At 41.8% G+C, this 245,544-nt stretch overlaps 10 protein-coding genes across 13 annotated transcripts; 5 read left to right on the forward strand and 5 right to left on the reverse strand.

Annotated features, from left to right (window-relative positions):
• Nucleotides 1-21,193: 21,193 nt before the first annotated feature.
• On the reverse strand, nucleotides 21,194-26,009 carry FUT4 (fucosyltransferase 4). The gene has a single exon (XM_062577816.1). It carries the CDS (start codon nucleotides 26,007-26,009, stop codon nucleotides 24,924-24,926), a length of 1,086 nt encoding a protein of 361 aa, XP_062433800.1. The 3' UTR covers nucleotides 21,194-24,923.
• A 10,556-nt stretch (nucleotides 26,010-36,565) lies between these two features.
• On the reverse strand, nucleotides 36,566-41,243 carry C1H11orf97 (chromosome 1 C11orf97 homolog). Its single transcript, XM_062577828.1, has 3 exons — nucleotides 41,147-41,243; nucleotides 40,451-40,555; nucleotides 36,566-37,690 (listed from the first exon to the last, which is right to left on the reverse strand). Exons 1-3 carry the CDS (start codon nucleotides 41,241-41,243, stop codon nucleotides 37,551-37,553), a joined length of 342 nt encoding a protein of 113 aa, XP_062433812.1. The 3' UTR covers nucleotides 36,566-37,550.
• Nucleotides 41,244-44,711: 3,468 nt separating this feature from the next.
• Nucleotides 44,712-47,508, reverse strand: ANKRD49 (ankyrin repeat domain 49). Of its 2 annotated transcripts, none has more exons than XM_062577841.1 (3): nucleotides 47,461-47,508; nucleotides 46,971-47,238; nucleotides 44,712-46,126 (listed from the first exon to the last, which is right to left on the reverse strand). In XM_062577841.1, exons 2-3 carry the CDS (start codon nucleotides 47,223-47,225, stop codon nucleotides 45,665-45,667), a joined length of 717 nt encoding a protein of 238 aa, XP_062433825.1. In that variant the 5' UTR covers nucleotides 47,226-47,238; nucleotides 47,461-47,508; the 3' UTR covers nucleotides 44,712-45,664. The 2 variants fall into 2 exon arrangements, with proteins under 2 accessions (XP_062433825.1, XP_062433831.1); XM_062577847.1 differs by lacking the exon at nucleotides 47,461-47,508 and adding an exon at nucleotides 47,421-47,460.
• Nucleotides 47,509-47,629: 121 nt separating this feature from the next.
• Nucleotides 47,630-76,113, forward strand: MRE11 (MRE11 homolog, double strand break repair nuclease). Of its 2 annotated transcripts, XM_062567327.1 has the most exons (20): nucleotides 47,630-47,677; nucleotides 48,089-48,192; nucleotides 53,256-53,388; nucleotides 54,221-54,381; nucleotides 55,020-55,107; nucleotides 56,107-56,248; nucleotides 57,861-57,975; nucleotides 59,215-59,400; nucleotides 59,890-60,061; nucleotides 60,909-60,989; nucleotides 61,546-61,672; nucleotides 63,083-63,186; nucleotides 65,627-65,800; nucleotides 67,635-67,697; nucleotides 68,304-68,520; nucleotides 69,445-69,522; nucleotides 72,279-72,334; nucleotides 72,810-72,877; nucleotides 73,282-73,360; nucleotides 74,448-76,113. In XM_062567327.1, the coding sequence occupies exons 2-20, from the start codon at nucleotides 48,173-48,175 to the stop codon at nucleotides 74,496-74,498; spliced, it is 2,115 nt and encodes a 704-aa protein (XP_062423311.1). In that variant the 5' UTR covers nucleotides 47,630-47,677; nucleotides 48,089-48,172; the 3' UTR covers nucleotides 74,499-76,113. The 2 variants fall into 2 exon arrangements, with proteins under 2 accessions (XP_062423311.1, XP_062423312.1); XM_062567328.1 differs by lacking the exons at nucleotides 47,630-47,677; nucleotides 48,089-48,192; nucleotides 54,221-54,381 and having other exon boundaries at nucleotides 53,313-53,388; nucleotides 74,448-76,112.
• Nucleotides 76,114-84,444: 8,331 nt separating this feature from the next.
• GPR83 (G protein-coupled receptor 83) lies at nucleotides 84,445-88,858 on the forward strand. Its single transcript, XM_062577859.1, has 4 exons — nucleotides 84,445-84,831; nucleotides 85,734-85,859; nucleotides 87,299-87,432; nucleotides 88,234-88,858. The coding sequence occupies exons 1-4, from the start codon at nucleotides 84,445-84,447 to the stop codon at nucleotides 88,856-88,858; spliced, it is 1,272 nt and encodes a 423-aa protein (XP_062433843.1).
• A 22,411-nt stretch (nucleotides 88,859-111,269) lies between these two features.
• PANX1 (pannexin 1) lies at nucleotides 111,270-139,811 on the reverse strand. 2 transcript variants are annotated; one of them, XM_062567330.1, is made up of 5 exons: nucleotides 139,631-139,811; nucleotides 129,061-129,200; nucleotides 118,277-118,500; nucleotides 116,587-117,248; nucleotides 111,270-114,323 (listed from the first exon to the last, which is right to left on the reverse strand). In XM_062567330.1, the coding sequence occupies exons 1-5, from the start codon at nucleotides 139,809-139,811 to the stop codon at nucleotides 114,238-114,240; spliced, it is 1,293 nt and encodes a 430-aa protein (XP_062423314.1). In that variant the 3' UTR covers nucleotides 111,270-114,237. The 2 variants fall into 2 exon arrangements, with proteins under 2 accessions (XP_062423314.1, XP_062423313.1); XM_062567329.1 differs by lacking the exon at nucleotides 111,270-114,323 and having other exon boundaries at nucleotides 116,246-117,248.
• A 4,083-nt stretch (nucleotides 139,812-143,894) lies between these two features.
• HEPHL1 (hephaestin like 1) lies at nucleotides 143,895-177,472 on the reverse strand. The gene is made up of 20 exons (XM_062584585.1): nucleotides 177,303-177,472; nucleotides 167,098-167,342; nucleotides 166,096-166,308; nucleotides 164,137-164,316; nucleotides 163,227-163,481; nucleotides 161,997-162,165; nucleotides 161,190-161,329; nucleotides 160,876-161,007; nucleotides 158,468-158,679; nucleotides 157,555-157,705; nucleotides 156,092-156,304; nucleotides 153,648-153,861; nucleotides 152,463-152,602; nucleotides 151,182-151,322; nucleotides 147,844-147,950; nucleotides 146,935-147,157; nucleotides 146,096-146,235; nucleotides 145,308-145,467; nucleotides 144,177-144,257; nucleotides 143,895-144,097 (listed from the first exon to the last, which is right to left on the reverse strand). The coding sequence occupies exons 1-20, from the start codon at nucleotides 177,470-177,472 to the stop codon at nucleotides 143,895-143,897; spliced, it is 3,489 nt and encodes a 1,162-aa protein (XP_062440569.1).
• Nucleotides 177,473-196,427: 18,955 nt separating this feature from the next.
• Nucleotides 196,428-207,464, forward strand: LOC134145296 (transmembrane 4 L6 family member 1-like). The gene is made up of 4 exons (XM_062584703.1): nucleotides 196,428-196,598; nucleotides 200,813-200,878; nucleotides 206,115-206,260; nucleotides 207,053-207,464. The coding sequence occupies exons 1-4, from the start codon at nucleotides 196,428-196,430 to the stop codon at nucleotides 207,462-207,464; spliced, it is 795 nt and encodes a 264-aa protein (XP_062440687.1).
• Nucleotides 207,465-214,040: 6,576 nt separating this feature from the next.
• LOC134145369 (high affinity choline transporter 1-like) lies at nucleotides 214,041-223,189 on the forward strand. The gene is made up of 8 exons (XM_062584829.1): nucleotides 214,041-214,218; nucleotides 215,169-215,282; nucleotides 217,048-217,203; nucleotides 217,995-218,143; nucleotides 218,639-218,782; nucleotides 219,705-219,858; nucleotides 221,513-221,730; nucleotides 222,668-223,189. Exons 1-8 carry the CDS (start codon nucleotides 214,041-214,043, stop codon nucleotides 223,187-223,189), a joined length of 1,635 nt encoding a protein of 544 aa, XP_062440813.1.
• Nucleotides 223,190-236,894: 13,705 nt separating this feature from the next.
• On the forward strand, nucleotides 236,895-243,105 carry VSTM5 (V-set and transmembrane domain containing 5). Its single transcript, XM_062577872.1, has 5 exons — nucleotides 236,895-236,983; nucleotides 238,490-238,491; nucleotides 240,874-241,194; nucleotides 241,290-241,427; nucleotides 243,062-243,105. Exons 1-5 carry the CDS (start codon nucleotides 236,895-236,897, stop codon nucleotides 243,103-243,105), a joined length of 594 nt encoding a protein of 197 aa, XP_062433856.1.
• The last annotated feature ends 2,439 nt before the right edge of the window (nucleotides 243,106-245,544 follow it).

Consider the following 245,544-nt stretch of genomic DNA (forward strand, 5'->3'; position numbering starts at 1 on the left):
AGGGAATCCAAGCTGACAGGGCTACACAGTCAGGTGCCTATTAGGTGCCTAAAATGAGGTGGGATAAATCCATTGATTCAGCCTTGATTTGACAACCACAACAGTGGGAAAATACATTTCCTTGGTATTTCAGCCAGAGAGAAGTCACTTTCATCATTAAATACATTATTTTAAATATATATTTTTTTTAAAATAGTATTAATAAAATTATAAAATATAATTTGCGATTTAATCCTTCTGGGTTCATTTCGAAACTTCAGTTTTTTTAATCTCTTAATAGAAGAAAAAATCTTTCCAGTCAATGCACTCACTGTTGTGAGGTAGACACATCTAATGTGGGAGTGACACATTAGATAAGCCACTCTATATTTGCTGTTACTCATCAAGAGGGGGAAGATGGTTGAGTTGTGCTTGATTGCGCCAAGTGATCTAACAGAATACTAAATACTCATCATATTCATACACACAGCATTTTCGTCTTCAAAATGTTTTTCAAACACTAGTTCTAAAATTTGACACATTATTAACTGTTGTTAAAAGCAATTTCAAATATAATATTTGTCTGGTATACAGAAGATATATGGCAATGATCATTAAATGTGTAAAAGCAGAAGCAGAGCAGAAGAATGCTTCTTTTCCACATCTACAGAGGAAAGGCAAAATAGGAAACAGGCTTGACTGGAAGCAGGAGAAATTCGAGGCTTATTTCAGGCACTTGATGCCATCTGAGGTACCTTGGAGTGTCCAAAGCTCAAGACAGTAGGTCAGACCCAAGGTCTGTGAGATACCATCACCCACCCACAGCTTGTTGCAGATCCGGTGGGATGCCCCAGTCGGGATGCAGGCTGCTACTCATGCGGTGACTGGTTTGAGTCTTTTTCTGGCTGTCTGGGACAGGGCTCAGCTGCACTTGAGATGCTCTAGGACATAACACCAGGTTCCTCTCTGCTGCTTCAGGAGGCTCCACATCTCCCATAGGGTCCTGAGCTGAGTGATGTCCACACACAGATGCCAGGGATGCTCCAGGTCATTGCAGCTGGCTCCCACTGCTCTCTGTGGTGGAGGCACCCAACCCGCACCCCCAAGGGAACTGAGCTGCCCTCATGGCACTGCGAGATAATCACCCACAGGCAGGCTTCTACTTGAAGATGTCACATCAAACAAATATACGTCAAAAATAACAAGATCCTTCCAACGCTGCTTTTTATGCACTTCTCAGCAATAAAAACGAAGAACAGTTCTGCTCTGCTGAATGTGTTTCCATGTGCATCAATCCTAACATTAGAAATCTCCGTCGCACTCACAATATATGGAGCATTATTACACCCAGAAACCAGCACATAAGCAAAATTCGGATTTCCCATTTCTTACCCACAAATGAGATACACTACTGGCATGCTTACTTCCCATTTCTTTGCCTACCATTAGTGGTACTGCTAATGGGAACAAGAACTTCTACTAACAATTTGGAATACTCAAAGCACTATAATAATGGCAAATGTTTTTTGGTGTAGAGGTAGGGATTCTGTTTACCAACAAAACTCAGAAATAAAGCTAGTGTGTAGCAAGAAATAAATGAGAAAATTCTTTCCAAAATTTAAAGTTTCATTAAAAATATCAAATTCCAGAATAACAAGAGCAAGAAGGAGAAAAAAAAAGAAACACAGAAAGGTACTTGTGCTAGAGAATTTTCACTGGCTCTGAGGGACTCTGGAATTTCTGTCCAATCTGGTATTCGGAGAGTTTTTTTTCAAAACCCTAGGTACTGAGGAACATAGCCCACATGTCATTTAAGGTAAGAAGAATTATCAAAACATACTGGAGTCTGAAAAAAAGCACTTATCAGAATGAGGGCAACACATCGAACATCAAAAAGCTAGTTCAAATTTAAGGTAGCATAAATCTTAACGTAAGCTGGTAACATGACATGGAACATTTAAATGAAGTTATCCTGTAGAGAAATTCATCAGATGTCAAGAGATTAACTTGGGGCTAAATATGAAAATGCATCTTTTAAGTCCCACAGTCTATTGTAGAGTCAAAAAATCACAAATCAAGGTCATTCACAAGTAGTCAAAATAAAATATTTTGCAAAACTAACATAACATCAGCTTTGTTGTTTAGTATTCACTGGAAATGCTGCAAAGGCTTAAAGCAAGAACTAATGCTAATTATCATGCCATTTTCCGTTAATTTCTGATGATCACTTGACAGAAATGAAACACAAAAATAATCTCCATGTTTCTAAGGCTCCCTGAGTAGGGGAGTGGTGATGGCATGCAGCTGCTTAAATAAGTTTAGATGTGAGACAACTGTTGTTCATTCCAATGCACTTAAAAAACAGACTATCTGTGCTCTAAAACAAGCATGTAGCACAAATTCATACACAGAGAAAGAAATGGCTTTCTTTAATTCCATTTACTGAGTTATTCTGGTCATGCCCTGAGGATCTGTGAGGAGGTGTAGTATCTCAGAAACCTCAGTAAATCCAAGCACAAGCAGAAACACCAGCTGACTGCCAAGAACTAAGCATGGCCAATGCCCCAATATCAACCATTTAAAGGTATTAGGTAGATCTCCGATTTAGCACACTTCTTCAATTTTTTATTTTTAAAAATATCCTGAGATGTGTTTAAATTTATAAAAGTAGAAGGCTGAAAATTATGATAATTAAAGCCTGCTTACATTATAGTTGTAATTCAAACAGGAAAACAGGTCAATTCAATTAAGCATTGTCAAAACATGCCCATTGATTATGAAACACAACTAAATCTGGATAAATGAAAAAAAAAAGCTGAGAAAAACTACCAAGTTATAAAATTAAGCAAACAGGAGATGGTACATGGTGGGATTCTGGGCAGTAACGTCATGACAAACCCAAATTCAGAAAGTGTAATTTGTAACATTTTTACAAAACATACAAGCCTCCATTTAAAAAAAAAATTTTCATGCAGATCGGGTGTACAAGATTACATGTCAATTTATCTATCTTGGTAGGGTGAAAAAAAATCACCTAGTTTTCTAGCTTTTGTACCAGAAAAGGGTAGCTCCATCAAATGCTTTAGCTTTCCCATGAAATTCCTCAAGGCTGTGAAGTGAAAAAAGTCACTGACACTTTGACTCCAGCTTTGAGTTAAACATTACGTGGTATACAACTGCTAGTTTCCAGGCAAATCTTAATTTGAGAGGCTTGTGTCCATTTTCCCTGCAGTTCCACCTGTAGTAGTCTGTTTTAAATTAATATTTTTGATTAAAAACACTTCTGATACTAACACTTTAATTCTTATTTTCCTCAGTGCTGCTAGTACCTTCTCTGATGAAGCGTAAGAAGATACAAACAGCCTGGAGTGAAAAAAGAAAAGAAAAAGTCAATTTTCCTCTATCAACTTCTGCACTACTTTATGGTAATATATATTACCAATCAATTTTGAAGATGATCAACAAAACATAACCAAAGAAATGTAAAATGTTAACTCTAAAACTCCAAGCAAATGTTGGAAAATTGATATAAACTAACCTTCATGGGTCTTCCAAAGGACTACGGAGACCAGATTCAGGACCGAAAACTTGGAAAGGTCATCACAGATTGAGCATGTCTAAAGAGCCCTGCGAATCTCTGCCAAAGGAGGCAGGGATCTGTAATACACTTCTTGTCATATTGTCAAAATACAGAAGAGAAATAGAGCCGCACTTGTTTTGCAATACAAAACTCAAATTCTGGCTGAGGCTCATCACCTCTGGTTATATGGTGCAGCATATTACTGCAATGCACTGATATTTCAAATATCCTCAAAGCGTCTTTCGAGTAAGAACATTTCTTTGCATTTCTGCATCATCGTACAGCAAATCTCTTTGGTACTGCCGGATTACATCAGCTGATTGCTCTCGCGAGGCACGACGGCATGATCCCCAGAGCAGGGATTATGAGACAGGCCCAGAAGGGCCATCTAAGGAGCTTATGTTGAAGAGCCAGCAATAGCCACACACTCTAACGTGCTTCCTCACAAGATCCTATTTCACCCTTTGGCAATTTTAGAGTTATCTTCCTGCAAAGATATAAAACAGAATGTTCTTCAACCAACTGCTGATGACAGCAACGAGACCCACCATCTTCATCTTGCACAATACTGACACCACAAAAGAAAAAAATATCACAGTATTACTATGAATTACACAATAATTGCCCAGGTATGATACTTATTACAAAAGGCAGAAAGAAACCAACATTCACAGTGCTGTAAGGAGGACTGGGATGAAGGAAAGGAGGGAGAGAAGCGGTGAGAGAGGAAGTGCAGTGCTGCATACACAGCCACAGCAGAAAGTAACCTTATTCCTTAAACTACCTTCAAACTCTCTCTAAAGAGCTGTGTCCATTCCCCACTTCTCTGCACCGGCGTAGAAGCCAGGAGATGAATGGCAACAGGCATCTACCTTTAGGGAGCACGGAGGTTGCCGGTCACGTCACCCAACAGTGTTGGAGGTTGCCAGTTAAATTTGGGAGCTGCTCGGCGCTTGACGAGGCGAGCTGGGTGGCCCAGGGTGCCGTCCTTGTACTGCACTTCCAAAGAATCCTGATACAGGCACTTAATTCTGAGCAACACCAGGAGACAGGCGAGAAGCCATGCAGCTGTAGTTTCAAAGGTTTAATACCTCATTTAACGAACACAAAGACCTCTTGCTCCAAAAAACAAGAAGTTTTCTCTACCACTCATCATTTTCCAAGGACAAAGACTCCTCCTCAGTTAAGTTTATTAATCCCTTGAATCAAAAGCATTGAAAATACTTGACAGAAATGTCTTGTCAGAACGCAAAGCAAAGGAGTCAAAGCAGAAAACTGGGATGTCAAAAACCAGACATCTCAAAATACGCTCTTGGGGAAGAGAAACTCCCACACATGTTCTGAGCACCCTCTCGGAGCTAATGACTGCCTCAAACCCAAGACAAGCACTTTGCACAAGTGTATCTTTATATTTCCAAGTACTGACCAAACATTTCAGTCTTACCAACGGCTCACAGCAAAATCAGTGAGGTCCCCTCCTTCCAGTGTTCAGCAACCGTCCAAACCAGATCTCCCAAAAGCAGGATAATATATTAAAAAGCAGTTTTCCTGTCTATTTTACAGTCTCTGATGTGCACATCTTTCTGATATTTATCTCCAAATCTTGAAATTCATAGCAAACCTCCCTCCCTCTTCTTCAGCATTGTGAATCTAGCCTCACTATCAGTATGGAAAAAGTATATGGAGGAAACCATGATATAGAGAAGAAGGTAAAATTATTCATTCTCAGTTAGTCTAGTGGAATTAATGAGGTTTAGATACAGCTAGTATGACTATTCTGGTTTTCTAGTCTTGCAAAAATAGCAAATCTAAAGGTTCATTAGAGTTAATTACTTTTTTTATTGGGCCAGCAGTACCTAACACAGGATTGAAATGCAAAATTAATCTGACTAAACTTATTCTAAACAGCTTCATAACTGGTATGGCATTATGATCTAGTAATTCTTTCTTCGAGAATATAATATATATTCTTTCATAAAAAGACAATAAACCTCCCAGCATTATATTCATACATGCTGAAACTAATTTATTTATCGCCTTCTGTGCCTAACACAAATAAATATTAATACATTCAGGCATAAAGTGATACATTACACTAATCTTGTAATACAGTTTAATAATAGCATTGTTATTGCTACCGTGACAAAGCCAGAAAAAAGTGGAGAACAAGGGAGAGAACAAAGCAGATGGTCCCTGCATAATGAGTTTGTAGTGTATTTTACCAGTAATTTGTTTGAGCAAAAGCAAGGTGGTTGCACATTCATGTTTTGGAGTTAGTTTTGGTGCTCCCCTGTGGTCAGTGCTGGTGGTAACTTCTTTCTGAGGATGCAAAATCCTGTCAGATTCGTCTGCACTGATCTCGGGAGATGCACTTAATGTATTACAAGTTGACCATGAGCCAGCAATGTGCCCTTGTGGCAAAGAAGGCCAATGGTCTCCTGGGGTGCATTGGGAAGAGTGTTGCCAGCAGGTGGAGGGAGGTGATCCTGCCCCTCTACGCAGCCCTGCTGAGGCCTCATCTCGAGTCCTGTGTCCAGTTCTGGGCTCCCCAGGACAAGACACACATGAAGCTACTGGAGAGAGTCCAGTGTAGGGCTACAAAGATGATCAGAGGGCTGGAGCACCTGCCCTCTGAGGAACGGCTGCGAGAGCTGGGCCTCTTCAGCCTGGGGAAGAGAAGACTGAGGGGGGATCTTATCAATGTGTACAAGTACCTGAAGGGAGGGTGTCAAGGGGATGGGGACAAACTCTTTTCAGTTGTCCCATGTGACAGGACAAGAGGCAGTGGGCAGAGATTGAAGCACAGAAAGTTCCACCTGAGCGTGAGGGGGAATTTCTTCTCTGTGAGAGTGACGGAGCCCTGGACCAGGTTGCCCAGAGAGGTTGTGGAGTCTCCTTCTCTGGAGATCTTCAAGGCCTGCATGTATGCAACCCTGTCTACCATGCTCTAGGTGACCCTGCTTGAGCAAGGAGGTTGGACTAGATGATCTCCAGAGGTCCCTTCCAACCTTACTGATTCTATGATTCTTTCACTGCTATTACAAAGAGCAACTCTTTTATCTAGCTTATTGCCTTGACAGGATCTGGATACATGTTGTCAAAAAAAAAAGAGAAATGCCACTGCAGAAAGCCACCACTTGTAGCCCACCAGAAGTGGCAAAACAAAAATCAAATTCTGCACTGGGAGAATAGAGAAGAGTAGTGGGTTACACTGTGGTTCAATGGAGCACTTAAATCCATCCTTATTTTATACCGCCGCATGATTTTTCTTCCCACAGTACATGTGTAGATGCACAGGATTAAGCACATATTCAAATGCTTTCCTGAAGAAGACAGTTCCCCGGGGAGCAGGAGCAACTGCTGCTCAGCCTCCTGCAACAGCTGATGCAGGGACCCTGCTCCCGCGGCAGCTCTGACCGGTGTGAGCACTGCATATTTCACGTTCTGACTTTGGGAATCGGTTCCTTATCTCCCTCAACCAAAAAATGACTCAAATCCAATAACGTCCAAAGTGTGTTGCAATGCCCATCTTTTCCACTGAGCCTTTAAGGAAGGCTGCACAAGCTGAGCTCGGTACTGAAAGGCTGCTGTCAGTATGTAATTTTCTTTCTTATTTTAGGTTTCAGGAAGTGTGAATGGTTTCTGATCCATGCAATCATTATGTTGCAACAGAGGAGAGACACAGGCAACCTGAGAAAAGTACTTTATTCTTTTTTTAATTCTTTATTCTTATATTTAAGAACATGACGCACTGCAAAGTACAAGCTGTCAATTATCACCATTAGAGAACTGATCAGCAAATAAAGTGCATCTATCAATATCAACAGAGAAAATAAACCATGTTCTTTGGCTTTTGACAGCAACCATTCAGTTACCAAGAGTATGCACATTCCAGCTATAATTACTCACACAGCAGCGAGAGAAAAGACAATTCTTCTTGTAGTTCACAAGCGAAATAAAGTGTTTTCCAAATGGAGGAAGTCAATATTTCTGTGCATCCATTGACATAAACTCTGTTTAGAGTAAAACACTAATGCAATTAACTACATTTACAGTTGTCTCCATTTAGAAGCTTAGCACTTTAATTGCCTTAAAAATATTGGAGGAAAGACTGGCAAAAAGCAATTGTGAAACCTTTTGAGCTCAGTCTGTTTAGCCATGTTCTCTAATACCTGCTAGGGAAAATAGATTGTCAGTGAACAGGGATCTGATTATTTACTTCTTGTCTGACCTGAGAAAGTGCAGTGGAACAAATAAATCAGTATTTAAGTGAGTTCTGGTCTTGGCTAAGAGTCATCTACCAGTGCTTCAGAGCAGAAAGAGACTGTGATGATGTACCTGATTTTTGGAAAGTACCCAGAGGCACAAGTGACAATTATATCTGTATACCTGACTGATGAAGCCCAGCTGCCACTTGTAATATAAGTACGTAACAATAAAGAATTATTACTAGGTCCTGCTGCTATTATTACTTGCTTTTGGAAAAATAGGAGTGTTTTTTCCAACTGGATCTTTTTCTATGTAGACTTTGTTTCAGTTCCTGTGCTTATCTTATATTTATGATCAGATCACAGTACAAGAAAGTAATATCTAGCCAAGCGAGAAAAGCACTGCCAGAAAAGGCCAACTGCAAGAAAACCAGGTTCTCCTGAGACCATATACAATCAGCAATCTAGGGGAGGTTACATAGATTTCCTGGAGATGATCTCAGGAGCATTAATGTCACTTCTCTAATTGAACTTCTGTTGTGTCTTTGCCACTACTCTGTCCTAGGAGGGGATGTACTGGCTGTTGCAGGTTATGAGTAGAACCCAAGATGCTGATATTAACCCATACTGTCCATAATGCTCTTCAGGGCCTAGTAGGGGCAATCAAAGAGCTTGTGTCTCTTCTTCTTCGGTACTGTCTTATCTAAAATTGGTAGTAACTTCTGAGCCAACCTTCCCATGCAGGGAAAACATTGCTGACAGTGTTTCATTAGCTATCACGTCTTATGCTTAGGGCATTTTCTCCCTGAGGCATTCGAAAACTGGGCTGAAGCTTCGGGAGAGCTATTCTTTACTATGCAGGTCAGGTTTTATTCTGTTCACTTGTAGTACATTATTTTGAGGTTTTACTCTGCAGAATTGCTCTTCTTTACATTGTCTCATTAAATTGCTAAGAGAACAGGGAATGTAACTGTCTTCACAGAGACTAGGGGAAAAAATCATTTAATTTGTCGCAAAGTATATGTAACTGTCTGGCCAAGGATGGGTCACTGTGACTGCCACTAGCACTGAGCAGCTTGCACCATTTTCTTGTCCTGTCTCATAGCACCACTGAAGAGGGTCCAGCCTCATCCCCTTGACACCCTCCCTTACCGTATTTGTATACATTGATAAGATAAATAAGACAAATAAGATAGATATTCATAAGATATGAACCTTTCCTGTGTTATGATCTGTAAAGTGAAAATGTGACTGACTTTCATCACATGAAATTGATTTTTACAATATTTGCACAATTTCAGTTTCTGTAAAATGACCTTTTTCTCACCAAAAATTCTTCAAAATCACTATTTCTTCAAATAAATTATCTAGCTCAGTGACAATTTTATGACTGGCATTCATACCGATAAAAGATAAAGAACGAATTTCAAATTAATATTAATATAAATTATAGTTCATAAATATAACATAATATTCTAAATTGATACTTGATAACCTTATAAAATGTGACATGAGCAGAGGATAAAAGATTTGTAAGCTATTCTCACTTTAAGAATGGTTCAGCTGGCAATCTCAGCAGACTGCTGCAGAACATGTCAAAACTGTAAGGAAAGCTTTATTTCCTTGTCCAATTGCATTAATGAACATAATTCTTCCTTATTCTTGAAACAAACAAAAATATATTTCTTTAATATCTAGAACTAGTCATTAAAGTTTTTGTGTTTCTTATGTGCTAGAAATCAGGGGATGTGCAAGTATATGCACATATAGCTAGAACATACAATATGCAAGCACTCTTACTTTTCTTGTATTTTCTCAGAAAGTGTAACGGAAATTTTAGGCTCCATATTTTATCAGTCTTTCTTCAGTTCACCTCTTTCTCTATTGTCTGGGCTCCCCAGTACAAGGGAGACATGCAGCTACTGGAGAGAGTCCAGCGCAGGGCTACAAAGATGATCAGAGGGCTGGAGCACCTGCCCTATGAGGAACGGCTGCGAGAGCTGGGCCTCTTCCGCCTGGGGAAGAGAAGACTGAGGGGGGATCTTATCAATGTGTACAAGTACCTGAAGGGAGGGTGTCAAGGGGACGGGGACAAACTCATTTCAGATGTCCCATGTGACAGGATAAGAGGCAAGGGGCAGAAATTGAAGCACAGGAAGTTCCGCCTGACCGTGAGGGGGAATTTCTTCCCTGTGGGAGTGATGGAGCACTGGACCAGGTTGCCCAGAGAGGTTGTAGAGTCTCCTTCTCTGGAGATATTCAAAGCCTGCCTGGCTGCAACCCTGTCTAACATGCTCTAGGTGACCCTGCTGAGCAGGGGGGTTGGACTAGATGATCTCCAGAGGTCCCTTCCAACCTTACTGATCCTGTGATTCTATGATTCTATGATCTCTGTTTGTTTCAGGAGGCGATGGCCCCCTGCTCTGATCTTGTATGACCCCTGCTCCTCTTCCTCATGGCCCTGGAGATCATATGTATTTTGTGGTGCACAGACACAAACTCATCCTTCACTGGTAGACCGCGTCCCCAAGGTGACAGATGAGGGGTAGAGTATGATGGGCAGAGCATCAGATCACTGAAAATCTCAGAGTCCCCTAAAACAGAAACACAATGAAACAAGACAAGTTGACACTTCTGATTTACAGAGGCTATATCTAAGTTAAAAAGAAATAGAGAGTTGTTTTCTGTTCTATGAAGAGCAAAGTTTGAACTCATTTGCTTGATAGTTTGAAGGAAAATCCCTGGAATTTCATTAAAAACAAACAACCAAAACAAAAAAAACATGCTAATACATATAGTTCCTGTTAGAGTCATCTGTAGGTATTGAAGAAAACCTACATTTTAAAAGTAGGAAAAAGCTCATTTTAAAGCCTGGAATTCCACAATATGATGTCCATGATGTTAATACATGCTGAATGTTGAATACATTTTTCATCTGATTCTGTTTATTAAAAGTACTTTGTCATATGAACTTTATAGGAGACGCAGCTTGAAAACAGGGCAGGAGCAGAGCAAGTGGTTTCACTATTTTTTAATCCACAGTATCGGTTTCTTGACACAGCCAAGGCTTTTGTATTGGAGACCTCTCAAAAATGAAATCCATGAGGTTGAGGTCAGGCTCACTGCAAATGAAGGAATGTAACATGAAGGAACATAACGCACCATTATTTCCTGTAGTTCCGGTTCTTTTTGTGCTGTAACTTGTGCGGTTGCAAAGATCAAAGAGCTGTAAAGCGCAGGGACTGTGTAAACCTATTACTAAAGCAATACAATGTAAACACCATGCCTGGAAAGAACAGTTTGACCTTAATTTACTTTCTCCTGCTCTCAGAATGAACAGCACACCAATACGGTCAGTAATGCAGCTGTCCCATGACTGTGCCCCCATGATAACCTCTGCGGAGGCAAATATAGCACTTACAGGTACAACTCTCTGGAGACATTTTCCCTGTGCTTTGGTGAGCCTTGGGTGAATAGATGCCTTTAAATAAAGCAGATAAAGCCTGATTTGGGGTGCTGGCACAAAGGAGGAATTGACACCTCCATAAAAGAGGCTTAGATAAGCATGGCAGTGCTGGAAATTTGCATTGCTGCATGCAGCAGCTGTGCTGGCAGGGCCTGTCAGGAGGAGAAATGGGAAGTCCAGCAGCAGCATTGGCTCCACAGAGGTCCTGCGGCTTGTCCAGGCAGAGCCGCAGGTTTGGGGCACCTCGAGAGTGCATGCCATGCCTGGCCTTTCGCTGCTGTGGGCTCTTATTGTCTCTGGCATTAGCTTCTTTGTACTGTCAAGGTGTCTCTGCAGTTCTCAGAGCACTTTATTCATCAGGGAAATACTACTTCACAAAACCCCCAGGGAATAAGGTTAATATTAGGACTGTCTATAAATGGAGGGCTTCTTTGCAGCTTTCCATGGCCAAAGTGAGGGGGAATGAGCACAAGGAGTCAGACAGAAAGGTCCTATCTCACTCCATTAGAGCCTTCTGGGAGAAGAGGTCAGTGGTGCCCAGCACCTCAGCACCATTAATTTCTATTATATCTGACCTCGGTTAAGAACCAACCCTGACCTACATGTATCCGTCCATGTACTTTCCCCAGCACTTTCTCCAGCATGTCAAAAGGAGGAAAAGGATGCCTTACATAAATTGTACAGACCAGTTTGAAAGCTCTTATCACAAGCCGAGAGTAGAAAAAGTACATTCCAGTGGCTGGCTTTTAGAGCAGCTTGTGTCTAAAGCCTATGAGTTCCTGGGGAGTTTGTCACCCCTGAGAGGCAGCGTGCAGATCTGCCCTTGTCAGGGTCAGGACAGATGTACATCAGCCTGGCTGCATGGGGAAAAACAGACGATGCAGGGGAAGCTCCTTCCACCCCTTGGGACAGCTGGAATAAATGCAAGTAGCAAGTGAAATAGTTTGAGGAAGATTGTATCTCCTTCTGCACTCGCTGTGGGTGGATGGCATGCCCCTATACTCTCCTGTACACTGGGCCGTGACTTTGCCTGAAGAAAATGAATTCCTGTCATTATCAATAATAAGCACACAGCACAAGTTGCCTTTTGAGGGGACAATGACATCTCTAGAATATGGTCCTAAGATTGAAGAGCAGCGATTTTCTTGTCCAGGAAATATGCCCTATCTGGACATAGGACTTTGAAACTCCTCAGATAGTGACTTCATGTTTTATGCTAAACTTTGTGGAGGCCAGAGCAGAGAGAAGCTTTTATGACATTTTCACTAAAGCCATGAACTTTTTAGCTTAATGCTAATGCTGAGTTTTCATCATATAAACCAAATAACCTGCAGTATAACTAATCTTATTTTCTTTTAGACGAATGGAGAAGTACCTGTGAAATTATGTGATTGACAGCCCTGGAAATTAAAACACACACAGCAGAGCAGAATGCTTTGTTGACATTTCTTAACCTGCATTAGTAAAACCAGCTGGATGAGATGCCACCAAAACAAATGCACGCTTTTCCTCTGACCTAGTGGCAGCATTGTAGAATGATCAATACAGAAGGCTTTAGTATCCTGGGAACCCCATGGGAAATAAGATGAATCCAAGAGGGACATTGCTGTCAGATGCCTCAGTGAGAACAAAGTCATTACTCCTCAGCATTACCTTTGTGGTAAGGTCAGGTTCAGGCTCCTCACAACCAACCAGATGCTTCTTATTCTTGTTACTGACTTCTCAGTCATCCAGTTTGTGGTATTTCTGTAGCGTTCCCATGTCTCTAGATGTATCTAGACCACAGCCCCCTGTGGAGGTCTTTGTAAAGTCCTCTTGCTGAACGCAGTAGTGCTGCATGGAGCCAGCACTGATTAGGACATCAGCCCAGTGCCACTGGTTCCTCCTCAGCCTCTTCTGAGATCTGCCAAATCATCCTGGGTCTCCCAGGACTTTGTACTCAGCAGAGCTGAAAGTCCTTGCCCAGAGCCATCATACTGCTCATCAACAAGCCTGAGAACAAGGGACTTCTAGGTCCTGTTTATATCTGCCTCCTTCACTCCCCACCCCTCGCCATTCTCCACCATTTGTTGCCACTCTTGCTTGCCCTCACTACAGGCCTGACTACCAGAATATGCTTCAGCACTCACCATGAGGAAGTGGTTTTTTGTGTTTAAATGGAAATTTCCTGCTGCCTCCCATCCTCTTTACATCCTCCCTTCTTACACACTTTGATAAGATCCCCCCTCAGTCTTCTCTGCAGGCTAAACATGCCCAGTTCTCTCAGTCTTTCCCTCATATGAGAGATGCTCCAGTGCCTTCATCATCTTAGTAACCCTCTGCTAAACTCACTTCAGTAGCAGATCCATGTCTCTCAAACTATGAAGCCCAGATCTTCAGGTGTGGCCTCAGCAGGGCTATACAGCCCCCAGCCTGTACAGGTGCATGGGATTATTCCTCCCCAGGTGCTGAACTTCATAAGGTTCCTCCTTGACCATCTCTCTAGCCTGTCAAGGTCCTTCTGAATGGAAGCACAACCACCCAGTTTATCAGCCACTCCTTCCAGTTTTGTACTATCTGTAAACTTGCTGGGGGTGCGTTCTGTCCCAGTGTCCAGGCCATTAACGAGAACGTTAAACACTATTGGGCTTTGTATTGACACTGGGGGACACCACTAGTGACTGGTCTCTAGCTGGATTTCATGTCTTTGATCACAATCTTGTGAGTATTAACAGTTCAGTCAGTTTCCAGTCCACCTCAATGTCCACTTATCTAGCCCATATTTCATCAGTTTGTCTAGGAAGAAGGTACAGGAGACAGCATCAAAAGCCTTACTAAAGACACATAACTATGCTAAAAGGACTATATCAGTTTATATAAGTGGTCTTTGTAAAATAAATGAGGTTATTCATGAACAAGCAGAGAGGAGATGACCTACAATGACAGAGGTTTTCTGAGGTATCTGAGGCCTCACTAAGGGTTTGCCTAGAGATACCTGTGCTAACATATGAGTTTGGCTTGTGGGCTTGATTAACGAAGGATGTGGTCTGGCATTCTACCTGCTGTCTTTCTGTGCAGAGGTGTGGCAGTCACAAATAACAGTGCTCAAATATTTACAAAAGCAGCAAACTGCGAGAGCACAGGGGCTCCCCAGTACAAGAGAGACATGCAGCTACTGGAGAGAGTCCAGCGCAGGGCTACAAAGATGATCAGAGGGCTGGAGCACCTGCCCTATGAGGAACGGCTGTGAGAGCTGGGCCTCTTCAGCCTGGGGAAGAGAAGACTGAGGGGGGGATCTGATCAATGTGTACAAGTACCTGAAGGGAGGGTGTCAAGGGGATGGGGACAAACCCTTTTCAGTTGTCCCGTGTGACAGGACAAGAGGCAATGGGCAGAAATTGAAGCACAGGAAGTTCCGCCTGACCGTGAGGGGGAATTCTTCCCTGTGGGAGTGATGGAGCACTGGACCAGGTTGCCGAGAGTCTGTGGCTGTGGAGTCTCCTTCTCTGGAGATCTTCAAGGCCTGCCTGGATGCAACCCTGTCTAACATGCTCTAGGTGACCCTGCTGAGCAGGGAGGTTGAACTAGATGATCTCCAGAGGTCCCTTCCAACCTTACTGATTCTATGATTCTATGCCTGGGAGCTATCTTGCAGACATGAACCATGACCAGCTATCTTGCAGACATGAACCGTAAGGCCAGATCTGTCCTACATCCACCAGGCAGAGCTGAGCACCAGCACAGAGCTCACTGCTTCCTCCTGGCCCTAAGCATCAGCTAGAGGAGACTATCAACAGAAAGTGGATGATCTCAAAGTCAGGTTATAATCAGTCCAGATGTCCCTGCAATTAAGCAGGTTCAAACAGGTTATTTGAAGAGGCAGAGGATGAGGGAATGCTCTGAGGCAATGTCTGGGAGTGAACCATAACAAGTCATGGGGAAGTGGGTGTTCAGAAAAAAAGAAATGGAGATTCCCTCTGTCCCCATTTGTGCCATGGCCATGGGGAACATAACAGTACAAACAAGGAGAGTTTCTTTAATTTGTCACTTTTTGTCTTTTGAATTTGTCGGTCAAAGGCTCTTTTCTTTGGCTGTAGTTGCATTTGGTTAAGGGAAGGAGATACATATTCAGTACTTCATCTCATTTCCTTCTCTTCCCAGTCACCTGTTACCTCCCCAGCCTGGCTATGTACATTCCAAAAAGGGAAAATCATGTGCATAACCAGTTGTCTGGTGATATTACTTTTCCACATTATTAAGTGATCATATAAGTTATTGTTAAGTGTCCCAGTAAGCTGGACTAACCTGCCCAAGCAGCTGAGCAGTCCATTAAGAGGAAAATGAGAGCACAATGTTGCAGACAGGCTGCAGCAGAAATGTAACAGGTAAGTGAAGTGCACAGGGAGATACATCAGTCACCAGAGCAGTAGGAATGTAGACATGATTTAAAGGTACAAAAGTCTATCAAACTTCCAAGTAAAGAACGTATCTAGTGGTTCCAACAATTTATGGATACTGTTTAAAGAATCCATACTTTAGCCAGCTGGAAGGATCAGACCACTGTTAAGAGCTTGCAGAGTTGTAAGAGCATTGGCTAAAGAAAAAGGCGGATCTAAAATCACTTCTGACCTTGCAACTATGGAGGATTGAGAATTTTTCCCACAGTAAATCACCACTGCTAGGAAACTGGCATATGCCTTATGCATCCACAAATGGAGGAGTGAAATTCATCTTTCTTCTGAAATACTGGATATTACTGTAGCTTGATGCTGGAATCAGTGCCCTGATGGTCCTACCGATACTCACCCAGTGGCACAATGCACATCATAGATCTTACCTGTGTGCTCAGGATAAAAGTGCTCCCCAGAGCAAGATCAAAAAGGACTTCCCCAACACCCTGTCCTGTCCTACTTAGTGAGGGATGCTAGTCAGCTCCCCATGCTCCTGTAAGGTTTCCATCTAACACATTTCTTTTCTGAATTGGTGGTGTCCTTGATTTGTTCTGCCTTCTTCATGTTGCTGCACATGAGAGAAAGCTTTGAGGAGCTTTTCTGGCTTGTTACTGTAGGTTTTACTATAGGTTTTAAGCATGGGAACATTCTGAGGCCTGTATAAAAACCTATAACAAAGTCTGTGCCTGTGACCAGAAGAGTCCCTTCTTGTTTTTTACTACTAAGTTCTTTGCATTCCTCAAGTTCTTTAGACGACAGGTTTCAAAATACTTTAGCAATATAGCAAAATTATTTGATGACATTTGCTTATCATCTCCATCTCACATATGGAGTCAAGACCAGGTCTAGCAGGCATTTGCACTACCTGCAGGGACAGCACCTTTAGGGGGCTATGCTTGAATGACCTAAGCCAGTGATCCAGAAAGAAAGGGAAGATGCCTCAAGCTTCAACATCCTGCTACGTACTGTGTGGGCAGAAACAGGAACCAGAATCCCCTCATCTATCCGACCTGACCCTTCAGTGCTGCTGTGTGGTAGAGAGCAGGCAGGTGAGCATTTCCCTAAAGGACATGAAGGACATCACTTGCTGCAAGGGCTGGATGAGATTTACAGGCAACCGGAATGGTTGATGAGGTTTTGGGGTTTACTGGACCTCAGACTACTCTTCACAGATCAATTGTCGATGATATCTCACTATTGCTCCTCAGTGATTTGTTAACTATGATGAAGCAGAGCCATGATTAGAACATAGGTTTTCCTCACACCTTTGAGCACAAGGTCAGATTTTATCTCCTTAGCATGGATATGAGCAGAAAAAAAAAGAAAAAGAAAAAAAAAAAAAAAAAAAAAGAAAGAAGAAAGAAAAGCTTGCTAAGAGCTCAGCAGCTCCTGTGGATTCTTCTTCATGTCCTGCCTTACACAGCCTTCTAACCAGCTGAGATGGAAATCACTAAGTGTCATAACAAACTATTAAATCAACTTCAGTCAAAGAGTCTGAAGGAGAAACTATATACCAGACCAAAATTATAACATGTTTTATAAAACTAAAGTCATTTCTTTAATGTGGCTTTCTGAAGACAGAAGTAATTGGCACATAATATTCCAAGAATGAAATGAAGCACCTCGGGAGGTAAAGGTAGGTGTGTTGGTTTCCATCAGTTGAGAGCTTCACCTGGTATTTCAGGTTGTTTGGAAACTCCCAGGCAGATATATCCTGAAGCAGAGGTTGTTACACAAAACTCTCAAAGAGACTGCTTGAATCAATGAAGTTTCAGGAAACATCATTCTCCCTAGGGTTAATATGAAAAAAATCAAACAAAATAAACTAAATAGATTCTTTTCCGTATTAATTGAGACTCAATAAATAAATGTTTCAGTTGCCATCTTTGCCTCAGCTAATCTTGCTTTTTCTAGTTTTATTGATGTAAATTATCTCCTTGCTTCCTCTGCTTATATGCAAGTGTGCCTCAACAGCTCCTTCCTGTGCAGAGCCCTGTGGTCCTATTCCCCTCTGACAGGCTTTAGAAGATACAAGGGCTAATTACTTGAATATTGAACATTCAGTACTGAGGACGATTAAAAAAAAAAATCGTAACTTGTGGGATTAAGCTACCTCAACAGCTTTACAAGAACTCAGTAGAATGCTCATTTTTAACAAAGTAGATAAAGTACTACATTTAGCGACTCATTTTATCCATTATTAAGTGGGATTAAATTCATAAGGGTAAATTGAGTGAGATCTTGGTTCCAGTAAAAGTAGTGTCAAAACTCCTGTTGGTGTAAGCTGAGTTGTAAGCATCTTACCTGCCAACAAGCGGTCAGAGTTGTAGTTGGACTACTGCCTTCTGTGACAGTAGGCAAGAAGAGGGAAGGGGACAGGAGAGATGTGGCCTCCCTCCTCTCCTACAATGATCCCAGATAGATCGGCACCCCTGGAAATCAAATGTGCTCCTGTTATAACAAGGGTCTGCTCTGGAGAACCTAAATCAAAATTGCGCAGCAGACAGGTCCCAGCGGTTCAGTATGGTTTAGAAGAGAACAGCAGATAGCTTGTCCACAGCCACAGTGGAAACTTCTACACCAAAAACCTTCTGGCTCTTAGCATGGTGCTATAAATTCAAGAGCTGCTTTCCTTTTTCAGTTACATCAGTGAAATATATTTTTCAGTTTTTATTATTTTAAAATATTTCTGCAAAGTGATAGGATCATTTAATGTCTGTATTTAAGAATAAAATCTAGATTTGTTATAATGGCAGCAGTTTCCATATTTGCAATAAAAAGTAAATTACATGGAAAAGTAATTCAGCCTTATTCAGACTTTAATCTTCTTTCAAAAGTTCAGTTCAGAAAACATGCTTCACTGCAGTTACTATAATAGACAGGACAGAAAACCTGTGTTTTTCCATAAGTATATATGATGGTGCTTTACGAGAGTCTGAACTCAGCTCTAATTAACCTAGCTTACTTTTCCACAGCACAGACGTACTGAATTGGGAATTTGTGTTTGGCATCTATCGTTGAGATAATAAAGGTCTGAGAATCTTCAAGGATATCTGATGAAATAATTTTCATAAATAAATAGAAAATCCACAACATAAAGCTTCAACCTTAAAATGTGATATGCTTCACTCTAGGCTGGATTCTTGGACAAAATACTAGCACAAACCATGCTTCTCTATTTTATCTTCAGCTTCAAGTGCTTACTTTCATTTGCAGCAGAGTAGCAGGAAAGCTGTATCAAAAATTCTCAGTGAATATCCGTGTATCGGCTTGGCCTCAGAAGGGCCATCAGAGCCACAAAACTGTGCACATTTGAGGAACAGGGATCAAGTGACAGAGAAGGGAAATCAGCATTAAGCTAGACAAAACATAGTTTTTTTCTGGCATTCGAGAGCAGAGTTGAGATGGTTAAACCAGCACTGGCCTGCCTTGCCAAGTCATCAAACACAGGCAAGAAACAAGTCTGAAATCTGGCTTTGTCTGTAAAGTAGTCTGTCAAAAGAGGCCTTGAGGAATGGGTATCTGTACTGCAGATTATTAATGTCAAGGGATGACGTGGAACACAAGAAAAAATTTCAGAGCCCTGGCTTAATCTCGGGAGACCAGTCCTATACAGAAATGGATGCAAGCATGCGCACAAGCACGACTCTGAGTTAATATTCTCTGTTTTTAACTGGGGCTAGACTCAGCATTTCCAAGAAAATTCTCTCTGTTCACATTTAAGTATTTAAAAGGCATATCCTTGTTTTCCTGCAATAGCAATTCATTCAATTTGTCTTGCATTTCTGTATCACTTCTTCATTTTAAATTCAACTTTGCATTCAGGACAATTCTTTTGCTGCACCCTATCTAGTCCCATTGTGCTTGTTTCAAACAAATCTGTTGTCTTTGATGCTACAGGAGGCAATGGTAGGAATGCAGCAAAATATATTTCACAATATGACAATCTTCACTTTCATGTTTGCAATCTTCTTTCTACTTTCTGATTACATACAGGACAGTCTATTTCCAGTTACTGGCACTTTGGCAGTTAGAATCTCATAGCCACAATATACCATGTCTTGGGCACTGCTAGTGCTCTGTTTCTTCCTGGATTTAGCTACACCAGTGGTAAATGTGAGGATGCAAATGCAGAATTGCCTTTATAATACATACATCCAGTTTAGCAAACCCATGGGCTGATTAGCTTCTAAAGTTGATAGAATAAAACAAACACAGAAGTCACATTCCAAGTTGGAAACCATCTTTTTTGATAGTTATTAAAAGAATACTATTAAAATATTTGGTGTTAAATCAGACTTTAGTCTGATTTAACTCTGTTCACAAAATTTAAACGCATGCAGTTACGTAGTTCCAGGGACCTAAAAATCCTTGAAGGAGTTTGCAAAAGCAGTATGATCTCTGGTTTAAGGATGTATTTATTTCTTAAGAGAATGCTTTCCAATTCAAACGTCTCGTAGATGCAGAATGCTTCCTGAACACACTGAACTGTCTCACTGCTAGCAGTGCCAAGTCCCTGCACAGCTTTCCAAGTGCTCCTGAAAAACAGGCCTTGTCTTCCTCACCTCATATTCTTTACAGTGAGACTCTCAGGAACGGCAGTCTCCATGCCAAATGCAGGCTTAAGTAATTAGCTCAAGATCATAAAGAAAAACATCTGCAGAATTCAGAGCAGACATAGATACAGTGGCCTTGAGTATTGTTTTTAAACTGACTGTAGAAAAAAAATGCAGAATTATACAGATTGTAATTATTAAACAGTTATTTACATGTGACACCTGAGTTACTCAAATAAGTATTTTTTTCTGATTAGAAATAGGCTTTTGGATCCTGTACTTGGAATCAGATTTATCTTTAGTTAAATACCTTTTAAATCAACGTTAAGTCATTGTGTTCTATTCAACAGATTTCAGATTGAGCCAGCTCGGTGCTCCCTAGAAAGGACTATTTACACTCTTAAAACAAACACCGCTTTATACAATTACTAGATAGAGAGCCATGCTAGTGATTTTTAAACTAAATAGACATAATTCACTTCTTGCTTACGGTTAGCAAACAGGCTTGAATAAATGTACCCAGTGTGTGGCATAAAAACTATTTGCCTCAGTCTCTACCGTTCAGAGCTCAATCATGTCTGGAAAACCAGCAAATAAGCGTTTCCCTTCCTGGGCACAAGTAAAGAAGCTGTCAATTTAAGGTCTATTTGCAAAAGTTAAATATAACAGTGGCATAACATACAAATCTAGGGAAAAAAAAAAAGACGACAGTAGCACTTGCCACATCCTGGTTGGGCAGGGAGTGTCAACAGAAATGCTGAAAATTACTGAAATACAGCTATTTGGTACAGAAGATGAGTAAAGAGAGAGAAAAGCAATCGACTTTGCTCCAACCAACATTAACAAGAACTTTGCAGAAGCGGTTTGGGCCCTTTGTCTTTTGCTGCTCAGTAGAAGACAATGATGAAGCACGAAAAAAGCCACACAAGAAAACAGTTAGAGCAATATGTGCTGAATATCAATGTAAGCACTATCTTTATTTCATTTTAAAATTTAAGGGAAAAAAAATTCCAAGTACTTGCAAATTCTCTGTAGGTCAAGGGAAGGTATTATTTTCTGAAATGATACTTTCCCAACAGACATCCAACTTTAATAAATGCTCCTTTTCATAGTGAAAATAACTTAGTATACCCTCTCCAATGAAAACATTTTTCTCCTGGCACAACCAGGCTTTATTTCTAACCTCAGATGGTCTGGTTACTTTGAGAACAATCAGCCACTTCTATTGATTAAAAGATAGAAAAGCAAAAATGAAAAGAATTTCTCTTCAAAAGGCGGCTTTCTACTGCTATCTTTCAATAAAATAGGATCTTTCTGTGCTGTTTCCTTTCTGTAATTTTATTGAGTGTTTATCTAAATAATTAATACAAATATAAAGCTACTCCATTCCATGAAGATTAAGAGACTTTACAGTATAAAACTCCCTGAGATACAATACTAGCATTATATGTAACTTAAAGGAAAGGATCACATACTTTATTCCATTTAAACCATAATCAAAAAGTAATATTAATTTTTCCCATTAAAAGAAGCACATAATTGCCTTAATTTCATCCACCTCCACCTCGACAATTCTAGGCATAGATTAAACCATTTTTTCAAAATGTATTTTTCTATTTAGAATAGAAAATAAACTGGCTTAATTTTTATAGATGAATTATATATATCACCTGTAGCATCTTGTGGAGTCTAGTACATGGTCTACAATACAATTTCCTAATACAAATTTATTTCTTATCATTGAATTTGGGCTCTACAAACTGAATCGCTTATAACAGTATGCCTACTATCAGTTTATTGCCTATCAGTTTGTAGCGCAAGCCAAAAGTCACTAGATTTATAGAGATGCTGTGTAAGTGACTTCAGCAGCTGTAGCCCAAGTCTGAATTTCCTCCCAAGTCTAAAGGCAAATCTCTGCAATGCTCATGAAAACAGTATGAAACTAAAAAAGACTGCTTTCCTTCCTAAGCAAGTGCTTTGCAATACTTCTTACAAAACTGCAACTTTCACTATAAAATTCTTTAAAATACTCAATATATTACTAAAAATTCAGTGTATTTGTGACCTTTTTGTTCAAAATTATGCTTTAGACTATTACATGACTGTTTTCTGAATTTTATAAAACTCCGATTACTCCATGATTTCGATTATTGAGAAAAACGTTATCAGTTGCAATCTTTGGAAATTCCCATGCTAGGTATTATAGCCTGATCTATTGCCTGTGGCATTACTAGTGATTACACAGAATATTGTGTGTCAGGAAGCTTTCATGGGAACACTAAAGAATTCAGAAAGACTGAAAAGAAATCCTATTTCTAGCAGTTTGATGAAAAGCAGTGCAGTTTTAAAAAGTAGTTAAAAAGATAACTCACTACTTTAAAGAACAGATTTTTGTATAATTAAGTAAACTGTGATTAAAAAATAGACACAAAAAAGATAGATCAAAAGGAGATTCTATTCTCTTGACACTAGCTATCAGTGTTAATGCTATACTTAGAATTATTTTTTAAAAGCTCTCAAAACAGCAGTTTTGCAGAACTAGTAGCCACCGGGCAGAGGAACAGAGGGTATGCAATGAACAAGCTTCTGCTTTAAACTATCACTTAAGACTTGTTTGAACAAAAATGCAGCATCAGGGACCATTCCTACTGTGTTCTGCATTGAGTTAACAGTCTTCTCTGCTTTCCACAAAAAATCCCTACAGCAGCTCTGCAATCAACAACAGAAAAGTTCATGAAGCACTTTCAACTGTCTTGCCTTGCACAAAAAGAGAAGGGAATAAACACTGGAGCCAGCATGATCTGACCTGGCAAATCTGTACCAAATTGCTCACAAACTTCACTATTATTATACATTTTTTCAATGGCCTTTAGCTCCCTGCTTAGCTAATCGTGAGGAACATCTAATCTAAAATAAATTGCAGTTGGCCATCAGCTAATGAATATAAAAAACACCTACTTGACACCCCTTATTGCTCAAGTCAAATCTAATCTTATTCTGACCTAAATACCACCCTCGAATGCCAGTAAACTCATCTCTCCTGACACCCTTCATTTGTTTAAAACTGCCAGTCCTGTTTCCTCATCCTGATTTTATTCCAAGTGAAGTCTTGGGGTAGTCCCACGACCTTAAATAGGTGCTGGATGAATCCCACGTGCCGCATTTGTACTGCACTCCTGTAGCGTATCACTTTTTACCACCAAATTTTACAGTTGCAGGAGAGGGGGAAGGTGCTGAGCTTCCTGAGGACCAGGAAATTGCAACTGAAGTTTCTCTCCAGATTACAGCACACAAGATACAAGTAACCAAAATATATCATACATTGACTACTAGGAAAATCTTAGTTCAGCAAAGTTTTGTAAGGATTGGGAAAAACTACTGGAAGTTTTCTCTGCAGGCACCGATTGAAGAAATATATTTGAAAATATATTTATATACTAAAAAAAAAAAAAAAAATGAGGTGGAAGAAACCCTCAAAAGGATTTCCTCAAAGGAAAAAAATAGTAACTCTTCCCTCTTCCTCTCCCTTTTATATTCTTTCTTTGTACAATCTTAAGTTTTTAACAACAGTTTAGACATTATTCTATACAGCAGTTTTCTGTTGGAAAGGTGGTGTTCTGGGGCTTAGGCTGTTCTTTTTTTTTTTTAAAAAAAAATATTATTTTTACAAATAGCAAAGTAGCAGTCTGAATAGTCTATCACATGGCAGAATTTTTAAAAATGCATGCTAAAAACTAAAATAATCTTCACATATTCTAATGATAACAGAGAAATAAGTTAATCTTTTGTATACATATTCAAGATAGTAATAAAAAAAAATCTGCAGTTCTGAGCCTTTCCCTGCCTTTTCTTACATAGCATTAATTTTGCAGGGAAAATATGCAGATTCCTGTAAACATCAATTAATTCCTGAATAAAGCAAGGGTGGGAATGTTCCAACTTTATTTCTACACTCTGCTTTTTCCTGTACCTACACCTCTTCTCTACTTTCATACAGGATAAATGTATTTTTAGCTTTGGAAGTCAGTGGAAGAAATGCTTCATATTATCTGAGGTGTCTGTTCCAGACAGACCCAGACCCTTACACACGCTTTTTCCTAACTGGAATTTTCATTTGGCTGCTGCAATTTAAAACATTGCTTAAAAGTGCTACTACATCATTACATTCTTCCATTCAATATTTGAGGCTCAAAATTGTCTGCAAAAAACTTCTTCATATTTGTAATAATCATGGTTGTATATATTTGCCTTTGTGTAGCAAAAATATGTCTTCAGAGTACTGAAAACCAGCACTGATCACGTATTTCCTATAAGTAGAAGAAAGTTTCATGGTCCAGGAAGCTGTCGTTGCTGACAAAATTGGTTTCAGCTGTATGGCTGAAGAACTTGGCATAGTTAGTTTATGTCTAGCTGTGCACAGCTGTAAAGGCTTCAGATCCGCAGGACTTCTGGAAGCTGAATTTTAGTTTTGAAGAACTGCTGGACAGTCCTTTGCCCTTTCATAATGTACTTTCACCAAAAAAATCTCCCTTTCATCAGCTTTTCACAGCTTATTTGCCTACATCTGTATGCTCTTCTTGCGGACGACAGACCTCCGCGTACCCCTTTGGGCAAGCAGGTGACCTCTGCGAGAGCCAGCCCTCGCTCAGCCTTGACAAAGCCTGCTCCCGGGAGAGGCCCAGCAAGCCTCGCCCGCCACAAACATCAGCTTTCAAACCAGCTGGCCAGATTTTGCACAGTCTTGATTTGATTCCCTGCCGTCCTTACGGCCTCGCAAACCTTGCAGTAATGTTCATCCCAGAACGAGGTGACGTGGACCTCGTATTTCTTCCTCCAGGCGAAATATCTCCTGTAGTTTGGCTTGTTCTTATCGAGGAATTTCAGGTAGGTGGCCAGCCGTCGGGGACTGGGGAAGTCATCGACGTGGATGAAGGAGTCGGGCGGGATGAAGCGCTCGTAGTTGGCTCTCTGGGGGCCGAGGACGACGGGGACGGCGCTGGCGGCGAAGGCGTTCCTCCAGAGCTTCTCGGTGATGTAGTCGGTGTGCTGGGAGTTCTCAAAGGCCAGGTAGAACTTGTAGGCAGAGATGGTGGTGACCATGCCGCCCTCGGCGAGCGCCAGGCCCCGCGCGCCGTACACGTCGATGGCCAGGTGCTCCTTCAGCTGGCGGTAGTAGCGCACCCGGGCGTGCTCCTCGTTCCAGTTGCTGATGACCCAGGCCACCAGCCGGGTCTTGCGGGGCAGGCGGAAGGGCCGCGGCGCCGGCGGGGCGTAGAGGTACCCGTAGGGCACGAAGACGTCCGAGTCCGCCCGGTACGACATGGTCCAGTTGAAGACGCCGGCGAAGCCGCGGAGGCCGGGCGAGTGCGAGGGCGACTCGAAGTTCATCCAGACCCAGATCTGGGCCGGGGGCCGCGGCGGGGGCGCGCGGGGCAGCCCCTGGGCGCCGTGCAGCGCCAGGTCGCGGTGGTGGAAGAGCACGGCCCGCGCCTCGCCCAGCCGGCTCCGGTCGGCGCTGAGGCGGCAGCCCGTGATGTTGTAGCGCCGCCGGCAGTCGGCCGGGCGCCGCGGCCGCCCGAAGGGCTCCCACCACAGCAGCACGCTCACCTCGGCCCCGGCCCCGGCCCCGGCCCCGGCCCCGGCCCCGGCCGGCGGCGGCTCCCGCAGGCAGGCGTAGAGCGCCAGCGCGGCGCCCAGCAGCGCGGCCGCCAGCGCCCAGCGCGGCCGCCGCCACCAGCGCCGCGGGCAGCGCGGCCGCGCGGCGGGGCGGCGCCGCGGGCCCGGCTCCATCGCGGCCGCCCGCTGCCGCCGCCGCTGCCGCCGCCGCTGCCGCGGGGGAGCCGCGGGGCCGCCGCCGGCCCGCGCATGCTGCTCCCGCTCCCGCTCCCGCCGCTGGCGCCGCCGCCCCTCGGCGCCCGCCCCCCGCCCCGGCTGCGCCCCGGCGCACGGCGGCGGCGGCAGCGGGGAGCCGCCCACGCCGCCCCGCCCGGCCGTGCCGGCCCGGCCTCCCCCGGCGCGGCCCCGGAACGGCCCGCCCGCGGCGGCGGCCGCGCCCCCGCCCCGCCCGCCCGCGCGGGGCCGCCGCCCCTCGGGCTCCCGCTGCGCTCCGCGGGCGGCGCGGTGCTCACGCGGCCCGGTCCTGCGTGGGTGTCACCCCGCGGCCCTCCGCGCGCTCGTTTTCCCCTTCCCCGCTCCCTCTTTTCCACTCTCCCCCGGCAGTGGCTGCCCTCCTCCAGTTTTCCCTCCCACGCCTGTCCCTTTTCCACCTGTCTTTGCTGTCACCCACCGCCGCTCTCCCTCTCCCCGGCCTCGCCTTTCCGCTCAGCCCGTTGCGCTGTCCCGCACGTCCCTCGGCGCAGCCTGTGTCCTGCAGGCCCGCGTTCCTCCTCCCCGACCCGAGGATCCGTCGTCGGGAAGGGCCCCGCTGCCCAAGCTCGCAGCGCGGGACGGGCGCGGAGCGGTGAGGGGGCGCGGAGCGGTGAGGGGGCGCGGCTCGCGCTGGGCTTCGGGGCACCGGCAGGCCGCGCGGGGAGGAGAGCGGGCCCCAGGGCCCGCCGCGCAGGCACACGCGCCGTCAGGGCTGGCACTCGCTTCTCGCCCTCCTGCTCACCACGAGACTGCCCCGTTGCTTCCCCCCCCTCTTTCTGCTCCCCCGATCCACCCCTTTCCCGGAGCCGGGGGTTCCAACTCAAAATCCTTCTCCTGCATAAGCTGACCTAGGGGCTACATACTGTGTTTGGTGAGTATGCAGGTAAGTACTTTAGAAGAGGCAGGAGATTTTAAACACTTGTTATTTTGAAAGCAAACTGGAACAAAGTTTTGAATAAATCATTTGGCAAAAAAAAAAAAAAAAAAAATGAAGAGATAGCAGCAACAGTAGCTTTGAATTCCTGCCAAATTCATCAAATATTTTAGGCTCCTTTGCAAAGATTTACAAATTGGCAAGGGAGAAATAAATACTTTAAACAAGTGGAGTTTTTTATTTGTCGCTTGAAAACATCTTTTAGAGTCATATATGTTTCATTTTTAAATCTCACAGGTATTTAAAAAAATGGAAAACTTTTTTAGTTAACAGAAATTTACCTTTTCCAGCTCCATTTCACTTAGAATAATGGTGTGAAAAGTATTTCAGATAGGCTCAAAACTTTTCCCCAATTATTTGTTTCAGTGAACTAGGAGATCATTGATTCACACAGTTCAGAGAATGTTTTTACAGAACTGGAGATTTTCCAAATCTGACACTATGCATTTTCTTATCCAACAGCTGTAGACCCAAGGTCATCTCTAATATAAATCCATTGAAAAGAATGGAGTTACATCAGGCATAAATTAAGTGAGAATTTTATGCTTGGTATAACTCTGCTGTCTTTAGTGACGGTGAAGGCACACTGACCATTTACACTGCAGAATTGTATTTACATACTGAATAAGGCAAGGCCCTATGAGTTGCTGCTGTACTAGTAAAGAAAGTGATTCAAGACTGTCCCCCCCCAGAATAAAAAACAGTTGTGTGTGAGGTTGGTATTAGTAGGTTAATAACTAGATGTACCTCCATAAACTTAATAGTTGCACATAGAAATACTTGCAGACTTACATTGCACATGTTGGAAACACTCATAAAAAACACCCAATACCAATGTTTATAGTTCAATATTATTTTCTTCTAAAATGGAACCTTGTGTGCAAAATTTTCTACACTTCTATACCATGTTTCTCTAATTCATGTACAAATAAACATCTATCTCATTTACTACCACTTGGAAAATCTTTGAGGATTACTGTCTTGTTGGCGCAACTGCACTCAGTTACAGAGAATGTGAATAGGATGTGCTAAACCCAAACAGTCCTTCACAGAGCTCTGATTCTTGAATAGGCCTCTGTGAAAACAATTGTACATGCAGATATTTATCACAGAAACAAAATTACAGTTATAGATGGTCATCATATCTTTATTAGCCAAAGTCAGTACCATATTGCTTCTAACACAGTGTTGAGTGGTAGCAGTCTCTGAAGGTCACTAGTCCACCCTCCCACTCAGAGCAGAATGGTTACAAGCTCTCTGGCTTACCTAGGTACTAGCTTGACTAGCATTGAGATCTTGAGCATATTCAGAGCCTTCATAACATCTCTGAGCAGCTGTGCTGTTCCCATGCTGCATCACCATCTCAGTGAACACTTTTTTTCCTATGTCTAACTCTGAACTCCCAACCTGTAATTTGTGGCTGTTACCCTTTGTTATATCCAAGGACAGTCTGGCTCCATCACCTTCATAATTTGCCTTCAAGATGGCTGCTATTAAATCATCCCTTCACCTCCTCTTCACAAGACTAGCCCAAATCCAGCTCTCTCAGCCTCAGGAGATGAGAATATATGAGGGCATAGGTTGTGTGATGATCATCTTAGTAGCCTTCTACTGGATCCTCTTCATGTTCTCAACATCCTGCTTGAACTGGGAGGCTACAAACTGGTCACAGTATTCCAGGGGCAGCCTCACCAGTGCTGAGAATAGGGGGATAATTGCTTTCCTTGATCTGCTGGACATACTTCTCCTGATATTGCCAGCATATGGTTTTCTTTATTTTTGAGGAGCACTCACTGTTGGCTCACATTCAGCTTTGTGTTCACTGTAACCCTCAGGTCCTTTTCAACATGGCTGCTATCAGCCAGTCTGTTCCTAGCCAGTACCAATGCATAGTGTTTTCTGCCTCACATGCAGAACTTGTATTTCTTCTTGTTGAACTTCACAAGGTTTCTGTTGACTTCTCAACAAGTTTCTCAAGACTTCTGCAAACTGAAACTCTACTGTCCAGTATGTCAACCCCTCCCTTCTAGTTTAGTATTGCCTGCAAAATACTGTGCTAATCAAAAGCAGCAAAAAACCTTAATTCAATATTCCCCAAAGTTATGGAATGAACTGTTGTCAGTGCCACCATCAGAAGTTAGGTAATCTCTGGCCTGCGTATAGACTACTGGCTTTTCTTTCCTTCTTTTAGCATCTTCTTGTATAGAGAAGAAATACCAGTCTAGCACAATTACCCAGCTGTCAGCTCCGTTTTGAGTCATTTATGGCTTTAGATAGAGTTTATCAGGGCACAATTTAAATCAGCTACTCTGAGGTGCAGCAAACTCGTGGATTTGTAACTACGAACTATGCCCTGTTCCTAGCACTCCTTCTTTCACAAACTGCACCTGAACAGAGCTAGGAACATGGAGACTGACACAACACTTGCCTTTACAAAATTTCTTTTTCATAAAAAAAAAGGGTTTCATCAAGCAACTTTGTTCACTCTGATTTCCACAGACGTCAATAGGAAGTATAACATAATGAAAGATGAATAATGATATCATACGTTTGCAGACATTCCAGATTTTGTCTGCTTTTGGGGTAAAAAAGCCCAGGATCTAGCTCCTTCTTGGACTGAGAACCACATAGAATTCCTGGTACTGTATGCACAAGTCAGGGAACTGTGATTAATTGCTCCATGGAAACTGCAGTAAGCTCTACTGTTGCTGATAGACAGGAATTAAAAGAGAGAGAGAGAGCCCTTAGTAATGAGGCTGTTGCAAAATAAAAAATACTTTGCTAATTTGAATGTTAAATATTTGCAGTTTCTAACAGCATTTTTTTTCCATAGAGCTGCCGATCTGGCTTCCTCTCTCCTCTGAATCATTCTGTTTTGTCACACTTGAAAAGTATTTAAGCCTAGAAGATTCTTTGAAGTTATTTAAGAACTATCTTGAAAACACAGGTTAGAAGATAAAGGACGATGTAGTTGTATTTACAGCCACAGCTATCAAGCCAGACAGTCTATCAACCAGGGCAATCCTGTGGAGTTTTTTATCCTAAAACAATGTGACCTTCTTAGAAAAGTGGCAGGACACTATCTGGTACCAAAATGATGCTAAGAATGACTTTGAAATCTCTTCTTCAGAAACAGTTCCTGTGGTTTCAGTGGAAATTTTTGCCAAGTAAGGCACTAAATCCAGTGTTAAAAAGAGTGATATCAGTTTTGTTCTGTATAAATCGCATGCTATATTTTAGTATAATGTTTAAATGTCTATAATTTGTTTACTTAATGTTTCACGTTTGGGATTTTGATCTTGTTGCTTGGCAGTTCAAAATTCTGAAATATGACCAGAGATAAAAGATTCAGCTGAAAGTTGATACCTGCCTCATTGGATGAATAGCTCTGAACAGGCAAGCCTACATGACTGCACATTTAGGAAATGTGATGTTAAAATATTCTGCCTGGCTACAGTTCCATTTGTGCTTGTGAGAAGAGTTGGATTAGATCTATGCAAAGCTGGCATTTCCAGGTCAAGGCACAGACATGAACAGATGTGCTGAGCACACTGTGAATCAAGAATACTGTCACAAATGCTCTTCCACCTGCCATTGCAGTGAACATCTTTGCTATTCATAAATAGGAGCCAAACCTGGAGCAGAAAACTCTCCTACCAAAAGCAAGCCAAAATTTGGCTCTGTGGATATTTGTTAGCTATTATTATGGATTTCAATCTTGCTCGGGTTTTTTTGAGCACTGAACGATGAAAGGTAGGCTTATAAATTCAGGGAGAAAGAACTCTCTGCACCTTGAGGCTTAATCTGATGATGGATATGTAAAATTATTTTAAGATGAAGATCTGTAATTCTCCAACTGGCTTCAGGAACACAGCCATTTCTGCCAGCATAGAGTCTCTTTGAATCACTGGAGTACAGAGATCAGTTCAGAGAATGCTGAGGGATGCAGTTTTTACTCCAAGTTATATATTAAGTTTGCCTATAAGTACTTCCGTGATTACTAGAATGATACCACTCTCACTCTGCTTCTACCAACAATAAAATAAAGGAGAAAGTATTTTGAAGGAAAAAAAAGATGCTTGTTTAATCTCCACTGCTTAATTCAGCCCTTTCAAGCAATGATGATTTTAAGGAGAAGTGTTTTTTATAGTAGTAGCTTAGCTATATTGCATAACAACTTATGATTATTCCAGTCTGAATGGAAAAGCTCACTCACACCTTATTTGTCATGAGAACATTACTTAGAGACAAGGAAACCGAAAAATGACTTAGGGCACAGCAGGTACTTGGCGGTAATATGAAGGAAGCTGAGAAAGTTCATATATTGTCCTTCACACAGGCAATAGCACCTAGCAGTTAGATGACAAAAGCACCTTCAACTTTAGTGTGGCGTGTAGTAAGGACATGATTAAACTGGGCATGATCTCCTTCAGCTGTCCAAGCAAGGCCTGGATATTGCCTGGTCCAACCCCCTGCTCAAGCATGGTCACCTAGAGCAGGTAGCTCAGTGTCATGTCCAGTCGAATTTTGAGCATCTCCAAGGATGGAGACTCCATAACTTCCCTGGGCAACTTATTCCAGTGTTCAATGACTCCTTGGTAAAAAAGCTTTTTTCTTATGTTTAAAGATGTCCTTAACTCAGTTCGTGCCCATTGCCTCTGGTACTCTCACTGGATACCACTGAGAAGAGTCTGGCTCCATCATCTTCACTCCCCTGCATCAGGCACTAGTACACATTGATAAGATCCTCCTGAGCTTTCCCTTCTTCAGGCTGAACAACCCCAGTTCTCTTCAACATCCATCACAGACACAGCTCCATGCATTCCCATTGCTCCCTCACACAGCCTGTCCTTCCTAAAGAGGCTGTATTCATTCACTGCAGCACTCCAGCTGCGTGAGCTATCTTATCATGTCTCTGTGATCCCAGTGAGATCTGCAACTGCACACATGCCTAATTCTCCCTGCTTGTTCCCCATACTGCATGTATTTAGGTACAGGCACTTCAGAGAGGCACCCACTCAGGATCTCCCAGAAAAGTATGAGTTTTCCCCATCATGCTGTCTTGTAGATACTCCCCAATTCTTGTGTATACACTTAAGGTGGGCTCATTTCTGCCATATTCTGTTGTTTTCAAGGGCTCTCCCCCTTCACATCACTCTGCACCCTTTGCTTACTAGCCTGGTCTACCACCTCCTTACTTCACTGGGGGCTGTCATCTCCTTTCCTCATAATTCCGACCCTGGCAGTACCATTGGTACCCATGTGGAAGAGCAGCTTTTGGCCTTACTCATCATGGGAGCTTAACTTCTCAACCCCATAAATGCTGTCTTTTCTCCTTCATTACAGATTGCCCCATAGCCTTCACAGAATCACAGAATGGCAGAATGGTTGAGGTTGGGAGGACCCCTGGAGATCATCTAGTCCAACCCTCCTGCTCAAGCAGGCTCACCTAGAGCACATTGCACAGGATTGTGTCCAGATGGCTTTTGAATATTGCCAAGGAAGGAGACTCCATAACCTCTCCAGTGCTCAGTCACCCTCACAGTAAAGTTCTTCCTCATGTTCAGATGGAATTTGATGTGTTTCAGTTTGTGCCCATTACTTCTCATCCTATCAGTGGGCACCACTGAAAAGAATCTGGCTCTATCCTCTCTATGCCCTCCTTTCAGATTACTGAACAAAGACACATTTTGGCAAGATTCCCCCTTCAGCCTTCTCTTCTCCAGGCTAAACAGGCCCAATTCTCTCAGCCTTTTTTCATATAAGTGATGCTGCAGTCCCTTAAATCCTCTTAGTAGCCCTCTGCTGGACTCACTCCAGTCGCTCTATGTCTCCATGTCTTGTATTGGGGAGCCCAGAACTGGACACATCTGGAGTACTCCGGATGTGGCCTCACCAGCGCTGAGTAGAGGGTCAGGATCACCTCCTTCAACCTGCTGGTAAAGCTCTTCCTGATGCAACCCAGGACACCATTGGCCTTTTTGGCCACTAGAGCACATTGACGGCTCATGGTCAACTTGTCATCCACGAGGACCCCCAGTTCTGCAGAGCTGCTTTCCAGTAAGTCTGCCCCGAGTCTTTCCTGGTGCATGAGGTTATTCCTCCTGAGGTGAAGGACTCTGCACTTCCATTTATTGAACTTCATGAGGTTCCTCTTTACCCATAATCTCTTCAGCCTGCTAAGGGCCCTCTGATTGACAGCATAGCCCTCTGATATACCAGTCACTCCTCTCGGTTTTGTAACATCAGCAAACTTGCTGAGGACACACTCTGTCCCTTCATCCAGGTCACTGATGAATATGTTGAACAATACTGGACGCAGTATTGAGCGCTTGGGGACACTGCTAGCCGTAGGCCTCCAAAGAAGCCTTTTCTTCTCAAAGATAAACAATCTCAGCTCTCTGAAACAATCTCCTCAACAACAGATGCTCCAAGTCATTAATAATCTTCGTGGCCTTGCACTGGACTTGCTCCAGTAAGTCCATATCTCTCTTGAACTGGAGTGCCCAGCACTGGACACAGCATTCGAGATGTGGCCTCACTAGTGCTCAGTAGAGGGGAAGGATCATCTCCCTCAACCTGCAGGCAATGCTCTTCCTAATGCTTTCCCAGCATGCCTGGTGCCTGGGGTCATTCCTCCCCAGGTGTGAGATTCAGGAGTTCCCTTGTTGAATTTCAGGAGGTTCCCCCCCAACCATTTCTCCAGCCTGTCAAGGTCCCTCTGAATGGAAGCATAACCATCCACTGTATGAATCACTCCCCTTAGTTCTGTACTGTCTACAAACTTGCTGAGGGTTCCCTCTGTCCCATCATCCATTAATAAGGAAAACTGTACTGGACCCAGTATCAGCCACTGGGGCACACCACTTGTAACAGCTATCCAGCTGGACTAGGCTGACCACAGCCCTATGACCCCAGCAGTTCAGCCAGCTTCCAGTCCACCTCACTGTCGAAGAACACAGCCTGTAATTCATCAGTTCGTCTAGATGGAAGTTATGGGAGACAGTGTCAAAAGCCTTGCTAAAGTCAAGATAAACAACATTCCTGGTTCTTCCTTGTCCACCAAGCCAGTCATCTCATTACAGAAGGCTGTCCAGTCAGTGAAGCACAGTTTCTCCTTCATAAATAGATACTGGCTACTCCCAATCGTCTTGTTCTTCATGTGGTTGCAAACAGTTTCTAGGATTATTTGCTCTTTCCCAGGAATCAAGGCGAGGGTGATCAGCCTGCAATTCCCCAGATCCTCCTTCTTGTCGTTTCTGAAGATAGGAGTGACATTTGCTTTCTTGCCATCCTCAGAAACTTCCTTCAATCACCCACAACCTTTCAAAATGATTTTTTTTGTTTTGTGTTTGTACATTACCTTGAAGGGTCTGTGATTGTTTCCTAAGTGCTGTGATAATAGCAGAAATACATATCATTCCATATCACCTCACTGCAATAATGGTTAACAGTGTGAGTTAAGTGACAGGTTATTTCCAGTTCCATGATGCCTATATCATTCTTTAACAGTAGGCTATTTTATATAAATACAGACATCATAAGCTTATCTATGTTAAGCTTTTATTAAATCAGGTTAAATAGTGCAACACAAACTCTTGGCTTTTGAGCTGCTGGGTTTAATAAATGGATTCAGTCTAAAAAATGTTAGGACATCTCTACAATTACATTACAATCTTCTGCTAGAAGTTAGAATCATTTTATATAACATAGAAGCCTATAAAAATGCCAGCTTTCACTGTAGCAAATTTTTGTCCCCAAGTGACTGATTTAGTGACTTTTGGGGTGTGCCATTTTCATCACTGACTGAAATACTAACTGCATTTGGCTACTACATCTGAAGAAAGGCAGCATAAGGATATGAGTAAAACAACAACAAAGGAAGAGGGAATAAATCCCTATCTAAGCAGAACTTCCTTCAAAATCTTAGAAATATGGATCTACATTTCAAAAGGCAGCTAGTGATTTGGGATGTTTGTTTTGAGACATCAAATAGGCTCAGGTATTTGCACAACAAGAGCTCAGCAATCTGTAAAAAACAAGATCCTCCATGAGGACAGGTGAAACACCTACATAGTGAAGCCCCCACAGCCACTAGTCACTTAAAATGTACCTTGTAGGATGGATTTTATGGAAAGGCAGTAAAAGGAAGAAGCAAAAATAAATGCATCAATTTCACTAAATTCAGCCACATGGGCATACTTTTCTTCCCCCCCTCTTATTCTTATTTCTCCATCATTTTCCTGCACTTCAGTGAGTTTTTCTCTCTGGTTCTCCTATCTCCAGTTCCCTTCAGAAATTCTTAACCTTTTGTTTTATGTCTCCTCTCTCATTCCCCTTGTCCATGCTTCTTCCTTTTCCTTTGGGAGGTGCCTTTCCTCCTTGCTCTGAAGCTGGTAGGTTCACCTCCTTTTTAGAAACCTCTCTTCTTTTTTGTTCTATTTCCACAGCCTGTACCTAGTCCATCTCTTAGTATATTATCACTTCATTTTTTTGCCCAGTTCTTCTCACAAAATGTGAAGTGTGGATGCAAATGGACTAGTGAGTATAGGAGCTGAAGCCAGATTGCTTCCAGTTTCTCCTCCTCTCCTTTATTTTCTCTACCATGCCCTCTGTCATTACCTGCCTGTTGTGCTGCAGAAAAGTCAGTATAGCTACTGAGGAGAGACATCACTTGTCTCTTAGCGGTAGTCCCTAGAAACAACAGTACATCTGGATTCCAAAAGGAAAACCAACAGATATCATGAATTTCAGCACCAAAACCATCTTGAATGAACTGCTTGTTTTTAAAAGCTGTGCTTCTCTCATGGAACTTAATGGGAAATGGAGGCAATTAGGATCTTTGAAAACTGTGTGCGCTTTCACTAGAACGAACGAAGTTGAGTTTTAGAATTGTCTCCGAGCTCTGAGGTATTCTTTGACCATACTACTTACGGTTTGACTAAGATTTATTTGGCTTGGTGACTGCAGTTAGTAGCTGACATAGACTAGGTCTACTCTATAACCAAAATATTTGTGCAAGTATCACCTCTAGAGTAAAGGCAGCCATGGCAGAATGCTATATTGGGTTATACTGGGTTCTTATACTATTAATAACTTATTTCATGCTATTGTTGTAATTACACTCATAACTTCCATATCCAGACAATGCTGTGGTACAAAATTAATATTATGATATGTTAGTAGTGTAAAACTTAACAAATAGATCTGGTTGTGGAGTCCTTGCACATTTATCCCTTCTAGTTGCAATGCTGGTAAGTGCCCATATAAATACCTTTACTATTTTATTATTTAACTGGTATAAGCATTTTACACTTTTGAAATTTGGGACTCTTTTGTAAGAAATGACAGTTGTAGGAGTGATAATCACAGGTGCTTCTGCCCTGCCCAGTGTTCTTCAAAAATGAAGATGCTGCTTTTCATGAAGCCTATCCTAAGGAAAAAGTGCATACCAAAACAAGACAAATTAGCACATATTTTATGATGAAGAGTTTTTTTTAATAGATTTTGTTTCAGAATTATATCTCATTTTAAGGTAGCTAGATAAAGTAGCACAGCATATCTAAACTTATTGTAGAACATATTATAGAGTACAGAATGCTAACTTTGAAGGGAAGAAAGAAAATAGAAATTAGATATATTCAGGATGTCTTATTTGTGTATTAGTCAATCATTTATGGCCAAAAGGGGCTAGTCCTTAAGATGCTACTATCTCCAGAGTTCACAAGATAAAGATAGGAGAAAAGAAGTGCTGAAAATAAAGTCATGCAGCCGTATTTTAACGCCACTAGTCCCCAAGAACGTGAAGAGCAGCCTCATATATTCTGCAAGTTCACAAAATGAACAATTTTCTTCTTATACAGCTTATGAACTCCACATTTCCTTTGGGTTGTCCTGCACGCTCGCTCGTTCGCTCTCTCTCTCTCTCTCTCTCTATCTCTTTCTCTCTCCCCTCTACAGAGTTAATACATTTCCAAGAAAGAGAGAAGCTGGGTACATTGAGAAAGACTACGCTAGTATCTACTAGCCTGGAAGGAACGGGTACTCTGCAAAGGCAACGCCCCAGTGAATTTAAAAGCTATATGCTTCAGAGCACCACTAACCATAACAGGCAAACACTAAGATGCCAAAATCATACCCAGATCCATCTCTTTTCTTCAGGATAGGTATTGGAGGACGGCTTGCTACAGCAGTAGGTACGCAAACATTTGAACTGATTAAAGCAGGATGTTAAGAAATGCAAGCTTCATTATCTGTACATGAAAGTCATTGTTCATCAGTAGGAAACAAGTGATTATTCTTAATGCTTTAGAAAAGTTTCAGAATATGAGATAAAGGTGACTGAACATAGCAGTTCTAAACAGGTTTCTAAGGCAAAGATCCGAAGTCTGTCAGCTACTTGCTAAAGGAAGAGATGAGTAATGGCCTTGGAGAAAATAGACTTACAGTCCAGTAAAAAGATGTCTATGAATTATAAAATAGTATCACTCTGCTATTTTAAAAAGAGGTGTTACAGTGAAAATTTTTGATTATTGACTCTTACTTTTCATTCCTTCATGCCTCGAGTAGAATTTAGGTTGTAAAAGTAAACTGTTTCTGTTCTGAGATGCTGGTTTCAGGCCTCCCATGGAGAAATTCTTTTTCACACTCCAAATTCCTTCCAGAGCCACTGTTAATTTGTTAAAATAATACCATTATAACTGATTACTCCAGCTTCAGTCCAGAATTAATGTAACTGTTTAAAGATAACCCCTTTAGTCAATACTTAGAATACTTAGTCAATAATTAGAAATAGTTAAGAACACCATAATATTCCTCCATATTCAGTGAAAGGCATCTTCAGAGAGCATTCAGACTGCTAAATGTGTAAATCTCTGTACTATTTATATAACAGTTTAAGACTACTACACTCCTAATATAAGCCAGGTGCAGCCGATCTATGATGTGTAAGAAATACCATAAATGACTCCATTATGATATATCAGTCATATAGGAAGAGCAAATGTCCTAATAAATTCCCCTTAAACGTTGCAGAACAAGAAAAGCTAATTTTGTAACAAGGTTACATTGTACTAATCTTAGTAAAACAGTAACTTTCTTACTAATCATCTACATAGTGTAAATCAGTGACTGCCCAACCTGACGACAGGCCAATTGAGGAGCATCTCTAACTCTACATATGTGCACAGGAGACAAAAAAGGAACAATATAGTTGCTGAATAATACGCACATCACCATCTAATTGGCCTAATTATACACAGCAGTAAACCCCGTAAAGAATAAACTTTGTAAAGAATGTTTTTGTAGTGGTTCTATTTTATCTGAACTAATTCAGATAAAACATACACATACATTTCACTAAGGGATCTCCAGAAATCTTGAGAACATATGTGGTAGTATCAATTCATATGATTAAATTGAAACCATCCAGACAATTCTGATTCACTGGCAGATGAACATAGTGAACCATGGATGTGTTAAGCTCTTAGTAACATTAGATAACAGGAGCAGCAGCATCAGACCAAAGTTAACATCAGCAATTGAGCTAGTTGTCCAGATCTCCTTTACAGTCAATAGAAAAAGAATGGGCACTTTTATAGCATAATTCATGCAAAGATCAGTATAGGTCAACTCAGACCAACTGTGTTTTCAAAGTGCCTTTTTCTCTCCATTTACTATATACAGAGCCTACCTAACTAGTCCATTTCAAAGTGTGCGCTGTACTGCCTAGAGGAGAAGAATCACAGCTGTGGAGTTACAGGTCTAATAGTCATTACACCTGATAGGATACTGATTACATCACCTAACTTTTGTACATTTTCATCTATGAATCCAACTGTTTAAAATCATTCTTAGTAAAATCACACTTGAATCTCAATCCTACATGAGAGCAAATCAGGATGACTTTTTTCCAACATTTTTTCCCAGATCTTCCAAATTCAGAAATAAAGATAAAATTGTTGCTGTTACATTTATGAAAGATGTAAGGATTAAGAGAGCTAATAGTGGGCCTACTCTAACAAAATGCATGTTAATATAAGCAATAAACAGCTTTACTCTCAGGAAGAGAACCTGGGGCTACAGAATGGGATATTGTGGAGCAACAGTATCAATCAACAAATAGTTCAAGGCTGTAGTGCTAATGTAATTTCCAGATGCCAGTAGAAAAGTTAACATAAGTACATGATTCTCTCTCTGTACAGGCCACATGTGGTAGAAATACTGAAATAAAATCATCAGATTTGTTATTTACACTTTAAAAGAGGAGGCAAAACAATTTGTAAGAGCACATGAGACCAAATTAAGTGCTAAACAAAATTTTTACACAAACATGTTACGAATTTAAACTGTTTAGCCTATCAACCACTGAGTATTAGTGATCTTTATTATAGCATACAAATTAATTCCTCTGAAAGAATGCCCTCGATACTAAAAAAGGCACTATATAACTAAGAAAAGCAAAAAGTTGAATCATGCATATCAAAACTAGAATGCAGACATGAATTTTTAACACATCCACCACTATAATAAGCTAATAAGGGAAGCTGTGCAATAACCAGCTTTACTCATTGGACTGCACACCAAGGTACCTGGTTGGCTAGTAAAGGCAGTGAGATCTGACAGTCAACCAGATAGGTTATCCTTATCCTTAAACATCACAAGGTGTTTAAGTTATCCTTAAACACCACAAATTTCCAAAAAAATAAATTTTATAAATCAGATTAATAGATGTTATGGCTTCAAGAGGCCCCCTTCATGATGAAAGTTAACATTCTACATGGGTCACAGGGCTACATACTGATTCCTGCCTCAAGACTAGTAAATGAGCTTGGAGGACCAGACCTAAAAGTTTAAATTGAAAATATTTAAAAGTTGTGTTAGAAGTTGAGATCCTAACTGACTGTTGTTAAATTGTTCCAATTTTTTGTATTGTAGCAATTTTTTGTTAAAAATTGCTAATTATTTCTACTTTGATTTTACCTCCAGCTCTTGGAGCTTGTAATACTTTTGTCTCGAGACCAAAGATTCTCCACCCTCTCACGCAACTTTCCTTATTTGCCTACTGTAATCAAGTCTCTCCAAAACCTTTAAGTTGCCTAAGCAAGGCTGATTTCCTAATATTTTTTCACTGTTTTTCCTGCCTTATCATTTTTATCTGAATATTTTCTTTACAATAGCAACTTCAGTTTTGAACAGCAGGATTGGATGTAGTATCCTCATAACTAAAGCAGTTCTTTCAAAGAAAGCAGTAACATAACCTCCCTACCGTTTGATACTTGTTTCTGTTTTATTAAACTGTCATGGAATTACCTGTGTTCTCTATGCTCTTCTAAGTTCAGGCTAAAAACACCTAATAAAGACTATATGCGATTCTTCTCATTTCATTTGCCCTGACAATCACTTTCCACTTGGTGACAGTGACAGTTACCTGCAGCTGGATGTTTAATGTGACATTCTTCTTTCCGAAAATAAAGCTCTTCTTCAAGTATTTCTTTAACTCTCCTAGATGGCTCAACATATACAAATTTCTTCCCTGTTTGTAAAACACATTACAAAAGAAGCAGTTATTTTAAAACCTAACAAATGCTAACACGCTTTGCCGAGTGTAATTTCATTTCATGCTGCTGTACTTGCAAGCACGTTTAACGCACTTCAACGCGCATCATGTACAGCTACGTGATGGCGTCCAGGCAGGCCCCAGCTGCCCGAAGCCGCGGCGGCGGCGCAGCCGGCCGCAGCAGGTGTCCGGAGAGGGAGCGTTGCTGCACGGTGACCCGCGGCGGGGCGAGGGCAGGCGGGAGCCGGGGGCGAGCCACGGCTCGGCGCTGGATGAGGCCCCTTCCTGCCCCGCGGCCCCCAGCCGCGCTCTGTGGAGAGCGGCGGCGGGGCGAGAGCCCCCGAGCAAGACAGCGGCCACCGCCCGCGGGCGAGGGAGGGCTGGATGGGGGCGCCCGTGAGGCGACGTGCCCGCAGGCGGCCGCGACAGGGAGCCGCGCGGGGCGGGGGGGGAAGGCAGCGCGGAGCGGCGCACTGCAGACCCGGCCCCTCGCAGCAACCGGCGGCGGGCGCGGGGCCCTGGGGCGGCCCGCTGCCCGGGAGGGGGCTGGGGCGCCGCCGCGCTCACAGGGCTGCCCGCCTCCCGCCGTCGTCTCGCCGTGGCCGCTGCCGCCGCCCGCCTCCTCGGCCGCCACGGCCGGCTGCTCCCCGCTCGCCGCCCGCATGGCCGCCGCTGCCGCCGCGCCCGGGCGGGTGGCAGCCGCGCAGGCCGGTTGCCACAGGAGCGCGGGGCGGGGCGGGGCGGCCCGCGCTGCCCGGCGGGCGGCCCTCAGCCCGCCCCCGCCACCTCGGAGCCGCTCCGGGGGCACCGCCCCCGCCATCTTAGGGCTGCCAACCCCGCCCCCGCCATCTTGGGGCCGCCCCTAGGGGCGCCACGGCTGCGGGGCAGCCCGCTGCGTTTGGGGCGGCGAGGCGCGTCCTGCCGGGGACGCCAGGCCAGGAGCCAGCCCTTCGCCTTCTGCGCCCGCGTTTGAGGCCTTTCACCCCTTCCGCACGCCGCGGGTAACGACCGGCTGCTGGGGCGATGCTCACCCAGTCGTATTAGCACGTCGACTGTGCCACGGCTGAGCCCGCGGCGCCGAGTCCCGTTTCAGACCGCCCCAGGGCTGCGCCGTGGGACGGACGCCAGTTCACGGCTGCGTTTGCACCTGCTTTGGACACGCAGCGGGTCACAACCTCAAAATCAAGCAGCTGGTTAAAAAAGGAGTTGGTTTGTGCCAGGCCACCTCACTGGGTACCACACACATGGCCCTCGTTGATCTAGTTTGTACCCACTCCGAGTATGGCCGCGGCCTCGTGGTTTAAAAAGAGAGCCTGCCTTCTTCATCCAAAGGGAAGAAGCAGCGGGTTGATAAAACTGGATTTGTCTTACTTTATTTTTATTTGGATGCATGATGCAGAGCTAACAGTCAAAAGCATCAGCTTGATTTTAATAATGCCCTTTATAAAATGAAGCATCTTAGGGCATAAGTTATTTATAGGTGTGAAGTAGAGTTTCAACTCTCCTCATTTTGCTGCTGTTTAACCTTTTTTTTTTTTTTTTTTTTTTTTTTTTTTTTTTTTTGAAATTTGAGTGGAGCATTGGAATTTGAGTAATTATTGTAGTAAATGAGGAGTGCCACCAGATGGCAGAAGCAGGCAGAGAGACACACTTTGTCAAAGTCATACCTTGCACACAGCAGAAAGTGAGAATACAAAAGATGTAAACCATGTCCGGTTACACAAACACACAGTGTAATAAGTAATTCCAGTGCAACAAATAATTTTGGAAATTTGAACCTGTCTATCTGCTTTTTCAAATAATAAGATACATTAATGTGTTTGTATATCCTTCTATAGCTGCTAGATTTAGCAATACATGTGTTCTAGAAGCTTGGTGTTATAACTTGTTCACTGCCTAAAACTTACAAAGTTCTTAATAAAAGCTTAAAACATAATTACAAATGAAAAGTGAAGCAACATGCATACAACGCACATTTCTGTGTTTTTACTTGATGCATTTCAAGGTGCATTCATCTTTTACAGATGTCCAGAAACCAGACTTCCAAAATACCAACCATTAAAAATAATCTTTCAAAGGTGGTTCTGTATTTTCTGACAGAAAGGCTGAACGGTGCTGTAGAAAGTTGGTGTAGCGGAGATGATCTTCATGGGTGCCTGATCAGAGGACCAAACGCAAACCAACATATCTCAGCCCTACTGGCTGCTACTATTAAAAATGAGCATCAAGTCTGCATTAGTGGCATCTAGAAGGAACTTGGGGGGAATCACTTAGGATGTCCATGCAGGCCAACAAAATGTTTTGCTAAAGTACTTAATAGTGATAGTACTTCAAATCTTCTATTCACTTTACAAATAGAAACAAGTTTCTCTTGTCCTAAATTATAGATGGGAAAGATCAGAATCATACAGCATGCTGTTCTCACTGGAAAAACTTTGGTGTCCAATTCTCATCCATTGCTTTACACATTACATGCTGGGCTAACAGCATTGCTGAATTGCTGCCAGTATCCTTCTAATCCACTCTGATCTAGGGGAGGATGGGATAGGATGGAAACTCGCCTGAGCAACTGTTCCGAGATGTACTATACTGGTCCTTAGAAACTCACTCATTGAATACTTACATGTGGTTGTAACTTTTGTCTGAAACTTGCACTTGAGCCAAGTAAAAACAACAAACAAAAAACGTGCTGGAGTTGTATATTAATGGACCTCTCACTCTCTCACTGATAGCTGAATAAGCCAAAGATGTTAAATTCTCAAAAAAAAAAAAAAAAAAAAAAAAAAAAAATAGCAGAGAGATGCTGATCAATGCAGCTGATGTGAACAGTAATGCTGGTATAGCAGGAAATCTTTAGGTAATGCTAAGTTAAACCAAACTTACAAAACAGAGTTAAGACTGTAGAATATAGACCTCAGACGAACACTAATTCTAGCAGGAGTGATAAAACCCATTTTATTAATAGACAGTTGCTGTTGATAGACAGTTGCTGATTAGGATCCTGGGTGACAAAAGTGCAGCCCAAGAGTGACGTAGTCCCGTGATTAGCTAGCTATAGCTCTGTAAAGGCAGGATCAGCTGAAATTACAGTATGTTATTCAAGTTAAAGGGCATCTCTTTAGACAGCTATGAAAGAAACTTGCTCAGGGTCTAACAGCATTTGGATATATTTATTCCATAGAGTTAGTCATTGGGAAAAGCAGAAAGAAGGAATCATGTAGTAGTAGCAAAACTTCTGATTTTTCCCTGCAAATCTTTGGGTGAACTTAGCCTATTCATTAAAGTCCTTGAACTCAGAGTCACAAAAATACTCAAATAATCTAGCTTTTGTTGTAAAAAAGTGAGGTCCTAGCTTGCATGACTGCAGATGAAAGCCTGCATTCAGCTGCATGCTAAAGGACTCACAGTTGTAAACTGAAAAATAATACATTTCCAGTTTGGTTAAATAGTGGCAGTCAAATCAACATCAGGACTTTTGGAAGCCCAATTCACATTTGAGTGCCTAGTGTTGGCACTACTAGCTATCATGAATTAAAAATGCATCAAATAAGGAAATGATAAGAACAGAACTGTCTGGAAATTAGGGAATTTTGCGTAAGAAATACTAGTGATGTTTTTAAACCATGCTGGCATCCTAGTATTTGAGTCGGAATAAGAGATTCTCTGTAGGGTTTCAAAAATGGAGCAGAAACACAGTTGATTGTATCCTGCACCAAGTTCATTATAACTAAATCAAGAAAAATAGCGTGTTGACTGTTTATCTTCATAGAGTTAAAGCTCACTTTTTCCAGCTAATGCCATATCTGTGGCAGTAAAGCTTAAGTAATTTGCAAAGAAAAGCAAACAAGATCTTTTCAGTGAAATGATTTTCTCTGAAGTATCAGGAAAAATAAACTGAAACTACTTCAGCATTCTATGAGTAACACTTTTGATTATGAACAAGCAATTGCATTCATTATTGAATGCAATTCAATTTGCTTTCAATTAAAAATACGTCAACATAATATTTACTCTTAAATATTTTATAATAAGCTTTATACTAAGAACACCAAATATTTGGTGTATCCCCCAAATAAGTTACATTCATCCTGAGCTTTCAGACAATCTTTGAAAAAGTTAAGTTTTTCAAAAATTAAGTTCCAAATGAGCTTTAATAAAGTTGGCATAACCAAGACAATTTTTTTCACATGAAGTAAATATTCTAGTTTTCCCTCCTGCTTTAAAAGACATTACTGTTTGGGATTAATTACAGTAGGTCCCTCTAAATTTGCACTAGGTAAGTGAAGACTCACTGAAACTGCTGTCCCAAAATCTGGGTTCTGTTACCCGGTGTGCAAGCAACCAATAGACACACAGGGTCGAGATATTGGTTTATTTCATTTCTGCGCAGAGATGGGTGCTAGGTGGTAAATCCACAAAGCTAGCACTCCTTCTCCCTCTCTCATTCTTGATTTATACACACTTTTTAGGGAGTATTTTATACAAATCTTTCTATTGGTTACAGTTTCATTACATCAGGTAATTGCTCTGCGCTTGCGCTTTCACATTCTTGTTAATTACCATATGAAGCGAAGAAGAGGCGGTAACATCATTATCATGCCATTTCCATCTCATTATTCATTTAGGGGTGTGTAGTTTAATATGTTAATAAGCCTTAATGAACCTAAGGTCACTTCTGGGTTATTCTGCTGTTTTTGTCTTACCTACCCCTCACATTCTTCAAAGCGCTGTGGTTTCATCAAGGTTCTTTAGCCGGAGCTGGTTATCCTTTGCAGTACTGTTTTTCTCTCCCCCTTGTCCTTGAGTCTTGTTAACTATTTGCAAGGTTTTTCTCACAGTATTTCTCTAACAAAACTACTAAATTCACTGAAACTTTCTGAATACCATGAATAACAGTGATCACACTTCAAAGTGTGAGGCTACTGTAGCTAAACTGCAGAAAAAAAGACATTTTGATTTATAAGAATATTAACATATCTCCAATTAAATCCTTGTTAAGAACGGACAGACTACCACTGCTGAGCACAGAGTCCTGTATTACAATCAAGAGGAAGTAAAACTCAGATTTACAAGCTTTTACAACTTTTAAGAATTTGATACACAATTTATGCAGTCTTCTACTATTTCAAAAAGATAGTGATATACATCAGTCCTCCTAGCAATATCAAGAGCAGTTTCGTCTAAGTTATTTTTCAGTTCTGGTTTCACATAGCGATTCATCAGTAAAAGTAGAAGAGTTTGTTTACTATTTTTGTTTCCTGCAGCAATATGCAATGGTGTCAGCAATCCATTTGTCTGAGCATTGATGTCGGCACCCTGCTGAAGTAAGAATGAAGCCACTTTTGTATTATTCCACTTACAAGCACTGTGCAGAGGTGTCCAGCCATCCACTGTCAACGCATGAACATCTGCGCCTTGGGCAACCAATTCATGTGCAATGTCCAAATGCCCACTATAGGCAGCTCGATGGAGAGGAGTGTATTGATCTTCATCACGAGCATTAACTGGAGCTAGCTTTTGGGAAAGAAGCCTTCGCACTGTACTCAGCTATGTAAAGAAAACAGATAATTTAATATGAAACTCTGCAAGTGAGATAAGGCTTTTACTGTTCTAAAAGAAGTGTTACAGGAAGTTTCCATTAGTCTCCAAAAAGCTTTTGTTCAACATGAAATTTAAAAATAAAAACATCTTTTTTGTCACTAGTTCTTTTAAAGATAAAGCATCAGTAGTCTCGCACAAAAATACACAACAATAATTCCTCCCCTCCCCCCCCCACTACTTTTTAGCATTAAGTTATAGTGCTTTAGGAGTGCCTTTGCCTTGGACCCTTTCCCAAATAACTATATAGAAATTAATACCTCCATAACAGTGTAAATGAATCTTGTTTGTATAAAACAAACAACTAATGAAAAGGAATGCACATAAGGGTATAATAAGCTACCTAATAGGAATTTTGGTCTTTTCTCCTCCACTTTGAAGAATAAAAAACCTTTTTGCGCTAAAAAGACAGGAAAACAGATACTGTATTCCCTATATATGTAGCTTTGGATAAAAATAAAATTTCAGACACACTCCTTTCACCTCAATTAAAAAGGTTACTCTCTGTGAGGAAAGAATCTAGCATGCTTTCTGTTTATAGCAGTTTAAGAACAGTGCTGTTACTGGACCTACAAACATAACTTTTGTTTTGAAAACTAATTTACCCAGGGGTGGGTGGGTGTACTATGAACAACAATATTTTACACAGAATGATTTGAAAAATCTTGACAAACACAGTTCAGAGAGATAAAATAAAGTACACGTAGGTTTTTTGTTCATGGAAGAAATTTTAGGTATCTATACAAGATAATATTATTGTCAATGATGCATGTGAGGAAAATGAAAGATTTACCCGGTTGTTTTCAGCAGCCCAGAGTAGCAATTTCTCTGGATTTTTTTCCATTTTTTTTTCTTGCATTTCATACCATTCCTCGCTTTTTTCTTGTTCATCCTCTTCATCTTCAGACTGTCCTGACCAACAACTCTGAGTTCCTACAGGAATCAAGTGCCTGTGCGTTTCCAGTAATTCAAGCTGGTTGAAGTTCTCTGTAAAATCCGATAACTGCTCACTGTCCTCTTCCTCACCTAAGTGTTCACCTTGGCTCATTTTCACCTAGCACCTGTAGCAACCAGACACGCAGTATTTAATGTTTTCCTCTCCCGCTGCTATCACGATTCTTTCCGCAGTTTCGTGCTTAGCTTGCCCCCGCGCTCGACCCCCTCCCGCCTCCCTGCCGCAAAGGGGACCGCACCCGCCGCCCCCCGCCCACGGCGACCTCCCGGGGCGGCGCCGCCCACGCACGGAGGCACAGAGGCACGTCCGCCGCCCGCGCGCCCCTCACCGCGGCGCCGCTTCCGCCCTGCGCGCCCCGCTGCAAGTGACGCAGGCGGCTGCCGGGATCGGCGTTCCCAACCGACCAATCGCACAACTCTTACCCGCCAGGCGGGCGGCTCTCGCGAGAGCCTCGCGCAGCCGTGGCGCGGGCCCCGCCCCGCCCCGCCCCTCTCGGCGCCATGGAAACGGCGCGCGGGAGCCAGCGGCCGCGTTGGGCCTGCGGGGTGAGAGAGGCTGGGGCGCGGGGCAGCTCTGCCGAGGCGGCCGGGCTCCGGTGGCCGCGCCATTGCCTTGGGGAGCCGTTAGGGCCTGCTTGGGGGTCTCCGCCCCCGCACGCCGGTGCGAGCCGGAATTGACCCGGCTGTGCACCGCGCAGTGGTGTGCGTTGTGCGGCCCTCAGTGGCTGAGCTAAGCTTCCTTACCCGAGCTTGGGTTTCTTTTTTATTATTTTTATTTATTTTTTTTTCTTGGTTTGTGTCTTGGCCTTAGAGGAGGGGCATTTTTGTTTCCTTTTTTTTTTAGTTTTATTTTTTTTAGGGAATGCTTACTATTAAAAGCCTGGGTAATTGACAGCTCCGTTTATTGTGCTTTTGATTATAATTCGTTTGCGTTTTTCTCTCTTAAATGTTACTTAGCATCTACGAAGCTAGACAGACGTTCTCTGACCTGATTTACTAAGCTGTGTCTGGAGCCTCTTGGTGAGGAGTCTCAGCAGAAAGATGAGTTCCATCAACTCACAGTAAGCTCCTGTTGTCCTCAGCTCTACGCTGTTGTATGAAAGTCTTTAACTGTCCTCCCTTTGTTTTTAGTATGCATTCCCACTAATACTTGAAGTGGAGTTCTTGAAGTATTTTGAGGCATATAAGTATGCTCTCCATAATTTTATGTCTAATATGACTGTAAGTAATAGACATAATGCAATTAAGTTTAACATAACTACTACTGGGTGCAACATGTGGTTATAAGTCCCTGTTGTGGTTGGTGACCATCCAAGGAGAGTTTTCCACCAATGATGTTCTCCATCTTTCTTCACTCTTTACAAGACATGGTATCTCTCTTCCTCATCATGATGAACGGTGATCAGAGTTTTTTGTCTTATTTTGGATGTGTTCTAGCAGCTGATACAGGTCATCGTATTGTAGTAGTTTTTTCACTGATGCTAGAGATTCAATCCAATAGGAGTAGGCAATAAATCTTGACTCAATGTATAGCGAGATTGCAGTAATTAATTATTCAGCTCCTGTTACATCTTATCAAAGTCACATCCAGTAATTTTAGTGAAGTTGCAGACACAAATATTTGAGTGATTACTTAAAGCTATAGTAATGTTACCTACAAGTACAAGATCACAGAGGGTTCCTGTACAAACGCATCTTTTTTTCCAATATATAAAAGTATAGTTTCAGGAGTTTCATAGGGATGTATTTCAAAATGACAGATATTTTGTTCAGTGTCAAGACAAATGTCTTGGGCTTTGATGGTATTACTTTCACAATAAATCCTTGTTGTTCTGTACAATGCATGTGTTAAAATTTGCAGTTTGCCTTCTTTTTTGCTGGGCCAACACTCTATGCTCTGATGGATAGAGTATTGTTCCATTGCTTAGTTCCTAATGCTAACGGAAGACTGCAATGGATGTTCTAATTTGTGCAAATCACTTGCTGTGGTGCTTGGCTTATTTACAAGCACTTCAGCATCTATACTATTCAGAACTTCTAATCCTGTTCCTATAATGCTAGTCACATCTCTCCTTGTTCATTTTGGAGAGATGAGGGTTCACTTGTGCAATCAGGCTGACCATCCCACATGGGATGTGCTTAGGAATGGTGAACAGCTCAGCCTGATTGTAGAGATATTAATTTGCATCAATAATTCTACTTGTTTAAGAGACTATGGTGTATTAAATTGTACTCAGTGTTGGGCTGTATGTTTGATCACATATAGTCTAATTTTAGAAGACTGTGGGGATAGATTCTTTTTCTACCCTTTATAACAGTACAGGGATTTATGTTGGAGGAAACAATTACAGTTGGGGTGGATAATTACTAAGCTCAGTAATGCCTATTTTAAATTTAAATGATAGCCTCACGCTGTCACAGGCACAGGTAAATTACGAAAACAGGTTGTATTAAGGTAAAATTGTACCAGCGGTCCAGTCTTCCAGTGACACAAATTTTCCCTTCCTTTCCTTTTGTTTTGGTGATGGTCACAGAGATCTGAGTTGCCTTTTCATGACTGGACCCACTGATCATCCGGCATCCTATCTTTATTTCCTGTCATTCCCAGGAGCTGGGGCAGTCTGTTAGTACTAGCTCAGCTCTGTTCACTTTGGTACAAGCTGATGCCCCCACTATAACCACATCTAACTGAGCAGAATAATATGCAATTGATCTTTAGTGGAACCCTAGTTTTTGGATTATCACTCCACTGGCTATTCCGTTTCATTCATGTACAAGCAAATTGAAAGGTCTTGTATAATCCAGGACTCTGAGGGTAGGTATAGATGGTAAAGCTCCTTTTAGGGTTTAAAAGCCTACTCTCTCTCAGGGCTGCACGCAATTGGTTCTGCCTTGTTGCCTCTGTTAGGGGTTTTGTTAATTCTCCCAACCTGGGAGTCTATGGCCTGTAAAATCCCATAGCTTCAAGGAATCCTTGTAATTGCTTCTTTGTTATTGGATGAGGGAGTTTTACTGCAGCATCTACTCTTTCTGGGTCTACTGGTTGTTGCCCTTCTTTTAGAATGAACTCTTAAGTATTCCACCTCTTTTTGACACAGCTGCAGTTTAGATGAAGATGTACAGTAACCCTTTTCTGCTAAAGCAGTATCTTTTCTGCTAGAGCTGATCCCCTCAGTAATTTGATATCCTTTAAATCATTCCCTAATGAACTCTTGCGGGAGGTGAGTCCATGTTAATTGTTGCCCTTTCCATGTGAAAGCAAATAAGGTTTGGCTACTTTCATCAAGTGGGATTCTAAAGAAAGCAGCAGTTAAATCAATTACAGTAAAACATTTTGCCCAATGGAGTATTTGTATAGTGGAGGGATCAGGTACCACTGGGTGAGGAGTTGCCACACGTTGATTGATAGCTCGCAAATCTTGTACAAAGCGATATTCTGGATCCTCTTTTTTTTTTTTTTTTCCTTTACCGAGAGAATGAGAATTGTATGGGGATATACATAACTTTCAAAAACCCTTGAGCTTCTCTATACCCTTTTCATCTTCTTGTGGAATAGGGTATTGCTTTATAGGTGGTTGGACTTCTCCTTTTGTTTTTATGACCGTAGTTTTGGCTGAAACTAATAATCCAAGTCAGTATTGGTTTTACTGCATAATGCAGTGGGTACTGACTTTAATGCTTCGGATACTTGCACTCCAGTGTTTGGACTTTCAGTTATCACACTCATTCCCATAATTATTAAATCCATTCCCTTGGATGATAAGCACAATTCTGTATCTAGGGTTTACAAAAGATCCCTTCCCAGGAAACATGCTGGCAATTCTTCAGCTAATACAAATCTCCTCTATATGCTTTTGTTTCCTATTGCTATTAATAGAGGCCTACTTAAATTTCTCTCCCCTCCTCCAGTGGCTCCATGTATTAATGCCATATCTTTGGTTTTGGATCCTTTTGGGGTAAAATTTAAGAGAGAAAATGTGGCTCCTTTATCCACTAAAAATTTGACTTACTCCTCTACTTTTCCTACTGTGTGTCCCTTCTCATCCAGTTGAATGCCCCACATACTAAAAATCGAATATTCCTCCGTCCCTCAAGAGTTGTCAGAATCTCCCTCCTTTAGTCACTGTGAGTGTTTTCTTTCCTGCGCTATCTCTTTGTGCTGATAATTTCCTCCCCTAGTCAGGCCTCATGGCTGAAGGCAGCATTTCCATTGCAAGTGTCCTAAATTCTCACAATAATAACACTCTCTCCCTTCTCTCCTTTCTGAATTCCTTCCCTTGTTTCCTGGGCTTAGTTTTTCCTCTTTCAACCCCTTTCTTCCACTTGCAAATTCTTTGCTAGGTCCACTGCCAGTAAATCTGCTTCCTGTTCTTCTGCTTTCTTTCATTTGTTGCTCAACCTTCTGTTTTGCTTTTTGTCCATCATAAACAAACGCTGCTACACTTTATCTTTTGAAAAGTCTCCCCTTGGCAGCCTCACATATGCTCTTAAAATATTTTTGTATATCAGGGACTGCTTGATCTACAAAAACACTAATTGCAAGTGCATCATTGAAGTTTTGTGGGGTCATTCCCCCATACTTTAGCAAGGTTTGCTGAAGCCATCTCCGGAAGTCACTAGGCTGTTTGTCTAGTTGCTGTCTACATTCTTGTACTTTACTCCAATTTATTCCTAGATCTCTGCATGCCCTAATTGCTCCTATTAAATTTTGGAGTCTGGTTTGGCATGTGGCTCTGTCTCCTGCGTTACTATAATCGCAGTTTGGACCACTTGCTAGCCAGGGGCTTCTGTTTCCTGCAGCGTGCCGAACTAGTTCTGTGTCTTTACTGATTATTTCCTCTCACTCAGCTGGTCAGAATAATTCCCTCAAAAGAATTTGGATATGTCCCCAGCTTGGATTGTATCCAGTGCAGTTGTTAGAAAACAGCTGGGCGCACTGCTCAGCATCCTCCTTTAACCTCAGTATTTTGCTTCTCCACAAAGCTAGGTCTCCAGGGCTGGCTGGTACATGCATGCAGCCCAGGAGGAGGAGGGCTAGTCCCTCACATTCTCCTGGCAGTAAAGCAGCAGGATTAGTCAGCACATTAGAGACAGTAGGATGCAGTCCAGCAACCTGTAAAGTAGAGGGAGGAGACAGATTGTCAGGCATATAAGGTGGAGCAGAAGTTTTGGGAGCACTGTCTGGGGTACTTGCATCTGCCCATGCGAGTGTTACCTTTGGCGGGGTTCCTTTCCTCCCTCCCTCTTGGCTCCAGTGCTCCCATGCCTGGTTATCCCAAACATACCAGTAATCCATTTGAGCTGGCAACCTATCTTCTAGACAATATTGCAGAAAAGTTAATTTTTCCTGATCAAAAGTCCCTTGCAAGGGCCACCATTGTGCTGGATTGCCACCTTTTGTTGCAAACGGTCAGTCTCCCTGGCATAACATTACTGCACGCTCCTTTGACAAGCCAGCTGTTCCATCAGTCTTTTTAAAACCAGTTCTTAGTTCTATTTACCATGTTACAACCCGATCGCAAGACCTTCTTGCACCTAGTCTAACTTTTGTTAACCAATCCTGCAACTCCTTTTATTCATTTTATTGTGGTCCATTGGCAAACTCTGTTGCCAGGAGGGGTTAATCTAGATTTTCTCTACAACAGTTATATGTGATGGTTAAAATACTACTTTGATCTGTAAAAGCAGGCTCCAGCAGTCTTGGCTGTGACCTTGGCTGCAGCTTTGGTGGTTGTCAGTAGCTTCAGTAAATTTTGCTACCAGTGCTAAGCGATTGATTCTGGACAGTCCCAGTCCAGCCTTCTTTTAATAAAATAATGTATCTTTTGTGTGTTTGGAATGAGTTAAGAGCAGGTCAGATTTGCACAGTGTTTTCTTTCAAGTCCTTGTGATCATCAAGCTCTCCTTCATATGTATATAGATTACCAGTGCAAGGAGAAGGGAAAAATGCTTGTTTTCTAAGTCTTTTTAGAGGCAGAAAACATACAAAGGATTCTTTAATTTTTTCATTAGTTCTTTTAAAGGGATGGTTGCAGCCATGTGGTAGAGTAGACTAATCTGAATGATCTATTTTTCAAGTTGATTTGTTTAGTTATCTGAAGTACTATGTTTCTTTTTTACTCAGAGATGATGAAGATACGTTTAAAATACTAATTGCTACTGATATTCATCTTGGATATTTGGAGAAGGACCCAGTGCGTGGAAACGATACCTTTGTAACTTTTAATGAAATTTTGGAGCAAGCTCAGAAGAATGAGGTAAGTAGTACTTCTTAGAACATAAAGCAGTGAGACCGTGGAAAGTCCATTAGAGCCCACTGGAATGTACTGTAAAGCTTAGTTCTGGTGCAGTTTTAGTAATAACAAACTATAGTTATTTATAGCAACCAGTTACATTTCTGCTTTACTAAGAAAAAAAAATATTTATTCCTTTATGAGAGCATACTTCCTCCTAATTTTGGTAAAGTTACAGTTTGACTTCAGCAGCTATCACCAGTTCCAGTGAAAGGCAAAATGACTGGGGAGAGTGAGAGTAATGATAAAAGTCTTCAGACACCTCAGAAAACAGGAACTCTCTTCATTCAATTAAAAGCTTTTCAAGTGTTATCACCATTCTTAAGAATTGAATATGCTTTTGTCAAATTACTTGTAGTCTTGATTTTTTTTTATGCCTGTTTCAGAAACTAAATATATCCAGAAAATAAAACTAATATCTGCTCAGATCAATGTAGAGATAGGTACTGATTTTCTCTGGCCCATACCACAGGAATAAAAAGATATGTATCTCCTCTTGCCTGTCAAAGAAAATATTCAGAAGTTGATTTGAGACCATTATTAAAACATTTTTTGAAAAAGGCTGTTCTGTCCTATAGATTTTCATAGACTGTATTTTTTTAACAGTTCAGTTAGTTTTGTGAGAAAATTAAGTACAGAACATCTGCAACTATAAACTATTGTTTTACCTAAACGTCTAGATATGATGAGATACATGGAACTCCTTAAAAGACATAACTTAAACAATTTGTTAACAAGTCTTTTAAGGTAATACAAAACACTGTATTAAAATAATGGAGCTTTTTGTTGCATACAGGTGGACTTTGTTTTATTAGGTGGGGACCTTTTTCATGAAAACAAACCTTCCAGAAAAACAGTACACTCTTGTTTGGAGTCACTAAGAAAATACTGCATGGGTGATCGTCCTGTTCACTTTGAAATTTTGAGTGATCAGGCAGTTAATTTTCATTTTAGCAAGTAAGTATGTTTCTATAAACTATGGTGTGACCTGTTTGGCTCGCTTATTGATTAATGTATTGTGAATTTATGATTTACAATCTCTGTAACTAGAACCTTGAAATTTTAGGCCTGTGCAGGATAGCTTGTAGTGTCTCCTTATCTGTGATATTTTATGATCTAAGTCTATAAGTGACTGTTCACCATTTTTTGTGAAACTTCTAACTGTGTTGTAACCCCTGATACTTCTGTATAATGCATAGATTCTATCCTGTCAGTATGATATGAAGAAACTGACTTTCCTGATTTTACCACAGAACTTCATGTGAGTTCTTCGTACATTAAGAAAGGTTGCACAGCCCAGTCCACTGCTCTCACGTGTACCACACAGTGTATTACATAATTCTTCTCATAAACATGCCCCTTAAAAAACTGAACAAACCAAAAAACCCCAACTTTCTGCTGCCCAACTTTCATAGGAAGACCATGGATAAGAAGCTTTTTGCACTGCAGCTTAAACATACTTATAACTATTTAGTATTCATTTAGGCCACTATCATGATGTATTTATGGTGATACTCATTTGAAGAGAATATTGTGAATTGTCTGTGAACAAATTTACAGATAAATTTTTAACTTCTTTTTCTCTTCCTGTTCAGGTTTCCATGGGTGAACTATCAGGATGGAAATCTCAACATTTCTATTCCAATTTTTAGTATTCATGGCAATCATGATGATCCCACAGGGGTAATTATCATAGTTGTACTATTCTATTGTATTACAGAAATAATATTATAGAAATACAGGCTTTATTTTTCTTTGAGAACAGGCTAGCTGTAGTCTGCCATTTTACTTGTCACTTAAATCTTTCTGTATATCTTCAAGAGGTCTCCTAATTAGTGGCCACACGTTGAATGTGATGTTAAAAGGAAAGGGAGGAAGGAGATTAAGGGGTCCATATTGACTGTGTCTAATCTTTTAATTTACATGGAATTGTCATTAAGAAGAGAGGCACTTCTTATGCCAGGAAATGATAAATCTCCAGAAAGTTTCTTAAAAAAATAAATAAAAAAAATCTGTCTATAGGGACTGTAAGCCTTTTTCTTAAGGAAAGTAACTTCTTGACTTACTTCTAGGTAATGCATACCGTAGTTTTATCTTCTATTTAATTAACGTATATTTCCATGGAAGATAATTTAATAATGATCAAGTGATTATTTGAAAGTCAACAACTAGAAGTAAACAGGAAAAGTTAGTTGAAATACCACCAAAGGTATATGTTCTGCATTAATAATTACGGCGTTTGATATCTAATAGTTACTAATATTACCAATATATCACAGAGATGAGTGTTTTAACAGTGAATGTTTAACTTGGGAGCTACTGCTAAGTAGTTAATTTAACCAGATACTTTTTTGTAATATTTGAGAGACTGTGTCTGTTTTTATATGTCTTTTTTTTTTTTTTTTTTTTTTTTTTTTTTTCTGAACACTTCTAAAGGGCAGATGGCTGTTAAAATGAGGCAAAACTTGTAAGGCAAAGGTTTTTGCCTCTATACTGCTAAGTACTGAAAAATGCTATATATGGGGGAGGTTTCCAAGTGTAGAAATTACTTAAAAGAGATTCTCTTTTCTCCATTGAGATGTCTTTCACTTGGACTTTCATGGCTCTGATATTATTCTGACTACAATTTCTGCAAATGCTCTGTTGAAGATTTTTATATTTGTTTCTTACTATTTTCTATAGGCAGATGCACTGTGTGCATTGGATATTTTAAGCTGTGCAGGATTGCTGAATCACTTTGGACGTTCAACTTCTGTAGAGAAAATAGATATTAGTCCCATTTTATTGCGTAAAGGCAGAACAAAAATTGCCCTATATGGCTTAGGTAAGTGTTAGTCTGCCGGACCGTGGCTGGACTGATTATGTATTACCAAAATTCAGTAGATCCAAATTAAGTTGAAACAAAGATAGTTCAGCAACTAACACAAAGGTCTGAGTAATACTAAATTTAAGTGCATCAATTGTGTGTTCATACTCTTGCTCAGAAATGTATATGGACCAGCTGAATCCTTATTTTGTGATTTTTGCAGCAGAGCTTTTAATTTAGGTTTATGCCTTCATTTTTGCAGATCCACAATTGTTTTGTCTCTCTTGACAATTTGGATGTTCTGAGGAATGTCAAGTTTCTCCCCCTGTTGCAATTTCACTGTCCGCCACAAGAGTTTTGTTCTTATAAATCCTTCAATAAGTGTATTTCTGTCCTTCTAATAGTTTTAAATGAACCCTACTTAAGTTAGCCACAGTGTCTGTGCATTGAGTCAGGTCAATTGCACTCTAATTTCTCACTTCCCTTATATTATGCTTGCTTTCTTCTTTCCAGGTAAAACTTTAACTCTGAATATTTGTGTGCCATTTTGGTTTTGTTTAAAAGCGTAATTTGTCTGAGCAGAAAAGCAAGGTCTGGCTTGTCTCTCTGAAGTGGTTCTTAAGTAACATCTATCATATTTAACCTCAATTTCTTTCAAGATACTGATTTCATATTTTAAAGCTATTCTGTGCTGGTTTTCATCTTCATTTTGTCCCTTACTATTTCCTTCTCCACCTGCTCCTCAACCCTTGTTTCTTATTCAGACAGATTACGCTTGTCCACTTTCTCTCTGGAGAAGCAAATTGTTAAGATCTTCACTTTTCCCCCTTATTTTATGTCCAATCGTGAACGCTTAAACATTAATTTCTAAACAATTTTTGTAGCTAGAAGTGAAGTCCTAGCTGGCCGTGATTCCTTGTGTTTAATGAGATACTTTTAAAAACTTCTTAGGTATTTTAAGAATAAACAATGAGTGTTCTAATGTGGCAGTATAAAGTATTAAAAAGTATCTGAATTTCAAATAATCAGACCACTACTGGGAGACGTAATAACTTTTCTAAAGCACAGATGTTGGTACATCAAAATGTACATTCACAAAATGTTTCTTTGAGATTTTGACAGGATTATTTACCCTTCTGACCCTCTGATTCAGAGAGCATTTGTTCTTGTACAAATGGGGTAGACTCCATGTAGTATGTTACTGAAGTGCATCATGAATACTGTAACTGAATATGTGAATCGAGCATGGATAGTTTTTTTTTTTTTTTTTGATTGTTTTCCCTACCTTGTTTAAAAACATGGGAAATGATCAGTTTCCTGTTGTGCAGTAAAGCACAGAATTTTCCGAATTCACGGTTTTATTTTTTGTTTTGTAAGAGAATTTCAAAGTGAGTTTAAGAGCAAAATGAGTTTAAGATCACTGTCTCTAGTTGGTAGTATCTGTTTTTAGAATCATCTTTGCCACAAATTATACTTTTTATAATTGCATCGCATCTCTGACTTCTTGATCTGATTTTACCACAAAATTTGTCCTTCATGCTCTTTATTAATAAAGTTGCTATAAAATAAAAAGTTGGTTTACCAAACAATAATGATTTAATGTTTTCTATTTTATTTTTATTTACTTCAGGAGCCATTCCAGATGAGAGGTTGTATCGTATGTTTGTCAATAAACAAGTAACCATGCTGAGACCAAAAGAAGATGAGGATAGTTGGTTTAATTTGTTTGTGATTCACCAAAATAGGTAGCAATATTGATTGAATTAAGATAACTTTTAAACTTGCTATATTGTTTCATTAACTGCCTTTAAAAGAATATGGGAGAGAGAGAGAGATACTATTTGGTGCCTCTTGAGTTGCTGATTTCCTTTTTTGTTTGTTTGGTTTTTTTTCCTTTCCCCAAACCTAAATTTTTCCCAAATAAAAATATTGTTTTACAGCTGTTTTTGTTATAGAAAGATCATAAAGGAAGAGTTGAAATAAAGGAATTGGGAATGTTGGGAAATTGCTTCCTTGAATCTCATAGTTGAGGATAAGGCAAGGTTTGTATTATAAAACACTTCTAATTAAGTCTTAAGTCTACATGTTAGAACTGAAAAGAAAATCAACTGTGGATGCAGTTATATTGAGTTTACTATGTTAATTTGAGCCATAATTTGACAAGTACAAAATCTTTGTTTGTGCTATTACACTTCACAGAGCCTCTTGTATTGAGGCTGGCTACCACATGTTCTTTGTGCCTACATGTTCTCCCAGCTGTGTTAGTAGGAACAGGCAGAGTTCCTAGTAAGACTGGTACAGTTTTACAATCTTTTGTACAATCTCTTCCAGTTATTTCATACAGCTTTTCATGTATGAATGAATGCAGTCTTTATATGGGAGGTAGTGGTGAGGCAGAAGTACAAGGATAGGGCTGAGATAACACCGTGTACTGGTCTCTGTCCAGTAGTCTGAAGGAGCTCCCTCGTTTTCTATCTTAGGAGACCTACCTAGGTAATAATAAAGAGGAAAAGGAGAGGGGTGAGGGCTGTCCATATCTGTTTAAATCAGCCTTTTTGACTTCACTGCTATTTTAAAAATAAAAAATGTTTGAGGCGCTGTAAAAGCATTAATGTAGAGGAAAACTAAAGATCATGCAAGCCAAGTAAAAAAGAGGAAGGAAAGAGTCCTAAATAAAAGGTAGGAAGTAGAAATGAATGGGGTTTATTTAGAACAGAAAAATGCTAATGAAAACTCCCTATGTAAGTTGAATGTTTTCCTAGCTTGAATCAGTATAAGTTGCCTTTTTGTTTAGCCAAACACTTTAACAATTCATACTTGCATAGGAAATAAAGAGTACTTGGTATGAAATGTCAGATATTTTTACTGAGATGTCTCTGTCACTCTAAATCACACTTAGGTGATTTATTATTATCCACCTTCCCTTCCTCCCCTCACCCCCATGACTGTATATATTCTGATTATTTTTCTCTTCTTTTGAACAGGAGCAAACATGGAGCCACCAACTACATTCCAGAACAATTTTTAGATGACTTTATTAATCTCGTTGTGTGGGGTCATGAACATGAGTGTAAAATAGCTCCAGCCCAAAATGAACAGCAACGTTTCTATGTTTCTCAGCCTGGAAGTTCAGTGGTGACATCTCTGTCCCCAGGAGAAGCTGTGAAGAAGTGTGTGATTTCTTTTTGTTTGGTTGGTTTTGTTCTTGTTTATATTTTACCTTGTTTCTTTTCTATGTTGTGTTAATAATTACATTTATGTAGCCTAGAAAAATATTTTTAAAAAGTATAAAAGAACTGGTGTTACAGTGCAGATAATTCTTATAACGTAAATAATAAATGAAGTAGAATCAGTGCTTATAACAACTTTGCTTCACTTAGGATTAAATCTAACATTTGATGCAAAGACGACCCAACTCATCCATGGTGAGGGCTCATCCTTGAACTACAAGAGGCTGTTTATATGTCCTTGTATGTGGAACAAGCATAGTATAACTCTTAGAACTGAAGTTTGGGATGATCAGTCCTGAAGTACAGATTTGAGAACTTGCTATGTCTTTTATGTGTTTGTCTCTAAAACAAACATGAACTTAGAACAATCTTTTTGTACCTTAGTTATGTTAGGGTTTTTCTTCTAGTAAGTTACGTTTCTCTTTGTAGACACATTGGTTTGCTGCATGTTAAAGGGAAGAGAATGAAAATGCAAAAGATTCCTCTAGAGACAGTACGAAGTTTCCACATGGAGGATGTTGTTCTAGCTGATCATCCAGATCTTTTTAATCCAGACAATCCTAAAGTAACTCAGGCAATACAAGCATTCTGCATGGAAAAGGTAATTGGTATACTGACAACATATGGATAGGAAATGTGGTCTGTGACTCGTTTAAGACTGGAAAAATAGAAATCTTATTTCTTGCTCTATAGCATTTGGGTTTGACTGAGGCTGTCTTTCCATACGAACCTAATTTTGTGATGTTCACTGCAACCTTCATTCCCAGATTCCCTGATGGGAATGACCTACTGAAGGAATCCTAGGCTGAGGAGCTAGGGCAGGCATATTGGTTGCTCTTGTATCTTTAGTCTACATTAATCTCTCGTTGCTTTCCTGTAGAAATACTGATTCAGCAAAAGATAGCAGCTAAAATGCTGTAGAGTAGAACAGTATGAACGATCGCTGGTGTGGGACTGTTGGACTAACCTCTGTGTGAAGGATAAGCTTTTTTTTTTTGTCACCTTCCTATGGCTTTTGGCTGGATCTTGGTATGTAGGTGTGTTCAGGACCGAGGCCCATAATGTAGTTCTCTCTTTTTATAGCCTTGCTCCTCCCTCCACTTCCGCCACTCCCTGAGTCTAATTTTGGATTGGATTTATTGTATCTATATTGGATAAATTTTAAAATTATGCTTGAAGGGTCCAGACATCTTTAGGAGAATAAAGTTCAAGTTCCACCTGAATATGAGGAAGAATTTCTTCACAGAGTGACAGAGCACTGGACCAGGTGGCCCAGAGAGGTTGTGGGGTCTCCTTCTCTGGAGATCTTCAAGGCCTGCCTGGATGCAACCCTATCTACCATGCTCTAGGTGACCCTGCTGAGCAGGGGGGTTGGACTAGATGATCTCCAGAGGTCCCTTCCAACCTTACTGATCCTGTGAAACTGAAGACTTAGTTTTGTTTTATAGGTTGAAATGATGCTGGATAACGCAGAAAGGGAACGTCTGGGAAATCCACGCCAGCCAGAGAAGCCTCTCATAAGATTACGAGTAAGACATTGTTCAGTGTGGGTTGATTTGTTCTAAAAAGTCACTTTGAAAAGTTTACATGAAGTAGTGCTGTATGTTTAAAGGTATAATATGCAAAATTTCTTATTGTTTACGGGCAAATATGAACAGTCTTCGTCCTGCAGCCAAGTTAGCCCGTTTTATAACTAATATTTTATATTAAAGGATGAGAATGTAAGTGTACTTCCTTGCTGCTTTTCTGAACAAGAGGATCAAAAGATATTTACAGAGTGGGTTTTCTGTAATTTTTTTTTTTTTTTTTTTTTTTTTTTTGGGGGGGGGGTGGCTTTTTTGGTCATATTCTTGTGTTTGTTTGTAATATAATATATGAAAGCTTTCCTGAAGGCTAGGAAAGGAAACAAGCTGGGAAGAAGTTAGGAATCTGGGCCTTTATTAACTATTCTACGTAATATAGTACAGCACTGATCCCAATTTTTTTTTTTATTTTTGCCTTTGAAGTGTAACAAAATAATCTTGGTCTACATGGCTTCTTTGTTTCTGTTTGTTTCATCTTTAAATTTCTCCTTTCCTCTCTTAGGTTGATTATACAGGAGGCTTTGAACCATTCAGTGTCCATCGTTTTAGCCAGAAGTATGTGGATAGGATAGCTAACCCAAAAGACATCATACACTTTTTCAGGCATCGTGAGCAAAAAGAGAAGAATGGTAATTACAAAGGAAAGGCTAAACATCATTGGCTTTCCTTAATGTTCATTCCCCCCACCCTTTTCATTTTTTTGCTACTCCACTGTTGCAAAAGCTTGGTGTCTTGCCATCTCATTTCTTATAGAAAGAGTAAAGGTGTAATCTTACTCAAGTGTAAATATTGCACAAGTATTCCACTTCTATTTCTTGGTTTTGTCTTAAATTTTGATATTTGATGCAGCATCAAATATCAGAAGTAGTTCATAAATAATTCCTATTTTGTCCTCTAATCTTAATGAGTTGCCTGCAGTGCTGCATATAGCCCCCTATAGGCAGGAATCTCTTTCAAACTGAATTATTCTGATTCTATGACAATTACCATGAAGGGCATTAAACATCTCATTTCTGGGATTTTCAGCATGAGATCTTTGACTTTGGGGCACCCCGTAGGAAAAAAGTGGAGTGTTATGCTTTTTTCATCTTTTTTTTTTCATGTTATTGATACAGGAAATAATTAGTTTATGCCTAAAATACCAATAGAGGGGGGATGTGCCTGAGAGACTTTTTCATTAAAAGACAAACAAACAGTCCCAATGTGCAATAGCATTTTGCTTGCCATAACTAATCATGTATGTGAGATGCTGTTTTTAGCTTGCTCTAGGTAGTCTCTATTCAAGCATTTCTACAAAATAAATAATAGATGTTGTAATGCTTCTCCCTGTGCCTAGAATTTTTAAGAAATGGTTAATAAATGTTGACAATTTTGCCCTAATGGTAGTCACTAATGAAAATGCAGCTTGCATAAGAACATACTGTGCTGATCTGAAGAACTGTTAATATAGCACATTAGTGCATTTTATGTGCTCCGCTTCCATTGGCAGTGTTTTCTTATGCTGTCATTTCTATGAAGTTCAAAACATTACATATTACAAATAAAAACTGCACTTAATGAGGTTTTTACTTTTTTGAATATTGTTGTTTTATTCTTGGCTTGCTTATTTATTTTTTGTTTTGTTTTATTAGTTGCATAATCTTATTAACACATTCAGAATATGGGATAGCTACCACAGTTCTCATTGTACTGAGTCAAATGCATTTTCATTTGTTTACTTAATATGCATCTCAGCTTCAGAAGCCTTTATACAAGCTAGATGGCTAGTTTGAGAGTTTGAAGAACTTTATTTTTGGTATCTACTAGAGATGCAGTTCTGTCTTATACAATTATTGCACCTGTTATATTTATCTCTTTCAGTACATTAGACTATGGTTTTAATAATAAACCTCTATGTATAAAAGAGACCACAATTCCTAATAGGCCTATATTAATATTTTTTCCTGTTATCGTCAGTGGGGTGATAGTAATTAAAAGCTGCTAACTCTTACTTTTACATAAACAGTGGGTGATAGTGCCAAAATGCTTTTCTGTTCTAGACAATGATGTTAATTTTGGAAAACTGGTTAGCAGACCTGCTTCTGAGGGGACAACGCTGAGGGTGGAGGACCTTGTAAAGCAATATTTTCAGACAGCAGAGAAGGTATCTTTGTATCTTTTATGAATTTGTTTGTGGTATATCATGTTTTGATCATCTTTGCATGTGTTCCTTAATGAAAGTAGTGTGGTCTGAAAAGTTTTTATTACACCCAGGGGTATAACCTATTTCCTCTATAAATGTATCTGTATTCCTGTATAAAGTGTATGTCTTAGGTTAACAAGTAGTCCTTGTGTGTAGGATATGTGAATGCATACTCTTTTGTCATAAAAACTCTTCATATGAACTTGTAGTATCTACCCTGTACTAAATGATGTGTCCTGCTCTTACAGGAGGAAGATGTGAGGTAGCATTCTCTGAGAGCTACCATAACTTAGTTTAGGCTCAGCACATGGCCATACTGGTTACTGTTACCAGCTCACTTGAAGTAACGTGTTATCTTACAGTACTTTGTCCACAAACTGTGTCCTCAGACATACTGCAGTTCCACATTATATTTAAAATGGAGGGAGTAAGAGGAAGACAAAAATGCTTATTTTGCTTTCTGCCCACCTTTTTGTTAAGCTTGATTTATCCCCTTGTCCTCACACCAGTGCTGCAAGGCCTTGGGTAAAAAATAATAATAATCAGTGAGTCAGGACACCCAAATACATGATCTAGATGACCAAGCATAACTCAAACTACTTCAGTACCTGCTTTGCAGAAAATCATTAGAATACGGATTCCCAAAGATATATATGTTTAGGATGGGATTACTCTTGCCTAACCTTAGACACATCAGGTGCCTGTATCTGGTTGGGATGAATCATGCCCTGGAGGTGCTAGTTTGCCTTCTGAATATTAAAGGGAGCCCAGGCATTTGTTCAAACGTGCTACCCCTAATTTCCTTGGGAAGGGAAGCAATGTCAAGCAGAGGGCACTGCATATAATCTGCAGTCTTCTTACACCATCCTCTCACCTTGTTCGTACATTCCATATAAACAACTCAATTACTGGTCCCCCCATTTCTGAAGCCTGCTTCAGCTGATTAGCATCTATAAAGATGTTGAAGAATCTATCAGTGTTCCAGCGAGGCTTGCAGTAGGAGGTTAATACATTTTTAAGTTAACACTAGTAATGAAGAGAAAAAAGCATATTGTGTCCCAAAATGATGGTAAAGATCATCTACCTTAAACATTTACCTTATCTTAAGCTGTGCTATCAAAGATTATGCATCAGGTTCTCTAAACACCTAATCTTCTGTGATCAGGGAAACTAAACAGTCCTTGTTGGATCCCTAGGTGCCACAGGGCTGTAGCTGGATGTTCAACAAATATTAGACTAAAGATAGCTAACAAATATCAGACCCTGTTCAGTTCCACTGTTGCTGGTGAACTGAGGCCTGGGAATTAAAATCACTGCTGTTCATCTCTTTAGTGTGTTTCCCTTTGGAAGAAAACTTACTGCTGGAAGTCATCATTAAAATTGTCATTACAATCAGTCATTCTTTTGTGATGGTCGTTTTATTATTTTTTGTTAACTTCTTGTTTTTGTGATAGCTATAGAATTCCTCTGCTGAGCTTTCCCCTGCCTCTGCCACCTGAGATGGCTTTAGTCTCCTGATGCTGCTCACAAAAGAGTTCATAGGGGACATCTAGAAGGATCTAAAACCTTTAAGCATATATAATGCTTATTACCAAGAAATTAATGTAGTTTACAAACAAAACAGAATGCAATTCAAATATGAGTATCCATGTTTTGAGAAAGAAATCCATGCATTTTTTCCTTATTCTATTGGGGAAGGAGGGTAGAGGAGAGAAGAGAGAGTGACAGAGAAAGAACACAAGTAGCTTCTACTACTTTGACAGCATGATATCTGTAGTAATATCTAGATAAACAAGTAACAACTACTGGTGTTTACAGAACTGCATGTCAGCAGAGCAGACTTCTGTTGAATAGCTCTTGATGCTTCATAATAAAAATTTTCACTGTTCTGAAACTGCCACTTTTTGATATTAGAATTTTACAGTAATTCTAAGCAAGTTGTCTTTTCTTTATAGTCCATCATTAATAATTCAGTGTCTGTTTTTAAGAGCTTTTTTTTTTTTTTTTTTTTTTTTTTTTACTTCTCTGCAAGTTAATCTTACTTTGGTTTAAAGAAAAGAGGAGAACTAGAAAAGAGTACAGTTTACTTTCTTACCTTTCTCAGTAATACCTTCAAGACAAATTATTTTACATATGTAAATTGTAATTCATAAACATTGTAATTTCTTTACTTTTTATGAATTTTTTTTGACTAATCTGGAAAACATTAAGTATATCATGCTAATAGCAAGAGGGTTGTAACTATATCTGTTTGCTTTTAGCTCTGCTATTCTCTGAAATCTTCAATGCATATTACTTTTTCTGGAACCAACTTAATGTATTATTTACCAGATACAGCAGGCATGTTGCTTGTTTTTTGTGATAGTAGATGCTTCTTAACAATTTTCCCTCTTTTTTAAAGAAAGTACAGCTTTCACTTCTAACTGAAAGAGGAATGGGAGAAGCAGTGCAGGAGTTTGTGGACAAAGAAGAAAAAGATGCTATAGAAGAGTTGGTGAAATTTCAACTAGAAAAAACACAGAGGTTTCTTAAGGAGCGTCGCACTGATGCAGAGGAGGAAAAAATAGATGAGGAGGTAGTATATACTGTAAATCTTAATTCTTTAAAAGAGTTCAAGACAGATAGTAGAAAAGCACACTTGTCTGTAGTCAGTCACCTTTGTCCTGGAATTAATTAATGTGACGGTGATCAAGTTTAAACGGGTAGTTTAAAAGCTTGTATTACAACCATGTTTTTTGTTACGTTTATACTGATTCCCACTTTATTTGCACACACATATGGATAAAAAAGATCTGCCAATCCTGAGAGGCATGTATACACGTATACTTAGAATTTGCCCTCTAGCTGTTACACTAAATAATCTTAAGTACAAACACCCATTCACTCTAATAATCTTGCCCTGAAGGACAGAGACTAAATGGACAAATTATATCATCATCTGGTTAACTCTTAGTATCTTTCTTACCCTAGATACAAACATGTAATATGATGATATAAGCATATGTGATATGCTAATATTTTCCTATTAGAGCACACTTCTTAAAAGTAAGAATCTTAGTATCTCTAAGAATCTCATACCAGCTTAGACCAAAGGTCAATCAAGACCGGTGTGCCGTCTTCAACTGCATGTGCTTAAATTAATCTGTTCTTAACTTTTTCATAACGGCTTAGGAAAGAGTACATGAACAGGGCAAGCATAAAGACATTCTCTTCAAGTTATATACTACCTTCTAACTGCTTGCAACTCAAGGTCATTTGGAGCCAAATCTGGTTTCTGTGCATATAGTAACACTTAGCAGATTTCTCCATTAACTTCTTGAGTTTTTGCTTGAGCCCATGTAAAGTTATATTCAAGCATGGTATGCCAAGGAGTTCTGCAGCTTAACTGTGCACTGTGTAAAGAATATCCTTGAGTGTGTAGGGGAGAGGGGGAAAGATTGCACTTATCTTCTTGCCTGTGTTTTAATTCATGAGGGATTGAAAGATACCATAAATAATCAGTGCCTGCAAGTTTTCTATGCCACTTGAGAGGTTTTTGTTTTGTCTTTTGGATTAATTTCATCTTCTTGCGTTTTCCCCCTCATATCTTTTCCCCTTGACAAGTTGAACTTCTGGTTGTACATACATTGCAATGTTTGCTTCCTTGCAATTTAATTTCCTTTTAACTTGCCTCTTCATCTCAACCTCCTCTTTTCTAGTTACTCGTATTTCACTGTCCCTTAATAGTTAATTACCTACATTTTGCTTCTCTTGAGCATAATGGCGCCTACTTTTCATCATGTACCAAGGTTCCTTCCCCCCCCCCCCCCAATGACGTAGTTACCAGCGAGTTCACACTAACGTGAGAGTCTTAAACAGCCCATAATGTAAGTATGGAAAATAAGTAGGAAGGAAGAGGCTCTAAACAAACTGTTATACTGTTACTGCACTTATGTTCTCCTCTAGCTTGGGCAGCCACTTGAGGTTTGGGAAGGAGGAAATTTTTATTTATTTATTTATTTTAAGTGAGTATTGCAACTTTTGAGCCTCTCTGAGCTCTAGACATTTGTATTTACTTTGACATTTTACCAGGGCATTCTGGAGTTGATTCAAGATACTTTGTACTTATCATTTGAAATTTTTGATAGCAGAGTAGTTAGAGCCTTTCTGTATCTCCCAAAGTAGTAGAATGTATTGGATATCTGGGAATGGAGCGGTTGGTCTCTTCTCTTCAAAACCTTCCTTGAAAAATAATTGTTGTTCTGCTTCCATTTAAAACAAATCTACACTCACGGTGCTGTGTTTAGATTTCCAGAAACAAGTCAATTGAGCTTGAAGTTATATTTCAGAGATCAAGACTTCTTGCTTTTCTTGTGTTTTGAGACTTGTATGAAATAAACTACTATTTTGATTTTTTTTTTTTAATTCAGGTGCGAAGATTTAGGGAGAGTAGAAGAAAGAATACTGAAGAAGAGGATGAGGAAGTCCGTGAGGTACTTTGAGTTATGAATGCAGACTGAAGAATGAAATCTTGACTTTGGCATATAAATGAAGTCACTTAGTAGTACCTGAACATGGTTCTTGAGGAAAAAGTGCTTATCTGCCTAGGAAAGATTAGCATGGCTTTTGATCATTCTTGGTATAATATGTGCCTAAGCTACTGCTTGATTTGGCTTTAAAGTCTCTTTTCTTGTGTAAATTCTTTTGTGAGCCTGAATGTCCAGTAGTCCTTACTTTGAGCTGAGGTCATCAATGAAGATCTAATCAGTGGAGCCTAGAGGGTGCTTCATCTGAGTAAGTGTATATATCTGGCATAAAATGGTCTAAATTCTTCAGTAAGCTTCACTGACCATACTTTATTAACCATCTCCATTATGTATGAGACATTAGGTAACTGCTTCACATACATACATCAAAATCAAATAAGATGAATACTTGACCCCAGTTTTTGACAGATTTCTTTGACTTCCGTAAAGCCGTGGATTAGGGTCTTCTAAGCCTGATTTTTTTTAATATATATATATTGCTACTAGGATTTAATACTGCTGTGTTTCATCTTTTAAGATTCTTTTCCTATAGCACTTACTGTTCCCTTTTAGGCAATGACCAGAGCTAGAGCCCACAGATCCGAAGATGCAATTCTTGCCTCAGCCTCCAGTGATGAAGAACTCATGGATATTGGGATAAAAGCCACTGGGGATTCAGATGACAACCTTCCTTCAACAATGAGCCGAGGAAGGGGTAGGGGAAGAGGTAGGGCAAGAGGTGCAAGAGGACAAAATTCAACAGCAAGAAGATCATCTCAAAGGGGAAGAGGTAAGAAATAATCTCATTCTTTGTCATGCAGTTACTGACCTTTTCCTTTAAAAGAAGGGTTCTCATCTGATAGTTCCATAAAGTGCACATGCTTAAGAACTCCTATTGAAAAATTCTGCACAAATATTTTTGGTACTATACAATATACAGTTGACTGCCATACAAAGCTTAAGTTGTGACTTTTTCACAGTTTAATAATATCTTCCTTCCCTGCTAGGGAAACTTAGCAGGCTTATGAGGTATAAGAAATGCATTGCTGGGAAGGTCTGTACTATGAAGTGCATGAACATACCTTTCTTACTGCTAATGGTAATGCAATGGTATGCATCTTGTCAGTATAAAGAGGAGATACAGATTGGTTCTATCCTAACACAGTTTACATGTGACTTCATTGTTGCTGGCAACTGAGAAAATGGGGGGGGGAGTGTTTCCTCAGCAAAATGAATTAAATTGCTCCTTGGCTGTATGTAGTTATGTGCTTTACAGTGATTGTGCTACTTCTGTTATGGAGGCTTACTTTAAAAAAAAATAAAGTAAGTAATTTGGGGTCTTGCAATAGATTCCTTTGAGTTGTCTCAGTAAGATGCACAAAAGTCTAAGTGAGAGATCTAAGAACAGGATGAGCTGAAACGAAGATGGTCCTCTTAAGAATGGATTGCTTTGTGCCTTGAAACTATTTTTGTAAGCATATGTTCCAGCATAGTTGTGATCTAGTCATACCTGGGGGTACATGTGATACAAGGCTGCATATCTGGAGCTTGACCAAAAGCAGGCCTTCAGCATGCGGGAAGACATGAACTTCAGGAAAGAAGAAAGGGAAGGAGTGAAGAATGTACATTTTTTAAGTGAATTCCCACTTGGTAATGACAGACTAAAGAAAAAACAACTCTGAACAGGACTGCATGCTGTTTATTATTCCTACAGGAAACACTAGCCAAGAATCAGCTACTAGTAGCAGAATGTACAAGCCTGTGCCTGCTAAGAACATGTCTATCGTGGATGGTATGTCTACAATCTCCATTTCTCTAATCTACTTTCTCAAATTGTAATGAAACTGTCTATTTTATGGTGAAGTCTCTTAATTGTATTTATTTCTATTAGTCAGATTGAGCTGTGAGAGATTCTTTTGGCTATAATGAAATGGGGAAACAGTGTGCAAGAGATACAGTTCACTAAATCTCATTGACTAGACTTCATAAAATATAGGAGTGACATTTCACTCTCTAATCAGCTGATCTGGTCACATATCTGACAAGAGGTAATAAAATGCAACCAGAATGTCCTCCACCTCTGAAGATACCAATGTATTACCAGCAGGTTCTTGCATTATGAAAAATTCTTTTGTTACTATAAGGGGGGAGGCTAGCTGGATGTGATCAAGATGAATGTGAGAGAAGACTGGGATTTGTAGAATACAAATGGTAAACACCGATCTGTTTCTTTTTCATAGTGTAAGAAAAATTGAAGAGAATGTAGCAAAAATTGAAGAGAAAGATTGGGAGATGTGGGTTTGGGTTCAGGTGTTATTTGCTTGTATAAATCTTGAATGACTCGATGCAAAAAAAGGAAACTCAAATTCACTCGTTGCTTCATAAGATCAGTTGCATTTGGAAGTTACCTTTATCCTCTAGTCTTTAAATGACCTCCTTGCTTATTAGTAAAAGTATATATATATTAACTTGAAAAATCTCTTCAGGAAAATACTGCGGCTTTTGGATAATTTGAAGTTATAGTCTCAATTGCCTGAAGCTGATATTAATCTAAGTCTCCTGACAAGCTGCACTCCTGTGGTGTTGATACTGTTCAGTTATTGTCATCAGGGCTATTTATAGGTGTGTTGTATTGCTGATTTGGAGCCAATGGGTGTTTTATTCTACTTCATTGCTGCAAATTATTAGCTTATTCTCAAAGTAACTGCTGCTACAAAATAACTTTTGTAAAACTTTTAAACTCTTATCATAATATAGCAAGCCCAGTTTAAATAGTTTCCTAAAATTTCCTTTAGCAAGTCCAGTTTAAATAACTCTTTGTTAACAGGGAGTTTATAACAGAGCTCTCTTAAAAGTTGATTATGTACAATATAGGCTGTGAGGCAAAGCTATGATACTTGGTTGGACAAAAAGAAGGAATTGCTTGAACTTCTCTTCAGTGTGCTCTGTTTTACATATTGTATATGGTGCCCTTTCTATACAGGCACTTGGACTTCTTTAAATGCAGACTAGGCATCTGTAGATTAGTCTTACACATTTGAGGGTAACTGCAAGTCAAGCTGTTTATGTTCTTGAACTACATATCATATAGGCTAAAATCCCTAATCCTGAACACGTCAGGGCTACAGCTTCTCGCTCCTCCTCAATTCATTGCTGACCCTTCTATATGCAGCTGCCATGGTTCTTCTTGCTCCACGTGTGTGCTGCAGAGGTTTGGCACTGCAGCTCTCAACTTTTACTACCTTCCTACACAACAACATTCATATGCCCGTTTGCTTTCTTGACCGCAATTATTAGCATGTCCAAAAGAATATCTTCAGAAGTCTGACTGTGAAGCTGTCAAACTGAAATACTAAACTAAACTTTAGCTGGAGAAACAGGCATGTAGACAGACTTATGGTTTCCAAGACCTTTCAGTCCTGGCTTTAATCAAGCTACAATCAGGTATCCTGTGCTTGGAAGGAGACATGCCTAACCTTCATATGCAGTTTCCCTCAAATAAATAAACAAATAAATAAAAATAAAAATAGGGGGGGTGGCATTGCAATAGTATTATGATGAGAATTTAACTAAAACATCCCTTAAATGGGTTGTTAGCAAGTTGGTGATGTTTTTGTTTTGTTTTTTTGTTTTTTTTTTTCTTCCAGAATTTGATTAGTTTAAACAAAGCTCAATCTGCCTTATCTACCTTTGGGTATTTTGTCTGGGATTTGAGTATAGGTTTGTAAGCGGTATTTTTCTGTTATACTTGGATTATTTATGCTCTTTCTTCAGAGCCTGTGCCCTGTAGCAAGGGAGGGCTGCTTTCAGATATGCGGCCTAAGTAGCATGCAAGTTTTTCTCCCCTAGTACAAATTGGTGTTCCTAAAATTTGCTACAGTATAAGACTAAGCGAATTTGTATTAAAATTTACTAAACTTTTAAAAATCAGTCAAGTTTAAACTTTTTGACCACTGAAAATATTCTGCATAGAACAAAGGTTATTATGTCACATTCTTTCTATGCTTGTTTCTTAAGGAACTGTATATACTGTACAGTAAGATATTGTTTATTCCCGGTTCCAGTCAAATGTTCCTGACACATTTTGTTCTACCTCTTGTGGCAATAGGATATAATTGTTCATTTTCTTTGACATATATTACAAAAATAACATTTAAAAGCCTCAGTAAATGACCTAAAATACTGCATAGAAATCATCAAGTTTAACAGATATGTGTAAACTAAATGATAGATATACAGGAAAAGCAATTACATTAATACTCTCTTTTCATCTTAATCACAGTTTCTGTAGGTTTTTCAGTCAGTTTGGCAAGTACCTGCTAATGCTTGGAGGATTCAGGAAGAGCTTAATTTATGCTTTATCTGCCAAGGACCTTTGTTTGTCTTTTTTTTTTTTTCAGTTTTAATGTTTGCGGTTTTTTTGTTTGTTTTAAGTCCTCTACAGAAGAAATGCCTGCTAAACAGGTTTTTGTGTGAAAAGACCTGCATAACACTTTTTGCATTTTGTTATGTGAGTACTTGAAAAATATTACCTTTGTTTTACTCTAGCCTTTAGGAGTTTGAAACCACAACCCTCCTGGAATTCATCTAAGTCTTACTCAGAGGTGAGAAGCTTCTTGCATGAGTGAACCTGCATAACTGCTGTCTTTTGCTGCCTTCTGATTTGAGAATAAATATCTGGTCAAAACTTTAGCCTAAACCAGCACAAGTTCCCAAGCTATTGGTTGCGGCAGTAAGGTTCTACATGCTATTTTATAGTTTTGTTTTCGGTGTAGTGGGTCTTTTAGAAAAAAAAAAATACAAAGACCATGTCTTCCTTGTGGAGAGTCCATAATCTAAGATACAGAGAGTATATACATGAGTGTTTTTTGGATATTTACAAGATAGAGAGCAAAATTTGTGTTATGCTGTAGCTGCACGTTGTACAGTTCCAGCCTGGAGTCCTATGAACAGTGTATTATAACTAAGTAGGTATTTAGTTTAAAAAAAAAAAAAAAAAAAAAAAAAGCACTGTATTTTAGAATTTTATGTACTATATCTCTGCAAGAATGAAACAAGTTTGTGGTCTCTTTTTTTCAGGATATTATAGATGTTGACTCTGATATAGAAGAAGTTTCGGTTGTTCCTTCTTCCAAAGCAAATCAAAGGTTGGTACATTTATTTTGTTAAGTCCACTATGACTGCCTTATTTCTGATCAGTAATCATCAGAATCTGGGGATCCGGTTCACTAACTGGAAAAAATTGTTTTTTTAAAAAAAAAAAAATCCTAAGCATTTACAGAACTTAGATAACCTTCTGTTACCTACTGATGTGGATGATCTTTATATGACAATAGGTTGGTCTACTGCTTAAGATACCTAGGACAGAGTTTCAGAATTCGTAAGCATGTTTAAAAATTTGGATCATTCTGCTGATTATTTCTATTTATTCTTAATCTCTGTATTGGTGGACAAGAGCTACCGTAAAGGGAAAGTTGCTGGAATGCCTGGTATTTGAGAACTGCACTTGGTAACTTTTTATTTTCCCCTCCTACTCTTTGTATATTTCAAGGTTATCAACTCCATCTTCACTGAGTAAAAGGTGTTCACAAAGCCAAATATCTAGAGGAGTTGATTTTGACTCAGATGAGGTATGTGATACAGTGGTCTTCAGTTTCCCTAGTTCTTGGAAGTTTCTTTAGTTTGCTGTTTTACAGCTATTTGAATAAAGCCTAAGTTTTTTGTGGGTTTTTTGGGGTTTTTTTTGTTTTTTTTATTAACAGCACTACATTATTACAACCAGTTTTAATTAAAACATATGCATAATCATCAAAAATAAGGCACCAAGAAAATACCTAGTCTTTTTTTTTTCAGCTTTAGTTCTTGATATTTAGTTGTCATTCCTGAAAAGTGTGCAATAGGTTAGACTAGTGCATGCTATGTCCTTTGATTTATTCATGTATTTTATTCTTGCTGAAAGGAAGAATTTTACTTTTTCCATTTAAAAATTGTTAGTTTCCTAGGGTTCTTAATTATTGCAAATCATGTAAATACTTTAAAAAAAATCACAGGTCTATTAGAACTGCTAGGAAGAGATTACTTTGTAATAAGTAAACAAGTAGAATTTATTTTCAACTTTACACTACATAAAATCCATATTTTACTGTCAAGCATTATGCTGTCTCTTTTCACAGACTGTCAGGTTGTTATATATGGACAGGATCCCTGCCTTAATCATGTCAGACATTGGCTACTTCAGAAAAAATGTTGAATTATTATCTCTTCTTTCCACTGTGCTGTCTCCTCTTTTGGTACCTGAATACAAAACTGCATGTCTTCCTGAATGTGCAAAAAAGAAAGTATTTTTGATTCTTGCATTTCTCATTGAATTATGGTGTGATGTATATATGGCTACAACTTCCTTTGAAGTATATTCTGCTCATAATGATACTAATTTACTAGGTCATACCTGAAATGCATATTTTTTTCCTGATTTCAGATAATTATTCTGATCATGCTGACTTAAGCTGAATTTCTATTTTCTATGCTCTTGTAACTTGAGACTTCAAATTCATGGGTAATCTCCTGGGTATTGAAAATAACAAACACAGCTCAATCAGAAAGCATGGAATAAGTAAAGTGACCTGGCTTTTCAACTTAATCTGAAGACGATGTCACTTTTTTTTGGCTCAGAATGCACGGCAATTTTAATAATCCATATCTATTTACAAATTACAGGATGATTTTGACCCATTCAAGAGCATTGCAACATCAAGAAGAACGAAATAATTTCAGACTCACTGTGTAAGAGAGGCCACTAAAGAAAAATGGAGAACAATATGCAAAGCATACTCTGTATGACATTTCTCTGTAAATGACGGTTTGCCTTAAGTCTTCACTCCTATGAAATGTTTTATTTTAGTGGCACTGAATTCAGAATGATTTGTGTTGCATTACTTGGATGCAGAGCCTAATATTTTACAAATACTTGGAAGTAGTACTGCCTGAAACTGCTAATTCTTTCTAAAAAAAAAAAAAAAATCTAAAAGCCTGTTTTCTTTCTAAGATGGTAATGTAAATAACATAATTGTATCTTTTATAGAAAGCTTCATTCTTTTGATGCTTGAATTTTTCATAGGAGTAAATTTAGGATAGTACGCGAGTATGGAAATGAATGTGGACTTGGCCAGAACAGTGAACTCTGTATTTATTTGCAGTTTTGATACCGTTGCAGTTAAAGCCCCAAGGAGTAGTAATTTAACCCAAAGATACAGCTTTCAATATTAACACCTGAAAATGTCGTAATACTTTCAGCTTATTGGGAGAACTAAACCCACTGTTGCACTGTTATTAAATGTCATAGTATACAGGAATGACTTCTGCTCTGTTACTAAAGAAAAGCCAAAGATTTGAGGTTAAATTGCATTATCAGCTTTTCACCCTTTAAAATAAGACGTGGGGGCTAGAACCCTACAGCTGTGCAAGGAATGCTACTTGAAGAATAAAGGAATTGTGCCAGTAAAGGGCAAGACGTTGTCTCTTGCTTTTTCTTAGTTGATGTTTCTCAGTTATCTCTTACCTCAGCCTTCCACTTTAGTAACCCTCCTGAAATGTCATTGTTGTTTTTCCAACTATTTCTCTAAATGAGAACTCTTAAAGCAGAACACTGTGTTGACAGTGAAGAAACAGTTCTTTCCATGGAAGGAGCCAAGGCTCCTGTTTCTGTTCCTTCTTTGCCTTTTTCCACCCCATACATCCTTTCTCTTCCTTCCCTTCCTCCCCTCCCCCCCCCAAAGAAAAAAAGTACTGACACATCATGGCTACAGCCTTTAGAGCTTGTCAAGGAAGAGGCCAGAAGAATTTATTAGCTAATCCTCCAGCATGTCAGAGAGGCACTAAATACATTGAAAGCAGCAACTATGTGTCCATATGTGAGTTTGTTTGTCTTTCTCCTTCTCCCTCAAAGATACAGGGTTGGCATTTGTGTTGCTGTGGCTCTTGCTGCATGTGAGTGTTGTTACTTTATCTGCATATATTCTGCAGGAGTGAACTTAAATGAGCCTTGAGCTTTCTGAGTACTTCCATGAGAATGATCAAAACATTCAAATTTCTAGTGTACAGCTTAGTAGCAATTTGCAGAGCAGTATGCTCACATAAAGTATCAGGGCATAGTTTGATAGCCTGACTCTTTCCCCTCATTAAATGCTGTCAAAGCTATTATAATATTACCTATGCAATAGACAAGCTGCTGTAAAATCTCTTCAAGAGAAGGGCTGAGTTTTTTTTTTTTTTTTTTTTTTTTTTAACCTATTTGTAAATAAAGAGCAAATCTCACATGGATGGACTGCATTGAATCAAAGGGATTAAGATTTTAATACAATTTGCTTGTTTATGTTGCTATTGAAATTAAACCTGTTTTGTTATAAAGACTTGAGCAATAGCTAATTCATTCTTTCATTAGGGATTCTGTCTTATAAGGCACATCCTGGGCAAAGATTTTAGCAAAGGAAAGCAGGATTAACAGGAGTTATTTCAAAGTGTTTTGTTTTTCTTACCTTTTTTCACAAGGGTTTTTTTTTCTATAGTCAGCTGCCAAATTCATAGAGGATATGTTTATGCTGTTAAACTGTAGCAGTTAAATTATCTCATAGAAGATAAAGATAGCATGTTTAATTTCAGAGGGAAAACCTGGTGTGCATATAAAGATTTCCTCTAATGATTAAGGTGCTCATACAAGGACAAGACACTCGATCTGTGTTTCTCTTACAGCAATGATAATGCATGATGTGAAAAGGATACTTCTCATTCATGTAACTTGCAATCCACCTTCCCAAGGTGAGAAAAAGCCCTTTGGGCCTGAGGCTCTGTTAGGCAGAGCAGCAGGTGGGCAGGGCTGGGAGGTCTCTAGGAGGCAGCAGCGCACAGGGCAACAAAGATATGTTCAGAGCAGGGAGCTCTGGGGAAAGGAAGTCTAGGGAGAGCGTGAGAAAAGGCATAGGCCCCAAGACAGGCTCCAGTCCTTCCTGGCACTGTGGCAGCAGTGAGCAGCTGGAAGTGTTGGGCTCAGGAAGAGAGGAGAGAGCGCCTTCCCACCCTGGCAATGGGCTGCCCAGATGTGGGCAAGGGGCTGCCTTAAGGCAATGGTCACAGTGATGCTCAAAACTCTCCTGCGTGTTCCCACCATGGGTACGTTGGCACGTGTCACCGGGCGTGTTTGCATAGTCAAGCTGGATGGCTGGCTCCAGAGCTTCCCAGCGGCCTTTGCTCCCTCACCCATCAGCGCTGCAGCTCGTGGGTCATAGTGGCCTCGACAGCATTGCCTAGAGCTCCTGGCTGGAACCTGCACTCCTTGGGCGACTGAGGAGGTGGGAGGTGGTGAGAAGGCCTGCTCTGCTGTTGCACCCTGTGACCTGGAGCAGCGCTTTCACTGCTTGCATTTTTCTTTTGGCATCAATGGCTCAGGGCCTGCGGCTTTGAGTCTTTGTCACAGCTTTGTAAGGAAGGGAGAAGGAATAACCCCCACCCCCAAGAGAGCCTAGTTCCAGCTCCCCGAGAGGCAGTGGCGTAAGGAATGGGGCTGCAAGAGCCCGGAGCCTGCTGCCATATTTTGGGACACAGCAGCTCCCTCATTCTCTTCCATGCTGCCTTTGGGGGAGCCCAGCTAGGCTGATGAGGATGGCCTGCCAAGCGTGTGACCAGCTCAAAAGGTGAAGCAGAGCTGGCTGAGGGACCTGACTTCTCATCTCTAGGAGCTGGAAAGATCCTCTGCAGGTGAGAAAGTCCCCAGAGTTGGCAGCTCTCCACATGCAGCTGGCGCTCCTGTGCTTGGCAGGGAAGGACAACCTGGGCAGGAGAGATGTCACAAGGGCAGGTCCTGTAGCAGCAACATTCCAACATTCCCAAGGGAAGACATGTGGCTTCCCTAGAAGGTGCACTCCCTGCTTGGAGTCAAGAACAGGGGCTCGAGAGCAAGAGCTTCTCAGAGCAGGGAGCCCAGGCAGGGATGGAGGGTCCCTGCCCCCAGCAAGCTTGGCCCCCTCAGCAGCACGCAGAGCTTGTGTTGGGGCAGGCACCAGCATCCATTCCTGGAGTTTTTGCACTCCCTCTGTTGCCAGGTTTCCAGTCTTGCTCCAGGAAGAAGAAAGGCAAAGAGGCCTTAAAGCCCGTGGAGACCCTCGTGGCTATGTAAGTGATTTATCAGCAGCTCTCTCCTCCACGTGGTTCCTCTCATTACGCATTTGACCCTAGGCATCCTCCCCAGCTAGCCAGCCCAGACGCATCTTCCCCACATTGCCCCTCCTCACTCAGCACTGGCACTGCACAGGGCCTCCGTCCAGGTCCAGGGGATTCGTTTCACAGCCTGCTCAAACTTGCCTCCTGCCACTGTCCTGGCCCTGCCTCAGGGCTGAGCCTCTGCTCAGCCCTTCTCTTCCACCTCCACTGCTCCCAAGGGCAAGAGGAGCTGGGCTGAGCCCCCTGGCAGCCGGGATTGCAGTGCACGCTGTGGTGGCCCCAGCGCTGTGCCTTGTGCACTAGTCACAAGCGCTTGGGAAGAGGCCTGAGTCAGTCGTCTTCACCCTTCTGCTCACTGCCTTGCCCTTCTTGCCACCGCAGCAGGCGCATGGGCCTTGCGGAGGAGCAAGGAGATAGCAGCGCCAGGGCCTCCAGCCCAGCCAGCAACCAGCACCTGGTGAACAAGAGCAGCCCCCGCCACACAGCTCTCCAGTGGCCCTTGTTCAGACACCCGCACCCAACTTGGCATGTAGCTGAGCCACCGAGGCCAAGGCACAGGATCCCCACTCCCCTCCTGGCCCCGCTGCACACAGCCTTTGGCCACCAGCTGCTGTCCCCACTGCTGTTGGCCGGTGGAGGAGAAAGGCAGCAGGCAGCTCTATTCCAAAGAGAGAGAGGGGGCGGGAAGCAGTTGGGAGGAGTAGCTTTGGAAAAGCAGCCTTCCAGGGTGGTCCCCAGTGCCTCCTGTCACAGCAAGGGCTGCGCCCAGAGGGCTGCGAGCATCAGCATGATGGCATCAGCAGCCCTAGTGTGCCATCTCCCTCACCCTGACAGAGCCACCAGCCTTCCTCAAAGTCCATTCCCTCCACACCTTCTCTCCTTCCACTCTGAGCCCTTGTCTTTTCCACTCTTGTCCACAAAGGCCAAGGAGAGCCATGACAGAGGGGTGCCCAGCCCTGAGGAAAGCAGGATGCCTTGTGGGGAAGGAACCAGTGAGATGATTAAGCCCCCAGTTGCCTGGGCGCCCATGGAACAAGGCTAGCAGGACACAGACATCCCAGGTGCTGGGCTGAGCCAAGCAGCTGGCAGCAAAGGGCATCTCCTCCTTGAGAGCCTGGGCATAGCCACAAGAAGACCCTGGAAGGCAATTTGGGGCTAGAGTGCCCTGGGCACCTTGAGGAAACCATTTCCTGGGCTGGTGCTCACTGAGGTGACAAAAATGCTGGGTAGAAAAGTCCTGGTAGAAGTGACTCAGGCTGCTGCTGGTGACAGGGAGTGCCTGCAGGGCACCAACCTCAGGAGAGGTGGGGAAAGCTGGGATAGATGTGCAAGAAGGGGTCTGGTACCTCCTGTGAGGCAGGCCATGGGCAGACAGGTCAGGAACAGGAAGCCCTGTGGGGACTTGGCAAGGCCATCCTGCCCTGTTGCTGCTGTTTTCCTGGCTGCTCTAGCAGTCTGGGAAACCCCAGAGTACTTCAGTTGGTCTCTCCTCCCATCTTCCTCCTTGCCCCCATGTCACAGAACCTCCTGCAGCAGAAGGGCATGCCATGGAGCCAAGCTGCTACAAGGACATAGAGGCAGCCATCTGATACATTTCCAAAAACATCAAGGACCTGGCCACCTACCTGGACCAAGCCATCTCTCTGGGTAGGCAGGCAGGGGTGGAGGGTGAGGTCTTGTGCACAGCAGGACCGGACTCCCTGGTAACAGCCACAGAGCAAAGCCTGTGTGACTCGCTCAAGGGGAAAGAAGGAGTTTTTGGATCTCACTATGCACATGGGGTGGGAACAAAGTGTTGTGGAGTTCACCCTGGCCTGAGCCTCAGGCTGGTAGCCCAAGTGCACAGTTGATGGTAGGCTGTCTTGCTCACTTGGTGTGGAGTGCTTGGGATGAGACCCTTTCTGGCCTCTGCTTTTTCCTTGCCTGTGGTTATGTTGGCCATGCGGGTGGTTAGAAGAGTTCCCGACCTAGGCAAGGAGGGGCTTGCAAGAGCAGGGCTGAATGTCTGTGCCCACTCTCGCTGTCCTTGGAAGGTTTGTCAGAGGGCACGCCATCAGCAGGGCAAATCCCATGTGGGTTTGGATGTCTCTTTTCTCCTTCTGTCTTTTCCTTCCAGAAATGGAACTTGCCAAAGGCCTTCAAGCCTTGGTGAGTGGCTTCAAGAAGACCAACTCTCCACAGGTAAGCTGGTGGAGATGGGTAGCCCCCAAAGCTCACCTCACAAACCTCAGCAACCTACTTTGTGGGCTCCCACTCCAGCTGCCTGGCCGGGGGCTTGGCCCTGACAGCTTCTGCAGCCCTCCCATCTCCCTCCCAGCAGGCTCTTGGCAGCCTGAAGCTACTATGTCCCAGCCCAGGCCTGGGCTTTGACAGTAGCACGTGTGCACAGTGAGCAGGATGAAGACAGATAGAAACTAATCCATCAACATGGTCATCTTACTGAGAAAATTCTTTTTCTCACTCTTCCCCTACCCATGAGAAGGTACTTCCATGGTCTCATGAAGCTGTGGTCAGTCTCAGCAGCGTGTGTTTTCTCTTTGCACAGGCATCTGTGTCACCTCTGGCAAGTCCCTTGCAAGCGCTGCAGCATGAAGCAGCTAACGGGGAAGGCCTCTGCCGAAATGATGAGCAGTGAAAGCAATGCCATCAGGTAGGAGAGCTGCCCAACACAGGCTCTCACCCCTAGACCCACACAGGGATGCTCACGCATACGCACATGCGTGCACAGTCCTGAGCCAGGCGACTCAGTGCAGCATAGCTCTGCGCGGCAGGAAGGAAATGCTGACCACCTCCCTAGTCCTGAGCATCACAGGTAGCTCTTGCTGTTTGTGCTCCACCACACAAATGCCTGGATGCAGCTCCACTTCCTCGCACACCCAGGGATGCGGGTCTCAGGGCTTTCTGGCCACATGCAGCAGGCAAAGAGGCCTCATGTGCCTTGTAGTGGCAGAGGGTGGCTCTTGCTTTCATCACCTGGAAGGCAAAGGGCATCTGGTGCCTTCCAAGCTGCACTGGTTTGCAGGGCAAGATCTTTCCGTGGATGCTGATTCTCATTTCCAGTTCTGCAGCTGGGCTACCAACAGGGAGGGCTAGTGATGCACACCAAGGCCTTTGCAAAAGCAAGCCCAGGCAGCCTCTTGCTCCAGCCACGCTCGGCTCTTTCTCTCTCCCTGCTTCAGCCACTGGGAAACACTCCTCATCAACTATCAGCTGCTAGGGAGGATGGAACAGCAGTGGCAGCAGGCTGAAAGGCAGCTGGTGAACACCAAGCATTCACCACTCAGGCTGAGCTGGTGCTCCCTAGTCCAGCCCCAACTCTCACAGTCACGTGCATGGCCTTGAGGATGCATCCCCCACTGCTATCCTGGCCATGGGAGCATGGGAGGCTGGCAGAAAAGAGCCTTGACCAGCCACATCCCTGGGAAAAGCTCCCAAAATCTCAGAGCTCTTCCCTTGCTCTTAGCCCTTGCTCTTCCCAGGGAATCATCAGCCTGGGTCACTTTTTATTTGGCAGCAAATGGAAAAGGCTGAGCTGTTTGACCTGCCATGCTGTGAGGATGATGAGCAGGATGAACCAGCCGAAGAGCAACCTAGTGCCTGCTGCAGCCCCAGCCCTAAAGGCGGGCACAGCTGGAGGCTGGAGTTGAGGAGTCAGTGAGGGCAGAGCTGCTCTGGGCAGCCCCTGTGCCGGCAGCCTGCTCGAGGCCTGCCTTAGCCTGCATAGGGATGCACTGCCCAGCCTGCGAAGAGCTGCTCCTCAGTGCCCCAGGGCACATGGAGCGCTCTCCTGGGGGCCCTGAACCACCTTTGTTGCTCTGTGATGTCCTTCCTTAGCCCATACCAGTCTGGGGACGCACGGGAGATCCTGTTACTGGCAAAATTTTGGTGGCTGCTCCAGGTCTCCTGGAGGAGCTTCTCAGACCTCCTGGCAGGTGAGCAGCCACTCTGCAAGCACCTGCTGCCTTCCAGCTGTCACGGCACAGGAGGATACCAGTGCGAAAAGGTCCATCTGGAACTTCCTGCTGATGTTCAGCTGGCATGAAGGACAGCCAGGAGAAACAGCTGGGGCCTTTGTGCTGGAGCTCTCCTAGCAGGGAGGGCTGTTCTGTCCTGCAGTGCCCAGGGGACACTTCTAGCTGATTGCATTGTGGAGTGCTGGGCAGCAGCACAGGGAGCTGAGTGCATGGACAGAGAGCTCGTCCTTCTTCTCTCTGAGCTCTTTTCCTTTGCTCCTCTGCCTTCTTTTAGCTTGCAGAGTAAATGGCAGCTTCTGCAGCCAGCAGCAGCGAGGAGGCTGCTCAAGCAAACACACTAAGCTTTCCTCAGCTCCAGACATGCTGGACATGCACCAGTTTTCCAAACACAGCCAAGGTGTTCAAGTACATCTTCATGGTGGTAGACCCATTACCCAAGCATGCCTGAGCCAAAAGGCTCTGAAATGGTCGGGCCTTTTAAAACTCTCGTTAGCAGGAGTGCAAGCCTCCACAATTGCAGACTGACCAGGGGAAAAAGCATTTTAAAGCCTTTAAACAAGCTGTTAAAGCAGTACAATGTTTACCCTTGTGTTGCTAATAGTGAGGTGAAAGCCTTTGTCACAGAGTATTTTAACAGGACGCTCAAAACCAAGAAGTGGAGGTATTTGATAGTGGGCAACACTTTCCGCTATGTTGATGGGTTGATGGAGTTGATTAAGAGCTGGAAGCACCTGTCAGAGCCAGGCAGTGGACGTGAACCCTTTCAGCTGTGCGAGGCCTTGGAAAACTGCACAGAGGGATGTAGTTAGAATGACAGATTCTGCTTCCCTGCACAAAAAGGGAGACCACATCAGGGTGCCTTTAGCAAAAGCAAGATAGGAGAAAGGCTCTGAGCAAATGTTCACAGATAAAGTGTTTACAGTAGCTAAACTTGTGGGAAGGGCATAGATAGCTGTGTACCACTTGATAGCCTAGGATCACCAAGCAATACTGGGGACATTTGACCCTGAAGAACTTCCAGAAGTGAATCCTGACCAGGACATAATCTACAAAATGGAGAAGATCTCTGCAAAAGGCAATGGACACTACTTCCAGAAGTGTTTTCACCAGTGAGCGATCGGCTTATAAAGTAAACGTTTCAGGTTACACTCCTTTTTTCCGAGGATTAAATAAAGCTTTGTACCTATGGAACCTCTTCTGGTCTGTCACCCAGACAGAATTAATGAGCTGTCCCCAGCCCTCTCGTTTCACAGTAATTGTTCTGGCAGGAGCAAGTATGGAAAAGGCAGATTTGTCATCTCTGTAGAATCAAACCAGGCTGAATTTACCAACAAAGGGGCAGCACCTGATGCATGCCCTTAGCTTCACCAGTCTGGAGGTACACGTCTTCCTGTGGTATATTGTATTTGTAGCTCTTGGTCTTCTACTACAGATCTTACATTTCCTAACACATCGTGGCAGAAGGGCCCTGGGAATAAACACTCTGCGGGTCTCTTCAGTGCTTGACATCCAGCGTACGGCTGCTTGTAGCTGTGGATGTTGGATTCACTGGTCTCAATGATGCCTTACAGTTCTCCTTTCCTTGTAATCACTTTTTTTTTTGTGATTACTACTGTATTTCTACAAAACCTAGAATATACAATTTAGGATCTAATTGGTATTCTCTTGGTCAAGAGAAAATCTCTGCCAAAGGAAAGCTTAGATATTTTTCTCTTTCTGTGTGGAGAAAAGATCTTTGGAAAAATACTGCTAACTGATTCATACTGACTCTTTACATGGACATGATAAGCATTCATAATAAGGGCTTCTGCAAAATCAGTTATAAGTCATGTGGTATTTTCTTTCACTAGAAGAGAGTTAAGCTTCCAAATACAGTAAATCATCTTTTTATTCACATTTCCTCTGTTGCCATACGCCTATTTCTATGCTAGCTAGTCAATATTGTTGTGCAATTATTGACAGGCTGAAGCTTGCCTCTCAGATCTTTAAAAGTGAACTTTAATTTGGAATTTCTCCTGGAAGACAGCACAGCTGCCAGACACAGTGCTGGTTTATAAACAGCACAGAATTTGCATGAACTCAGTAACGGCTATTGATAGTTAAAAAGGATGCTGAAGACTGAAGAGAGCAGGTTTGTCTTTCTCCTAGAGAGCAGATGCGATTACCTTGGAGTAGTGCCTTGGGGGAGTGTAATCGGCATAAAATGAGCACGTCAGACTAGCAATATTATGCAGCCCAGTGGGCAGGGACCCTTGTTCAGAGCATGTGTAAGATGGGAGCTTGCTGGAGATATAAAAGTAGCCAGAAGCAGAGAGAGAAGCACATACTGAGTGCACAGCAGAGCAGCGCTGTGGTTCAGCACGTGAGTTGTGTTCCCAGTTGCCTCTGTATATCATTTATAGCCATGACAAGTGTTTGTGCAGAGGCAAGTGAACGACTGCTCTTCAAGTCTCCTCTTGACGCCGTGTGCTGTACTGTATTATAAATGCATTATTTCTGGCTCAGAAGAACAGAGCAGCTTTTCAGAAATGTTTTTCCATTTTATCTGTCTCTCTCTTCCCTACTTAGTTAACGGTTTTGTGACATCAGGAACGTTACCCCTTAACAGAAGTTTTGAAGAGCCTTTTGAAATCCCAAACGTTTCCAGTTTCTTTTCCTGGGATAACTACACTCTAGCTGACTGGCAGAGCTTCGTGGGCAGGAGCCGATACGGAGCTGAATCGCAGAATCTCACAGTGAAAGCCCTGCTCATCATGGCATACTCCTTTATCATCATCTTCTCGCTTTTCGGCAATGTCCTGGTCTGCCACGTCGTGATCAAGAACAAAAGGATGCACTCTGCCACCAGCCTGTTCATCGCGAATCTGGCCGTAGCCGACATCATGATTACACTACTCAACACACCCTTTACACTGGTAAGAGTGGGAAAGAGACCCTTCCCTCTCATTTTTCTTTCAAAGCATGAACTTTGTTAAAGAAGCATTGTAAAAATAGTTCCGTGCATGGGACTGTGCTGCTGGGAAGTGACAAATGACACTGCATTCAGGGAAAAGAGGCAGCTGGATCCGTCAATGCCATAAAGGCATTTCAGTGACTTCAGTGACCTTTCTTTCTTTATACCATTGTAGGCAGTGCATGAACATCTTACAGACCTCTTTCCAGTCCAAATTATAGTGGTTGGAGTACTCTTGGGAAAGCTCAGTATGTCTTTTTCTTCTCTAATTTCTGTTACCTAGTTGAAGATCTGATCTTATCTATCGTTAAAGGTGGTCCTGGTAGCACTTGAGCAATAATAATGTCACAGTGATTTCTTAATGCTTTATAGCATATATGGTCTTTTCCCCCCTTTGTTTGAAATAGTTCCAATGTAATACTGTGAATCATCATTTTACAAGCTGTGTAGAAAAGCTGTAGTTTGCTTTGAATTGAAATAAGGCATACAGGTGATCCATATCCTATAAGGAGAGCTTAAGAGGGGAAAATTGATAAGACTAATTGCCTAAACTGTTAAACTACAGAAGAGAATATTGTGAATGAATCAGAACAAACATCTCATGCTGCTTTGCTGTATTGTCCTGGAAAATACTGCTGGGCCACTAGCCTGACTGTTCAGGGTTCAGCAGTCAGTGAATTTTACAAAGAGGTTGACTAGAAGAGGTAGGTGATGTACATAAATGGGTTGGAAACGGCTATTTTAGAGTATCTAGTAAATAGTGTAAGAATTTTGAGCCAGAGATCTCTCAGGTATATACATATAAGCATGTCTGTGTGTGGTCGGAGAGGGGGTGCACAAAAGCTAACAGTATTCTGGTTTTAGGCTCGTTTTGTGAACAGTACATGGATATTTGGGAAGGGGATGTGCCACGTCAGTAGATTTGCACAATACTGCTCCCTCCATGTCTCTGCCTTGACCCTCACAGCCATTGCCGTGGACAGGCATCAGGTGAGAGCTCTCTGAAGCAGACAGCTAGAAGGTTTGGAAGCACTTAAGTTAAATGAAAAAGTTTTTATCTGTTTCATTTACTTCTCAGCTCTCAGATTACTGTAAAATGCATGAAAAAATTGGCAGTGTAGTGGAACAGTTCTTGCTAGCAGATCAAAAGATTAGTTTAAAGCATACAGCAAGGCGAGAGAAGGGGAGACCTCTATCCCTTTGGAATCTCTCCCAGCTGGGGAACAGGAGTTCAGGAACAATTTCTTCAGATTGGTAATCTGCTAGCTGGTCAAACTAAGAGAAAGTCAAAAGCCTGATAGCAATTCCAGATGGTCAACTCTCCTCAGGGGATGGTTTGTTTGGCTTGTGAACTACCTGTGCCATGGATGCAGAGAGATCTCAACTAGCTTCAGGCAGCTAAAGTAAAAGCTTTCTGCCCTTACTCAGGTACCCAGTCCCATGTGAATGTTCCACACTGTGTCCAGGGATTTCTCAAACCTGGGTGCAGTTTTCCGGTGCTTCTGTGGGTTTCAGGGTCTAAGCTGCTAGACTCTGCTGGGGACATTATCCTCACTGGGAGCACTGGGAAGCCCAAGGCAGAGACACCTGACATGCAGCCTGTTGGAGTGTGGCATGTCCAGCAATAAGTCAGAGCTAACAAGCCTTGATGGACTCAATCTGACTCCTATAAAACCACTCCAGCAGCTTCAGAGCATCCCTGGGCAAGGCAGGACAGTGTATCACAACCTGGACCGGCTCTGTACATTAATACCATGGCCCATGTGACATGCAGTCCTTTCTGGAGCCTAGGAAAGCATTGTATAGAGACATCTGTGTATTAGAAGTACTCACATTATCCAAGTTTTCTTTATTTGAGATTTCGCATCCCTTGCTGCTCTGAATGATGGAGAGCTCACTGTACTTTTGTCACAAGCCTGACAGAGCTGAAGCTTACTACTGATAATGGCTTCATAATTGGGAACAGGTACAGCTAATAATTTCTGCCGGAACACCTCTAGTTTGCAGAAAATACACAGCATGTCAGAAGCATTCCCAGTGAGCACTGATTAAATCACAATCCCATGGTTCATTGTATCACAGATACTGAAAAACCTGAGGCAGTTATTTTTTACATCATTTTTGTTATATAAGAAAACTGAACCTGCAAATGTAAATGTGTGTGAGACGCACTGACACACCATTTTTGCCACCTAGATGCAAATACTGAAATGCAAGAGGACAGGGATTTGATTTACCATTTGTACAGAGAAAACTTTCAGGCTTTCATGTACAACTTAAAGTCAATGGCAGCCAGGTGAAGACAGCACTGCTTGCATGCTAAATTTCTACTTTAAATAGCATATTTAAGGCTGGAAGATAATATGAAAAAAATGGTGTATTTATTTCCAGAAATGGTATCAGCTTGAATACTGATTTATTTTGAACAGGTTATAATGCATCCTCTGAAACCTCGCATATCTACTGCAAAAGGTGTTATCTACATCTTTGTAATTTGGATCATGGCAACTTGTTTTTCCCTCCCACATGCCATCTACCAAAAGCTCTTTACTTTTGAATACAGGTAAGGATGTTCTCTGCTTTCCCTCTACAGTCTCACTAGCGACAAATTCTCAATGGTGATATGTTGGCATCTTCTATTGAAAGCCTTGAGCTTATGATCAGCCAGCTATGGATCTGGTCTATGATTTACATCAGATGCCTTTTACAGTAGCTGGTATCATGTTCTTTTTTCTATTTTTTTTTTTATTATTTTATCTTTATTCAGGCACACTAATCACATGAAATAGGATAACAAGTTAGAGGGCCTGGCACAGATCCACAATCTCTACAAGCTGTCAATTTACACTATTTACAAATCTGGCCTATCTGGGCAGAGCAGGAATGGGGAAAAAGCTATCAGGTTTTATTCTACTCTTTAACCCTGAGGAAGTTACAGAATCTGCCTATCAGCTGCTCATTCTATAAAATGCTGTTGTAAGCATTGATATTTGGAAAGTAGTTTAATGAAGGAAAGGCCCTTAATATGTGCCCAGGCTGTTCCTGTTTACAAAAGGACATTTGCCAAACAACAGTGAATAAAAACTTGCTTCTGTGCAGCTGGTAATTTTGTATTTAATGAAATTCATAAGACTATCAATGTCATGAATGTTCATGAGAAATTATCATCTCATTGCTCACAGGCTGCTCCATGGCTCAAATCCATGGGCATCAGAGCTTCACTTAACTATGACAGATTTGCATAAATGACGGGTCTGCTTCGGGGTGTTATGACATGAGCCTCCTCTTTCCGTGTTTCTGATTTGCCTCCTGCAGTGCCCTGGCATATGCACTCTCACCTGTTGTCTGATATCTTCAATTGCAGTGAGGAAGTTACTCGGTGCCTCTGTCTCCCAGATTTCCCTGAGCCAGCTGACCTCTTTTGGAAGTACCTAGATTTAACAACCTTCATTTTGCTCTATGTCCTGCCCCTTTTGATCATCTCTGCTGCTTATATAACAGTGGCCAAGAAACTCTGGCTGCGCAATGTCATTGGAGATGTCACCACTGAGCAGTACTTTGCCCTTCGCAAAAAGAATAAGAAGACTATAAAGATGCTGATGCTTGTTGTCATCCTCTTTGCAGTCTGCTGGTTTCCCTTAAATTGCTACGTTGTCCTCCTCTCCAGCCAGACCATCCACACCAACAACGTCTTGTACTTCGCCTTTCACTGGTTTGCAATAAGTAGCACCTGCTACAACCCTTTCATCTATTGCTGGCTCAATGATAGCTTCCGATCAGAGCTGAAGGCTTTGCTCAACATATGCAGAAAATCTCCTGGACCTACAGAACAGAGGCTTCCCTCCACAGTCCCATCCTACCAACTAGCTTGGCCAGAAAACAGCAGCTTCAAGAAATTATGTGTCCCCCACGTCCTTCCATTAGCCTCCAACATCCAGTCAGGAAAAACAGACATCTCTTCAGTTGAGCCAATAGTCACTGTGAACTAAACAGTGCCCCTGGCAAAACTATAAGGACTGTACCTGGGTTTGACTAGAGCTAAAACAGTGTGAAGATGTGGAGCCCTGGACTACTAACAGTGACAGTGCAGGCACACATGATGAAATCAACCAGCCGAGCTCTGCAGAAGGTAATATAAAAGAGTTAACTCTTTGATGCAGGCTGATAATAAAGGGGAAGAAAGCAAACTCTTGCTAGGAAAGAACTCTTTTTGTGTTTCTCAAATTGCCTTTGGATCTCTTTGCAGGAAGGGATTCTCTGCATGTACGTCACTATGCTATCTGCATGACTAAGCCTTTTTACCAGTGGGTCTTTGTGTGTGTTTTGTCAGTATTTAAATACTAAAGCAACAATCTAATCACATCAAAGCCCCTCTTTCTTCTTTAAGTCTCTTAATAACAACATGGTCAACCCAGTGCAATTGGGTACAAAGTCATCACTCCTGAAGGATACAGAGAAGGCAGAGTTACTGAATGTCTTCTTTGCTTCAGTCTTTACTGCTAAGGGCAGCCCTCAAGAATCTCATACCCTGGAGATAAGAGAGAAAGTCTGGAGAAGGGAAGATTTCCCCTTGATCGAAGAGGATAGAATTAGAGATCTTTTAGGCAAACTTCACATCCACAAATCCATGGGACCTGATGGGATGCACCCATGAGTGTTAAGGGAGCTGGAGGATGTTATTGTTAGGCCAATCTCCATCATCTTTGAAAAGTCATAGAGAACAGGACAGATGCCTAAGGAGTGGAAGAAAGCTAATGGCACTCCAGTCTTCAAAAGGGGCGAGAAGGAGAACCCAGGAAATTACAGACTAGTCAGCCTCACCTCCATCCCCGGAAAGGTGATGGAACAGCTCATTCTGGATGTCATCTCTAAACATGTGGAGGAAAAGAAGGTGATCAGGAGTAGCCAGCATGGATTCACCAAGGCAAAATCATCCTTAACCACCCTGATAGCCTTCTCTGGTGGTATGACTGGCTGGGTGGATGAGGGGAGAGCAGTGGAAGTTGTCTACCTTGACCTCATCAAAGCCTTCCACACTGTCTCCCATAACATCCTCCTACATAAGCTCAGGAAGTGTGGGTTAGATGAGTGGACAGTGAGGTGGGTTAGATGAGTGAACAGTGAGGTGGCTTGAGAACTGGCTGATGGGCAGAGCTCAGAAGGCTGGGATCAGTGGCTCACAGTCTGGTCGGAGGCTTGTAGCTAGCGATGTCCAAGGGTCAATACAGGGGTCCAGTCTTGTTCAGATTATCCATCAGCAACTTGAATGAATGGACAGAGCGCCTCCTCGGCAAGTTTGCTGATGATGCTAAGCTGGGAGGAGTGGCTGATACACCTGAGGGCTGTGCTGCCATTCAGAGAGATCTGGACAGGCTATAAAGCTGGGTGGAGAGGAACCTCTTGAATTTCAACAAGGGTAAGTGCAGGGTCCTGCAACTAGAAAGAAAAAAAAATGTATGCACCAGTTCGGGGTGAGCAGCTCTGCTGAGAAGGACCTGGAAGTGCTGGTGGATGACAAGTTGACTATGAGCCAGCAATGTGTTCTTGTGGCCAAGAAGGCCCATGGTATCCTGGGGTACATTAGGAACAACATTGCCAGCAGGTCAGGGGAGGTGATCTTGCCCTCTACTCAGCCCTGCTGAGGCCTTATCTCAAGTACTGCATCCAATTCTGGGCTCCCCAGTACAAGAGAGACATGGAGCTACCATAGAGAGTCTAGCGTAGGGCTACAAAGATGATTAAGGGTCTGGAGCACCTCCCTTATCAGGAAAGGCTGAGAGAGCTGGGCCTGTTTAGCCTGGAGAAGAGAAGACTGAGAGGGGATCTTATCCATGTCTACAAATATCTTAAGGCAAGGTCTCAAGAGGATGGGGCCGGATTCTTTTCAGTGGTGCCACGCAACAGGACAAGAGGCAATGGGCAGAGATTGAACCACAGGAAGTTCCGCCTGAGTATGAGGAGGAGTTTCTTCACTGTGAGAGTGACAGAGCACTGGAACAGGTTGCCCAGAGAGGTTGTGGAGTCTCAGTCTCTGGAGGTATTCCAAACTCACCAGGATGCGATCCTGTGCAACATGCTCTAGGTGACCCAGCTTGAGCAGGGTGGTTGGACTAGATGATCTCCAGAGATCCCTTCCAACCTCAACCATTCTATGATTCTGTGAATTGGGGGCTGGCAGGTCCTGATCTATTCAGAAAGAATGAACAGATCTATTTCGCAGATCCACGTTTTTCTTTGCAATACCCTCAGGGAGGTGAATGGTTAGATAAACACTGAAAAATCTTTTATATCGAAAGCATTTTTCCTAAGTTAGATTTGAAAAGAATGAGAGAAGTGGTGCCTATTCCTTGCATAAGTTGATGTTAATCAACAATTTCTTACTACAACACCTGTTGGCAATGCTGTATCACACTGAATTTTTCTTTCGTAAAATAGCCATGAATATTCAGAAAGCTTTTCTTCAAGTAAAGATCTAAAACCCCCAAAATACTTTTGAGAACATTGAACATACTGTTCGAAGTTTGAACAATGATGATTAAACACTATTTTTAGTTTGGACTAGAACCCTTTGATCAGAGTATCTCTGAATTATTGTTAAGTGATAGCTAAAGAGTCCCACAGTTTGACTTTTTAATTTGTCTTTGCATTTTGCTCTCTCACTTGCAGAGCATCTGGGTACTTTTCAGATTAAACATCAGTTCATAAATCTCCTTTAGGAGAGCAGATGATATCTAAGGCAGCAAGTAATAAAAGAGGAACATTTCTCTGCAAGTTACTCTCTGGTGATTGAACAATTTTGGTGCATAAAAAGATGATTGAGATGTGCCTTCATTGAGTTGCTATGTTAAGAAATTGATATTCTGTCTAGAGTAGTTTGCAGAATTTGATGTTCTGAGCAGCAGAAAATCTGATTCTGAACAAGGGAAACAAAAAAAGACATTCCAGAAATTGTATCTTGTATTGCACTGGAAAGAAACAATTTTCCCTATTCTGTGGAAATTAGTTTGAATGTCACTCTAGAGAGCCCCATTCCACATTCATTGCTTGTAGCAGCTAGTGGTGAAGTGAGAAAAATCTTCTTTTCTTTAAATGACTATAAATGACTATAAATGAAAAAGGAGAAACTATTCTTCACAATGTCATGTAATAAATTTACATTTGTGAAATCATTTCAAGGCTTATGAAGGTTTTTCACATACGAAAGAGAATAAAACAACTGCCATTTCTTGCATCTAACCTGTTTTTCCACATCACTGCATGTTTTACTTCCTCTATGTCCTCTTGCTTTTTCTTTCACAGGTATTATAAGTAGCTTTGAATTCAGTATTATATTGTTAGTTCTTTATTAAGCACCCAGGAGTCAGAATATTTCATATCAATGATGTGCAAAATCAGAGCTTTCTTCCTACCTGCTTTGATTCCATATGCCATATCTCCTTTACTCTCTTAACATCTGCAATATGTCAGCAGGAGGATCTAGACATGGAGGGTCCATGACCCACACTCCCCAAGCTAGTGACAGCAGATCTTGATTCTCTTCCAGCAAATAAATCTTTAGGAATATTGAATATCTAACAAAACCGTTACCACATACTTAGAAGAGAAAAGTAGTGGTGGGATATATTTAGAATGACAGTAATCTTGGATATATTTTGAACTGTTACAAATCAAAATCATTCCTTATTTCAGTTGCTCAAAATGTAGCCCATATGTTCAGTGTAAGTTTTAAATATGCCAAAGCATGTGGGAGAAGCCAGGACCTAAGCCCATTTCTACTCCAGAAGAAAGAAAGATGATGATGGAAAGAGTATTGGAAAATCCCCTTAATATTAGTGTGGGAAGATAGCCAATTCCTTCCAAAATCTGTTCAGTGAACATTATCCTTTCATTTTTTTCCCTTTGTCTCTTCCTTCTTTGTAATTACACAGCTCTGGTTTAATTAATTTCAGAGTCTCTCATAACCCCCTGCAGCCATCCTTTCACTTTTTAACTATTATAACTTCTCTCTTGCATACTTAAGTATTTCCCGGGGAAGAGAAAATGTGTGTTTTCATATATGTGGAAGGGATGAAGCAACAATGTAGCTGCTGCATTTGATTCCCTCTGTCAAAAGAAAAATAGTCTGTGTTCACATGCAGTTTATAGGAACAAGTTTCACTCAGTGGTAGCAAGGCAGGGGAGAAGAGACCTGAAGAGAAAGCACAGTGAGGAGGGAGTGTGTGACAGTGGCAGGCAGCAGGATGGAGATTACGACACATGGTAAAGTGAGGGCATGAGGAAAGGAGATATATGGAGCCTATGCTATTCCCATCTTAATTTTGTCACAGATTTTGTAAATTTTGAACCAAACCATTTCAATGATTATGTCTTTGTCATTTTGTACTCATTAATAAAAATCTTTAATTAACAACAATCTACTTGAATTTCTGTAATAGTTTTACTCAGCTCAGACTAGGAATAAACAGATGAACTTCCCCATGGGGGGGTAGAAGGAGGAGATCTAGAAGAGATCAAGAGATCCTTCCAAAAAGCATTCTTTCTTCTTTCTTTATCCAGACAAGCAAATGATTAGGGTTGTGTTTGGATTTACCTACACAGTCACCTCGGTTGATGAGTGGAAAATGTGTGTGCTTTTTTTCTTTTTTTTAAAAAAAAAACATATAACATTTACATTTACATTTAAACATTTACATTTGAAAAAAAAAAGGGTCTGCAAATAGAGAAATTAAAATATTTTAAATCTTTACAGTATCCAATAGTTGCAGGATTCTTTTTGCTCATGAAGGGTCTGAGATAGAAAAGCTACCCTGGAGATCAACTTCTGAAAGTTAGAATTTTACTAGTAATTTGATCTTCTACTCTGATCCTTCATAGCATTTTCACTCTTGTGAATGAACATGTGCCACTCACGGCTTCAGCCAGATCAGCACTACAATGGGGTCTGTCACATCAGCATCACCTGCTGGCTCGAAATACTGGAGTGAGCACACATCTAGGTGACTCTCCCTCAGAAAATCAATACAAGGAATTTTCAAAATATGATTCTGCTATTGTCAACACCATCAAAGGGCTGAGGGATAAATCTTCTTCTATATTCTGGATTCATCTCTCTATGCTTTAAACCCTTTATTTTCTTGTTTCTTTCCTTCCCTTTCAGTAAATGTGATGTATAAATGTTATATCTATAAGAGCTTCCAGGATTAGATTATTGTATTTAGCTTTGTTTGGGATAAGGGATTCTGGTCTGAACTCAAATGGGATGTTCTTTCTGAATCTGAAGGTAACCTTTTGTCAGCTTAAGGAATATTCTCTGCCTTTGGGTGCAGTTAAAAATCCTTTGAGTAACTACATACTTAGAAGCTTGTCGGAACACTGAAACACAAAATTCTCAAACGTCCAATTACCCTTGTGCTTGCTCCAGCTAGATCTGAGCAGGGCTCCTGCTGTTACAACTCTGGGTCCTGTACCCCAGTGCTGACCAGAGAACCCTTCTCCTCCCGACTCTGCCCAATGCCTTGATGGATCAAGGCAGAGGGGAGAAATAAAAAGTCGATTTAAGTACAGGTGATAAGAGAGATGGGCCTGGCAAAAATTGAAGAGGAGATGGATTGGACAGAGTTCCTTAATGGCCTGATCTAGCACTGAACTAAAGGTGTCCAGTAAAAAGATGAGTTTTAGAGAAAATAGGACAGAAAAATGCAGAAAGACAAACTCATGGTTAAAGTAGTTGAAATGGTGTCCTTGAAAACTGACTTGTTTACCTGTCTGTATTTAATACACTGTACTACAAAATGTACCTGATGTGCTACAGGGAAATTTCTGATGAGCATTTGCTAATGCTAATTATGTGTTCTTCATTTTGTTCATATCTGATTTGGGATTCTGCAGAAGCATTTTGCATACACCAGTGCTGCTCAAATCAATGGGGGCTGTGCTCTGAGCACAGGAAGTGCAGTATAAGGCTAGCTATTCCGAAACCATCAAATCCTAGGCAATTTAAATCGGGCATCCAGACTTCATGGGTATTTCATTCTACCTCAGCTGTGCTGCTGATCAGAGGGATTCTTTTAAAAAGTAAATAAGGTCATTTACACAGCGTTCAGATGCCATCTTGATTAGTTTGAAAAGTTGGTCTGAGTGATGAAGAAATGAGGTATGTGCACAGGGCAGAGACTGTCTTCTTCCCCTTTCCCTTTTGTGTATGTTTGTCTGCTTGACGGAGCCTGACTTTTTGTTACTTATATATCGTGCAGTGATGCACAGCCATCAGACAGTTGGTTTAGTAAGTAGCCTTAGAAAGACAGATCAGCAAGGGTAGACTGTGAACTGACCAGTTTCTTAAGCAAGCCTGCACCACTACTACCAGCCAAACTGTGAGCACTTGGCAAAAGCCTCCGAGAAAACCATTCTGTGTCTGAAGTAGCGACTGTGAACATGAGACAGGGCCACCTACTGAATAATATGTATGCAAAGCACTGAACAGTTAGTTGGAGCTTGTTAGAGGGGAGACAGCCTAAGTGCAGGAGTTGTGAAAAATAAAACATGATCTTGTAATTAGAGATTGTATCATCTGTCATATGGATGAGGGAGCTCAATTAAAGTTGGACAGGTAAAGTTAATGCCAGCATTTCCTAAACTTTGAGAGTGTGTCTCTGCAACTTTGACGATTTTAAGATAATGTTGTGATTTTTCTGTTCAAAGGGAAGTTATTTGTATTGACAATACTGTTTCCTTGAAATATATTGTAAGGCTGCAGGTTTTTAAAAATTAACTTGCAGATCCTATGACTGGTAAATATTAATTCTCTGTTCCTATATTCTATATATAGAATATACATATATATACACATATATATATATATGCATGCTAGGTGCTTTATCCATTTTCTCCATGTAGAATTGTACAGACAACTTGAAAGGGAGCAAAGATCAAGTTTCACTTGACAGTTTGTTGTATTTTGACTACTACTCAGGGATGAGAAGTCCTTGAAGCCTTTCTTGCACTCATTCATGTCAGATGAGGCTTTTCCCTTTAAACTTCCCTTCCCTTCCCTTACATTCCCTTGCCTTCCCTTTCCCAAAAGAACCTAAACCAGAAGAAAGAATCTGTACATTAATTGCATTTAAAAACATATTACAGGTTGATCTTTTATTGAAAAAGTTTAATTGTGTAGTCAGAATGCTCTCACTCTTCTGAAGCATCATATATATCTTACAATAAGCAAAGATTCATTGTTTTAGACTGTATAACAAAGACTTCTGAAAACTCTAATCTGGGGGTTCCTCAAGTTTGGTGTCAGACTTGGCAATCAAGAATCTATTTTTTCACAGAAGAGAGATTTGCTGATTTATGAAAATGAAAGCCTTTTAAGACATCTTGCAACGAAAAACTGAGCTACCTTAGCAGACAAGTCATTTGTGGCCATCTATGTTTGTCTTGGCCTCAGTTCCTCTTATTTATTCTACTTAAATAAATAGAAATAAAGTAGGTAATAAACCTTTTTTAGATACATTAGTATAGCTACTGTATTCTGACATGAGAAACACTTCTTACCATCAGTCAAGAACTTTAACTTTCCCTAATGAGCTTCCTTCAGCCCTTTGTGGATCCCAGCATCTCCTGGCCCTGCAATTCTTCTCTGCTTTGGTAAATCTCAGCCATCTTTTATACACTCAGTATTTTTATTTTCTTCATTCTATTCAGTAAAGTTATTCTTGAATACCAGCTAAACATCTTGATTAACTGCATATTCTTTTCCAAACACCAGATGAGTCACACTTGTACTGAGAATACATTAAAGAGACAATGAACAGAAGCGTCTGCTGGATGAGAAGAGACTTCAAGGGGAAATCTAGTCCAGTCTTGCTGCTAGAAGATCTCTGGTTGATGTTTGTCCAACCTATTTAAAAAAAAATGTCTGCTGAAAGAAGTTCCTCGGTCATCCCAATGCTGATGAGGTATGTTAGTACGAGGGTATCATGACTCTAGACGATAAGAAAATTATTAAAGGACTACACTACTGCTGTACCATGGCATCTGAGCAACCCTTCTTCTGCTCCATCAGTGCCCTCTGCTCTGCCTCCACCTCCAACTCAAGCTGGGATGATGCTACAGCACAGCATTTGTATCTCAGCAGCTGCAGGGGAAAGAGCTGCGGGTGGCCTGCTGTCTCTCCCAGCCCATGGCACAGCACCTGGGCAAAGAGTAGAAGTGCTGCAGGCACATTCTGAGGGGTTGAATGGCATGTGCTGGGGTGCACAAGTGGGTGGAGAGGGAGAAAGTTCCTCAGAGGCTTACACTGGGTGCTGTACCTCATGAGATAAGGAAGTAAAAGGATTCTCTGTATTCCAAGGGTTATAATCATTCACAGACAAATTTTGGTCATCCACTGGCATGAGATCACTTGGGCACTGAGGAACTTGTGGAAAATGAGGAACTGAGGGAAGGGGCTCTTGCCCCAGCCCTGTGGATCTCACCACCACCAGGTTGCTGCAACACTTTCTAGTACCAGTGCTAGACAAGAATATGTTATTCCACAGCTTTGCTACTTTGCCAATAAAGCTTTTTCTAAGCATTCAAGCTAAATGTCACTGTTGCAAATGAATCTGATGGCTTCTTCTCCATGCCATCTGTAAAGGGCAGTCTCTTGCTACTTTTTCTTAAATGAAGACTTTCCTATTGTTTTCTGTCTCTCTTCTGCATCTATTAGAGTTCTTCCAAATATTCCTTGAACGTGACATGCCTTTTATATTCTGCACGTTTTTCTTGAAATGTGGTGCTTGAACAGAATGGCATATCTCAGGTACTTCCTCACCTGCTCCAAGCAGAGCAGAAAAGTCATCACTCTGCCTTACATATGACACTCTTGCTAATGCATTCCAGACTGATGGAGGAATTTGGATAGGCAGGCTGGGGTTTTGGGGGATCTTTTTATGCAAAAGCACTACAGAGATAACTTCCTAAGTTTAAATCCACAGTAATCCCATATTTTTCTACACTCTTAATGTCTAGCTGATTATTACCCATTTGATTTCTCCTTCATAAGTGTAGTTGTTCTTTTGCATTTTTCTTAATTTCACTTAGTTGAGTTCAGACCACTTCTCAACTGATTTGTGCTCTGTAGTCCATCATCCATCTCTGTACTGAACAGAACAAACCTACAGCGCCCCACTTCCAGAGCCTTCCCAATTAAATCCTTGAATTCAAACTTATTCCAGACTCTCCATCATAGTATTTAACATACACTTCGGATAGGCTGAAGTCCCCAGGGAAGTAGGCAAGATCTGTGTCAGTCTCAAGCTCTTTAGTGGTAGAGAACAGTTGCCATTGCAATCTGACAGTGGTGCTCAGCAGAAAAAATCCACAACTGCTTTATTCTACTACATGGGTTTCTTTGTAACAGCAGAATTTCTGTTGCAGCCAAATAAATTACAAGAGCCAGCTCCTTAGTAGATATAAATGGAGTATTTTTCTTTACATATGATTTGCTATGGTTGCTATAATTAGCAATAAGGCAGGATAAGAAACTGTGGTATGACTATCCTGGAGCACTGGAGGTTTGGAGAAGCTGGATCACAGATAAAATTCTTTTATATCACATGAGTTTACAAAATCACTACTTCTTTAACACAGTTTTTTCAATGTATAGCTTAGTGCCAGAAATCAGCTTGCTGTTCTGTAACAGAGGAGAAACTAAACAGAAAAATACCACGTGCTATTTCCCAATATTAGCATGTTGCATCTCATGGCAATTCAGATATGGTCCAGATATGATTTGGTTTCATAAAGTAAAAATCTATTTAGAATAGAAGGGACTGTGCATCAGTCATCTTGTCTGTAATTTAATACATAATATTAATACTTCATAACCAAAAAACAGTTTGTCTTACCCAAAGGAAAGCAACAGATAGCTGAATCATTACAGCTGTATCTGCTGGAGGCAGGAATATTTCATGGAGTATAGGTAAAACTGTTAGAACACAGCATAATCAAATCTTTTTACTATGACATGCACAAGGAAGCCAAGACCACCTGAAATAACCTGGAAGTATCACCTAAGAGAAAGATTACAGACTTCTCCTAGATGGAAGAAATGACTCTCAGATTTTGTTGACATTCTTTGTGACTGCAATACAGCCTTCTTGTTTTCATCTGCAGTCAGTAATATATTCTTGTCTCAGTTGATGGAGGTGAAAGAGGGCTGCTAAAAATACAGCAATTTCTTGGAACTTCATTAACACTAATCTGTCTCACTCATATTTTTCAAGGTATCAAGTGCCATCTCCAAACTATCTTTATTTCCACTGTTCTTACAGGAAAGAAACTGAGAAGTTCCAGAGAGTCAACAATCACACTTCTCTGATGGGTAGAAACCTCTTCTTAATTCTCTTAACAACCACAAATAGCTAATACAAATGTCCTACAGTGTTTTTTTTTTAATCTCTGTATCTCAAAGCACTTTACAAAGATTGATATCCTTGTCTACATTTGTGCACTATATAGAGAGAACAGTTACTCACCCCATCATCCAGTTACTGAGAGTCTTAAACTTTGCCATATTGAATGTGAAACTTCAAGATGTTTTTCATGTCTTTTGGATGGATTATGATTAAAATGGTCTGAGTATGCCCTGCACAGAAGTCATTAATAGTGTCATACCCTAACATCTTTGACTGTTGATCTACAAAGTCATGCCGAGTTCAGCAACACTGAATGAAGCTCTACAGCTTTGAAATGCGAGTATGTACACCTGCAAGCACTGAGCCATGCATGGACTTGCCAGGTTCATTTCAGCTCTGTTCTCTGTACTCATTTGCATGCTGTAATCACAGCTGTCACAGAGCCCAGGACAAGTAGTGCACTGAAGTTAGGCCTTGCTGAACTTCAGAAGAAGCAACAAGCTGCTACAGTAAACTGTCAGATGAAAAAAATGTGTTTCAAGAGCTTCCAGGATACCTGACTCCTCTAAATAGATTGACTTGCAAACAGTATCTGGACACATAGATAAAGCTTTATAATAGCAGTTTCCCAATAAATTATTCAGAACTATGTTATTCATAAATCTCTTGAGTCCTGGTGAGACAGTGCAGTCAGTTCAGCTGCTGAAGCAGTCTGCCATCCTTGCACTGAAGTCATTGAGCTGTGACAGTTTGCACCAGCAGAGGCATGGCACCATGTAGCTGTTCTCTGAGGCCTGACTGCAAGATTCTGTCACAGTCTAGCATGGCCTGTAGTCTCCCAAAGCCATCTATGGCTGGTACATCGTGATTCTAACTTACTCTCTTATTTCCCTTTTATCACTGATGCTAGAGGAAGAGAGGTCCTTCCCATACCAAGCAACCCACAGAATCCCTGCATGCTGCAGCCCAGCAGAACAGCAGCCCCTTCTCCTTCCTGCGGGACTACATGGTGGGCTGAAAATGGCAGGATGGAGGAGGACAAGGTGAAAACCCATTGAAACTTTGGTTCCATCCCTCCTGCTGCTCTGTAGACTTACAGGTTGTATTTTACCAAGGACTGTAGTAAGATGGATAGTCCAGTCCTGCGAGCCCTACATCTGTCTCAAAGCCTGGATCCACAGGAGCTGACATCCTGCTATAACAGGGAGCTCCACAGCTGCTGTCACCTGGCCATGAGTGGTTGATCTCTGCATGCTGAAGGCTCAGGGCCAAATGTGAAGTACAGGCCAGAAGCCCCATACCTGTCACTTTGCATCCTCTGTGTGGACCCACAGGAAGGGTCCAGCTTCCCTACTTGTTCAGCGCATCTGGAGAGCCTCACAACAGCATCCCAAAGCTGAGTGCTGTCCTGGTCTCCGGGAGGTGGACACAAGAGTTTTCCTAATGTGGAGTAGTGCAGAAAGGTTTCTAAGCTAAACGAGCAGGACTTCAGATTTCAGCCTCTCATTTTATTGTTTATATTTTGGTCTGTGCCAAGAGCTCTTCAGACTGACCAGTGCAAGTGCAGTAAAATAAGTGGTAGATCTCCCTAAATTAATTTACAAGTGAATATCTAAGTTGTTTTAGATGTTAAGAGGCCTGTATCAGTCATAAAATAGCAGGTAAAAAGAATGAGAATAGAAAAGGAAAAGCCGGACACAACCCAACCCCTGCAGCATCTGGTGTGACAGGCACTCTGGGAGTTTGTGATGTATATTTGTTGAACAGAAATGAAAATTTGGCCTCGAGTGCAAAATCACTTCGGCTGGTGCTGTGAGAGCAAGATGGATGGGCACAGAGGTGGGGTTGCTTGGCAGGTTACATTTCAGGTGGGAATGATTCACAGAGCAGCTTAGCCTGAAAAACAAAATAATCTTGCTTCTGAGTTTGCACTGTTGGAAATTATGAAAGCTCCTGCATTGCTGACAGCCCTTAAAAGCAGCATGGGGAGCGAGAAAGGCACACAGCTCATTTCTTCACTGCCGCACGGCCCCCCCGTCCCCGTCGGAGCTAAGCCGCGCGCCCCAGCTCCTCACTTTCCTCCGAGGAGCTCCATGCGGGTCCTCCCTCCTCCTGCCCCCCGCGGCGAGGACGGGCCGTTTTGGGCTTGCTGCATCCCGGCGGGCCGCGCTCCTCTCACTCCCTCCTGCCAGCCCCCAGGGATCCGGCCGCCAGCCCCGCCCGGCCACCAGCTGGAACCGGTCTGAACCAGGCGGGACCAGCCCTGGCGCTGCCTGTGGTGCTGCGGCTGAGGCAAACTGGGGCTAGGGGTGATCGAGTCACTGTGCTACTGGAAACGTAGCCCTGTGCTGTGGGGGGTTTATGTATTTCCAGGATTGAGCAGGAAGGCAGTGGTTTTCTCAGCCCCTTAGGACTCAGATTTCCTGCTCACGTTTTCCTTTTCCCCTCTTTCTGGAAACGCAGGGTGGGAGGCGGAGCATCGGCCTCCACCCGCACCTCTGGCTCGTGGATGGCTCCTGAGGCCCAGCCTTCCCCAAGGACTTCTGCCTTTCCCAGCTTGCCACGCCGTGGATGCCAGCTACTGCTGCCGCAGCGGGTTCACCTCCCCGTGTTTCCCCTTGCCTTGCGTTGGTGGGCTTCGGCTCTCACAGCTCAACAGTAATTTTCTCAATAAAACCAAGCTGGGGACGTGCCTCTCGCTCACCCACTGGGGCCTTGAGTCCTCTAGTTTACAGCCTTGGAGGATTTGCTGTGTATCACAGTGAGCCAAAGTGAGTTCAAACTTCCCACTTCTTGCCTTCGGCTCAAAACCTTTTGATGATCCTTAAAGAGAGACAGGGATGAATACCATCATCTGTACAGTCATCCCTGCAATATCCTGACCAGAAGAACAATCACCTTTATCTATTAAAAAATGCATGGAGATTTTCACTTCCTTCAGGTTAATCTCTCAGCCACCACTTAGGTGTCTCCCTTCCCTGCAGGTTGTATCGGGTAGGCAGGGTTCTTTAGGGTGCGACAATCATGGCTACGCAGCTAAATAACAAGGTCTACAAATGTTTCCCTAAGTTATAAACTCACTTGTTTCCACAGTACATAGGGCTAATCCTGTCTAGAGCAGACCAGCTGCTTCATGGTACATAGCTCTTGACTTTAGGCCCCTGGGCATATCCCTGTGACCCAAGACAAAATGGTATTTTTTGTATGCTTTTCAGTCCAAAGCTCTATAATATCCCTTCCAACCTTACTGATTCTATGATACGAGGGCTTTACCACAGCCCACTAGAGTAGTTTTTTAAATATATGAAGCTAAGGATATATTTTCAAGGTCCTGGAAGGGTGCCATCTCTGAAGGTGCAAAACTTGATGAGAGGATGTTGAAGAGAAATGTAAGCAGGCAGAGCCAAGCTTGCGTAGTCTCCATTCCTGTTGCCTTCTGGGAGTTGTTCGTGAAGTGAACTATCCAGAATTTGTCTTGCAGAAAGCCAGTTGGAGTGGTCCAAAATACAGCTCAGGAATGAGTTAACAGTTTAACGATGAGGACAGCATAGTTCAAAAATTTGAGCTCAGTCCCTGGCATTTTTGTTTAGCAGTATAAACAAATTCCCACGTACTAAGCAGACAAATGGCCCTTGGATCTGTTTCTCATCCTGCAGCTTAGACTTCTGGCACAGTTCTGTACTCTGAAGCATCAAACATTTGTTATCCAAAATGTAGTACAATTAAGAGAAAAAAAATGAACAATTAAATAATTCTTTCGATGCTAGTTGAGAGATTTTACTTCCATTACTTTAGGCACTAGGGAATTTTAAGTATGCAGTGACTTAAGAAATTTTGGACGTCATCGCCAAGAATTCCATTAAGAATTTGGACATCATCTCCAAGCATATGGAGGAAAAGAAGGTGATCAGGAGTAGCCAGCATGGATTCACCAAGGCAAAATCATCCTTAACCACCCTGATAGCCTTCTGTGATGGAATGACTAGCTGGGTAGACGAGGGCAGAGCAGTGGACGTTGTGTACCTTGACTTCAGCAAGGCTTTCCATACTGTCTCCCATGACATCCTCCTACATAAGCTCAGGAAGTGTGGGTTAGATGAGTGGACAGTGAGGTGGATTGAGAACTGGCTGAAGGGCAGAGCTCAGAGGGTCGTCATCAGTGGCGTGGAGTCTAGTTGGAGGCCTGTGAGTAGTGGCATTCCCCAGGGCTCAGTACTGGGTCCTATCCTGTTCAAGTTCTTCATCAATGACCTGGATGAGGGGACTGAGTGCCTCCTCAGCAAGTTTGCCGATGATCCCAAGCTGGGAGGAGTGGCTGATACACCTGAGGGCTGTGCTGCCATTCAGAGAGACCTGGACAGGCTGGAGAGTTGGGCAGAGAGGAACCTCATGAGGTTTAACAAGGGCAAGTGCAGAGTCCTGAACCTAGGGAAAAATAACTCTAGGCACCAGGACAAGCTGGGGGGCTGGAGAGCAGCTCTGCAGAGAAGGACCTGGGAGTGCTGGTGGATGACAGATTGATCATGAGCCAGCAATGTGCCCTTGTGGCCAAGAAGGCCAATGGCATCCTGGGGTGCATTAGGAAGACTGTGGCCAGCAGGTCAAGGGAGGTGATCCTGCCCCTCTACGCAGCCCTGCTGAGGCCTCATCTGGAGCAGTGTGTCCAGTTCTGGCCTCTCCAGGACAAGAGAGACAAGGAGCTACTGGAGAGAGTCCAGTGTAGGGCTGCGAAGATGATCGGAGGGCTGGAGCATCTGCTCTATGAGGAATGGCTGTGAGAGCTGGGCCTCTTTAGCCTGGGGAAGAGAAGACTGTGGGGGGGGATCTTATCAATGTGTACAAGTACCTGAAGGGAGGGTGTCAAGGGGATGGGGACAAACTCTTTTTCAGTTGTCCCGTATGACAGGACAAGAGGCAGTGGGCAGAGATTGAAACATAGCAAGTTCTGCTTGAGCGTGAGGGGGAATTTCTCCACTGAGAGAGTGACGGAGCACTGGACCAGGTTACCCAGAGAGGTTGTGGAGTCTCCTTCTCTGATGCATCCCTGTCTAACATTCTCTAGGTGACTGTGCTGAGCGGGGAGGTTGGACTAGATGATCTCCAGAGAGTCCCTTCCAACCTTATTGATTCTATGATTCTATGACCGCAGGTTCATTATTGTCCTTTGAGGAATATCCTGTTTGCCTATTTTGCTCTAGGTAGCAGAAGACCAAACAGCCAGCACAGACTATGATAAGCAGCAGATACATGCACAGATGAACTGAGAGAAGTGACACTTTGCTGCTTACTCACTTTGACAGAATGGAAGCATGGAAAAGCAAATAACAAAGATATGAGGTCTGTAAGAAAGATTAACATTTTACTGATTTCATTGCTACTGCTTTTTGTGGTATGCACGTTTCTCCAGCTTGTCAATTTAGGGCTCAGTTCTCATACTGTGAGTAGTTGATGTACTTATTACCAGCGTCTCCATATAAAGCTGTTGCTCAGGAGGAGCTAGACAGTATGCTCTGGTGGTAGTGAGAAACCCTCATTCCCACATGGACTAGCTTGGCTCTTCTCCTGCAGGGTGATTGCCTTGGAGTTCCTAGCACTAAGACTCTTCAAGGAGGACAAACTTGCCAGAAGGAAAGAGAAGGGCTGTATGCAGACCACCTCAGCCCCTCAGATTTGCTTTCACTTCTACAGCTAGAGGTTTCTGGGGAGTCAGTCTCTGTGGTTTAGAATGGATTACAGTTGACTGTGCATAGTCTTTACGTGCATTGCACAGGTACCAAAGCATTTTGCTGTGTGAGAGTCAGACACACTATGCTCTTGACTGAATAATCCAGTAGTGCTACTTCAGTGGTGCAAGGGAGTAATAAAGTCAGTTTTGTCTTGTGAGATTGTTAGCAATCCATGAACCAAAGCTCCAGACAATACGTTGAATTTCACAGCCTGGTGTAAAAGTTAAATGCTACTCTGTAACCATGTGTAAGATCATGGCTTTCATTTGGCAGGTAAAATCTCGGTATTTGTTTAACTGTTTTCTAATGGATTTCTTAAGTGTTTGAAGGGTTGCTATCTTTGCAAATAAATGGTTTCCAAATTGTTTTAACCTGTCCCTGTGAAGTGACTAGAAGTTACTCACTTTTCAGGAAATTACCTGGTTTGGCAAGGATGCAGTCAGGAGAGGTATTTCACCTATGTAGTATGCTCAATGAGATACCAGAACGATAACATCTGGAAATGCCAGAGTTAAGGCTATCCAAACCCTATTATCCCAGAGTCATTTTTTTTTATTTCCTCTTGAGGAAGATGCTCTTTGGGAAAAGACTGAGCAGGCTTCAAGGTAAGGTAGAATTTCGGAAATAAAGCTCAAGTAATGAAAAACAAAACTATAGCCTGAGGAAGTAAATACTCGCCAGACATCTTTGTCATTTGTTAGGCAATGACATCACAGTCAACAAGATGGCAGAGAGAAAATTTACCACAGCATTTGATTGGAATTTGGCTATTTTTAATTCATAATGGGATATTTGACTGAACATACCGAAATACTAGTGTAATTTAAGAATGTAAATATTTCTATTAAGTACCAAAAAGATGTATTTCTGAAATGACATAAGGTAATGAAAACAATGAATCTATTAGTCACCTCAAAATATTTTCGAGCTATCAAACTACCTAAATGGTATCCTTAGGTGCATTAGGAAGAGTGTTGCCAGTAGGTCAAGGGAGGTGATCCTGCTGTCCTACTCAGCTTTGGTAAGGCCAGATCTGGAGTACTATGTCCAATTCTGGGCTCCCCAGTATGAGAGAGACATGGAGCTACTGGAGAAAAAGTCTAGCATAGGGCTACGAAGATGATTAAGGGACTGGAGCACTGGAGGTTGGAAGGGATCTCTGGAGATCATCTAGTCCAACCACCCTGCTCAAGCTTGGTCACCTAGAGCATGTTGCACAGGATCGCATCCTGGTGAGTTTGGAATACCTCCAGAGACTGAGACTCCACAACCTCTCTGGGCAACCTGTTCCAGTGCTCTGTCACTCTCACAGTGAAGAAACTCCTCCTCATACTCAGGCGGAACTTCCTGTGGTTCAATCTCTGCCCATTGCCTCTTGTCCTCTCACTTGGCACTACTGAAAAGAATCTGGCCCTGTCCCCTTGACACCCAACATTAAATGTATTTATAGACATGGATAAGATCCCCTCTCAGTCTTCTCTACTCCAGGTTAAACAGGCCCAGCTCTCTCAGCCTTTCCTGATAAGGGAGGTGCTCCAGACCTCTAATTATTGTAACCCTACGCTAGACTCTCTATGGTAGCTCCATGTCTCTCTTGTACTGGGGAGCCCAGAATTGGATGCAGTACTTGAGATAAGGCCTCAGCAGGGCTGAGTAGAGGGCAAGATCACCTCTCCTGACCTGCTGGCAATGTTGTTCCTAATGCACCCCAGGACACCATGGGCCTTCTTGGCCACAAGAACACATTGCTGGCTCATAGTCAACTTGTCATCCACCAGCACTTCCAGGTCCTTCTCAGCAGAGTTGCTCTGCAGCAGGTTATCCCCCACCCCAAACTGGTGCATATGGTTATTTCTTTCTAGTTGCAGGACCCTGCACTTACCCTTGTTGAAATTCAAGAGGTTCCTCTCCACCCAGCTTTATAGCCTGTCCAGATCTCTCTGAATGGCAGCACAGCCCTCAGGTGTATCAGCCACTCCTCCCAGCTTAGCATCATCAGCAAACTTGCTGAGGAGGCGCTCTGTCCATTCATTCAAGTTGCTGATGAATAAGCTGAACAAGACCGGACCTCCATATTGACCCTTGGAGGACATCACTAGCTACAAGCCTCCGACCAGACTGTGAGCCACTGATCCCAGCCTTCTGAGCTCTGCCCTTCAGCCAGTTCTCAAGCCACCTCACTGTCCACTCATCTAACCCACACTTCCTGAGCTTATGTAGGAGGATGTTATGGGAGACAGTGTGGAAGGCTTTGCTGAAGTCAAGGTAGACAACATCCACTGCTCTCCCCTCATCCACCCAGCCAGTCATTCCACCAGAGAAGGCTATCAGGGTGGTTAAGGATGATTTTGCCGTGGTGAATCCATGCTGGCTACTCCTGATCACCTTCTTTTCCTCCACATGTTTAGAGATGACATCTAGAATGAGCTATTCCATCACCTTTGCAGGGATGGAGGTGAGGTTGATGGTCCTATAGTTGCCTGGGTCCTCCTTCTTATTGAAGACTGGAGTGACACTGGCTTTCTTCCAGTCCTCAGGCACCTCTCCAGTTCTCCAGAAGCTTTCAAAGATGAGAGGTCATGCTTCTTCAGACTGGCCTGCTTTGGAGCAATCTGGACTTGTTTCAAAAGAATGTAAGCTTACTTGTCACATAAAAGAAAAAGTCACCTTTCACTTTCTATTTCCTGTTTCTACATCATTTTTAAAATGTCTTAGCTACTTAGATATGTGGAATTTTTTTAAAACAGATTTTTAAAAATTCATTATTGAAATGTCTATGAAGACTGGATGAAATATTTTGTAAAAAGTCTTAAACTTTTGGAAAATATTGTATAAAATTTACATCTCATTTTTAAAAATTAGAATACATTTTGGACAACTGTAGCTTGTTTAAAATTTCATGCTGTGTAGTTTCCTATTATTCTAACACAAGGTTAGAAAATGAATATATTTTAGTCATTATGTTTCTCTAGTGTCAGTATTTCTCTGATAGTGATAGAAAAATAATGTTGTGCAACATTATAATAAACATACAGCTTTTTTTAAAAAAGTAATATCATGAAGTGAAATTATGAACTCATTCTACATTTTGCTTCCTAATGTATACATTCATGACAGTTTTCAATTATGGGATGGCATGATATTTTTTCCTGATGCCCTGCTTTCTCTGGTTCACAGGAGGGCAGTGTTCAATAAGCAGTTAGTTAATCTTTTCTTTCTACTTTCTGTGGACTATGGATATGCACTATATTCAAGGCCTACTCTGAATATGGAAGCTTTATGTACGTGTAGTTGTGAGTCCCTAATGCCAGAGCTCCACCTGGATGCAAGCAAATTGGGGTTATTGAGCAGTAGTCAACATCTAAGTTTGTTCTCAGAGCTGTTGGAGCAGGTTCTGAACTTCTAGCAAGTCAGGCCCTTCACAGCTCAAAACAGTCCTGACAATGTAGAAGCAATGTGTGAAGCTCAAGAGTTTGCTGTGATCTGGAAGGGAAGGGAGTCAATGGAATTCTACCTCTCAGCCTCCTGTAACAAGCTTTGGAAGAGGAAAACATGTAATGGGGAGGAGCAGGAAAGAAACAACTCATTTCACCTAAGGCATTTCAGAACATTGCATACCTCATTCGTGAATTCCAAGACTGAACCATAACGAGCGTGGAGCTGTAGCTCAGGACAAACTTGCATGATAATGCAAGATATCCTCCACAACACCTACTTTTTACATGATCTTTACCCCCTTATTTTGATGCAGTTCTAGCAATGTGGTTAAAAGACAAACATTTACTTCATAGTGGGAATAATGTCCTTGAAAGGGGAAGCTCAGTTTTGTGACAGTTCACCAACTGGTCTAAGAAGAGGAAGAGGTGAGAGCTGCTGATTTTTGTAGACCTTTGGCAGCAGCTTTAGTATTAGAGTATGTAATAATTGGTGTGTGTGGAGACGTGCTATAGGAGGAAGTAGGTTATTTAAAGCTGGACTGTTGCTGCTGCTGTGGGAGTATCAGAATCCTGTGGATTGGTAAAGAGTGTGCCTGGATTCCACTTCTCCCTCCCTCCCGTGAGCCAACGAATCCTGATACGGCCTAGAGAATTCCTGCTGGGAATTCAGTCAAAATGGTTTGGGGATTTGAAAGGAGGGAGATGATACTCTTTCTCCTCTAGACCTTTTTCTCTAGAGGAAGGAAGGAAATCTGTCTCTTTGGGAAAAAGCAGCTTGTTTCTGCAGGATGCTGTGTATCAGAAAGGAACTTCCATCTAAGCAGAAGAATGTATCCCTTTCTTCTCTGCAACTCAAGGAGGCCATTATCAGATGAATAGATGTGGTGGACTTCCTTCTTCAGAAGGAGTATCAAGAACAAGGGTTTGACTAGCTCCCCTGGCTCTTGGGTCAATATGAGGAGGTCCAAGATTCTTCCCAAGTGATCAAGGTGAGGTGTTTCCCAGGACACTGTGTGGCTGCATGGATCTCTCTGTCTCCAGATAACAGGGAACTGGGGAAACTGTTGACCTGAAGAAATCTGGACAGGAGTATAGGTAGAGGGGAGGTTTAAGGCTTTATTATTTTTATTAAGATAACAGAAAATCACAAAGACCTGAGAGTGTGCTGAGATTCAAGTAAAGCTTGATTTCCTAAGGAAATGAGACTTTCACCTGTTCCCTCTGGTTTGATGGGTGTAAGTAATGCTCCCCTAACAACAGTGTCCAGTTCTTGCACATTTTGAGAGGGCAGGGGAAGTCTAGAAGCTATTCAGCTCCTGGAGATGTTGTCCGAAGAAGTAAGGGTTTTAAAAAAGGCAGCCTTGGAGTCCTAAGCACTAAGCGTAAGTCCTAAATCCTAGCCATTATTCTCTGCTACACTCTCTCTAACTGGAACTCAAAGGTTGGCCTTTGCCCCTGTAGTGTGGTCTGTGTGGTAAGTGCACATGGGGTTGGTGTTGGCTGTGGGTCCCAGATTTGAACTTCCTTTGGAATGGTGGAGGGGAGGAGGGCAAGCTTCTAGATATTGCCTGAGTATAGCTACATCCCTCTGGGCTCTTTTTGGTGTTCTAGATTGAAATAAAGGCAATTGATGGCAGAACAGGAGTCTGCAAGACCTGAGAAGTATGTCCTCCTGGGATAACATCTTTCTCTCCAGGAAGTTTCCTGCAGCAAAATCTGTCCAGGGTGACTCAATCAGACTAACTACTGTTTAGCCATCCAAAGGTCTAAGTAAGAGAAGGCGTGATAGAAGTTTCTTTTTGTGTCTCTCAAGACTGATCCTATTTTCTCTAAAACGTGCCTCCTCCCAAAGCTCTCATATGAAAAATACTAAGAAAAATACCATAAAAGGGAGCTTTCCTAGTGCATCCTGCTGCAGGATGGAGAAGAGATTTAGATTCTGATTCTTATTTACTTGCAATACTCTTCCAAAAGTCTGAAATGTGTGAAGACATTGATTATTAATGCAGAACATGACTTTTTTCTCCTCCTCCTTGGATTTTCCCTGCTGACAGTATGGATTTTCTATACTCTCATCTGGGGACTGAGAAGGCTTTTGGGGTTTGACTAGATGTGTTTAATAATTTACTTCTGAATCCTTAATTGAAGTTCTTTTCCAGTCAGTGATCACAAAAGATTTCCAAACATAGCTTGGGGTACCTACCTGTTTTGTACCCTAGGGACTCTGCTCCTATGAATGATAAAGAACAATGTTTCTTGGCCTTGCAAGATTGCATATCCCACTCAAGTTGTGCTGAGCATATATACCACTGGTATATGCTCAAGTATTCCTGGTCTGTTCAAGATACCCACAAGTGGTGAGGTGACTCCAAAATTCTAGCCCACTACAATTCACATCCCCAATGAGGGAACTCATGACTTTCTGATGGAACTGCTGGATGCTCTACTAATGTTCACAACCCTTAAAAATAAAATAAAGTAGATAACCGTACTTCTCTTTGCAAAAGCAATTCCTTGCAAAGTGATAGAAGAACCTTCAGGTATCCTATTTGGCTTCTTGCACCAATAAGGCTTTAGGTACCCTGTTTCTTTTGTGCATTCAGTGGATTAAGGGCCATCAAAAAGGAAAATTCTTTCAGCTTGGTAGAACTGAGGATTGTGGAGTTTCCTTTCAAGGGGTACTTTATACACGACTCACTGGGATTTAGAACAAATTAATGAACACCTCAGAACTTGCTCAAGGCACAACTCACTATCAGCTGCTCTGCTTCTCTTTCTTTTAATCAGGCCGTTCTCTTGAAGGAGAATGAAACTAACAAAGGACCACACAGACCAATCTTGAGATTCAACATTGCCATTTTACTTTCTAGGGTATATAGAAGACAGGTAGATACAACTGTTCCTAGAAGGAGTGTAGTGATGAGCAGGTTAAAGATGGAGTTTTTTTCCTTAAGATCTAAATTGGAATTTAACCATTCTAAAAGGGCAGAATAAAGCATGAGCAGTACCATTAAAATACATGTAGAATTGAACTGGGCAGTTGTAATAACAGACCTGAAAACAGCAAGATACAGCTGAAATGCACAAGTATGCTGAGACTGTGGCCAATTTTTAGGTGTGCTTAGTTATCATGTCTTTTTTCTCAACAGCGACACTTTTAAAAGTTAAGCAAATTTTGAACCAAAATTTTCAGAGGAAAAAGAACTATGAGAACAAAATTAAATAAACATAGTTATAACTGTCTGAAGAGTTTGCTCAGGTTTCAGCATCAGACTGTATGTGCTGTAGTAAGGTTTTTCAGATGGCAACATGTAGTTGTCCTGGAACTTTCAGTCACGCTATTGTAGTTTATCATACTGATTTTATTTAAATAACCAAGAAAAAGTCAACATTATTTTATTGAGCACTTTAGAAGATAACAAGACATTCACTGCAGTAAGTCGTATTTTTAAATACAAACGGGGAATTAGTAAAAGTCCTTATCCAACATGAAACATGAACACGTCACTTTCAGGAGCTTTAAGTTTTAACCACTAAGAACTCATTACTTTTATCAAACAGTTCAAACACATCCACATCACAAAATCTTAGTATTGTACTACTACTCCTTGTACAGGACATGCAATGCACAGTGTGAGGATAACCAGTTAAGTTTCACTTCAGAACAACAGCGTGTGTGTGTCTGTATTGGAATCACTAATGAGTGGTAAACATTTCATGATCACGAAGTCCAGGGAAGGAAGGCTTGCTTTCTTTTAAGAGTATTTGCATACTTCTCTCTCCAAAACATAGGGTGGTTTTAGATTTGCTGGGAGAAGTATACAGGAAAATGAAGCAGTTCCATCCACCACTGTCCAGCGTAAGCCCTGTTTCTTGCTGGTAATGCAACGGACATTAGGACTGCAGCTATCCTACTGTTCCACGCAAAGAGGTAGCATAGTATTATGGCTTTAAAGACTTTCTATTAAATAAGGCTTGTCTTAGCTGAAAGTCATGTAATAGCCAAAGAGTTTTTATAATACTAGCACAATGTGTATTATGACTACTTAGGGACCCTCTTGTTTAAGAGCAGCTGCCAAATTCAAGTAGGTGTTTTCTCCTTTAAATCTGATATAGCACATAAAGATCAGCAGTTCTGAGCAAAAGTTTTAACACTGGTTACTTCTAATTTCACTCATTCTCAGTAATATTGAGAATGCTAACATTTAAGAGTAGAAGAGTGGGATGACACAGATGGACTAGAAAATGGAAGGGCTTACCTAGCTATGAAAGAGGTACTATTTTGTTGAAAAAGACAACCTGGAAGAGGTGGTAGCTGAGATATTTCAATTACAATATCATAGACAATATGGAAAAAACAGTCACCATATAGCATTTGTGAAGGATACACGTAACCATTGTGGTGATTTAACCCCCACCCTCCCAACCTTGTATCTAAAAATTCATGACAAAGATCATTATAATGTTAATTGAAGGTAGAGGTCTTGGGAGATGGGGAAGAACACATCAAAGCTGAATGCTGCTCTGCATAAACAGCATAATAACAAAATAAATTAGGACAGTTTTTCAACTTGCAAGTACCCCTTCTTTTGTTTGTTCCAATCCACTTCAGCATCTTATCTTTAAAATTAAGTCACAGGGTGTCTGGGAAAAACAACCTTTCATCATATTTACATTTACCTCACTTTGGCTACAGGGTGCTTAGCTCTGCTGAGGCACTCGAGTGCTAGTATAATACAAATAAATCTTCTCAAGTATGTTTTGGAAGACAGCACAATAAATATTGTGTTTGATACTACAAATGTATTAAAACAAGTTCCACACATGCAAACATTAAAAAGCAGTTTCTACAAATTGTTATAAAAATGGAATAAACTTCATTGATCTTCCATCCAATTTCTAAGGATTCATTAATCATTAAGACCAAATCAACTGAGAAATAGAAATTAACAGAACGTTTAGCTTATACACCATTAAATTTTGTTTAAAAAGTGTGTTGACATTATTTTTATTTTATGAATACATAGAAAGTTCAAAATCCCTAGAATCTACACTGCTCCTTTATACTAAGCCTGTTTGTAGTTTATTCCATCAATGCCAAGGAAATAATCCAACACTTCACTGTTGAGATGACTAACCAAGACCAGGTGATTCAGATTTCTACCCTGCTGTATCACAAATAAGTTGAACACAGCAACATCTCTCTTTCCTGTGGAAACATACCAGTATTTCAGTGGCCAGCCACCAACTGATATGGAGATGAACCAAACTAATATTAAAAAAACTAACTTTACAGGGCAGAGAGCTCCTTGAACGCCACACTTAAACTCCAGAACTGAGGTGGCTGCCTCCCTTGGTTCCTCCCTTACCCAAATTGTGTATTTTGCCTTCCTGAATACGTTCAGTATGGGACCCCATATAACCAAGAGAGAGACATTTCACAGTGCAATGTCACCATCTCTTTTTGGTATCTACAGTTATCTTTCCCATCCCTATATGTTACATTCCTACATCTTAACTGATGGCAGCTTTAATTGCATTCAATGCAATTCACCTGTTACTCATAATAGAGATGTTTTCATTCTTGCTGGCTTTTTAATAAATAACTAAAGTCTATAAAATGCTTTTTCAGGTATGTGATTGATGAGTATTACGTAACAAGTAGTCTGTAAACCATTCTGGCCTCTGAAGAATTGTCAAGATATCAAGACATTGCATTCAGAGCAATATCTTGTGTCCAATGCAGTGAAGGCAAAGGAGAAGCCCCTTGCAATACAAAGCTCCTGCCTGCTGCAATTGGAAGGCATCAGCACGAAGAATCTATAAGTCTTTGGCGAAGCCTTTTATCTTCTCTCGGATTTGTGTTGCCACTTGCATCATGGTCTGTCAGAACTAAACAGAAAAATCGAGCCATTCAATGCATTCTCCTTTATAAATGAGCTGCAACAAAGACAGTGCCACAACACGAGCTATCCTGTGCCACACTGAGGTTATTGTATGTTTCTTTCTGCACCAGACTGGCAAAATGCCAAATCTACAAAATAGCTTTTGTCTTCTTTTCAGTACTGCTGCATGCCATGTTAGCACAGGACTGGCAACAGGAGCTCAAGAGGCTGGAGCAGTGCCCAGTCCTCCCAGCCCAGACCCTGAGCAGCACCTCCAAAATAACATGCAGTGGTAGACCTGCTCTCCCACTTGCACTGCAATGACACAGGCATTGCCTTCAGCTGTCCCGGTGCAGTCAGGATGTGGCAATCAGTGACTAGGAACCCCTGCAGTCTCTCCCTTATGATATGGAGTCAGCCTCTTCCACTGGATTGTTACCATGGTTCACTTCTTAAAATGTACTAATACCACTAGCAACAGAGGAAAACACAGGTAATGGGGAGAAGCTTTGCTGATGGAAAGTGAAGTCCGCACAGGACTCAGTCAGAACGCGAGGTACGTGCCACCTATAGCTGGCCAGGAAATGGCTGCTGCTCTCTCTAAGAAATTCTAACAGTTGAAAGCTTCTGAAGCTCTGAAAAAAGGGAATTTGAAGTCTTTGAAGTGTTTTTGTGAAATGGAAACAGTTTCAAAAGCTCTGCTTTCAATAAAAGTAAGTCAGATTTCCTATTAGCCTTTTCAGCTCAATGAGCAGAGATCTCCACCTTGGGCTCTTAAATCTTCCTACTAAAATCCATCCACCTGTATTTTGAAAAGGGACACATTTAAAGGGAGAACCATTTTCTGTCAGAAGTAATCCAAACTTCTCTCCTAGAACTGTTTTTTCTACATTGTTTAAAATAATTCTGAGTGTTCCAGATTCCCCTTTTGGTAAATTCACTTCTCCTCCTGAAACTTCAGCCTACCAGAACTACTCCACAGTAGTGCAGAGGAACCATTTCCTGTTGACAGACGCTTCTTTGTATTAAGCATAGTGCTGTCAATGTCAGAGAAAGTAGTTTTCATTTTTTCCTGTCTTTGAAACAGTCCTTTCACTTGCCCTCAGTATTGGCACTCACCTACCCAGGTCAGCTGCTAAACATTTTAGAGCACCTTCACTTCTAGAACTGAAGTGGGTGGCACTCATGAGGGTGGCAGCACATGAAGTCTGAACTTGATTCAGAGGATCCCAACTGTTTTGCAGGGACATGACACTGGCTATGTTTACATCAAATGGGAAGAAAGGTTCTCCGTCTCTTTGTGCCTCTATCTGGAGGTTAGGCTGCTCCTCTATAAATCTCTAATTGACCAGGAAACTGGGATCACATTTAAGATGTGCTACATTTTTTACCACAGAATCTAACACCAAGTTTCATATAATAGGGATTGCTCAGAACCAACCACATCTGGAAACTGATGGGAATATTCAAAGATCAGGTGCAATAATCCAGACTCTCCAGATGATTTTGGCAAAAATCACTTTCAGTCAGCTTTCCATTTTTTTCTGCTTATGGAGGAACACGAGCATGTTTGGAGGCCCCATTTACCATCTTCTATCCTTTTCTGTTCCCTCCACTAGTGGCACTTCTGAATATCAGAGTTCTTATTTCTGTGTTAACCTAAGATTTCTGCTATTCCACACTCAAAAGGTTTTTCTTTTGTTTTTGTTTTTTTTTTTGTTTGTTTGTTTTCTTTTTTTGCCAAAGTCTGCATGAAAAGCAGAGGCAGCAGTTACTGATCTTTCAAACTAATCTCTAAAAATGATGTCCTGAAACCACTAACTTTCTCACTTGCATTGGTCTTCCAAGTGCAACCTACTGTAGAACAGTTTAGTGCTCTTCTACCATGCAGATGGTGGTTGTAAGGACTACAAGTTCAGAGCACCAAAACCTCTTGTTCCTAGAACAGAGATGTCAGCAAGGATACCATCAGCCTAACAGACACTTCAGCATCCAGCCTGTGCTACTGACTTGCAACAGCACAATCCTCCTGTATGTAAATGACGTTATCACAGTTACATTGCAGACAGAGTAACAAAGTCTAAGATCCATTTTCTTACAGAAGACATTAAAATACTTCTGGTAGGAATACATATCTAGCTGAAACCTGCTTTGTTTTGTATTAATGGATTTTGTACTAATGGATTCCTTTTCTCTCTGTACTAGCAGGTTTGGATGGTTGGCTTCCTTTTCTTTTTTTTTATTTTTTAAAGTAAAAACAGGTACCTTACCTTGTAGCTCTGTTGTATCTTTTTCTACCTCTTCTACTTTTGTTTCTTCAGGCTTCTCTGGCAGTGACTTCCCATCTACAGTATCTGTCTTAATAGTACCAAGGTTTTTCAAAAGTTGCATGACATCAAACTTCTCAGAAACTGCAATGTTCTCCAGCACTTTGAGGCATTTAAATGATTTAAGTTCACTTACATTTTCCTCAAGAAAGAGGAGGTAAAGGCTTAAGTCATCAAAACATTTTGACTTAACTTTCAGAACATCAAAAGTGGGCAAGATTTCATAAACTTTAAGAATACCTGAATTCCATCGGAAGGGAACAAACATGGCATACACAACCAGAGGCATCACTAGAAGATAGACTATCAAATTAATGTAGCTGAGTACCTTGAAGACACCAACAGCAATAAGTTTGCATTGAACCATTTCTGGAACAGTTGTGTCATTCTTTAAAATTCCAGTTTTGATAGTGCAGAGAAACTCATCACTCAAAGACGAGAGGCTAATGTAATAGCCTAGATAGAGGCATGCAATGAAAATAATTACTAGGGTCAGTAAACGGCAGATAATATATTTGACTATTAAGTATTTGGAAGTCTTCTTTGTCTTCAGGTATTGCTCAACAATTGGGTATTTGAAGTAGCTTTCAGATATTTCCCACAAACTGAAAGAGAGAAGAACAAACCACGTAAATCAGATACTGCAGCATTCTCATCTACCTCAGATTTCAAATAAACCAAATACTCTAAAACAGACAAGTCTTGATTCTCTCTTACTGTGACAAATCAAAGGTAGTTTTATTGAAACCAATGGAAAAATAATAGAATAAAGCAGATATATGGAGAATATTGATAATTTAATACAGAAAAGTAACTTATAAGCCAAATAAGAGTACCAAAAGAGGTCAAACACTAGAAGGCAGAAACAAACAAAACATTTTCCCTCCGTCAAGAAAATCTTTTTGTTCTTTTCAAATATCAAATAGGTATAATATGCAAATCCAAGAGGAAAAACAGTCTTTCCAGTCTTATTAGGTTAACAGTGCATTGAGAGTTTTTTTTTACCTGCTGAGGTCTGACTACATATATTAAAGAACAGATCTCTTAACTTCCCTATTGTGTTGCTCCTATCCTCACATACAAAGAGAAACAAGACCCCAGCCTAGGATAAAGTAGAAGCTGCATCTGGTTAGAACAGTGCGTCAATTTGATCAGAGAATTTTTTTTTTTTTTTTTTTTTTTTTTTTTTTTTTTGCTTTTGGTGCTTTTTCTTTTTGCTGTTTTTTGTTTTAAACAGAAGCTTTTTAGATCTAATAAGACAGGATAAGACTGATAATAAATTGTACATCACAGGGTGTGAGCAATTGACAAGAACACTGATAAACGAGGGCTACAGCCATCTCTGTGTTCTTACAGTATATTAGGTAAAACTAATTAACGCCTGCTACAACAAAAGAAATCAGGACAACTCAGGTTGTTAGTAATCTGAAAAACTAATCAAATGTTTTCTTTGATAAAAGAAATTTGTAAGTTCCAACTCCAAGTGCACGCTAATGATTTCAGATACGTCTTTTAAATTGGTTTTAAAAATGTACATTCAAACCTTTGCAATAAATTTCTATGAGAATGCAAACATTAGATTTGTTAAGAGCTTAAGAAAAAGTGCAAAGAAAGCCAAGCCTCAATATCTTACCTCTGGGTCACGTTTTCATTAATATTTGTAACCAAGTCAGAAGAGTCCTTGGGATCTGCACTACAAATGCTATTAGCAGCCTTGATTGCCCTGTTATAGGCTTTGTCAAGCTCTTCCATAATAAACTTCAGGTCTGAAGAAAGGTGTGGTGCTGCAGTGAAGCGCCAGAACAAACATGGCAGATACAACAGGATAGCAACTAGCAGAAGGATATATGGGAAAAACTAGAAGGGAGAAAAATATTAGATTAGGTTCTACCTCTATAGAAATCTCAACCAGCTACCATCAGTTCCTATAAGCCTATTCAATTTCCTATGATTTTGTTTAAATGCTTTGCACAAAAATACATTTTTGTGGTTAGCTGAGACATGCAGGGATGGTAATTTGGCTAGCCTATAATCATGCCCATCTTGAGATCGGAAGCTCACTTGACTGAAATCAAGCACCAGTTCCTAAACAATTTTAAATTAATAGTGGTGACAAAATTTCAGCTATTTTTAATGTATCTTTACTTCAGTTTATAGCCACACACATGCACATTCATTGAAAAATTTCAGAGGAAACTTAGGATGAAACCATCAGTCAGTGCAAGCAAGACATCTTCACTTACATTAGTGGTTCTACGGATATTTCACAAGATGAGAATCTCCCCTAATATTAATGTGTTAACTTGTGTTTGCATTAATCAAGAGAGATTAAGTTTCGTGTATGCACTAAATAAATAATTTGATATTAGTGGACACCTTATCCAGGAGAGCTGCTTCTTATAGCATCTATCATTAAAGCAAAATCCTGTGTTATTTTTAATATTAGGAATGCATGCAAGGTATTAACATACAAAGCAAAACTGCACTCAGCAACAGGAGACCATAATATGAAGCCTCATTCAGGATGTTCACATTCTATACATAGCAGTAGCTCTGGGAGTTAGTTGTGACATGTGGTCAGACAAAGCCATGAAAAACATAAAAAAAACTCCCATAAAATAAACATAAAAACACAAAATAGCCACAGAAAGCAGACAATGCTGTTTTTAAAGGCCAGCTTTCACTTGCTCCTTATAGCTTCATAATTCCACTGCTTCTGTTCAATGGTATCAGAACCGGGCCCTGGCCAAAATTGCTATTTCAGTCTTCATGAAAAAAACCTCAGGAAAGGCTCACCTTTAAAAATGAAAGAGAAATCCTGTAGGGATGGCTAACCCAGTAACAAGTTTATTTCAAAAAGCTAGTTACATTAACAAAGCAGGACTGACTGTAGTTACAGCATACATCCCACTAGGGGTGATTCTTCCTCATCATCAGGAAACTAGCATCCACCCTGTACTGCTATATTACAGCCACAGTCTGTCCCCGCTCTGCTGTGAGGGACTGAGCTCCCAGGCCAGAGATCTAGGGGATTCCTTCTAGTTCCTTCTGGATTAACATGCCCAGTACTGCCACTGAATTCTGACCATCTTTTCTTCTGCACCATGACACCACACTCACCTTATGCTGTCTCTGGGTTACATTCCTTCCTCTGCCTCTCCCACCAAATGGGTTATCAACAGTAACCATCTGGAGTTTCTTCTCTCCAGAGCTCCCACCTATGCCAGCAGCCAAGACAACAAACTTGAAGCACTGTTTTTCTCTTTGAACTACTGCTTCTAAACAAACTGAACAAGCTCATTCTCTTGAAATCACATCCTTAATGGCCATCGTCTCCTAGCTCTCAGCTCCACTTACTGTGCCCTTCAGATGATCCTTCCTCCAAACCCTCAGCCTGTGGAAGCTCTGTGGAGCTTGGCCCTCACTACTTTCTCTCTTCCCTCTTTGCACAAAGAAGGAGATATCCCTAGATCATCTGCTTTTCTCCAGATCCATCAAATCTTCCATCACAGATGAAAAGCTGTGGTATGCCTTTTTTTTTTTTTTTTTTCTCTCTCTAATTCAACTCAAATCCAGCAGCTCAAGAATCTGCCCTTCTTATTTATCACTGTGGACAATGCCATCAGGCTTCTCAGGTCAAAGTCCTGATGCTTTAGTCAGCCCAGACCTTTAGGGTCTCATAGCCAGACTCTTTCAATCCTCTGCATTCTGTATTATCTAGAACAGAACCTCTCCTCTCTATGAACGCAGCTTAAGCTTATCTAAACTCTTCAATCTAGATTCCTGTAATATATTTCTCATGGGCCTTAGCAAATGCAAGCTTGTCAAACATTGCTGGAAAGATTATTTGACTTCACTTCAGTGCCATATACCTCTTAACACCTCCCCAGTGGTGCTGGGAGGAGAGAGAGACAACATATCTAATTTAGGAAGAAGTGGCCAACACATCCTACATTGGTTTAGAATATTTGCCTCCACCACTCATTCATTTGAAATTTTACAGGTATCAAAGCCTCCTGATCTCTCTTTCTTACCCTCAAAATTGGAAACACCACCAGTAATATTTGATTAATAGCTTTTCAACGGTATTAATCACACTCAGCAAGAGAGAAAGTAGTTGATACACTGAAGTGGCTGCCCAGAGCTTCCACTGTTCTTCCACCTATCTACTCCTTTTTATCTACAAAAAGATTTAGGGTGCATGTTCTGTTGAGGTGCACAGTGGCATCAACCCTGCAGTGCTGCCCCAGGCCTCCTGCAACTCCACCTGCATCCCCTGCTTGTTGCAGACCCTTCGTGCAGAGTCAGTCTCTGCCCTCTCCCTGACCCTTTCCTACTGGCTTTTTACCCAGAAGCATCATCCTACTAGGGCAAAGGCATGTTTGCCATGCATTTACTAGGCCTGCTCTCACAAGGCTCTCGTCACTACTTGAGCTACAGCTTATGGCAGCATGAGAAAAAAAAAACGCACGTGTTTCTTGATGGTCTCAAAGCCAGAAGGAGCCACGAGTTCAAGTCTCTGTTTAGAAACGAGAGTTTGCATTTGTCAAGCCTTCCACAGCATTTGATGTTTGACTCCATCCTTCACAGATTCTAGCTTTTTTAAAAGAAAAGATACACTTGGTCTATTTGTCAGCAGTAGTCTTAGATGAATGGCAAATTGTTTCGAATCATTAAAACGTGAGGCCTTGAACTAACAGGCAGAAGTGAAAATGCAAAGTCAGGTTTCAGAGCAAAAGTCTTGAATTATCCAGGTCATCTGACTAAATTTTACAACTATGCACAAAGACTTCTCATTTTAAGAAGGGACTCTGTGGTATTCATGCAAGGAACAGCAAGTTGCCAATGTTATATTTAAGGTGGCAAATGAAACTGAAAAACTGAAGAAAGGCCAGTTAAAAGCGGATTAAAACTGATATATAACAGATAAAATAAAATGCTCTTTTATGGAACAAAATGCTCTTTTCTAAACTTCATTAGTGAAAGCACATTGAGGGCTATCAATGTCATACAGCTACTTGGGTGCCCTGATTCTTTCTTCATTTCCACCTGCAAGGAGAAGAGGACAGGGCAGGAGCCAACGAGTCCAGTACTCAAAGACAGAGCAACAGAGTTCAGCTATGTTATTTTATTATTATTATTTCTGAAAGGTGCCAGGCATAGATACTGTGTGATTTTTACTAAGCACAAAGGAGATGAAACTAGTAGCACATGCTCTAGGTACCCAGTCCAGTGTCCCTATATGTTCTCTGCTAAATACTACCAAGCTAGTGGAAGCTAAAGATGATGGAACTGGGTTCCCTCCTTGCACATCACCTGGTTTGACAGCACATGGGGTCAGGCAGCAAACTCCCAAGGAGGCAGACCATCAGAAAGCCAAGAGGAGGGGCTCAGACAAGTGCACCCGATTCTGTGCTAACTTCAGCAAATCTTTGAACTCTGTGTGCTTTAGAGGCCATGGCCAAATTCCTCTGGAAAGCCAGAGGTACCTCACACCTGAACAGAATGTATCTGACAACTCACTCTCAGGGACTGCTGAAGCCCATGTTAACTTGTGTTAACAAAGCACTGAAATCAAGGTCTCATCCAAGCAGAAATCAGTGCAAGGAAGGGCAGCAGACAAGGATTCATCCTTCCTCCTGGATGAAGTAGTTTGTGCCCAACATTACTGTTCCAGAACAAATAACCAAATTTAGTGCCTTTGTATCACATCGCTGTGGTCTGAAAGTAACACATCCCACAGGCTGGTCAAAGATGAAAAGAGGACCAGATCTGTCATAAGCTATTATTTGGTAACCTGCAGCTCCCACACTTCACCCCGCCCTGGAAGACAGAAAGTATAATCTTTTTGCACAATAAGAGCTTTAGAAATAAGGTGTACAAGGATGTTAAGATACAGAGTCTTGATCAACCCTCTCTGCACCTTCACCCATACATTGCTTAAAATTTCTGTTCTAGTACTTAAACAAGTAGCTATGAAGGTAAACATTAAAGCAAATCAATTATGTACATCAAAATGCTAACACTTCAACACACATCTGTGTTTTCTTGCATCATTGATCATAACTCAAGCAGTTTTAAATCAACACTAGCTACCATGAACTAAGATGAAAAATAATCATTAAGTATGGACTCTGAAGTTTGGAAATTTCATAGCTGTTTAACGCACTGAACTGTTGAAGTCTTGACCATTTATTCAATTGCCTACATTTGCTCCTGTTTTGAAAATCACTTGCACAAAGTGAATACATATTTCCCCAAACCACTCTATCTTACTAGAATTTGTGACCATCTACATTCAGATAAATATTCAGAATGACATTAACTATCTTCACTCCTGAAACTACATTCACTCCACTCACTGAAACTACATTTCAGGTCCCAATGAAACGTGCATAGTCTTTCACATATATGGTACTAACACTATAAATATCTAAATGAATTCCTAATATTCTCACGACATGATTTTTGTCCCCTTTTATTCAGAGGCCAGGGAAATAAGTTGTCAAGCATAATTTGTGACATGCAAAAAAGGTCAGAAATGCATCTTAACAGCTGGAGGTTAATACACACCAATATACTATTGGTTACAGACTTAGAATTAATAGTGTTTACCCAGGTGCACTATAGGCAAACTGCTTAGGGATGTGGGGAGAGACCAAGACACCCTATACATTTCTAACACACAGAGTCACAGGTATTTACAGGAGAGAAAACAGAATTATCCCTAGCTGTAGAGAAGCTGGAAAGCTAGAGACCTCAGGCTGTCTTTAAGTTCTAAGATCTCCTTTCTCTTGCCCTAAAAACATCCAAGTTTCCAGAGGTTGACCTGGCCTTCTTGAAAATGTTTCACTCCTTTCAAGTTTTCAGAAACCAGGTAATTGCACAATCAAAGTGAATGCCCAGGTACCGAAGAAAGTGCTTGAGTAGTATACTTGTACATGCAGATAAGACATTGGAATCACACAATTGCCCTTTAGAGATTGTTGGCACCACACTCTGTTGAAGAAAAGAAAAATCAGACTAAACTCCAAAACACTAAGATCCAGTAAAAACACAGCAAATAAATTAAAAAGGGTATTTTAAAAACTTCTTTATAAGGTGAAATATGTTTGTCATCCAAAGAAAATAGAGCTAAAACAAAAATAAGGCAGCTGCCAGGCACCTAGCAAAAGTTTCTGAAAAGGGCAGTGTAACCCAAAAGGTGTTTTCAAGAGGCAGATCTACACAAAGCTTGCTAAGATCTGCAGAAGATGAGAACAGCTTTAGTGACATTCAGAAAACAGCTGTTGCATCTTCAGTCATATTTACTCTGGGAAAACACTACTAAAATGACTGCAAGCATTCAGACTTCCACCATACTCGAGAAAGGTGAAACACTGACTTTAAGTACAATAATACAAGGTTGTTAAACTGCACTCACAAGTCTGAATTAATCTTGAGAAAATCCACTGATGTAGAATACTAAAGAAAGAAAGAAACACTGTAGGTTTTTTACTCATTTGGCATGAAAATATTTCACATAGAAAAGAATATTATGATGAAATGTCACCTTCATCAGTTCCAAGGTTTTATACTCCATTGAGAAGAGCCTAAGCACAGGAATCCCTTCCTTCCTTCCCACTCTCACCACCAAAATAGGCTAACAACAACAACATGTTTCTGCATGCAAAGTTAAGTTCCCTCTGGACATAATCATATTCCTGGTAGGGTCAATGGGAGACTTTTCATTGGTTTTGTGGCAAAAATGTGAGCCATAAATGACTCATAATTCTAAAGATTGCCATGTGGCTGAGATATTACCCTGGGTCCAGATCTGAAATTGAATCTTAAACTATTTCAATACACATGCTTTTTCCTATCCCAGCTATTCCTTATTTATCTTCTGTTTTGATACAACTTGAAAAACTGTATTTCTCCAGCTTCAGTCAGTAAGAGAAATGATGTGACTAAACCAGTTACAATACTGCATACTCCAAGAATGGTTTGTAAATACATCTACATTAAAGCTTTTTTTCACTGATAGCCATTAATCCTCCTGGGTGGGGCTTTATAGGTGAAAGAGGAAGAGTCCTCAGACAACTGTAACATTGAATAAACAGTGAGTAACAAGAACCAGGTAACAACTGTGATTATATAAACAACAAAATGAAGAACCTCATTTTTTACATGCTTTTACAGATAAGCAAGTCAGAGAACAACCTACAGGTCCACAGGAAGTCACAATTTTAATACAACAGCATGAAGATTTTGAACAAGGTAAGTTTCACTTCACACACACAGACTTCAGAACGATTCTTCATATTTCAATGCTCTGAGCAGGTCCCATCACATTTGCTCTGCACTTTCCAGAGACCTAAGCCAAGGTGGGTGGCTTTTCCTTGCTGTGCTACAATATGTAGCACAGAAAAGCATAGAAATCTTTCTCCTGTCAGTCAGGCATACAGAAACGTGCAAATGAACCATTTCCTTCGTTTCACACTAGTACTGATTCCCTTCATCTGAGGAACTGTTCCCTCCCTTTATCTCAGCTTTGCTTCTTCCTCCTTGTTTCTCTTCAATTAATAGTAGACTAGAAAATAGAGTAATTTTAAAACCCTAAAAGTCTCATGATTACATTGCTTATTCTAGCAATCCAGGTTTGAGGGCTAGAGAGAAGTCATAAAAATATCCTATCCCCTCCTTCCCCACCTCCACCAACTTGCTTGGTTGCCATCATGCCTAGAAGCTATCAAGGGGCAATAAGATGATGCTCTGTGTTCTGCTTTGCACTTCTGTATAATTTTCTCTGTACGCTACACATTATAAAGTCTTCTTGGTACAGTCATCTTCTCCACTAGACTGCAAGGACTGGCCACTCACAGTGGGCAAGCAATTTGTTTCTATTTCAGTGAAGAATCGAGCCAAATTTTGTCAAAACAAATTGTCAGGTGGAGTACTCATTTTTAGAGACAAGAAGCAATGAGAACAGAAGGAGCAAATACACAACTCTTCCATCTCATATCAACATTGCCTGCCTTTCTTTACAACCTATCTTTAGAAGTTAGTGTCTCAGTTCCGGCACTTCTAGTACTTCAGACAGGTACAAGTAACCTCTTGAGGAGTTCATGTCTGAATGGAAACCCGCAGAAGAAAACAGAGACATCAGAAAAAAAATGTCTCCTGACTAGGCTGAGTTTCATCAGTGGCAGACCTGAAGATGAGTCTTATCAGAGGACTTAACCACGTAAGTATTTTGACATCTTTTAGCTGACAAGGAGAAAGAAATCTTCTTAAACTAAGATTATAGGCAGTACATATCATACTCTCTTAGTATCCATCTGCAAATACAGTTTATTTCTTGAGTCACGTATTTGAGTAAACAACACATTTTGCTTTCTGTTAAGGGCCATTCAATATTAAGAGTTATTTCAGGACCACTGAAAATTTTAAATATCCTGTTTTCCAAGGAGTAACAATACCTAAAGAGCCTCCCTAGCAGCCCACCAGAATGTGTCATGCTACTCAGAAAATTGCAGCATGCTCCTTTCCTCTCCAAAACAAGTCTTCAAACTGATAAATTGTGTGGAGAGAGATCTCCCAAGACAGGACTGGCAGCAGGTGCCAAAGCTTTGGAGATGACCTCAAAATTAAAGTATACATGTCAGTGAATGAAAAACTAAAAATCCAAGAACAAACTCATATTCTGAAATAGGATGGAAATGGGAAGATTTCAGGTTTTCTTATAATGTGGCTTGGTTTTGATAGTCCTTCAAAGCAACTAGATACCTAGAACAAAAGCAGGACAAGTTGCTGCAAGCTGACTTACTCATCATGAGACAAAGAACTGCATGGTTCTACTTCCATCCTATCCTGCATTTAGTACTATCCTAGGATGCCAACCTTTGACAGCTCTTCTGACAGAGCACAGAGAGTATGTCACAAGGAAATCCATTCATTTCAAGGAGGAATTGGGGCCTACAACCTCATTCCCCCCTCCCCCAACACAATATAATACTTCCTTAATTGCTTTTCATGGAGCATTCCAGCATGCTAATATAGTGAGCTGCCAAGTTAGTCAAGAGTATTAAAAAGAACCTGAGATGCTTTGCAAATAACTGCACTGCTGCCCAGAGCAAAGAAAGAAAACCTAAAGCATTTCTCAAAGGAAAGCTAGATATAACAGTCCCTGCGCTCCCTTTACTTGCATCTCTGTCCCCCCCCAGAGAAAAGCCTTCTCTCATCTGAGCTAAGGAAGACTCCCTTTGCACATTAACATCACTGTGCCCCCACAAAGGCTCTGCACATTTTAAAAATCGTTACTTAGTCAAGCTCTGCAGAGCAATGAGCTCTGACATACTCTGCAGTACACTGCAGGCACCAGGCAATAACCAAAGCTCTCTTTTTCCCACTAAGGCAATCAGCCTGCAAAGTCAGCTAGCAGGTGCGGCCAGCAGCTGCTGGCCCCAGATTTGAGGAACAGCCAAGTATCTCAAAGACAGCATAGTAAGCACTGAAGGCCAGTGTTAAGAGCTGTAACACTGCTCATTCCCTGGAAACTTGTTAAGCATGAGAGCTGATGAACAAGTAGAAGGATATTTATTAATACTGGCCTCTGTATGTATGTGTATCTGTATGTATGTATGTGTGGCTTCCACTGACTGGATCAGTGGAAGGGTTGGTAGCTAAGCATGGAGTCAGGAAGTTAACACGAGGCACCCAGACTCAGTCACAGATTCTGACTCAGCTGTTCAGATATATTTCTTGCAGCCAGTCTGCGTGGTATTCAAAAGGAAACATCACATACCATTAAGCTGCTACAGAGGAACTGTGGAAATAGGGGCCCTGCATCAATTCCTGAGAGCATCAATCAGCAAATTAATGTGGATTGTGTCATAAAAATACGATTACTTAAGCTATTTCTCCTGGATAGCAAATGAAGGAGTTTGTAGGTGCAATTGTCAACTATCAACATATGACTATGGAGTGAAATTTATCAAAAATAAATTAGGTAACAGTAACTCTCTCCCTCAAGAGAAAGAGGGAAAAATGTATCAGTGCACATCCAGGTCTGCAGATGTAATGAATTGCATACATGGACACTCCAAGATGTCCCACCAGCCTGCACTGGTCTCAAGAGAAGGTCTGACTAAGAAGAATTGGAGCAGTAATTGAACAAAACAGAATTTAGCCTAGAAAACAAATTTGGCTTTAATATTCATGAAACAAAACACCTTTGTATCAAGGCTATGTGCAGAGCTAATTGGAGAAGGCAGCAGTAAACTCTTATTTAGCAATTTGAGTCAGCAGATGAAAATAGGAGACAGCTCTGAATAGTCCTTCAGTGTATACACAACTAGCTGCCTGGATAATGAGAGTCGAGGTATACAATGCGCTAGGAAAGCCCAGAAATACAGGTACTGCGTGTCCCAGGCCTGAGCTTCACCAGGTCCTCCACTGCTCTGAGTTGCCATTGGAGTTATTTGCTGGGGCAAAGCTGCAGCTTGGATCTGGGAGCATCATGGCTCCCAGCCATGATGTAACAAAATAATAAGGCGGCTGGGGGAAGGTGGCACAGAGCACCCCAAATCTGCCAGGCTCCAACAGCATTTGCTACCTCAGTATCAGCATGGCCCGAGCAGAGCTCATTGCTTCTCAAGTGGAGTGAGCTCCCCGCAATGGCATGTCATCCAGCCAGAGCTTGCAACTGCTGTCAAACCTCAGCTAAACGTTCTGAGCCATCCCAAGTATCTTAGTACCCAGCACACTTTTTACCTATAAAACAGGCTCCTTACTGCACATTCACTCTGATGCTGCTTTTATCTACAGCAGAGAAAGCCAACTCATAGTTTGCCAGGAAACAGTCTGAGGAAGCTCAGAAGAGCACAATGAAAACGGGTGAAATGTGTTGCTACCCAACATGTAGTGCATCTGTTCCCAAACCCCCATCACTGCAGCATCAGTGTACACATCTGGCACGAGTCAAGTTCTTCCCAGGCACAACAGGCTAAGTATAATGTAATAAAAATACTAAATGCTCTTACTGTCTTATTGCTATCTTACGTTCTTAATGTCTTAAGTAAGATTTTGATACAGGCATTAAGCCAGATGCTGTGGCTTTTGTTTTATTTCATGATTTTAAAATAGCTCCTGAGTAAAGTCAGGTCAGACACCCAGCGCCAGGGCAGCACATTAACATTACACTTGTGTCAGATAACTGAAGATATTTGTCATTATACCAAGACAGATGCTTTATTTAAAAGCAGAAAATATCTCTTCCCATCTCGCCTTGTTTGGAAGCAAGAGAAAGAAAACATCTTCTCTAAAAATAAAGTCAATTCACAGCCAGACATTACAGCAGAGGAGGAATGAGAAAGGTAAGGCAAGCACAGACTTCAATATTCAGCCAATTTTTCCAAGAAGGAGACCTGTACATACTTTATGAAGCCACAGGGGAACATTTTCTAAGTTGTTCTGGGATGGTTGCTTTTGCTGCACAGCTGCCCAGCAATAGGAGTCCACGTAAGCAGCTTGTCGCCAGGAGAAGGAGCTGGGTGCGAAACAGCTTATCTGAGCACCTGAAAAACAAAGCAAAAGTTATCATATGTTTGGAAGATTTTAAAAGGGGAAATCAAGTTTAGAAAGAAAAGCTTACACTTGGGATTTAGTGTTAACTGAAGCTATTACCTTAGGCAATAAAATAAAACAAGGCAGTTCTGCACAGCATAGAGTCACTCCATTCCCACAAAACTGCATCCAAGGGGTTATGTTCCCACATGGATTCTCTGACATCTGGTGAGGGTTAAGCCAATATTGTACCTTTCTCCAAAGAAGCGATATTAGAAGCATCTGTCTTTTATGCCTTAAGTATTTTGGGAACATAACCTCCAAGATCCAACTCTCTCCCTTGCATTTGACTCAGGCTGCCCAAAGGGGAACAAACAGATATAAAGCGTGATCATGTATGGCCAGTTTCCTGAGGAAACGGGTACTATGATACTCAACAGCTGTATTTCCCACATGCATAAGCTACAGCTTATGCATTTAGCAAAATAAGACTGCAAACACCATTCCTACCATCCAGCAATGCTTGCAGTAACACAAGGACAAACTTATCCCAAGGTGCTGCCACTTGTTCTGCTGCTGAGACCATGCACAAGTTACAAGTTACATAGGTGAAAACAGGGATTTCCTTTTGGCAGAGCAATACCAGCCTCTAGGCACTCCTGAAGGACCCTGGACCTCTCTTCACCAGTGCAGTGATGTGCTGTGCCTAGGGCTTAGCCATACCCCAGCCCTCTCCAGTTACTTCCTGCACCTCTCCAGCTGTTCCAGAACTTCAAATTAAGACCAAGGCACAGAGGACAGAAGAGCAGCTATTTAGCCAGCTTCAGGTCAAATCCTGATCTAACCAGCTACAGTCACCAGTTAAGTCTTCCCACAGTGTATCTCAGTGATGAAGGGTGGTATTATTAGATGACGTGGATATTAGTGGCTTAGGTGAGAGCTAATAAAACAGGACCAAGGTTTCGTTTCCTTTGTTGAAGCTTTGATATTGAAGGAAAAAAGTTTCTAGTAGGCTTCCCTAGGTCCAGAAACAAGATAGCTGCTTCATCAAACAACAGTTCAAAGTGGAGATGGCTCTTCAAGCACAATCTCCTATACCTATATACCTATATACCTATACCTCAACTCAGAAAGTGCTCTGCACCCCTGCTGGAAAGACCATATTCGCAAGGAGCGTGCTGGAGGGAAGAACAGTTAATTGCACAGTAACTAAGATTCACTAAGAGCAGGTCTATAATTTGTCAGCATTATTTAATTATGTTCAGATAATTTACTTATGCCTTTTTAAAAAAGCTTTGAAAATACAGACATCAAAAAAGCTAGATGCTATATTTTTCCTCAGGAAAAAAAAATCATCAGCAAAGTTAACACTAGATGATGTGTGCTTTACCGTAATAAATATTTCATATAAAATTGCTTTGTTTTTTTGTGCCTATTTTCTGGTTTAGCTCTTAAGAGAATGAGAACTTATTTTATAAGAGGGGCTAACTGCCTTAACACTGTAATTTTGGTTGCCATTTTACAATGCAGCATAGTCAAGGAGCATTATGAATATAAAGCCTTCCCTTATGAGCCACTATTACAATTATTTCCAAAGCTGCAGTGTCATAATGACATGGTTTGATTTGTCACAAGCCTCCCCTATGGCAAACAAGTTGCTATTTATCAGAAGAGAGCTCATGTGATTTAACAGAGTTGGCACAGCACCAGCAGTTTTCACTCTCTCCAAGAGAGAAGCTCCAAGAGTTTCTACTTTCCAGAGAATTTCCATCTGTGGAAGAAATCTATGGAAGCTCAAGAAAGACACTGCAGAAAGTAAGCAGCCAGTCTGAGCCTCCCTGCTGGACAGGGCCCGTTTAGGCTCTGTTCTCATTATTTAACAAAACTCCTGTTACTGACGCTAGACCGTATGTGGAGCAGTAAATAAATGACCCTTTCAGAGGGCAAAGCAAGAGGAGCGTTCAGAACCGCGCTTTGTCCTAGTCACGTCTGCACCATCTGTAAAGGAAGTGTATTCAGAGCGCTCACTCCATGCGTGGGAAACCACTGAAAGCGATCGAGTGTTTAAATTAGTAATGAAAAAGCCAGACAACCTCCCTCTCCAAAGAGTTACAAGCACAACTTCATACCAGACTAATTGTAGCAATCCTGTTGGTGCAACAGAGCAATGAGCCTGCTCCTCATTTTCAGAAAGTTTCAGCAGGGACTTCAGGAACCTTTGGGAATTTGACTTGGGAGCCAAGCAGAGAGAGACAGACATCATTGGAAGCTGGGGACCCTCTGGATCTTACATTGCTTTTAAATTAATCTATTGCAGTACTGGCTGTAAGTACTTGCTAATGCAAATCACCACTTTGCACTAACAGTGGTATGCTAGGACTCAAATGGAGAGGATGTTTCTGTGCAAAATCTAGAGAATACAGTTAAATGCAACTGAAAATGTTCAAAATTTTCTATCTTTTTTTCTTCTCCACCTTCTGAAGGAGTAATATCAATAAACCCATAAGGGAATTTAGTCTCTTTTTGAACATTCTGAATAATGTGAGAAAAAAAGAAGAAAAGTTGTAATCTTTGCTGAAGTAGAACTTAGGCAAAAGACCAAATTGCTGTCATTGAATCACTATGTATATAGATACATATGTAAATATATATGTGCACACATACACACACACATGCAGAGCTAGTTTATGGAAGGTTAATAGTCCTCTGCTATCAAAGAAATGGCCTTCCTGATTTCGTGACATGAAGCCGTTCCCAGTTCTTCACTCCCACAAGTAACAGAAAGGCAAAAGAATCCCAGCAGCCAAGCCCAGAACGATGACAGGGAGATAAAAGACACAGCAAGAGGGATGAGTGACGGTAAATGATTGCACTCATTTAGTGGTTGCTTTGGCTGATTTTACAATTACACTTGGCAACATATATATATTTTTTAAAATCATCTTCTAGTACTAACTTTCTCAGTGCCTGTGATAGGAGAGTCCTTTCCTACTGCACTCGGTTACTCTGCAGGTCCTCTGCAGCACTTTAAAAACTAGCATGAGCCTGCCTGATGGTTTGATCGTTAGGTGTCTGAGAAAAGATGTCTCAGTCACCACTGGGATTTCTTAAGAGTTAGAAGTGAACACTGGCTTCTCTTTCACAAATGGAGGTGGAAATTTTGCTATGGCTGCTCAAAGAGCAGGGTCTGAGTCACTCCCGAGGTTCCCACCCCACTGCACTTGTAGATGCTTTCTGAAAAGGAAACTTTCTTCCCTCCTGGAATCCCAAGAAAAAGCTCCCATCTGAAGGAGACGGTCCCAGGATGGTCTCAGCCTGCTTTGCCGGTGTGGAAGGGGAGAAGGGAAGAGGCCCGGCCTCCCCCAGTGCCGCTCAGTCTGTGCTGGCGCTGGCAGGAGCCCCTGCGCTATTCCTCAACAGAGGGTTGAAGCCCAGCATGCAGGGCAGGTTTCTTCTCCAGAGGCTCAACACCTCTCTCCATGCTTAGGCACCTAATCAAAGCAATGCAACTAACACAGACTATCCCAAGGACTGATGTTAATCACAAGCTGAACTACTACTGAACCGGGATCTGGAGGTCTGTATTTGACAGCATTAAACCTTCAGTAAATAATTATTTGCTTTCTAATACACTGCAATTACTGGGGAAGGAAAAAAAATATTTGCATAGGCTCGGATGAAAATCCAGCCATTAATTACTTCTATAATTTTACACTAGGCAAAATGAACTAGCCACAATACCCAAATAATTGATTTTATCTAGCAAGAATTATCTACTTTATCAGCCACTAAAGAAAAACCCACGAACAAGAAAATCAAGCCACATATACACAATGAACAGACTGCCATGCACCGTGCAAGGCACATGCCCCACACCAACACTAAAACCTATGAAAACATGTGAAAAAGATGTCCTGATGCATGCCAATAAAGAATCGACGCTGTGCCTGTGTGTACACATGTGCACTGAGAACGGACCAGAAGAAATGATTTTATTACATTTATAGATGCTTCTTATGGACCAAAATAGTGTGTTGGGTAAAACAGAATAGATATTAAATGTAAAAAGGGAAGTATGGAGAAAAACAAATGGGTGCACAAGCAAAAAGAATCTATTCATTGAGGTTTACTTTGGCAATGGAGTAGCAGCAGAATGTAAAGTAAATGCAATATTTAAGGAGAGTTGGTTAGAGGAGCTACCCAGTGTTTTTCATTAGGAGTTAGGTCAGTTATTTCTTAGAGATGTCTCAAAGTTATGCAGTGGGAGAACAGCTAGGTATTCATCAAGCACATATATCAAATGAGAGACTTTTCTGAATCATGAGGAAAAACAAAAAAGTGTGTGGGGGGGAGGACTCGTACTTCTCTGTGACTTAAATTCCCATCAAGGAGATTAAAACAAAAAAAGTCTCCTTACCAACAGCTGCAAATGTTCACCCAAAGACAATTTATCCTTTGACATTTAAGTAAATATTTTTAAAAGTTTGTCCTAGCTGCTTGGACAGGCCTGTTCTGATGACTGTAACTTCTGCTATTCACTGAACACTCTTCACATGCCAAAGAGCAGTGCAGCTTCTGCACCTGCTCTCTGAACAGAAACATCACCCTAACACTTTCATCAGAAAAGTCAACACTTACATGCTCTTGTAATGATTTTAATAGCCATAGTAAGAAAATCTAAAGGTTTTCCTCCAGTTACCCTATGATAAATCATGGGGTAACTGGCCAGTTTTGCAGTAGAAATGGTGCATTTCATTCCAGAGTTTTGATTTTACAGTTTATAGAGGAGGAAAAAAGTAAAAGGAAGGGGGGGGGGGAATAAAACATCAGTAAATAGCTGAAACATCCACAGTGACATTAGCTTGTTCTGAAGTGTTTCTCTGGACTGGTGCTTTTGAACCCCAGGCGCACAGCCTGCTTCTAAAGAGGCCTGTAAGGAGGATTAAGGGGAGGGGGGAGCAAAGCCTGTACCTGGGAGCACAAGGCTGCTATTCAGCGGTCCGCACCTCCAGAGGAAGATGCTTCGGAGCACGCCGTTTGAAAGAGACTGAAAACCACGGCTCTGGCCAGGTGCTGCTCACACGCCTCTTGGCACAGGCCTGTCATTGATGCTCCAGTTTCTAGATCATCCTTTAGAACCAAACGCAAGATGGGTAGATCTCCACCGTTAGCACACCGACTGCTTCAGCAGCTCTTAGAAACACTTTTTCAAGCTGTCAGCCAGCAGCTACAATAGTCTTTGGCTTAACTGTATCCAATTTAATTTTAGCCACAACTTTATGGAAATCACAAGATAGGATTTCTCAAAAGCCTCCCCAGCGACTTGTGAATGTGAAGACGAACATCATGGGGGAGGGCCGGTGAGGGAGCAGCAACAGAGGAAAGAAGCCTAATCCAAAAGTTAAGACTATTCCTTGGTGTATTTGCTACAATATAGTCCCATATTTGATTTTTCCTTTCTATAGATTTGAATGGCTGCTCTATAGATTTAATCTGGCTACTGTGGGTTGGTCTGTGGCCAGGCACTTCCTAATCAGCCCTCCTGCCACCACTGACAAGCAAATGCACATTCATGAGGATGACGCCCAAGTTTCTCCAGTTTCTGTCGTGGTGAGTGATGCACTTCACTCCTAAAAGTGGATATTTTTCCTAGAAATAATTTGAAAATAATCCTCCACCAAGATTAAGCAGCTGGTTTCAGTTTCTCTCTGCCTCACCCCCTCTATCTGCTCAGGGCTTCAGTTGTTTTCCTGGAAGAAGGTCAGGCAGGACTGTCTGCTTTCCCTTCTCCGACTGTGCAGCTCAGCCCCCTGTTGCGCTCGGCTTGCTTGTATGCAGGGAGGACTGTCACAGCCGCTTTCTGCAACAGGCGGGGCCAGCGCTGAGCAAACGCCAAGGTCAGTCACTGGTCTAACGCTCGAGACAAGAAAGCTGAAGTATGGCATCCCCAGCAGCGCCTCTCCTCCTCACCAGCCACGCACCAGCCAGCAGCAACAGACGCGCTAGACATCACCTCCTGCTGCTCCAGTTCAGCCAAGCTCCGACAACCAGAGCTTTGCTGCAGCCACTCAGCTCTTTGGAGTCCTCTGCTCTTTTATACACAGAGACACCTCTGGCAGAGAACATCAGCTCTGGGAGGGGTTTGGAGACTTCTTCCCCCCCTTCTACGTACAGTTCACCAAAGCCCTAGGGTCAGACACCAAGCACAATTTCAACCATCCATCTCCCGGCAGAGGAGCTTCTGCTTTCGCAGTATCTGTGGAGATCCTCGGCGGGGAGCCACCTCTCTGACTGCAGGGGCAAAGTTACAGACTGTGAAACAACATTTCAGCGCAATACAACTAAAAATGAATATCCTATATCCTGCTACTGTAACAGACAGTGCTGCCATAATAAATGTCTGTGCTTTCAGACAACTTGTTTACATTAAGAAAGCATGTCATATAATATACACAAATGGTTTAAAAACTGAAATATCAACCAAATCCCAGAGCTACTCTTATTAAAAACATAATGACAGAACAATGACACAGAAAAACTACTGACGTCAATAAGGCTAAGTGTGCCCACATCTTTATTTTACGTTTTTTTTTTTTTCTATAGGAGAAATGGGTGATTTAACCATATTGATGTTACTGTTATTGTTTATATTACTGTTACTGTAGTACCTGACCACCTGAAGTATATTTACCCAAAGAACTCTCAAATAATATAAGAAAATAACATATAGAATGTAAGGAAATATCAGAAAATATCATATCAGAAAAAAATTGAAATCCTGGCAAATCTGCAGCTGATCATGGTTTTGTAAAATATAGCATATTAAACGTATGCTGCATCTCCTCCTCTGGCAGACACTGTAAGCCTGCTGACCCCAGGGAGTTTCCACAGCACTCACCATGGCAGCATCTAAGTGCAGAAGAAGCATCTCTGGCAAAAAAAAAAAAAACAGTATCAGTGATACGCAATTTGAATCTCATTTGTTATCTGAAATTTATATCAAAACCAAAAGTTACTTGAAGGCTTCAGAAAACCTCCTAAGCCTTAGTAAACACGTTAATATCTAATTGTTTTGCACAGTTAACAGCAACCACCTGTAGAATAAAAATTGCCATTATCTAACACTATGCTACAACAAAATACCAAAACAGAACAGAAAGTGAAGCTAACAGCAGTATCCAGCTATGACTGCCAAGATAATGTAGGTGGGAAAAATGCAATTATCCCAACATAAATAGGATCTAAGCACTCATTTTTGGAAAGCGTGTGCAATTTCTGTACCCAGAGGCAGGGATATTTTCACGTTGTGACTCACATATTGCTTTCGCAACTACTTCAGAGCTAAAACAGACCCTTCCATTTTCTCTGAGTTAGCAGTTCCGAACTTTTTCAAAGTACAACTACGTAAGGAAGTGTCTGAAACAAATACCACTACTGCTTACAGAATTATGCTCATTCAGCCACGAAACCCCCCACCAACCCCCCAAAAGCCTTAATGAAAATAGCTTTACTAAGTCATTTAAGCAGCCTGTCTGCTAAGCAATAAATACGGCGTGGGAAAAGGAGATAGCTGTCCAATGGCAACACGGTTGATATACTATCACTTTCTATACAGAAACCACGTGGTGTAGTTTCACCTCACACTGGGGCTTTGCATCACATAGGTGTTCCTCTATTTTTCAAACAGAAGAGCTCAATTTTAAATGTCAGCTTTTTTCTTACAGGCTGTCAGAATAACAAGCAAAAAGTAACACATGGCATATTCCTGTAGTGCAAGATTTAGTGCCTGTTTTAATTGTTGCTTTAAGGATATATTGTAACTATTCTATTCAATTAGAATTATTTTAATACTGAAGGACATAATGTATACTGTACACTGAGGACCAACTGTCTGATTAGTGAAGATGAGAATTTTTAAACTGATTTAAGAAAAATAAGCATTTAAGATACCCTTCATCAAACTCTGTAATGTAACCGTAAGTTGGAGCTTCACATGAGGAAGAAAAATGAGAAAAAAGTCTCCAGAGTTGCACAAAAGAAGAGGACTCATATGCAGCCTCTATTTCAAACCAAGGTGGATCCTGGCATCCTGACCAGAGGGCAAGCAGAGGAAGAACAACTGCTAAGTCCATACTCTAAATAGAAAACCTTTATTTTACAGCCCCGTAAAATAAAAGCCCTCTTTTGCATTGTTTCAAGAGGAAGAAACATGAACAGATCAGTAGTAGATCTAAAACTAAAAGCAGCATGCTGTATCACAGAAATAATTCTTCAAGTCTCTGCCCAAACAAACCTTCCACAGGACTCAGATCTGGTTGTGACAATCCTGTCCTGGTCCTGGTTATCCTCGATTCCTCTGCTGGATTATTGCAAGTAAGAATACTCTGTTTACACCTACCAAAACAGGTGTGTAGCTAGATGTAAACAGAGCACTCTAGAGGAATTTTACCTGTTAAGCAGTCTGATATCTGATTAATGCTATTCACAATGCTTTTGCACAGATTCACCACCAGTTCACAGTACAACCCATTTCTAGCCTCCTGAGAGCTGCTTTACTCAGAATTATAAAACATATAGCTGGAGTATAGAACATATATCTTTGGTATATATGTATATATATATACACCGAATGCCAGTAAACAGGTACATGCAGTAAAACCAACTATTTCTGAAAGTGCCAGAAGTCCTATGATTCATTTCTGTCTCAAAAGTGGACAACAAAAGTGCTTATTCACCTACAAAATCTTAATTTAGATACTGCCATTTAAATTCAGAACAATTCTTACATGCAACATATTTTTATAAAGAAGACTCTGAACAATAAATCCAAGTCACTTCAGTCACTTCTCAGATGCTGAAAGGATTGACCATTACGCTGTTGCACAAGTACTCATGTAACTTGGGGATGGTGAAAAAGTACAGTAAAATAATCAGTGAAAAAAGATAATTTGGCCTTTCTCATGTAAAATATACCTTGAGTTACACATCCTTTCAACAGAAATTGTTGAAACTGAACAGTTTCAGAAACGCTGACTCTTAACACCACAATCAAGAAGCTTTTCAATGTTCACTCCCATGGCGATGCTTCCTGGCAGACCAGGTCTTATGAGACACAGCAGCAGCAGCACAGCTGACGTGGATCCTGCTGCCTGCAGCAGAACTGGGTAAAACTTCTCAGAGCACTCCCATTGCTCCCACTGCCTCAAGGCCGCAGTTTGGCGTTCGCAGATGCAAAAGCACCACTTACACGCAGCATTACCCTGCGAGGTCGTAAAGCAGCTCAAATCTGAGGAGCAGGAGACCAGCATCAACATACAACCGAGACATCCTCAGTCCTGAAAGCCTTTCTCCCAGGCACCTACCCCTGACAGCTCCTAAATTACAAATAAACCTTGTTGCAAAGAACTCCAAGTGTTGGGAAGTGCGACACTGCACATGGACAGTCCTCAAGGCACAGCTCAGCATGGTGCTTATGTTTAAGGCTGACCAACGTTGAGACACAGACTGGTGTGGCTGTCACCTTTAAACCACACCTGAAGGAGAAGGCAGGCAACAATGCCTACAGACATAGCAACTGAGCTGTGGGCGGCCTTGCACCAGAGGTGTTAGAGTGACACCAAAGAAGTCAAATTACCTCTACCATTTGGATATTCTCCAAGGAAGAGATGGGAATGGAGAAAGAGAAGAAAAGTACAACCCAGGAAGCCTGACACCTGGATAAAACATTATGAGGAGGCACTGTCTGCTCCAGGAAAGCCACGCTCCCTCCTGCACGCTGCCCATAGCCCAAACGAACCTGCTGCTGTAATCCCAGCGACACAGGGACATGGGGTGCTTTGGAGAGGGTGGTGGAAACCTCTGCTCACGCACTCACACTGCAGCCTCTGCCTGAGGCCCAGGGCATCCTGCAGGCAGGTGGGTGCTGAGCCCCAGCCCCGGAGGACTTCAGCTACGGAGTCTTCCTTCGAAGGGCAGGAGGCTCCCACCTGGGAGGGCTGAAACGCCCAGGCAGAGCTAATCCTCCCCACCAGGTTAGGAGAGGCAGCAGGTGAGCATCCAAAGCCACGTCCAAATGTCCCCTGCACAGGTCACCTCAACAGCTGCCAAGTGCAGGGACGTCTGCTTCGGGGGACACCACAAAAACCTCAGACCTGGGTCGGAGGTCAAGGAACCCCTTCCGCACCACCACGGCCCCACGGGCCACCCAGGGCCCAGCCAGGCGCCGGGGCTGCCCGGGGGGCGGAGGGGGCACCCGCAAACCGCACGAACCGCCGCGGCCCCAGGGGCACCGCGGAGGACCCCAGCGGCCTGGGGACAGCCCGGCCCGGCCTGGGCCCCGCCACACCGCCCTCCTCCTCCTCCTCCTCCTCCTCCCCCGCGCCGGGCCCCGCCGACCCCGCCTGCCGCCGGCGCCCGCGGCCCGGCGGGAGGTGCCGGTTACCGATGGAGATCTCCTGGGCGAAGGCCAGGGAGATGAGGAGCAGCGGCAGCCCCACGGCGATGCAGGTGACGATCTTGTCCAGCGCCAGCTCCAGCCGCAGCCCCTTGTAGCGCGTCTCCGGCGGCTCCTTCAGCAGGAAGTCGGAGAAGACGTACTCGGTGGCGATGTGCGCGATGGCCATGGCGAGCTCGGCACGGCACGGCACGGCTCGGCAGCGCCGCCGCCGCTCGCCCGGCCCCGCCCGGCTCGGCTCGGCCCGGCCCGGCCCCGCCCCGCCCGGCCTCCCGGCCCCGCCCGGCGGCGGCGGCGGGGGAAGCGGGGTGGCCGCGGGGTGGCCGCGGGGTGGCCGCGCCGCCCCGCGCCGGGGGCTCCGCGGGCCCTGGGCGGCCGGAGCTGGCCCGTCTCCCTCCCCGGCGTCAGCCCCGACCTGGGGCTCGGCCCGGCGCAGCCCCTGCTCCCGCAGGGGTAGGTTGCTTGGGGCCGTGTCCAGGTGGGTTTTGAACATCTCCACGGATGGAGTCTCCACAACCTCCCTGGGCAACCTGCTCCACCGCCGCATCATTCCCACGGTGAAAAAGCTTTTTTCTTATATCTAAGTGGAATTTCCTGCATTTCAGTGGATGCCCACTGCCTCTCGTCCTCTCACTGGGCACCCCTGAGAAGACCCTGGCTCCATCTTTTTACTGTGCCATCAGGCATTTACACACATTGATAAGATCTCTCCAGGCCTTCTCCTCTCCAGGCTGAACAGCCTCAGACTCAGCCTTTCCTCAAATGTCAACTGCTCCAAGCACCTTAGCCATCTTCTCCACCCAGAGTGTTTGATGTCCGCATGTCTGGTTGCGTTCTGTGGGAGCCAGTGAGGGGCTGCTATGTTTAATAACCCTTGACTGTTCCCCCTCCTCCATACATTTTTTTCAATTTCTATTTGGACCTCCATAAACTCAGAGCATCCTCAACCCCATCAGACCAGGAGTCACAGAGGTGACTGTTTGCTCTGCAAAGAGCCACCCCTGTTCCCGCGCTTTGCGCATGCCACTTGCCTGGCTCATTGGTGACCCATAGAGCTTCTGCAAGAAGGGACAAATTGTTCCTTTCTATATACAACTGTCATTTTATAAAACTGCTTTCAGTTTTCCTTTCTGTGCTGCCAAGACAAGGAAATCATTTCTCATATGGAAACCATTCTACAATCCTGATTCACTTCCAATTCATTTCTGTGATCTTCCTGTGCTACTGTATCCTTTTCCAGACAGGGTCAAGTAATACAGCTCAACCATATTCAAGATGCAGGTGCACCATATATTTACATAATAGTTCAATAGTATTTCCTGGATTGCTCTGTTCTTAATTCCTAATGATTCCTAATATTCAGTTACCTTTCTGCTCACTAATGAGCACTGAGCTAAAATTGTCGTAAAACTATTTTACCTCTAAGCTCTCATTTCTGAGCTACATATGATGCATATAAATCTAGGGTGGCTTTTTTCCACAAGTGCTACTTCTAATTTATCAATACTAAATTTTATCTTTTTGTCACTAAGCCACTCAGTAACACAAGGCTCTTTTCCAACTTTCTACGCTCCGCATCATTTCTCATCCTATATGTAGTTATGATTGTCACTAAATGTTCTCATCCTTTCCCACATCACTTACAAATACAGGGAACAGCATAGATCCTTGTAGCACTCCATGAGTGATCTCCACTCATGTGAAAGCGGGCTACTTATTCCTGTCTTTTAACCACTTATTTAGCTTGTGAGAACTCTTCCTCTCATCCCATGGTGATTCCATTTCTTTAAAAAGTTCTGATCAAGGACTTTCTTGAGTGTATTATGAAGCTGTAAGCAGGCTATATTCATCCAGGTCTCTTACCTACACAGCAAGTCTTTCAAAAACCCATCTGAGGTACAATTTCCTTTAACAAAAAATATGTCAATTTTTCCATGATCTGTTTTGTTCCTTTGACCACTTTTCTGTTTTTTAGAATAGTTTCTACAGACTTGCATTGTGTAGGTGTCAGGGCTGTTCATTTGCAGTCCCCCAAGTCTCCTCTGGAAGGATTTTTAAAAGTTGGTATCATATTTGCCACCTTTGGAGCTTTTGGTGCTCAGATAGTTTTAACTGCTACAGAGGATAGCAGTGCAGTCACTTCATGCTCAAAGGCCTTTAGCACTCCTGGAGAAGACCATCTCCTCCTGCTCAGTGGTGACATTCATTGTGGTGCTTTGTTCTCTGCCTCTACTGGTGCTCCAGTCTGATAAGGATGCGATCTTTCAATACAGATGTTCCTTCTCAAAAAAACATCAGATGTTGAACACAGATTCAAAAATGCATTTCCTTCCTTCAGCATGTTTTTTTCAGAGTTCACCTCCTTTGTTATGATGGTTGATTGGTCCCACAGGCTTTTTCCCACTCCTCATGTGCTGAAACAGCAGGTGCAGGATACGTGCTATTTGGAGAGTTTATTTGGGATCCCACCTGAACATGCGCAGTTGTGCTCGCCTAACAAAATGCCCCTCCAGCTTCCAAAGATGAGGCCGGCCACGCAGTCCCCGTGCTAGGGGCCATGCAGGCAAGTGATGCTGAACCCCCAGGGCTCATGCTTTCTGTGGCAGGCTGTCGTCTGTGCAAGCAGCACGACGCTTCCTGAGGCTTGAGGACCTTTGGACACTTTGTTCCTGTTTCACAACCACTGTCTGATAATATACCAGAAAAATAAACTGAGCAAGAAGATCCATGCAAATATCCAGATATTTATCATCAGTGTGGTCAAAATATATTTATGATTCTGCTTTAAAAAGTCATATGCATTAGCTACTCTGGGAGGAAACTACCAAATAATTTGCTTTATTAATACTGCATATTTAAGTGAAAGACTTTAATTTTGTATGCATACATTAAGCAAATGTTCTGTGAACACAGTGGTTTTGTACAGAATAGGAGACTTCAATGCTAGTGTTTCCATGAAACAGAAAGTTAAAAGAGATTAGAGTATCTGTCCTTGTCTGCTTGAAGAGCAGATTTATAAAGCAATTGTGGAAGTGCTTATTGCTGTGATGTAACTCCCACTTGGGCTCAGTGCTGCAGTTCCGCCTCCTGCGCTCTGTGTCTGCGGTGTGTGCGTGCTTTTACAGGACTGAGGGAAACAAAGAATCGGGAAATGACTGAGAAGCACCCAAGAAACTTTTAGGTATTAGCCATGGGGACATTCATCCAGAGCACCATTAAGCTACATTAAGAGTGATGGGCAGTGCAGTTACCTACATTCGAGCATATTCCAAAATATGTAACTGGAAAAAAAAATAAAAAGCACCAACTTGAATTTACATTGGAAATCCAACTTGAATAAACAGTTTCACAGGCTGAAGAATGTGTTTGTTCTGAGGTTCCTCTGCAAGAGCTATTGGTGATACAAGCAGCTGATTGGCAAGAATAAACATTATCTAGTTAAAATGAGCTATAGACATTCAAGTATCACTAGGTACAGCCTGATTCTGTCAGTCTTCCTCACAGAGGGCAGTGGTCAGCCTCATAGTGGTTTCATTAAATTCTGTGACTGAAGCACTACTTGGTGTAAAGAAGAGTTACAAAATCAGGAGCACAATGAGCAGCAATTACAAAGTCAAATAACTTCTTGTGGATTGCTCAAGGCTAGATTTTTAAAGGGATTAACAAAAGAAATTAGGAACTACCACCCACTGAACTTGGGTGCTAAGCTATATTGTTAGGTATCTAAATACCTTTACAAAGCTGTCCCCAGTGCAGTTTCCTTTAATACGGCAAAAGGAAGACTCTCTTAAGTATCAATAGGCTCCTGGAGCTCTTAGCCTGGTGTAAGTCTGGTTTGCCTTTGGAAAATCATGGGGAATTGCAGATTTACATCTGCACTTTCAGAAACCACCACACTTAAAGCAGTCACTTGTAATATTAACTAGTATGAACCAGTGGCCATCTCAGAGCACATGGATACAGTTCTACCCTCTCCTTCCTCCCCTGAAAATCCTTTGCACTTGGTGTGTTTGCCAAGAGGTGTGGTGCTTCCCTGCATAATTGGATCTTGGACAAAGCTCAAGTGAACTTCAGAGGAGCAGAAACAGAGAGGAGTGGTGTATGGCTCATGGAGTTTAACCCTACGGCTCACGTTCACTCTTGTGAGCACTGGCTACAGGACAGGACCATCAATATAAGTCTCACTTCAGTTTTATTAGCAGCATACAATGAAATCCAGTGCAGCTCTGCAAACGACGCTGGAAGTGGGAATTTACAGAGAATCCGTTAGAAGTGGGCTTTTGTCAGGCAGAGCGCTGTAATAGATCTTGCTCTCTTGGCGTGTCAGGAGGCAGAAAAAGATCAATACTGTTGTCAGCAGAACAAGTCCAATGAATAAAAGGGCTGTGAATATCAAACTTGCTTCTCTGGGGTTCAAAGTTTTGCCAAAAAAATTGACTCCTTCTCTGTCATAACCTGTCAAACAAGAAGTAGTTTATGAGAAATCTGTGCATCAATCTGATGAGTTTTATAGGCTACTTTTAAAAATCCATACCCTCTGCAGTGGTTCTGTTTTTTGTAGTAATAGTATCATATATGGCAGTTGTGAGCCCACCTTCTAAAGGAACTTTATGCACTGTGCAGGGAAAGAAAAAGCTTAATTAAGTTGGAAGTCTTAGTAAATAGATTTTTGCATTCTGGAAATAAAGCATGATATAATTCCTTCTACCTCGGTAATCTGAATACAAATTCTGATTAGATTTTTAACACAGAACAGTTTTCAACAGATTTCTCTGGGTAGTTCTATGGACAAAGTTCCCCTTCTCCATGGAGATCTCTGTTACTTGAATTCTGCATTTGCTTGTCCATTTGACGTTTCACAGCCAGAACAAATATGAGGTAGATAATAGATTCACCTTCTCCAAGGAAGGAGTATTTTGGTGACATTTGGCATTATACTCGCTGCACTGCTGTACAGGAGCAGAGTTAGGAGGGTGCCTGCTGGGTGCTGCTTTAGCCGTTGCGGAGGAGCATAGCAAGCACTGACTGTGCTGTGCAGCCGGGGACCCAGCAGTGAGCTGCTGGACCCCAAAACTCTCTCGGGAAGTTATGCGATGTGGGGAGGCCCACAATGCACTTTCGGCTTTACGTGCAAGTGTGCAAGGGACCAGCACCTTTTGAGGTAATCTCACCCATGACAGCAAGTGTTTCCCACTTTCCTTGGTCAGAGGATCACCTGTTTCTCAAACCAAAAGGAAGGCTGAACAACCATTTTCTGTAACATGTTGTATCTCAGTTGGTCCCTGCCTGCGCAGGAAGGAGCTTGAATATCCCTGTGGGCAGGCAGAAAGGAACCAGCAGCATGTCCATCTACAGGCACCACTGCTTACTGCATGTGATGGAGGTCTATGGCTGCTAAAAAATGTCTTCTGCATCACCTGCAGGTGGTCTATAGCCTGCCACTGTCTTAAAAGGGGCTCTTGTGAAGCACTGACTGTTGTTAGAGGTGTTTTCCCTGTCCCTAGCTGATGTTAATTGGTTGTGGCATGCAATATTTCACAGGTTCTTCCCAGCACCATCCAGGGGTGCAGGACTGACGTCAGCCATTGCCCTTTCCTGCCTGCCTTTCATCTAAATTGCTATGGTACCACCACAAAGCCCTAAGGCAAAATTTCTGCTACTGCACCTGATTTGTTGATGGTATAGGTTGTTTCCATGCCAGCATGGATGTGATCAGCTACGTGACAGTGCAGAAGCCATGTTCCAGGGTTTTCTGCTATGAGTTCAATTGTCTGGAAAGTCCCAGGGAAAAGGTCATACACATCTCCTCTGTGGTCCTTATCTGTCTGTGGCAAGGCAAAATAAGCACTGTAAGAGTCTCGCCTTACTCTGCTCACACACCCCCACCATGCACTGAGATATTCCAGTTAGACTCTCAGCTCCTTGAGGCAGAAGAAAAGCTTCTTGTTAAACGTTTGTACTGTACCTTATACAGGGGGACCAAGGCTCATGGGCACTCCTTATTTAGTCAATTAATTAATTAACATCAGGATACTGCTCCTAGGGACTTAAGGTTTTAGGACAAGGTCTTAGGTGCAAGTATTTCATTGAAAGTCAGATTCTTCAAATAGTCCTGCCAGTACTTGTCACTACTTTAAACTATAGTGTAAGCAGGCAATATGCTCTCCAACATCCATCATCTTCACTTATATGTATGGGCAAATGTGTACTTTAGTCCACCTAATTGTGTCTCTAATTATGCCATTTATTTATATTTCATAACCAGCTGATAGTGGTAGAAGCTTTACAAAATTCTCAATCATTTAGTACTTTCTTCACATGCAAAATTTCTACCAATCTCAGCATCAGCCCAAGACTATGTGCACAAGGTGCACTAACAAACCAGAACCTGGAAGACTTTGCAGAAATTTCCCATCACATTATAAAAATTTTGCTTTGATTTATTTCACTAACCTTGAAGATGAAGGTCTGTGCATGGAAATGAACTGTGTGTATATCGACTTCATTACCCATTCCTATCAAATACCAATTTGTTGTATCACCTTCATTCATTGTTAGACCCAGGAGACTATTATAGATCTTCCCGTTGATTGCTAGAATGACAAAATAGGATGGGTTAGTAACTGGCCACTGTATGGGCAATGATAGCCTGGCATTTGGCACTGTTGTTGCTTCCTCAGTGGAGGACAGGTGCCCAGGCAGGGAAGGGCTCCCAGTGGTGGCTGCTATCCTAGCAGGGGGATAGTCCAGTTTTTGTTTCAGTTTCCAAATAGCATATCATCAAAGTGTGCATTCATTCACATTGCAAAATACAGAATAATTCTTTAACCTGTTAAGATTGAACTCTTGGGCAGAGAGGATTTATACTGAGATCTCACATGGTAGAAGGAGAGATGGAGCTGTTGCCTAAAATGGGCAGAATGTGTAGAAACAAAAGTTTTGTTTTGCTTGGGCTGCCCCCATTCTGTCTGCTCTGCCTGGCTCCCGGGCTGATTGCTACTCTGGCTTCAGTTTCCAAATGTCATCAATACACTCCTACAAAGCGAGCCAGCCAGGAATGAGGCTCTGAAATGATGGGAGAAGTCTGGCAGTGCAGCCTCCCCCCATGTGCATAAAATTAAACTAACTTACTAGAAAAATATCTTGCCTCGTGAAACCTTCTTGTTTCTAGTTTTGCGGTTTATGAAGATATCACATGGTTGGATGATTGCAGCCAAGCCCAGCGTCTTCCTAAAAGGGCTGTTAAAAATAAACCCCTATCCTCTTGGCTGCTGCCAATGAGTCCTACATACCATGCATGCTGTTGCCTTCTATGAAGTTCTTAGTGTAATTAAAATCATCAGGCTTCTTATGAAGGTATGTTTCAATATTTTCTTTCAAATACCAGGATTCATTTTCATCAAAAACCATAAATAGAAGTGTAAATTCACGATCAATGTCTTTCCTTAGACCTTTCTCATCTAGAATTCCTTTTCTGCAAACTACAAGAGGCCCAATCAGACCACTGTATGTGTCCTGGAATAAAAGAGATATTTACATTACAGATTTGTTGGTTCATCCAGTTTGGAAATAAATACAGATTAACTACACATAAAATAAAGATGAAATTCCATTTTCCTATCAGACAAAAAAATCACTAATCTATCTGATTTGAGAAATCTTTCTCTATATTTTAGATTTCAATGTCCCAAAGTAATATTTTTCCCCTGCCCAAACTCCCTTTAAATATTCTTTAAGAAAGCAATCACATTGATTCAGTATGTCCCAGGGTTTTCAACAGATTACATTATTCAAACATGGGTAAATATTATCATAGAATCATATAATCAGTAAGATTGGAAGGGACCTCTGGAGATCATCTAGTCCAACCTCCCTGCTCAGCAGGGGCACCTAGAGCATGGCAGACAGGGTTGCATCCAGGCGGGCCTTGAAGATCTCCAGAGAAGGAGACTCCACAACCTCTCTGGGCAACCTGGTCCAGGGCTCCGTCACTCTCACAGGGAAGAAATTCCCCCTCACGGTCAGGCGGAACTTCCTGTGCTTCAGTTTCATCATTATCAAAGAATACAAATCATCTAGCTCAGTAAATCCTTCTTCTAGTCTGTGGTCCTTACATAAATGAGAAGCAGGACCATTTCAGAAACATTTTGTAAGATAGGATGCTTTGTCCAGAACCGATGTAATGACCATTTCCAGATTACCTTTACAAAATTCACTGTTGAATAATAAACCCAAGTGATACAATTTGGATCTGTTTTACCCGGGCCTGATCTTTCTGGGACGTTCCACCTGTAGGTATTTATTTCATCTGAAACAGAGAGAGAACAATTTCACCAAGAGCAGCTGAGTTTTAGGAGCTTTGAATAGTATATAACTGGATCCAATATCCTCCTGATTAAAAACTGATCTGCATCGCACAATCTGTGTAAGAATACAGGGATGTAATGTGGACATCATTTTGCCTTCCAGGGGGTCAGTGAGGTCCCAGTGGTGTAAATGAAAGCAGCTATGACCCTAAAAAAGAGCTCTGCAAATGATGCTGAAAACAGTGGCATCCCAAAGGGAAGTTTGGAGATTAAACTTTTCATCTTTCTCCTTGGGCAAAACTTACAGTAGATAAATGGTCTTTGATGCCAGTGCTTAACTCTATCAGGAGCCAAACTCCAGAAAACATTCCCTGGGCTATTTCATTTAAAGGAGCACCAGGACATGGAAATTGCCTCCAGGATTTTGCAGAATGTGCTGCTCTGTGACTTGCAGCAATGCATTAGCTCTCGATCAGGAGAGGAGAGCTGAGTACACGCTAACCTGGATGTCCCTTTGCTCACTGGTTGGAAGCTACAGGAAGTGTCCTTCTCTCCTCTGTTCCCTCCCCAAAACTATCCCCTCAGCCATGTCCTCCCTGCAGGTGAGCTGAGATTTCCAGTAAGAAAAGGCACCAATGCCACTGCCTGGAAATAGCTGATTTATGAGAAGTTTGAGGTTAGCATCCCCAGTTTTGTGCTAGCCTTTGATTTTACAGAACAAAAGAATCATTTGGGCAAATTATCTGTTCTGTCTTTCTCTACTTTGATTTTTTGCTAGTGTCAGAGGGGAAGGTAGGAAACCAAGATGTGGTCAACACCTTGTCCTTCTAAGTACTGGACAAATGCTGAACCAGATAGCCTCTAGCCCAAACATCTTCCAGAATCACATAACCTGAGAATAACTAGGGACACACTACAAACCAGGGGAAAACAAGGAAATCATGGAACGGTTGGCCTCAGGACAGCAGCTACCCAGCAGCTGTCAACAGCTGTGAGCATCATGACAGAGGAGAGTTTTCAAGCTTAAATATTTGTAAAATGTAGCTTTGTGCCACTGACACATTAGACCATCCTAATGTATCATGCAATAGTGTGTTTTCTTGTATGGCAATAATGATGACTCTCAAATACCATATTGCACAGGATGAGCCTCACGTAAATGTAGCACTACCATTTAATCTTACAGGACAAGTCCCTTCTGTGCATTATAGCAGGGGTTTATTTACTTCAGCAGAGATTAGCAAGGCTTTTAAGATGGCATCTTCTGTACCATTTATTTTTCGTGTGCCAGAAAGGTGTTTGGCAACCCTCCAGTTCATGCTGTTTGTGGGTGCTGCTACAGGGACATTTGTTTGCAGGATAGTACAGCCTATCCAGATGTGGCTATTTCAGGAGATATTGCTCAGAATAGTTCAGCAGTGTTTTTGTCAGTAGTATCTAATATGCAGGGGACAAATGAGGTAAGATGGCTTTTTCTTCAAAAGGCTTAAGATTTTCAAGGGTTAGGTTTAGGGTTAGGTTAGAGTTCGGGTTAGGGCTTCTCTCTGCCAAGAGAATCAATCTTGCTAAGGTCACAGACCTGTCGTGGAGGTATAAATGAAGCGTAACCCCTGGAAGAACTGATAAACAAGGAAATTGGATTTTAAATGATATCTTCTCCCTCTTTTCTTCTAGTTAAATGGAGGAATGGACAGAGGCAGGACAAAGCTTTGGCAGCCAAGAGCTGCTTTGACATAGGCTCCTAGGGGTCTGCTCCCTGCATCTGTCATCTCTTGAACATGTCATGCACAGTCCTTTAGGAAGCTGGCAGTGCTCTAGGAATTACAAGTCTAGTAAAGCATATATATAACTGATAACTTGCTCAGCACTTAGTAGGAATAGATAGACTGTGAGGAGCTAAGGGTGTATAGTCCAGCTTGAGTTAGAAAACTTAGCTAGCAAGGAGCCAAATGAAGGGATTTCCAGATGATGGTGGTGGGAACTGAAATGCCCAAGGATTATTCTTGTTCTGAGGTACTTGGTGTATTTTCTAAGTGTTATTTCTGAACTCCTAAGTAACAGTCAGTACTTAGATCTTGCTGAAGAGGCCTTTCCTTTGGCTTACTGTCAAGTCCAGCCTGCATGGACTCTTTTCTTCATCTAATTCATCCTAAGCCTGCTCTCATGTGGCCATGAGAGACATTACAGTAGTATTCCTAATATTACACCACAGCTGTCAACAAAGGAGCATCAACAACATCATGGAGCAAATAACTAAACAAAGGAACCATGTAAAGCAGCTCCAATTTTTTATATATTTACCACAGGTATGCATTTGTCAAACTCCAGCAAGACAGACATAAGCTCATGTTTGGCCATGAATTTTTGTGGGATTGTCCTGTATCAGTGTAGCTATACAAAATAAAAGAAATTGCACCTTACAAAGAGGCTTAGTACATTGGAATATCTTTTCATCCAGTTTCAGACTGAAGCTCACAGACAGTGTTAAAAAAAAAACCCGTAGATGATAGAAAGCAAAGGTAGGTACATTCTGGGTTGATTATAAGTCCTATTTTTGAGTTTGACTTTCTATTATAATGTAAAACCCAATATAACAATTGAAGAAAATATGTAACCACTAAAAACATGGTTCTCCAATGACAATATGAAAAATTTCAACACTGTAAGAACTGTTTCCTTCCATTTTCCTGACTAAAAACTGAGGCATATTTGACACAGTTTTTCAAAGACTTTTAACTTACACGGCAAACAGTTCAGTTTTGCATTTTATGCATCTGCTCTGAATGCAGGTGCCGATTCTGTGTAGATTAACAGAGAGGCGAGTCAATATTGCTGACTGCAACTTTACCGCTGAGTAGCTAAATTTTGTAAATACTACTAGAATACCAGTCCTGAGTAAAACACAGTACTATCTTAGGCTTTCCTTGAAGGGATTATGGGCCTGCTTCTGCTTTTTTGGAGGTTATTCAGTGATACTATGTTACTGCTTCTATCGCTGTTAGGAGCAAAGGTTCATTCTTTGCCCTAACGTGCTCATGTAATCAAGAACCTACATGCATGAGAACACAAAGACTCACGTTTAAGTAAACTTTGAAAGTATGCTTGGAAGAATGTATACCTATGAGGAAGTCTGAAACATGGAATATTATACATGTGTATTTTTTACTAGGTTTTTGTAACCTAGTAATTAGTGTTCAAATTAAAAAAAAAAAAAAAAAAAGAAACAGCCTTACCCGGTAGAGTAATTGGCGTCTCAGATTGTTCTTCACAACCCACTTCTTCTATGCCGTGTGCCGTTATTGAATAAGGCCGGCTAGCTTTATTCTTAAATACAATCAGTACAGAGTCACCGACCTCTGCATGCAGTAATGGGCCTAAATTAAAACAATAGTCTCTAGTCATTAATGCTGCTATTTGAGCAAATTGAGCAAAATTGAAGAATCCACTCAGAAATATATTTTCTACTATTATTTACAAGCTATAAAATTAGCTAACCTTGAATTCAGGAGCTGTCTGCTGTGAAATGTCATTGCTGTTTACAGTGAAAGTACAGAGAAATTTTTGTAATATACAAGCCGATTCTGTGAATAAGATTTCCAAGGACCTGTTCAATAATAGATTTATGACAGTTCAAAAAATCATTAAATTTTAACAAACTTTCAATAGCTTGGCCTTGGAAAGAAGCAGAGGTCCTTCTCCAAATCCTTTAACTGTTCTTTCAGCCACACCATCAAAATATGTCAGTTATCTCAGTTGATAAAACACTCCATATGCATAACCAGTCTTTCTTCTTTTTGGGTGATAAGATTTGTTCACTCTGAAGACAAGTCTTTGGGCAGCTTGTTTTCAGGGAGAATTCTTGTGGATAGTTTTTGTCTCTCAAATTTAATTTTTTAATTGGTAACTGCTTTTGTTCTCTTTTTTGAGAAAATTAAGCTATTTCTTTTCAGTTTTGCACTACAAAAAACAGGAAATGTCCCTGCTCCTTACAAAAATCAGCACTATTAGAAGTATTTCTAAATGTTAGTGTGTGCTGTGAGGCACATACTAGATGTTAGCCATTCTAGGAACAGTTGTTCCCCACTTCTCATCCCAAAAAACACATGAGCTGATAGTTATTTTATGACAGGCACAATCTCAGATTTTGCAAATTTTGACTTGCAAAATCTCAGTACAAACTGAGCACTTTAGTATGTACTCAATCTACCTACAAGCATCTCCCCCAGATCACATGCTCTGATGTCAAGGTGAATCCTGGAATTTCTGTTTTCACTTCCTTCCTTCCACTCCTTAAGATTCTCTTTCTTCGTTTGGGAATGGATCATTAATTTGGAAATTGTCTTTATGCTCAATAGTTATAGAAATTGGGGGTAAAATCACAGATAAGCAGAAAGAGGCGTCAGTGTTACCTCTTTTCCTTTCCACATTAACAAAGCTGGGGAAAGCTTCGTTTTTGGAAAGCGATCCTCTCACTGATTAGGCTCAACAGTCTGTGAGCCGTGAGAGCTACTTGCCCAGGATTTCCAAATGTTCCTCCTCCTCGGTCCTCACTTTGCGCTGTGTGAAGTCGCCGTTTGTGTACTCCCTGTAAACCACCTTCTTGTATTTTGAACCAATTAGATCATCTGCTTGGCTCATGAAAACATGCCCATAGCTGCAAAATAAAAAGCCAGAAATTTAAGGCACAAATCTTTATGTGTCTGAAGGCTAGTAACTGTTGCGTTATTCAGAATAGATGCAAAAGAAAATATACAGCTCCAGTGCAGTGATGTGTCTCAAGAGATTTTATGCAGCAAATACCAGCGACAACCGTTGCTGAACACAGCCACAGGAAGATGATAACTGAAGTCAAATCTTGCAATACAAAATGCAATGCTGCCATTTGAGATGAGGACTGCTTTCCTACACCCAGCTGGGGCCAGCAGTGCTCAGAGCAGTGTTGATGGTGGCCTGCACAGGGCTGGACACTTTCGTGGTACAAATATCACACCAGCTGCACTCCATGGTGAAAAATATCTTTTCCTTTCTGAACCTGGCTGAGGACACTTTTCATACCTTCCAGATTTGCCCAGTAACACTGCATTTTTAGTTGTTGCTCCTGCTTGATCAGAGAAGGCTGGCTTGCCAGCAGAGGACACTCCCAACCAGCTAAAGAGGAGAGTGCTCACACCGCTCTCAGAGCAGAGTTATCGCAGGGCAACTTCACCTCTGAGGCCCCCCTGCCAGAGTAGGTTTGAGGTTGCCTCACAACACATACAAAAAAGGGCCCCAACAATACTAATTTTTATGTATGTATAAAAGCAGCCTTTTGACAATGTTGGAGTTAAAATTTTCTCCAAATGCAATTCCTGACCACCATTAAAAGAGACTCCACCTGTGACTCTTTGAGTATGTTTTCTACTGACTCCATTGTCATTCCACTTACTTTTTTAGCAGGTGCAGTTCCCCAGCCATATTTCTAAGTTTTGTCTTTCAAACATGTTGCCCCCTTGTTCCTTTTTGTTTTCACCAGAGGCAAATGGCGGACTCAAGAGTTAACTATTTTTTAATTACATTTTTTCTGATGGAAATTATTTGCTTCAACAACCAGTGCTTTCTTAAAGGTACTAAGCTGGCTGGCTTTATGGGAGGATTCTTCCAAGTTCCCCGTGAAGCTATGAATTTGTCCCACACCCACAAGTCTTTTTTGCCTTCAGTACCTTTCTTCATTGCTGCTTATGTTGTAAATCTTCAGTGCTGAGCTCTTATTTGATGTATAGTCCCATTCCACCTCCTCTGCAGCAATGTAGTACAGCCTTATCGCACCATACTGCTGCTGGGCTTGAGTGGTATTGCGGCAGCTGCTAACTTCATAGAGGTGTTTCATCCCACCAACAAAGTGATCAAAAGTCCTGCAGACCACTTTGAATGTGCCTAGAAAAGAAAGCTCTTGAGATTTAGGTAATTCTAACAACTCAAAAGCTGGACAGCAAACTCGGTCCTGTGCCTTGTACATCTCTGATATGTCCTCAGACTAACCTAAACCATGATGTAGCACACAAAGCCAAGTGACTGGATATTTATGTCATCTGGAGCCCTACTAGTTCCTTACTAACTTTGAAAAATACCCATGGGAGTCTTAGGGACTGAAGGGAAAACTAGTCAATAAAATGTATATGTTGATTACCTGCTTTAGTCACTATATTTTCCACGGCCCCAAAACTTAAGATGATGGGAATTCAGACTAATATTCATGTGCGGAAGGGCAAACACACACATAAGACTTCTTAGGGTTCCAGCCTATAAAACCTAGGTTATAGGAGGACACAGGAGGATCTGGGTCATAGTATGGGCTAAGAGCAAGGGGCAAATCTAGCTGGAGGCTGCTGAAAGCCTCAGTTAGGTGATGATGGACATTTTCTCAACAGGTTTGAAGTGGTTTGAGTTCACCTGGGGTCACTGATGACACTGACCTGGGCTCTGGACACCTATCCGGTGTCTGCTCTTAGCTGGTCAGCAGTCCAGCTGTGGAGCTTTAAACGCACTGGTAAAGTCAGGAGCAAAAGCAGAGCTCTCAGTACCCAGTAGTCCTAACCTTGCCTTGCAAACACTGATAAAGGCACAACCGAAAAGCCTGCGTGTGTCAGAGATATCATTTCCTTGTCCTTGAGCACAGAGTTGCTGCGCTGGCCTTGGGGTGCACAAGAGTCTCTCCCGGCTGGGCCTGTGCAGTTGCTCAACATAATACAGTTAATTGAAGCCTCTTAGAAAATTCACACTTCAGATACAGATCAACCATGCACAATCCCTTACACAAGAATGCCTCTAATGAATGGGAAGATGCCGCCTATAGCCATTTGGCTGGGTGCCCCTATGTGGGGTAAAAATGACTGAGTTAAAGCTGCTCTCTGACTCTTGCTTTCCCTCCAAGAGATGCCAAACTGCTGCAGGCCTGGTGTTTTGCTTCTGGATGGACAAGGCTGCAGTGACAGTGGGAGCATCTCTTGGCATGTCATGGGCTGTATTTTAACAATTGTATTCTCCTTCCCACAGACTTGAGCAGAAGCTGCCCACAGCGTGGCCCTGTGTAGCTCTGCCTGCCAACACTCTCATGAAGCAGGAAGGAGTTTTCCTTGTTGTTTAACATATGAGGAAGCTGACAATTTCAGTGAGTTACACGTCTGACTTCATAAGTCAATGGTAAAACCAAAATCAGAAGCATAAATCCCTCCAGACTGAGTCTTAGTCCATCCCTTGTGCTTCTAAGGGAAAAGTTACGAAAAGATAAAATAGCATTTAGTTAACTCACAGTTATTGGTTACTGTAAAGATCTGAAAATTCATTCATTTACCCTTATTGCCAGTAGAAGGTTAGCCCGCAAAAATAAATTCCTAGAATTTATTATTTCATGTGCTTCCTGCACTGCTCTTACATGACAGATGGTGGAACTGCAGAAGATATGTGCAAGGAAAGAATCTGCTGTCAGATTCTGTTCATGTCAGATAGACACCAGAACGAGATGTCTAACCCTAGGCTTGGCACATGCACACAGGTCCAACAGTTACTTCTATTGGGAACCCGGGCCAAAGGTGGCCCTCAGGATAGTCTTGCAAAACTCTGATGAGAGTTTTACAGAGATGTAAAGAAAAGTGACATTTGCACTCTTTAGCTTAAAGCTTATCTGAAACTTCTCCAACCAAGAAATCATCCCCTGTTAGTCTTGAAAAGTGTATCACTGGATTTTACATGAGAATTAAAAGTATTTTTTATGTACACACTCTTGAGGAATCTCCTGTGGACTAGGTATTATTGAAGTTCTAAAATATCTTAACTGACGCTGACTATCTGCATAGCAGTGAATCCTTTGCTAAAAAAATCTGTTTTGAGAGTTATGGAAATTTTGTGAGCATCCCTGTCATTATCTGTCTGCTGGTCTGCCTGTCCCAAGCTCATCAAAAACTGGTAATCATATATATTTGACTTACAGCACATGCCTGAAAAGTAACCCAGCCTGAATTCTCAATCAAGCCAAGTTTCCCACAGTCCCAACACTTCAAGGCTCTCTTGTGCTCCCAGAACAGAGTAGAGCATCTCATTGAAAGCATTATTTAGGCTGTCTAATTTCTGTAAATGCCACAACACTAAGATAAGCTCAGGGACGTACCCACACGGTCTGGCTGCATCAGTGCTGTTCCCGATAAATGAGGAAACAAGGCCAGGCTGTCCCGTGTCATCCCTCTCAAATTGATGATGTTTCCTTGAAAATGAACTCCATGCATGTCGTAGTGACTGCCCAGCCCAATGAGATGCCAGGAAACCTGGTCATCCTTGCACATGGTCAAGCCTGGCAGATTGCCGAACAAGTAGCCATTGACAGCTGAAGGAGAAGGAAATAGTCTGGTTAGTTGAAGACAGATGGTAATTCAGCAAATATCCCCCTAGCATGTCTACAACAAGAGATCTGTGACTGAACAAGTCACAGCACTAATTAAAGGGGCATTTTGTAAGCAAAGTAGAACTGACTGACACCAGATTAATGCCTCGGTGCTAATCCTGTATTTTCTGAGCATCTACATTTCTTTTTAGACACTAAAATGGAACCTTTACACCAATGTAGCTTTTCAAAGTGCTTCACAGACACCAGTTACACCTATAAATTAGGTAGCTGCTTTCATCATAGAAAAGATATAATCTGATCATGAAGGCCATGGAATGGAGTCTGAATTATAATTTCATCTCTGATGTAGCCTTCTTGCGTGATTTTGACATTTGATTTCCACTTTGGTTTCTATATGACTCTCTTTCCTTCACAAAGGCATTGTGAGGCAGAACTCACTGATTCTTAGTGGCCACTGGATAAAAGATGCTACAGCAGAATGAAACTTTAGTATGAGATACCACCTCATAACAAAACAATAAAATAAGACGGTCCAGAAAGCCCAGTGGCGAATTTATAGGAAAAGCATTAAAACAAGCAGAATCACTCCAGGGTGCCCAGTGGTGGGAGGTGCTGTACATACAGCGTGTTTCATGCACTTTGCTTCATAGTTACCTGTTGACTACCAACATATATTCTCAGTGCTGTCAGGAAACTAAGGCACAGAGAAGTTATGTGATTTGCTCAAGTCTGTCATGTCAGAAGCTGCAATGAGGAGGTCTGCACAGAAGTGATACTGCAAACCACTATTAGCCATTTCTCTGGTCTTTGCCCTTCCTGTCACTGCTCAAGAGAGATTTGGTAGAACACAGTGGGTGAACATTATCTGATTCACTGTGAAGTCCTGCAGCTAAATTTAAATTACCAGTGAATATCAGCCTTTTCTGCAGTTGGTGTCTGACTATGGCCTTCCTATAGACCCAAGTGTAATATCTCAAAGTTAGACTCTGTCCCCTTTCTCCAGACATACGTGGTATATGTGGTAGGTGGATACATTGATTCCTAATTGGACTAAGGATTCAACAGGAATTCAAAAGGCATCAGAAGCTGGCTGTAATTGTAACTGCTGGCTTTTCCCTTCCTCCTCGAGTGCAATATAGTCAGCTATGAATGATGATAAAATCTGCCAGATTGTCTTTCTAATGCAGCTGCAAGAAAGGTCTTATTAACAGATATTTGACTTTTCATACCATGCATTTTGTTGGATTCCTTGAAATCTTCATCGTCTTTGTCTACTTTTGAAGGGTCTCCAGTAAATGCTTCAATATTTTTGTTCAGATACCAGCTGTCGTTCTCATCAAAGATTGAAAAGAGCAGGTAAAATTCTCTATCTATTCCTTTCTGTAGCCAAGGAGGAAACCAAGGCATTAGGCAATAAAACCAAAGTGAATGCAGAAGCACCCAAGTAAAAATAATTTTTAACTCAGCTTTCTTTCCCTCAAACACTGCGATAAAAAGACAAAAACTGTTGCAATGGTTGTCAGTCTTATTCTTGGTATGTCCTTATAGAGAAAGAGATTGGCACTCTTCCATCAGCCAGGAGGATAAATCTTGGACAATCAAGATTTCGTCTCCAAACTGAGGACTCTGTGTTCTACTCTGGTTCTTACAGGTGTTTGCATAGGTGCTTATATATGTGTTTTATAATATGTTTCACAAAGTTCTTAGGGGTGTTTGCATTTCAACCTCCACTACATAATTTAAGTTACAAAATGATACACAGTTCTCCAGAACTATCTCAAAGCCACAGATCTGGAATTCCAACAACATTCAGCTACAGATTTGGATCAACAGTTTTCAGACCCTTTGCCAACCTTGGGTCCAGATCTGAACAACCCAGTGCACAGGCAAAATCAGAATCAGATGGGAAATTCAAAACTTATGAGACTTACCTGACAGGCTTAGATAATTGTCTTGTAAAAAATAAGGGAAGAAGGAAAAAGATGGGAAACCCAGGGATACGGAAGGAGGAATGCTATCTCTGTCAGGTATCAGTTTCACCTTCTCCACCTTCCCCAGGTCATCTTGCAGTGTGAGAAATGACATTTCTCATGAATTTAAGAGTTTAAACTCTTCAAAATGAAGTGGGAACGTTTTGGGTACCTGTGTCCCGTCAGGGTTCAATGTGTTCTTCCGACACACTAACAAAGGCCCCACAAGGCCGGAGTTGGTGTCCTTGACGGCATCAGTTGCTGAGTAGTACAGATAGGTCAGGCACGGTGGGTCACTTTCTGTTGGGCCTCCATTTTCAGGCACTCTCCATTTGTACGTGAATGTCTCACCTGGTTTAACATGGGCTCCCGGCTTTGGATATCCTGCAAACAGGAAATTGAGTATTGCAAAGGTTGCACAAAGGTTACATCTACCAGAATATAGACACTAGCTGGAAGTCAGACACAGCTGCTGGTTCCTGCCAGCAGGCTCCCCCGTCCAGACAAACCACCATCCCATAGTCTGGGGACTTCTGCCGCCAGGACAGCTGGACTGTATGCAACATACTGAGCCCATTCCCAGCAAAATGAGTTTAACTGCTTCGGGCAGGCTGATGCTACCCAACCATACATGCAGAACTCCTCCTTGCTCATAAATGGCTTCAACAAATCATTTGCCTCAGCAAGTGCAGCTGGAGCTGTGACTGTTTAGAAATTCAACCCAAAACTGACCCTGATAATTATGTCTTTTTAATTTTGCAGCAATGAACACAAAACTCTGTCATATTCTCCAAAGGGCAGTTGCTCTTACTTCTTTTAGAAGCTTCTTTTAACGGATTTAGGTGTTTGTTTGCTGCCATGCACAACGTGGATATAGCACCACTCATGAAATTTAGCCACTGTAAAAGAGTGTTGATATCCATTGAGGGAAGACTGACAAAACGGACTTGAAAGGGAAATTGGGAAAAGCAGTCAGCTCTGCACCCATTGTAGAAAAAAGCACTAAACAACGTTTTTGATCTTTGATATGAGGGAGATCAAACCAGAAATTTTATTTAAAGCTGAGGCACCCATTGACTGGCTTCTCTCAGCAGTCAGATGTGTCTTTCAATAGAAGACTGCACTGACCTAATTTTGTATTTACTGCTTTAGTTATTATCAAGATCATGGAATGCTTCAGGGACAATCCTCTTGAAGACTTAGATGTGAGTGAAAATGTCAATATTTCTTTTAAACACATACTAGGGGCCATAAACCATAAAGCAAAACAGAGGAGTGCTCCAGCAACACTATTCAATGCTACAGAATTCATCCTGCAACAGCACTCAGTAAACAGAAGAACATTGGTTCAAAGAGAAAAAAATATCTGAGACTGGACAAACACCAAATGCAACACAGAAGAATATTTTCTGAGAGCACAACTGAAAAAAAGTGTCTAGTGAGCCTTAGGTATGTTTAGCTAAAGCGTAGCATACGATAAGTTTGCACCTAGATAATGCACAGCCTTTGAAAAATAATGTTCCTTCAGCGTCAACTGCAACCTCTCTGCATCTGTACACTCTGGGAGACAGATATGGTAGAAATCTAAGACACAGGGGCTACAGCAAGAGACGAAGGGAAAGACAATTCCTCTTATTAGGAAGAGATAAATGTGGAGTCAGTTTCCTCCCCCCCAAAACCCAGAGATGTGCAGCTCACACTGCTGCTGAACTGCAGGGTTTGTTTTGATTTTGCTCCACATCAAAGGGTGCAATGCCAACAGACACTGTTACTGGGGGGTGTTAACTGACAGCACAACATGAGTGTGAGCAGAGGGAAACCATATTTCCCTACCTGCCACTGGTGGTATTAGGGACTGTGCAGTTGATTTCTAGGCTGAACTTAAGCTATCTTGTTTCAAGACATACCGAGGCTTGCTGCCAAATGTGCTGTGATCCAAGGTCAGTGACTCGAGATGTAACAGAACTTGATGATCCTTTTGCGTTGATTTTATGAACTTTTGTTGATTTGATTAGATGATTTTATGAGTTTTTATGTTGACCTAATTCTGTTGGCACAGTTCTCAAAGCGGGATTATGTCCTGGGAGTTTGTTCTGATATGTTTTAGTGGAAACAAAGCAGACTACAAGAAATCTTCAGTGCTGCAAATGCAGTGAAAGAATCTTTTGGAGACCACAATGTTCTCTCTGTAGAGAGTATGGATGGGATTCAGCTCACCTAACCTTACTGCTCTAAAGCTTAGGTTCCTAACCCAGGTCTAGGCTCCTTCTATATTCAGCAGAGAGACACCTCCAGAGGGCAGCTCATTATCTCCTAAGATAAGGTGTTCACAGTAAATGGAACCTGTCAGCCTCTGAAGGGATCGTTTCTTGCCACTGACTACACAGTAAGACATGACACCTAATGTTTAAGGGTTAAACTTAGATGACAGAGTTGACATATAAGCTAGATACAAACTAACCAAGTCATCCCTTCTATGCCTTAAAATCCATGAAAAGGTCAAAAGTTGCAGGGCAACAGAAGAATTTTAGAACAATGATATTGTGGGTAAAAAAATACAATAATAGAGTTAAAACTTACCATCTAAGTATGTAACGCCTTCTGACAGCTTGCTGTAGCTTACACCATGGGCCATAATGCTATAGTTCCTCTTAGCTTTGTTGGCAAAAGTAACTAGCACTGTATCTCCCACTTCAGCTTTTATAACAGGACCTTGAAAAAAGAGAGTAAAGGAAAGTATCAGAAGAGCTGCCAGCTAACATGTTTTCATCTAAAGAAGAGAGGCTGATTTCATCTAAAGAAGAGAGAGCATGCACAGAGTTCCCCTCTGGATCCAAATGGACTTCTACATTTAAACCCAATGGAGTGACATGATAGGAAAGTATTTACTATACCAAGTATTCCCAGGTGCTTCATATCCTCTGACTGGATCTTCCTTTTTCTGAACTTTGCATCAGTATATTCCACATAATGAACTTTCCAGTATTGCCCTCCTATTCTGTCAGTGCCTTGTGCAAAATATATTGCAGATTCACTGTGGAGTTAACAAATCAGAATGGTTAAATAATTGAAGATTCAGGCAGAACTCTTCATTTGGGACAAAGCTATTATAGCCATGAAAGAAATGATCACCAGATTACTAGTTTCTGCATAGTTTTCTAGGAGGCCAAGGGGGATATTACTGATCTGTATTTCAGTTAGAAATTAGTTAATATGTGCATTCATTGTGCATTAGATTTCCTTACATTTAATCCCAACTTACTTAGGGCAAGACCTATGTCATTACATGTGCACTATAGATCTCTAATCCTCTATATTTTTTCTAGGAGACATCATGATACAATTCATCATCATCAGTAATAACAGGAGGGGAAAATCTACCATTATAGCACTTCTGAGATACACAGATGAAAAGTGTGAAAGCTGCCTAGGCTTAGTGGTATTCATTCTGTTGAACTTTGTGTACCTCATCAGGATTCACTTTCTCCATGTAGTTAGTGGAGTGAGATAAGTGCTTCCAGAAGACAAATCAGAGCATCTCATGAATCTAATTTATCAACAAGGTGGTTTAAATCCATTCTTCCCTGTTCCTTTCAATTAAAATTAATAATAGTGCAGTACCTTGCCCTGATGATTCACTTGGAAAGTCTCACCCAGACACGTGAAATTAAAACAAAACACGAAAGGACAAGAAGGCTTACCTGCCAGTGGCATTTAAACCCTGCCCAGTGAATTTATCATAACCGTCAGGTCCATAATTCCAGAGTACTTCTTCAGCAGCAATATAATATAGTCTTTTGTGACTGAGTGGTGAAGGCCGAGAAAGGTTTTTCTGGCAGAGTTGAACATCATATAGTGCCTCCATACCACCTGAGAGGAGAAAGAGTCTGGAGACAGTTCTTGTGCCAGCTGCAGAGTCAACAATCTCGCAGATAAAAATGCACATTCAAAAGTTTCTAGACAGGAGCTATATGGATTGGAAAAAATGACTGGGATCATTTAGATAAATTTCTACTTTTATAGACTCCCTCTGCCTTCTCTGGGTCAGACTCTATCATCTTCTCTTGCAAGGCGGTACATCACACCACAAGTGAATCCTACTGACATCAGTGACACTCTTTAGCAGGCTTATTTACTCCTGAGGATGGTAGAACCATTTCCAGGGTCAGAGTGCCTCCTGTGATGTGCTGAATGGCCCACCTCTCCTTGACTTCCATAGGAATAGAGAAGCTGGTTAGTATCACACTGAAGGTGCTCACTGCTTGCTAGAATCTGGTCTGTTACGCCTAATTTAAATCCCACTGAAACTGATGATCAAGTTCTTAAAAGCAAACATTTTTCCAATAGGTGATTGATTCTGATATTACAATTACACACACCAAACACCTGGATTATGGTAGGTGCTTTGTATTTCCCACGTCATGTAGATATCACAATACCATTTTCAAATTCCTTCATGTAATTGTTTCTTACCAACCTTCAGGAAAACAGTGGCAATTTTTGTTAGATTTCTGTAAAGGAAAAAGCTATAAAGTGCTTAGCTGACATGATTTTTCTCTGAGTGTCTATTTCTTCAACAGAAAGTGAAGATGCAGGCTCTTCTCATCACGCATTAAAATCTCCAGTTTATATATAAAGTGCTGTGTCAACATTGGTTTTAGCAAGCCTTTCTCAAATGAATTGCCTATTTTTACAATTAAGTCATTTGCATTAACTGAAGACTGGCCCAACATATATAATTTTCATTGATGGCTAAATTCATACTCATGATCTTTATCTGGTTAAATAGTTGGTTCCTAGGTGATCAGGTAGTCAGAAAAAAGATTCAAGTCCTGCTCCCACCGGAAGCAGCTCTCTCTGTTTTCTTTTCCTAGCATAATGCAAGCTGAGCTTTGTATCTGAAATGATGAGGGAGCTCTGTAACACTGTACCTCGTAAATGTTCATTAACCTGACAAGTTATCAGCCATCTTCCTGCATTCCCAGGAGTCATCTCCACTGTGGTGAACGTTGCTGGAAACAGACCGACGACGTCTGCCCTCTGGCCTCTGTTAGTGAATGTGTGGCCGTAGAAATATGCGGCGTGGATATCTATCTCGCTTCCCATTCCAAACAAGTGCCAGGACACAGGTTCATCAGCACACATCTCCAAGACAGGGAGATTGCCATAAATATATCCATTAATAGCTAAAAATAAAAGTATGAGACTTCATGAGAGATGAAAGACAAGTGCCTCTGACCCTGTTTCTCAGGATGATTCCGGATCCTAAAGCTGTCTGAATGTCCACTCTGTGTCCAAAGATGAGTAACTTGCTCACAGGCAACATTTTTGAAATGTCAGGTTACAGGTCTGGATAATCTAATGGTCCAAATTCTCTTGCTGAGTCTGTGAAAAACTTTCTAAGTGATATTGAGATATGCAAAAGCCAAGTCATCACCAAAGGGCCTGATTATGAACTTCATTCATTCTGCAGCTATTTAGCATCTCTGGAATCTCTCCCCTCTTATTCCAAGTTATAAATATGTCATTATACACATGGCTCAAGCAATTTAGATTTGAAAATTCTGATATCAGTCAAGTCAGTCTAGTTAGCTCTCTCTTCATCAGCTTCCAAATCTGACAATGTATCAGAACACCGAGAGAACAAGAGTCATATTCTGAAAAATATTTTGGCTCCTAGACTTTATGCAGCCTATCAGCATGGCAATTTAACATCCTGACCCATTTCATGATGAGACACAGGGAAAGGAGAGATAACACAAGGGACAGAAAGTCCTACTGAAATGAAAAAGCCAGGTCACTACTATATATTATTGCTATATACTCAAGAGTCCTGCTCACCATGCATTCGGTTGCTGGTCTGGAACCTTTCATCCTCCTTGTCCACTGTGGTTGGTTCTAAACAGAAGGTGTTTATATTCTCATCAAGATACCAACTGAAGTTTTCATCTACAATACTAAACATCAGGGCAAAAGTGTTAGCAGCACCAGTCCTTTCTATTGAAGTGTCATCTGCAGTTCCTAAATTACAAACAAAAAGGAAAATGCTAGGAAAAATCTTGGGAAGAGTTGAATTTAAAAGTGACAATAACTATGGGGCACTTGAGGAAATACAGTACTCAGCCCACGATCTATAAGGCAGGATGCATCTCAGCTAATTTCACTCCTCTAAGACATCTTTACCCCTCTCTACAGCCTTTGAACAGATAGGTGATTCTAGAAATTGGTATTTCATGATTGTTCTTACTTGACATAGGAACAAGTAGCTGCCAAAAGATTCTGTCTCATTTTCCCCATCCTTAGCCACTGTCCCCAGCCCTGACCTTTAGTCAGTACTAGCATCGTCGTGCCTACACAGTGAGCCAGGTCATGGACCTTATCCATCTGGAAACCAGTGACTTTTTTTTGGTTAGGGGTTAGGGAGAGGCAAGTGGTAGCCTGCATTTCTTTTGCACTGAAGTCGCGGTAGAACCGTGCCTGCCAAATGGCCATCTGTACGCGGCCACTCTCCATGGACTAATGAGGAAGCTTAGGCAATCCGCTTGGGAAGGATACTTAAATTTTAAAAGGCTAAACACAGGATGAATCTCACCTACTCAGGCTAAGTTCAGTGTCATTATTTGAATAATCATTTGGAAAATAATGTGAGAATATAGGAGTGGCTGTACTGGGTAGTCTATTATTAACCTCTGACTGATTTCTATTTCATCTAATTGCCCTACCTCTGAACCTTGCACTGTTGCATTCCCCTAGCCTGTAACAAAGAGTCCCAAAGCCTAACCATGAGCCATGTCATTCACTACCTTCCAGACAGAGAAGGAGTGAAACAGTAACGTCATGCAGAATTCTACCTTGACAAATTCAAGACTGAACATGCAGGTAATCTGTCCTTCCAGGCTAGGATTGGTTTTAATTTGCTGTACCCTAGCTTTGCTTATTGTCCCATAGTTAGCAGCTCAGTTTCACATATTCAGGTGGTTCTGCAGATTTCAGAGGCTCCCTGGGAGAAATAAGTCTGAGAGATTTTGATTATATGAGTTAAGTTGGAGACCAGGCTTGTCCTTTCCACACTGCAGTCTTTCTTTTCTTCTGAACATATGAAGACTGACCCAGGTACATGTTCTGTATATAAAATCACGGCTGGGTTTGTACTGAAGGAGGTACTGGAAAGATGTGGTGGAAAAATTACATGTATCCCAAGTGGAGAAGGGACAATGATCAGCTGACAGAGGGGAGAGGGCTGGTATATGGTTCTTGACCACTTCAGCATAAAATTAGCAGACGATAATGCACATGGGACAGGCTGTCACTTCACCTGTTCAGAGCACATTCCTGTATGAATATGTTATTGGCAAATATAAATATATAGTTCATCTGGGAATAAAATGACAAGGAATGCTGGGCTTTCAAATACATGAATACCAATAGCAAAGTAACCTGCCCAGACTTAATTTCATTTTCTGGGCAATGAGTCTTTTGACCGTCCTGAAACGATCCCAGTTCTGGAGCATTTATTTTTGGTCTTAGTCATGACCAGCTAGCCACAGAACATGCTACAGTCCCTCCACCAGGTGAGGCAAATCTCTCGTGAAGCCAAAGGGGAGCAGGAAGGGAATTGTCCCAGAGCTACAATACCTACCCTGGGATGCTCCTGGAATTGGCCAGCTATTCCTTCCCCTTTTTATGGGCTATGTAGGGATAGATTCTAGATCATCAGGTTTATACCTGTAAGCAAAAATGACTGTTAAGGTGCCAAGCCTGGCAGAGGGGCTTGCTTTGTCAATGTTTCTAGCTCAGTACCTTTTTTACAAACCAGCAGTGGCCCAATTAAACCAGATGCAATATCTCTTGGTGTATCAATGTGAGAATGGTAAATCCAAGTCAAGCAGTTGGGGTCTGACAAAGTTGGGGAATAATCTTTCCTTACTGGCCATGTGTACGTGTAGTTTCCACCAGGAACAACAAAATCATCTTCTTTGCTTTTACCACCGGTTCCATCTGGGTAAAGCGCTCCTAATGCATTAAAAAAAGGAAGCTTTTATCCCCCTGTATCAGAAAAATTGTTTTCCTTAGATAAATGTGTAAATTCTGTATTATTATATCAGCTTTCAAAAATAATAGCAGCAGTCATAATCACTGAGAAATTGTGAAAAAATCAGAATATATGAGGAAATTAATAGCACTGAGAATTAAAACTATCACATATCAGTAGACAATGGCTTTGAAAACATATTTAACAGGCTCTAATTTTTCCTTGGCTCTTTACTTTCATCAGGCAATCATCCACACATTTTGCCATCTAATATTTTGTATCTTCTCACAGAAAATTGATAAGAGTAATGAAGGTAGACAAATCCATACACTCCATCAACTGAAATACACATGAATAGTTCTTGCCTTCTGAAAATTAAAACATGCAAGTTACGCCCCTGTAAAGAGCAAGTCATTTGCTTACAAGAACTCTATGCACGCAGATAGGGTAGAGGTAGGAAGAAGGTACAGCAAGTTCAGCAGAACAATTCAGGAAAAAAAAAAAAAAAAAAACATCTAACCTGTTTTGCTGCCTGATCTATTCCAGGCATCTCAGGTTTCTGGCAAAAAGTTTTAAGAGATGAGATGTTCCTGGTTTTAGTCATCAGCTGCTATTACTGATGAGCTTTACAGTGATCCAAAGTCAATGGCCAGAATAATATAAATTGTTTTATACACTTTTATACTTTTTATACTTTTACCCATGATATTCACTACTCAAAGGGAAAAGGAGAAAAAAAAAGGAAAGAAAAAAGGCAAAACAGCTTTTACCTTCTGAGTCCTTGTCATAGAATACCCCATGCGGATGCACGGAGTATGGTCGGGAAGCAAAGTTCTTTAAGTGGATGATAAAGACATCCTCTTCTTCAGCTTTCAAGACTGGCCCCAGAAAACCCAGCCAGGCTGCTTTGGGGATCTCCTGGGAGTAAGTGTCATCAGTGAATTGTCTAAAAATAGCCTTTTTGTACACACGTCCTATCCGATTGGCTCCTCTTGTTGCATATACACTTGCAAACCTAGTGTTGGGAAGCGAAAATAATATAAAGACAAAAACTCCTTTTGGAGATATTGAAAGATTGATGCTTGCAGTTCATATAAGTAGTTCCCTGGAATATATCATATAGGTTATGGAACAAATGCTAAGGAATCAACCTGGACAACGCTAATTGGATTCAAGTTCATTTTTGCTCTCTAACAGCTGCCCTACTTGAAGGTCTGGTCTTTGGTACAGTTAATAAAAATCTTCATCTGAGGACCTGTTACTCAGGCCTTTCTGTAGGATTTTAGTACCTTCTCCCTCTTTTGCAAGACTGAAACCTCACATCCAAACACATGACTGTTCAGATGGGAAAGAAAAATAAATTGATTCAAGGATTTTCTGAAAACCGGCAATAGCAACTATAATCAGCTAGATATCCTAAAAATTAAGCACAAAATAATTTTACAGGAAATGTCAGAGCCTATGTTGTATAGCAACTCAAGAAATGGCGAACCCACCATATCACAGAAACACAGAATCTCATAGTGATTGAGGATGGAAGAGACCTCTGCAGATCATCTAGTCCAACTACCCTGCTCAAGCTGGGTCACCTAGAGCACATTGCACATGATGGTATGCAGGTGAGTTCTGAATATCTCCAGAGAAGAAGACTCTACAACCTCTCTGGGCAACCTGGTCCAGTGCTCTGTCACTCTCGCAGGAAAGAAGTTCTTCCTCATTTTCAGGTGGAACTTGCTGTGTTTCAGTTTGTGCCTGTTGCCTCTTGTCCTGTTGCATGGGACAACTGAAAAGAATCTGGCCCCATCCTCTTGACACCCTCCCTTCAGATACTTATACACGTTGATAAGATCCCCTCTCAGTCTTCTCTTCCTCAGGCTGAACAGGCCCAGCTCTCACAGCCGTTCCTCGTAGGACAGATGCTCTAGTCCCTTCATAGGGACTTCGTAGGGACTATCATCTTCGTAGCCCTACGCTGGACTCTCTCTGGTAGCTCCATGTCTCTCTTGTACTGGGGAGCCCAGAACTGGACACAATACTCGAGATGAGGCCTCACCAGGGCTGAGTAGAGGGGCAGGATCACCTCCCTCCACCTGCTGGCAACACTCTTCCTAGTGCACAGGATACTATTAGCCTTCTTGGCCACAAGGGCACCTTGCTGGCTCATGGTTAGTGATTGACATGTTATAGTTATCAAATACTCTCTTTGTTAGAATCCCGAATTTTATTCGTAACTTAAAACTGTCTAGCTCCAGACTCCAGCCACTGGTTCCCGTCATGCTCTTTCTCTCTTAGATTAAAGAGGCCATATACTATCAAAAACTTCTTTTCCATGCAGGCACTTGCATATTCTGATTAAATGTCCTCCTACCCTTGTTTTGGACAAACCAACAGATTGAGATTCTTTATGCCATAATTTTTTCCTGACGCTCTTTTCTGAAAGCTTTCCAATTTTTCAATAACTCTTTTGAAGTCTCAACGCAAGAACTTCACATAAGTAGTATTCCAGCTAATGCCAGAGATGCTCCCAGACAATATTTCTTTGCTTATACAACTAGGAAATAGGTTTGCCCCTTTGTCAATAACATCATACTGTCAACCCATGTTCAGTTCACCTATCCTTAAATCTTCTTTACTTCTCTCCAGGACATGTCTTTCAAGCCTGATGCACATAGATAAACCTAAATTTGGCATATAATGTTCAAATTACCCCTCTTTACCACAGAACCAAGTATAGGCTATATGACCAATTTCACCTAGTTTAATGCTCAATGACTTTTTGCATGCCCTGAAGATTGTTTGAACTTTTATGCTTTCCAATAAATTCAAAAAAAATGAACTAAGTATTCATGAAATATCACTGGCAGAAATTTGACAATTCCCTATTTGTTGTGAGTTTTTGTAACTAACTGAGCTGTTTACTCCATTTTTGTTTTGCTGCTTTTTTACAGTACCAACAACAAGGTAGGTGTTGGATGAAATATGACTTGAAAGATGCAGCTGTATGTTATATTTTCTTCACCATAAGACCTACAGCTTTCCCATCCCCCAGCAAGCCATCCCTGTCTGACACCATGATTCGCAACACCCACACCTGCAGCCATTACACCTGTGTGACCACCCTGTAGAGAAGATCCCTGCAGTGATCCAAATTTAAAAGCTTCCAGAAAGAATGATTTTTCATTTGAAAGATATGGTTCATGACATAGACCAACCAAGAGCTATCTGGGCACAAAGGAAACCATCACCAATGATACCACAGTGGCAGAAACACTCAGCTAGGATGGAGGGCAAGGGATAGAAGCTTCTCAGTCCTATCATGGAAAATGTATATCAGATAGGAAGACCCCAAAAGCATGACTGAGGAACAAATGCCAAGAAGTATGGATTTTCATTGAATTAGCTGCTTTGTGATATCTACCACGTGCATAACACGGCTTGGCAAGCTACCCCACCCTCACTGAAGGGTAAGACATGTGTTCATTGCCTAAGGGGAAGATCTGGCACAAGAGAAGTTACTACAGAGTAGTAAGCAATAGTAATAGTGCAGTGTAAATGCACATACTTTCATATGACCATGCCATAATTCAAATTATAAATTAATATTAAAAATGATTTTTTAAAATTTTTCTCTAGGAAAAAATTCAAATGGAAACAATATTTTTTTTCAGAAAGTAATTATTTTCAACAGAAATCTTTCCTTTTTCATGAGCCACAAAATATTCAAAATGACTTGTTGCAGTGCCACTGTGTTTTCCACCTGATGACAATCCCCCTGTGCTCCTGGATCTCTGACCAGACAGCACCTGCACACTTTTTCATAACTACAGAGCCATGGGATATGCTGTCTTTCCTCCAGAAGGAGAACTGTGTCCTGGAAGAATGCACACTTTTTGAGTTACCTTGGTCAAGTATTTGACATGAGTCTAACTCATATAAATGCACAGAGCAGGAATCCCCCAATCCAGTTAGGTAACATTCAAGAACTTACTCTTAAAACTATCCAGGTTTAAGCACTGGAGGCTTTCTGGGTGCCTACAGTTGTGTTACAGGTCTTATTCTCTAGCATCTCTGTGATCTGTGCCTACCTTTTACTCAAAAGCATCTAGGAGTCAGGAAAAAAGTTCTTTCTAGTACCAGCTTTCTGAAAGGAGTCCTATTCAAATCCTCTATCCGTTCAAGCTGCAGTGGCTTCATGGTGGCGGTGCCTGCTGTCCGTGCAATAGGTGTCTCCTATAGCCAGTCAAAATATTGGTGTGGCTCTTCTACTCTGGTCGTCAAGAGATGCAACAGCAATAGAGCCAGAAAGGGTTTACAGTAATTCACATGGAGAGGGATAATGTGACCTCTCAGCCCTGTTGAATTAAGGTTTTTATTTAATTGTAGTCCAAGGGTTTTTATTTAATTTTAGTCCAAGAGACTAAAATTAAATACATTGTACATTGGGAGACAAATTCCCACACTGCTGATGACCTAATCACTGTGTTAGAAACTCAGGCTCATTTGTATCTCGCTTTCTTCTAGACCTGAATCTCTGAAGAACAGAGGAGTTTCCCACCCAAAATGCCCTGAGGTTTGGGAGTTTCTTGGAGCGCAGAAGCTGCAAACTCACTCTTTGCTCTGTCTGGAAAGGGCTAGAACCCAGTTCTTCTACCTATGCACACATGTATTTTCATCGTGTCTTTTTGGTTGTTCTCAGCATTCCAAGACAGAGCACACCAGTTGTTTTAAGTCCCAATCTAGGTGTCTCGGTTTCCACACCTCATGTAGGAGGACCTCTATGTGCCCATCTTGGTATGTGAGTAGCTAGTAGTTCTGTGCCTCTTTATTCATGTTGCTGTGCTGCATATTACAGTGCTTGAGACCTTCTGCAGAATGACTGCCCTTGCTGGAATTAGCAGAATCAGCCACAGAAAACTCATAGAAATGATGGAATGGTTTGAGCAGCTTCTTTACATCCCTCAAAGGCTGGTCTGCTTGGCCAAAATGTTTCAGAAAGCAAGTCTGGTACTTGTGCCCGGTGCCACAGTGCAGCCAGCAGATGTGTTGGTGTGAAATGTCACAGACTCAGTCCGATGTTCTCTGCTGCTCCGTTTGTGGGACACAGAGGTTTCCTCCCTTTCAGCTCTTTCAGTGAGAGTTCCTTGCAGTGCTCTGTGAACTCTCTGCTGTCTGTGCTGTTTACACCAGCATATCTCCAAGCCAGTAGTTCCTTGCAACCCATCCCCAGGATCCCTTGCAGATTTTAGTTGCTTTCATCCCCTCTCTTTGACATCAGTGCTCATATACAGACTGTTATCTGCCTTATTCTGGTGAAATCATCTACCTTGTGCAGCACTCCACATTCTCAGTGACTGAGTTAAACATCCTCTTCAACTGCATCTCCTATTTTGTTCCATCCCTCTGACTAACTTTCCAATATGTTACTGCAGTAGCTGCTGCTGCTCCAAATGCTATAATGGTTAAAAATGTTTACTTCTCTGCCTTTGCCTATCTCTTCCACTGGTCACCTCCTTGTCAAAATGTCTCCTATCTCTCATTCTTCCCTGGTCACAAGCCAACAATCTTTCTCCCTGCTTCTTTGTGCTTTCCTGATCACTCCAAATCACTTTATCCTCCTGGTGGCATTGCAATATTGCTGCCTGGATTTCTTCCATCCTTCTGGTCTTGTACAGATGTAAGAGCTGCCCTTCCAAATCTTGACTCTGTCCCTCCAGCCTGGTTGTCAGGCTGCACTTTGTGTGCAGAAAGTCTTCCATTTCCTCTCCTTGTAAATAATGGGTGTTTTCCATCCCCTAGAATTGCACTTGTACAAATTTGGTAGTTTCCCTTGGAAATCTTCATCTGCGCTAAGTCATTCCTTTGTCTCCAGGCAGGCTGGTCTTAAGGTTACATGGAGAGGGAAGCATGCTTGTGAATTAGGCATAAAAAAATCCTGTTCAGACTGGGAAATACATGCAAATCCTTTGCTTGTTTCTGGATCTGATTTTATTTTTCCCAGTTGACCATTTCCAGCAGTTCTTATGCTCCAAAAAAAAAGGACTGCTATGGTACTGAGGAGTGTACTTCAGAAGGAATGAGCTTTGATTCCTTAAAGTCAGTATTAGTTAGTATTAATATAATTACAGTCAGCCATCCCCCTGCAATGATGAGCACTACAATTCTTCTAGATGAGAGAAAGAGTGAAACAAGATTCTATTTCATGTAGATTCTATTCATTTCATTTCTATTTCTATATTCTATTCATTTATTATTCTATTCATTTATTATTCTATTCATTTCATTTCTATTCATGTAGATTCTATTTCAATGAATTCAAGACTTGACTTGCAGATAATCTGACATCTTAGGGTAGGACCATGAGTTAAGTGTAATTTATGAATCTGTTTCTTTTATCACAAAGGAAAAACATTTTACTAAGACTTTTACCTTATTTATGTTACCTTTGATCTTATGAAATAGAGATAAAACAGAACAGATGTTAGGTTTTTCATAAAGTGCTCACAAATGTGCTATATTACAAAGCATAGTACACTGGAGCCAGATCCTTCCCTGATAAAACTTCAAAGCTTGAGTTTGTTTGCTACTGTGATCACCACTGAGAAATCAGCACTTTCAGCAACTGCAAGATGTCGACTCTTGAATTTTCTCCTGAAGTTAACATGCTTGACACCTACAGTAAAAGGGGTATGCAGTAGCTAGAACTAGACTTCTTTCTTTACTATTGTCGCAGTAAAGTCTCATAGATTTTGTATTAACAATTCCCTAAAATCTGCTGGTGTTTAAAACTTTCCTTTCTTCTTTGCACTCTTTGACTGGATCTACAATATTTTTTTTGTTTTTTTTTCCCTTGAAGTTCCCCAGTTTTCCTGTGGCAAGGTCAATGGCTGGGTCAAGTAACCCGCTCAGAGTAAGGAACCCTTTGCCAGACAGTGGCTGCTGGGCTAAAGCCGATGTAATGCCTATGCTGGAGAGATTGCTGGGTAGGGGTGGACCAGTGATGTCAACCCATGTTTGTAGGTGATGTCCTGACCATACAACAAAGTGAGTTGTATGTCCTCAAAAGGCACATATGAGCCCATTCCTCATCCACACTGGCAATAGTCAATCAAACCTGTAAAACCTTAGAGGAAACTCTGATGCCTGTTAACTGTGGCTATAATGTTCTAGGATAAACTTCTGCCTCCACTGAAGTCAACAACAAAACTCTCCTCAGGCTTCATTAGTGCCAGGATTTCACCTTGACTGCACTTTTGATGTTGACCCTTCCTATAGTGATCTCCTCTGCTGATGCAACTGGGTCATTTGGCCACATAATGGCTCAGTTATTAGTTTAGCATCTATGACTACAGTTTCACTGTCATCTGCCTGGGTGGGATCTCCTCGTAGACAAATTGCACTAATTGTGTTTGATGTTATAGTAACAAAAAAAACATCCGTTATTGTTGCTAAGTGCAAGACTTGGCCCAGGTAAATGTAGCAACGGTGGTCTAAAGAGAAGGGATGAGATGTCTCATTAGGTAAAACCTAATAACATCTACCACAAGCAGAGCAGGACTTAAGTGTCCATCATATAAACTAGCATCAAATTAATTTACAGGGATAATGAACTGAACTTTAATTCCAAGGGCAGAACCACAGTGGGGAGAGAAAGAGTGATATATATCAAACCACAACACCTATGTGTGTGTGTGTGTATATATATATATATATATATATATATATATATACACACACATATACATACACGCTCGCGCGTGCACACACACACACACACACATATACATATATATACACACACCTTTTTTTCGAAAAGTTTTTGCCTACATGGCCATTAAAGGGAGCAGACAATGTCTGACTTCACCCTCCTCCTGAGGCTGTCTGGGTGATAGTCATCTCCCAACCCACAAAATCTCACAGGGATCTGCAGCATGTCCAGCAGCACTGACAGTGCCTTGCACCTTGAGTGTCCAATCCACCATGGTTTAACGATACCGACTTTTTCATTAGCTATACCAGCTGGACAGGGATGCTGAGCCCTTTCCCAGCTTATCTATAGTCAGTGGCCATAATTTAGCTCTTTATGTAGCTTCCAAAGTCCTATGCATTTCAGAAAATCTGTCAGCTTGATGTTTGAAGGAGGAAATACCAGTGAAATGTCTCAGCCTCATTCACAGCAGTTTGGATGATGAGAATTAGTGGAACAGCTTGAGGCTTCAAGTAGACAAGACAAATGACAGAGGCAAACAGCTTCATTATTTTCACTTTACATAAGGAGCACTGATGCAAAGAGAGATATTTGTTCTGTGCAAACAGCATGCTGGCCCTTGAGCACTGGAGCAGTACAAGTCATAAAAAAAATTAGCACCCAAGCAGAACAGCTGCATTAACATGGTGCTACATTTGTGTTAATCAGCTCTGATGAGAGGCAGCCTTTTCGGTTCACACCCAGGGAGATGCTGATGCAGCTCTACAGCTGACGGTTCTGGAGCCAGCTCGCTCAGCACAGGCACAACGGAAACTCAGCAGGGGCAGTGCCTGGTGACATAAGCAGCTTTCCTGATTTACAGCCCCATCGCTCAGCTATCAAAATCTCTTTTCTATAAAGCAACCTCATTACAACTAAACTCTAAAGGCTTAGGAAGATACTATCAATATTGGCACAATAACACAGAAACCCATCTCTTAAATCTGATAATCTGATCCAGATAATGTAACACTTTCCACTACATAGCTGTTAATTCAGCATTTTTATGGAGTAGCTAAGAATAAGTGGTTTTGATTATATCTCTTTGGGCTAGCTGGAATCAAAAGGAACACTCCTTTAGGTGTACGCACCAACCCTTTTAAAGGTAATCAGTTTGTCTGCAACCTCTTTATCATCACTTCCCTATCATGTAAAGTTGGGCTAATGCTCCATCAAATGGATGCTGTGAGGATGCATCACAAGATGAGAAGTGCTAGGCTCAGTGAGCCTGAGCATTAGTTCTTGCAGAACAAAAATGACTGAAAATGTTTCTTGCTCCTACCTAAGGACTGATCCATAAACTTCACTGAACTGTGTTTTACTTAATACCCACAGGAACAGATTTATTAGTTGTAAAGTAGAACATTACACATAAAACATTAATATTCAGTTTTAAATTTACATTAAAGGTTACTCTAAAGAGATAAACACCCCAAAAAGCTATTATCAATTCACTATTTAACCTATGCAGACACACTATCATTTCAGAATATAGCAGCTTTATTCTGGCTTAATTCAAAACAGCTTGGGAATGGAATAAGCTACTTACAGATATCACTTTCATATTCTGCATCTCAGCAAAACAGTTCCCTAGCTTTGAAGCTATCTTAAAATCCAGATAATGTTTCCTCTGTGAGTAAACCCTTTGGAATTAACATTCTGTATCTATTAACCTACAACAGTGACTGAAGACATAAGCTGTCCTCGCTCCCAGTCATGTCATGAAAAAGGCATCATGTTAGTGTCATAGAGTTTAAAGTAAATGTGCCACTTGATGTTCAGGGAATTCAAAGTACAAACAGAATTAGAAGTACATTTAACAAAACCAACTGAAAGTCTCTCTGTAATGCCGGGGAGGATTTACAGATAGTTCCCTTTCACCTAAAGCTAAACTCTTCTCAGTGAGAGGTGTTCCAGGATAACAAGAAGGAGAATATATGCTCTAACAAAAATAGCAGGGAAGTGAGAAGTTCCAGTGTTTAAGACAACTGAAGAATAACCTTTCCCCTGAAGCCTCTTTCTATGGTCTGGGAACAAACTATTACTCTGAAATATACCTGTAGGCACAATACCTATTGACTTGGAGGCTATCTGGGACCTTCAGTTATTAAGAGCATAAGCCTCCACAGTTTGTATTAAGAAATAAAAAATTTTCTTGCCTGGCTCTTGTGGAAAAAAAATCATCTTCTTTATGAAATCCAACTGGCAGTGGTTCTCAAGTTACCACCTGCGAGGGAAAAGTTCTGCGTTGCATGGGATTTCCTAAGAAACCATAAAGGACATTTCCATTTCTAACTCCTGGGACAAGACGTCGAGCTCCAGATCAGCTAGCGTGGGTGCCTGGACCTGCTCACATACTCACAGCTTCCAATCCATCCAAACCCTAAACTTATAGTAAGGGCCCTCAAAGTATTCCTAGGTTGTCAAAGATACCAATTTCTAAAAGCATTCCCACGCACATTTCAAGCCAACAGTGTACAGAGGCACCAAAGGTCTCGACCTCCTCCATCCAGCATCCGAGCCAGCTCCCTGGAGCGGGATGCATGGGCAGCCAACCGCAGCAGTGCATGCACCAGAGTGTGAGCCCTGTATTTCTCTGACTGTGATAGGACTCAGCAAGGTGCTCAGCTACATGCTTCAGTTTCAGCACAGGTGATCATAGGGACTTCAGCACAGCCATTCGCAGCTGTATAATTACGCATCTACCTAAAAAAGTTTCCTAAACAAAAGCCTGTACACTTACACACATGCAGGAATACGTGGACCATCTTCTCATTTTTAAGTACCATAAACATCTGAATTTTACAATGTCATACCAAGCTCAGTTACAACCCTGAGTTTTATTAGCTCACAAGGAAGGAACTCATGAGTTTTTGCTGGTTAAACAGACTCATTGCAAAGTATTGTGCTTGATTATGGCCAAATTGCAGTTTCAGCTGGGATAACCATTCCCAGAAATACCTATGTCTTTATGAACACACTATGTGAAGTTTCTTTGACAGGTATCAATTCCTTAATGTCCCTTCAAAGGCACACTAAATCAACCATGGCGGAAGAGAAGTCAGCCAATACCTCCTCATATCTTGAAGCTGAAATCCTGCATATTACAACAGCATCAGAAAAACAAGAAAAAGGCCACTGTAAGACATCTACGGCTATATTAATCATATAGTCATTTTTCTTTGGCATCATCAATATATCTCTGAGTTAGCAAAGCTCCCAGTGACTTACTTGTCCTCCAAGAGATTTTGTCCGGTAATCAGATTTTTCCCGCTTGGTGCATAGTCCCAGTTCTCTTCCACAATCCCGAGGTAATAGGTTCTGATCCTTGCTTCTCCGAGTGTGAACAGCCAGAGGAACCCAAGAGTGCGAAGGCAGCCACCAAGCTGCGCAGAAGGCATTTGTAATTCTGATTGCAAGACTGGCAGCGGGCAGGCAGCAGCAAGAAGCACCACAGGGAGCTCACCCCTCCCTCCTGGCTCTCAACAAGTTATAAATAAGGAATGGACAGAGCGAAGCTCCTCCTTTTCAGCAGGTTAGGACTGGGATAGGTAGAGAGCCTGGCTATGCAGAGCAGGGCTAGGGAGGAGATTGATACCATGACGGGGCTTTGGCCAGTCCTTCAGCGAATGTCTCACTTACTCACCTACCTGTCAGGAGACAGTCAGTCAGTGCTTTTTTTGGAAGCTTGGGTGCTTTTTTGTTCTCTTCATTCCAAACTGCGTAGTATGGTATTTTGGGACATTTCTTGCTTTTATTTTTTCTGGTCTGTTGAAACCCAATTTTTTTTTGTTCTTTTAAAGCATTTATTAGCCCGTTTTATTAACCCCTCTGAGATTTCTAAAGCTAGCATCTTGCAGCCTTAATTCCATCATAATGGTCTATTCAGTGATATAACACCAGTTTACACTCCAACATTATCAGAGAGAGAGAAAAAGTGTCACTGCTGTTCCAATTTCTAGGACTTGTTTTCCTATTTTCTGACCTATTCGTTGAGGTGACGAGATCTGGATGAATTCATTTTTACAGTGAGACACCTCGTAACAAAGATTTCTGAAAACTGGAGCACATTTAAAGCCTTTCTATTTTGATACTTAAAATTAAGGTATGCTGTTATTACCTTTTTATTGTATTTACTAATTAACATGCCCACATAGCTCTCCAGAAAATCTCTGTCTTCTTTTATAGCCTAACTTTCTCTGAGAGGACATCTGTATCATGTCTTGGCAAAGTCAAGTATAAACTGAGTATGAACTGTATTTTCTGAAATACTTACCTAACATTCCCCAAAAGTTACCTAAGTACCAAGAAACTTTGCCAAATCATACTACATTTATACTAATTTTTAGCTGACTAAAGACTCTAAAAAGTTGTAATTGTGGAATACAGCATTTCACCTGAGATTCACTTACAGTTTTAACAGTTGTGATGCTACTGAAATTTGAAATAAAAGTCCTTAACACCAATGCAGCATTAAGAAACAGTGAAATTCCCCTTTCGGCTCCAGAACTATTCAGCCTCTTCCTGCCGAAGTTAATGCTTATTAAGGGTATTAGAGGCTTCTCAAGTGAACTTGGTGGTCACATTTAAACAACATCAGCGAAAATGTAGTTCAGCAATGTGAATGGATTTTTATATGGTGGTTTCATGAATTTCATCCTCTAGCTTTATGCTACAGCTATAGCTACGCATAGGGTCAGCTGCATTAAATACCTCTCTCACTGATGTAAATGTTTTTCTAAAATCATACACAGAATGACTCAAAAAGCAGCTGAAATTCACAGAAAACCATTCTCCAATCACCCGTCCATTGTGAGTCTCAACTGTATTCAAAAACTATGCAGAGATGCTTATTATGGAAGCTTTCAGTTTCTTTAGGCTACACATTGCATCCCTTTAGAGGCAATTACTGAAAGCCCAGTGTACATGGGTAAGAATATAGTCTAACAATTGGAAATGCTCATCTTAACATAGCTTTGTAAGTTAGAGCCCCTCAGATGTAAGCCACTCTGGTACAAGATGATGCTCACTCTAAAGTCAATTAATTGATAAAAAATGGGAAAGAAGAGAAATGATATAGCAACATAGATGTTGCAGAAAGGTCCTGGACCTGGCAGCTACTTATTTCTTGATCATTCTAAAGTTGCCCATCTCTTTACTCTTCTGCTGCAAATCACACACTGCCCAGACTTTCAGCATCTTGTGGTCGTTCTCTGTCCTCTCCTCCAAAATTCCGGTACTTCAAAATCATCTTCCTTTTCCATTGCTTTGTTGTGTCACTCAGTTACTCAAATGATGCCAGCTAATAGTATTGTGATTCTAAAAGGCATAATCAGAAAGCAAAAGAAGAGGTAATGAGTATAGGAAAGGCAGAGAATCTCCCACTCACTGGCACTGCTGTCAAATATGCAACAATGGTGGGACGGATGGGCCGGATGGTGGGGTGCGGAGCTGTGCAAAGGCCAGGGTGACACTGGGAAGTTAACAGGACCCCACGGCGGACTTTGAACAGTGCCAATGACCCTGTGGCCTCCTGCAGTGAATACTTTCCTCATCCAGAGTAGCTGTCCTCTGAGCTCAGGCAAACTATGAGCTTCAACTCTGTCACACACAAGTGTCTGAGTTTACAGAACTGGCTACCTGTTGTGCAAATGTTTGTTGCCATAACATGGTCAGAGTTTTGTATTTGAACATGAAATATGTTTTTTAGAGGATAACATGCACCTTGAATGAGATTGTATGCAGTTTGTTGCTTAAATCAGCCATTTACATAGCTTTAGAGAAATTTGAAGGCCAGATGCAGGGCAAATTTCATCCAAGCAGTTTTGCTACGACCTTCTCTCTCTTTACTTTTTTGTAACTGAAGATTTCTAATATATGCTTAACATAACTTTATGTATAAGAATTCATACAATTCATAGTGCACCAAGCTAATGGGGAATAGGAAGGGGGGAGTGTCTAACTCTGAGCTGACACCTGACCACACTATTGTCAGCTAAATAATAATAGCGCTCTGTCCTAGTTTTTCTATTTTTTCTCATGTGACCAGGACTGGGTACCAGTTGCTAATTTACTAGAATACATGTTAAAAATGCAAGTATGAAATTAATTTCTTTGTCTCTTACTGTGAAATTTATTTGTATAACAGTAATAATGTGCGAACATTAGCACCTTGTATCTGCAAAGTATTGTAAATCTGGTAAACGCCTTAGCTTGGCTTCAGCATTTACTAGATCTGGCACCTTGTATACCCTTTGCATCCACACATTAGCACTTAATTACCTTGTCACATCATTAAAACCAGGTACATTTACATTCCGGGAGGTGCTGTGGGCATGACTCAGAAAAAGATGAAAGAATAGCTGTTTTGCTCTTGCATCAGGAAAATTTCTGAGAAATTCCCCTCAGGCAGTAAGGTAATGGCATTAAGTTTGTCCCTTTGTTCAGGATCCTTTCAACAAAAAGGCTGGATACTGGCTCCTCCAAGAACTTCTGCCCCTCTGAAGGCTAAAATTAGTGCAAGTCTGGGTTCTGAAGTTTTGTAATGATGTTCATATGTCTGAAGGGTGAACATCTTGAGTACTAGTTTGTGAATGAGCCCTGAAAAACCAGTGATGAAGCTTTCTTTTCAAGTACAGCAGGAATTAGCTCAACTGAATTGTCTAAAGCCCAAACTTATGTCACCTGGTATTACTGAATTAACTAGAAGTTAACATCACGATGACTATTAGGTCAATGAAGAGAGATTTTGGGATGTGATGATCTTCTGCATTGACTAGACCTCAGTTCGTTGAAGTTAGGTGACCTGAGTTCAGAAATAAGTGTTTTATTCAGACTGCTTACAATCGAAGCTCAACTTGTATCTTCTACTTAGCAGATGATAAGCCGATGTTCAAGTAGAGTAACTCCACTGTTCCCTCTGCCTTTTCCTGAGAGCAGTACAGATCCTGTTCCTAAACGTTCATTCCTAGCCTCTCTGTTATGTCAGTTTGTGTCTGCACTGCAGCCCAGGGTGGGGAAGTGCTCCATTTGATTCCACCGTAAGAGTTCCATCAGCTGATGTTGCCACCAAACCTGGAGTCATACCTGTAGTGACTACTCCAAAGTGGTGAAGAGTGCCTGTGGCATAGCTGTGAACTGAGTTGAGTCCTTCCAAGCTCCACACCAGACTTTGAACCAAAACTTCTCCTCGCTCTATTTTCTCACACTTTCTAGCCACAAATTCTTATTAAATACAAGAACCTCATAGCAAATTAGTGAAAATCAATTCAACTTGCACTTTCTAATCATTTTTTTGAGTTACAACTGTAGTGATCAAAAGGTAAAACTCACTTTATAGTCTTGGATAGTAACACGACGTTTATTTGGATTAACTGAATCTTTTGAGTATGCACTGGTCAGCTGGGAATCTCAATCTTTCCTCCAGATTTTCAGCACTTCTGTTTGCAAAGCTTGGTAGGGCATTGTCAAGATAGGCTTTCTTGACATGTATAGCTCCTTATACCCAAAAGCACTCCAAGTCTGTTGGAGATGAAAAGACAAAAGAAATGGTGTTGAACACATCATAACCTCAAAAAAATGGTTACATGGAACTACAAGAAGGAAACCAAGAAGGATTTTAGAAAAGCAGTTGTAATCTGCATTACAGATGGTCCAGAGATCCAGTGTGACTCATCTCCATCCAGAAGTCCCTGTGGCAGTACTGAGACATGTAGCAACTCATGTAATATCTGCACTGTTAAAACAAGGCTAATACCTCAACAGAACTTCAAGGTATATTATTTATGACTTTCTGTGGTACTGCCCATTGTAGTACCTAACAAACTTGAAAGAGCTTAACTTTACGTCATCACTGTTCATTAACCCTATTATGCAAATGAGGAAGGTTAGGTAACTTCCATATGCTTGTGCATGAAGGGAACAGTCTCCTGGCCCCTTACAACACTCAAAGCAAAGCAACAGCTCTTCTCTCTCCCCACCATCTTTCCTCTCAGCATATGGGGCTGGTGGAGATCAAGGTCTCCCTGGACATTCCCTCTTCCTGGCAGTGATGCCTGTCAGTGTCTTGGTTTCATGATAAAACCCTCTCACCCCCACCAGGCCTGCCTTGGTTACCTTCCCTCTGGAGGAACGTTAACACTAAGGGACACCTTGGTATTCCCCCTTAGCAGCTTCATCACCTGCTCAGCCCTTCTCCAGCCTCCCCATGAGCCTTGTGGGATCCCCTTTGACCACCTCTGATGTTGCTAACCTACTTACTTCAGAAAGAATTTGGCCATTTCAGTTTCCTACTATTTTCTCTGTGGGTAAATAGGGAGCTGTGATAAGAAACAACAGCACTCAAAAACTAAGCATGAATATTTAAAGCAGAGAGCAGAAAAGAAGGAATGAGCATTGCTAGAAAAATGAAAGAAGTGGTATGGTCATGCGTGTACGAGTGTCTTCCAAACTGTTTCCCAGTGGCAGCCTCACCTCTGCCAGGCACATCTTCAAGAGTGCTATAAAACACCAAAATCCAGTCAGGCTTGTGATGTGTCATGAGGGGTCTGTTGTGTTTGGTGGAGAAGCTAACAGAGGGTCTGTTTTCTGGATAAATTCCTCTGTCCAGTTCTGCCTGAAAAGGAACAAGTTGGAAAAATGCCATGGCTTTCTGGAAGCCTGGATGGTTGCCCATAGTGAAATGGCATGATCTGTAGGATCTGCAGGTGACTGTCAACATTTCTGAAGTTTTTCATTTGTGCCTACAAAGCTTTGCAATAAAGATCAGCCTGCCATTCTTCAGGGACTCTGTTGCTTCCTATTTAAAGAAGCCTGCCTTATAACCAGAGTCCCATCAGACAGAGTGGAAACCTCTTAAGTTGGGCACCAAAAAGGAAAAAGTGCAGTGTATGGAGAAAGATCTCTCACTTCCCTTAACCTAGTTATTCCTCAAAACAACCCAACAACATTTGGGAAATTGCTTTTAAGAGCTTCTTGTGGTCTTTCAAAACATCATTTGCCTTTTTTTTTTTTTTTTTTTTAATCATTCAAGGTTAGTATTGAATCTTACATAGTCCCTACCTGAGGATTTCTTGTCTCCTCTGCCCTACTCTTACCCAGTCTTTCCTTTCCACTGACGAGTTTAACCCTGGGAGGCACACAGCACTCTTAGTTTTAAGAAGACATGCTGAAGAGAAGATAGTTGTGGAATAAAACCCCAAATCTTGGTTTGGGATCAGGGCTCTGGACATCTTTCCTTGCAAGTGGGGGCTTGCAAACACTGACAGAGAGGCAGCATGGTAAGTCCTCACCACACATACAACACTGAGCAAATTTACCAGCCCAAATATAGATCCTTCTCCAAAAGACTTTTGAAGTGAAAGGCAGTGTGAGGCAAGAGTGGCTGTGCCACCTCTGGGTCCAAGCTGGCTTGCCCCAGGCTGCCAGGGTGTTTCTGCATTGGAGGCCACTTACATTTATGAAACCAGGAATAACTCAAGCAGAGTCACCTCAGCTTTGCCTACTCCCACTGATGTCGACATGGCATAAGATGAGCTTCCTCCTTTCCCAATCCAGACTAGCATTTCGAATCGGAGACTTCATGAATCACGATGCCTGAAATGCTTCCTCCAGCCTCACGCCGGACTTTGGGCAAATCACACAGGTCCAGAATCTTTATGTTTTGGAAATAAAAGGTGGACCATCAAAACCCACCTTTGGACACCTGAGAAAACACCCTGAGCCTCAGAAATGCTGGGCAAACTCCCCCTATGGAGGAAATATGGCTTCAGCTGACTAACTGTAAGCACTCAGTTAGCCTTTGCTTCTCTCTGTGCCACCCACATGCTCATCTGCCAAGCGGGGATCATTACGTCTGACTCACTCTCGAGGTACTTGGAAGCTAATTTAATTAATGCTTGTCAAGCACTTTAAGGTCTTCAGATGAAAGGAGTCGCAGATAGGCAAACACATTGCTATTACTATTAATTATTTCTATTGTGCAAGTAGACATGAAAGCAGCAAGAGTGATGATTACTTGCTTCCTTTACAAGTAGCAAGACACAATACAAATATATAGACACGGGACCATCCTTGCCCCGCAGTGCGCCTAATCTTACAAGCCAGATAAACCAAAGAGCTAGGAAAGAAGTGCAAGCCCAGAGAAAAGTGGTGGCTGTAACAAATTATGGCATACTTTTTTTTTTTTTTTTTTCTCCCAGCAACACTCACCTTTGAAATGTGCCCTATTGGTCAAAAACACAATATTGCCATTTTAATCTATTTAGAAGTCACAAAAGCTCTCAAAAATTGAGTAGTATGGTAAATGCTACTTCTGCTTATTTAACTTCTGATTTTTTTGTACTGAAGATCAAGATTTCAAGTTTTTCTCCACAGTTACGAGAATGGAAAATATTTCATTTGTTCTCCATGTACAGTTTAAGTGCTTGGATATGTAACACAAATCATCAGCAGCAATAGTCTGCTGTGTATCAGCCACTCAGCAGAAGCAATCTGCCTTTGCTCAGCAGCAGCAGCTTCTCCCTCCTCTGCCTCCCACACATCCAGGAAATATCTCACCTCTCTCAAACAGAGGAGGAAGCTATCACAATCAGCTTTTACATCCCACGGTGTGCCAGGGGCTGTGTGCACACCACAGAAGAGTTTGCATGCAGTGACAGAACACTCCACAAAAATGTGTTCCTTTATCTAACCTCTAACTGGCAGAAGAAGGGACAGAGGAGAGGAGCAACTCAGAGCGCAGTACACCAGGCTGCCGCAGCTCTGCTTCACTCTCCTCTGGACACGGTTCCTGTCCTCCCTCTGCCCCGAGGTGCTCACTGGGGTGACTGGGCTGGGAGTCAGCCCTGGGAGTCAACTCTGGCTTTGAGCTACCACTCACAGAAAAATCATACCATCCAGATGCTGAAACCTCTGGGTGTGTGGCTGCAAAAGGGCTAGTGCAGGCACAAGGTTGGGTGATGCCCAGGCAGGCTGTGGAGTCTCCATCTTTGGAGATATTTGAAAGCTTTCTAGACAGGGTCCTGGGCAATATGCTCTAGGTGATCCTGCTTGAGCAGAGGGTTGTACTAAATGATCTCCAAAGGTCTCTTCCAACTCCAGTTATTCTGTGACTCTGTGAAACCTGGCCAAGGTCACCTGCTGCTGCAGGGCCTGGACACTCACAGGGAGAAGTGGCAGATCCAAGCCATCCCACCTTTCCTTTGGCATGCAAAATGTCATGGAGGCAAACCCTGGGGTGGGGATAGTGGGATAGCTCAATGCTCAGGCAGCTCATGGTGAGGAGGGACGTCTGCCTCCCATGCCTCCCTCAGAGACTGCTTCAGCCCATCTGTGGAAGGGGACTGTAGCTGAATCCTCCACCTCCAAGGTGAATTCAGTAGCCACTAAACTATCTGGTGTCACACTTCCTCTGACTGCAGTATGAATATAAATGATTTTCTTTCTTTTTTTTTCCCAAGTAGAAGCATCCAGTTTATTAATGTAAGTTGGTGATTTGGTTTGGGACAACTTCAACTGCATATTTTGGTGAATTTATCATACAATACAAAGGAAGATGCCTGATGCAAGCTATCACATATATGATCTGCTATAAAACTACTAAACTACTGTTAAAGAAATACCAGCCTCTAAAAAAATAAATCCTTAAAAGGAAAAGCCAACAGTTCTTTTGCCTAGTCAGAGGCAAGTGCATCTTTATTTCATAATAACTACCACAGTACTGATGCAAGCATGACCAGTGTGTCAAAAACAGGTCAGAAAAGCTGGACCAGCTGTCCTCCATGCACCACTTCAGCTCTCCAGGCTGGCACATCCTTCCTGGCACTTACACCAAGCTCCCTCCAATGGCCAGAGACGATGTGTTTCCTGCTGCCGTGCCATCTGCCAGGGAAAATCTCACCGCTAACCCCAGAGGCACGCAGGGTGAGATGTGCGTACAGAAGGCCCTCCAGGTTTCTATTTCTTTAATGTGTGCGTGGGCTCAGCTCTCTCCTAGTGCTCTTTTACGATCCTGTCTCCACCCAGTATCTTCCCTTTTAATGCTTCCCCTGATTTTTCCCTTTCTCCCAGGCCTCTGGAAACTTGCTGTCATCGCAAAGTTAATGCACGTCCTGTCCTTGGCTCAAATTGGCCTACACCCTAATGTGAAAAGAATAGGTCACACCACAGAGGAATGAAAGCAGTGTTGTTCATCTTTTTTTAAGATCAGCTTTTTGATGTCTCCCTTATGCAGGCTGTTGACTCGAACCAGCTCTCCTGCAGGGACCAAAGGCCAAACCCTCTGGTAGCATGGTACCACCACTGACAACACAGCCATAGAGCCCAGGGCAAACGGCAGCGCAACTGCCCGTGAGCTGCGGCAGCACTGTGTTATTATCCCTGTCTGATATATGGGTAAGAGGAGACAGACAAGCCACATGTTTTCAGAAGGGACCTTTAATTATGTCTCCTTTTGGCACCTAGTTTTAGACAACAAACAAAAATGCCTGTGGGTATCTGTCCACCTTCCTCAACTCCTCCCTCAACCCCCAATAAAAAAAGCCTCCCTTTCAGTGGATGTAGGAACAGAAAAGTGAAATTACTAGTTTGAAAATAAAGATTATTTAATTTATTTGAAAATTGTATGATATATTTGTCTCTGCGAATGGAGCATTGATTTGAGAAATCCAGGTGGTACTAAGAAATGTCTAAAGGAACTTCCCATTTTGGGGGGAATCATCCTGAGCCCTTCTGCTGTGTATGGTATGTTGAGACTTAAAATATTCTTCTGTCTCATGATGAGGTCAAATCAACAATTTCAGGACCAGCAGCGGGAAGTTCTGTTTTTTCTTAAACAAGCCAAAATGATCTGGGAAAAATAGACAGACATCTGGATTTGAAGACTAGCCTTATTTCCAAAAGTTCACCTGATTTTTTCAGTTTGTCTGATACTAATGAAGTAAGTAGTAATATGTATACTAGTAAGCAGTAATTTTGGCTTGGCCTCTTACGTACATGTGAAACAATACAGCTACAACGCCACAACAGATACTGATTTGCATTTTTTTCCACAGAAAACCAGACACAGAGAGTGAAAGACAAGATAGTCCCTATCAGAACAACAAAACATTTAATGATCACTCTTAACCTCTAGACTGTTGTCCTCCTCTTTCATTTTGGTTGGAGTCGCTGCTCCCGGTGCCTCAGCCTAGGGGTTTGCACTGGATTTTTTAATTTCTCTGAGTGAACCATAGGCTACTTGGCCAAGCCAGGTGTTCCTCTCAGTTTGAGCAGAAACACCACCCTGCACTGCAGAAGCCCTTCCTCCTGGAAACGTCAAATGTCTCCAACAAAAGCAATCAACAATTTTTAATAAAAAAAAAACATTTATTTGGAATATTCTTAATATTCACTCTTCATGATTGAAGGGAGTCATGAAGAGTGGGAGAAACTGGGTGTTGCAGAAGTTAGGAAGACAGGAAGGTGTTTGAATCACCAGAAGAATTAGCAGTTCTCCCATTTAGTCAGGTAAATAGGGGCATTTTCCAGTGGATACTGCTTTTAGCTCTTAATTCACCTGCACCTTGAGCAGATAGTTGGGAGGACAAAACCCAGTGACAAAATGAAGCACATGGATAACAAAAGCCTTAGAGCCAAAACCAGAAAAGGCTATTGCACAAAGCCAGTAAAATGAAGCGCAAAGCTCTAATTATCTTAATATTGGATAGTGACGTTGTTATTCTCTGTTAGGAGCAGAAATAGCCCTTGGCCACAGGTCATAGTTCATTGGTATTTCAGAAAACAGGGGTGCTAGCACAGTGCTGTCCCTGTACAAAACATCCCAGTAATGAAATGAAATAAGATTTGTGATAAATCAGATGAATACCTGTTCATACAAGTGAGCAGCAAGTTGGCTGGTGGGTAGAGCTTACGGGGCCCCTCCAGCCCCAGCACATGGCAGTGCTTCTGCAGAGGGTTGGCTGTGCAAATGGGGGGTGTCCCTGCACTTACGGAGTCGCTGGCAACTCCAGTTTATTACTTATTTACAGTGCCAAAGTGGAATAAATTGAATTGAGTGCACTATCACTGTTCTGGATGTATAATGGAATCATACTTTGACTTCAGAGGAACCACTTAAGATTTATCCTAGTATAAGTAAGGGAGGAACTGACCAGCTCCTCTCTATGCAGCGCACCAGCACCAAAAAGAGCCTATGCTAGTTAGTGTGCTACAGCTGCTCTCCAAAGGGAGCAGATCTATTAACTGAATAAGTGGGCAGTCATATATGCCCTTCAGCAACCTGAACGGTGCTGTAATTCTCTAATTTCTAAATCGCACATTGCACCATCCAGGGAAATAGTAGGGTTAGAATTGTTTTCATTCCTAACATGAAATATAGGATTTTTCACACACTCATATTTTCTCTCTCAGTACCTATGCCACTACGAGTAATAGGAAAATTAATAAACAGTTTATGGCTAAAAGAGAGAAATAAAAGGAGGATCAGAGCTGATGAAATAAGCTCAGTAAATCAATATAATCAGGAGATATTGATCAGTGGAACACAAAATGCTTTCGTTGCCTTCAAAATCAATATTGAAGGGAAAAAAACAGATGTACACAAACATATACACTCAGTTTGGCTACTAAACACTTCACAGAGAAAATTCAGAGTTTTTTTAACCATTTTAGGGCCTTTCCTTTCCTTTCCTTTCCTTTCCTTTCCTTTCCTTTTCTTTTTCTTTTTCTTTTTCTTTTTCTTTAGGGCTATCCTATCACTTCAGAAAACTAGGTAACAATAACCCTGAAGATTCTGGCAGTTAGTATAGACTTTCAATTTGTGTATTAAAGCAACTTGCCTCTACTCTGCTTTTGTTCTGCTCTGATATTCTCATTTCAAGAGAAGGATTTTCAGCTTGCATAAACTGGGCCTGCTCCTACATTTTTAACTCCTTTCTCTTGCAGATCATAAGGAAGGATAGAAAAGGAACAAAAAATATATATTAAAGATTTTCTATATTCCAAACTAGGCTTTTTTATTTGTTTTAAAGAGTTTTAAAAAGAAATTGAAGCTTGTTGTCCTTCAAAAAAAGAGTAAAATTATGATGATTTAGTAAAAAAAAAAAAAAAAAAAGTGAAATAATCATTTTTTTCCTTAATATTAATGCCACTTTGGCCTCAGACTAGTCAGTGAGGAAAGTATTTCTGGTACCTGTCAAAAAGGAATTTCAAGTTCTCTGATGTATCTGAGAATTTTTACAGTGCTCTTCTTTTGGACGTTCCTTCTTTAATCAGTACTTCAGGCCCACAACAGTGGTGCAAAATCCTGGCGTGTCTTGCTGGCATTCAGAAATCTGCATTTCAGAATGAAATTATTCCTTTCTGGAATGAGAAATAAGCTCTTCTTCTGGTCTTAATTTTACAGTACAGTGAAATCACATTAATTCTTACAAGTACTGAAGCCTCTTGCTCTTTGCAAAAAAACTTGCTTCAATTTTCATCACAGACTGAGAATAGATCCTACTCAGCAATCAGCAAATCTAAAAGTATTTTTGAAACAGTAAGACAAAATTGTGTTTAATACAGCTTATTAGTATTTTTATTTTTCTGTAATGGCTAGAAGCCCTAATCACAGGTTAAGGCCTCTAGTGTGAAGTGTTGTTCAAACAGACAAAAACTCTGAGCTTTTCTCAAACAGTTTAAAAACCTATGTAATAGAACAAAAAGCAACAGATTGAAAAGCACAAAACTCTAGTGTTAGTTTTCATCATTGTGCACTTGTTTGAAAAGATATTAAGCATTTAGCGGAGAGTGACACTGAAAGGTTTGGAAATTAGGAGATGTGATCAGGTCTAGGTTCTTAATACTAAATGATAAATGATAGATAATATAGGGTAGAATGGGATATGCTTTGAAAGGTGAAAAGGAGAAATAAAAAGTGTCAGAAAGGGAATGTATAGAGCTGAGAATACAGTTCAAATGAGAAACCACAAAGATAAGAAATGCTTTGCATACCGCCTTTGTTAACTATGAACAGGGCAAAATCAGAGAAAAACTGAATCAAAATCGAGGATGCTGAGTCTGATTGAGAGTTTTAGCTATGTGGAGGATAGAAGAGGTTGTAGCTTAGCGAAACTATGAAGTAAGTCTATTAAGAGTTGCGAGCTGGGATTACTTAGCTTGGAGAAGAGAAGGCTCAAGGGGGATCTTACCAATATGTATAAACGTTAGATAGGAGGGTGTAAAGAAGACAGAGCCAGACTCTTCTCAGTGGTGCCCCGTGACAGGACCAGAGGCAATGGCACAAACTAATACAGAGGAAACTTCATCTGAACCTGAGAAAACACTTCACTATGAGGGTGGCCAAACAGCTGGAATAGGCTGCCCATAGAGGTTGTGGAGTCTCCATCCTCGAAGATATTCAAAACTCAGCTGACCGTGGTCCCAGGCAAACTGTTCTAGATGACCTTGCTTGAGCTAGGAGTTGGACTAGATGATCTCCAGACGTCCCTTCTGACCCCAAACATTCTGTGATTCTGTGAAAAAACTCAAAGTAACAAGAATATGAAACTTAGAGAGAAGTCCGTGTTCAGTATCATTATGAAGTTTCTTTATTTGCTTCTTAACACTTTACAAAGGCTTGCAACCACCCCCACCCACAGTTCTCCTAGCTATGAACAGATTGCTGACTCTCTGACTTTTAACTAGATTTAATACTATAAAATCTTTAAATAGGCAGTAGTTGCCATAAGATCTTGTCTGTTTGCCTCCCTGAAGATTATCTGGGAGTTACGTGCAACCTCACCTTTCCTATTAGTTCTTTGTTCCTTTTCCTTGGTGTTTAAGGACCACCCGGTAAAACAAGCGTGAGGAAATGCTGTTGCCACTGACATCAATAGAAGTTTAGGACCTTGACTTCAGTAGATTCAGCTCAGTTTCCCTCCTTGTTTTTACTGTAACGAAGTTTGTCTGCCTGAGATCACTCTATGAGCTTTTTAAGACTTTTACTGACTGTGAGTCAGTGATGAGAATAAACATCCTTCCTTGCATCCTCAGATATTTGTGGTATTAAGTAGTCAATATCTGGGGTCTGAAGTCCTAGGCTTTGACCACGTACTTTTGCAGCTGTCCTATTATGCTTGCAGTCCTCATGGATGATGCTCACCTGACTGTAGATGCCCACATCAATATCTAGACTAACATTAGACTGCAGTACAGTTAATGCCTCATTGCAACCCTAAAGTAGCTCCTGAATTAGGTCAGATGATTGCTCCTTATAAGTGCCCATTTCTCTCCATAGCTATAAAGTCAGTCTAAGCTGATATTTCCCTTATAGACATCTGAAGTCATGTGAGATGAGTTCCACCCTACAGGATCGGTCTTCGGTAATTAGAAATCTTCTCCAAAGGCGAGAAAAGGCTGCAGAAAATCGAAAGCAATTAGAATATTTTGAATCTTTGCTTTCATTCACATGCCCCTTTTCATTGAGCTCTAACGTTTCTATGAGCAAGTCATCCCTCCCTCTTAAGGATGAAGAGCACAAGGTAACTGGAGGTGCTGTTCACTTCAAGTCACCATGTCGGTCAGTGATGGAGTCAAGAACAGAGTCCACAGCACCTGAATCCCAGCTCAGCACTCTGTTATTAGGGAACACTATCTAATTAGCAGATTTATTCAACGTGATAGGTATCTCCATCAAACATACATAATGATGCAAATACCTTGCATCACCAGCATGTTGTCAAGTGGCTGTATATGGCTCTGTGGACCATGAAAAAAGAGCAAGGGATAAGGGATGATCAAACAGCAGTAGCATTGATTGCTGTGTGATCACCAGAGGGGAAATGTTTTTAATCAAAGAGAGAGATCTCAGGATATTCCCAGTCTGAGTGGGGCCTGATCTAACCTGCAGGGTTACATACGCTTTTAAATGTTTTAACACGCTTGCATGTATTTTGACTGTTATTATCATCACATTTTCTACAACAGAAAGTCTCTTGCTGCATCCCTCTTTCCTTGATATGTGTCTTTTCCCAGTAAAATTTTAAAATTTCTTCATAGTTTTCACTGTGTTTTTCATTTATTTGTCCATCGCTCATGTTTCTATAAGGCCTCTTGTTCCCTTCTACCTCTCTACTCTTTTTTTCCCAAAGCAAATATGCAGTTTCCTGTCTGTATTCTTACTCTGCTCATTGGAATAGAGCATTTCTGGCCTTGCTGTCTCAATTAGTCACACCTCTCCCCTTCTAAAGCCCTTCCATCCTTCTTCCTCTTTCTTTCTCTGCCTTTATTGGAAGTTTCTTTCCTTCACCTCCCCACCTGTCACTCACTCCAGGTCAGGTGCATCACTCCACATGCTCTCACACCCGACACTATATACACTTGTATGCATGTTTGTTCTCTCTCACAAGCAAGTCACCAACTTCTGACATACTGTCTGCCACGACCCCTACTTGGACCCCCCCCACTGATCTTGCAGATCCTCCTATAAGCCCTTATCCACCCTTCTGACACAGCGCTCCTGCCCTCACACCCCTAATGTCTACTCTGCTCAATTCACTGAAAGGATTTTCTATAATAGCCCAGGAGCAGAGAGCTGCTAGTATTGAGGGACAGCTCTTTCCAGTGCTTTTGCATCTAACAAGTCATCCAAAAGTGGCAGAGAACCTGTGTTTCTGGCCTAACGGCTATGGTGGTTTCGTCAGGGAGCAGGATCCATTTCCCCACTGCAAGAGTATCACCAGCCTGTGGGCTCTTGCTCATGGAGCCCAGAGCCATGCTCCCAGCCTCCCATACGGGCTGAAGGCGGTGCACTTTGGAGCAAAGCTGGGGCGGGATTTTAACAGCCAAAAACCCACCTTGCAGAAGGCAACTTCACACCATCTGCCTTGCTTTGCTATTCCCCTGTCTCGTGCCTCGGTCTCATTTTCTGCAAGTACACGGTGGTCCCGTTTGCACACTTGCACTCCTGCCATTGCTCACCTCTGCTGTCCTGTGAAATTGTGCATAACTGAAATGGTGGAGGCAGTAAAAAGGACTCCGCTGATCCAATCTTTGTGTCCTGCGGGGCTGAGGCATTGACCACTGGAACACTGCCTTAAAAAAATCAATAACGCAGGGTGACACGCAACCCTCGCACTGGCCAACCAGTGATGATTTGGGGTATTTCCTCATTCGCTGGAGAGAAACAACTGCTTGCGTAATAAAATCCATTGCTTGAGAACATTTTTGTACCTCTCTCCAACTGGCACATTCAAGGAAAGGGGAAATAAAAAGCTTGAAGCCAGCTGTGGGAAACTCTGAAGCCAGGAGGCCATTTTAGCCCCGTGTAGAAGGTAAGCAAAGTTATTTACTTACTTCTCTCAGCATTACAAAACAAAACTTTCTAAGATGCTAGTGAAAGATTAGAAGCTTGCTCTAGATGCCCTGTTTAAATTCAGCTTTGCCTGCTGAAGTTACACAGCATTTTGAGTGCTTCTGGTAACCTGGAATGTTTTCCTAAGCTGTAATAACATGATCAGATCCTCTGATGTAAACAGATAGCAGAGTTGTGTTGATTTTGGTGGTAGAGGCTCTCATTAGATCTAGTGGTTGATGTTGAGGTAAATTCTCCTTGCAATTTGAAGCGATATTGAGATAGGTAAGAGAAAACGGGCCAGATTCTCCACCGGTGCAGATCAGTGCTCTTCCAGTCAAATCAGCGCTGTATTCCTTTGCACCAGGTAAGAATTAAGCCCTCTGGCTATACATGAAAGTTGCAGAAGAGAATTTGTAACTTATCTATAAGATCTCACTTTTATAGAAGGAGGTGAGGTTGTGCCTTTCTTTTTTTTTTTTTTTTTTTTTTTTTTTTTTTTTTTGCTTCTCTCTGTGAGGGAAATAGGTGAGGCTGGGCGGACAAAAATCAGTATAAAAATGCTTTGCTCCAAAGTGCAAATGCTTTGACCATTTGGAAGGAAGACATGTAAAATATGTGTTCTTTCCATTTCCCTCCATCCCCTCCCCACTTCATCCTTCATTTTCACATTGTCAGGCTACTTAGATTTGTATCTTTTTGACCCGAAGCTTTTTTTTTTCTAGATGCTTACAAAATGCCCTGTCCATTTTTGAGCAACATACAAACATAAGGTACTAACCATAAAACAAGACATACCTATGTTAAAATCACCTTTTTGAAATAGTTTAATCCCAGCTAACTTGTTTTAAAACTGAATTGCAATATATAATTGATTGTAAAGTGCTCAGAGGATAAGGCGTATAAGCACCATGCTCTTATTAAATTTGTAGCAGCAGAAGACAATGCAAATTTTTCTCTGCAGAAATGCAGGCTCAGAAGAAGTCCCTGGCAACCTCAGCTACCTCACAGCAATATACAGCATCCCTTTAAATCTTTCAGTTTTCCCTCTCAGTTGCACAGGTCTGAGGACACTGGCCTGTCTTCATGCCTTTCCTCACCATTTTGTTGTCCTCATGCTACCAGCGTAGCCGGTTGCAGCCTCTCTCTGGCTTTCTCAAATATCTTCATACCATCTTTCTCTTGAGCCTTTATGCTTGGGGAACCCATGCTGGATTATTTTGGCTACTCCTAGCCTGCTTAATACCTTCTCAACACCAATATCTGCCTCAAAATTTCAAGATTAGCCAATGCACATGAGTAAATTGACAGGTATTTCAGTGTTTACTGCCTTCGTTACCACAAAAACTACTTGTATGTAGCAAGCGAAGGTGTGCGTGCATGCATGGGAGCGTGTGTGCGGGTATAACACAGGTGTGCACGTTGTTCGCCTTCCTTTTTTTACATTTTGCAGCCTGTGGGTAGGAGAGCAAAGTCATCTTTGCCACAAAGTGTCAGTTTTCTTTGAGGATGGAAACCTGCAGTTGATATTTTGTATTTTTATGCAATGCAAGCCTCCAGCTGGAGTGAAGTTGTGATAAAACTGATAATAAAGAAGCTGTGATCAGTTTGTGCTATAAAGTTAATGCCAAGGTGAAAGCTCAAGAATCTCAGTACCAAGAGTCTGAAATTTTTAATCTTTTGTGGAGAAATATTTGTGGCTCCACTTTTGCATTGACCAGCCTTTTCTCCTCTGGCAATGTGGATACTCTGTGAGCTGGGATTGCTCAGTCTGGTGAAGGGGGATCTCATAGCAGCCTGCACCAAATTGGAAGAGAAGTGACAAAGGTGATGGAGCAAAATTCTCCTCTGTACTGGCATAAGATATAACAAGGAGCAACAGTTACATTCACAGCTTTGGAGGTTCAGGTTGGACATTAGGAAAGACTTCTTCACCAAGGGGTTAGGGCAGCCCAGCATTAGGTGACCCTGAGAAGTGATAGTATTTATATCCTTGAGGGCTTTTAAGGCTCAGCTACACAAAACCATGGCTGATGCAGTGACCTGGTGTTGGTGGTTGGCCTGTTTTCAGCAGGAAGTTGGACTGGCGACATGCAGAGATCTCCTCCAGCCAAAGTCTCTGATTCCTTGATTTCAAAAGAAAAACCCAACCACTGTGACATAAAAAGCTGCTGTTTTTCCCATTATGCCAGATCTCTGAAAAGGAGGTGGAATGGCTCTGTGACTCAGTGAGTCCCAGCAATGACCTATCCTTAACAAATAGCCACAAGATTAACCATGTTTCCACTCTTTGGGATACTTTAGCATGGATGATAAACAGTCTCACAACTCGCAGTCTTATTTACTCCTATCTACAGGATTGGCACAGCACAGAAAACAGCAATGAAAGCTGCTTCAGTTCTTGCTGGCAATATGACCTCAACTGAAGCAGGGCAAATGCAGCTGGTAAGGGACCAGAAGAGGCACTCCAGCCTGCCCTGCTCCCAAAGCAGGACTGACTCTTTCTAGAGCACTCCTGACAGACGGTTGCTGCTGTTAAACACCTTCAGTGGTGGAGATTTCAAATCAGCTTCCCAAAACAGTCATTCCAGACAACCTGGAACATTCACCTCCCTGTCTACCTAGGCTTTAGCCCTACCATGAAGTCTGCCAGCCTATGTATCAGTTTGTGCAGCCACAGTGATCCTCCAAATGGCAGAGACAATTAACAATTGTCAATTAACAATTAATTGTCCATTAACAATTGAAATAAAACTATCAGCTTGTTCCATACCAACACATTTACTCCTGACAATTTAAAATAAATCCAATTAAATAATCCAATTTTTAATAATTTCATTTTAAGTAAAGGCTCTGGAGGGAACAGGCTCTGTAGAAGAATATTATCTATGTAAGTCTTAACTGGAACATTTCTTGCTTAAAAAACAAGTTCTTTCATTAAAGAAGAAAACTGCTGAAATCTCATGCCTCATGTGTTGCAGCAACCCAAACCTTCTTATGTCTTTTCTCAACAGTGAGCCATCATGTGCACAGCAAAGTGTTCAAAGTGCATTGGGATCACCCTGTTCCCACTGGCTACATGTGCTATAGTCTCCAATCTTCTCCTGTACTTCCCCAACGGACAAGTTCTGCAGCTGAGTGAGATAACTGACCTGGTCTGGTTTTTCCATGGCATTTTGGGAGCTGGGATACTGGTAAGACAGAAGTGTTGTTCTTGTTGCTTGTGTTTGTTAACACTAAGGGCTAGGAAAACCTCCTTTAATTTAGCAAAAAATCATAGCAATGGCTTTGCATAAGTTTTGGAATACCTTAACTGGAAGGTAGTATATAGGACTAAGAAAGGGCATTCATGACCATTCAAGTCCTTAATCACAAGAATACAATCTATTTCTGAAAATGAATGCCAGGACTGCAAGTCAGAGAGAAGCAGTCAGGCTGGCTTTTCAGTGTGGAGAAGAGTAATTTGGGTACTCAAGTCTTAGTGAGTCAAAGCAGAGCTGAAGTCCCAAGTTCAGCTTGAGGTGGTGAGCTTTCACTACTGCTAGATCTCCCTTGCTACTCCTCTAACTGATTTTATTCTCATATATTTCACAAAGAGCACAAAAGATAAAGCTGAAACTTGTTTCAGCAGCTGTTCATTAAAAACAACCAACAGTCAATGAATATGGAGTTGCAAATGGCTTAAATCCCAAATGCTGCCTGTGTTCCTCTGTGTTCACATCATTTTGGATTTGATTTGGGTTTTATTTACTGTTCTGTAACCAGTTCTATTCCACTGTCCAGGAAGGATTATTTTTATGTGACTATCCATAACCAGAATGGAATATGTTCTGGAACACTGATTTTCCTAATTCATTAGAAAGACTTCTCCCTTTACGCTCTTTCAAACATCCAAACCAAGTGCAGATAAAAAGCCAAGCAAAAGTAACACGGCCAGCTGCATATGATAAATAATGGCTGTAATACAGCCTAGACAGATGGTAAATTGGCACTAAGGTGGCTACCTGCATGTCAATTAACTGAACGCTTAAGAACAACTATTTTACAAAAAAAAAAAAAAAAAAAAAAAAAAAAAAAAAAAACTCACTCTCAGTCAGACTCTGATGCAGTTATTGCTTTTGTCTGTAGGAAAACTAACAATGGACGTGGTTCAGACTTGTATTTCCCAAAGCAGAAACATTATATAAGATCATTCAATAAATTTTTCACCACCAGAAGCTTGTCTTCTTTTAGCTAACGCTTGGGCCTATTACTCATGCTGAGCTTTAACGTAAGCATGAGTGTATGGAGGAAGCCTCAAAGAAGAAGTGGAACTACATGAGGCACCTGTGGAAAAATCATATCACTGCAAGCCCAGGAGTCATTGGCTTTCCATGAAAGGAAAGACAGATGTTAAGCACAAGAGCATCATAGGCTCATTCAGAACATGACTTCTTTTAAGGGTTGCCAGTGGCCAGTGCTGTGTACATCAAAAATGAGAACAGCAAGTGAGAGGGGAGGAAAAATTTACATTGATCTTCAAAACACAGATGGCAGCACTAGGGAGTAACTATTGATTACAATAATTACACAAACAATGCTGTTGAGTGCTGTTGTTTTGCAGAAAACAGCATGACAGATGCCCACAGGTGAAGAGCAGGGGGAAGGAAAGAAGCATCAGCTCCATTTTCCAGGGTGGAGGAAATGAAGACTGGCAGAGAAATAACCCAGGGGTGAGGAGTGCTCCACAGCATACTGAGAAGTCCTGTCCCCATCCTGAGCTCAGGCCATATCCTGACTCCCCAGCAAGGACAGACTGGGCTTCAGCCCATTCCCTGTGCACCCAGGTACTTCTCCAGGGAAAGTCAGGGCTAGAAGAGAAAGTCATTGCAGCAGGTCATTTGACTTTAGCACCTTTCCTGCAAACAAGGAAGCCCCCCGGAGCCAGGACTGAGGGAAACTTCATATCAAACATCCTTGCTTTGCTCTGTCATCCAGAAAATCTGCCTCAAAGTAGGAGCTGAACCAGTAGACTGATACCTCAGTTAGCAGAGCAGCCTTAAGCTGTGCAGCTGGCCCTGCTCTTTCCTCCTCCTCCTCCACTGCTTTTCTAGTGTAATTTTATATAATTTGAAAATTCTCAGTTTGCTTACTGCAGAAATTCAGAGTGTAAAGAGAGGAAGGCTGCTCCATGTGTCAGAGTAATGTCTTTCCTGGTGGAAAATCCTGGGAAATGCCTGTATGAGCCACACGTCCTCATTTTACTGACAACAACCAAATCAAGCAAATTCTCATTCCAGTACCAAAAAGTAGTCATTTATAACTGGGCACAGTAAAAAAAAGAAAGCTGCCAAGCAAATCCTTCATCCCAAGCCAGGCTAATAAATGGAAGAAAAGTGCTCGCTGCTTAGGCAGGAAATCTCCAAGGAAGAAAAATGGCCCTGGAGGAAAGGGAGTGTTGATTTGATGGGCATTAGCTCTCATTCTGAGCGCTAGGCAGTGACTCTGGGCTGAGGCTGCCTTGTCGACCACCTAAGAATATTTAAGAATTGACTTCTTTCCAGGAAGAAGAATGCCTTTTTAAGCCCAGTATTCCAGATCTGCTGTCCTCTAAGCATGGTCCAGGGACCACTGAGGACTTCAGAAGCTGCTCCTAAGCATGGCCATGCATGCATGCATGCATGAAAGGTAACTAAGAAGAGCAGATCCACTGGAAAATGTTTAGGGATCTGAAAATCCAAACAGTTTTCCTAACACTGTTCTACACAGTTTGACATGGATAGTCATATTGTACATGTACAACGTACATTCCCTGTGCTTCATTCGTCATGGACATCCTGTTCATCCTGCCCTAAAAGTCCATCTCTCCAAAACCTAGTCAGGCTGTTTTTACAAACTCTGTTAATAGCAGAGCATTATACCTGCCTTTTTCTTTTTCTTTTTCTTTTTCTTTCTTTTTCTTTTTCTTTTCCTTTTCCTTTTTCCTTTTCCTTTTCTTTTCCTTTTCCTTTTCCTTTTCCTTTTCCTTTTCTTTTTCTTTTTCTTTTTCTTTTTCTTTTTCTTTTTCTTTTTCTTTTTCTTTTTCTTTTTCTTTTTCTTTTTCTTTTTCTTTTTTTCTTTTTCTTTTTCTTTTTCTTTTTCTTCCCCCCCCTTCTTCTTTCCTTAACTGTATAGGGATCATTTGCTACTTTGTCACTTTTTTCTTGTGTTGCTCCGTGAGATGTCTAGATGTTGTTTACACAAACAGGGGTAGACAGAAGCAAAGCAGCAGAACTGCCCTGGCTGCGTGGCTAGACCCAGAAAATCTTTCTTTCCCTATAGCTATGAAACTAAATGCAGTCTTTCCACTCCAGCACGGCTGTGTGGGGTGACGTTATATCCTAAGACACAGAAGATTGCTGACTCCATTATTTCAGTCCAGCTCCACCTGCAAATTACCATGGTGAAAACTGATGTGAATTGAGAATTCGCTGTTGAGTGAGCACCGTTTTGTAGGTTTTCCAGAAGTTTATCACAAAAGACTGAAATCGGGTATGTTTCAGAAAGTTTAATTTTCAAATTCTAATCTGGAGCAGGATGTTTATAAACAATTCTTATTCCAGTAGTTCATTAAACTTCTTTAGAGTCTGTTAAAGTGAGAGTTGAGTGGGAAAGGTTTTCTTTGTCTCATGGAAATTTACACTATTTCAGAAAAAAAAATATTTCCATTCAGTATGATGATGAAATCAAAACTTTATTTTTTTTCCATAGAATACAAAAATACCATTCCAGAGTAGGCAATATCTCAATGATTAAAATACTCAGCTGAGACATAGGAACACAGCTAAGGCTCAAGCCTTTACTATGCCTTATTCAAACAAGACATTTGAATGGCAATCTCCAAGCCCCAGCGTCCTGATAACTAGCCTGCTTCCTACAGAGAGGGTATTTTGAGCTCTTCTATCAGAGCTGACCTGCTATGGCCAGGAGAAGAGTCTGAACTTACACTGCAGCGTTTAGGGCACTCATGTAGCAAGTGGAAGACTAAGATTCAAATTCCAGACCAGAATAGAGACATGAAAGTTGGCCTCCCACTTCCATAGCCCTAACAGCAAATCTATTAGCTACACTGAAGTAGGAGGAAATCTTGTCCAAGCAGAAATTCCATTTTGTCAAAATTAACGTATATGTTTCTGGAGGGGGGGAATAAGCAGCAGTATAGCTTCAACAATCAGAATTATTACATGAGAAATTTGCCAGCCAGCTCCAGCTGTAATCCCAAACTTCTCTCGAACTTGCTTCTTTCTGCAAGCACCAACATCTAAGTCTGTATAAATCACAAAGAAGCAGGAGGTGATTTAGATTTGAGTTACACGATGCCCCAGCTCCTAGACCTTAAAAAAATATTTAAAAATATTGCATACAAATTTGGCTTGTGCTTTTCTTACAGGTTATGTTACCAGCATTTATGATGCTGGGAGCAGGCGGAGCAGGATGTTGCGCTAACAGATGCGGGGTAAGTGGATATTTATGTGTTGAAACGTCACTATAGAGTTTGCACAATAGCTCTTAAATGGCTGCTTAGCAGGTGGAAACGTACAATGATAAACCATTACACCAGCATCAACAGCCAAGTCAGGAAAATGCGGAAGTAGAGCTTGATCTACAGCGTCCCTGGGCTCGGGCTAAGAAATCGGTTAGCAAGCAGGAATGTTACAATATTGCAGCTACTGATATAAGGGAAATTATACATAGCCAGGACAGATACGTGCTCCTTTAGCCATGGTCCTGAAGGATGAAGGGGACAAAGCTGCTTTACTTTACTCCCCACAAAGTAAAACACTGTTCCAGTGTCTTCCTGCCCAAGGAGGGCAGGAAGTCAAGCTGGCTGCCCATTTCTTCTGCTTTCATCTTGTCCTGTGTTCTCCATACCATTCTGTGGCAATTCAGTTTTCCACCGATTCATTCTTCCTTACCTTTGAACGGACAGGTACATCAGCTGTCTCATTGGCCACCACCATGGGGTGCTGAAACTGAGCTCCCTGAGTGCCAAAAGCCTGAGCTGCTTCAGCGGGCACAGAGAGCAAGCACCGTCTTACTGCAGCTGGTCCCAGGCTCGGGTGCTCTGTAGACTGAACCTGCAGAAGGCTTTGACCCATCGCACACATTTGCCCAAGGGTTATGTGCGTAAGAGGTGCAAATGCAATTTGGGCTCTCTGTCATGCAAACAAAGACCAGAGAGAATTTTCCCCTTAATAATTAAGACTATTATAAAGCAACATGCTATACAGACATCTCAATTAATTTTCAAGCCCTGGGCACAGCCTACTATGTGGCCATCCTCATTAACAAGAATAAATCAAATTAGAAGGCTTTTCTAATCTGCAGACTTCCCAGAAACAGTCTGTAACTAGATTCCATACAATAAAGCATTTCTCTTCTGTACTTTTCAATTAATATTTAGTTTGATCCATGAGATCTTTGCCTCTTAAAGTTGTTTGACTTCAGTTAATTCATTATTAATAATACCAAATTACATTCTTCGTTAGCATGCCAACAGGCACATCACAGGGGACATGCTGTGACAGTGGTTTCACCAAACATGACGTGCACAGCGGGGAGGATTTACTAAAGATGGTCAAGGAGTCCTGTTGCAGAGCTGGAATGTGAGCCTCAACGCCTTGCATCCAAAGCCTTAGCCAGCTGCTTCTCCTGATTTTGAGTAATACAGAAAACCGTGATCAAAAATCACAGTACTGTGTAGTACTGTGGATGCTCACGTGCTCTGCAGAATAGGCTAAGTCACAAGGGGAAATTCAGCTGAACAAGACTCGGTTGTAATGCAATGTCTAGGGTCTCCCTCCACAGTCCTCCATCTCAACTCTAAATATTACACTGGTCCTTGCAGTTTAAATCTGAGCCAAGAGTCAAACTACCCCAGACAGATTGGATTGGTTGCCATATCTGGCTTCCTCCATCTGCTGACTCCGCCAATAGCACGCTGCTGGTTGGCAGCCTACATCTGTAAACTGCCATCTGCTATTCTTCTTCCTGGCCTCCATCCTTGAGCTGTTCAAGGTCAGGGTGGAAAGGGTGTAGTTCTAAAAGTCATCTATGGCTTAAACAGAGTGTGGTTCAATGTAGAGATGAGAAGGAGGCATGAACAAAGAGTGAGTAACTGTGAACAGTGTTAAAAACAATAGTCCTGCATGCTCAGCCCCTGGGAAAGAGTGACTTCCGAGCATGGAAAAAGAGGTGAGTTTTGCAGGGAGATATGAAGGTCAATGTGTTTCTTCAGAGGAAGAAACCTCAGGGAAACTTCACTTGACAGATAGTTGGAGGAACAGAGCAAAGACCCACAGCAGGGTTGCTCAGCCTTCCTGACTGTATGAGCTGTAAGTCCAAGCCTGAGTATGATGTGAGCCAGCAGACGCTGGAGAGCCAGAGCTCTGCAACTGGTTCAAACATGCACAATGGCAACAGTTTTCCAAGGGTGTCAGATCTCCTTGCAAGGTGGATCTAAGATGGACCTGAAGCCAGATCCAGGCTCTTGGTGGTTTATCTGTCAGCCCCACCCCCACACAACCCTTCTGGCAGGGAAATAGCCCATACTGGAACTATTAAGGAGTTAGCATGGTCCAAAAACTAGTCTGGCTGTCCTTCTGCTTTGAGAGCCTGAATATAAAAAACTCGATTTACAGAGAACACTCATCATTGGTTTTCATGGTGAGTTTGGAAACAAGACTAAAGAACCAATATTAATCAGAATTATTATTCAGTCAGAACACAACTATGTTCCTCAGGGTAGGGACTATCCTGCTATATTTTGTGCAATTCCTAATTTAATAGATCCAGACTTCGTCATAGCCTTTACATGCTGCCAAAGTATCAACAATAAAAGTAATAACAATCACAGTATTTCTCATCCCTTTATTCATCTTATTGAGTTGTGCAGTTCACAATGGGTTTTTTACATTCTAATTATGCAGTACATATTGAGTAACTTTTTCCATTAATCCATTTTAAATTGTTGCCTTCAAACATCCCTAGATGCCTTCTTGTTCTTACATTATGGAGTAATGATTTTGGAAAGTAACAGATTTAGAAAGCTTCATGTCCTTCAGCTTAGCATGTACATATCAGAAAGCATCCACTGCATAGGTACAATACGGAAAAAAGCCCCATAAATGTATAGCTTATGTCATTACATCAGCAAATGTATTCTACTACTTCCTTCTAAGCCTTCCTTAAGAGTTAGTGGCAGAACAAGAATAGCCTTAGCAGATTTCCAGACAAGCAAAGCTAGGTAAGCAAAGATATCTAGATAACCAGAGAGGATTTTAATTCATCAAAAACATCTCCAGAGAAAGAAACACGGAAGAAAAAGATCTTGATGAAACAAGAACTAGGGCAAGAAAGACTAGTGAAGAGCAGTACAAGCTGGGACAAGAGTAACTTGTTAACTCTTTGAACCGAAGCTGCTGGTTCAAATGCTCCAAGAATGAATGTTGAACATCCTCATCAACTCAACAGAGACAAACCAATTGCATAAAGGATAAATCAGGGAAAACATTAAAAGAGAATCATCAAAGAGAATGATCAGCAAAAACTTCGCAAGCAGTACAGAACAAGTCAACATCATGGGAAGCTGGTGATTACAACAAACTCAAGCATCCTAGCTTAGACTTCATTTCCAACTGAAGCCACAAGTGAAGCAATCAAAATAAAATAAAATAAAATTAAGGAACAAATGAAGATGATGCAACTATGGAAAATACTGAAATGCTGAAGTGAGGAGACAATAAAATTGTTGGATTTCCATAGAATATGAGGCAAGCCTCCAGGTTTGCAAAAAGTAAAAATAATGGAGAAATGCCATTGTGTGTCTAGAAAATGACTGGGAAAGGCAATCTAAAAGCTACAGTACAATTATATGCATGGTAAAGGAAATATGTGAGATGAAGCTAACTGTACAGTCGATAGCTTTCAAATCAGAAAAACGTGTTAAAGAATAATTATCAAAGATAACACTGACTAGTACTAACCACTATCACAAAACTAGGAGACCACTTAAATTTTTCTATTATAATTGACTTTGGGACACCCTGTACTGCTATGTTGTGCTAAAAGAAATCATCAGTGTAATTAAGATCCTTATATCAAGCTGCAGAATGCACAACTGAGGTAAGTGAGAAAACAGATGGGGAGAGATTGGTTCAGCATAGATAGGAGTTTCAAAGTATTAGTCACTTGCTTTTGGTGATCTTATTTTGAGAGACAGTGCATCAGTTACAACCCAGGCACTATGGATCAGGACAATATACTGAATTACCTACATTTTGCTGACAATGAAGCTCTGTTAAGAGGCAACTCAGCCAACATGCACATAAAGACTGAAAGAGTGTCTAGCTTTGCAAAAAAAAGACAGAATTATTAATCATTTATGATGAAATAAATCTCATGAGAAATCCCAGCAGCTTCTAACTCAAGTATTACTTTAGAACTGAAAGAACACACAAAGTGAGTCAATTTGCACACTGGTAACATGTAAGGGTATACAAAAGGCAGTAATTTCATCCAGCTGGCAAGTTGGAAACTGTATTCATCAGCTAAAACTTGTTAGGGTGTTGAATAGACCTGTTCAAGACTAGGTCTCAAACAGCCAGCATGGATGCTGGATATTTCCATTTGTCACTGTAATGCAGCAGGGTTGCTACCTTCTTTCTGGACTGTTAGATTTCACCAATATTTGCTGGCAACAGAAAAAATGTAAGGCCTGAAGTAGTTGGTTTCAAACCCAAGCCCTGGATGGGAATGTTTCTCATGTGCTTCTTCAAATGTGTCTCTGCCCCAGCTCCCCATGCCCTGATTCCTAGGCAGCCGTGCTGCCTCTCCTCTAGCCCAGGTCTCTTCCACAAGTTACTTCTTCTTGGCAGAGTTGTGCACAATCGCAAGGAGGAACAAGATTAGTGGGTAACCTTTCCCAGGTATAACCCTGGTAGCACCAAGCTGAAAAACCTTGTTTCTAAATGTAGGCAGTAACAAAATACATCCTATCCATTGAAAGAAAACTACACCAAAAGAGCAAAACTGAAGTGTCTGTGCGGGTGGCCGATGTGAGACATGTAGGTACATCATCTATAATTCAAAATCACTGCTTGCTTGTTGCCACGTTCAGTACAATTAGATTTCTTAGCATGAGTAGTGGTAATATCATTTCGTGCTGTTGAAAAGTAAAGGAAAGCAGCAACTGAAAGGCTCTGTTGTGTTCTTCACCGACTGTCAGAAACAACTAATGCATTTTCTATTGCTTTCACACCTGGTTCGGTAATTGATTGCCTTTTGGTTTCTGTTGGTAGAGAAGTGCCATTGGCTGAAGAGCTGGAAATGCCAATGCACCCAAATATAAACCACATCAAGCCAAGATGGGTTGGCTTCATATCGGCTTTTTGCAAGAAGGCCCATGAGATTTTTTTTGTAATTAATGAGTTAAATACGAAACCGAGTAAGCCCTGTGCCTACTCACTTTTAATGGAAGAACAGATACAGGTTGGAATCTTTCAACTCCCAGGACAGCTGCACCAATCAGAAGTCAACTACTTATTATCCCCATGAATATATTGCTGCTATTAATTTCTGCATGTAGTAGGAAACAGAAAAAAATCAGTTTCCTTCTCATTCAGCATAAACCTTCCATCCTACTCAGTGCATCTGTGAATATAATGTTGAAGGTTAATTTTCATCTCTTTCAGATGCTGCTGTCCGTGATTCTGGCTGTGCTGGGATTTGCAGGAGGAGTGTACTGTGTGGTCATCTCCTCACTGGGGCTGATTGGTGGACCTCTGTGCAACACAGGTGATGGAGAGTACATTTACCCTTTCAGGAATGACACACTGGAGTGAGTATGATTTACGGACTCTTCCAACTTTATGTTGTGAAACCTCCCTACACACATTTTTTATAGAAAATTTGGATTTTTTCAAAGCGAACAGATGCCCCACCCTGGTTAAGCTTGAATTCACATTTCTCCGATCTAGCATGCTCCAGCCGGTCATCTTGACCAAGGGCTCATCTTTTGTCCAGTTGCCTGTTTGCTCTATTGTACTTGTCAACACCCTTTGTGAAAGTTGCACCACGCTTTTGAAAGACTGCTGAGTTGTGAGCTGTGACTCCCATCAGAGTCAAAGGAATTATTTGATAACTACGTCACAGCAGTCTGTAAAATCATACTGAACTGAAACTTCTGAAGAGCAAAGCAAAAATCATCTCTAACTCTTTAAAGTTAGCACTGGGAACCACTCTTTTCATGCCAGAGCTGGAAACCATGTATGGACTGAGCTGAGATACGATGGCAGAAATGGAGAATATGGAGACCCATTTTCAAGCCATTAGGGACCTTTCCCTTCAGTAATTAATGCTGTCATAGAACGTAAGGGGAGCTCTTGTTTACGCAGCAAAGTGCAGGTCTGGCTCTCCTCCCCAGTCATCAGCTGCACTGTTGCAAAGTGGATTCTTAAAGAGAATCACCAGCTTTTACCAGTTATAGTAGAACCTGAGACTTACTTCACATCATGCAAATGAGCTCCAAAAATGTAATGTCAGAAAAGGCAAAGCCTCTTTATAATGGCATGCAAGTCAAAGCCTTTTCGTATTTTTGTTTTCTAATATATTGCCTGTCACTTTATCACAGAGACAATTATTTGTTCAATCAGACAACATGGAGCACTTGCAAAGAGCCTGCAAACATCATCCTTTGGAATATTGTCCTTTTCTCTATTCTCCTGGCAATCGGTGTGATTGAAGTTGTCCTTTGTTTTATTCAAGTCATCAATGGACTTATTGGCTTCATATGCGGCACATGCATGAGAAAACGAAAGGTTGGTATGCAGCAAAAGGTATCAGGGTGCTTACATTCTTACCACTTTTTCAGACTGTTTGAGAGTGGTAAATGGTCGAGCAGATCTACACAACCCCTGAACGAACTCATCTGGGGAGCTGAGGCAGCACATGCATTTGCGCACAGCCCTCTCTCCATGCCATGGTGGTCAGGGACAATTCAGTCCTCAGATGTTTTAGAAGAGCAGTGTGCTATGCTGGACTGACACACTCAGTTACATGGCTGTGTTCCTACTCAAGAAGCCTTTTGGATAAATGATGCCCCAGCATTTGTAAATTACAGACATGAATTTGAGGGATTTTTTTTAACAGTTAACAATAGTAGAAAATGTAATTTTCCAAAATAACAGAAAACCTTTGTACAGTTTGATTTATCACCGCTGCTTTCTTTACTGTTTATTTTCATTGAACAAGATATCTGCAGTATCTTGTCTGATACCCATCTGGCCTATTAATTAATCATCTTTCATTCTTTGCCTTTCAGATGAATATTTCTGGAATGTGACTGACTTCCAAGACAAGCCCCGAGCTGCAGTTTCGCATACAATAAGAATCATGCGTTGTGCTCTATTTATCTGGGGGGAGGACAAAGAAACCCCCAAATGTTCAGGATCTTTGGGGGGGAGGGGTAAAATGGATTATTTAATAAAGAGATCAAGATGGAAAAGTTAGATTATTTAGGATCTGAGATTCCAAATTTTCTTCTGACTAAATACTCTTGCTTAATCCCTGGCACACTATGTGTGCTGCCCCAAGCACCCTGCTTGGGTATAAAACACAACGATTCTCAGATAAAAGTTCACTACTTGCCCTGTGGTGCCTATGGGAAACTGAACCATTGTTAATATATGCATTTATCAGCTGCACTAAACTGGTGCTCTCTGGCTGGTTGTAAATAGCTTCTGGTCCCCCCAATATCTAGGCTTGATCTCACCTGTTTGTTCCCATTAACTTGCTAGCTGGGCACTCAGACTTAAATTAGGATCTGCAAAGAATATATTGAGCTGCCTTTGCAACACTGCAAGGGCAACTGAAGGAAAAAGTTTTCTACTTCCCTTAGTGAGCCTGGAGCCCAAAGCCCTTGTGCTTATTCTGTAGTTTGTTGTCGTATTTGACAGAGTCCAAAACACATCAAAACCAGCTTTCCAGGAGCATCTGATAGATGTGGTAGCTGTAGAGGTGCATTTGGGTCAACAAGGGAAATTGGCTTTTGAGTAAGAGTTTAACAACACCATATTTAACAAAAAGGAGGAGAACTTCACCACAGACTTCCCTCACGAGACTGCATAGGAGTCTCACTGATTTCTGTGAAGATCTAGACAGCTGTGCTAGAACAGACCACATTTAGAAATAGTTAACCAGTAAAGATAAACATGAAGTCAGTAAAGGTAATAATTATGTGCAGCTTAGTAACAAATAAGAGATGTAATCTGAAAGGAAACAAATTACATCAATGATAGTGTTAGAGCAAACAGTAATCCCACAAGGAACTACGTAATTTGCCATCATCACTCAAGATCAAGCCCTTGATGCTAAAATCCACGACGGGCAAATTTCAGAAATTCCATCATTTCTATGGCTTCCTCAAAGACTAATTCTTAAACACACCACTGACTTCTCTGAGTCAGCCAAACCGTAAATACCTCCTAAATGCAGGTATGCAGTTATGGAAACCTGAATTTACATGAAGTACTTAAAATCCATTTTTTCAAAAAGAGGCATTTATATTTTCTTGGTCAAAAGTTGTTCATGTTTCTAGACTGCAATACAGGAGCAAGTTACCTGAACACACTCAGAATTTACATGCAGATGTAGCGGTTCGTGCTGCCCACTCATGCAGCAAAGTCCTTTACACAAACTGGTGCGGGAAATGCCAGTTGTGCAAAGATGAGCTGCATGTATATACTTCCTTGCTGCAATGTTTCACCACTAGAAGCAGGAAATTTGACCCATAAAACTTAAAATACATTCTATTATGAAAGTATAAGGGAATAGATGTGCTGGCTTAAGTTTGGAAGCATAACTAGGTGCATCCAAACCCACTAGGCAATTTAAAAAATTAACGCTCATTTTAAGCCATGAATCCTGAACAAATAGGACATCAAAAGAAAGCCACTAATTCGACCAGGAAAAGAGTCAGGGAGGTAGCTAGAAGTATTGATGCTCAGCATGTAGTCAGTTCACCATCAGAAGAGGAGCTCTATAAGCTCTTCCTTCAATATCAGCCCTTGCATCTCTGTGACGAAGCCCGTTTGCAGCGCCAGCACTGGGAGAGGAGGAGACACCCACTGACACATTCCACCTCGAGCAAAAAAACCTGGGTGTACTGTTGTCATCTGTATGCGCCAAGCTGTCCTGCCCTAGGGACTTCTAGTGTCATGTCTATGTACTAATGGGAAATACTGTTTGTCCTGACCACTGTGCAATCATTGGCTTTACTGATATATGTAAATATTAAATATTGCTATTCTGGAGTTATTTCCTGGTTTGATTTGTGTGGCTTGCCTTCCACCTAGCTTTAGCAAGGACAGTAACATAGATTAACACAGAAAGAGTGAAATTCATCTTATCTAACTTGAACCATCAGAAAGGGACTTTTTTGGGGGTAGACGTCAAGTCCTATAGGCCATGAAGAAAGACAGTCCTCTCTCAGCGCATTCTGAAACCGATGTTTAAGGTGGGTGGGAGGAATTGTATCTCTGGGCCTGGTCCAGTTGTCCACACTAGACAAGAATATCTAATGCCATGAAATGCACTGAAATATCCTGCTCGGCCTCCAGGCGCCAGCTCCTTGAGCAGAGCAAAGAGGAGATCCACTCAAACTGAGGCTTTTCTGCTCAGACAGAGCTTCAAAATAAAAAGACAACACAGTAATAGCAGTAACTTCACTTTTGATAGAGTATGGGCCTGACCAAAGGCAAGATGTATTTCAGATTTGAGATTACTGCAGATTTTAATTGTTTTCTTCAAACTGGAAGCAATTTTCTGCATGAAATCTCCAAATGAAGAAAAAGAGGCATTTTTTGCTTCAGAAATGTTTTACACATGGAGAATTTAGTAAAACTAAGGAACTTCATAACATGCTTCCATGTCACTATGTCTTTTCACCCTAAAATATAATGGCCAAAATCTTGGACAGTGCTAATGACCAAATATTTGTTTAATTTTTATATTTATTACTCACTATTGACTCTGAGCCAACAGACTCTCATACAAGGATTAAAAACATATTACTTTCCTTCTGCCATTTGAAACGTATTGCTCAGTCACATTTAGAAATTGTAAATATTTAGGGATCAGTGGCCTGGTGTTTATTCTGCCGAGGTCAAGGACATGATTGAAATACTTGCGTTGGAAACTACAGGCTAGTTCACACCGCCTCGTTTCAGCAGAAATTGTCAGATCACTTTGATGGAAAGCACTCAGATGCCTTAGGCCCGGGGGCTCCGTGTTTCTTGGCACCAGAAACAAAACAAAGCAGTGGAGAGGCTGGTCCCTGCAGACCTCCCTGTGCACCACCCACCACGCTCTGGTTTACTGCCCCTTCCCAGCCCTGCTTTGTTCCTCCTGGGGGGGGGGGGCGTTCCTCGCAGGCGATATTGCTTTTTTTGCAAGCAAACTTAAAAAAAAATCTCCAAGGAAATTTAAAACACAAAACTTTTTCAGTTCTTGTATACTTTATTTCTTTTCCCACAGAGCATCACTGGGCTTTCCTCTTTCTGTGAGAGTCTCCAGGGTCAGTCTCCCTTCTGAAACACCTCCTCCCTGAGGGATCTTTCTAACCTCTTCTAGATCTCCTTTCCTCTTGGGCCATGGGCCCCTCCTCAGGGCCCAAGCTCTGAAAGCCAAGCATTGACAGTGTTGCATTTTGAAAACACAATGGCAGGAGGAGGTCTCTTTCAAAGACAGAGAGGCAACAACATTTCGTTCACATCTCTTTCTTCCAGTTGGTTAGCTTCAAACTCTTGAATTTTGCACTCAGGCCGCAGTTGAATATCCCATATGTGGCTACCTAGGGCTGTTGGAGATATCCAAGAATATCCTAGCTGCTGGTCCAGCAGGGCACGTGACTCCCATAAGTGCTCTGTAATATCTGCCTGCCTCTCTGGACATCTCAGACACTTTAGGGCATCTCAGATGACACCAGACACCTCTATGTGAGCCGCTGAATCAAACCCTGAAGTATCTTCTGGCTATCTGGCACTGCTCTTAAAAGCAGACTCAGAGCTGCCCTCTCCCTGTCCTGCCTCACAGGGTGATGTAAGATAGGTGAGTGAATCATACCTGAAGTTGAATATTTCTCTCCATCAACCATGCAGGGAGCTTGCAGTGGCAAGCTAAGCAGCCATCAGCCTAAGCTGCAGATATCTCGCATGAGCTGGTAGATGAATCCCACCTCTGATACCTTTCCATTGATGAGATTTCATTTTTTTTAAAAAAATAACTTCATTAGCTGAGAGTCATCTAGTGGTAAAAGAGCATAATGACAGATTCAGTGAGGCAATCATTCTTAATATAAACTCATGCATATAGGGTCCTTCCTTTAATCACTATTTCTTAGCAGAGAACAGATTCATGTGAATTATCTTATGCATACTTTTTCTCTGAGTCTCCTTCATCCCACCGTGTAAAGTTTTCACTTACATTTTACTCTATCAGAGGTCTGCCCTACACCCTGGTCTTTCAATGAAGTCTCCCTGGAGATTTAAGAGACAGATTCAAGCCTGTCATTCTTCCTCGGTTTTTCTTCAGCAGACAATAGACAGTAGAGTTGATGTAAACTTTCACCACAGATGTCAAAAAAAAAAAAAAATCAAATCTTGCTTTGGATTTGTTGAAGTCGATACTGGTTGACCTCCGCAGGAAGCCATCTGGGCCAGGCGGACATGGCACTGGGTGTCTCCTGCTGCGCCTGGCTGCCGAACGGCATGTGACCAGGCTGCAACAGGCTGGACCTCGTTGTGTTCCTGCCTGGAAACATGCAGTGATACTGTTGTACACTAAAAAAAATGGTTGTGTGCAAATAGTGCTTTGAGGTTTTGAGATGTCCTTGTTTTGAGTGGGGAAAGCAGCCTACAGAAACCAATGTCTCCATTGCCACTGGCAGTTCCAATCTCTATGACTTTGTAGCAGCTAAAGTTAGAGTGAAAGGGCTTATTTTGAAGGGCCAGCTGGAAAACGTGCCGTTAAAATGCACCGTGCCCCTTTCCTGGTATTTTGTGCGTGAACAATTAAATGAAAGCTAAAAACCCTTATCAGTCAAGATAGGATTTGTTTCTAAATATAAAGTAAGCTTTTCCCTAAAGGAAGGAATAAGTATATGGCTGTCAGGGTTATTCATATCTTTTCATTTTCAGCTTTTCTTAAACACTCTCCATACCACTTTAGTGCCAGGTCACTGTAGATCTTAACAAAAATCTTATTTTCCCTTCCAATGCTCTATGCAGTTTCTCATGAACATAGGATTTAAAGTCAGCTCTGTTTTGGCAGGGAGTCAGCTAGATCCCCCCGTGCCGCCGCTGCCAGCTCCGGTGAGCGGCTCGGCTGGAGAGGTGCGGTGGGAGGCGCTGCGTCCCCTCACCTTCTCCTCTTCCTCCACGCAGTCCCCAGCGGCACGCGTGAAGTTTCCCTGTGAATTGCTGAGCCAAAGGTCGGCTCAATTTGTGCTATATTCGTTTCAAAGAACAGCTAATTCCCAGACGTCTGCACGAGACAGCACCATGTGGAAAACCTTGGAAAAGACATCAGCGCCTGCTCAGCGCGCATCAGCGAAGAAGGAATGGCTGATTTCCAGGTTGAAAGGCTCTACCTACTCCCCAGACAAATACAGGTACCTAGGAGAGCCAGGCCAGCACCACAAAAAGGGCTTTTCTAACATAGAATCAGTTATTTAGAATCACACCAGACAGATGAAAAAGATTCACAGGACAGCTAAACACCTATCTGTGTGGCAACTCTATAATAATGCAACAATATTATTATTGCAATATTAATAATAATAATACAGCATATTCCCTAATGTATATATGGGTTTTTCCTCAGAATTTTATCCATTTAAAGGGAGCTTCAGAAAGCAATAAAGTCTGTATCCTTGCTGTTGTTTCATATATTTATAAATATATTATATATATATATTTTTAGATGTCTAACAACACCTCACAGTCCCAACTGTTTTCAGAAATGAAGCAGTAATGTGTTTGCTTTGAATATTAGAACACAGTTCCGTCAGTGGATCATTGCTAAATCTTTCACCATTTCCTGAGTTTATTTGACTATTATTATGGGTTTAATTCAGTTAACTTTAAACAGACAAATTCTTAGCAGTATCTTCTGTGCTAACCTTGTAAATAAACCTAGAGAAATGGATACAGATTATTTACATACCATTCCCTACCAGACCAAATATAACATTTCCCCTCATTTAAGCCAGGCTAGTATGACCCATTTGATCAGCGTTCATTTACTCTTATCAGTGCTTATTTCTACCCTCTTATTCTCTGTTGTCTGTTAAAGTAGGACTGGATATTTCACTAAGAATTGTAGAAACTGAAGTACGACCAGTAGTCTCTACATCCAGTTCTCTGACTTCTGGGATTACAGCTCTGTTTCCGACTGCATCATTTCTCTCAAAGAACAGTAAATTAATACTTAGTAGATTTTTTTTTTACAAGAAAGCAGTATTTTTTTCTGATTTTTCTATTTTTTTCTAATTGTAAACTTTACCACGGAATATAGTCATAAATCCATTGTTCATCTCCATGGTCTAAATTAAACAGCAGAAGATGGCTCTCAACATACCAGGTGTAGTATCTTTGAGTGTGTTTTATACATTAACTTTAGCTACTGGAATTTGGGCTTCTTGGAAAAGCAAAAAAGATCAGAAGAACAGAAACCCCACTGAAATGGCCATAGTTGGAGGGAGGAATATAAATGCTGTCATTGGATTGTTAACTGCAACTGGTAAGTTTTCTTAAAGGAATGTTTTTATTCTTCTTAAAAAATATATATTTCATTAAGTTGGGGGTCTCCCCCCCCCCTTTCAAAGCAAGTTACCTCCTCTAATGCCAGGACAGATTTAACCTGAGCGTGGCTTTAAAGGAGTATGGTTTCATAAACCTCATGACCTCTTTACATTGTGCAGAACCTGATGTTTATGTAGATTCTTTTAAATTAAAGAGTATGGCCTGAAGAATGAGGTGCTTTTCATTAAGGAGGAGTGTGGTCTTAATCCTGGACCAGTTTGTGTTATCCAGTGTAATAGAAGGACCTTACTCCTGGAAAAATCCAATCCTATATGGAACGAATTGCTCCCCATGGTGAGCACTGGCCTCTCACCTGGTGGGAATGATAAAGTGAGAACGTTTCCCCAGGGCTGGCTGCCCTCCTCTGTCCTCTTCTCCTCTGGCTGCGTCACATCATCTGGAATTTGCTCCCCTGCTTCTTTTTTGGCAAAGGCTGCCCCAAGTTGTATTTGTCTAGCTAATACATTTGGTTAAGCCCATCCTTAGGTTTGTTATGCTGACTGCAATGCCTGCTTGCATTCCCCCTCCGCCAAGGTCTGTTGTCTTAGCCTGTGTAAGGGAACCTCGGGGATGATGGTCTATCAGTCATGGCAGAATAACAAAATCTGCCTGCTCTAGCAAGTGTCTGCCGCCAAGAAAAACGAAACGAAGAATGGGCATTTTTAAATTCCTTCTAAATGCCTAAACACTAATGAGCATTTCTATGCACACCGAGATATTCATTCTTGAATCTAACCTTAAATTTGGGAGAAGATTTATGAAAAAAAAAAACAGGCATGTGATGAAATATTTGTATGGGCAAAATGTTTACCAGCTCTCAAAGAGTTCTATAAGACTAGCTGAGAATACATGCCATAACTCTTACCTTTACGTCTTTTATGTTCGCAGCCACCTGGGTTGGAGGAGCATATATCAATGGTACAGCTGAAATTGTCTACTTGCCTTCCAAAGGACTGTTGTGGGTCCAAGCACCTGTAGGATTTGCCTTGTCCCTTGTTATTGGTAAATAATTAGCATAGTAATTAGGACATCATCAGTCTCTCTTGAAAATTTGTCTGGATGTATTACAATGTGTAACAGAGTGTTGAATGTATTTTAAAGGTAATTTCATTTCTTCAGTCTCCAGTAGATTCAGAATAGACATTTACAATCCTGTCTTCTAAGTTGAAACATTTGAAACCAGGGTGACTTGAAACAGGTGCACGGCTTTGCCTGCTTGGAGCAATTTACAGATCAAAAATCTCATCTGTGAGCATTAGAAACACATGGTTATGTGGACATCACTTTTTCACTAGAGTCCATTATTCACACAATACAGTATCATTTTAATTTTTTCTTTGAAATTTTTGTGCAATGAAAGAATATCATCTTGATCCATCTCCACTAAAAGCCACTCTTCTGACTGGTCTTATCACAAGACTAATTTGTAGTGGATCCAGCTCAGTCCCACTTAGTAGGCAATCATTGTTGGGTTGAAATAGAGACCTACACCCCTGTGTGCCAGCTAGGTTTGCAGTGTCCTGTACCTGTTTCTGACTCCAAGGATTATTGGACTCATGCTGAGGTTGAGCTGTCTTGCATATCTCCCTTCTGCATAAAGCAAGACTGCAAAGATCAAAGTTTCTTCCAGTCCACACTGGATTTTGCTGTAGCTCTCTAAGGAGACGTGATTATTAAAGTAAGGAGACTGCAGACCTTGCACAAGAATTTTTAAAACAGCAATAACCTTTACTCTAAAGTCAGAGAAAAGAGTCCAACTGACGTGAATATGAATCAGGCTTGGGAATATACTGCCAGCGTTTTCTAGGTGAGTAATTTTAACTAATGAAATTGGGGAACGCAGGTCTGATCCTGCAATCTTTACTCAGGTCAGTAGTGCCCAAACAAGCAGTCCTGTTGGCTTTAGGGTTAGGCACAATATGCATTCTTTGGTTTTAATGAGGTTGCTCTGTAACTGAGGTCTAATATATAGAGGAAGGTGGGTGAGACTCAGCTCAGTGTGCAGATTAAAACCATGTAATTCATTCTGGGAAGAGACAATGAAGCCACCAAACTGAAAAGGTAAATGGAAAATGAATATGTGGTGCTTCAAACAGTCAAGAACAAAATATTTGGTTCTTTTTCACCAAATATGAGTCTCTAACACGTCTCTCTCTGCCTACTGACATATGCCTAAGGAAACATTTCAGCACTCAGGTTAATAGATTGTTGGAGAGGAACTGTATGCGAGTGCCTTGTGAGCTGCATCTCTGAGTTCTTGCTACAGTCAATGGAGCTGTACTGAATACAACCAACCAACGTACCTGGAGTTCACCTTAGTCTTAAGCAGACATTTAGGAACAAAACTCAGTTGCCTAAGCACAGGTATCTTCTGCCATTTGGGATGTGTTACAGCATCCTTTTTGCCTCCAGCAGCCAATCCAAAAAGATGTAGATCTCCCAAAAGTTCTGGGTCATAACTCCCAGTCACAAGCAGATGTCCCTGATAACCCAGAACCTCGCAGGTGGATGAAACCTCCATATTTAGGCTAGAGAATCAAGTCCCTGGTGTATGGCCAGCTGTATCATTTTCTAGGGTCCATTCCTTTTATGAAAGTTCAGACTTGCAGTTCACATGTAGAAAAATGCATTTACATGTCTTGTTCTCTGCCTGAATTCCACACTCACTGAATTAGTTTGATATAAACCCAAATGCAATAGAATTCTGACATTTTTCTTGGGAGAAAACACACCTAGAGTTCTATCAAAATGTTATCATTTCTGATAGGTGGTTTCTTCTTCATAAATCCAATGAGATCCAGGAATTATGTGACAGTGATGGACCCGCTCCAAGAAATATACGGGAATGTGATGGGAAGCTTACTTTTCATTCCACCACTGCTAGGAGAGGTGTTCTGGTTTGCAGCGATCCTGGCTTCCCTAGGTAAGTACTTACTTCACTGTTATACTTGTCGAAGATTATGTGGCACAATAAGCATAGTATAATACAGATCTAGGAACTGTATTGGATTAAGCTGTGGAAAGCTGTACTTCATGTCTCCTTCTGTGAGGGGAACATAACCATTTCTAACTTCTGAAAAATATGTTCTTTAGGTTTAAAATGAAATTGATTGGAGTGGCTCAACTTTGACAGTTGTATATATTCATTATATTATAGTAGAGAATCATGGCAAAATAATTTTGATCTTACCAGTGGCAGAGAAGATGCAAAGTGGCAAAGTGACCTCACTAGGGCCATGCAGAAAGGTGGTAGCAGAAGCAGACAGGGAACAAAAGTCCTAACTCTGCCTGCTCTCTGCTAGACCATGTGCTCCTCAGCCAGCAAGGTGTGCCAACACTGAGGTAGAGCTGCAGAGGGAAACTGGCTCTGCAGGATTGATCCTGCTGTCAAGAGATAGTGACAGGAATGGTGTGCATGGACAAGGGTTAAGGAAGCAGAGTGCTGAGCAGGCTTAGAAGAAGAGATGGTAAAGGCAGTGCTGTGCCTGGGAGTTTGGGTGAGAAGGGTCTTGCCAGAGCAAGAAAAGGGGATATGTGAGACTCTAGAGTGAACCAAAACAGCAAAGGAAGCATGGGCAGAAAGAGAAGAACTGTGAGGAAACAGAAGGAGGACTATTCTATTGCCATGAGTACTATATCCCTATTTATTCATCATTGCACAACTTCATGTATGAAATCTGTGTTAAAATAGTTGGCTGTTTTCCCTGTCTGCAGGAGCAACAATAAGGGTCATCTTGGATATTGGAAGCTCTTTGGCTATCATCCTTTCAGCAGGCACTGTCATATTCTACACTCTACTGGGAGGCCTCTACTCTGTTGCTTACACGGATGCCATCCAGTTGGTTTTCATTATGCTCAGTCTGGCAAGTCCTGTGTATTTCTGTTACTAGTTTCCTAACTAAGATAAGGGACAAAATCCTACTCTTCTTTTCAACATATGTGGGACCAAAAATAACTCCATCAATATTGACTACTGCCCCACAGTGCAGGAGAAGATCTTTAGAGAGGTCTTTCAGTCCTTGTGTATGTTAGACAGCACTTACACAAGCTACTGGCCTTGCTGGGTGAATGTAGCCGCCCACAAGTAAAGTCTGCAGAATCTATCTGGAACAATCTTGTCTGGAAAGGAAAGAGATCTCACTACTGAAGGCATCAACTGATCTGAATTACAGACTCATACTCCGGATGATGCTATGGATCAGAAAAGTGTAGATTTAGAGTAAAGAAGGAGGGTGAAGGAGAACTCTTAGTATGAGATTAATCTTACATAACTTTGTCTTCTACATATGTCTTAGTGTTTGTATCTAAAAGAACAAGGACCTTGGGGAACTGGTTGACTATTTCCATTTCTGTCCTAGTGGATCTGTATCCCCTTCGCCCTGACGAACTCTGTGACAGAAAGTATTTACCACACTGCAACTCATAAATCCTACCAAGCCCCTTGGATTGGGAAAATAGAAAAACAGTATCTTGGAAGATGGCTGGATGATTTCTTCTATCTGGTAGGAAATGTTTTTTGGACAGGTAGTTGGGAAAAGAAACTGAAGGTCTTTTTATTTGGAAAGCCTGGGTTTATTTGGGTTCTTCCAGGCAGGAGCCCACCACTCTGCACTGTTGGCAGAGGCAGGATGAAGTTTAAACTCAGCCACTTTTCTCAGCCACTCTGCTACACATTGAATGGGTTGGGGATATCAAGGGCTCAGCTCTGGGTTGGACAGAAGAGGTAGGGACACTACATCCTGCAGCTTTCTCCTTACACCCAGCACCCATGCGAAGAAATAGCACTTCTTAGCATTAGAATATATAATTCTCTCTATTAAAAAAACAGGACTGCATGTTTGGTACCGTTAGCTCCGCTGCACAACTCAACTTTCAAACTACCAGTATAAACAAGAGCTAGCACAGGCTGCTTTCTCTCACTAGATTGGCAATAAAGATGCACAGAAGCTTGAGCTTGTTTGATCAGTACAGAATCTTTAAATTTTATCTGATGAAATTCATGTGTTGAACAAGAGAAAATGGCTTTTTTTGTTTGTTTGGTTTGGTTTGGTTTGGTTTTTTTAGGCTATACTCTAGCCAGGCCTGAGCAGATCTTTACAAAGTCACATATCTGACAAAATTCCCTTCTCTTTCCCTTTGTCTGCTCCTCTTTCACTATGTCACATAACCTATTTTTCAGATGCCTCTGTCTTTCAAAGCATTAACATGTTTTGATCACATTTTCACGCACACCACAATTAAAGTAAAGAAAAGAACACTCTCAGTCAAAGGAAATATCAGCCTGAGTGGCTAAAGTTGAGCAGACTTGGTGCACTTGAAGTGAGGGTTTTACAACAGGAAAGATTATCATCCATTCAGGGTGAATGGACAACTGCAGCGGTCAAGTGTCGCACAGGGAACACTGTTGACATTTGAATATTTCAGGTACTTGGGAGCATCCCATGGCAAACTTACTTCCAAAGAGTCCTCTCCGTTGCCTTGCTGAGACAGGCAAGGCTCATTTCCTATCTCTCTGGACTGGGGTGCTTCCTCATGGCCATCCCCTCTGTGCTCATTGGGGCAGCTGCAGCATCAACAGGTAAAACTAAATAATTTGTCTCTGGATAATGAATTTGTTTTTGCCAAAGATGATTAAAATGGGACCCAGAGAAGTCTTGATTTAGTCTTCCAATGACATAGTCCAGATTTACAGGAGCAAAGCATACCAAAAAGCCCTGAGTAGAAGATTTGGCTACCAAATGAAAAGCCCTCTGCAGTTCAACACACAGCTATCTAGTGACCATTTCATTATGGTGAAATGGCTTTCATGGACCTTCTGGTGCAGAAAGATGAAGGCAGAATCTGTCCTCAACTGTGTGTGGTATGATACTCACACTCTGGAAAGATTTTTAAAACATTGTAAAATTCTTTTCCCCCAGAAATGTTATTCTGGTACTGTTTTCTGCATCAGCCATGTAACTACTGATTGTTAATAAAGTTCAGGAGAAAAAACTCTTGAAGGAATCAGTAAGTTCAGTCCTGAAAGCTCAAAGCACAGCAGTTTAGTCTTGTATTGGCTGTGAGCAGGGGTTAAAGAGAAGCCAGATCACCAGGTGATCTGGCTTTATGATAATGAATTCATTAGGAACAGCAGAGCAAAACTCCCTTCTCTCAGCAAGTAAAGTTCAGAAATTGGGTTGATCTTAAAGTGTCCCATTCCTGGAAACCTACAGAGCACAGCTATTCCCATAGATACTACTGGGGGAAAGGAAAAAATGCGGATCTAGTGCAGGTTGCAGTGTGCTATGGGGAATCATCTCATTTGAGGTGCAAAGGCCAGGTAAGAGAAGTGCTCCTGAAGACCTCCAGAGCTCAGTCCATTCCACCCAACTGACATTCATCTCTTTTATGTCCATTGTGTGTGTCCAGAGAGGAAGCTGATCTTGCTCATTGCCCAGGTCAGCCACGTCTTAAGTATACCTGGCTAATGAAATGTAGTCACCAGAGAAACTCTCAGGCTAAGCAGAGAGGTTCCTAAACATTTCAGCTACCTGTAAGAGAAGATCATTCTAGGAAGAAGGCAGATTGGACAGTTGTCTGGGACTTAGTGGATTAGAGTGGGCAAATCTGAGTTTAGGCGGGATTTTCCCCTCCATGCCTGCAATGAATATGGCAGTGGCTTACACTCCAGCAAGAAACATTTAGGGTAATTATTAAAAAGTACTTTCTAGTAGAATAAAGACAGACAGGGGAATGCCTATTATTTGGGGATGATGTCAAATCTTCATCAGAGAAGTTCTTAAAAACTATGAACAATGTCAGGAGTCGCAGAGCAGCACTGACCTTGCTTTAGGGCAGGGATGGAGTAAACAGCTTCTCTAAGTACCTTGCAGTCCTTTTTTCCTCTGACTTCATGAATTGCTTCATCATGCTTTGAACCTACTATCCATGGGATCAAAAGACTCTGCTTGCACCTAGTACTGGATTGCTGTGGCCTTCATCACTGCATAAAGAGATGATAATCAATGTAGGTGTTCCCTGCCTGGCTCTGCAGTCTCCCGCTATTTTGTTCCCTTACTTCACAACCTGCAGCAATTGCAAGAAAAATTGAGAAATTAATTTAAATCCTAACATACTGAGCAGCCCTCTGTCCTTAGCCTTGCTGTGGCTGATAGCTGTGGAAAAGCGGGTTCAAAGACAATAGAAACTTTAATCAAAGATTTATTGTGACTTTTGTCTGTTCTCTTTTAAAGACTGGAACCAGACAAGCTATGGTCTTCCAAGTCCACTAGACAGAGGAGAATCAGCCATGATACTGCCATTTGTTTTACATTATCTCTGCCCAGCATACGTCTCCATTGCTGGTTTGGGAGCCATCGCTGCTGCTGCAATGTCTTCTGCAGACTCAGCACTTCTCTCTGCCAGCTCCATGTTTGCTCACAATATCTACAGAAAAATCCTGAGAAAAAAGGTACTTGGTTACAACATTCAAAAGCTTTTGTATCAGGACAGAGGTTTTAGTGTCAGGATAGGTTCAAAGCCAGACTGCACTGTCAATGATTAGATGTGTCCTTCAGCTGCTGAACTGAGCTCTGGATCCATAACTTAAAACATAGATTAATGGTATTCATATCCTGAGTAGGGATATAAATACCCACAACAGTGAGTCTTGCTCATTATAAGATGATTACAAGAGGATATAAAACCTGGACCAGGGTATTACAGGGAATAGCATAAACTCAGGAGCCTTAGAATTACAAAGCACTACTCCGATTTATACAGCCAGGGCCATATCTGGAGTGGGACAAAACGGGTGCCTGCCTTCAGCAGCTGCTGGAGGTGAGCACCACCTGGATGAAGCAAGAGCTTGGCAGAAACAAGCCTGGAGTGGGACTATGCAAAGCAGTGCTGGTTCCCACAGGTGTAGCCTAGAGTGGGATGCAGATCTTTCTTCCCAGGACTGTGTAAGCCTCTGCCCCAGACACCTGCTGTGCTCCCATTGAACAGAAGAGGCTGTTTTGAAGGAGGGGATTCTTCTGACTCTGGGCCAGACAGAAGCTCTTAGGAGTGTGAAAGGAGGAGCTGAGAGCCAGCAGCTGCCATGTCCCAGAGCAGAGATACTGGGACTTGTCTCCATAAAAGCAATACCCAGCCAGCTCCCCGCCACAACTCACTGGAAGCAGTCAAAATCTACCATCAAAGCTCTACCTACTTCTACTGAGTGCCAGTAGCACCCCAAATGCTGTTGTTTCCCCCCAGAAGCAGTGCTGTGGTGGCAGGGAACGATGCTTGATATTGTCAGTTGAAATCATCCCAAGTACCTAGGACAAGCTAATGTCTCATAACAATACCAATATCATTTAATGAAGTTCCCAGTGTCTGTAACTTTGCAATGTTCTATTTTACAGGCTTCTGAGAGAGAAGTTTTATGGACCATGAGGGTCTCCATGCTGGTTTTTGGGACTGGAGCTGCTGGCCTGGCTTTTTACTCCTATTCTGTCTATGACCTCTGGTTCCTCAGCGGGGAGCTGGTGTATGCAGTGCTCTTCCCTCAGCTGTGCTGTGCCCTGTTCATTCCTAACACCAATACCTATGGCTCGGCTACGGGCTTCTTGGTTGGGCTCCTCCTGAGGCTGCTAGCAGGGGAGCCTGCCCTAAAAATCCCCCCTGTTATCCAGTACCCAGCCTGCTCTCTCGTGAATGGGACCTACATTCAGCTGTTCCCCTTTAAAACATTCACCATGCTTCTCACTCTGGGGACAATCATCGCTGTTTCTTACCTGGCTGCATTTCTGTTTAAGAGAAACCTCCTTCCCCGCAGATGGGATGTTTGCAACATCATCAAGGAAACCAGCACTCTCATTCCCCTGCAGCAGATGGAGAAACAGATGGGTTTGCAAATGATTGCACTAGAAGAGCATCATGATTAAATGAGGGACCTCATTTGAAAGAACACAGTGTGTTCTGCAATTAGGGTTTGGCACAAACAGCACTGCTGTTCCCTTTGCTTTCTCCAGTAATGAATAATGCCCTTGTAGAGTAATAAAGATGCACTCTATTTATGCAAGGAGAATGAGTGAGCTCAAAGTCTGCAGTGATTAAAGGCGGGTGGTGATAGAGCATGATCTTGTAATGATGACCGGGGGTACCTAGCGCCCAGCCTATGTTTGCTTCAGAGTTCCTGCCATCTCACCAGAAGGCAAGTCTACAAATCACGTTCCAGCATTTATGACATTCTCAAATCCCATACCATTCTCACTACAAAGGAGACAAGTTAATAGATTGTGCGTACTTAATTAAAAAAAAAAAAAAAAAAAAAAAAAGAAGGAGAGCAAACCTGTTACCTGTTCCCATTGCAATAGGTAGAGTTTTACCATAGACTTCCATGGGGAGTGCATCAGACCAATAAAAATACAGATTACTGAATGTAACACAATCACCATAGAAGTCCTGTAGTAATATCAACTCTACACCATTCTTTGTATACTTTATAAAGCTCTTCTTGACACCCTGAAAACTTTTGAATGTGCCTCTCCCCAGCTGTGGACTCAGGCCACACGGCCAGCTGCCGTGTGGCTGAGGAAAGGACATCCCCATATCATATGATTTGGTAGTGCAGAAGCATATGAGCAACATGAAGCATCAGCCCTTCATTACTCCATAAAAAAGTGTTATACAGCCACTATTCACAAAAGCACAACCAGCTGGAAAAATGGAGGTCCAAGAGACTCTTGAATATCTTCTCTAATACAGCTGGTTAAACTGCTGTTCGTGCAAAGGAGTTACCCAAGTAGAGGGGTGGGATGCTGTGAGACAAACACATAAACTGATGTATGACACCTCAGAAGACTGAGACGACTGCAAGGTGCTGGGGAACTGATACTGAACCTGCTTACAAAGACGCTAAGTCCTAAGAGGCACTAAGAGAATGAGATCTCAAAAATTCAAGAAAGAAGTTTTTCACAGAAAAGTCCAGATACCTTGTTTGCAAAAATTCCCATTGGGTTACGGAAAAAAAAAAAAGCCACAAAAATGAACTACAGCAGAAGCTGTCTGCAACAGCTCATCTAATTAACACATTTGGCATCTAGCCTGAAGTCTCATAGACCAAGATCATCCCTCAGGTATGAGGCATTAAGATGGGAGCTGAAGTAAAGATTCAGAGAAGTGAATATATACTGTAGTAATGCCTCCCAATTTGTTGCTAAAATTCCCTCAGCAGCTGTGCAGTGGTTCATCAGGGTCAGTCACCATCCACCTGCAACGGCCATCAGGAAATGTGCTCAGGGCAGCCCCTCACCTCAAAACTTTTACCATTCAGTTGTAGGAGCCACCATGCATGGAAACGCCAAGCACTGCTGGAAGGAAGATATTTACCTATGTGTCCAAAATAGCCCACAGCAGAGCAACCCTGATGACCAGCTGAATTGCAGATGAGCTGTTTCCAGCATGTGCCTGACAGTGTGCTCCCCTGCAAACTCAGTGCCACTCCAAACTGTACCAAGGCAAGTTGTGGTGGCTCTAAAGGAGGACTGGAAGCCCTGAGCTCTAGATACAGCTTTGATAGCTCTGTTCTCCATCAGTAGCATCCAGCCCCTCTCAAATGCATTCCCCAGCACCATCCTCAGTGAGGTGGAGAGTCTGCTCCTCATTGGGAAAAAAAAATCACATAACTTTATATTTTGCCTTAATGTTAGTAAAGCATTTGGATACGCTTCATTTCCAATTCATAGCAGAATTATTGATTTGCTTTGTTAAACCAAGACCAGAAATTCTTTCTAGTATCTGTAGAGACTTTAATGAGAGGTTAATTAGCTAACAAGTTTAGAAATAGGAGAAAAACTGTTTTGAAAATTAAAAGCATTTTCATTAACTGTGGCCCTAGGCTGTCACCCACTGCAGTCTTTCTCATCCCAATGATTTGAGTGGGGTCGTGTGAGGTAGTGCTTAGCTACGGGAGATGCCAATCTCCTTACCATAGTGCCAGAAGAGCTGGACTCTTGCTATTACATCGCAGTTGCTATCCACTGATTTAACCATGCTCCCCTGTAAGATTTAGGGATGACCTAGTTTGAGTATTTGTACACCTCTAAGCTAATATAATTCACCTGTGTAAAGGCAGAGACTGGCTTCATGGCACAAAGGAGCATGAAACTTCAATTTCCTCGTGTCAAGGTCAGTCCCCTGCTCATAGACCATCCTGCCCGGTAACTCCAAAGCACAAATGACAAGATGTGAACAGATCTTTTCTGTACACCACTATGCCCAGCTTCTTCGGATGTTCTTCTTCAGAGTCCTAAATTTTTATATTAAAACTTTTCAGCGCTTTACACATTCAGCCTGGCAGGCAGTAGATTCATAGCTTCCTGAGACAGCTTCAAAGTACAGCGCTCTGGGATAGGACATTGCTGAAGAGTGTCACCACCACAGTCACATCACCATCCAGCGTCACCACAAAAGACTCGTGATGACTTAGTGCTATAAGGGTAGCCAGCACACTGCGCAGAGACAGTTTGCCTTTACAAAGCTTCTGTGAATTTCATACCACTAAAATATTTTCTAGTTAGTGTGGAGAGACTAAAATGTCAAAGATACAATTATTGCAATTCTATTGAACAGTTACTATTTTCCACCATCATATGACTCCTTCTTCAGAACATACCGCAGCAAGCTTAAAAATAAAACATTCATCAAGGTCAGGTAAAGTTTTGTAAACAATTAGTTCCAAGTAAAATAAATAAAAGCAATTCTAACCTATATTTAATGACAAAATGCCTAGTGCTTCCAGTCTAGCACACCCAAAGTCCTTGAGGTGTTGCCAGCCCAGGAGATACTGACCCAGGAGTGAAATCATTCCTCTAACAGTTCAGTACACATATTTTTTTGCTTGCCCCTTCTTTATCAAAAATATGATCAGGCACTGGAGGACCCCATTTTACCATTCCACTTGTGCCTTTACCTCCTTCATCCCCCACATATGTCCATGACAGGGACTCTATGGAGTTCTAGTTTTTATTATCTTTTTTCAGGCTGGATAGGTGCTATCTGTTTTCTGTAATTTTTTGAGGTTAATATTATGCTATCTGTTATGCCTAATTAAAAAAAAATTAAAATGATGAAATAATTATGAACATGAACATGAATATAAATATAAATATGAACATAAATAAACTTGCCATTTGGGAAGCATTTGGCTTCCAGTGAGTTCTCAGTATCTCACCAGTTCCTCATCAGGATGCCTGGTGTACATAGATTAAAAAGACAGGACCATGGCACTTCTAAAGGGAACCCTACATATCCTTTCTCTCTCCACTTATGCTCAGTTTTAGGGTTTCCTGAATATATCCTCACTAGATGAACAGCTGAGAGCTGGAGTTCTGCTCCAGCAAGGGAGCAAAGAAACACTCATGTATTTGTCAGACATTTCCAGACATAATACTGTCTGGAAAATGCTTCCACTGAGCTATATGCTGTTTGGGACTAGGATGGTGCCTTCATCATTTCTACACAAATGCCACTCTCCCTATTTTTATCCCCACATACTACAGAGAAATCTTCCCTTACAATTCTCAGCCTTAATGTAACCTGCCGGAGAATACGGCAGCTCAGCTAGCAGAGACCTTAGGTCTTGTAATAATTTTTCCTGCCCTAGGCCACCACTGATCATTGTGCTCCTATAATAAGGGAAGAATTCAAAGGCAGCCAAACCCCAACAACAGGACATTTGTAAATGTCACCAGGAACCAGGAAAAAACTTCGCTGAACCTTTGCCGTCATCCCCAGGGACGGCAATACCGCTGCACTGCACTCTGTCTCCCAGCTAGGGCCCAGGATTATGTTTGTGACTGCAATTTGGGCTGCGTGGAATAAACAAAAGAAGGAGAAAAATGTGAACCAGAGTGAGGTTTCCATTATCACATGCAGAAGTGTGAACACTCCAAAAGATGAGTTGTGTCTTAACCTGTTTTCCTTTGTAACAGATACTGAGGTTTTCTTTAAGTCTGATGGTAAATGCCTTTTTTCAACATTAAGTAACCTCAAGAACAGTCAGTATTTTGTTTCATTTGTTTGGCCTTTTTTTCCTTTTTGATCTTTTGATGGTTCTCTAGAAGTAATACAGGATGTGTCTTGGCAGAGCCTCCCGTTTTCCTCCGCCTCTCTTTGGTTTCCCCTCAGAAGCTATCTCATCCTGACATTGCTGAACAGGTTAGACTTTGCAGAGATACTCATTTGACTCATTTCTATTGTCTTGATTTTCCTTGATATTTCTAGACCTTGTGGAATGTCAGAGTTGGTACCAGACAGCAATCTGATTAAGAAACAAGAACAATACAAAATCAATGCCATGTACTTTAAGTGGATTAACAACTGGCTAACTGACAGGCCTTAAAATGTAATTACAAGTAGGAAGTTATCATCCAATATCTGAATCTCTAATGAGGTTGATTCTTGACATCATGCTGTTGAACTGCATTTATCAGTGACTAGGCAGGCAATGAAGAGCAGTCCATACTGCACGCTTGGCTGGGAAAACAAACAAGACGCACGTTAGCATGGGCTAATGGATAGTCTAACACAGATGTCTGTATACAGGTCAGGTGAATCACAATCTCTATTTTCTCTTCGTCCTTAAAGGAAACCCTGAGTGGTGCTGTAATGTTGAAAGTTCAGTGAGATGAATCGCACTCAGAGCATCTTCCAGCTACTTTGATAATGGCTCTTTGCTCTCACAGACAGAGCATATGACATGATCCAATGTCTAGAAGTTAAAACTGGACACATTCAAACTGGAAACAATACTGAGCTCTTTTAACTGTAAGGACTATTAACTGTCAGAACACTTTATTAAGGTTTGCAGTAGATTCTCCATCACTGAAAACGCTGCAACAAAATTGGATTTTTTTCTGAAAGTTATCCTCTATTTTAAGGAAGAATGTGTTCAGAGGAGCCCCAGGATATGTGCTTTCTAGCCTAGCTTTCAGGCTGGAAAACCTCAGTGATCCCTTCTCTTCCTTACATCTCTGAATCCTTACATCACGGTCAGAGAGAGGCAACCAGAAGATACCACCACTACCAGTTTTAGCTTAAAGCATATGAATGCTGCTTGTCTTGTTGCTATCTGCTGAGCTCCAGTCATAGAGCTGAAGTCAAGATCTTGGTGTGACTTATATTTCTAAATCTGAATCAGAGCCTAAATCAACACGCTGTCTATATTCTCAACTTGACATTATCTGTGCAAAGATATATGAAGAAAATGTAATTATTAAAGCAGAACAAAACACAATTAAAAATTCAAGAATATTTATATCCCCCTAAACAGCTGTTATATAACTGCAAACTGTGATGCTTGGATTCCATTGCAGAAAGGGTATGAGAGAGTTTTATTTTATATACATATGGGATTTATTTTCTTTCAACTCGGGAATAACAGACCTTGACATAATTACATGATGTGAGAAGAACTTTACACCATGGAACTAGAGCAAACTGAAAAGTTTCCAACTTTTCTACCTTTCCACAATTCTGGTGAACCCATGCAGCATTATGTAGTACATGCCGTAAGGCACCTCTGGGCAGTGCTCAAATTACAGAGTGATGAGCACAGTTTGAGAATTGATATAGAACAGGACTGAAGAGGACAGTTTGAAACAATGTCTAAAAGAGATGAATTCCCCTGCACATCCCTTAACCATACTAAGTTTTCAGGACCAACTATGATAATTAATTGCAAACATTAAATATCTAATTGGTGATTATCCTATTAGATGGGATTAAGAAGGAACAGAATACTTTCTGCATGTGTGGCTGTAATACAGATGGTTTCTATGATGGCCAGGTTGGTGAGACCTGTCCATTATCAAGATATTTGAATGAAATAGAACAGAAATGAGAAACAGGAAAGGAGCCCATTTACCTACTGAAGTTAGCTTTTGGATTTCTTTAATTTCTCAGCCTCATTATCTGATTAATAATTTTAAGCATAAAAGGCATTTTATGCACAGAGAATTATATAAAAATATAAAAAGAGACATAAAAAAGAGATCTCTAATATTCAGAAAGGAGTTACTTTATCAACCACTGATTTTAGCTTCTTTGTGAATGGATGTGGCTGACTAGTTAGAGATCATCATTCACACCACCCAAGGAGAAGGAGTACTGGAAGTGGTTAGATCTAGAGAGGGACTGTAGGTAGGTTGTACCTACAAGATGTTCCCTCCAAGATGATCAGGAACTGAGAATAACGTACTGCTCTTGTGAAAATAAAGTCTGTAATGCCTATGAGAAATTGTGGCCATTTGAGCTTTCCATTTGTCCTAACAGGTGATAACCTTTAGCAGCACTGCAGTGACTAAAGACCATGCAGTGGTTGTGTCCTTACATAATTTAAGGAAATTCATGCCACTTTGGCACAAATTCATGCTGACTTGCATGCAGTCTGTGAAAGATTACTGTTCAATCCCATCAAGATAAATCTAGGTCAACCCCACCGAAGTTTCTCTGGACATATACCTACCTCTTTAGGAGAAGAGTCACCCTTGCACACATCAATCTGTGAATAAGACTGTGAATAAAAATGTGGAAAGGAGGCTTAATGAAACCTACAGTCTCTGCCCTGGAGATGCTTCAGTTTGTCCTGTTAAAACATAAATCCTACACAGGCTTATATGAGGTTTTCACAACAGCATGAATCAAACATCAGATTTTTAATGAGGCTCAGACTGAACACAAAGTAAATAGTAAATCTTTTTTCCTCGGTTGCTATATTGAAGTTTCTACATTAATTCCTCAGAACACTACCTTTCCAAAGCCCTTCCAAGAAAAGAGAATGATTTGAAACAGGTAAGGAGTTTAGAAAAGGCAAGTTGTGGAGTTGTATCTCCTCCGAGGCTCACTGGTATAATTAGAAAACACGGGCAGGCAAGCCCTCCTCCTGTGCTGTGCTTTCAGATGTATTAGGGAGCCTGGCCCGCTCACTGCTTAGAGGCTACAGAGTGGTCCTCTGAGCCTGTGGAGCTGATCCTGACAGTATATCCACCAGGAAGGGATACCTGAGCCTGGTCTCAAGCCCACATTCATCTGATAACCCACTTTTCAAACAACCAGCTTATTCTGCTGTGAAGATTTAGGTCAGTCTAGAGATGGAGAGCTTGAATACTGTCTCATGCATTATAAACCCACACTTTCAGTGACATGTAATAACTCATCCTATCATCAGCACAGATGCCAGGCTCAGCTCATCCTACATGCAGGATGGATACTCTGAGCCTGACATGCTACAGCTCGCAATATGAATCAAGCCATATTACACCCTACTTCTAACTTTGCAGTGGAGACAGGGTCTAGTAGACTGGCACACAAGTGTTAAAACCAATAGCAAGGCTTAAAATAGACCAGTTAGAATAAAAAGTGAAATTTCTACCTGTACCTCCACTTTTAAGACCAACAGTATCATGCGCCAGACCTGTTGCTAGGAAGGGCCAAATTTTGGGTCCTAAATATTTTTCATAAAGCAAGCACCATGTTCTAGAAAGTCCTAGAGCCCTTATCCAAACGTTGTGTATGCCAGGACTACAAAAAGCCCAAGTGGAAAGAGTAATAAACTTCAACATGTGCATGAGGTACTAAAACTTACTCAGCCTGAGTTCCTGCAGGCAGATTGGATATCAGAGCAGCCCACACATGCTCTTTGGGGTCCGAACATCACACTGGCCAGTCCTCCTCTCCTTTGCTTGACTTGCAGGGCAATGTAAATCCATAGTGGCAATCTGATTTACATGGCAAGAAAGGAGAATCAATTTGATTGGAAATTTGGAATAAAAATGACCTGTGCCAAAACTAAGACAGAAACTGCGGTCTCCTCCTGGCTGCAGTCTTTGGGGTGAGACAATGTGTAAGCTAAGTTTTGGTCTTTTAACTTTTATTTGGGTTGTATCACTCTAAAAATCCCTCTAGTGGGAATGTCAGGAAGGGATTTTGTCACTTGTTAAAACAACAGTCTCTCATTCTCCAAATTAGATTTTGAGAAAGTACTAAAAAGATCAAAGATTCCTTTTCCTTCAGTTCTGCTGGCCTGGCATGTCCTGTGAGATGTGCCTTATATGACCGCTGCAGTGTTGAGTCAATCTTCCTACTGGTCTTCACAAAACATTTTAGGGACAAATTCCTCCCAGCTCCCAATTCAGGCACCCAAACTCCAGCGGTTTTAATTATTTACCACCTAACCCCAGCTCCAAGTAACACAAATCAGCGCTTCCTTTTTGGAATAGCCCATTCCCTGCCGCCCTAAATACGGCTTTCTCTGTGTCCTCAGAAGTGTCCTGACCTGGAGACACAGACTGCAACCAGGCACCATCACCTGCCACTTGCCAGTCACCAGGCACTTCCGCTAGCATTGCCAGGAGGTCTTCTGCTGCCAGCATTAGTGCCACATGACCTCTTCCATGCGCCACCTAGGCTGTACTGCGTTCCTGCAAATCTGAAGCAAAAAAATAAATGAAATTTCCATCTCCAATATGTTCAGGGTAGTTCCTAGGATGTCCCCCTGATGCAGGCCTAGGCAGGGAGCCAGGGGCAAGCCTCTAATGGACAGAGTGACGCCTGCGGTGCTCCAAGAGGAAATCACCCATGACGCATTCACAAGGGTCTGAGCTATGACTGCCTTCAATTACCAGCATTTGCTTCCATGGGTGACACCAGTAATTACATCAGTGTTGCCCAGTCATGGCCATTATTCGAAAGGCAACATGCCTAAAATATTTCAGCAGTCATTCTGCAAGGGACAGATTCAATTTGCTGTGGTGCTGCCCATTTCCAGCAGACCCTGCAAGGTGTCACGTCCTCAAGTGAGAGTAAACGCGGGGAGCGAGGCCAGGAGAGCGGAGCTGCTGCTGCAGCAGGTTGTGGGTCTCCAGAGTGCTCTTCACGGACGGCACCTGCTCAGCCTTTCTGCAATCTTAGAGAAGTCCTTAGAGAAAGAGGTTTCTGGCTTCTGCAACTCAGTAAGACCAAATGAGGACACGGATGTGCTGACAGAGCCAATCAAAGAAAATTCCTTATGCCAGATTTACTCTGCATGAAATAGAGAAGTACTAGGTGATTCACATAAAAAGAGCTATTGTGACTATGGTGTAGATGTTTAAATGGTCCATTTAAAATAGACCAGCTTAATCATGCTTAATTATTGCCTTGCTTAATTATAACTCTAGCTTAATTCTAAAGAAGTTCTCAACCCCAGTCTGCACATATCACCACTCCTGCATTGGCAGAATTCGGGAAGAAAGGCAGGGTCATGCTCCTCTGGCATCCCAGGAGATGGAATGACAAATTCTTGTGCTATTCTAGAGATGAAGAGGGAAGACATAAGGTTTCCTTTCTGTATTTTCCTCTTTTTTGAGACTATTTTCACTCTGCACACAATGGGTATATGTACTATTTGTTTTGCTGAATTCTGCAGTTGAAAATACTTATTCTGCTAATAATGAATATACAAAGTGCTATGATGAGCAAACTAGAAGTAGAGTATCCTGGAAAATGTGTGAAAAGAGCTCCTTTTCTTGGCATTGTGCAACACTGCGGCCCCTTTCTAGAAACCCAGTTTTGCAGAGAGAATTCTTAGGCAATAAATGATAGCTTTAGACTTTATTCTTTCAAGGTGCACTCGTGTCAGCTGAAGGGTTGTATCAGTGATGGACCTTCTGATGTCATAGCCAAACTGTAACATAAATAACTTTATTTAAGTGGAAATTCTTTTTATCTTGTTGGTGTAACTTTGTTTTTTGTTTTCTGAAATTAAAACCTACTTTGTCTTGTGGGATTAAGATTTCAGGGTGATAGAAACAGACATCCAATTACTCTCCTCCATCCCACATTGCCAGAAGTGCCTATATTTGAACTGAATTTTATATTTCCCCATTTCATGGAATAAAGCTTCAGTTGCTGAGCTACAGAATAAAAGACAAGAAATAAAAGACAAGAAGGGAGACACGGTGAATCCTGCTCATGGGCCTTTGGACTCTACTCAGAGGAAAAGAACCCTGAAATATTCAGCAAATGGGATTCAAATTCCTGAACAGTTTTAGGTCAATCAAAACAAGATCCTGATACCAAATAAGTTCTATTCAGCATCAAAATATTATTTGCCTGGGTGATTCCTGGTATTCTTTAAGCCTTCCTGACTTTTAGCACAGGACTATAAAATTTGAGAAATAGGTCTTCCAGTGGCACTTATGCAGCTTCCTGGGAAAGACTGTGCCTCTGCTTGTGCCACTAGGCACCACATCTCTGAGGTCCCCAGAGACTCAGACCACTGCACCAGGCTGGAAAACCCCACCCAGCCTTCGTGAACGTGAGGCGTGGATATATTTGCCTTCATTTGTCTCTGGGAAGGACTTCATGGCAGATCCGCTTCCTTAGGCATCACCAGCAGGTATGGGCACAGCACACAGCAGACGAGACAAGGACGACAGAAAGAAGACGGAGGGAGAGAGAAAAACGATAAAGAAGAGCTCAGCAAATTTCCCTGCTGGTATAAGACATGTCCTACCGCCCATGCGCTGGCGGGCCCCCGTGCTCCTGGGGAGCCGGTGGAAAGGCAGAGGCATCGCCAGGGAGAGGTTTCTCCACCCAGTACCCACCACCGCGCTGCCCAGCCAGCGCCCAGCCCCAGCCCAGATCTCACCTCACCTTCTGGAAGGGACAGCAATGACCTCAGAAGCTCAAGGAAGAGGGGTTTTTTTCGCCACAAGCTTCCTGAAAACAAGCAATTTTATCTTTATGGTTTGGTTTCCCATTTAAAGAACATAAAGGTATTGTTACGTCCTGGCTTCAGAAGTGTGTAGAGGGGTGAGTAACGTCTTGGACGTGTTTCAGTGCCCCGCGGTGATGGCCTGCTTCACTACCAACGTTGAGCAGGGCGATATGGGCAAGAGCAGCCGCCTGGACGCCCCCAGGGTGCAGCTGAGGGTGTAGTTTGCTAAGCCTCTAATCTGATAAAAGTTATTTCCGAATGTCTCTTTTCTACTCAGCATCTGTGCACTCCCCAGATACGCATTCCTGCACCTGTCAAGGTTGAATTTCACTTCATTTTTTTCTTCTGTTTTCCTAACTCCCAAAGCCGAGAAACCTCAAACCACCGCGAGACTCGGACAGTACACACAGCTTAAAAAGTCGAGGAATGCTGACAAACCAGGATTGCCCGTGATCGTTCCTCTCAGAAATACTGATCCGTTTGGGATAAGGATACTTTGTACTGGGCCCCCGCCAAAAAGTGAAAAGGCAGAAAGAAACCACTGACAAACCAAGCGCGGGATGTGGCCGCTTCCTGCTTCAAATGCTGAAAATTACCTTTTTAACCCCGTGCCGTCCAACTAATGGAGGGTCTTTTCACTTTCAAAGTAAGGCAAGTTTGGGCTGCCAGCTGCACACGAAAGAGGAGAGTCCACCAAGATGTTACCTGTTCCTCTTCCACGACTTCGTCCTGCGTTCGGGCCGCTGCTTCGGCAGCCTGCGGCTCCCTCCCGCTCGCTGCCAGCCCGTCGCTAGCCCGCAGCCACCGAAAGCATCTCAAGGAAAGTGGTGCTTAATCGCCAGCCCCTTTGGGCCCTGCAGAAGTGCCCTGAAATCTCTGTGAGCCTCTCTCCTCCGCATTTTCTCCCAAAGTTTAGAAGCAATTTCTCAAGGTGAAATTGCCTCTAAAATGCTATTGCAGGTCGCTGGATATGAGGCTGGAATCTCTGCGAATTTTTAACTTTAGAGTAACTTTTCTTTTCTTTAGCAAAAGACAAGGTCAAGCATTTGTTTCTGTACAAAAAAAAAAAAAGTCAAGGAAAAAAAAACACTTTGTACACAGCATTTCAAAGTACTCATGCAGCATATTAGAGAGCAAAAGGAGCTTCCTGGCTCCTCTCCGGCTGTTGTTGCAGTTGTTAATGTGGTTTTGTTCCATTATTAATGACACCAGAAAGAGAAATCAAACCTTCCAGACAGACCTGAGAGACTCCCAGGCAGCAAAGAGAAGGCAGGAAAAAAAAATGAAACTATGCATGTAGCAATAAAAATCTCCAGTCTTCTACGGCACTGAGTCTGCAGTTTACCAGGCTCTTTGTAATTAAAATAGGAAAGGTAATTCTCCACAACCCATACTTTATTGTTTGATATGCTCATATTTCCTACAGCTGCTCTTTGCCACACAGAGAAAAGGGAAACCGGAGGAGCGACGTTAACGGCCGCGACGCCTGCAGCAGCGTAGCGCCGGGCCCGGCCGCGTGTGGAGCGGCGGGATTTCGACAGAAAGCTGCGTTCGGAAAACACATCATGCTCGAGCCGGAGCAAGCGATCTCACAACTAACACCGCAATCTGGATTTTCTGCAAAATTGCTCTGAGTTAACGGTCAAATCAACATTGCTGTGGAAGAGCAGGGTGGGCCGGGGGGTCCCATTTGCTCCCATGTGATGGAAACCCCCTGCCAGGGTCTTGCACATTTTCTTTGCGCCCACCGTGGCCATTTTGAGATAAAATATCTCTAGATATTTTATAATTTTTCCTTTTAAAAGAAGGAATTTGAAGTTTCTTTGCAATTATATGTTGACACTGAAAGTTAACTTATCCTAACATCTGACCTATACCCCAAAGGCAATATTTTTGGAAGCCCTTGAGACCTGGATTTGAATTTCATGACTAACATCTGACTTTACAATAGACCAGATTAAATCAGTGGAACCCATGTGACACATTTCAGATTATTCAAAGTTTAATTAATTTTATACAAGCATTTGCCCCATGTGCTATGCTACCAAAATAGGACACTGAGCCAGGAGCTCAAAAAAAATAAATAACTTTAAAAAATCAAAAAGGAAAATGACATAAAGTCACATTACCGTGAGATCTTCTTTAATGCTTTGAGGAACAAATTCACCATGAAGTTACTTTTTTCAGTAATCTCATTCTCAGCAAGGACACGTTGACATGATATTGGCCTGACAGAGCAAGGGGGGGGAGGGTTGGCAAAGCACAGGAACAGGATCAAGCAGATGGGGCGCATGGGGGGCTCCCTCCAGGGTGCCTTTGTGGACAAAGTGTCAGCGCACTTCCAGATGCCCCCAGCAAATCAGTGCAGGCTGCAAAACCTACTTAAAAGCAAATATTCAGGCAACGGGTCTTCACTGACTTCTTTTTCCCCGGCATCTCCACCTGGCTCCTTGCTGCGGAGATGCGGCAGAAATCAAGGGAGCTGCTGATCTGGTCGCGTCCTGAACGAGACGAGGGCTCTGGAGTCCGCGCAGCGTTCAGTCTTCCCACCCTGAGCCTGAGCTAACCCCTCTGCGCTGCCCCTGAGGTGCGCAGGGAGGAAACCCGAATCGCACCAGCTTCGCCCCGGAGTTTTTGGCTGGCTGCCCGTGGAAATGTCGCGCCTGCTGGACCCCCCCGCCGCGCCGCGCCGCGCCGCGCCGCGCGGCCGCCTGCCGCGGGGCCGCGCCTCGGCCGCCGCTCGCTGCTGGCACCTCGCTGGGAGCAGCGGGAGGCAGCGGCGGGAGGAAGAGGAGGAGGAGGAGGAAGAAGAGGGCGACCAAGAGGCCCGGCAGCCCCGGCGGCCGCTGCTTAAATGCGACCCCGCGGGTTTCGGCTTGCCGGCGCGGATGAGACCTCTCCCGGGCTGCCGCCGACGGGCCGTGGCCGTGGGCGCCGCGGCCCTCTGCCTGGCGGCCGCCTGGGCGCTCCAGAGTAAGTGCGGGGCGGCGGCGGCGGCCGCTGCGCTCCCACGCGTGTCCGCGGCGCGGCGCGGCCCGGGACTCCCCCCGCCTCCGGCAAGCACCGGGGCTGCGCTGCCGGCGGGGAGCGGGGGCGGGGGGGGAGGGGGGAGAGCTGCGCCCGGCTCGGCCTCGCGAATACATATATAGCCGGGAGGAGCAGCCCACGCGTGTGCGTGTGCGCGCGTGTGCACACGCGTGGGGTGGGGGGGAATCGCGCAGACACTGCTCTCTGCGGGCTGGAAACGTTAAGAGCGTCGGCGCTCGGAGGGAGTTAGGGAGCTGAGAGGCAGCGCTGGGGCTGCGGAGGGGCGAGCGGGGCGCCCCGCGTCCGGAGGCACGGGCAGCTCTTCTCTTCAAACAAGAAGGGCAACGAGAAAACGCAGAGCAAACAGCACCAGCCCGAACGGATCGAGTCGAGCTGAGAAATGCAGCCGCCGGCAAGGAGGGAAGGTGAATTTGGGGTGAACGGGGATGGTGTGGCACATGGACGGACAGACAGACCGCTCGTGGCCGCTCCTGGCAAAGGCAGCGGTAAAGGAGGCTGCCGCCAGCATCCGCGCCCGGGACCCAGGGTGGGGAGCGCTCCGGTGGGGAGGCCGACTCGGGTGGACCCGGGTGGAAGCAGGACAGCGCCGGGCGCTGATGGAGGAACTACCCTCAAAGTCCCTCTGTCGCCAATCAATAGCATTTTATTCGGCTTTATTTTTATTGCTCTGCGCGGAGAGCGCCCGCGTGCAGGCGCGCTGCTGCCGGCCGTTTTCCCCGCTTGCTGCGAGCCTGCGTGGCCTTGTGCGGTGCAAACACGGCATCGCTCCTAGTCTTGACGCTCCGTCGGACAAATAGTTCGGAGTCGGGTGTTTGCAGTAGGCCGGGGACGCAGACCCGCCGCATTCAGAGCGGCGCTGGTGTCCTCCTCCGCTCTGGCGCGCGTGCACGGCCGCGCGCGTAGCAGCTAGCTTGGCAGCGGGGGGAGCAGAGCGCGGCGCAGCGGCCTTGCGCCCGGGCGCGATGTTTGCTCTCGAGGCCGAGGCAGCGCTGTTCGGATTACACTGCTTCAGGTGAGCTAGGCAGAGTGCACATTAAAAATGCTTCCAAATGTTTAGGGATTGCATTGCCAAACTTGGCTTTGCCGGTTGGACAGAGCCGTAACGAGTGTTTGCAAACAGTGTAATGGCAGCTCACGGGAGAACGTTTTATACTGTGATCGCACGTTCAAAACAAAGCCGTAAAGGAGCACGGCGGTGAGGCGCTCAGCTCACCCGTGGTCAGGGATGGAGCAAAAGCCTTTAAACAAGCACGTGTGACAGAAAGAACAATTCGAACCGTTTGCAGTAATGACCAGAAGTTCCCGTCCGTTCTGCTTATCTAGCTGTCGTAAAACTCTTTTTCGCAGGTCTCTCGTGCATACGTGGTGAAACCGAAACCCCGGCGAGCGTGGTGCCCTGCGAAGGGACCGGGTAGCGCGGGATTACCCCACGAAGGGGTAATCCCAGGAGTGTTACCATGGAAAAAGCCCTGATCTCATGTGCCTAATAAAAATGTGGGGGCTGGGGCTTTCTCCTATGCTGGTCACTTAGACCAGGACGTGAGAAGCAAACTGTCTCCCCACCAAATTATACATTACCTTGACCAGCAGAGCTTCTGCAGACCAAATACTGTGTTACTCCACTAAATTCTAGTAGAGATCCCAAACGGAGCAGAGCTGGCTTGTAATTTTTTACTCGTCTCTCTCACTCTCTATTTGTGGTTGCTTGGGGCTTTCTGGCCCAGGGAAAAAGAAAGTTTTTTTTTTTTTTTTTCATTTTTTCCCATGGAGATCTTTTTCTTTCTTTTCTTTAATTTTCTCCTGTGAGTTTGCACCGCCTCCAGGAGGCTCCCCCAGCAAGGCTTGCTTTGCGCCGTTTCAGTGTAGCTCAGGATCCGGCGCTCTCTGACTTCTGGGTTACAGATATTTGGAAACAAACATTATTTGTCAATTCAGCAATGGCAGAGACGCTGCTCAAGCAGCAAGAGAGCGATCCGGTGAGCTGGTCCCTGCTGAACCCTTCAGAAGGGTGATTCAGAAGCAAGGTGTACTCTGTGCTTTATCTGGCTTTTGTCTGGTTTGATTTCTGTGGGTTGATAACTGAATTTCCATCTCCAGCCAAGTCTCTTAAACATGCCACTAATTCGAAAAATATGTATGCCTCTTGAAACTCGGATGTTTGGTGTTCATCCAAATCTGCATGCAACCCCCCCCACACACATGTAAGCAGGATTATTGCAGTTACACATTAAACCGCATTAAACACTGGTTACTTCAGGTCAACAGAGTTATGAACAGCTCCATAATCACACCCCTAAGAACTGTATGAGAATTAAATATTCTTTTGCATCTATTCTTGCCTTGGAAAATGAGTGCCTAGCTTTCACATTAGCAAAGCTGGGCACCTTTGATTATCTGTGATTTATCTGCACTGGCATGTAACTGGCTGCTTTTCCTTCATTTACATTTTGCTGTTGTCTCGAATGACTGATTACACATTATTACTAATTTACAATCCATTTGGTATTGTAAGCAGTCAGCTAAGCTTCTCTCATCCTGAAAATGTGACCAGCTCCTTGCCTAGTTGTCATACGCTTAAGCCTGCTGCAGTTCTTGCTTTTGAGGGATGGTAATCAACTGACATTAGCAGATTACCTTGGCCGTGGCAATTAAGCTTGCAATTTCAACGCAGGCTTTCAAAGGAAAGCCGGTTACTGATGCATACAAAAGATGCATATTTATCTACACAATTCTTGATCCACAGCATAAGGTAAATAAACAAGATTTTATACAATCATATTTCCTCAAAATGTTGGTTTTCTTTTTTTTGGGGGGGATGGGGGTATTAGGTTGTCTTAGCCTCTCTGAAGCCCACATAAAGTGGGATGTTATAACCGACTTTCAGAAGCATAATAGCCATCTCCTGATTATTTTATTTGCCAGCTGCCTAGCAATTAAGTTGTAAACAAATCACCATGAAACATCTGAACTTTGGATAAAGCAGGATAGCAGAGATGGGAGGTGAGGGCTGCTCACAGGAGATGTGTCTATGCCTGAGGAAGGAGGTGGGTGCCGAGACTTGAAAAGATAGTGCAGTGCAGGCAGCAGGTACCTGTAACAGAGATCTTCACTGTAAACTATGAAGCAACTGCAGCATCTACTTTTCCCATATATTTACACACAGAATTTGGTAGTTAAAATGTGTTAAAGGTGAGATTTATGAAAGCAAGTGAAGATTTCCATATCTTAATTTGAGATATATTCAAGATTAGAGTTTTCAGAAAATGTTGCCCTCTCTCCCCCAAAAAAGACTCTTCCAAACCATCTTCTCTTGGGTAGACTGAAACATGTACGATTACATGTCCTGTAAGGCAGAAACATTTCTCCTAACTATAACCAAATAAACTGGGTATCTATAAGTTAGATGTGTCTCCTGTGGTCAGGAGAGAGACAGAGACTGCAGAGGATAACCCATCTTCTAAGAAGCACTGCTGAGCTGGGCAGGATGACTCACCTCCCAGAGCTACCTCTCTTCCCAGAGACTAAAGAGGAAGCTCCTCCTAATTTTTAGACTACACATAACGCATGATTTTCTGAAAGCCAATACTGAAGTGAGATAAATACCAGCCTTAGCTGGATCTGTCTCCTATGTTGTCATCAGACGGTCATGTCAGTGATTACAGAGTCTACCTAGGGTGCTCATGTTTGTCCCACACAGCCCAAAATCTGCGCAGTGGCTGAGCACCAGCCGTGGTGTCAAGACGCTGCACCCTGCCCGTGACACTTGCTGCAGTGCCACCTCCACGCTCATTGCCCTCCTTTGTTTTTCAGCCCCCGGAGGAGTATCGCTGCTTGTCCCGCAGCCCAACATCAATGCAACAGTGGCACAAAACATCCTCCTCTCAGTTGAATACTCTTGCAGGGGTGTCGCCACCATTGAGTGGAAGCATGTGTCAAGCCGAGGTACCACAAAAATTGTTGAGTGGAAGAGCGGGAATTATGTTAACACATCCACAGTCTACAAGGACAGAGTGACTATTTTTGAAAATGGCTCTATACAGCTTCTGAACGTGGGTGTGAGAGATGCTGGCTACTATTTTGTCACCGTAACAGACGAGTATGGAATGAACATCTACGGGACCATCGTAGTCAACGTTTACGGTATGAGCTAGACAGGAGTGCTTGGTTTTACCATGTGTTTAAACATCAGTCTGCTCATGATCAATTTATATTACATTTTTCTGTCCTCCCTACAGAGATTATTTATGAAGATTTACATTTTGTAGCAGTTTTCTTTGCATTTCTCACTGGGGTATCTGCCATTTTGATCTGCTTCATGTGGCTGTGTAACAAATCCCTGCATCTATTCCAGAAGACGACACACAAACTAACAGGTATTGCCCTAAAGAATTCAGTCAGGGTATGAGGTTTTCAGGTTTGAATTTTGAGCCTAACTTTCACTTACGGTTAGAGCTACTACAAAAGTGCTAAGCAGCAGGGAGACAAGATTAGAAGGCTCAGCTGAGTTATCTTGTTCAGCTCTACTCACATAGTCAACTGAGTAATAGATAATCAATCCAGAAAGATCTGCAGAACATCAGCTCTACACATTTCCCATCAGAGACCACAAAAAACTTTCTAAAACTTTCCATCACTAATTGCAGAATTTTGAGAGAAAAGGCCAGATCTTCAATGTCACAGGATATAAATCAAAGCCAAGAGCATCAGCAGTGCTCTCGGTGTCGGCAACAGCAATGTCACGGGATATAAACCAAAGCCAAGAGCATCAGCAGTGCTCTCGGTGTCGGCAACGGAAAGGAATTTCCTAGGGGAAAAGCCAAACAGCCCTTGGGAGTGGAATCCATCTCATTTTATAGAGGGCAGCACTGCTCACCCTCCTTCCAAAACTCCCTTTAATCTGCCCTCTCATCTAATTAGCTGCTACTTTCAATGAACAGTGACTAGTACCAAAATCAGACTCCTAACAAAAGCCAAAACAAGACATCAGTCTCGGATCAGGAGAACACAAGGTAGGCATCGAAGGGAACATTCACACATTAGTGGAGAAACTTTCAAGCCAAAACCAGGGATATACTGCCGCAGCAGCAAGGCAAGATGCCACACTATGGGCTTCAGCTCAAGCTCTAGGCACAGCGCTTCCTCCCAGGAACATTTCAGACATCTACCTGCCTTCTTTGTAAGTGCAGATCCACTAGTGGTTTCTTGCCCTGTAGGTAAGAATTCTGTGTTTCTTCCTTGAACCACAGCTCAAATACCAATGTTTTTCCAGACCAACATAGATAGTCCAGCAATCCTAAGCCTTGGGGCCCAGACTCTTTCCTGAGTCTGGATCTCAGGAAAAGATCCTGCAGATGCTAATGCGATGAGAAGAGATGAATTCGGCTCAGGCTGTCTCTTCCTGCTATGGCTCTAAGGGCTGCTGAAGTTTTCACAGTGTGCACGTAGTTGATGAATTTCTATAGTTGTTGAAAATTTGCATGTCATGACAGACTATGTAGGCTTATGTTCAGATAAAGTCTCCCTTCTGAAAGAGTTAAAGCCGATGTTCCTACAGAGCCAGAGTTTTACATAGTGTGAATCAAACGCGCTTGTTGGGCGCAATTCTGGTTACTTCCTCTATAGTCAATGTGTAGTCACCAAGAACATGATTCAAAGCAGGAACCTAACTTTAGTCCTCTGATTCCACCTTGGAAGAGTTCTCCTTTCAACTGTCATTGAAGAAAGGAATAAGGATCAGCCCTGTAGACTTCAGGTTAGTTTTGATTATGTCTTTAGTCTTATCCTTGAAGAAAACAGTGTCACTTTAAGGATAGTGAGGGACTGTTTATACAGTTTTCTTTTCTTTTTTTTTTTGAAAAGATGTCTTATATTTGAAAATATTACAATTATTCTCCAATTGTAGATTAGTAAGTTTGAACAAATACTAAGAAGTTCACAATGTCTCAGCAACTGACACACAATTTTGGAATCCAATTGCCAATCAATAAAATTATCCTTTTATTTGCAGCAAGCACAACTGAAGAGATTGAACTGGAAACCATTGAGTGTTAGCCAAGAACCCTTTCATAACAAAAATAACAGTTCTACCTCAGGAGAAAACATTGGCAAGGAAAACAAGGAGAAATCTAAAAGGTAAAGTGTTTGTGACTATTATAGAAACATCCTGACTTGCAAAGCTAATTAACATGAAATCAGCAGCATCTGATGGAGCTGTTTTTACCTGTTAAGATTTTGGCTCTACTAGTCAAGGTTAAAACGAAAGACAGCATGCTTTCATGGCCGGGCACAAACACGTTTTTGTGGTTAATTAATAAAATCGACAGCCTCTGCCAAGTTTAGAACAACCAACCAACCATGCCACTAATACCAAAACATAGTGGAAACGATCATGGTCTTGAAGGACACCTGTATTTTGGCTACGGCAAGTCTCCTATTACAGACAGAACAGTAATTAGCATTCTTCAATGTAATAAATTTAATATCTAATTACAGTATTACATTTTAAAAAACAGCAAAGATAGAATCCCATTTACTGCACATATGCTGCTACTTCTGGGCAAAATCCTGACACTCTGCAGACAAACAGTAATTCTTCAGGAGACAAAACTGACTTTGAAATAATGCCAAGCTGGTCAAAGTTCCTTCACTTACTTTTTCGATTGTTTACATTGCCCAGGGATGCTAACACACATTTTATGACTTTATTAGGGAAGGTTGTTAAATAAGGAACCACGCCAAGGTACTGAAGATGACGCTGCCTATAATGATTAGATCGTTCAGATAAAATAATGACGCACCACACCAGTGGGGTAGGAGAATAATAAGTTGTTCTATTGTGAAAAATGTTGAGTTTTTTGCAAACCTGGCCCACTGAAGAACAGTCTATCTGGCAAGGGAAGTTAACATAGCATCACTTTGAAATTTACTGCTTACAGTTGCGGTTCAGAAATCACTCTTGCTGAGAGAAGCCACATTTGCATTCTTATTTTGTAAGGAAACAAAGTGATCTAAACAGCATTTTTTTTTTTTGAGTTTGTTGCACTTAGGTTTTCCAACTGCAGATCAGCTGAGTGGAATAGCATATGCTTTTGTGAGCAAAAAAACCACTAACTGGACCAAGCTTCACATGAGCCTGCTTTACTTTTGTAAAGAGAAGAATTTTGCAGTGTGAAATAAAACTTTGAAAGAGACTGTGGATTCCTCAGCGTCCATAAACTGCCACAAGGCTCTTTGAGCCTCACTGCTGTTACTGCCTCTCCCCCACACTTTAACTTACTTGTTAAAGCTTTTACAAGGCAAGCTGACACAGTTCTCCTCTATTCGGGGGAGGTCTGTGCTCAACTGCAGACATACTGCGGGCTAGATTCAGAAGAACAAGGAAATTCTCACCAGGTGCCTAACAATACCCATTTTTTCTGACCCGCCCAGTACACGATATCTTTAAATTAAAGTCAGTCGCAAGTGAATTGGCCATTAGCAGAGCAAAAGGCCTCTTGCCCACTCATCAGTTCTGTGCCCAATTCACCTGGTTGCTCCTTCCTGCATCTAGGAGAGGTCAGAATGAGTGAGGAACTGTAGGACAGCCCCAGCTACAGCGTGGCAAAGGAACGATTTCCTATTCCTCAGTATAGTATCAATCTTTGCATCTGTGACTGAATTAAGCTTGAAAGTACTTTGTAGGATATCTGTATTGCATATGGATTTTTTTCTGTGCATCTGTTTTAGAATGGTTTTTTAATCCCTAAATCTTAAATTTTGAATGTGAAGTTATTCATTAGGCTGAGTACACAGCACACGCACTGCCAGACGTATTTAAGATATGAAAAGTGCTACTTAAAGGAAATACCACTATTTTAGTTGTTTATAGGTGTTATGTGGTAACATTTACATGAATACTGTAATTGTCATGAGAAGTCATCATGACATGTATACAGACATGAGTGACCTTTGAAAGCTTTGCTGTAAGGGCAGTTTTAAGTGATTTTACAGTATTTGAATGTTAGGATAAAAGTAGTAAATGACCACTTAGCATTCTTATCTGTAAGGATACAATGTAACAGCAGAAAGAAGTCTTCAGCTAAAAACCTCTCTCAGCCTTGCTAAAAATACAGCCATTTCAGGCATCCAGCTTTAGTTATTAGTTGATACCAATCTTGCTTTTAGGTCATAACATCCTAGGCAAACCACAGGAATTCAAAGAATATTCAGTGAAGACACAGAGTACAGTTAGTTTTTGTACTACTTTTCTTACAGGCATTGTCTACAAATTTTATGCAAAATTTAACATGCCTACTCTGCAGGTAGGGTCACTTATTAATATTTTGTGAATTTGATTTTTTTCTGAACATGCATTAATAAAGTCAGTAATATTTGACTAAAAAAAAAAAAAAAGAGATGAGGCAAACGAAATATCTGAAATTTTATGGCAAGCTGTTGAAGTTTAGAGGTTAAGTAATGATTCTTATTCCCGTCATAAACTCCATGCAGAAC

This window comes from Rhea pennata, chromosome 1, assembly GCF_028389875.1.
Source record: "Rhea pennata isolate bPtePen1 chromosome 1, bPtePen1.pri, whole genome shotgun sequence".
Taxonomy (NCBI): Eukaryota; Metazoa; Chordata; class Aves; order Rheiformes; family Rheidae; genus Rhea; species Rhea pennata.

What these genes read in the sequence shown, in the direction of transcription:
- PANX1 (XM_062567329.1), bottom strand. Translation starts at nt 139,811, where the DNA reads ATGGCCATCGCGCACATCGCCACCGAGTACGTCTTCTCCGACTTCCTG. An exon ending in CGCCCAGGAGATCTCCATCG is followed by an intron (nt 129,201 to 139,630) that starts GTAACCGGCACC and finishes TTTGTTTTTCAG; the next exon opens with GTGCTCAGATAAGCTGTTTC. An exon ending in AATGAAAACGTGACCCAGAG is followed by an intron (nt 117,249 to 118,276) that starts GTAAGATATTGA and finishes TCTCTCTTTCAG; the next exon opens with TTTGTGGGAAATATCTGAAA.
- GPR83 (XM_062577859.1), top strand. Translation starts at nt 84,445, where the DNA reads ATGTTTTTCCATTTTATCTGTCTCTCTCTTCCCTACTTAGTTAACGGT. An exon ending in TCAACACACCCTTTACACTG is followed by an intron (nt 84,832 to 85,733) that starts GTAAGAGTGGGA and finishes TTCTGGTTTTAG; the next exon opens with GCTCGTTTTGTGAACAGTAC. An exon ending in TTGCCGTGGACAGGCATCAG is followed by an intron (nt 85,860 to 87,298) that starts GTGAGAGCTCTC and finishes TATTTTGAACAG; the next exon opens with GTTATAATGCATCCTCTGAA.
- FUT4 (XM_062577816.1), bottom strand. Translation starts at nt 26,009, where the DNA reads ATGGAGCCGGGCCCGCGGCGCCGCCCCGCCGCGCGGCCGCGCTGCCCG.
- HEPHL1 (XM_062584585.1), bottom strand. Translation starts at nt 177,472, where the DNA reads ATGCCTTCTGCGCAGCTTGGTGGCTGCCTTCGCACTCTTGGGTTCCTC. An exon ending in CAAAATCTCTTGGAGGACAA is followed by an intron (nt 167,343 to 177,302) that starts GTAAGTCACTGG and finishes TCCCAACACTAG; the next exon opens with GTTTGCAAGTGTATATGCAA. An exon ending in GGAACATTTGGAAATCCTGG is followed by an intron (nt 151,323 to 152,462) that starts GCAAGTAGCTCT and finishes GTTTTAATTTAG; the next exon opens with GCCCATTACTGCATGCAGAG.
- ANKRD49 (XM_062577841.1), bottom strand. Translation starts at nt 47,225, where the DNA reads ATGAGCCAAGGTGAACACTTAGGTGAGGAAGAGGACAGTGAGCAGTTA. An exon ending in GGGCTGCTGAAAACAACCGG is followed by an intron (nt 46,127 to 46,970) that starts GTAAATCTTTCA and finishes TTCTTTACATAG; the next exon opens with CTGAGTACAGTGCGAAGGCT.
- LOC134145296 (XM_062584703.1), top strand. Translation starts at nt 196,428, where the DNA reads ATGTGCACAGCAAAGTGTTCAAAGTGCATTGGGATCACCCTGTTCCCA. An exon ending in TTTTGGGAGCTGGGATACTG is followed by an intron (nt 196,599 to 200,812) that starts GTAAGACAGAAG and finishes CTTTTCTTACAG; the next exon opens with GTTATGTTACCAGCATTTAT. An exon ending in TTCAGGAATGACACACTGGA is followed by an intron (nt 206,261 to 207,052) that starts GTGAGTATGATT and finishes ACTTTATCACAG; the next exon opens with AGACAATTATTTGTTCAATC.
- MRE11 (XM_062567327.1), top strand. Translation starts at nt 48,173, where the DNA reads ATGAGTTCCATCAACTCACA. An exon ending in AGCCTCTCATAAGATTACGA is followed by an intron (nt 60,990 to 61,545) that starts GTAAGACATTGT and finishes TTCCTCTCTTAG; the next exon opens with GTTGATTATACAGGAGGCTT. An exon ending in GAACATGTCTATCGTGGATG is followed by an intron (nt 69,523 to 72,278) that starts GTATGTCTACAA and finishes GTTTTACTCTAG; the next exon opens with CCTTTAGGAGTTTGAAACCA.
- LOC134145369 (XM_062584829.1), top strand. Translation starts at nt 214,041, where the DNA reads ATGGCTCTCAACATACCAGGTGTAGTATCTTTGAGTGTGTTTTATACA. An exon ending in TGGATGATTTCTTCTATCTG is followed by an intron (nt 218,783 to 219,704) that starts GTAGGAAATGTT and finishes TGAATATTTCAG; the next exon opens with GTACTTGGGAGCATCCCATG. An exon ending in GAAAAATCCTGAGAAAAAAG is followed by an intron (nt 221,731 to 222,667) that starts GTACTTGGTTAC and finishes TCTATTTTACAG; the next exon opens with GCTTCTGAGAGAGAAGTTTT.
- VSTM5 (XM_062577872.1), top strand. Translation starts at nt 236,895, where the DNA reads ATGAGACCTCTCCCGGGCTGCCGCCGACGGGCCGTGGCCGTGGGCGCC. An exon ending in CATCGTAGTCAACGTTTACG is followed by an intron (nt 241,195 to 241,289) that starts GTATGAGCTAGA and finishes TCCTCCCTACAG; the next exon opens with AGATTATTTATGAAGATTTA. An exon ending in GACGACACACAAACTAACAG is followed by an intron (nt 241,428 to 243,061) that starts GTATTGCCCTAA and finishes TTTTATTTGCAG; the next exon opens with CAAGCACAACTGAAGAGATT.
- C1H11orf97 (XM_062577828.1), bottom strand. Translation starts at nt 41,243, where the DNA reads ATGCGGGCGGCGAGCGGGGAGCAGCCGGCCGTGGCGGCCGAGGAGGCG. An exon ending in GGCGGGAGGCGGGCAGCCCT is followed by an intron (nt 40,556 to 41,146) that starts GTGAGCGCGGCG and finishes TTTTACAAACAG; the next exon opens with GGAAGAAATTTGTATATGTT. An exon ending in CATTAAACATCCAGCTGCAG is followed by an intron (nt 37,691 to 40,450) that starts GTAACTGTCACT and finishes ACAAATTAACAG; the next exon opens with TGGCTCTGGAAGGAATTTGG.